The sequence below is a fragment of the Chelonia mydas genome, chromosome 2 (genome assembly GCF_015237465.2).
Source record: "Chelonia mydas isolate rCheMyd1 chromosome 2, rCheMyd1.pri.v2, whole genome shotgun sequence".
Taxonomy (NCBI): domain Eukaryota; kingdom Metazoa; phylum Chordata; order Testudines; family Cheloniidae; genus Chelonia; species Chelonia mydas.
This window is the reverse complement of record NC_057850.1, coordinates 97,258,486-97,527,974: the sequence shown is the minus strand read 5'-3', so window position 1 is coordinate 97,527,974 and position 269,489 is coordinate 97,258,486. Positions and strand designations below refer to the sequence as shown.

The following is a 269,489-nucleotide window of genomic DNA, read 5'->3' as shown; positions in this document are numbered from 1 at the left end:
TGCTTAGTGCCCTGCACCCCACAGTGTTGACACTTCAGCCTTACAGATGTGGTGCATTGTGGGAAAACTGCCCACCCTGTTTTCTAACTGATGGTACTGTTGATGGGACTCAGGTGCTAATAAGGAGCACATAAACTGCATAATTAGCTCTTTTTGGTGGCTGTCTCAGTAGAATGAATGCAGTTTGAGAAGACTTTATGCTGACCTGCTATCTAATCTGAGAATTGGATTCTTCACTAGGCTGAGTCACATTGACAGGATGTGCACCTCTTCTGAGGATAATTAGGACATCACTATCCAGGGCTGTCCAACTATTACAATGAAACTTTGCAATTCTTCACTTTTAAAATGGGATGTGCACTGAAGGTTTTTGTTTGGTTTTTAATTTATTTTTGTCTGTTTTTAAGTTTGACATAAATTGTAAGTTTCCCAGGAAAAAAAAACACACTCCAGCCTGGCTGTTACTGGCTACCATGAATCCCTAGGCCTCGGAGTGTAGTGTGCTGTAGGGCTCCCTTATCCCTCTAAGACAGCGGAAGAGGGACCAAGCAGCTGTCCTAAAGGAAGTGTGAACAGCAGACCTACTGGCTCAGAACAGTTGCTGGAGAGATGACCATGGACACCCTGGCAGTCGGGAGCCACCTGTCAACTTTTCTTCCTATTTTGACCAAGCTGCACAGCAGCAAGGAGGAACTAGAGCTGCCCCTGGGAGGCTGTGGGGAAGTTTTGGGGTTGGCCCCCACTCGCTACCCTCATAGTGCACACTGCCTGGTCACCCCTGCCCATGCAGCCCCAGGGAAGGCAGTGGGGGTCAGAGAGTGGAGCAGGACCAACTTGCTGCCCTGCAGAGAGGGGAAGCAGCCTGGCTTCTTTGGATCATCCCTTCCCTCGCTGTGCTGAGCTGGGGACTCTGCCATTACCCCACGCTGCAGGGTAGCCGCTTGGACCCACTCCGCTCTCACCCCTAGGTCCCCCCTGCTCTTCCTGGGGCTGTTTATGCAGGGGTTCCTGGGTAGCGAAGAGGGACCAGCCCCAAAATCTGCATACTTATATGATGGTGATGGCTCTCGTTACTCAATGTGGTGAGGTTTTGGGGTTAGCTCCTACTCCATGCCCTGATAGTTCATGCTGCCGAGCTGTGCTTGCCTGGGAGCAATGGCCAGAGAGTAGATCAGGACCAAGTGCCTGCCCTGCAGGGAGTAGGAGCAGCAGAGCTCATGACTCAGCACAGCCAGGGCAGATATGACCTCCATGCCCCCCAGTGACCTGGCAGGTGGGAGCTGCTTTCTTCCTGTCAGCATTGCTCCCTTCTCTGGGCAAGCTCTGTGCCACAGTGAGGAAGAGGATTTTGGGAACCCAAGTCAAGCTGGGACTGCACACAGGAAAGCAATCGGGCTTGGACCCTCCAGCCGTAAGTTAGCACAATTGGTGTGTGAACGCAGGAGAGGTTAGGCTTACATTGCTGTGTAGGCATATTGGAAGTCTTTAAAAGATAATATAGTGTGTGAGCTCCCCCCGGCAGGGACAGCGAGTTCTTCTAGCCCTGGGGTTGTGGTGGGGGCATAGAACTTCTCTGGCCCTAGTGCCAGAGGCGGTGTCTCTCTCACTGCCACGGCCCTGGCTCTGTGACCCTGCCAAATGTATCCAAGAACTTGTGGATACATTTATTCAGATAGCTCGACCGTGCAGAGATTTTCATTGAAATAATATGTGTGTTTGTTTAATGTGCCTCTCCAAAAGCTGTCAAACTTAAATTCCTGCACCACGCCCCTGCTCATCCAGAAAAACCTGTATGAAAGGGCTTTGGGAAAAAAAACATTTGGAGATCTGCTACTGGAAGTTACCCCATTTCATTGGTGCCTGGGGAAGGGCTACAGTGCTTGCCCTCTAATGTGGCATATATGCAGGAGCCCAGGTCTATAGTCTGTGTCCCTGGTAGTTCAGCTGGATTGGAGTAATGCTGTAAACAGTTGCCCCCAGGTTAGTTCTACAGAAGAGATAATATAGTCCTAGGCTGTATTTTCAAATAAGCAACAGAGGGCTAATGCATGTTTCCCAAGTTCCTAGCCCCTTACGATACAGGCCAATTGAGGGCAGGGTGCTGCACAAGTGGAGAGATTCTTCAACAGATCTAAAGGGGACAGTCAGGGCCGAGTGTCAATTACTCTTAAAGCTGAGGTGTTGTGCATATGGTTTACAGTATGTGGTAAGTTTCAGAGTAACAGCCGTGTTAGTCTGTATTCGCAAAAAGAAAAGGAGTACTTGTGGCACCTTAGAGACTAACCAATTTATTTGAACATAAGCTTTCGTGAGCTACAGCTGTAACCAAATAAATTGGTTAGTCTCTAAGGTGCCACAAGTACTCCTTTTCAGTATGTGGTAATATCCCTTTTATTTGAAAGCTTATTGTCTTTGTGGTATCAATCTAAACTGCAATTGAAAATAGATCCTTGTGAAAATGCCCCCTCTCAAAAAATAAAATCTAGAAATTCAAAGTCATTAAATATTTTTGGGTTGCAGGTTTTTTTTTAAATGAACATATTGTGTATTCTATAGAGGGTGGTTTTTAAGCTTAATCTCCTGTATGGAGTCTAAATTAAGCAATCAACATTAAGTGCCAAATATTACTGCTAACTCAAATATTTACTGTGTCTGAGCTAAGTTCTATGTGCAAATTTAGGGGGAACAGGTCACACTTTACACACACTAAATTTAAAAACATTTTAGAAAGCTTAAAACAAATAGAAACGGTGACATTAAGTTTTGATGCATTTTAACCCTTCTTTGCACTGTTCTGTGAAAATTCCACATATCTGTGGTATGGAGTATAAATTGTCCCCCTATAGAAGCAGAGTTGAAAATTTTTGTTCTACAAGGTGAGATGCAAAAAGTAAACAGAATGATAGAAGTGTTTTTTGGGTAGACCTGTATAGATGATGTGTCAGAATTTTTACCTGTCTTTCTTTTTGAATCTATATCTAAAGGGTTTATGGAAGAAAAACAATGGTAATCTTAATTAAATTCTGACTTTTAGAAACTACCCGGTAAGGAATGACTACTCGGCTATTCATAGAATTAGCCAAGGAAGTAAAATTGCAGGTGAATAAAGTAGGGCATGTTCAGTCTGGAATCAAGAGCAAATGTGATAGTCTTTAGACCATCTGCACTGATCAGGCCTCAACTGGAGTATTGTGTTCAGTTCTGGGCGCCACATTTCAGAAAGGATTTGGACAAATTGGAGAGAGTCCAGAGAAGAGGGACAGAAATGATTAAAAGTCTAGAAAACATAACCTATGAGGGAAGACTGAAAAAATTGGGTTTGTTTATTCTGGAAAAGAGAAGACTGAGGGAGGACATTACCGTTTTAAGAAAGTACATAAAAGGTTGTTACAAGGAAGGAGGAGAGAGAAACATTATTTTTCTTAACCTCTGAGGATAGGACAAAAAGCAACGGGCTTAAATTGCAGCAAGGGAGGTTTAGGTTGGACATTAGGAAAAACTTCCTAACTGTCAGGATAAATTGCCTAGGGAGGTTGTGGAATATCCATCATTGGGGATTTTTAAGAGCAGGTTAGACAAATACCAGGGGACTGGACTAGATGACCTCTCAAGGTCCCTTCCAGTCCTATGATTCTATCTGTAAAAAAGTGCAGGAGAATGAAAGGAAGCTGATCTTTAATGGAAATCAGAGTTGAGCACCTGAACCTTTTAACCCCTTCTGAAAATCCCTGCCCTAGTCTTCTGACAGTTTCATTTTAACCGTTGATACCAATTTTTGCTTGCAGGGACTTTTCAGTGGTGCACAGCTAAAAATCAAAGGTAATTTTTTTGCATTTGTTTACAGGGCCGGCCTGCTGCCCTGACAGCTCCAAATTTTTTTCACTGAATGCATTATTCCTCATGATTTGCTCTGTTTGCAATTTGAATCTGAAGTGGTGAATTTGGAGATTTTGTACCACATCCTTACTTTCTTGTCTGGCCCCTTTGCATCGCTCAGGTAGTGCAGAGTGGCCAGGAGCTGTCCTAAAAGAACTGAGGTTTCCTAGGGAATCCTAGGGTGGCATAAAGCCAAAACAACTTGTTCTACCCTCCTCCCATTTTGCATGAATCCCAGCAGTACACACAAGAATTTGTATAGTGTTGGGGAGGGATCAATGCCACCAGAGTTCCCCTTTTGTGAGGAGGAGAGATGTGTGTGGAGGATATCACCATGCACAGATCCAAAGAGGCATGATCTAGTCCACTTTACTAATAATCTCCATTTTACTCTTGTCCTTTCTGGAAAGGCACTCAGTCTAGAGCTTTGTAGGCAGGGCCCTAGAGTGTAAACAACTGTTCTTTGGGACATAGTCATGAGGAATAGTAAGCAGAAATTGATCTTGTGAGGTGCTGAGCTCCCTCCACTCCCACTGAAGCCAAAAGGATAGCCTTTTGCAGGATGAAACCTCCTTTCTTACCTTACATATTTGCTTTGGAAAGAAGAATTCTGAAGGTCACCTAATCAAGATTTTTCAGTAACTTAATATATATTTCTCCCTGTACACTTTTTAAAACTACTGATTATGTAGCAAACCATTGATCATCCCAGCATACCAATGCTTTCTTACTAGAACTTCCATCTATTTAGAGTTATTTTTTTAAAGTGTCAAATAGAAGACAATTCAGTTACTAATTTATAATCTTCCATTAGAGGTTCTAACAATTAAGTAGTCTTGTTAAAATCTAGGCACATCTGTGCTAACGTGAATTTTGTGACTCCTAGTTATACTTTAATATTCTGGTAATTGGAACAAAACCAGCATAGCTAAACCCTCTTAAGTTGAAAGTCAGTCAGTTTTGTTCATTGTACTGCCCCTTTTTCCTCTCATCTTCAGATTTTTTTTTCCTTGCCATCTGGCATGTTGAGATTCTCATTAAATTCCCTTTTGACTCCTATGCATGTTATTTCTCCCTTGTTGTCAGTGTCTTTAGTTAGGATCCTATTTCATTAATATAAATAGAGCCTTCTGAGATTTTACTGTAGTTTTTCTCCAACAGGGTCAAAGGCTAAGAAAATACAGTAGAACCTCGGAGTTACAGACATCTTGGGAATGGAGGTTGTCCATAACTCTGAAATGTTCGTAACTCTGAACAAAATGCACCTCCAGCTCCAGAAGTTCACATTTCAGGCCAGGTTCCAGAGGCAGCTAGGCAGTTTCCTTGCAGGCAGCTTCTTTCCTGGGTTGGGCAAGCTTGTCCCCCTCCCTGCACGGGTGGGGAGTGTGAGAGGGGATGGTGGTGAAAACAGCTCCCCCTCTTCCTGGCCAGAGCAGCGGGAGTGAAAAAGCACCCACGACTTACAGGAAAGCAGTGCAGACTCCAGTGCTGCTGCTCCAGCTGCCTTGGGCTGGCAGTGGGGGGCTCACAGCTTTGCCTGCGAATCTCAGTGTCTTCAACGCCTAGCTATAAGTGGGTACCCTGTGCACGGGAGTAGGGGTGGGAATAGGCAGCCCAGCTGTGCCTACCTTTAAGATGCAATACTGGCACAGTACAGAATTTGCGGGTTTTGGGGGGAGAAGGGGCGGGTCTCTGCTGCTGCCTATTTGGTTACTTCCAGTTTCACATGGTGTCCAGTTGACCAGTCAGTCTGTAACTCTGGTGCTCACATATTTGAGGTTCTGCTGTAGAAGAGTGGGGTGGGACTAAGGGTCAAAGTTTTGCAAAATGTGATACAGTAGTGCAGGAAAAAATGAAGGCGATAAAAAATACGATCAGATTATTTTCTGAATGTTATAAAATGCCCTCTTGAAGATGAGACATAAATAAATGGCAGTCATTTCTTGGGCTTGACAAACAAGGCCATTGCCTTCCAGTTCACAATACTTTCTACTAGTCTTTTGTTCCAAGGATTAGGGTTGAAGATTATTAAATCCGTAGTCCATTGTAAATGAATTCCTGGTGTATTATGGAGAGCAGTATCTTGAATTCAAAGGTGTTTCAGAAGCAAAAGTGAAGGGGTAGTGCTCATGTTTCTAGCACGGACAAGACCTGAAGCAAGACCTGAGCACTGCAGAAATAGGCCTGTCTTTCATATTATATTACATTAGTTTTCATTCCTATTATATTACACATTCAGTCTCTGAATGACCCTCTCCTTGTGTTGGTGAAAGAGCCAACTTCTCTTTATTCGGAAGTATTTGGTACTCAGTTCACAATAGGAATTTAATGTAGAATTTTCTGTTCACTCTGAGCACTGGCCAGACCTGTTCTTAATCCTCCATTTAACAATTTCACTGTAATAAGACTTGAGAGTTTCTTCATCTTTCCATCTTTTTTTCTATAGCTGGAAAACATAAGTAGATTAGAACCATTAGTCTTCAGGGGCATCCAAATAATAAAATACAGAGTTCACCATTTGAGGCTGTGCCCGGAATAACAACAGTCCCTGCCTCGAGAATTAATATTATTATCCCTTGTTGTGTCATTTCTTTGCCTGAGCCATGTGGTTTTACTGTACTCATGCACACAATGTAGCCAAAAAAGCTCATCTTTGTTTTGTCTGCTGTGAGAAAATTGGAAAATGCAAACCACTGCAAGGTAAAAAGGCTAACTAACAATTTGTACAGGGCAAAACAAGGACAGAGCATTGGTGTAAGTAGGCACAGCACCACAGAAATCTCTGGAGTAGTCCAACAAAGTCAATGGGAATTGCTCAGTCCCTAAAATAACCAGCCACCTCTTCCAATGGTGCTAATCAATACCTCTGGCTGAGTGGCTGATTGGTTTTAACACGAGCAGGTACAGCTCCAATGACCTCAGTAGATTTGTACCTGCTTTTGTAAGAGCTGAATTTGGCTTTATGTTATTTTTGAACTGACTAGGTTACATTTCTATAGCTTTGGGAAGATAACTCTTAAACTTAAACTCTTAAATGAACCCCTTAGAAAAATAGGAAGAAGTAGTGAGTGCACAGAAGTAAGCAGTGAAGAGAGAAGAAGTTTTTCTTGACTGTCATTCCTTCAAACTCAGCCAGCACTCCACAATTTAAGATGGAGTCTTCTCTTTTCACATGTAATCAGCATTAATAAAGACTGTCCAGGCCAAATTATGCCCTCAGATACACCTGCACAACTCTAGTAGACAGGATGGGCTCTAGGCACCAGCAAAGCAAGCACGTGCATTTTGGCCACAATTTTTTTTATTTTATTTTTTTTGCTTGGGCAGTTGTGCTCTCGGAGCTTGGGGCGGCAAAAAACCTAGAGCCGGCCCTGCTAGTAGATGAGAATCAGGCTTCTGCAGGTGAAACTGAGAGCATAATCAGGCCTGTGGAATCCTTATTACTGGGGATGGTGGGCAGGAAGGAAAGAATTACCCTAGCTTGACTCTTGGAGCTCAGAAGCAGTTTGTAGGGCTCATAATGAGTAAAAATATCTTTATTTGTAAATGTAGTAAATCTAGAATGCCAACATACCATTTTTCTAGAGTCTCTTTTCAAAGTTGAACTGTACTTCAAAGTAAAATATCCTGTATTAATGTTAAGAGAAAAAAGAACAACATGAATAAATGAACTCCTGGTAATAAAGGGTAGTTGGTACTCAGGCAGCCATGGCCCACAGAGTTTGGTGAGTGGAAGGATCTTATGTGTTTTTAGCTAATTCAAACTACAGAACTAACTTCAGATCAAAAGCATATGTGGCCCACAATGGTAAATAGGTTGAGAACAACCGCTCTAGAGCACCTCTACGACGTGAGTCTGTGTGCATCACTTCCTGCTTGAAGCCTCTCGTTTCTTTTCAGAACAGAATTAAAGTGGTTTTTATCCACTTGCATCAATTGTGATAACAAATAGAAAAGAACTTCTGGGACTCTTGACAGAACATTCTGCAACTCTTGACAGAACAGTCTAGTGGCTTCACAAATAGAGAACTAATGGCCTCATCCCAAGCAATGCACAGTGCAGCTTAAAAGGGGTGTGTCTGAAGCTGCCTTTAAGTCCCCTTTATGCTCTTCCCACCATAAGTTAGAAGCTGCTTTGAATAACGCTGGAAGCCAGTGGCCAGATGGGGAGTAACAGGAGTCAGACATTGATGGGATGCAGCGGAGTATGGATGACACCCCCTGCACATCCCATATGATGTGTGGTTTGAGAGTAGCTATGCTGGTTTTATGCCATCTGAGAATCTCTTTATGCTGGGATCATCCTCCTGTGACAAGCTCTGACATTTTTAGGGTCCCAGTGTGCCACTAGGACAGTGCAAAGTGGCTGTAATTAAGGGGTGAATATAGTCCTGAGAAGAGGCCTCTCCAGATGTCCGGATGCCATCCACGCCTGAAGCCCTTCAGGTGGCCAGGGATGTTATGTCCATGCTGGTGCCCGGAGCGCTGTTGATGTCGGCCCCACGCTCCAGAGACAAGCCGCCGCTCGGATCTCCGCAGTCGCCTCCGGCCCAGTACCAGTCTCGGTCAATGGAACGTTCCTGACACTGTTCACCACCCAGCGACCGTTCGGGACAGAGTCCATGTGGATCGCCCTCGACACCAACTAGACTGTCTGGCTAGGTTCTGGCCGTCCGGGACTCTCGGCACAGCAGGTGCAGTGGCACCGTGTGTCGTGGCTGGCCCAACGGTACCAGTGGGCAACATGGCCTCAGGCACAGCCCCCAGTGGGAGCTCGCTCAGTGGCTGGAGCTTCAGAAGCACCGTCGGCCTCCCCCTCCAGACCCCCGAGAAAGGAGTTGGTGGGATGTACGTCCTTGGCACCGTGCCTGGAGTCCGACCAGGTGGTGGACCCTCTGTGCCAGCCAATAACTACAGCACTGCACCGGCCTCCTCACCCCACCCGGAGGAGGCGATTGCGGCCCCTCCCCCTTCCGCCCCACAGGAGGACTTCAGGGCCCATCAAGAATTCTTAAAGATGGTGGCAAGCCTCCACCTCCAGGCAGAGGAGATGGAGGAGCCCTCAGAATCCTGGTTTAACCTGCTGTCCCATCGGCACCGGGTAGGGTGGCCTTGCCTCTCCATGAAAGGGTGGCTAAGATTTCAGATGCCCTGTGGCAAACACTGGCCTCATTGGCCCCCATCTCTCAGAAGGCAGAATGCAAGTATTTTGTACCCACTAAGGGGCATGAGTACTTGTATACCCACCCAGCACCCAACTCCCTGGTGATTGAGTCAGTCAACCACAGGGAACGGCAGGTTCAGCCAGCCGCGACCCCAAAGAACAAACACTCTTGGAGACTGGACTCTTTCGGAAGGAAAATTTATTCGTCTTCGAGCTTCCAGTTATGAGTGGCAAACCATCAGGCTCTCTTGGGCCAGTACGAATTCAATCTTGGGCGCTCTCTGCCCAAGTTTGAGGACTCTCTCCAGGAGCGCGATAGGAAGGAGTTCAAGGCGCTTGTGGAGGAAGGGGCAGCCGCCACTAGGGCATCCTTGCAGGCAGCCTCGGATGCTGCGGACACGGCCACATGATCCATGGCCTCCGCAGTGTCTATGAGATGGGCGTCAAGGCTTCTGCTCTCTGGGCTGTCCAGCAAGGCGCAGTCTTCCATGCAGGATCTCCCGTTTGACGGGAAAGCTCTGTTTGCGGCGGAAACAGATACAAGGCTGAATGGCATGATAGACTCCCGCACGACCCTCCAGACTCTGGGCCTCTATGTCCCGGTTCCAGCAAAACCTAAGTTCAAGCCGCAGCAGACTCCCACCCAGGCTACCCTCCCGAAGTATGAGGCCGCCAATAGGAAGCAGCAGGACTATAAGGGATGCCCTCAGAGGCAGTCTCGGCCTGCCCCCGAGCCTGGGTCCTCCAAGGGCAAGCAGGCGGGGAAAAGGTGCTTTTGATGGGACGCTTGGGGGCACCCCACCAGTCTTCATCAGGGATCCACCCCCAATAAAACTCCCCTTCTCCAAGCAGTTGTGTGCTTTCCTCTCGGAATGGTCGCGACTAACCTCAGACAGATGGGTCCTCAACACCATCTCCAGTTTACTTCCTCCACACCCAACCACCCCCCACCCCGTCCCTCTTGGGGGACCCCTCGCACGAAGCTCTGCTCAAGCAGGAGGTGGGGCGGCTCCTAGGACTGGGAGTGATAGAGGCAGTGCCTGAGGAGTTCTTGGGCAAGGGGTATTACTCCCGTTATTTCCTTATCCCGAAGGCCAAAGGCGGGCTCAGGCCCATCCTGGACCTGTGAGGTCTGAACCAGTACATGGTGAGTCTCAAGTTCTGCATGGTTTCCCTGGCCTCCATCATCCCCTCCGTGGATCCCGGGGACTGGTATGCTGCCTTCTGTCTACAAGATGCATACTTTCACATCCACATATTCGAGGGGCACAGGCACTTCTTCCATTTCGTGGTGGCACAGAATCACTACCAATTCACGGTCCTCCTGTTTGGTCTGTCCCCTGCCCCCAGGGTGTTTACAAAATGCATGTTGGTGGTAGCGGCCTACCTCAGATAGCGAGGGGTCCAGATTTTTCCTTATTTGGCTTGTCGAGGGCACCTCCCGTTTGCAGGTGAGGGATCACGTGGCGCTCCTCCTGTCCATGTGCACCGCCTTGGGCCTGTTGGTAAACAACACCAAGTCCACATTAGTCCTGGTCCAACGCATAGAGTTTATTGGGGTGCTCCTGGATGCAGCGTTGGCCAGGGCCTCTCTCCCACCAGACAGATTAGAGACCCTGAAAGGTCTCATCAACTCAGTCACAAGGTTCCCGGTGACAACAGCCAGGGTTTGCCTGCAGCTCTTGGGTCACATGTTGGCGTGCACATACGTGGTCCATCACGCCAGACTCAGGATGAGAACCCTCCAGCTCTGGTTGGCCTCGAAGTTCTCCCAGGCCATGGACAGGATGGACAAGGTCCTCACAGTGCCGGATTCTGTGATCACCTCCCTACGGTGGTGGTCTGCCCCAAACAACATGCTCCAAGTTGGAGTTGTCTGGCAAGAAGGAACTCAGGGTGTGGGGAGCGCGCAGCTCCCTTTATACCGCACCAGGCAGGCGCCACTCCAGGGGTCGCGGGGGGGCACTCCCCCCTATGGGTATTGCTAGAGGAAAAACTTCTGGCACCGGTGCACGTGGCGAGCACGCATACCTGTTGTGGAATAGACATGAGCAACACATCTCGAAGAACACCAGTTACAGAAAAGGTAACAGTCTTGTCTTGCCTAACCACAAGTTTCTCCTCACTTAAAAACTGCTTGCCTACAAAATCAGACATAAAAATACAAAAGTGTCACAGCACACTATGACTGAAAATTTGCTTGCTTTCTCATTTTACCATATAATTATACAATAAATCAATTGGAATATAAATATTACACTGTACTTATATTTCAGTATATAGAACAGTATCAACGAGTCATTGTATGAAATTTTTGTTTGTACTGATTTCACTGATTTCCTGTTGTAAAACTAGGCAGATATCTAGACGAGTTGATGTACCCCCTGGAAGACCTCTGAGTATCCCCAGGGGTACATGTACCCCTGGTTGAGAACCACTGCTCTAAGACACATTGGCAGGGCAGTCTATGTGGGCAGCTTGCAAGTTGCTGGCCAGACTGTTTCTGTTCTGTGGCCTTCAATCGTGGAGATGAATCTGACACCTCTTAAACAATGAATTTGCTTAAAAGTATAGCAATGTATTTGTATTGTGCCTTTCCTCCTAAAGAATCACAAGGCACTTTATAAATACCATATTCTATAGGGATTTCTTAGTCATATGGTGTGGAGACAAAGCTATTCAGCATTAGCAAAATAATAATGTCCTTAAAAAAATAATTTATCATTTCAAGACCAGCAGTCAAGAACGCTATAACCAACTGACATGCCAAGAGAATTTTAGCTAGGAAGCATGTTGTGTTTGAATATGGCCAAGACTCTTCACATCTCTACAAGTGCCATAGAATATTTTTCATGACTGAGTGATCAGGACCTGATTTTATGTCTGCTCTGAAAGACAAATGGAGGGCACGAGATCTTTCAAACCACAGCATTAGGAATACTGAACTTTGAAGGCAAAAATGTTACTTTGATTTCTATGGACGTAATTTTTTTCTGTCATCAAAAGTTCAGTGATCAGAATTGTCACAATAAAGCAATGAAGTGTTAACCATAAATCAGAGCTAGTGTGCTGGTTTAGAGAGAGATTCATCCAGAGTTCTGTAAATTGTTGACAAGCCAAAGGAAAAATGAAGGCAGGTGAACTTCAGCTTAATAAGGGAGTTAAACTTGGAAAATAAAAACTAACATATTTGCTTTTGACAGATAGCTGATATCTAAAAGTGGTCATGTGTAGAGCTGCCAAGACTGTGAGAAAATCTGAAAAACAATGTTCCATCTTTGATGCTCAACTTTTGGATGTTGGGCAAAACCTAGTTCTTGGTCCTTTTCAGAATAGGAGGGTTGTTAGCATTGAAGGGATGGTCCTGTTTGGATAGCTACATTCTGCCTACCAAAGTTCTCCCTTTCTTTTCAACTGGACACAATGGCCCTTTCATTATGGCCACATACATTATTACATCATCATACAGGAGCTGTAAGAGCCCCTTAAGTGGCCAGGGAGACTAATCCCAATGCATTCACTTCATAGGTGGCCTATTGTAAGTCCTGGTGTAGAGGGCATGACAGGAGAAGGGTTGAGGTGTGTTGAGCCATTCTGGGCAGCTCCAGGCTGCAGGGCTGTGATAACTTAAGACTGATCTACACTTGAAAGTTACACTGGTATAATTATACTGGTTAGGGGGTGTAATTATATCGATATAAGCCCCAATGTGGAGACAGTTATACTGGTACAGTTTATTTTGATATAACTGTATCCACACTAGGAGTATTGACCTAGTCTACACTTAAAAGTTTTCCAGCATAGCAATATATCAGTTAGGAAAGTGCAAAATCACACACCTAACTTACATAGCTATGCTGGCAAAAAGCCCCAGTATAGCACTGCTATATTGGCAAAAAAGCCCTTTTGCCAGTATAGCTTATTTTGTTTGCAGAACTGGTATAGGCTATACCAGCAAAAGACATCTTTTTCCAGTGCAAGCTGTGTCTTCACTAGGAGAGTCTGCTGGTGTGTAGCTCTACTAGAAAAGCCTTTCTAGTGTAGACAAGGCTAACTACACTGATTTAGCTAATGCTGTTCAACTTTCTAGTGTAGACAAGACCATAGAGAAGCATCCTAGGTTGTCTAAGACAAGATCTACACTTATAAACTTTTGCTGGCATAGTTTTGTTGGTCAGGTGACTGAAGAGGTGTGGTTTGCAACTGACATAGCTGAACCCGCAGAAGTCCCTAGTGTAGATGCAGTTACCCAGTCTCAGTGCGATTTTGCACTTCAGCCAGTTTAGTTTATTTCACTTTTGGAGGGGCAGAAGGGGAGGGTGGAATAAGCTATACTGGCAAAAGTACAGTTTTGCCTATATAAGCTGTACCCACACAAAGAGCACTTTGCTAGTACAGTCTGACAGTCCAGGGTGCTTAAAGCCACTTTTGGCACCTGCAACCCTGGATTGCTCCTGGATTGTATGTGCCACTGCACTCTCAGAAGGCACAGCACATAATCTCAGCCAGTATTTGTCTTCACTTCTTGCTTCACAATATGCTAATGTGCTGCAGCAGAGCTGTGCGCTGTTAAAGAGCCGCTGTGTTTCACCTGGCTGAACTTCAGTTGTGGGCAAAGTTGAAGTCACTGGGAATACACGTGTACTTAACATTAAGCACAAATTTAAGGGTTTTTCTGGATTGGGACCAAACTGTTCTTGCCGGTTTGAGCCCTATGTGCAGAATTAACGTCGATGCAATGTTAAGAGTGTGAAACTCTTAGTTAAGGCTGAGGAGTTAAGGTTCTGCAGGACTGTCAGCTCAGGTGTATGGATACCAGATTATGGGATGAAGAATGCATTAAAATGCATGTTCTAAAACGATTACAGGAACAGAAAATGTTACATGTGGGCAAAGAGGCTGAATTAAGGATGTGGCTAGAAACCTTAACTCTGGAACTTCATGTGTTTTGTTTTCTCAGCCTTAACACTGCATTAGTACTTTTTGCATTTAATTTCCTTGTTTGTTTATTAAACTCATTTGAGAGAGTACAGCCAAATTATCTCAGGCATTTTAGTGTGTCTAAATAACTTCAGAGGCACTTTGGTGCAGCCAGTCTGCTGGTGTGGCACAGACATAAATGAAATGCCATTTTAATCAGTTAGACTCTGATTCAACAAAACAATGCTTAGTGTTAATCACATGTTTTTTAATTATGCATGTGTGGATGCAGTGTTTACAAATTCATAACTTTAAAATTCCTTAATTTTTGTTCTCTAAATTGTGATTAAATTCCTTCTTCAGTGACATGCAGCATTTTGTCAAACTTGGAATTTTAATTTTTTTTTAGTTATGTGAATGCAAAATTTAATTTGTAAATCTGGGGAGAAATGTTCTGTCTCTCACTTGCTTAACTCAAAATTGGTTGAAGCAATTTTGCTTATACACCTCCCCCCAAAGTATCTTTTTTCAGAGATCAGGCATCTCAAAAGGAATTGGAGGACATGGGAAGTGATTTAAAAAAGGGAGACAAGGGAGTTTTGGAAGGAAACCACTTCTAAGGCTTGACTATGAAATACTTATTGATTTTAATGGTCTAGTCATTCATGTTTTATGCAAAATTCCTATTGACTTCAGTGGGGATACAATCCATAGTTTTAAACTCAATTTTAAATCAATCCTTCAAGATGGAAGACATTATATGAGTGCATGTGTGAGGTATGTAAATATATGTAATATTTTTTTAAATGCAGCTAAATTTGGTGAACACTAGAGCTAAGCAACTAAGGGAGAGCTTTCTCTCTGGTGGCGTTGGGCACCTAAATCTTTTTTGTGCCTTTGAAAATTCCAGCTCAAAATATTAGATAAGAAAGAGTAGGTTTCTTTTCTTTTCTTTTTCCGAAGTCTCTAATATCTTGCGCTGAGTGGTGAACTTGGGTTTGGATTTTGTAATTTTGCCAAAACTCAGGACTGAGAAGGGTGGAACCACAGATTATAAAATGGAAAACAGAATACTTCTCTTGCCCAAATAGTTATTGACAAAGGAACAAAATGTCTTCTGTGGGATAGAGGTTGAACCAGTTCTTGCCTTCTTTGTTAAAATAGAATTACAGCAGTGTATTTGTTATGTTGGTGAACCCGAGTTTCAGAAGCTCTATTTCAGTGTTCTCTCACTTTAGGCCTAATTTACAGTGCTGCTGATCACTTGTGATTCTTATGGAGAGTGGATGCAGGGAAATTAATTGAACCATAAAGATCAGTCTTATCCGTGTTTCTATTTTTTATTTTAATTCCAAAGTTTTGAACAGAGAGTAGCAAAATATTTCATTGCACTTTTAAATCTTTTGGATCAAATCCAACACAGCCTCACTACTTTGGTGGAGGTGCACAGGCTATAAAAGTCAGGGAGGGGGGTTGGTCCCTGCATGTTAGACCTGACACATTGGGGAGTAGAAGGGTATTGTGATTAGGACTCTATAATTAGCACATTATCTGTTTAATACACTATTCCTTGGAGGATTATTTTAATGTATTCAAGATTAAGAATAGGGAGAAATTCTGCAAACCCACAATAAAAAAGCACATCTAAAATGTATGCATATTTTGTCATTGCTTTTCAGGGCTGGTCTGCTCATTCAAAACAGCTGCTGTCTCACAGTGTGGCCAGTGGTGTAACTAGCTATAGGTTAGAATCCTCCATATGAATGGTTCGTGCAGTCTGAAGGTGGGGTGGGTTTCAATCATGCAAATTTCAGGAGTATGAATCAATCCCCAACCCCCTCCCTCTTGCAACTGTGCTTGTGTGGGATGGCTCACAGGCAGATCCGAATACCACTACAGTACTAGTAAGATCTCAGTATCTCTCTGAAGCGATGTGCCAGAGTGCAACTCTCTTGAAGGACCATCATTGTGTAACCATGTCAAACATGTATATGCAAAGGAAAGCAAACTCAAACATCTTGAAAGCAGGGGCATCGGAAGACAGAGGGGCAGCATTTGTCTGGATCTGCAGGAACCTTTACATTTGATAGTTGGCAAAGAGGGGCTCTACAATTAAAATGCATGTACTTATATCAAGATGTGGGATAGAGAGGCAAGGTGAGCCCATTGACTCTCCATTGTTAATTGAGGTCTTGGGGGAAGAGAGTGCTTTATATTCTCTAGAAGATTTATTTTATTAGGGGATTGGAAGTGGAAGGAGAGGAACAAAGAAACACAGACTTTTTTAGAGTAATAAAGCAGCAGTAATTTATTCAGTACATGAAACTGGGAGCAGAAGAAAAGGAGTTAGATTTTTAGGCTTAGCCAACACCATCTACAACTCTAACAAAGAAAGGAACCACAAGAGTGCCATGCACCGCTATTCCTGGGGAGTCTCTCTACCACAGACTTCATACGGACAGTAAAGTTCACATAAATCTGAATGAGAGGCCAAGGCTGAGCTCCTGATTTTGCTGCTGCTGTCTGGTGTCACTGCAGAACCTTAATAAAAGCCCCATGTTCCTTCCCCACAACTGAAGAGCACCCTGTCACAACTGAGTGAAAACCCTACTGAGATTCCAAGCCAACTTCTCGTATCTCCACCCTCTCCCCCACGCCACTCTTGTACAGTTTTGTTTATTTATACTTTGATTGTTGTCTCCTGAAGCTTGTCGAGAGAATACGAGGGGTGCAGAGTCCATTCCGATGGGAGTTGGCTGACCCTGCCACAAAGGTGGAGGTTGCAAGCATGAACTCTCCCTTCAGGCATCCCAATTATTTGAATTACCGTAGCACCTAGAAGCCCCGGTCATGGACCAGAACCCCATTGTGCTCAGTGTTGTATAAACACAGAACAAAAATATGGTCCCTGCCCCAGTGATCTTACAATCTAAATATAAAATTAAAGATAACAGGACGACACAGGCTGAGAGGTGGAGCACAAGGAAACAATGAGACAAAGAATTGTTGAGCATACGTCTTTGAACATAAATTGACTCCATTTAATTCATGCTTTGCTTTGTTTGGGGGCTTTGAGTCAACACAGACAGTCTGGAGTAATGCTACATAGCGTGATTCCAACCCCATTAAGTTAGTAGGAACCTTTCCACTGACATCAGTGAGCTTTGGATCAAGATTGTAATTGCCTCTTTGTTTCTGGAGGCATCCACTAATTCTGGAATGCCAGTACTGTAGGATGGTAAGAAATATGACCATAGGACTTCTATCTACAGCTGCATGTTTTGAGGCAGCTCTGTATAATCAGTTTGTTTGTTGTAGTTTATAATCACCTATAAAACTAACTTCTGTTTTAGGCCCAAATCTTGAAAGCTTTTCCACACATGCTTAATTTTACACATGTGAGTATTCCCTTTGGCTTCAAGTTAAGCTTTTGCTTAAGTATTCGCAGGATGGGAGCCTTAGGCCTGGATCCACAAAGGGATTGAGACATTGCAATGTTGAGTGTCCCAGGGCCTAATTTTTAGGTGCCTAGAAAATCACTGGAGTTCCACTGAAGATCCATAAAGCCTGAGTTAGGTGTCCAGGCACACTCTACAATAAATGGGAAGAGATAGGTGCCATAGAATGGGACGCACATTAGGTGCAGAGCCACATAAACTAGCCAGTTGGAGATGCCAGTGACATAAGTCCTAAGCCTCTTTCCCTGTCTTGGAGATAGGTGCCTGCCTGCAGCCCAGATCTAGGCACCTATTTCTGCTTAGTTACCCATAAGGGATCCGTTGCCAGGAGCCAAGTGGCTTAGGGCTCTCTTGCAGGAATGAGTTAGATGCCTGCCTCACTCCACACAAAATGAATGGAGGTGGAGCTGTTGGTGCCACTCATTCATATAATGACAGTTCCACTGTGGAAAAATACTTAATAGTCATTGAGTGACAGAAGGAGAGAGAGAGAATGACTCTGTAGTTCAGTAGCTGGGCACCTACTTGGGAGGTGGGAGACTCAGGGTCCAGTCTCCTTGCTCCAATGACCCTTTAATTATTTACCCACCGTGGAACAGCTTCAACAGGAGAGAATGAGGGAGCCCCAAACCAGAATATCCCATAGCTCAGTGATTAAAGTGTTCTTCTAAGAGGTGGGAGTCTCTAGTGCAACTCCTTTCCCCTCCAGCAGACAGAGGGGAATTGAACTTGGCTCTCCCACATCCTGGGTGAGTGCTCTATCTACTGGTCTAAAAGTTATAAAGTGGGTGGCACCACCAACTCCTCTGGTGATAGTGGCCAGATGTTGAATGGGACTTGATCGGCTACATGGCCTCTGAGACACCTCCCGGATTGGGCCCTACACGCTACTTAGGCGGGTGCATGCCTGTCTTCCCCTAGTTTGTGAATTGCTCTGGGGCTTAGGTGAAAGGTAGGTGTCCAGATGACTAGATGGAGGCAGCAGTACATGTGCCCTGAGGCAGAAACTTAGGCACCAAGGAAACTTCTACCCTGAAAACCTAGGTGCCTACAGGGGTACGGTAGGAGTTTTCTGGATTGCGGTGGAGCCAAAACTGGGACTTAGGTGCAGGGCCAGCCCTAGACTAAATGGCGCCCCAGGCAAGGAGCATCTTCCATTTGAATAAACTTTTGAGCACCCCAAGCCTGGGTACCTGCCTCCAAATCCGTCCCTGCATAGGTACCAAAGAAGAGCTAGTCACTCTATGAGCTTTTTCCACCCAGTTCTGCCAATGCCTCCTTCTTGTCTTGCAACATGGCTGCCATTCCTGTCCTGGGTTCCTCAGAAGTAGACACTGCCAAATATATGACATGGTTAATGTTCTTATGATGTGGATGAATGTCAATTGGAAACTAGACTGAGGGCTTCTCTACACGGGGTGTTTAAACCAGACTAAACTGAATTAATACAGTTTGAAATGGTTGTATGTACACGGAAAAAAATCATTGTAGTGCACTGACTCTGAAATCCTGTTTCAAAGTGAACTAACTTTGTCATGAAGTAAGATAATCCAGTCTATTGTTCATGTGCATGCAATGCTGCTTAAAACTACTTTGGTACTCTTCCAATGGCTATCCCACAATGCTTTGCAGGCAACTGTTACTGACCTGTCTGTTGACCTGTGTGTCCTCCCGTGCTCTGGGATCCAGTTGATGTCTCCTCCCCCATTTTAAAGTAGGTGCATAGTCAGATTTTGTCCATATGCTCTTGAACTGCAGTTTATCACAGTAGCTGTAGTAATACTCCAAAGTCTTTTGACATGCCTTGAGCAGCTGCTTGGAGCTGCGCTGAGACCCTGGAGCTGATCACCATCTGGAATGAAGCATTGGTGCAGTAATTTTATGTGGCCAGCCAGAGGAATAAAGACCTTTTTGTGGACATTTGTAGGCAGATGTCTACAAGGGGCCATGATTGGGACACCAAATGGTGCTGGAGAAAGAGCAAACAGCTCAGGAGCACCTATATTAAAATGAGGGATAACAGGAAATAATCTGGCAGGGGACATGTAAACTGCCATTTTTTGAGGAGTTGGATAGGATTTTACCTAACTACATGATCGCTCAACCCAAGAAGCATGTGGAGCCTGCTGGCTGCTCTCTCTGTCCTCTTCCCCCAGCCTCTGCCAAAGGATGACCAGCAAGACTCATTGGAGAAGGAACACAAGGAGGACACTGTAGAGATCTTCCATTCCACTGTCCACTCCCAGGATCTCTTTGGGACTCAGGACCCCGATGCCAGCCAGGTAGAAGGCAAGCCCGATTCCTGCTCTGCAGCAACCAATGCTGATTCCCAGTCAGCAACCCAGGCCAGTATGGAGGGAACCTCAGCATGTAAGTCTTTTTACACATTTAAAAGAATCGAATATTTACTTTTTAATGAATTGTTATTGTGCTTTACTGCCATGCTTCATGGCTGCAGCCACGGTAGGTAGAGGAAAGCTAGAAGTCTTTCCAAGTCACAGGTCCCCGCCTCCCTCCCTCGAGTAGCCCATGCTGTCTGTTTGGCCCTCTAGTATGCCTTTCCAAAATGGCGGCTACTCTGGCTAGGCAATCAGCCTCCATCTCATGCTAAAGCCCTGACTACTGACTGTTTTCAGGCCCGTGGCATGGAAGGCACATGCCCAAGTACCCGTTTCCCTTTCCCCTTCCTTCAGCTATCCTGCCCAGGGAACACTGTCCACTCCCCCTTCCCTCCCCAGTCCCCATTCACCACCTCAAAATGGCAGTCACAACTAGGGTTGCCAGATGTCTGGTTTTCGACTGGAACACCCAGTCGAAAAGGGACCCTGGCAGCTCCGGTCAGCACTGCTGGCCAGCTGGACAGCACTGCTGTCTGGTTGGCAGCACAGTGGGCTAAAGCAGGCTCCCTGCTGTGGAAGGGGGATGGAGTAAAGGCTATAACTAGGTCCGTGCAGCTCCCAGAAGCAGCAGCATGTCCCCCTCTGGCTCCTATGCGTAGGGGCAGCCAGGGGACTCTGCGCGCTGCCCCCGCCCCAAGTGCTGGCTCTGCAGCTCCCATTGGCCGGGAACCATGGCTCGCCTCTGCACAGGAGCTGGAGGAGGACATGCCACTGCTTCTGGGAACTGCTTGAGGTAAGTGCCACCTGGAGCCTGCACCCCGACCCCCACCCATGCCCCAATCCTCTGCCCCAGCCCTGATCCCCCTCCTGCCCTCCGAACTCCTCGGTCCCAACCTGGAGCACCCTCCTGAATCCAAAACCCCTCATCCCCAGCCCCACCTCAGAGTTTCTACCCCCAGCTGGAGCCCTCACACCCCCACACACCCCAACCCCCTGTCCCAGCCCAGAGTCCTCCCCTGAACTCTGAACCCATCAGCCTCATCCCAGAGGCCCTTCCTGTACCCCAAATCCCTCATGCCTGGCCCCACAGCACAGGCTGCACCCCATCCCCCTAAGCCAACCTGGTGAAAATGAGTGAGTGAGTGAGGGTGGGGAGAGCGAGTGACAGAGGGAAGGGTGATTGAATGAGCCGGGGGGTGGGACCTCGGAGAAGGGGCAGGGCAGGGGCGGGGCCTCAGAGGAGGGGAGGAAAAGGGTGCAGGGCAAGGGTGTTAGGTTTTCTGTGAGTAGAAAGTTGGCAACCCTAGTTACAGCCTTTACTCCATCCCCCTTCCACAGCAGATTTGAATGAGGAAACCATTGTTTTGTGTGAAATGCAATAGTTTATTGAGACAGCCATTACAAGAAAAGAAGTTTGGTTCATGTTCTCACTTCACGTGAGGTAAACACATGGGTATTGCATGTCCGTAAAGCTACAAAGAGTAAAGCTCCCCTGTCAGTGCCCTGTAACACGCATCCTTGCAGGCTGGTAACCATGAATGCTTCACGTCATCATTTCAGAGCCATGGTTTTTTTTCTGCACTTTCAATGTGCCTGCAGGTGAGATAAACCAAAAATCTAAGGCTGAGAAATTGATCAGTTTTTGTTTGGAGATTATGAGGAATAGCTGCACAGTCTTCCCTGCTGGTATAGCTTGCAATGCCCTTCCACTCCTCAACACTTCTGGGGGACTATTTTGGTGAATAACTTCACAGCGTATCTTGCTGGTCTGACCTTTGTCATTTTAAAAAAGGTTATTCTCTGCCTCCTAATCACCCACCTCATCTTAAGGTCATCCCGAATCAGGACAGCCTACAGGGAATTACTCTAGAGCTTGTCCCCACATTCACCCCACTAAACCCTCCGACAACTTGTAAGCACCTCCCAGGTACAGCAACACTGCAAAGCCAGACAACCCGGGCCTGAACATCTATGCTTTTATTTTTAGTCCTGAAACATGAGCCCCACAAAGCAGAGGCAGTTGATCTGGTCTCTAAGACTTGCTGTCACAGGGATTTTTTTGGCTGAGTAGACATACTCTAAGCAACTTCCCCAACATAAGAGAGGAAGTTTGGGTCAGAACAGGGAATTGAACCCTCTTCTGAGTCTTAACCTGGTCTCCTAACCACTGAACCATCCTGCCTTTTTAAGGCATCCAACCATTAACCAACAAGAGTGAATCTGACCTTAGGGAACGCTTACTTCACTGACTACTTGTGTGATCTATAGCACCTTAGCTGGCATGAAAAATGTCAGCGTATGCTAAAATAATAAAAAAACATGCAGTAAAACAAAAGGGAACAAAAGGCAGTGCACCCTCAAGGTTTTAGAAACACATCAGAGATGCTTTGTAAACCCAGCTGGATTGGGAATTCATGACTAAGTTGTGTTTTAGCTTTTAAAAAATATAATAAACCCAGACCAGAAAATAAATGGGGACACTGTTAACAGGTTTTGATCCTTTCCCTGCCTTCAATCAGGTCTTTGCCAATAATTTATGCTATTGTTGATGCCATTGATATTATTAATACCATCCTCCTGAATAACATGACTAATTCAGTTCCAGAACTTTTGATGTCTTTAGCAATACACTGCACTATACATCCTGATTTCCAGGGCACCTATTATTTTGGTATCTAAGTATCAGAATCCATAACAAAATTGTTACTTTTTGGTTTCCCAAAGCGTGTGTGAGTTGTGGTTGATTTCTTTGTGTTTGGTTGAGGTCAATTGCTTATAGGCACTGGTTCTCAAAAAGGCTTGTCTTCCACTATGACCTAAACACAGCCAGGCATGGGCTCATGTGGAGCTGTCCTGGAAAAGAGTCTCATTGCTAAAGCATTGCCACATACCACATCATCCTGCACCTCAGCATCTAAACCTGGGCCTTTCCAGATGCTTTGTCTCAGTATAGTCATAGAATCATAGAAATGTAGGCTGGAAGGGTACTCAATAGGTCATCAAGTCCAGTCCCTTGCACTGAGGCAGGACTAAGTATTATCTAGACGAGTGCTTCTCAAAGCCTGTCCGCCACTTGTTCAGGGAAAGCCCCTGGTGCGCCAGACTGGTTTGTTTACCTGCCGTGTCCGCAGGTTCGGCTGATCACGGCTCCCACTGGCCACGGTTCGCCGCTGGCCACCCTTCCCGCAGCCCCCATTGGCCTGGAGCAGCGAACCGCGGCCAGTGGGAGCCGCGATCGGCCAAACCTGAGGACGCTGCAGGTAAACAAACCGGTCTGGCGCGCCAGGGGCTTTCCCTGAACAAGCGGCAGACCAGCTTTGAGAACCACTGATCTAGACCGTCCCTGACAGGTGTTTGTCTAGCTTGCTCTGAAAAACCTCCAATGACAAAGATTCCACAACCTCCCTAGGTAATTTGTTCCAGTGCTTAACTATCCGACAGTTAGGATTTTTTTCCTAATGTCTTACCTAAATCTCTCTTGCTGCAATTTAAGCCCATTACTTCTTGTCCTGTCCTCAGTGGATAAGGAGAACAATTTATCACCCGTCTCTTTATAACAATCTTTAATGTACTTGAAGACTGTTATCACGTCCCCCCTGAGACTTCTCCAGACTAAACAAACTCATTTTTTTCAATCTTTCTTCATAGGTCATATTTTCTATACCTTTAATCATTTTTGTTGCTCTCCTCTGGGCTTTCTCCAATTTATCCACATCTTTCCCAAAGTGTGTTTCCTAGAACTGGACACAGTACTCGAGTTGAAGCCTTATCAGTACTGAGAAGAGTGGAAGAATTACTTCTCGTGTCTTCCTTACAACACTCCTGCTAATATATCCCAGAATGATGTTTTCTTTTTTTGCAATAGTATTACATTGTTGACTCATATTTAGTTTGTGATCCACTATAACCCACAGATCCTTTTCTGCAGTACTCCTTCCTAGGCAGTCATTTCCTGTTTTGTATTTGTGCAACTGATTATTCCTTCCTAAGTGTAGTACTTTGCATTTCTCCTTTTATCCTATCGGTTTCAGACCATTTCTCCAGTTTGATAAGATCATTGTGAATTCTAATCCTATTCTCCAAAGCGCTTGCAACCCCTCTCAGGTTGGTATCATTGCAAACTGTATAAATGCTATGCCATTATCCAAATCATTTATGAAGATATAGAATAGAACTGGACTCAGGACAGATCTTTGCAGGACCCCACTTAATATACTTTTCCAGCTTGACTGTGAACCATTGATAGCTATTCTTTGAGTACGGTTTTTCAATCAGTTGTACACCCACCTTTTAGTTGGTTCATCTACGCTATATTTCCCTAGTTTGCTCATGAGATGGTCATGTGAGACAGTAGCAAAAGCCTTACTAAAGATATATCACATCTATTGCTTCTCCCCTATCCACAAGGCTTGTTACCCTGTCAAAGAAGAATACTGGGTTGATTTGATATGATTTTGTTTTTGACAAATCCATGTTGACTGGTACTTATCACCTTATTATCTTGTAGGTGCTTACAAATTGATTGATTATTTGCTTCATTACCTTTCCAGGTACTGAAGTTAAGCTGACTGGTCTATAATTCCCTGACCTATCTTTATTCCCCTTTTTATAGGTAGGTACTATATTTGCCCTTTTCCAGTCCTCTGGGATTTCTCCTGTCCTCCACAAGTTCTGAAGGATAACTGCTAATGTCTCAGGTCTTTTCAACCAGTTCCTTAAGTATCTACAGTGTATTTCCATCAGGCCCTATTGACTTGAAAACGGTTAACTTGTCCTCTATGTCTACACTAGAGAGCTTACAGTGGCACAGCTGTACTGATGCAACTGAGCTGCTGTAAGATCACTTATGTAGCTGCTCTATGCCAACAGAAGAGAGCTCTCTCACTGACATAATTAAACCACCTCCAATTAGTGCTGGTAGCTATGTCAGCAGGAGAAGCTCTCCCACCAACATAGCGCTGTCCACATCAGTCCTTATGTCAGTGTAACTTATGTCACTTGGGGTGTGTGTTTTTCCGACATAAATTATACCAACATAAGTTATACCAACATACATGGTAGTGTAGACATAACCTAAGTCATTCTTAACTTGCTCTTTCCCTATTTTAGACTCAGATCCTACTCCATTTATGCTGATGGTCACTACGTTAGTCATCTGATCACTGCTAACCTTTTTAGTGAAAACTGAAAGAAAAAAGGCATATAACACTTTGACCATTGCTGTGTTTTCTGTTGTTGTCTTTCCCTCTTCATTGAGTAATGGGCCTACTCTGTCTTTGGTCTTCCTCTTGCTTCTAATGTATTTGTAAAATGTTCTCTAGTTACCAATATCCCAGCTATTTTAATTTTGTTTTGTGCCTTGGCCTTTCTAGTTTTGTTCCTATATATTTGTCTTGTTTTTTTATATTCATCCTTCATAATTTGACTTAGTTTCCACTTTTTGTAGGCCTCTTTTTTGAGTTTCAGGTTGTTGAAGATCTCCTGGTTAAGCCAACATGGTCTCCTGCCATACTTCCTATCTTTCCTACACATTGGGATAGTTTGCACTTGTGCCCTTATTAATGTCTCTTTAAAAAACTGCCAACTCTTCTGAACTCTCTTTTCTCCTTACACTTGCTTCCCGTGGGATCTTACCGACCAGTTCTCTGAGTTTGCTTCAGTCAGCATTCTTGAAAAGCTTTGTCTTTATTCTGCTGTTTTCCCTCCTCCCGTTTTTTTAGAATCATGAACTCTATCATTTCATGATCACTTTCACCCAAGCGGCCTTCCCCTTTCAAATTCTCAACCAGTTCCTCCCTATTTGTCGGAATCAAATCTAGAACAACCTCTCTCCTAGTTGCTTTCTCCACCTTCTGTGATAAAAATTTGTTTCCAATGTATTCCAAGACCTTGTTGGATAATCTGTGCCCTGCTGTATTACTTTCCCAACAGATGTCTGGGTAGCTGAAGTCCTTTCGCCTCACTCCCCGCCCCCAGTCCTGTGCTTTGGATAATTTTGTTAGCTGTTTAAAAAAAGCTTCATCCACCTCTTCTTCCTGGGTAAGTGGTCTATATTAGTCTCCTACCATGACATCACCCTTGTTTTTACCCCTTTCTATCCATACCAGAGACTTCCAACAGATCTGCCTCTTGAAGCTTTCTTGGTAGTTAAGGCTGTCTCCACAGCAGCTGCAACCTAAAACTGCTAAGGATTTAAGGATGGGGCTTTAAATTCTGTTCTGAAGTTGATGTGATCCACTTTTATGCATGCTATACCATCCGCAGCCTCTGTCGTGGTTTCACTCTGCCTGATCTACTCAGATTTGCAGTAACGTAACATAACCTTGAAGTGATGAAAGAATAGATCCCATGCCTACGTCCATGCCTGAGAAGAGGGGGCACCATTTCCTGTAAAAGATATAACAAAGCAATTTATGGCTAATGTGTCAATCTGCATGGCCATGAACTAGAGCATGGATGATTCCAGGATAGTCTCTATGCTTTGAACCACCTGCTTGAACAAACTGCTGTTCATTCAGCTGCTGAATTGTACCAAGCAGCAAACATTTTAGTGATGGCAGAGACTGTTGCTAGAGGAAATCAGTCACATACTGGCATCATTCACATATTGATGACAGACAACCGAGTCCATGGCATCTCAGGGCCTCTATCTTCCTGAGTGTTCTCATGGAAGGGTCAGATAGCTCTCTCACTGATTCTGGTGAATTCCTTTCTTCCTTATTTTTTCTCTCTGTCAGTCTGCCTTTTTTCCTATGTGTTCTCTCTTCACCTTTCCTCTGGTTCTTTCCTTGACTTAGTTACCATATTAATATTAATTAGCCTTTATTATTACTATTATTTGTATTACAGTGTTGAGTGCCAATGCCCCTATTGTGGTAGGCACTATCCAAACACATAGTAAGAGGTAGTTCCAGCCCACAAAGAGTTTTCAGTGTAAAGAGACAAGACAGACCAATGGTGGGAAGTGCAACAGAGGCCCAGAGAAGTGAAGTGACTACCTAAGGTCACGCAGCAGGTTAGTGGAAGAGCTAGGAACATGTCACATTTCTGTTACCTTTGGGATCTGGAGCCTATAAAAAAGGATTATCTGTATTAATTTTTTTTAAAATGATTTGAAGTAAACCACTCGTTTTTAAAATCTGTCCAATAACCTTGAATTCCTTATCCCAGTCAGTCACATCTGTTTTTCTTTTCCTAGAAGAGCTAATTATGGATACTGTTAACCAACAGTGACAATGACCTTAAACCCCACAGCAATCATGGTTGCATGATGACTACAAATTAAGTAGCAAATCAAGGACCATTATCTAGAACAGTACTTTACAAGTTGCCCTTCCACATTCCATGAATCACAAATGTAAGCAGAGTCAGGATGAGCTCCACCCTGACATCTGGTGGTGAGTTGTGGCAAGTTGTGGAAAAGAACTGGAGGGGCTGATCTCATTTGCATAGGCACACCCACCCCGCCTAGCATGAGCCCATAGCTGTCCAAATGGTCACTTTGGCTGCTGTGGGATCCCCAGTTTCTCTGTTATTGGGGCAGGAAGAATAAATTGTTATTGTCCTGATTATGTGAATCAAGGACAGTGGAACTGTACTTGGCCTTTTGTTATGATGGAGGGACTCGCCATCAACTAAGTAGCACTCGCTAAGCATGGGACGTGGGTTCCAAAACTCAGTGAATTGAGAGAGGTTGGGAACAGGTAGTAATACCTGGTGGCATGGGCCCCCTGGGGAGGGCTCTACATGCTAATTGCACTGCCTTCTCTCTCCACTGTGAAATATCAGAGCTAATTTTGATTCTATTAGGAGTTTAGTTACAGGCTGTTGAGCTGAGTTCACTTTGGGCCAATTGTGCACCAGCACTGAGGCTCCCCTACTACAAGCTGAAATCACAAAAGAGCTAGACTTATTAAGAGCTGAAATCACTGAGTGTTGTGTTAAGTAGTGGCGGGGGGGCCTGAAGATATATTGCGGAGCAGTTTGCGGGGATGGCTGGCAGAGCAGAAAGAAAAGGAGTACTTGTGGCACCTTAGAGACTAACCAATTTATTTGAGCATAAGCTTTCGTGAGCTACAGCTCACTTCATCGGATGCATTCAGTACAAAATACAGTAAGGAGATTTATATACACACAGAACATGAAAAAATGGGTGTTATCATACACACTGTAAGGAGAGTGATCACTTAAGATGAGCTATTACCAGCAGGAGAGCAGGGGGGAGGAGGGGGAAGAAAACCTTTTGTACTGATAATCAAGATGGGCCATTTCCAGCAGTTAACAGGAACATCTGAGAGCGGGGGGCAGGGGGAAATAGACATGGGGAAATAGTTTTACTTTGTGTAATGACACATCCATTCCCAGTCTCTATTCAAGCCTAAGTTAATTGTATCCAGTTTGCAAATTAATTACAATTCAGCTGTCTCTCGTTGGAGTCTGTTTTTGAAGTCTTTTTTGTTGTAATATTGCAACCTTTAGGTCTGTAATCGAGTGACCAGAGAGATTGAAGTGTTCTCCGACTGGTTTATGAATGTTATAATTCTTGACATCTGATTTGTGTCCATTTATTCTTTTACGTAGAGACTGTCCAGTTTGACCAATGTACATGGCAGAGGGGCATTGCTGGCACATGATGGCATATATCACATTGGTAGATGTGCAGGTGGACGAGCCTCTGATAGTGTGGCTGCTGTGATTAGGCCCTATGATGGTGTCCCCTGAATAGATATGTGGGCACAGTTGGCAACGGGCTTTGTTGCAAGGATAGGTTCCTGGGTTAGTGGTTCTGTTGTGTGGTGTGTGGTTGCTGGTGAGTATTTGCTTCAGGTTGGGGGGCTGTCTGTAGGCAAGGACTGGTCTGTCTCCCAAGATTTGTGAGAGTGATGGGTCGTCCTTCAGGATAGGTTGTAGATCCTTGATGATGAGTTGGAGAGGGGGCTGAAGGTGACGGCGAGTGGCGTTCTGTTATTTTCTTTGTTGGGCCTGTCCTGTAGTAGGCGACTTCTGGGTACTCTTCTGGCTCTGTCAATTTGTTTCTTCACTTCAGCAGGTGGGTACTGCAGCTGTAAGAATGCTTGATAGAGATTTTGTAGGTGTTTGTCTCTGTCTGAGGGGTTGGAGCAAATGCGGTTGTAACATAGAGCTTGGCTGTAGATGATGGATCGTGTGGTGTGATCTGGGTGAAAGCTGGAGGCATGTCGGTAGGAATAGCAGTCAGTATGTTTCCGGTATAGGGTGGTGTTTATGTGACCATCGTTTATTAGCACTGTAGTGTCCAGGAAGTGGATCTCTTGTGTGGACTGGTCCAGGCTGAGGTTGATGGTGGGATGGAAATTGTTGAAATCATGGTGGAATTCCTCAAGGGCTTCTTTTCCATGGGTCCAGATGATGAAGATGTCATCAATATAGCGCAAGTAGAGTAGGGGCATTAGGGGACGAGAGCTGAGGAAGCGTTGTTCTAAGTCAGCCATAAAAATGTTGGCATACTGTGAGGCCATGCGGGCACCCATAGCAGTGCTGCTGATTTGAAGGTATACATTGTCCCCAAATGTGAAATAGTTATGGGTGAGGACAAAGTCATAAAGTTCAGCCAGCAGGTTTGCAGTGACATTATCGGGGATACTGTTCCTGATGGCTTGTAGTCCGTCTTTGTGTGGAATGTTGGTGTAGAGGGCTTCTACATCCATAGTGGCAGAGCAGAGCGGCTGGTGCAGTGGAGCAGTTTGCGGGATGGCTGGAGCGGCTCATGGGATGGCTGGCAGAGCAGAGTGGCTGGTGGAGCGGAGTGGAGCCCCATGGAGAGGTTGGGGCAAATCGGCTTTGGACCACGTAAGGTGCCCCTTAACCCCCCCCCGCCACCATCTTCACCCAGGTTGGGAGGTAAAACTGCAGATAAACTTTCGAACTCTGGCACTGCACTGACCAGGGACAGAGACTTTTGGGTTGTTGGACTTTTGGGACTTTGGGTGACTTTGGGTTGCTGGACTCAAGAACCAAAGGGAAAGGACATGCCCCAATTTGCTTGGGGTGGGTTTATTTTGCTCATGGGTTGTGTTATGAATCCTGTTGGCGGTGTTTCCCCAACATAATGCCACATTGTTTCTCTCTGTTATTAAAAAGCTTTTGCTACACTCAGACTATGTGCTTGCGAGAGGGGAAGTATTGCCTCTTAGAGGCACCCAGCGGGGGTGATATATATTTGTCCCAGGTCACTGGGTGGGGGCTCGAGACAGTTTTGCATTGTGTTACTGGAATGGAACCCCTAGATACTGAACCCGTCCCTTATTGCTGCCAGCTCTGACGGGCAGAAGGGTTACACAAATATTCTCTGTTAAAGTATTTTTTTTCCTGAAACTTTCTTCATAACCTTGAATGTTTTTATGAGTAATTTATTCTTTCAAAGTACAGCACTTTGGCATGGCCTCTAAAACAATTCCTGAACACACTCCAATTCATGACTTGTTGAAATTCCTCTCTCAATTAGCATAGGTTTCCCCCAGCTTATTTTTTAGCCTACTGCATGCTATAATAGCACAAGAAAATGCTCTTTTTACACCCTATTTACTAAGAAAATTAGAATTTTAATATAAATCACCTTTTTTCAAAATCCTTTTTTTCAAATTCATCAAAATAGAGCAAAAGAGCTCAGTATTGTCACAAACTTTTAGATAGCTTATGAATACTGTACATCTGATAGCTAAATAGTTGTTAGTACTGGAATATCTTCAAATTCAAAGATTCAGTACTTAAAAGAGAACATTAATATTTCTCTGAAATGTTGCTGGATTAAAGACCATTAAGCCACATTAGGATGAGAAAATACCACACCAGAAACCTCTGAGGATTTTTGTTTTGTTTAGGTGGGATGTGGGAGGTTCTAGGGCTTTAACTCTTTAATCAATGAGTGTTGTATTGCCTGCTTCTCCATGGGCCCAGTCCAAACTAATGAAGTCAACTGAAAGGCTTTTCGTGAAGTCAGTTGAATTTGGATCAGACTCCAATACACAGAAAGCTTACTCAGCTAATTAGTTGCAGAGTAGTGGGATGATGAATGTTGCAGAATACATCACATATATGGGGAGTAAGCGTATCCCTGTGATTTATAAACCCACCTGTACTATTCCCACAGCCAGATGAATGTGTCTTGGCATCCAGGAGCTGCAGAGTTAGGACTAGGAATTAGTGCCACTGGATAGGGTTTTTCTTGCTTGTGATAGTGTGACAGATCCTAGCAAGCCACACTACCCCCAAAGCTTGTTAAGAATCCAAGCCTTCATGCTCTGGGCACCCAGCTTCTTTCCGAAGCCTAAGCAGCCTTCAGTGCTGGTTCCTCCCTTGGCCTCTCTGGTATATTTCCTGGGCACTGACTCTCAATTTGCTACCCTTTTTTGGAAATGGGGCTTTTCGGTCCACCTGAGGACCACCACTGACTCTTCAAGATACCCTAGTTAAACACACCCCTGTCCCAGAACTCCACCCCTGGTTACACTATAACTGTTTCAGGGGCACACAGTAGTTGTGAAGCAATCACAGTATAACACCTTTATGCTCTTTTATATTTAATCAGACACAGGAGAGTACAGATCATGTCCCTGCCTCAGTTTCTTCATCATTCCAAGGCATTCTTTGGGCTGGTGTTTGAGTCCCTTGCATTGTCCAGAGTCATTGGGACTGTCTGGGCTTAGGAAAGTGGACAGACAACCCCCTTCTCATTAAGATGTCACATGCTTGGTGACTTCTTCCTGGAACCCCTTATCCAGTTTCTGTGACCCTTCTCTTCCCTTCTTCATGCTTCCTCTTGCTGTCTGGTCCTGTTCCTCTGTGTTTCTTTAAACTCCACCTAGTCTCTATTGTTCTCATACCAGTAAGTTTCCACTGCTCCTACCTTCCCCCTCCTTCCTCAAGAGGAATCATCTAAACCGTTTTTTCTAACGGTACAGCTGCTTTTTAAAAATAATCTCTGTGAGGTCTAAGTACCGTTATTAATCTTAAGTATTTCCCTTTGTATTAGCTGGTCTCTGTGTACATGTTACAGGCCCTGTCAGCAATGGTGGATCCACATATGTATAGGCACTCATAATAGAGCAGTATTTCATAATACAACTTCACAATATCAATCAGAATTCATGAGTTGTACAGATAAAGCCCCATTCATCACAAGTAGTAAACCTGAGCTAAATTGCAAGATCTCTCTCTCCTCTCAATCTCTTCCCCCTTCTCTCTCTCTCTATTTTTGTTTGAAAAAATGGAGTACCATATAGAGAGAATGCCGCAATTATTAATGATTTGGAGTGTGACTGATACCTGATTCAGAACTGATTTGAACACAATTCCAGCCTCCTTAATACTTTAAGTTTCTCAAATATTGGCCCTCAAAAAAAAGAATTCATAATGATTCAAGTAGATTTAAGTAACTTAATACAATTTGGTCTAAAAAACAAATGAAACCTTTTAAAATGCAACACAATTAAATATAAACAAAATAAACATTTACAACTATTAAAATAAACTGAAAGCCCTCTCCTAAATTCCTTGTGTACCCAAACTTGTAGTGAAATCAGTGAGAGTATTTGGTGCACAGAGAATGCAGGATCTGGATTTTTGGAATACAGGTGCTGGCTTGATACAAAAAAAGGAAAACTATGAGAAATGTAATGAACAGAAGTCACCATCATTGGTGATCCCTTGATTCAAGGATAATCTCTCCCATGGATTTACATATGGGCTCTGAAATGACTCAGGAGCCCAATCCTGGAACCACAGATCCGCCCTCAGTAGTAATATTTCAAATCCTCTAAAATAGTGAGAGTATTTGGTGCACAGAGAATGCAGGATCTGGATTTTTGGAATACGGGTGCTGGCTTGATACAAAAAAAGGAAAACTATGAGAAATGTAATGAACAGAAGTCACCATCATTGGTGATCCCTTGATTCAAGGATAATCTCTCCCATGGATTTACATATGGGCTCTGAAATGACTCAGGAGCCCAATCCTGGAACCACAGATCCGCCCTCAGTAGTAATATTTCAAATCCTCTAAAATAGTTTGCCATTTATCTTTTCTGGTGCGGGGGAGGCAGGGCTGGTTTGTTGCCAAACATGCAGATGTTTCCTGGCGGCATAGGTGCTGGAACAATTTTAAAATTGTAAAGGGAGTGCTGAAAGTCATTGAACAAAACTGTAAACCCTGTATATGATAGAAACCATGCTGCTGCACCCCCAAGACCCCTAGTTCTATGCCTGGTGGGTCAGCTGCCCACTGAAAGAAATTTTTTATTCTTCCTTCCTTCTCACTCTCTTTTCAGCTTCGAGGGCAAGGCGCTTTTCCTCAAAGCAGCCACTGCCTGATGGAGGATGTGGGGCCATTGAGGTTGGTTGGTGGCTTGCTCCTCCCAGCTTGTCATGTCAAGAAGTAACCTACAGTATGTGTCAAATGACCTATGTGTGCAACAACAAAATAGGCATGTGAGTAGAAATCGCATGCCTCATGCATTCATATTTACTTTCATATAATACAACTTCTGAAAAGTTATTCTAGGAAAGAATTTCTGTCCCATCTGGGAGTATATTCAGCTGGCTTCTAGTCAAGTATTCCCTGCCCTCTAAAACACTTTGCAATATATCTTTTCTGATGGGCGGCAGGGCTGGTTCCACTGTTGCCAAACTTGCAGCCGAACCACACCAGGGACTACTTGAAATACTAGTGTGGTGGTTGCTGTCCATGCTGTCGTGCCACATGGTGCAGAGAATGAACTGTTTTGTGCTGAGGGCTCTGGACTGATAACTTAAGCCCAACTGGAGAATCAGGATATCTCTGCATCTCTTGTGACTCTCACACAAATGGTAAGTCCTACCCTCTTCCTGTGTAACAGAAAAGCTCTATTCACTGTTTCTCTTTCACCATAGTCACTACTTGTACTGCTCCTGGTTATTGTCATCCTCCAATTCATTTCCCTATCCCTGAGTGACATTCGGAGGGGTTTGCCCAAACAGTCATTCCCAACATATGCAAAGGAGGGTTATACAAGTTGTGGACCAAGGGCATGTCTGCATGGAGACACTCAGGAAAGTTAAGCTGCATTAACTAAAGGTGTGATGTTAATTTGGTATTAAGCTCCTGGGTGGGTGCTTTCATTCAGAAGTAAAGTGGCCTTAGTTTGCTGTAGCTGAAACTAAAGCAAACTTAGGCCACTTGAATGAGTATGTCTGAATGAGTGTGTCTACACAGGGATTTAATGCACTTTAAATTCACACTTTAATTTGGCTTTACTTCCTATGTACACAGACCCCTGCAGCTCCGCATGGGTCTAAGACAGCTCTTGGGGTGGTGAGGTCTTTGACATTTATCCTTAACCTGAGGCTTGTTTTGGGGATTATATATAAATGCATGCTTTACCCTTCTACCTTCAACAGGGCAAGTTAAGGCAATCCAAAGCACTATGTACTCCACGATGTTCTGTCCCTGCAGGCCTGCTTGCATGCTGGAATAAGTTTTGGCCCCATAGCAGGAGCCCCGCAAGCCTGCGTCACTTGATACAGGCTCTGAGACTCTGCTGCAGGTTTTTTACTGAATTGTAGACATCCTTTAACAAAACCAAACATCTTGTCAACATATTAAACTTACCATGGCACAGGGAACCTGGGTAGAGTAGAGTAGAGGGGACATTACCGTGTATGGACGTGAGGGTGACAGTCCTACCTAAGTCTTGTAAAATAACTGTTGGCCAGTGGGTCAGATTCTGGGATATGTCTGTCTCAGGTCAACCTGTCATACAGGGTTGAGATGCAGTGGATTTCAAGCCTTAAGCTAACTTTATATTCCACAACTGAATAGGAGAAAAGGAATACACTGAGTTTTCAGCAGAGGGAGCCATTGGCACAATGTGTAACTCTGAAATGGGAAATCCAAACAGACTATTTATTTTTTCAGTAGTATGCCATAATCATGTGCTATACCCCATCTGGTCTCTTAGGCCTTGTCTACACTACGAAATTAGGTTGAATTTATAGAAGTCGGTATTGTAGAAAGCGTTTTTATACAGTCGGTTTTGTGTGTCCCCACACAAATGCTCTAAATGCATGTAGTCGGCGGAGTGTGTCTACAGTACTGAGGCAACCGTCGACTTCCGGAGCGTTGCACTGTGGGTAGCTATCCCACAGTTCCCGCAGTCTCTGCCGCCCATTTGAATTCTGGGTAGAAATTCCAGTGCCTGATGGGGCTAAAACATTGTCGCGGGTGGTTCTGGGTACATATTGTCAGGCCCCCCTTCCCTCCCTCCCTCCGTGAAAGCAAGGGCAGACAATCGTTTTGTGCCTTTTTTCTTGAGTTACCTGTGCAGACACCACACCACGGCAAGCATGGAGCCCGCTCAGCTAACCGTCACCGTATGTCTCCTGGGTGCTGGCAGACGTGGTACTGCATTGCTACACAGCAGCAGTTTATTGCCTTTTGGCAGCAGACAGTGCAGTATGACTGGTAGCCGTCGTCAATGTAGTCCAGGGTGCTCTTTTAACCAACCTCGATGAGGTCAGGGGCGCCTGGGCAAACATGGGAGTGACTCAGCCAGGTCATTTCCCTTTTAAGTTTCGTCTCATGGCGCTTCAGTCCTAGCGGCAGAGCACTGTCTTTTTTAATCTGCAGCCAGCAGAAGACGGTGGCCAGCAGTCACACTGCACCGTCTTCTGCCGAGCACCCAGGAGATGACGATGGCTAGTGGTCGTACTGCACAGTCTGCTGCCAGCAAGATGTATAAAGATAGATGAAGTGGATCAAAACAAGAAATAGACCAGATTTGTTTTGTATTCATTTTCTCCTCCCTCCTTCCGTGAAATCAATGGCCTGCTAAACCCAGTTTTGAGTTCTATCCTTGAGGTTTTGCATTCTATCCTTGAGGGGGCCATTCTGTTTCTCGCAAAGCCACCCCCTTTGCTGATTTTAATTCCCTGTAAGCCAACACTGTAAGCCATGTCGTCAGTCGCCCCTCGCTCCGTCAGAGCAACGGCAGACAATCGTTTCGCACCCTTTTCCCTGGATTGCCCGAGCAGGAGCAGACGCCATAGCACAGCAAGCATGGAGCCCGTTCAGCTCACCACAGCAGTTCTGACCATTGTAATCGCCTCGTGCATTATTGTGCAGTGTATGCAGAACCAGCACCTGAAAAACCAGAGGAGGAGGCGACGGCAGCGTGGTGATGAGGACATGAACACACTTTTCTCTAAAACCGCATTCCCCTGCAATTTGGAGATCATGGTGTTAATGGGGCAGGCTCATGCTGGGGAAAGCCGATTCTGGGCCCGGGAAACAAGCACAGAGTGGTGGGACGGCATAGTGTTGCAGGTCTGGGATGATTCCCAGTGGCTCCGAAACTTTCACATGCGTAAGGGCACTTTCATGGAATTTTGTGACTTGCTTTCCCCTGCCCTGAAGTGCAAAAATACCAAGATGAGAGCAGCCCTCACAGTTCACAAGCGAGTGTCAATAGCCCTGTGATAGCTTGCAATGCCAGACAGCTACCGATGAGTCGGTAATCAATTTGGAGTGGGTAAATCTACTGTGGGGGCTGCTGTGATCCAAGTAGCCAACGCAATCACTGAGCTGCTGCTATCAAGGGTAGTGACTCTGGGAAATGTGCAGGTCATAGTGGGGCTTTGCTGCGATGGGATTCCCTAACTGTGGTGGGGCCATAGACGGAACGCATATCCCTATCTTGGGACCGGACCACCAGGGCAGCCAGTACATAAACCACAAGGGGTACTTTTCAATGGTGCTGCAAGCACTGGTGGATCACAAGGGACGTTTCACCAACATCAATGTGGGATGGCCGGGAAAGATACATGACGCATCTTCAGGAACTTTGGTCTGTCTGAAAAGCTGCAGCAAGGGACTTACTTTCCAGAGCAGAAAATAACTGTTGGGGATGTTGAAATGCCTATAGTTATCCTTGGGGACCCAGCCTACCTCTTAATGCCAGGGCTCATGAAGCCGTACACAGGCATCTTGGACAGTAGTCAGGAGCTGTTCAACTATAGGCTGAGCAAGTGCAGAATGGTGGTAGACTGTGCATCTGGACGTTTAAAGGGTCACTGGCTCAGTTTACTGACTTGCTCAGACCTCAGCAAAACCGATATTCCCATTGTTATTGCTGCTTGCTGTGTGCTTCACAATATCTGTGAGAGTAAGGGGGAAACATTTATGGCGGGGTGGGAGGTTGAGGCAAATCGCCTGGCCACTGAATAAGCACAGCCAGACACCAGGGCGGTTAGAAGAGCACAGCAGGAAGTGCTGCGCAGCAGAGAAGCTTTAAAAACCAGTTTCATGACTGGCCAGGGTACTGTGCGGCACTTCTGTTTGTTTCTCCTTGATGAAAACCCGCCCCCTTGGTCGACTCTCATTCCCTGTAAGCCACCCGCCCTCCCCCCTTCTATCACAGCTTGCTTGCAAAGGAAATAAAGTTACTATCATTTAAAAAACATGTGTTCTTTATTAATTGATTATAAAAATAGGGAGATAAGTCACAAGGTAGCCCGGGTGGGGTGTGGGAGGAGGGTAGGAGGGAAGGAAAAGGCCACTTTAAAACTTGTTGAATGCCAGCCTTCTGTTGCTTGGGCTGTTCACTGGGGTGGAGTTGTTGGGTGCCCGGAGCTTCCCACCACGCATTCTTGGGCTTCTGGGTGAGGACGCTATGGAACTTGGGAAGGAGGGAGGGCGGTTAAGCAGGGGCTGCAGCGGCAATCTGTGAACCTGCTGCTGTTCATGAACCTCCACCAGATGCCGGAGCATGTCCGTTTGATCCTGCAGTAGCCCCAGCGTTTCCTCATGCCTCCTCTGATCTTCCTGCCGCCACCTCTCCGCACGTTCATCGGCCACTTTCCTGTACTCTGCTATTGTGTCCCTCCACACAGTTCTGTCAGTGCCGGACGACTGCATGAGCTCAGAGAACATGTCATCGCGCGTGCGTTTTTTTCGCCGCCTTATCTGAGATAGCCTTTGGGATGGAGGAGGGAGGCTTGAAACATTTGCAGCTGCTGGAGGAAAAAAAGGGAGTGAAGTATTTAAAAAGATACATTTTACAGAACAATGGCTATACTCTTTCATGGTGAACAACACTATTCACATTACATCGTGCATGTGATTTTGGTACAAGGTTGCATTTTGCATCTTATATTGAGTGCCTGCGGCTTTGGTGTTAGAGATCACACATGCAGGATCGGGCAACAGAATTCGGCTTGCAGGCGGCCGTGGTAAGCCATAGTCTTTCAGCTTCTGCAACCTTCATAACAGCAGCCCCCTCCTTTCCCATACCAAGCAAAGCCCGTTGAGTTGGCCATTTACTGCTGCAGTTTTCCTGTTAACATGCAGCAGCAGAAACCAAACTAACCCCCTCCCCCTGATCCAATTCTCTGGGATGATCGCTTTTCCCCTCCCCCCACCGCCTGGCTGGTATCAGGGAAGATCCCTGCTAGCCAAACGCGAAGAGCTCAGCGCCAATGGCCCCCCCTCCCACCGCGTGGCTAACTGTGGGGAAGATTTATTTTCAGCCACAGGCAAACAGCCCAGTAGGAATGGCCACCTCTGAATGTCCCCTTAATCAAATTCCCCTATTTCAACCAGGTGACCATGAATGATATCACTCTCCTGAGGATAACACAGAGAGATAAAGAATGGATGTTGCTTGAATGTCAGCAAACACCGGGACCATACGCTGCCAGGCTTTGTCATGCAATGATACCAGATTACTTGCTACTAGCATGGCGTGGTAAAGTGTCCTACCATGGAGGACAGAATAAGGCTGCTCTCCCCAGAAACCTTCTGCAAAGGCTTTTAGAGTACCTCCAGGAGAGCTTCATGGAGATGTCCCTGGAGGATTTCCGCTCCATCCCCAGACACGTTAACAGACTTTTCCAGTAGCAGTACTGGCCACAAATGCATCCCAAGTCCTCAGGGCTACTTAATCATTAAAAAAACACTTGCTTTTATAACATGTATTATATTTAAAAAGGTACACTCACCAAAGGTCCCTTCTCTGGCTTCACTGGGTTGGAGGGTATTTCAGTCAGGTTGATAAAAAGATCCTGGCTGTCGGGGAGAACGGTGTGCTGTGTGCTCTCCCCAAGCTTGTCGTCATCCTCCTCATCTTCCCCATCTGCAAAATCCTCAGCCCTGGCGGACAGTATCCCATCCTTGGAGTCCACGGACAGGGGTGGGGTAGTGGTGGTGGCCCCCCCAGAATTGCATGCAGCTCAGCCTAGAGGCAGCATGTTTGGGGCTCTGTCCCGGAGCATCCGTTTGATTCTTTGGTTTTCTGGTACGCTTGTCTGAGCTCCTTAAGTTTCACGTGGCACTGTGTTGCGTCCCTGCTGTAGCCTCTGTCCCTCATGGCCTCTGAGATTTTTTGAAATGTTTTGGCATTTCATCTTTTGGAATGTAGTTCTGATAGCACGGATTCCTCTTCCCATACAGCGATCAGATCCAGTACCTCCCGTTCAGTCCATGCCGGAGCTCTTTTTCGATTCTGGGACTGCATAGTCACCTGTGCTGATGAGCTCTGCATGGTCACCTGTGCTGATGAGCTTGCCTGGCCAAACAGGAAATGAGATTCAAAAGTTCCCGGGGCTTTTCCTGTACACCTGGCCAGTGCATCCGAGTTGAGAGTACTGTTCAGAGCGGTCACAATGGTGCACTATGGGATAGCTCCCAGAGGCCAATACCTTCGAATTGTGTCCACACTAACCCTAATTCGAAACGGCGATGTCGATTTCAGTGCTAATCCCCTCGTTTGGGGGGAGTACAGAAATCAGTTTTAAGACCCCTTTATGTCAAAAAAATGGCTTCGTTGTGTGGACAGGTGCAGAGTTAATTCGGATTTAACACTGCTAAATCTGACATAAACTCGTAGTGTAGACCAGGCCTTAGTCACCCACCACTTTTTCCACCCTCTCTCTCTCTGGGCGTGTGTCATAAATATAAAGGGAGGGTAAACCCTTTTAAAATCCCTCCTGGCCAGAGGAAAAATCCTCTCACCTGTAAAGGATTAAGAAGCTAGGATAACCTCGCTGGCACCTGACCAAAATGACCAATGAGGAGACAAGATACTTTCAAAAGCCCCAATGGGGGGAGGGAAAAACAAAAGAGTCTGTCTGTCTGTGTGATGCTTTTGCCGGGGACAGAACAGGAACGGAGTCTTAGAATTTAGTAAGTAATCTAGCTAGATATGTGTTAGATTATGATTTCTTTAAATAGCTGAGAAATTAAGCTGTGCTGAATAGAACGGATATTCCTGTCTGCGTGTCTTTTTGTAACTTAAGGTTTTGCCTAGAGGGATTCTCTATGTTTTGAATCTAATTACCCTGTAAGGTATTTACCATCCTGATTTTACAGAGGTGATTCCTTTTATTGTTACTTCTTTTTTACTATTAAAATTCTTTTTGTAAGACCTGAATGCTTTTTTCATTGTTCTTAAGATCCAAGGGTTTGGGTCTGTGGTCACCTATGCAAATTGGTAAGGATTTTTACCAAACCTTCCCCAGGAAGTGGGGTGCAAGGGTTGGGAGGATTTTGGGGGGAAAGACGTTTCCAAACAACACTTTCCTAATAAAATAAACCCAGATAGACGTTTGGTGGTGGCAGTGGAAGTCCAAGGGCAAAGGGTAAAATAGTTTGTACCTTGGGGAAGTTTTAACCTAATCTGGTAAAAGTAAGCTTAGGAGATTTTCATGCAGGTCCCCACATCTGTACCCTAGAGTTCAGAGTGGGGAAGGAACCTTGACAGTGTGTCTGTGTTTCTTTGAGCTACATTATTCTTGCACATAAATATATAAAAATGAGAAACAGACAAATATTTAAAAAGCAAGCAATGCATCATTATTTTTTTTTTTAAAGAAAAACTCTAGGACATTTCCAGGGTGCTTGTTAGTGTGATTATTAAACAGTGTTTGTACTGAACAACATCAAAACAATGACAATAATATCTTGATAGTACCCCTTGTAACCACCTACACTAATTTCTATATGTTGTACTGCAGTCATTGCAAGGAAAGAAGAAAAAGGTGATTGTTTTCATGTTCATTAAATGTTTGTGAAAGTATATAACACAATAAATACATCTATTTAATTTAAAAAATACTGAACATCTAATTCCACCATTAAATATTTAAACAACTCTGGTAAATTTTAATTGTATGAAAGTGAATGTAAAACTGGTCCCTTCTTAGGATATGTCTACACTACGAAATTAGGTTGATTTTATAGAAGTTGATCTTTAGAAATCAATTTTATACAGTCGATTGTGTATGTCCCCACTAAGTGCATTAAGTTGGCGGAGTGCGTCCTCAATACCGTGGATAGTATTGACTCACGGAGCGGTGCGCTGTGGGTAGCTATCCCACAGTTCTCGCAGTCTCCACTGCCCATTGGAATTCTGGGTTAAGCTCCCAATGCCTGATGGGGCAAAAACATTGTCGTGGGTGATTTTGGGTATGTGCTGTCTCCCTTCCCTCCCTCCATGAAAGCAATGACAGAATCGTTTCACGCCTTTTTTCCTGGGTGACCCGTGCAGACGCCTTAGCATAGCAAGCATGGAGCCCACTCAGCTCGCCACTGCTGTTGTGAGCATTGTAAACACCTCGCACGTTATCCTGGAGTATGTGCAGAATCTGGCTAAGAAACACCAGCACGAGGATAATTGTGAGGAGGACATGGACACAGACATTCCTGAAAGCACGGGCTGTGGCAATTGGGACATCATGGCGGCAGTGGGGCTGGTTGATACAGTGGAACGCCGATTCTGGTCCCAGCAAACAAGCACAGATTGGTGGGACCTCAGTGTTGCAGGTATGGGATGATTCACAGTGGCTGCAAAACTTTCGCATGCGTAAAGCCACTTTCCTTGATCTTTGTGAGTTGCTTTCCCCCACCCTGAAGCATAGGAATACCAAGATGAAGCTGCCCTGACAACTGAGAAGTGAGTGGCGATAGCCCTGTGGAAGCTTGCAACGCCAGACTGCTACCGGTCAGTCGGGAATCAATTTGGAGTGGGGAAGTCTACTGTTGGGACTGCTGTGATCCAAGTAGCCAATGCAATCACTGACGTTCTGCTATCAAGGGTAGTGACTCTGGGAAATGTGCAGGTCATTCTGGATGGCTTTGCTGCAATGGGGTTCCCTAACTGTGGTAGGGTGATAGACGGAATGCATATCCCTATCTTGGCACCGGACCACCTTGCCAACCAGTACGTAAACCGCAAGGGGTACTTCTCACTGGTGCTGTAAGCACTGGTGGATCACAAGGGAGGTTTCCACGACATTAGCGTGGGATGGCCGGGAAAGGTGCATGACGCTCGCATCTTTAGGAACTCTGAGCTGTTCAAGCAGCTGCAAGAAGGGACTTACTTCCCAGACCAGAAAATTACCACTGGGGATGTTGAAATTCCAATAGTTATCCTTGGGGACTCAGCAATTCACAGCAGGAAGCAATTCACAGCAGACAGCACATGTGCTTTAGGTACCAGGTTGCATTTTGACTTTTATATTGAACGCCTGCCAGTACGGTGACACATCACACACGGCTGGGGAACAGAATTTCCAGGCAGCCATGGTAAGCCAAAGGGTACGCAGGGTTGGCTTCTTCCGCCTTCATAACATGTGGGAATGATTTCAAACTGCAGCATCCTCCTTTCCCATAGCAAGGAATGCCGGTTGGGTTTCACATTTAAAAGGAGGGGCTGCGGTTTTCAGGTGGATGTGCAGCACACACCTCTCCCCACCCTGCCGTGTGGCTATTCTCCGGGGTGATCCCTTTTAACCAAGCGCAAACAGCCCAGCATGAATGGGGTCCTTTTACTATTCCCTTACAAAAATTCCCCTATTTCAACCAGGTGACCATGAATGATATCACTCTCCTGAGGCTAACACAGAAAGATCTAGACCGAATGTTGCATGAATGTGACCAAAATCCAGGACCATTCGTTTGCATGCTTTGTGCTGCAGTGATTCCAGACTACTTGCTACTGGCTTGGCGTGGTAAACAGTCCTACCGTGGAGGATGAGATAAGGCAGCCCTCCCCAGAAACCTTCTGCAAAGGCTTTCAGAGTACCTCCAGGAGAGCTTCATGGAGATGTCCCTAGAGGATTCCCGCTCCATCCCCAGACACGTTAACAGACCTTTCCAGTAGCTGTACTGGCTGCAAATGCATCCCAATTCTTCAGGGCAAAGCAAACATTAAATAGTATTGCTTTTAAACCCTGTACTGTAGTTACAAATGTGCACTCACCAGAGGTGCCTTCTCCAGCTTCAGGGTTGGGGATCCCGCCTTGGGAGGGTATTGGCTCCAGGATGAGGAAAAGGTCCTGGCTGCCAGGGAGAACAGATTCACCTCTTGCCTGCTGCGCATTCTCCTTCTCCTCCTCTTCTTCCTCATCCACAAAATCCTCCTCCCTGTTGCGTGAGACTCCCCCCTTGCAGGTGTCCATGGACAGTGGTGGGGTAATGGTAGGGTCCGCCCCTAGAATGCCATGCAGCTGATCATAGAAGCAGCATGTATGGGGCTCTGACCCGGAGCGACTGTTTGCCTCCTTTGTCTTTTGGTAGGCTTGCCTGAGCGCCTTAACTTTCATGCAGCACTGCTGTGTGTCCCTGTTGTAGCCTCTCTCCACCATGTCCTGTGCGATTTTTGGCATATATATTAGCATTTCTTCTTTTTGATCGGAGTTTGGCCTGAACAGATTCTTCCCCCCATACAGCAATCAGATCCATTGTCTCCCTTTCAGTCCATGCTGGAGCTTGTTTGCGATTCTGGGGGGACTGCATGGTCACCTGTGGTGCTGAGCTCGCCACTCTGACCAAACAAGAAATTGAATTCAAAATTTCCCAGGGCTTTTCCTGTGTACCTGGCTAGTGCATCAAAATTCAAAGTGCTGTCCAGAGTGGTCAAACTGGAGGTCTCTGGGATGGTTCCCAGAGGCCAATACCGTCGAATTGCGTCTGCACTACCCCAAATTTGACCCAGCAAGGTCGATTTTAGCACTACTCCCCTTACTGGGGAGGAGTACAGAAGTCGGTTTGAATAGCTTTTTAGGTCAACAGAACGGGTTTGGTTGTGTAGATGCATTCATTTAAAAATCAACCTAATGCGGCTAAATTCGACCTAACCCCATAGAGTAGACCAGGGCTTAGTCAACAGATCTGCTCCTAGGACGTATACAGAGTCAATTCTGCTTAGTTTAGCAATTGAAATAGATTCTCACTGCTTTTTATTCCTGTCATAATCACAACAACAACATAACAAAGGTCCCATTTCAGTTAGGGAATCTTAGCAAAATATTCCCTCTAATGAGATCATTGGTTCAGATGCTAACTCCTTCAGCCTTAATGTAGAGAGCTTCAGGGCTCCAGCAGCTCATTCCAACACCATGTCAAATAAACCTACTCTGAGCTGCAATAGTTAGAGTAACAATGGGTTTGGCTAAAATTCCTTGTGCAGTTGCTGTCTAAAAGAAAGAGAGGACCGGAATTCTTGCTTATGTGTTAACAGAACTGAGTGCTAAGGGCTTGACCCTGAACCACTGAAGTCAAGGGGAATTTTTTCCATTGAATTTGATGGGAACAGAATCAAGGGTTTAATTGCAATTATGATACCAGGGAAATACATCCAAGCAGAGCTATGGTCTTTACTGGCATCAGGGGGCAGAATTTGGACATAATAGGTTTACACAGATAAAAATGAGGTAATTTGTCTTGCAGAAATTAAATACTGATGATGCAAGAGAAGGAAAGAACCCATTATGATTTTCAGCTTCCTGGTTGAATTGCAGGGCTGACAATTGAGATAAAATCTATTTGACCTTTTAAACTCAACAAATGTGCTAAGGCAATTGAGAGACAATCACAGATCTCCAGTATATTTATCAAAGTCCCTTTTTAAAGAAGGTTGGCATTTTAACATACTTTCATATTTACATTATATTACAAATATATTGTGCGAGAGAGACACACAAACACATTTGCAATGCTGTTATGATTTAAAAAAATACAAGAATTGTTGTATCAAAATAATTTTGCTTTAGGGCACACTCACGCATTCCTTGCACAGGCAAACTCTCACTGACTTCAAAATCTTTTCTCAGTTCAACTTTAAACTTTAGATGCAAGATGCCAAAGTATCTTTGCTTCTTTTGTCTGACTATTGCTAGAAAAAAATTGGACTAAAAATGGACCACAAAAGCTTTAGGAAAAGGAAGAGGAAGTCTTTTGTTAAATGGTCTGCCGACGGATAGTTGGTTGTGTAAGTATTGTAGGGCATGTAAAACTGACTTAAGTAAAAAGAAAAGGAGGATTTGTGGCACCTTAGAGACTAACAAATTTATTTGAGCATAAGCTTTCGTGAGCTACAGCTCACTTCATCGGATTCTGTAGCTCACGAAAGCTTATGCTCAAATAAATTTGTTAGTCTCTAAGGTGCCACAAGTACTCCTTTTCTTTTTGCGGATATAGACTAACACGGCTGCTACTCTGAAACCTGACTTAAGTAAACAACTCCAGAGATGAATGGGTCCTCCTCAGAGCCCATTACAGCATGTTTCTCTGAAAAGGAAGCAAAATGAAGCAGGGTAGAAGGTAACCTGAAAGGATTAATCATGACCAGTCCAACTGAGGTAGAGAATCCAGAAGGAGCCCTGTCTGAACTCATTTTAGATGACAGTCTTGAGAAATATGATAGGCTATCTACTGCCAGATAGCCTGACAATCGATCACTCTTGGCCTTGGAGCAAATCAAAGTGGCTAGAAACATAAAAGAAGAATATGTTTCTCTGCCCAGATCTATCGTGTCAATCAAATGTAAAAAGATACAGCACACAATTTTTTTTGTTCGAGATTTATTCTCCTTCCTCTCTCAGTCAGCTGGCTGCCTTCCTGAGTCTTGATGGAAGTTAGAAGTACTGGACCAAGGCAACTGCTTAACTCCAAGGGGCATAGTGGAGTGAAGATTAAATGTTGCGGATTTTTCTTTGTCGTTTGGCAGCACATACAACTGCAGTTCAGCTGCAGAGGGGGCACATTTTTACAGCAGCTGGCCAATAGAAGTTCATGGTGAATTTGAAATAAACTGTTCACTGCGCAGGAAAGAATCTCTCTTCCTGCAGTTGCAGACAGTTATTTGGGGTATCAGAGCTATGAACTCAGTGCAGGGGGTTTGCAGCCAGAAGGCCTAATTTCAACTTCCCAGGAAGCAGTTGATGTCCATCATTAGTTGGCATGAACATTTAAGGATGCAAAGTGAGTTTGTTCACAGCTGAATAGCACAAATCATACGTCTGCTGCAGAGTGTGTATTGGAGTGAGCCCCCTCTAAAATGCACCAAGGGACCAATGCTGCTAGATGCTGAACTCTTCCTTGCAAGGTGCTGAGCATGACTTCAGTGGGATTTGAAGGATCTCCTTATATTACCTAATTTAGGCTGCAGCTTCGGGTGTGCATAGATACAAAGCTGTGACTAGCCTATGCTAGCTGCCTCAGGCTCGCAGGGTTTGGGCTATGGGGCTTATGATGGGGTGAATTAGGCCAATTAATCCATAGGCTGCACCTGGAGGAAAGCCAGAGCGTGCTAAGGCCTAATCTGTGGCTGAAGTCCAGCTGTGGGAGAAGCTGGGCTGGATTTATAAAGCCAGGAAGCTGGTAACAAAGGGTGGCTATAGTCACTTTCTAGGAGTATGTTTGAGGCTATGGGCTTCAGTAGTTTGCAGTTACCCCCGAGGAGGGAGTTTGAATGAGTACATCTAGAGGAGGAGGGGTAACTAGCTGTAGGAATGAGTCCAGGGAAGGTGCAGTGAACGGTTGCCACGTACAGGGTCCCTGGACTTGAACCTGGAATAGTGAATGGGCCTGGGTCCCCTACTAGCTACTGGGGAAGTGCCCGAGAAGACTGCCTGAGACCAGTTGTGTGGAAGAACTTTTGTATGCCAGAAGGAGAACATATGCTGAGTCACCTGTCTGGAGTCCTGAAGAGGAGGCACTGGTTTCTGGAGCAAGAAAGGGGCCATAGACTGTGAAAGAGACAGAGTGTGGTGGAGTGCAACTGCCAGAAGGGGTGTCAGCTGCCCAGAACTCATTCCCCAAACCCCCAGGAGCTGGAGGGGGTGCCATCTGTGGTGAGTAGAGTGCCCTGTCACAGGGCTGTTTAACTGCAGTGTGGATGTTTGGTTTCAGGCTAAGGCCCAGGCTCGGAGACCCTGTGAAGTGGGAGGGTCCCAGAGCTTGGGCTGCAGCCCAAACCTCTACCCTGCAATTAAACCGCACCTGAGTTAGCTGGCATGGGCAAGCCATGTGTGTCTAATGGCAATGCCCTCAGTTAGTATCTGCAATACAGCAGTAAGACATGCTAGCAGTGACTCATGGTCAACTGATAACTTCTGAAATAGCAGAAGTTTAATAATAAACCTTCTGCTTTTCCCAAGAATACAGCGATTTATCTTTCAAAACTGAAAGCAAATCAGCTGTTGAGTTTTATAGCTACTCTGTGCCATGATTGTGTTTACTGCCAGAACCTTTTCAAAGGAGTACAAATTATTTTAAATTAGCAGGCCTGGGAGCAGGGCACGTTAAGATTGCTCTCCTTGTGCCACTTCCTAGCACCCCTGGATTGTCTAAAGCTCACTCTCCCTGGTGAGGAGATGTGCAGAGGGTCAGCTTACCGCTCGGCATGTCCCTGCGGCTGTGTGTAGCTTGGTAGCTTCCTCTGTCTCTCAGAGCAGCACCTGTAGTTTAGCATTTAGCTAGGTCACTTCCCAGTCTCTCCCCTCATTGGGAAGTCCACAAACAAAACATGTTTCAGAGTAACAGCATGGGGAAACTAACACAAACAGCCCATAGGAGGGGCGGGGGACACTCTCTCAGGGTGTATCTGCAGCACGTCCTCCCTTCCTTAGAGATGAAGACCTTTGGTCCTTCTTTCCTGCTCTATCCCCAAGTGAGCTGTTCTGCTCCCTTTTAACTCCTCCTCCTCCAGCCTGTTCATCTTTTGCAGGTGTGGCAGGTCAGGGCTGGCTGAGCCCAGAGCAGCCTATTAACCCCTCATTGCCTACTGTGGGGGTTTGTATACCCCATCACAGCAAATCATTCACTCCTCCGTGAAGAGGTGGTACAGCATTCCCAAAAGAGGAGGTCCTGCCCCATCTACTGCCTCAGGCCCCGTCTCCTCCTGCACTTGAGGCCCCACCCCCGGCTTAGCCAGAGCAGGCTGGAAGCCTCAGACTCTCTATCTTCCCGGGGTGGGGGAGCCAAGAGAAGCCCTGTGGACCCCCTCGCCCATGGCAGTTGGGTCTGTGGCTCCCCACAGCTGCCCGTGTGTCTTATTCCAACCTGAATCTGGCTGGGGAGGGGGGCGCAGCCCAGCCATGGTAAGAGCCGCACAGGCAGCTGTGGGGAGCCACATACCCTCCACCTGCCAGGTGTGGGGGCCTGCAGTTGGGATATGGGCTGGGGGTTGCTCTTGCCCACTCACCCCAGGCAGGTGGAGAGTCTGCGGTGCGGCACCCCACAGCTGCCTGGACTCCCCAGCTGGGCTCCAGCCTCTGGCCTGAGTGAGACCTCAGTGGGGAGAGGAGGAGTGGGGCCTCTTGGCAAAAAGTGGATGGGCCAAGCTCATCCACTTTCAAAAAGTGGGAGGACCCTGGCCCCCCCATTCCAGCCACTGCTTCAGTGCCTGTGTGCCCACCTACTGTGCTCATCACCATGGTATCCGAGTGCCTTGCAAGAAAAGAAAGGAAGAAGTTCATCCTTTGCCATGTGTTTTTTCTCATAGCTGCCCTGTGCCAGTGAGAGGTACTTTGTTAGCTCTTGTGGTGGTGGTTTTGTTGTAAATCACTGAAGGAAAGCTACGATATAAAGATGGGTCTTGTTCGGAACAGCAAAGCATACGATCACCCTCCTCAGGAAGGGAGTTCAACAGCCATAGGCAAAAAGAAAAGGAGTACTTGTGGCACCTTAGAGACTAATTTGTTTGCCACAAGTACTCGTTTTCTTTTTGCGAATACAGACTAACACTGCTGCTACTCTGAAACCAGCCATGCACAGTTGCTGCAAAGCTCTGTCCTCGGCCATCATTAGTCATACTTTGTGTGGATAGCTCCATTGCTGAGGAGCAGAGTTGTCGTGGTTGGTCCTGACCTGCTATAACATAAGGATAATGCTTTCTCTCTCTATATAGGATTTTTATAAGGTTTCCCAGCACTGTGATGAGTGCCTGCCTTATGGGTGTTATAAAACTCTGTAAACATTTGCAAGTACTGATTGTGCAGTACCTTTCCTATGAAGCTCATAAATATCATGGAATTTTCAAAAGCCAATCTTGTCTTCAGAGTCAGTGTTAACTTCAATGGGAAAAGTTAGGTTGACGGTGAATGCTTTTTAAACCCCCACTTACAATATATTGTATTCCTGCAAACCTCAATAAGCATCAATTATATGTTGCAGGTATTTTAACAAGGGCACCCACAAAAATGTTACCTGTCATCTTCTGATAAGCACTGTGACTAGCAGGACATGTGCTGTAATCAGGTGTATGAGGGACTGGGAAATCAACAGTTTAAATGTAAACATTTTCTCAAAAAAGTGCTTTTTATCTTGGTGGTTTATGAGAGGAAGGAAGATCTGTGGGCTAGCAAATGTATGTTAGCTATCTTTTGCTGGAAATATTCTTCGTTTCTGGAAAGTACATTGACTGTATATATTCAGCCTGAAATGTAGGGGGCTGTAATGGGGCATGCTCTGTCCCCACCCTCTGATGCACAGAAACGTCTTAGCCGCTCCAGTGAGTGGTACCTCCATGTTATTAATTTACATTCCCATCACCAGCACCAATAGTCTTGTGCAGCTAAGTATTTACACTGGTTTCTTGCCCTTTCCGATAGGGCTACAGAGATCTCCCACCCTTAAGATCTTGGAGCATACTGAGCTCAGCTAACCCAATCCTCTCTTCTTCACTGCCTTTCTATGTCTTTGTATAGCCCTCAGCGGATGGCTAATTGGTTCATCAGCCCCCAGACTGATCAGCTAATTAGCTGCATATTTCCCTATCAGCCTTCTCTAGGGGAACTACTAGGTGCCCAAGTGATCAGAGGGTTGGCTTACTAATTAGCCTCCAGCACTCTGTCACAGGGGCTAAAGAACTATATGGGATCCAAGGATATTCCCCTGTTATGTAATTTCAAAGGCAAAATATTTGCTCTTCAGCAGTACCGTTGAATCCAGGGTTAAGTCCTTTCCAGCAGAGATGATTTAATATTATCCAGTGATGGAGTCAGCTCCTTGGAGGCAGGGAAAACATCCCCACCTTCCTGTCACAGAGTGGACTAGGCCTTCTAAGAGAGAACTGCTCTAGCTCATCTGTACTTCATTAGCAGCTTTGAGGGGTCCTCACAGGGAATAGGTGTTCCTATCAAGAGCCAGAAGGGAAAAAGAAACAGTAAGACACTGTCACTGAGAGAAGATGGGCAGGAATTCCAATCACCTGAAAATACTTTTGTGACTCAACCACCTTTCAGCTCATCTATTCCTTGGATAACACACAAGGAGAGATGCCAACCATCTTGGTCTTTTATCATTAAAATAATTGACCCTCAATAGTGCTGAAAAACATCAGATAACCAGTCTCTGTCAGTTTAACCAAAGATAGCCTTATATGTTACGAATCTGGAGAACAGGCTTACGGTGATTACATCGTTACTCTGCTCCAAATTATGAGCTCCCAATTTTTCTTATTTATATTTGTCTTGTTCAGGACAGATCAACAGTTCTACAGACCTTACACACTTTTATCTAGGTTTTGTATGTAACATTTTAGATGTTAGTAGACCATAGCGTACAAGTAGCATTAGACCACAGTGACATTTCCACTAACTGTACATAACACACAGTTCATATATGGAAAACCTTAACAGAGCACACCTTGCGTCTAACAGATTTCATATGTACAAAAGTTACAACAATTTGACTGCTAGTAAATTTTCACAATAAACTACAAGGTGTTCTGGGAATACAGTTTGTTATACAACTTTGCCTATATAAAAAGCATTCTGGAAAGAGAAACTCTGCCCATGTCCTTTTGGCTGAAAATGGAAAAAGTAGCTTATATTCCATAAAGCCTTTAGAACCTCTCCTTTGAGGTTGCAGGATTCTTTTCTCTTTGGGTACCGATTGTTTGAATAGAAGGTGCAGAGTTGGTTCTGAGTGGGCAAAACAATGTTAGTTCTCCTGAGTTTTACTACTTTTATGGAAAGTGTGACACGATTGATGCAACTGTTTGCAACTCGAGGCAAGTGAAGTCAAAAGTAAAATGTATGCTTACATTTCATGCTCTGGCTTTTTGAGCTGGCTTTTGTTTTACAAATACAATGAAAAGGAAAGGTACAGTTTTGAAAGGCCTTTAATGATCTCAGCGTGTGTTTAAAACTTCCTGAAATAGTCCCCAGTCCTTGCCTCCGGGGTTATCCTTTGCAACAGAATGTCTCAGCTCACTGACCCATTTACTTATCTTAGTTAGCAGAGATAAAATCTGAACTAGATAAAGTAATAGGAGGGAACACCCAGGGAACCATTAGGAATTCAATTAAACTAGCTAGAGACATAAAAGGTAACAAGAAAACATTCTACAAATACATGAGAAACAGACCAAGGACAGGGTAGGCTTATTATTAAATGGGTGCATGGGTGAGGGAAAGAGATGTGATAAATGACTTCTTTGTTTCCGTTTTCATCAAAAAGGTTAGTAGCGATTGGACATCTAACATAGTGAACACCAGTTAAAATGAGGTACAATCTGAGGCTAAAATAGGGAGAGAACAAGTTAAAAATTACTGAGACAGGTTACATATCTTCAGGTCACTAGGGTCTGATGAAATACACCTTAGAATACTCAAGGAGCAGTGGGGGCAGGTTTGTATAATTTTTGGTGGTGCCCAGAACAGGTCCAAGTCTTGCCCCTCACACGTGCCTTGTAAGCTGACATATATTTAAAATGTAAAATTTGAGGGTTCTGGGGTGGGGCTGGTGATGAGCGGTTTGGGGTGTGGGAGGGGCTCAGGCAGAAGGTTGGGGTGAGGGTTGTGGAGTGGGATGAGGGGTTCATGATGTAGGAGGGGTCTCAGGACTGGAGCAGAGGGTTGGGGTGAGGGCTCTAGCTGGGGGCGCAGGCTCTGTGGTGGGATGAAGAGTTTGGGGTGCAGGCAGGCTGCCCCAGGGCTGGGGCCAGAGAGGAGGACTCCCCACAGCCAACTCCCCGCTGGCAACAGCGAGCTCCAAGGGCGGGTCCCCTCCTCTTTCTTCCGGCCCCCGCAGCACATTCGCCTTGCACTGCTGTCACTGCACATGCTCCTAGGGCCCCTCTCAGGTCCAGGAATCCCCCTCGCCTCCCCTGTAGTGGGTGCTGGGGTGGGGAGCTGCCATCACATGTGCGCCTCCTCCCCTGCTGCTGCCCCTCACTGTGGGGTTGGAGATGGGGCTGCCCCTTGGCCCATGTGGGGCAGAAGTGGTGTGGGGTGGCCCTGTGCTGGTGTACGGTCCCACAGGAAAAGAGAAGGGTACAAGGCGGAAGGGCACAGGCAGGGTCAGCCTGCCCTGGCACTAGTAGATGGAGGCACTAGGACCCTGTGGCGGCAGTTGATGCCAGGAGCCAGTTGATGCCAGGCACACAGGGGGCCGGGGGACACTCAGGGGAGGTGCGTGGGGGTGGCAGGCGGTGGAGCTGGTCCCCCCGGGCCCTGAATATTGCTGGAGCCTGGGCACCACGGGCCCATATAACTAACTGTCCCTGTCAAGGAGCTGACTGAGGAGATCTGTGAGCCATTGGTGATCTCTTCAAAAACTCATGGAAGACGGGAGAGATTCCAAAGAAAGGAAAAGGGCAAATCTAGTGCCAATCAATAAAAAGGGGAATAAGGGCAACCTGGGGAATTACAGACCAGGTCAACTTCAATACCCAGAAAGATAATGGAGCAAAAAATTAAGCAATTTGCAAACAAGAATATAATAAAGTGTAAGTAACAGTCAGCATGGATTTGTCAAGAACAAATAGTGTCAAACAAACCTAATAGCTTTCTTTCCCCAGGATAGGGGGGAAGCAGTAGATGTGGTATATCTTGACTTTAGTAAGGCTTTTGATATCTCGCATGACCGTCTCATGAACAAACTAGGGAAATGCAGCCTACATGGAGCTACTGTAAGGTGAGTGCATAACTGGTTGGAAAACCATTCCCAGAGTGTACTTCTCAAGTGGGATCCTGCAGGTATCAGTTCTGGGTCCAAGTTCTGTTCTATATCTTCAATGATTTAGATAATGACAGAGAGAGCACAGTTATAAAGTTTGCAGACAATATGAAACTGGGAGGGGTTGCAAGTGATTTGGAGGATCAGATTAAAATTTTAAATGGTCTGAAGTTAATAGGATGAAATTCAATAAGGACATATGCAAAGTACTGTACTTAGGAAGGAACAATCAGCTGCACACATACAAAATGGGAAATGACAGCCTAGGAAGGAGTACTGCAGAAAGGGATTTGGGAGGTCATAGTGGATCACAAACTAAACATGAGTCAACAGTGTAATGCTGTCACAAAAAAAGTGAACATCATTCTGGGTTGTATTAGCAGGAGTGTTGTAAACAAGACATGAGAAGTACCGGTAATTCTTTCACTCTACTCAGCGAAGAATAGGCCTCAAGTGGAATATTGTCTAGTTGGGGGTGCCACATTTCAGGAAAGATGTGGACAAATTGGAGAAAGTCCAGAGAAGAGCAACAAAAATGATTAAAGGTCTAGAAAACATGACCTATTACGAAAAATGGGGGGGAAAAATTGGGTTTGTTTCTTCTGGAGAAGACAAGACTCAAGGGGACATGGGGACATAACCGTTTTCAAGTACATAAAAGGAGGAGGGAGGGAAAAATTGTTCTCATTTAACCCCTGAGGCTAGGACAAGAAGCAATGGGCTTAAAGTGCAGCAAGGGAAGTTTTAGACTGGACATTAGGAAAAACTTCCTAACTGTAAGGGTAATTAAACACTGACAAATTGCCTAGGGAAGGTGTGGAATCTCTCATTGGAGGTTTTTAAGAACAGGTTAGACAAACACTTGTCAAGAATGGTCCTCCCTTGAGTGCAGGGGGACTGGACTAGATTTCTCAAGGTCCTTTCCAGTCCTACACTTTGACTCTATTCTATGATTTACAAAAAGAGGCCAGGAACATAAAGATGTACCTGGACACATGTGAACAGAGCACACTGTACAGAGATTTGTTCCTACAAAGTAACCAAGTCAATCCCCAAATGTGTAAAGTAGGGCTGTCAGGCGATTAAAAAAATTAATCAAACTGTTAAAAGAAAACCATTATCTTAATATTTTTGGATGTTTTCTACATTTTCAAATATATTGATTTCAATTAAACACAGTGTACACTGCTCACTTTATATTTTTTGATTACAAGTATTTACACTGTAAAAAACCTGAAAGAGTATTTTTCAATTCACCTCATACAAGTACTATAGTGCAATCTTTATTGTGAAAGTGCAACTTTTTTGTTACATAACTGCACTCAAAAACAAAACAAGGCAAAATTTTAGTGCCTGCAAGTCCACTCAGTCCTATTTCAGGCCTGTACTCACTTTCCGGTGACACTGTAAATAAAAGGGAAGCATTATCTCCTGTAAATGTAAACTAACTTGTTTGTCTTAGCGATTGGCTGGGCAAGAAGTAAGACTGAGTGAACTTGTAGGCTTAAAAGTTTTACATTGTTTTGTTTTTGAATGCAGTTATGTAACCAAAAAAATCTACATTTGTAAGTTGCACTTTCACAACAGAGATTGCACTACTGTACTTGTATGAGGTGAATTGAAAAATACTATTTTATCATTTTTTACAGTGCAAATACTTGAAATAAAAAATAATACACACTTTGTATTCTGTGTTGTAATTGAAATCTATATATGAAAATGTAGAAAAAATCTCATACCCAATACATTTAAATTGGTGTTCTAGTTAACATTGTGATTAAAACTGCAATTAATCACTATTTTTTTTAAAAGTAATCACATGAGTTAACTGCGATTAATTGACAGCACTAGTGTAAAGCAATGTAGAGTAGATGCAATGTGATGTGTAAACGTATATAAAAGAAGAGGGTTTCTGTGTAACTTTGGATCTGTGATTTACTTTGTATCCACTCCTTGTGTTTGAATCTGATCAACTCAGCATAGCGTTGGTGTATGCCAAATAAAATACATAAGTGACAAAATCTGGAGTCAAACTAAGCATTTTTGGGAAGGAATCCCAACACACCTTAGCACCTCTCCTTTTGAGGTTGATGGATTCTTTTCTCATTGGACAGAGTGATTGTACTTCCACCCAATAGTAGAATTCCTTAAAACATGCTTTTATGAAAAGTAGAGGGGAAAAAGGAACTAAACCCAAAGAAATGGCTACTGTATCTCCTGTATACTCCTCTTAAGCTAAACTAGAGAAGGTACTGTCAGCTTAGTTACAGGAAAGCCTTGGGTCTTTTAAAGAGCGAGTTCCAGCTTTTCTCTCTTCTGAGGAGAGTTACAGCGTCATGCTATGTATGTAAAGAGATGTACTATCTAATTCCTGCTGCTCGGTCAGCTTCCGGCTTGCACATGCCCTTTCCCTTTTTATGTTTGCTTGCAGTGAGACATGGAATTTTAAACCTGCCTATTTCTATGACTGAAGGAAAGTTTAGCTGGGTGGAAGGCCCTTAAGGGATAATATTGATTACTGGTTAAATGGATTCAGCCAGGCTTCACTAGCATCAGGCTAGTCACAGATCAATTGCTGGTACAGGAAAGAGAATCTCTGCCCAGCTGATGATTATCAGGCCCCACTTCTCTTGAAAATTAGCTCCAAACAAGGTCATCTTATCATAGGCAGCTTGTGCAGAAATGAGCCAACTCTTAAACTGGTATAATGAGTAATATCCCCAACCCTTATCACCTTGAGCACGCAACCATGAACCTACATATAAGGGAGGGGGCCATTCAAATGTGTGTATGTCCCACAAGGAGATGTGGTGGCTGGGCCCTGAGAAATTCAAATGGAAACACTAGTATATGCTCTCATACTTCAGGCCTGGTTTTCAGCGCCTAGCAGAGAGGGGAATTAGAAATGGTATCATTCTTTCAACCACTTTCCTCAGTACATTTACTAGTTTTTACTTTTGTACTTATACCAGTCTCAGTAATTAGAAAATCTTTGGCCAGCTGAGTTATTGATCAAGCGGGCTAGGTAGCCATTTTATACATACATTCCTATTATATGTCTGTCTGTTTAACATTCACAGTTGTATGACTTTGCTTTGCACATTGCTTGTGAATACTATAACTTGAGTACTCTGATATTTTAGTCTCAGATGCTTTTCTGGAGATGTTACCCTTAAGTGAAACAATTGCTCACGGGGAAGATCTTTCTAATCCCCTTGACCTGGATAGAATAGAAACTGTTTGACCATGCTGGTTTACATGAGTTTCAATGGAGCTATGCTGATTTATGCCAGCTGAGGATCTTCTCTTCCCTCCCCCCTTTTCCCCCCCAGTCTCTAGTGTATTGTGATGTGAATACTTGTCTAATTCCAGAACAAGCTGAGGAGACTGCTTGAAGAGTGCAACTCATAGGGTTGCACCTCTAAGGATATGTCTACGCTACAGAACTAGGTCAAATTTATAGACGTTGATTTTTTTAGGAAGTGATTTTATACTGTCAGTTGTGTGTGTCCCCACTAAGCGCATTAAATCGGCGGAGTGTGTCCACAGTACTGTGGCTAGCGTTGACTTTAAGTGCATTGCAGTCTCCGCCACCCATTGGAATTCTGGGGTAAGCTCCCAATGCCTGATGGGGCAAAAACATTGTCGCGGGTGGTTTTGGGTACACGTTGTCAGTCGCCCCTCGCTCCGTGAAAGCAACAGCAGACAATCGTTTCGCGCCTTTTTTCCATGTGGACGCCTTACTGCTTTCAGCAGACGGTGCAGTAGGACCGCTAACCGTCGTCATCGAATCACCACTTCTGCTGCAGCTCGGTTCTCCTGGTGCCATGAATCCACCTCGCAGGTCCTCTATATGACCGTCGTCATCCACCGCTTCTGCAGCAACTCTGCTCTTCTGCTCTTGTTTTGCCATACCACAGCAAGTGTGCAGCCCGCTCAGCTCAGCTCACCGACACTGTCTGTTGTATCCTGGTGCTGCTGGCAGCAGACGGTGGAGTAGGTCTGCAAAACTGGTCATCCAACCACTGCTTCTGCTGCAACTCTGCTCTCCTGCTCTTGTCTCGATAGCAAATTTCTCCATGTTGGCTGTCATGGGCTCCTGCTGCAACTCTGCTCTCCTGCTTTCATGAATCCACCTTGCAGGTCCTCTCATTGTTCTCTATAAATATCTATTCTCATGGCATCCATCATCAGCCACCACTTCCACTGCAACTCTGCTCTCCTGTAGACACCATACCACAGCAAGCATGGAGCCCGCTCAGATCACTGTGGCAGTTATGAGCATTGTAAAAACCTCGTGCGTTATCCTGCAGTATGTGCAGAACCAGAACCTGCAAAACCAGGCGAGGAGGCAACGGCAGCATGGTGACGAGAGTGATGAGGACATGGACACAGACTTCTCTCAAAGCACGGGCCCTGGCAATTTGGCCATCCTGGTGGCAATGGGGCAGGCTCATGCCATGGAACTCCGATTCTGGGCCTGGGAAACAAGCACAGACTGGTGGGACCGCATAGTGTTGCAGGTCTGGGACGATTCCCAGTGGCTGCAAAACTTTCACATGTGTTAAGGGCACTTTCATGGAACTTTGTGACTTGCTTTCCCCTGCCCTGAAGCGCATGAATACCAAGATGAGAGCAGCCCTCACAGTTGAGAAGCGAGTGGCAATAGCCCTGTGGAAGCTTGCAACGCCAGACAACTACCGGTCAGTTGGGAATCAGTTTGGAGTGGGCAAATCTACTGTGGGGGCTGCTGTGATCCAAGTAGCCAACGCAATCAAAGATCTCCTGATATCAAGGGTAGTGACCCTGGGAAATGTGCAGGTCATAGTGGATGGCTTTGCTGCAATGGGATTCCCTAACTGTGGTGGGGCCATAGACGGAACGCATATCCCTATCTTGGGACCGTACCACCAAGGCAGCCAGTACATAAACCACAAGGGGTACTTTTCAGTGGTGCTGCAAGCACTGGTGGATCACAAGGGACATTTCACCAACATCAATGTGGGATGGCCGGGAAAGATACATGACGCATCTTCAGGAACTCTGGTCTGTCTGAAAAGCTGCAGCAAGGGACTTACTTTCCAGAGCAGAAAATAACTGTTGGGGATGTTGAAATACCTATAGTTACCCTTGGGGACCCAGCCTACCCCTTAATGCCATGGCTCATGAAGCCATACACAGGCATCCTGGACAGTAGTCAGGAGCTGTTCAACTACAGGCTGAGCAAGTGCAGAAAGGTGGTAGAATGTGCATTTGGATATTTAAAAGCGTGCTGGCGCAGTTTACTGACTTAATTAGACCTCAGCTAAACCAATATTCCCATTGTTATTACTGCTTGCTGTGTGCTCCACAATATCTGTCAAAGTAAGGGGAAAACATTTATGGCGGGGTGGGAGGTTGAGGCAAATCGCCTGGCCCCTGATTACACATAGCCAGACGCTACGACAATTAGAAGAGCATAGCAGGGCGCGCTGTACGTCAGAGAAGCTTTTGAAGACCAGTTTCGTGACTGGCCAGGCTACAGTGTGACAGTTCTGTTTGTTTCTCCTTGATGACCCCCCCCCCCCCCCCCCCGGCTTCACTCTACTTCTCTGTAAGCAAACTGACCCCCCCCCCCCCCGATCACCACTTGCAGAGGGAATAAAGTCGTTGTTTCAAATTCATGCATTCTTTATTAATTCATCACACAAATAGGGGGATAACTGCCAAGGTAGTCCGGAAGGGGTGGGGGAGGAGGGAAGCACCGGGTGGGGTGGTGGAGGGAGGAAGGAAGCACAAGGCCACACTGAACTTCAAGACTTATTGAATGCCAGCCTTCTGTTGCTTGGGCAGTCCTTTGGGGTGGAGTGGTTGGGTGTCTGGAGCCCCACCCCCCACGTTCTGGGGTGTCTGGGTGAGGAGGGTATGGAACAGGGGCTGTAGGGGCTGTGCTCCTGCTGCCTTTCCTACAGCTCAACCATATGCCAGAGTAGCCTCAGCATTGCATCCTCTCCTCTTGCTCCTGCTACCTCTCCTCTCACACATCCCTCCTGCCCTTGTGTTCATTTTGTGCTTTCCTAGACTGATATTGCTTGCCTTCACGCATTTTGCTGAGCTCTTTCAGTGAGGGAGGACTGCTTGAGCTCAGAACATTTCATCGTGAGTGTGGTTTTTTCACCACCTTATCTGCAGTAGCCTCTGGGATGGAGATGATAGGGGGAGCGCTGAAACATTTGCAGCTGCAGGAGGGGAAAAAAGGGAGAGTAGTATTTTAAAAAGACGCATTTTAGAGAACAATGGGTAGACTCTTTCACGGTGAACCAAGCTGTTAACATTACATAATACATGTGCTTTCAGTACAAGGTCGCATTTTGCCATTTATATCGAGGGCCTGCTGGTATGGTGTGAGAGATCACACACGCAGGGCTGGGCAGCAGACTTCGGCTTGCAGCCATAGTCTTTTTGCGTCTTTAACCTTCGTAACATGTGGGAATGGTTTCAAACAGCAGCGCCCTCATTTCCCATACGAAGCACCCATTGGGTTGGGCATTTAAAAGGAAGGGCTGATGTTTTCGGGGTCACGTGCAGCAGAAACCCAACTAAACCACCCCCACACACCCAATTCTCTGGGATGATCGTTTCACCCTTTCCCCCCCACCCCCCCACCGCGTGGCTAAGAGCGGGGATGATTTCTTTTCAGCCACAGGCAAACAGCCCAGCAGGAACACTCTTCACATTGTGAAGAGAGTGGTCACTTTGGATGGGCTATTACCAGCAGGAGAGTGAGTTTGTGTGTGTGTGGGGTGTGGGGTGGGGTGGGGTGGGGGGGGGGGACAGAGGGTGAGAAAACCTGGATTTGTGCTGGAAATGGCCCAACTTGGTGATCACTTTAGATAAGCTATTACCAGCAGGAGAGTGGGGTGGGAGGAGGTATTGTTTCATGGTCTCTGTGTATATAATGTCTTCTGCAGCTTCCACAGTATGCATCCGATGAAGTGAGCTGTAGCTCACGAAAGCTCATGCTGAAATAAATTGGTTAGTCTCTAAGGCGCCACAAGTACTCCTTTTCCTTTTACTCATCTCTGAATGTCCCCTTAATAAAATTCCCCTATTTCAACCAGGTAACCATGAATGATATCACTCTCCTGACGATAAGACAGAGAGATAAAGAACGGTTGTTGCTTGAATGCTAGCAAACACCAGGACCATACGCTGCCATGCTTTGTTATGCAATGACAACTGGCCTGCCGTGGTAAAGTATCCTACCATGGAGGAAGCAATAAAGCTGCCCTCCCCAGAAACCTTTTGCAAAGGCTTTGGGAATACCTCCAGGACAGCTTCATTGAGATGTCCCTGGAGGATTTCTGCTCCATCCCCAGACACGTTAACAGTAGCTGTACTGGCCATGAATGCATCCCAAGTCTATAGGGCAAATTAATCATTAAACACACTTGCTTTTAAACCATGTATTATATTTACAAAGGTACGCTCACCAGAGGTGCCTTCTCTGCCTTCAAGGTCCGGGTTGGGAGGGTATTGGCTCCAGGGTGATAAACAGTTCCTGGCTGTCAGGGAGAACAGTTTCATCTTCCTCCTCTTCTTCCTTGTCCCCTAAATCCTCATCCCTGTTGTGTTAGACTCCCCCCTTTTTAGGAGTCCATGTACAGGGGTGGGGCAGTGGTAGGGGCACCCCCTAGAATTGCATGCAGCTCATCATAGAAGCATCTGGGGCTCTGACACAGAGAGGCCATTTGCCTCTTGGGTTTTTTGATAGGCTTGCCTGAGCTCCTTAATTTTCACACGGCACTGCTGCCGGTCCCTGTTATAGCCTCTGTCTTTCATGCCCTTGGAGATTCCTCCCCCCCAATATTTTGGCATTTCGTCTTTTGGAACAGAGTTCTGATAGCACGGATTCATCTCCCTATACAGTGATCAGATCCAGTACCTCCTGTTTGGTCCATGCTGGAGCTCTTTTGCAATTCTGGAACTCCATGGTCACCTCTGCTGATGAGATCTGCATGGTCATGCCATGCTGGCCAAACAGGAAATGAAATTTAAAAGTCCCTGGGGCTTTTCCTGTCTACCTGGCTAGTGCATCTGAGTTGAGAGTGCTGTCCAGAGCGGTCACAATAGAGCACTCTGGGATAGCTTCCGGAGGCCAATACTGTCGAAGTGCATCCACACTACTCCAAATTCGACCTGGTGAGGTCTATTTCAGTGCTAATGCCCTCGTCGGGGAGGAGTACAGAAATCAATTTTAAGAGCCCTTTAAGTAAACAAATGGCTTTGTCGTGTGGACGGATGCAGGGTTAAATCGATCTAATGCTGCTAAATTCAACCTAAACTCGTAGTGTAGATGGGTGGTGAGTTATATACGCTCGTGGTGCCCTGGCTCCAGCAATATTCAGGGCCTGGGAGCCCAGCTCCACCAGCATTTGGGGCTGGGTCTCTCCTCAGGCCCTGCCTGCTGCCTCCCCGCACCTCTCCTGAGTGTTCCCCTGGCCCCCACTTGCTGCCCCCGCTCACCTCCCCAGGCCTCGGAACCTGCAGCTCATGCTGACTCTGCTCCCCCAGCTCCCCTCATCAACTGCTGCCACAGGGTCCTAGTACCCCCCCATTCAGTAATGGCAGGGCAGGCTGCCCTTCCTCCCTAGCCCTGAGCCTCTCCAACACCCCAGACAGAGCCCTCATCAACCCCGCACCCTAATCCTCTGCCCCAGCCCTGAGCCCCTTCCCACACCCCAAACCTCTCATCCACAGCCCTCACCCCGCACCCCTCCTGCCCTCAAACTCCCTCCCAGATCCTGCCCCCTCCCTCTGCACCCCCTCCCTCCCCCAAACTCCCTCCTAGAGCCTGCACCCTTCACCCCCTCCTGCCCCATCCCAGAGCCTGCACCCTTCCTGCACCCTAATCCACAGCCCAAGGCCTGTACCCCAGACCTCCTCGCCCCACCCAAACTCCCTCCCAGAGCCTTAGGCAGGTGGGGGCGGAGTCTGGGGTGGGGAGGGCTGGGTTCTGGGTACCACCAAAATTTCTACAAACTTGCCACCCGTGAGTGTAGACCAGGGCTAAAAGTCAGTGTAAACAATAATTCCTGTAAGCATTTAACAATGGGAAGTATGTTTCTTCCTACTCCTCTGAGCTGAATACGTGTAAAAAAAAAACAAAAAACCTGGCACTGTGACACCACACTGTATTGAATTAAAGGAATAGGACTCTTTTCTGGTAAATGGGTGGTGGCTGCAAGTCTTTAGATAACAGTGTTTATATTTGGATAGGGAAAGTGAAAGAGGAGATATGTTAAACTTTAGTCATTTGGACCCCAATTAAATCTTTATAGGTGCCCATTTAATGTCTTAAAAAAACAAGAGCAGTCACAAATCTAGGGTAGAGCATGAAGTTTTACTTTCACTTTCTAAATTTCTGACACTCACATGACTACCTTCAAGTGTCCATATAAAGCTAACTGAAAGAACAGATCAAGCATTCCATGCTGTAACTTATGCTGTAACTTCATCTGCTCTCAGCTTTGCAAAGATGACAGATCCAGGAAAGATTTCAGCTGTCTCTTCAGGGTAAGTCATTGTTGCCAAACAGGGCCATCATTATGAGAAGTGTTGTGAAAAAATTGAAATTCAATTTTTTTTAAATGATTTTTTTTTTAGTGAAAATATTCCAGTTCTAATTTACGTATTGTTTGCAAACTAATCGTCAGTTCATTAACATATAAAGCACTCTAATAAATGCTATGTGCAATTATGATTACACTTAATGTTTTGTCGTTGCCTTCTCTCAATTTAATATTTTGTCTTGCGATATATTGCATGAGGAGTTCCAGTAGAATCCGTTATGGGATTGCGAGCTGAAAAAGAGAAAATCTTTCTCTTTAATTTTGCCAGTAGAAAATGTAGTAAATACTGTTGTTTTTTCCCCCCACACCTTGATATTTTCAACTACTCTGGAAAGAAAATACATGTTTTGAGACGAATGGGCCATTTCTTGCTTTAGTGTGGGGGATAGGTATCATTCGGCTTCTACTTACTGTATTTCTATGATTCGTGGTCACCTCTTTTTGTGATGCAACACATTAATTGCTATGGCTATCCGTATTTCTATTTTAAACTTCTTTCTCTTGAGGTAAGAATAGAATCTGTCTACTGACTTTCAGGGATGAATTACAGGCAATTCTGCAATTTTACATAATGTCATGGAATGAGTCACCCAACTGCCGACTGGAGTGAAAGTCAGTCGCTGGAAGATTTTCCCATTATAGGGCCAGGACTCTGTAATAATCAAAGTAGTGATGACTCCAAAGAAGCCATCCCAAGTTTTACACAGGGCCAGTCCATGAAGGAATAGACCAATGTGGGAAATAGTTTCAAGGTGGTACAGTAACTCCTCACTTAATACTATAGTTATGTTCCTGAAAAATGTGACTTTAAGCGAATCCAATTTCCCCATAAGAATTAATGTAAATAGGAGGGGTTAGGTTCCAGGGAAATTTTTTTCACCAGACAAACTATATTTTTTTACACACACACACACACACACACACACACACACACACACAGTATAAGTTTTAAACAAACAATTTAATGCTGGCACACAGCGACGAAGATGGTGAAGCTTGGTTGAGGTGGTGAAGTCAGAGGATGGGATATTTCCCAACGGATGCCTTACTGCTAAATGATGAACTAGCATTCGGCTGAGCCCTCAAGGGTTAACCCATTGTTGTTAATGTAGCCCCATACTCTGCAAGGCAGCATGAATGGAGGGAGGGGAGACAGCATGGCAGTGGGGGAGAGATGCGCATTGCCCCTTTAAGTGTGCTGACCCAACTCTAAGTACATTGCCTTTAAAAAGATCAGGACGTTGAGACAGCAGCTGTGGTCTCTCTGTCCTGTCCCCACCCTGCCCTATATGGAGAAGGGATAAGTGCGGGGCAGGAGTAGGGGAGAGGGGGACACCCTGACGTTAGCCCCCCACTTCCCCCCTCCCCTGCACAGCAAGCAGGAGGCTCTGGAGAGCAGCTCCAAAGCAGGAGGCAGGAGCAGCACATGGCAGTGGGGGGAGGGACAGCTGAACTGCTGGCAATTGGTAGCCTGCTGGGTGGCTGCCGCACAGGAAACTTAGGGGAGCGGGGAGCTGATGTGGGGGGGGGGGGGCGGGGGCTGTCGGTCCACCCTGGTTCCAAGCCCCCACCAGCTAGCTGCAACGGGCTGCTCTTCCTGCAAGCAGTGGACAAAGCTGGCAGCTGCCAAAGACTTATAAGGGAGCATTGCACAACTTTAAACAAGCATGTTCCCTCATTGATCAGCAATGTAACGAGGTTAATCGGGATGACTTTAAGTGAGGAGTTTCAGAGTAACAGCCATGTTAGTCTGTATTCGCAAAAAGAACAGGAGGACTTGTGGCACCTTAGAGACTAACAAATTTATTTGTGCATAAGCTTTCGTGAGATACAGCTCACTTCATCGGATGCAAGTGAGGAGTTACTGTACCTAACAATGTCAGGTGTATCCAGTGAAGCAGCTTCTTCTTTCCCCTAATAGTACATCTTAGTGTATTAAAAGGTCCTTTCAGATACACCAGTAAAAATATCAACGGTTTGCCCAAATCAGCTGGTTTGATTGATTACTAGCATAAGTATAGAAGTATAACAATTTTAGATGGAACCCATTATTCCAGTTTTATGTCACTAGAGTAAAAAAAATAAAACTTGTATATGATGAAGGAAGAACTATAATTTTGTTATAATACTCCTTTTTGTAAAGGTTAGCTGGGCTACAAGTAGTTAACTTTTGGATGGAAGATGTTTCTGGTTTAGGAAGACTGAGAAAACAAATCCACAGAGATCTTTCATCTGTTTTTCCTTTGCCATAATTTTGGGATAAAGCACCTGTGTGTGCAATACTGTAACGTAGTGTGAAGACACTAGACAGTTAGAAAACAATTTCAGAGGCCAAAGGTGCAATTCACAGGGATGATACTACATCATCTGTAGTAATGCATTTTTGAAGAGAGTAGAGCAACATCTGATTTCAGATATTCGGTTTTATGGTTGTGAATCCTAAGGGTGGCAATGGACACAAATACTTCAAGCAGTTTTGGATTTTTTTTTTTTTTACAATATTTGATTTCTAGAGGAATCATCAAAGACAAGGAAACTTTCCATTTCTGGTGAAGGAATGAATTTAGAACAGTGTCCAAGATTATCTCTTGGCAGATAAGAATGTGTCCATTCCTTACATGTAACCTGTTGGTTCTGGGCAGCAGTGCATGGGTGCAGGATGTTGTGTACATTCATTGGATTGTGAAGAAATCAGAGTTTTATATGCTTGCTTTAGAAATTTCTTCCCCATTTATCTGATTTCTAGTTATGGGTCTCTTTTGTGGTAGCTATTAAGAATTCTCAGGGCCAGATCCTCAGCTGATGTCAATCAACATAACTCCATCAAAACTGATGGAGATTCAACTGGTATAAATTAGTATATATCTAACCAACATAGCTCCATTGATTAGGTGATCTACAGAAGCTGAGAATCTGGCCCCTATATACCAGTGGCTAATAATAGGTCATTGCTCCAAAACCACAGCAAAGACTTGATGTTGTCACTTATCACAAATAGTTCCTCAAGGGTATAGGATGTTGATGGGGGACAGTGATCAAATGTTTCTCTAGCCTCTCTGCATTCCTGTTCTGAGGCGTTCCTCATCTTCCACTTGATCATGTTGTCATAGGTCTTTGCCACCCCAGCTCTCTCTCGATTTTAGAGTACATCAGCGTTTTTCCTTTGAGGTCAGTGCCTGAAGAGAATTGTCCTGAATGAAGCAGGTTCTCCAGGATCACTGGCATTTTTTGTAACTCTGTAGCCTGCCACGGTGGTATTTTGGGGTAAGGGATTTTCAGAGGCAAAGCTCTTTCTGGATTTCTGCCTCTTGGGTGGTGGAATGTGACCATGCAGTGGATGTCTTAGGTCGTCACCTATTTTTTTTGTGTGTGGTTTTTATTGATGGTATGCTGTCTCACTGATGATACAGTCCCAGTGAGGCAGTCCACTGACAGTGTGGGAGTCCATTTCATAGTCCCTGTGATGGTCCTACAGGATTGAGTTTAATATCAATTTTCTCTGCATGGCTTCTTTAAGCAGAAAACTTAAAGTAAATCCACTTTAGTTTCAGATGCAAAGAATACTCTAACATAATAGCTCTGAAAATCCACTACTCTGAAATCAAACATAATAGCACCATCTAGCTGTTATGTAGTGCTATTATGTTGGAGTATTCTTTGCATCTGAAACTAAAGTGGATTTACCCTTCAGTTTTCTATTCACGGTCAAACTGATTCAAGGATCCAATAAGGCTGCTGATGTGAAGAGGCTGTCTGTGGTTGAGACACTGCAGAGTTTTGAGCCGATGTTAGTGCCATAGGTAGCTGATTTATTTTCAGTGCAGGCAGAAATTTGCAGTTGATATTTATGGAAATTCTGCTTTGAGTCCTGCAGGACAAGACAGCCCTGGCAATAGTGGCTGGCAATCAGTTGGGGATGAATCCTCCAGAAAACTCAACACTTAAAACTTTTTAGATGATCAACCCACTAGTTGATCATTAGTGAACGGTACTGGATGTTGCAAGCTGAAGTCACCCGCAAATCCACTAGCCCTGACCAGGGCCAGATCCATCCCTGCACAGGCACCAGTGCAATGGACCATGCTACTGTAACTTGCACCCCCTTTGCAAAGGCCCTTGTGGGGCTTTGCAGGGACATAGACTTGCCAGTGGAACAGATCTTCCCCAGCAACACCTTCCCACCCCGAGTCTGCCTCCTCCACCTGTACCCTGCACCTGCTGTGCCCAGCCTATACTCAGGTTTGGAATAGAGCTGACAGTGCTAGTAGAGCTTTCTGTGCCAGGGGTATTGCCCAAAGGTGGGGGCCTTACACCTGCCCTAGGTTCCCTTTGTGCTAGCCTCGCTGGAGTAAAAGGGCCACAGGGCAAGGATAAATCAGGGCCCATTTTGTATTAATAATTTTTAAACATTAACAAGCCCGAATCCTGAGGTTTGATAAGAGCAGCCCAGCTCCCACTGGCTCCTGGCTCTCAGGATCAGGCCCATTGTTACTGAACATCATGACTGATCTTTCCCTACAACCTTTCATCAGTGGGCCCCAAAGAAGTGAACAAACCACATCTGCAGGAACTGCATTTCAGATCCCAATGGCATGCTGCCAGGTGTGGGAAGGCAGCCATTATACAGTGAACAGCAACATTTAAAACACCCCCCATTTCCTCCTACTCTCAAGAAAAAAAACAACCAACAGTTAGGACATAAATTCTTTTCCACTTGAAACTTCAGGAGAAATTTAAGTGAATGGAATGTAACTATCTGATCTGAATTTGGCCAGAACCCTGCCAGGTCCATTCCATTAACACCCTAATTTCTATAGCAGTTGCCATTGGATCTTTAATGACCACAAAGGGCAGGACCTCAGATTTGTCTGAAATATATCACCCCTAGTTGCATACTAGGGCATTGGTTCACTTGCTATGTAGTCTTTGTGTAGCCACTCAGATATCTAGCATGATCTGTAACACATTTGATTAAATCCCCTCAATATGACTAAAAACAAAAGCTTGATTTTAAGTCACACTATTACATTAAGATTTCATATATAAAAAGCCTCACTTGTTACAAATGACTAGATATTTAAAATATTTTCATCTTACTTAATATAATGAATGTAGTAGTCCATACTTCAACTTTTTGGTTCACTTCTTGCATTTCATTAGGCTTGGGCAATGGTAATTTGCTTTTGTTTATAGTCCTATTCTTTTCAGTTTCACTTTGATCCTCATGAACAATGCTGCTGTGTTTGACCCTAAATAAAATACACTTATTTTTCTCACTGTTGCCAGCTCTCATGATAAAAATCATGAGGCTTTATTCTTCATAAAGCCTCAGCTTCTGGAGTCAGGTGATTGTCTAAGAATCTCAGCTTCAATTTAAACAAAAGCACATTTCTAACCCTCACTGTTGTAGAGGAAAGCTTGCAAGCATGAAACATAAGTGCTCAAAACCAAGAAGGCAAATAAAACCCCCAAATTTATTATTTTTTAAATCTTATGAGTTTTCGGAGCCTGAATCATGATTTCTGAAAGCTTGGGGTTGGCACTGCTGTTTCATTAATATAAAGAAATCGGGGGTGGAATTCATTCATATTAAGGTTTGTAACCAAGCTCCTTTAAAAACATATTTAGCTTTTTTGGGGAAGGTGCAGCATATTGGGCCTACAAGAACTGGCAGTGTCCTCTGAAAGTTCAGTGTGAATTCACTGTGGAGATTCTTCTTTTGCAGGGATTTTCAAACAACTAAGCCCAAGACTGTGTCTGACCAGGGAAAAGGAGAACCTGAAGAGGAATATGGACCCCAGGTGAGTATTCCCTGCTGAGCTATAACTGACTATAAGCAGGACTGGACTTAAACTGTTTTGAATCTTTTGAGATGTGCTGCTAATGGCCATTCAAAGAAGATTTTGTCTATTGCTCCTGGGGGAATTGTGCCACTGCATAATGCAGAATTAATGTTCTGCACAGACTTTAATTTTTCCCGCAGAATTGGCGCTGCTGGCTGCTGCTAGGGGCTGCTGGACCTAGCAGAACCCAGCCCTGCTTGGTCACATGTGCAACCAGGCCCTCTCTCTGCATGGTAGTTGCCAGAACCAGTGAGCTGTGTCCCACGGGGAGAGGCAGCAACACCTGGGAGCAGCAGGGAGGGGGCTGCTGCTTTCTGGTTGGGGAGACTGAGGGGGGGGAGGACAGCTGGGAGCGGGTGTGATTCAAGCTATTCTGCGGGTGACCAAAACTTTAAATTGTGGTCCTCTCCTTTCCTCTCCCTCCCCTCCCCCTCCCCCCCCGCTTTCAGGAGGTATAGGTCATCTGCCCAGCGGGACAATAATGAAGCTGTGCAGAGCCTGCAACTGGGCTCTGAGTGGGAGGGGATGTGGGTATCTGGCCCTGTGGCTGGGCTCTGGGTGTGTGTGCGTGCAGGTGTCTGGTGTGGCGGGGACCCATGCAGCCCTCTCCAGCACACCCAAATACCCTCTTGCTGCGTGTGCACACACGTGCGCACATACACACACCCATCCAGCACTCCTGGCAGAATCCTTTATTTGGAAACTCGAAATATGGTAAACCCTACGGGGGTATGGCAAAAAAAGGAGAATCAACTAAAAGACCAGGGGGGCAGAGTTTCCCCCCCAAGATGTGCCCAGCTGGCACACGTGACACAGCCAGACTGAGCCGCCCAACAAAAGCATAACTGAGAAACAGGAACGGGATAGTCATAGGCATTTCTTTAACACTCTACTCCTGGGACACTCTCTTTCACTGTCTGTATTGTTACAGACATACTTGCTGACAGGTATTTTTAAATTACCAAAATAATTGAAACTGGTGTGATTATATTGTGGTGTTTTGACACACAAAATATGCAAAATTTTTAATTTTGGGGGATTCTACCCCAGAGAGTCTATACACAATTGGACTGCTATAATTACAATTTAAAATCAGTTTAGTTAAAATGGTACAAACCCCTGTATGGACATCCTTGAATCCATGTAATCATGGTTTACTTACCCCCCCACTCCCCGGTCTGTGAAGTGACAGGTAAATTATGGTACCATATAAAAACTCATTTCACTATTAAAACAAACAATATGACGCAGAGGCAACTTTTGATATTCATTGTGTTTTAATTGAATCTCACAAGATGTTTATCTCTATCTCTATTATATTAACATGAGAATTGGTCAAAATCACCACAGCACCAACTCTGACTCCTGTTCCTACTTGTTCCGCTGTCTTGGTACAAAGCAGGAAGAAAGCTGGCTACCCTGAGACCACTACTAATTTATTTCAAATAGATTCTATAGTCCACTACCAATTCACCTTAACTTTAGGTACCCATATTTGAAAATGTTGGCCAACATTTTATATAGTAAAGTTGATTATATATAACCCACACGCTTTCTGGGTGTGGTTCTCGGTTTCATCTAGTGGCACCAAGACCACTTAGAGTTAAATGAGTCTGCTCTATAGCCTTAGCAAACAGCCAGTTGGCTTTTAGCTCATGCGGTAGAAGCTCATGCACTAAGCTCCAGAGGTCCCCAGTTCGATCCCACCTGCTGATGACCAGGGTCTGTCGGCATTTCATATACACATTATTATAAGCCGCTATACAAATTGTAGCATAGCAAGGCAATGGAGGTAGTAGCACTGAGACATACAGCTTCACTTCTCTAATGATGAGACTCCACATCCATGAAGAGAACAAGTCCTGAATACTCTGTTCCTTAATTAGCATCCAATAGTATTAAACGTAATCTTGAATACATCACTTTCAGTTTAGCTGTGAAGTGTTCTCAAAGGTTGGGGTGCAGGAGGAAGCTAAGAAGGGAGGGGAAGCCAGTTTTTCCACCCCAGCATATGGGTACCTGTGGAAGAAGTGATAGTACAAGCGATTACTCAGTAGTTACATTAGAGAGAAACACCCTTGGTTCATTCAATAAAGCCAGCTGCCTTGCAGAGGTGAAGGAATTAGTAACGTCACAAGGTAGAATATTGCTGCTCATGAGCAATATGTGGAGATAATGAGCAGATCTGTATGTCTCAAAATATATTCTTTGGTCGCCTTTTCCTCCCCCCTTGATTGTATATTGGCTTCAAAAGGACACAGTAGTTGGTGGAATATTAGCTCAGAGTTCTTATTCATATGTTACAGCAGGTATTTGTGTCCCGTTGTGATTGACTCTGCTATGGTGGCCATCCTATTCTGATGTTTGCCTTTTAGCTCTTCAACACTTCAGCTGTTTGGAACAGATGATGGAACAAATATATATGTATTTTTTTGTTCAAATGAAAATTTTTTTTCCATTGATGCAGAATAGACATCCATCTCCAACTATTTCAGATTTCCCCATGTATCCTTGTGAATTATTTGGAATTCATGTCAATTAGTGCTCAGGCTAGTTAGAACTCTACCAGAAGGTGAATACAGCCCAATGTACAATAACCATGAGGGATATAATAAGATTTACACCTGAATTACATCAACAAAATGTACTTTTGCATGGTGAATGTTTTTTTGGTTGAAGAACAAGGGATATAGCTGTGTTAGAACAATCTGTAAGAATCTACTCAGCAGTTGAGGCCCATTGCTCAAGCTTGATATTATAGCTCCACTTTATTCCAAAATGACATCTGTGTGGCCTCATAGATGTATGCAGCCTCCTCCTATGGAAGTGAGTCCTCACTCCCCAAGAGCAACATATGGCTCTTCATTTTTATAGAGGCTAGCCTAGAACAAAGCAGTGTTTTTGTTTGTTGGTTTGTTTTTTAAATCATCAATGTCTTTGAGACCAAGGCTGGATTTTATAGTAACATAACTGAAGTTAATGGCCAAAGCTGATTTACCGTGGTCAGTTGCTCAGCTGACTTTGCAGTTTGAAATAGTGGGTGTGTTGATTTTTTGGATTGTAGAAGAGTTTAGAATCATGAACGGGAGTTAAATTAAAATCTTAACCACTACATAAAAGCACTGTGAAGAGCAGCTACTCCCCATTATCTTTTATTGGACTAACTTCTGTCGGTGAGAGAGACAAGCTTTTCAGGTGATACTGGGTTCCTCTCTCTGTAAGCTCAAACTTTTGTCTCAAACAGAAGTTAGTCCAATAAAATATTAACTCACCTACCTTGTGTCTCTAATAGCCTGGGACCAACATGGCTACAACAACACTGCATACTCCCTGTTATGTTGTGTTTTTTTTAACTAGTTTTTAGGAAAGGCGTGGAGTTTCAAAAGTAAAACCTTCAAAAGGGCTCTATCCTTTCCTTTGAATCCCACTGCCATTTAATAGATTGTCCAGTGTTCCTTACTGCCAAACAGATGGTTGATGTCACAGGAGACATTTAAGCAGCAACTCTCAGGTAAATTCAAACAGTAGGCCAGCTGAGTGATTGCAATTATCCTAGTATTTTGAGTTTAACATGTGAAGTCCCTCTTTGTGGAGGCCTTAATAATAAAGGGTTTCACTTCCATTTCCACTGCTGTAGATTCTTAGCAAATTAGCAACCGATTGTATAAACTGCAATCTTGTGATTCCACATATGATTTATAGCCGGGCATCAAGTCAATAGCCATCAAAGGGGAAAGTTTAATCCAGCCTATAAATCAATTCCAAAGTCCTCTGTTGAAGCAAAACAGTCTGTTCTTTATTCTGATGAACTGCAGACGTATGCTAGCTCAGGCATATTACAGGAGTGGGATCCTGGTAATTGTTGAAAATATGGAAAAACAGCATGCTAAAAGGGTAATCCTGTGTATTTCTAAACTCAAAATAGTATGCTCATCTATGTGTATATAAAACACAGAGACCAACTTCAGACATCTGATCTCTCTCTCTCTCTCTCTCTCTCAAACCAGATCCTTGACAGATTTAAATCAGTGTTGCTCCATTGATTTACACCAGCTGAGAATTTGGCCTTTTATTACTAAAATAAGTAAGAAGCAGGAATAGGCTGTAACATACATGTTTAATAATGATGATCAAAGGATAGATACCTACCAGAGGAAAGCAATTCCATGGTGCAGCTTGCTTAAGAGACCAGTAGATGGCAATATCCCTTATCTTTATCAGAATTAGAAATACCTTGAATCAATATATGCCAAGGAGTTTCTCAGTGGTATGGAGACCGTATTATCTAGCAATTTGTGTCTCCAAATATTGTCTCACTTCAAATTCCAGTTAGCATGAGGATAGAGAAGCAGGGTGGATAGATCTAGACAGAATGTCAAGATAAATTATTCAGTTGCTCCCAAACTGAAACTACCATTTAAGAAACTATGAGCCAGATTCTCAGCTGGTGTAAATTGACATAACTCAGTTGAGGTCAATGTCTGTGCCTGTATTAGAACAAATGGCTAGCCGTACCCCCTAGTGTTAAGTTTGCCAAGATTAGCTCCTTACAGGTTCTGAAATGTTTGTAGTTTGTCATATGAGAAGCGGTCATTTTTAGGACCCAGAATTATTTCTGATTGTGCTGCTTTGGAAACCACTATGTAAACTGGGACTGGCCACGGAATCATCTAGTGTAAGCCCCTGAATCAGAAAGAAGTGGAGTTAACACATTGCTATCATCCTTCTTGTTTGGTATTTGATCAAGGAGGGTGAGGCTGATGGCTAAAAGTTCCTGTTTTTGGTAACATATGCAGGAGGATGGCATGTGGTGACCAGTTCTCCTTGTTGCCATATAATTCTCAATTTCATGTAACAGGTTTTATTATTTGTTTGTGTTACAGTAGCACTGACAGGCCTCAGTCAGGGATTGGAGCCCCATTGTTTTGGGCCCTCTGTGTGCGTGAGCACACACAATAAAAGACCATCCCTGCCCCAAAGAGCTTACCCTTCTTTTCGCATGTCAAGCTTTAGTTGATGAAAAAAAATTGCTCCTTGTTTACCTGCTTTTGAATATTGCTGATTGTTGAGTAGGTTCTCTTAAGAATTTCTGATTTGGCTTAAGTGATTCACCCAGAATCACACAGGAACTTTGTGGCAGAGGCAGGGATAGAATCCAACCCTCCAGGGCAGCATTCAACTGCCTTAACCATGAGACTGTCCTTTCTCTTTCACTAAACACCTTCCAACGTCCGCAACAAATGAGACATGGATCCTACAGTCAGCCTTCTTCACTATCCATTCTTGATTTCATTTCCTGATTCAACCAGGCCCCATCTACTCTGGCTCCTCATCAGTTCTGTCATGTCTCACATCTTTCCAACTGGTTCTGAGTTTCTGGCCTAGTCTATACTAGGTGAGTAGGTTGGCGTAACTACCTCGCTCAGGGGTGTGAAAAATCCATAGCCCTGAGTGGCAAAATTAAGCTAACCTATGTCCCTGTGTAGACAGTGCTAGGTTGATGGAAGAATCCTCCCATTACCATAGGTAGTGTTTAAACTGAAATGCTGTGCGGCGCTGCTGTAGCATTTTAAGTTTAGACAAGCCAGTCTCTCCTCCCCCCCAGTTCCCCATCCCCATCTGCACTTTCCTCCCTGCAGGTTCAGCTTTTCTCCCCTGTGTAATCAACTCTGATGGCTTCCTCCTCTATGCTGCCTGAGCCATGTAGGGGGGTCACTGAGAGCACAGGAGAGACAGGTTCCTTGTTCTCCGTTCCGGTGTCTGGGACTGGAGATGCAGCACAGCCCAGAGCTGCAAGTTCAGAGGAAGTCCTGCTCCATGCCAGGCTGCAGCATGCCCAGTGTAGACCGCATCAGCAGGGAATCGTAGCTGCTAAAATCTAAGCAGCATGCACAAACGGCAATATTTTTCAAGGGCTTATAACTTGGCCACACTCTGGCAGATTTTTGTGGGGATGGCAAATAGCACATACCTGACACACAGGCCTCCCGCAGCCAGATTTCTAGTTCCCTGCTCCCAGCATGGGGGTACTATAGCTTTTCAAAGAGAAGCTCATCTGAATTTTTTAACATGTTTTAGCCAAACATCTAGCCTTGTTCTCAGAAACAGCCAAACCATTTTGGCTGAAAATCTTTAAAAAAACAATTCAGCCTGAGGCAGACACTTGGCACGGGAAAACTGCAGCCCGAACAGTTAACGTGTGGCAAAGTTATAAGCAACTGAAAACCAGGTCTTATAATGAGAAGTATCATGGAACTTTAATAATAGGAGGTGCTACCAGCCCCCCTCATAATAATAGTTCATATTGCAGCACATAATATAAAGTTATACTATTGACACTGGACTATAGATCATTTGTAAGTCCTTCACTCTGCTCCAAATCTTCATTGCAGCAATACCATCTGATTCGAAGTGGTTTTGTCCAGCAGCTGAAAGAAAAAGGGGAACAGCCTTACCCACACAAATTCCATGCAGATACTACACTTGCTGAATTCCTTGCCCAATTCAGCTACCTCGGAAATGGAGAGCAACTTCCTGACAAACCGTTATCTCTGGCAGGTTAGTACATGACAGGGTAGTAATTTCTAATTGCTCCCAAAGCCCCCATTTTATTTATTAGTTGTTCATATGGAAGGGTGAGTTGCAGTAGAGCATACATTTGAATGAGGTCCAATTACTTGGTCATATTGTGTGTCTTTTCAGATTATGTACTACTATACAACAAAAGTAAAACAAAATGTCATCTGCTCTGATTTCGGAGAGGACCACATGCTTTTTACTCTATTTCTCTAATGCTAATGTCCATTAAGCTATCTGGTTCTGGGCATCAAGCAGTCTCTGAGATAGCTTGGACTTAGCCTGTAAAAACCAGCATCTGAAAATCTCTGCAAATGGGTAGAGAGCCAGGGAACAACATAAACTTGGACATAGTATTTTTTTCCTTTTAAATAGAAGTTAAGTTTACTAAGTCTTTCGTCCTTAGAGACCTGCTGTTACTGTTGCAGGTGACAACATCACATATATACATCCGATGAAGTAAGCTGTAGCTCACGGAAGCTTATGCTCAAATAAATTTGTTAGTCTCTAAGGTGCCACAAGTCCTCCTTATATTCATGAGGACTCTTTTTCTGAAATTTAATGTTCTTCTGCGCTATTTAGGTGATACTGCAAATTGCAGATAACCAAAATCCTATCTGAATTTGACAGGAGGTCTCTGGCTTATGCTACAACAGGTTTTTGTCAAAATACATTTAAGTGAGCCTTGGATAAGGCTGAGTAGAAAGTGTTCTTTGACAATGTCTGCAGAAATCTTAAACTAGGGTTGCCAACTTCCTTCTTGCCAAGCACCCCTACCCTGCCCCTCCTCCGAGGCCCTGCCTCGTTTCCCCCCCCCCCCCCCCCCCCGCATTGCTAACTCTCCCCACCCTCACTCACTCATTTTCACCAGGCTGGGGCAGAGGGTTGGGGTGCGGGAAGGGGTGAGGGTTCTGTCTGGGGGTGTGGGCTCTGGTGTGGGGTCAGGGATGAGGGGCTTTGGGTGCAGGAGGGGGCTCCAGGCTGGGGGGTGGAGCCGAGGGGTTCAGAATACGGGAGGGGGCTCCAGGCTGAGCAAGGGCATTGGGTGAGGGAGGGGGTACAGGCTCTGTGTGTGGGGGGTGCAGGTTCTGGGGTGGGGCCAGAAATGAGGGCTTCAGGGTGTGGGAGGGGGTTCTGGGCTGGGGCAGGGGGTTGGGGTGCAGGCTTACCTCAGGCCGCTCCCAGTCAGTGGCGCAGCGGGGCCAAGGCAGGCTCCCTGCCTGTCCTGGTACTGCACCGCACCCTGGAAGTGGCCAGCAGCAGGTCCAGCTCCTAGGCAGGGGGCCGGGAGGCTCCATGTGCTGCTCTCGCCTGCAGGCACTACCCCCCCAGCTCCCACTGGCTGTGGTTCCCGGCCAATGGGAGTGTGGTGCCGGTGCTTGGGGTAGGGGCAGCGTGTGGAGCTCTGTGGCTCCCCCGCCTAGGAGCCGGACCTGCTGGCCGCTTCTAGGGTGCAGCACGGTGCTAGGATAGGTAGGGACTAGCCTGCCTTAGCCCCCCCAGCATCGCCAACTGGACTTTTAGCGGCCCATGGCGGTGCTGACCGGAGCCACCAGGGTCCCTTTTCGACTTGGTGTTCCAGTCAAAAACTGGATGCCTGGCAACGCTATCTTAAACCATTACATTAATTAGAGTAATATGTAGCTCTATAATATTTGAGACTCTCAGAACACTTCACAAACTAATGCATTTAGCTTTATAAAACTGCTTTGAGGTAGGTAAGTATTACTCTACTGATTTTACAGGTGAGGAAACTGAAGCAAAGAAAGACTAAGGGACTTGCCCAAGGTTACACAGCATATCTTAACTAGAGAGTGACTATAAACTGATACTGGAATTTTGAGATGGTCCCATAGGGATCAGCCCCATGGTGTTCTTTGCCATCTTGATTGTGCTTGTGTACTGAAGGGAAGCATGGCTGTCAGCACAGATGGTTAAAGTATAATGTCACAGGAGGTGTCATACTGGATGAGATCAGTAGTCCATCTAGTCAGTATCCTGTTTCTGGCAGTAACAGCTGCTTCAGAGGAAGGTGAAAAAATGGTAATGAAAATGGTTACAGAATAATTTGCCCCAGGGAAAGTTCCTTCATGGCCAACTTTAGTTAGGGGTTGCCTTATGTCCTGAGGCAGGAGGATTTATGAGTTGAAGCTGAGGTGTGAGTCATACCTAGTAACCTGACCTCCCTCCCTGGATTTATGGGTCCAAATCCTGAACTGTGACTGAGGAGTGCTCAGCTTAGCAGTGGCAAGGGCATGCAAAAGTAAGTTTAAGCCACCTTTGTCCTCCACTCAATCCCTGGTCATGTCATGCGGACTGGTCCCTCCCTGGAACTAAGAGCAGCTGCAGGAAGTGCAGGGGTACAAAAAAGAGAGAATTCCTTTTAAAAAAATAAGACCCGCTCCAAAACAAAACAAAAACTTGTCTTCAGTTTTGATTGAAGGTTTGGGTTAGTCGTATCTGAAGCAGATCAGTTATTCCTGCATTCATCACCTGCACCGATTCTAGTATCGCCTCCTTTGTATCGTGTGGAAGAGTGTATTTGTTCTAAATCATGAGCCTGCCAGTCTGTCACTGATATCAATCTTCTTCATTTTTCGAGGAATCTCTGAAACTCTCTATCAGCATGCAGGTGTCCTCTCACAGGAGGCTGCTAACCACTGTAATCGTCTCTTGCTTTGAAGTTATCCAAGAAATAGATCAAGCCCTATATTAGAACAGAGAATTTCAAAATCCTGCACCTTGATTGGAAAGTGCACTTAGTCTGCTCTGTGATTATGAATAATCCTAATGTCTAATCGAATGTGGCACTAGACATCACTTCTCCTATAATTATTTTCGGGCTTTGCAACTCTACATCATAAGTTCTCAAACTATATTCTGATTATAGCCAGTGCTCAACAGAGCCTTTTCTGGTAGTCCAAACTGGGGTTCTAGGTGGGGAGACGGGTCAATGAGATGGTCTCTCTCTTATCAAACAGTCCAAAGAAAGAAAAGGCTGGATAACCCCAGTTCATCCATACAGACACCTGTGGTCTGAAGCAGTCAGGTTAGTCGCTAGACATGGAATTCTCCCAGCATGTTGTTTATAGATAAATGACCAAAAAAACCCCTATTTTATTTATTTATTTATTTACAGGACGAATTCATGCCAAGAGATCTGCTGGTGCAAAGCTCTTCTTCTATGATCTCCGGGGAAATGGATTTAAATTACAAGTTATGGCCAATGCTAAGTGAGTAAATGTTACTTATGAATAATGTGGAGCGTATATATACACACGTACACACTGCTTCTTTAAATCTGTTGCAGGGAGCCTGGGAAGGCTGCTGGCAGAAGCCTTGCAGTGAAGCAGAAAGAGAGAGAGAGTAGCTTTAGGAATAAAGCTGTTTACCTTATTCTAATGGAGTTCCTTGTTCAGTGTTAGAAGTAAGCAAACCTTTCTGTGGTCCAAACCTAAAATTCAGATCCAGATCCAAACTACCCTGAACTTTGTGGTTTTAACCCCTTATTGATGGTGCTCTTCCAAGCAGCTGCTCAGTAGCTCCTAGGAAGCTTAATTAGTTAATATTTGCACAATGCTTCAAAAGGAATAAAGCTCTATAGGTGTGACCCAAAGTACACTGATGTGATGAGTCTCTCCACTCACTTCAATGGGCTTCTAACCATAGCCTAATTAAAGGCTAAGCATTTTTACTCTTTGGCTGGGCAAACTATTTGTTGTGAATAATTGTTAGTCATATTTGGCTCTTTTCTGCTCATGAATTCTACAGCAACAGATTAGGGTCTATACCTTTGTTCACACTTAGCATGCAAACATTCAGCAAATGATTTCTAAGAGATTTCAACTTGTTTGTTGTTCTTGAACTGTTTGCTGTGATGTTCTATTTTGATTGGACACATACAGGGGAGGTAGCGCCTTAGCTGGGGTAAATCAGACATTGGATGTCAAAGGAGCTATGCTGCTTTATCCCAGCTGAGGATGTGTTTCCTGAATGCAAGTGTGACTCTTATAAAATCCAGTTTTCTGGTGTGTGCTTGGGAATAGGAATTTGAAATTTGCTTTCTGCAATATTCCCTTAAAATGTTCTAGTTGGGCAGATATTCCTGCTAGAAAACATGTTAGACTGTTGGCAGAAAGCACATACAAAAGGGATGTGAACATAGTCAAAGTGAATGCATGTGAAAATCTGAAAGAATCTTTGTGGCTATTTGCTGTACTTGTCTATTTATTTATTTTTTTGATTGCTTACATTCTGAAAATGATGATTTTAATTTCTATTAACCAACCCAGTGGTTTAGTGGAGAAATCCTTTTTTTGAATAGTTATAGTATCAAGGGGCAAAAAAATGCAATATAATTCAAATTTGGGTAGTGTAGTTAAAGTTGACTGATCTTTTCAATCACATTTAAGCAGTTAGTTACTAGAGTAAATTCATAGTGTACTTCACTTAGGTGACTTTTTATTTAAATTATTATTGTAATCTATTATATTCTACCCTCAATAACCATAAATAACTATATTTCAATCAAGAAAGAAATATCTTAAACTAAAACCATCCTTGTAAAAAATTATCCTAACTGTGCTAAAAGTTATTTTCTACCTTAGACAGAAAGCTAATGATTTGGAAAGGATTCTACATTTCTAAGTCAGCTGCTTCTTTGTCAGATTTTTTAAGTCTGAAGACCTTTTCACTAAGACCATAGATAAGCTGCGGCGAGGAGACATCATAGGAGTTTTGGGATATCCTGGGCGAACCAAGCATGGAGAACTTAGCATCATAGCTACAGAAATAACGCTGCTGTCACCATGCTTGCATATGCTGCCTCATCTTCATTATGGATTCAAAGATCAGGTAACTTCAATCAGGGACAATGGCTGGGGAGCCCATCAGTAGCTGCCTGGAAGCAATTGTTCCATGGGATTTACTTTAGGTTCTTTTGTACAAGTAAATTCATGTTGGCCTGTTTTTGTCTGTACAGTTTAAACACAAAGCTATGGATCTCATATCATACCTTGAATTAATATAACACTTTTCAGCCCAAACTGCTACAAAGTGCTTTATGAAGAATATGCATTCAAACACCATTACTGAATTTCAGCCGCTGCCGGAGTGCGGGAGGGCAGAAGCCAGTTTGTACAGAGAGGGAAGGGGCAATTTTATACAAGGATATTTGGGCAGTTATTTCCAAACAAAGCTGATAGTGTGGGGGGCCAGGGGCAGCCTGAAGGAAGGCAGACAGACTGTATCCACTGAGGCAGAGCAATCAACAGGGAAAGGACCAAACTGTGAGTAAGACTTGGCTGGAAGCCTGACACCCCCTTCCCACCTTTCCCCCCCTTTTCCTTGACTAGGAGCAACAACTGGACTCTGAGTGAGTTGGGAAGCCCCCATCTCCCACCATCTGGGGCTCTGAATTATTGAGACTTTTTGTTTTCCCTTCAGTTTGGGGCATGGCCCCAGCCTTCTGCTTGCAGTGAAGGTAGAAAGCAGCCCAGGGGAGGCTAATCTGGATTGGCAGCCAGAAGGGACAGAGCCACCCCGTCCTCTCTCCCCTTGAGCCCCCAGATGGGACCTGGTGGAGAACGAGGGCCTAGGTCCCCCTACACTTCCCTTCTCCCTCAGCCACCTGAGAGATCCCAGAGGACTTCAGGGGACAATGAACTGTGACTTGGCTGCTGGGCCCTCTGGACTGCCCAGAACAGTAGTCCCAAGACTCAGAGAGAGACAGAGAGTTTGGCCATGGCCTGACCACTAGGCCTGATGGCCCCCAAATGAAGCCTGCTACAGTACCCAAAAAAGATCCCATCTCAGAGTTCTTTGTGGCACTCAATATACTTACTGTGAAGGCTGAGTCGGACTTGCCTAATTTGAATCTACAGTTCAAGGGAGTCTAGGTATGCCAAGGCTGATGCTTAGACCACAAATACATCCCTGTGTTGTTTTTTTTTTTTTACACTTGATTAATGTTATGTTTCAAAAGGAAGGAATTTGGGACAGTTAAACTGAAACATAAACTTCATTTTAAAAAAGTGGGATTTTATTTTTTAATTTGGATTTCTGTTTGGCAGGTCATAACATCTGCTTTCTTCTCGCTCCTTTCTGGAATAGGAATGCAGGTTATTTTTCCTACTGAGGGAAATATCTGAATCAAAAGAAATGCATACTATGTAGTAATTTGATTTAATTTTGAATGTTGGTTTAATAGCTAGATATTGTGCTTCATCAGTATCTATATTATCATTTTTTGTGGTTCTTTGTAGGAAACCAGATACCGTCAACGTTACCTAGATTTGATCATGAATGACTCTGTGAGGCAGAAGTTTATTACCAGGAGTAAAATTATCACTTACTTACGAAACTTCCTGGATGATAATGGATTTCTTGAGGTACGGCCTGAGAAGATGATTGATGTGATGGTTGCATTATGTTATGACATGTTTCATAATTATTCAGATACTTTAATATTTTAATGGCCAAGGCTTTCAAAAGTGATGCATGATTCTGGGTGCTCACTCAACCTGAGACATGTTTAATGGGTCTCGTTTTCAGCTGAAGGATGCTCAGCGCTTTCTGAAAATCAATCTCTCTCAAGGTGTGTCAAGTTGAGCGCCCAAAATCATTAGCTGCTTTTGAAGACTTTGGCATATGTGTTCAAAGCACTGTACAGACATTAATTCTCACAACAGTCCTCAGAGGTAGGTGGGTAACTATTCTCCATGCTTTAGGGGGTGAAACTAAGAGAGAATGGTTAAATGACTCGCCCAAGGCCAGTATCACCTGACTCCATTTCTGTCCTCCTTCCTCTAGATCACACCATCTTACGTGGTATAAAAAGTATCTTGTTCATTACTGGAAAAGGCTTGATTTGCACTGATCTGAATAACTAAGTGAAAGACATTCACGTGCTAAATTAATCGAAGTAGGTTTGATTGGTGATTCGTAGGCAGTTATATCTTCCATAAAGATACATGTTCCTGGTGTTTAGGCTTGCTATATATGGCATTATTACCTGCCTTCGAATTTTAAAGTGTGGCCTGAAGGCTATGCGTGGCCTACAGAGTTCTAAAATGAAGCCTGCAGCTTCCCTCCAACTCACTGTGTCTTATACATAGAAGAGAGGTCCATGGAGAGGAGTGATTCCCCAGCCAGATGCAAATTCATTTCAAATGGTTCTGTTTTCTTTGGTGGTGAAGCAAAAAAAGACCAATCTTCCTTGACATATGGTTAGATATTGCTTATTAAAGTGCAAGTTACTGTTATGATTGTGTAGGTATGTTTGATTTCTAAAATACTGATCTGTAATTCATGTCCTTTACCAGGCAAAGCTCACATTGAAATCAGTAAAGACTATAGGGGCAGGCCTGGATGTAGTCTCCAGGCTGCCAGCAAATTGCCAGTGTAGCCCTCGGGGTCACCAAGTTTTTAGGGCCCCTCAACTGACACTGTGTATGTGTGCATATGTTTAAAAACTCAACACATAATTAAGGAGTCCCAACAAGTGCCTCCATTGTGTATATGGACACATACTCAAACAACATGGACATAAAATCTTGTCAGTGTTGTCTTGCAGCATGTTAATTCAAATGAACATACCACAATGGAATATACAGAGATATTAGTTGCTGGAAGGTTATTGTACATGTTGTTAGTTTATGCTGAATTCGCATCTAGTTACTGTGCCAATTCGGAGGTCTTTTGTGATCCGTGCCAGTGGAAGTCAGAAGAACTGGGCTGGGCTTCCTCCCATTCTAGACCCAGAATATGGCCCCAGTTCTGACAAAACCATACCTGGGTACCATTGCTACTTCATCAAAATCAAACTTTCTCTGTGAAACATTTTTGATGAATCTGCATTCTCCGATTGCAACAACGTTCTGTTAGACTTTCCAACCAGCTCTAATCCTAAATCAGTTAGCATAGGTCTGGGAGGTGGGATTCCTAGTGAGTAAAAGTAACACTAGCTCGGTTCCAGCTAGCACACTAAAAATAGGAGTGTGGAAGTTGCGGCGTGTGCTTGAGCTAGACACCTGAGTCCAAGCCTTCCCAGCCCTGGCTCCGAGCGTGGCTAGCTAGCCCAAGTCACTGCCTGCGCTGCAACATCCACATGGCCATTTTTAGGGCTCTAGTGCAAGTCTGTCTACTCATGCTAGGAATCACACTTCCCAGATGCAATGTCGACACATCTTTAGGCACTTCTGAAAATGTTACCCCAAGACAAGTCTGTATCTTTTTCTAGTTCTAATCACCAGGGGTGGGCAAACTACAGCCCGGGGGCCACATCTGGCCCGCCAGACATTTTAATCCGGCCCTCGCGCTCCCGCTGGGGAGCAGGATCTGCTCCGCACAGCTCCTGGAAGCAGCAGCATGTCCCCCCTCCGGCTCCTACATGTAGGGACAGCCACGGGGCTTCATACACTGCCCCCACCCCAAGCGCCTGCAGACAGGGCAGTGTGCAGAGCCGTCTGGCTGTGCCTCCACGTAGGAGCTGGAGGGGGGACATGCCGCTGCTTCTGGGAGCTGCTTGAGGTAAGTGGCACCCAGAGCCTGCACCCCTGATTCATAGATATTAAGGTCAGAAAGGACCATTATGATCATCTAGTCTGACCTCCTGCACAATGCAGGCCACAGAATCTCACCCACCCATTCCTGCGATAAATCTCTCACTTATGTCTGAGCTATTGAAGTCCTCAAATCATGGTTTAAAGACTGATCTCCCCCACCCCCGAACCCCTCATCCCCAGCCTCGCCTGGAGTCCCCTCCCACCCTGTGAACTCCTCATTTCTGGCCCCACCCCAGAGCCTTCACTCCCAGCAAGAGCCCACACCCCAACCCCCAATTTCATGAGCATTCGTGGCCTGCCATACAAATTCCATATGTGGCCCTTGGGCCAAAAAGTTTGCCCACCCCTGACCAAGATAATAGTTCTGAGTGTGCCACTGAATTTTCTTCCATTCTGATTCTTTTTTGGGATGTTCTAACAAAAAAGATGCATCTTATAGTGTTACCTGAATATAGGGCCTCATCCAGCGAAGACTTAAAAACACGTGTAAATTCAAACTTGTGAGTAGTCCCTCTGAAGCCAATACTTACTTCTACTTGAATGCTTAGTTACACATGTACTTAAGAATGTACTGGATCAGAATAAGAGTGAAGCTGGGTCTTGTCCTGTCCTCGTTTGTGACAGTGTTCTAGAATATTGTGCTTGCAACTGAAAAGTCTCTACTTCCTGCCCCCTTACATCTTGGCCTTCAACGCCATTTTTTTTAGTGCAAAATTCAAAAATGTGGATTTGTGCTGTCAGGAATTTGGCACATTTACAGAAAAAACACGAACAGTTTCTTTCTGCGGGTGAGAAATTCACCTTTTACTTTTGTGAATAAAAGAGTCATGATTAGGACAAATCATTTTGGGGGAGGGTTGCTTTTTAGTATAAACTAGTGGCAATATTGGTGAGAATCATTTTGTACCGCTGATGTTACTGTACTTTTCTCTCTTTTTACAGATTATGGTTTAGAAGAGTTAATCTATTTCTTGACTATAATAGGCTGAACTCAAACTCCATGTGGAAAAATGTAATGTGTTTCCAATCTAAATGGCTGTCTGTCTGTCTCTAGTTCATCCTTGTGCTTCTTATCTGCTCGGCATGTTGTAGGGGAATTGTTCTTTCATAAGGGGGGAGGGATAGCTCAGTGGTTTGAGCATTGGCCTGCTAAACCCAAGGTTGTGAGTTCAATCCTTGAGGGGGCCATTTAGGGATCTGGGGAAAAAATTGGGGATTGGTCCTACTTTGAGCAGGGGGTTGGACTAGATCTCCTGAGGTCCCTTCCAACCCTGATAGTCTCTGAGTCTAAGTCTTTAAGGCAAGAAGGGACCATTATGGTCATTTAGTGCAACTCCCTGTATATAACACCGGCCATAGAACATCACCCAATATTTCCTGCATCAAGCCAGTAACTTCTATTTTGAGCTTCAGAATATCTTTTAGAAAGACATCCAAGCTCTTTCTTCTTTTAAAGGTGGAGACTCCCATGATGAACATGGTAGCAGGTGGTGCAGCAGCCAAACCTTTTATCACACATCACAATGACCTCAACATGGACTTGTATATGAGGATAGCTCCTGAACTATACCACAAGGTGCAGCAACTGTATGATGTCTGCTTACGTGCCTAACAATGATATGCAATGCTCTCACTTTCCCACAGGACAAGATTGTCCATATATTTTTGCATTCTAGTGTTGTCTGTATAATTCTATACACAGGTTAAGCCCAAAAACTTGGATTCTGTTATATGAATTACATAGCCTTCATTTTCTAGCTATCAAGAGGTTCTCACAGGTAAGTAGATTACTAATGTTTTTAATATATATGTAAATGAATAAAGATTGTACTGCTGGCAATGACAGATTGTTCTGGAAATGTTCTCTGATGACTAAGTATATCCATTTGGCTTAGGAGTCAGTGTCATTCCTCTGTGGATAGGTGGGAGTTATTGAATCATATCTCTCACACTGGTGCTGCAGCATGATTTAAAGCTACCTAAGTCTTCATGGATCTGCCTGTAACATTTGCAGTTCATTTATACTTAAGAAAATCAAATACCTGCCAATTGCAAAACATCTCTTAAAAAAAAGTGGGTTTAGACTGTGTTTTATATATTGGTTCTCAGTCCCAAATACTAAGGACTCCCCTTCTGTAAGTCCTCTTCCACAGCAAACCAGCCATTGGAAAGCAACAGGCAGTCACTGGGAGTTGCATATACAGACGGCTTGCAAGACTGGCTGGCTCTTATTATTTCAGTGAAGGACTGCAATACAGAATTGGCAGGAAAAACTGGCAAAGATCACATCCCCATATATACTGTTTCACCTAACATATGGTGAATAGTATGGCTAATCATCCATTGTTAGACACTTGTAATGTAGAATTATTTTTCCCCCCTCCCCCCCGTCCTCTTCCCCCTATCACCTCGGAGAAGAAAGTCACTAGGGAATATCTGGATCTTTTTCCCAGATGCTAGTAGTTGGAGGTCTGGAGAGGGTATATGAAGTTGGACGTCAGTTCAGAAATGAAGGAATTGATCAAACCCACAATCCAGAATTCACTACCTGTGAATTCTACATGGCTTATGCAGATTATAATGATCTCATGGACATCACTGAACAGCTGCTGTCAGGTATGTCCTTGGGTGATGATTGTATACATTCGTTAATGAGTAACTTCAATGGTTTGGGTTGGGTGACGCTCAAAGACAATAAAGCTGTGGGAAAAGGTACATAACTTTTATTTCCCAAATAAAAATGCAAGCAATTGACAAGTATAAAGGGGAGGAGAATACATTCTTGATTGGATAATATTGAATAATTAGACCCAGGGAACAAGATCTGAGGGGACAGGAGAAAAATTTCCCTGGTTTCCTTCTTGCAAATAAATTGCTGTATATAATTATCAGGTAATCTCTGTTCTGATCAAGAGATACCAGACAATATGTTGCAAGTTATACTGCAGCTGCTTGTGTAAAAGTCCAGGAATTCAATCAGGTTAAGATGACTTCTCTGACACCTCACATTTTACTTACCCTAAGGCATGGTGAAGCATGTGACAGGTGACTACAAGATCACTTACCATCCGGATGGCCCTGATGGAAAGGCAGTAGAAATTGACTTCAGTCCTCCTTTTAAACGAGTGAAAATGATGGAAGAATTGGAGAAAGTCATCGGAGAAAAAATGCCAGCACCAGAAAGTCTGGATACTAAGGGTACATTAAATCTGTCAGGGCTTGTCTCTGGATTTTGAATGGTGTAATGAATTAAGTAGTAAAACATTTTCATTTTAAAGTTATTTGACATTTCAATGATCAGTAAAGAAATTTTTGTCTCACAGGATTTGGAATTGCATGATATTCTCTCGCTTCTTGTTACAGTATATTTCACACCCTGGTTAAGTTTCACCTCTATGGTGAGGAAAGAAGTCTCTGTGTGTGTCTCTACCTTAATACCAATATTTATCATAAAGTGTATGGTTTTCCGTTTAGAGTCCCTTTCCCCCCACTTATTTACACCTTTCTCTTGAATATTCCTTTGATACAGGAATGTTCTATTCTCTGCTTTCAGCCCAAAGATGATTTTTTTTTTTTTTTAAAGTTTGGGCAAAATTGGTGTATTTAAATGATGGAAATGTGAGAACCCTTTCGTATTGCAGTGAAAAATTACTGACTACAAAAATGCCAGGCCTGGCATATGAATAGGCCTCAGTAAGGGATGAGTTGCTATTCTGGTGTTAAAGAAAAGTGATTTAGTAATGTAAAAAGGTTTTTATATGGTTGCCCAAACATACACGTTTAATTTGCATGATTATATTAGCATGAATTACTTCCTGTCCAGCTCCAGGGTGTAGCATCAGGAATACATACCAGTGTATGTTATGTGAAGTAACCTATATGAGGACTCGGGTTAGGGGGCTCTTTATTCCAGCCCTGTGGAAGAGGAGCCACAAGGCAGGAATGAAGAAGTAGCTGGCTTCCTGCCAGGGGAGTCCAACTCCTGGGTAGGAATGAGGTGATATTCTTGGGCAGGGATCCCATACCCCAATAAAGGGAAAAGAAAGAGGAGCTGCCTCAGTTCATCTTATTTGACACATGCTTCTGGCTCTAAAGGGAATAGCAATTCTTCTTGGAACTTGTCCTGTGAAACAAATTTTGAGATGCTGGTGAATACTGCTAAGAGTTCCCAGACCCCAGCCAGTGGAGGAGGTGTTAATAGTTTCTGCTATTTGCTCACACTGCTTTCCTCGTTCTATTAGAAGCATTTGGTGGATGGGTTTCTCCGTTCAGAGCTAACTCTTTCTTTAAGCCAAAAAAAAAAAAAAAAGTGGTGTTTGGTGTGAAATAACATGAATAGAAACACACATGCAACGAGATTTAATGGGGTGGGGGGAGGGGAATAAAAGCTTATGCAGATAAGAGGAGTGAGCCAAGGATGAAGGAAAAGACCAAGAATGGGTGGAACACTGGATGAGGGGGGAGAGAAGAAGTACAGGTGTGGCTGTTAGAGAATGGTGGGGGAATGATGAGAGGCGGCAGAAATCCTGGAGTAGTGGGGAAGAGGTGAACTTCAGGCAAAAGAAGGGGTGGTTGGGAAGAGTATAAGGAACAAGAGAAAAGTGTCTTTGTAGGATACCTTACATAGTGTACACTGGGGGAGAGGAACAGTCATGGCTTATACAGATGGTTCTTGTAAGTGGGGTATACAGGAAGGTTGCTGACAGAAGAGCACCTTTCTAGTTGGGGTCCTGGGATTCTCAGTCATTGCTTCCTGTCCCTTTTAGCTTTTGTTCTCCCACATTCTGACCTAGCAGTGGTGTAAAAGGAAACATAAGAATTGTACACAGCCCTTGATCTAAATGTCCATCATTATGCAAGGAAAGCAACTGGGCATGTCTAGGGGATAGATATATTTCTCCGTTTGCAACTGGCTTGTGTTAGGAAATGCAGGCTAATGGACAGATTGAATACAAAGCTACAGTTCTCTCAAGCTCCTCTCCTCACATAACGGTAATGAAGCACAGCAGAACTCTGAGGATGAATTCAGCCATGTGTTTAGCGTCTATGCATGGGAGCTATTAGAACACATCAGTATGACTGAAGTTAGAGTTTTCAATGGAACACAGAGGTATCACTGTACTATTAAGATTGCAAATGCAGGACAACCTGGTTTATATCCAAAAAAGTGCAAGGACAACATATTTGGATAAATGGAGGTCAAGTAAATTAGGGGCAGCAACTTAAGAAAGCAATTCATGCTGAGGAACATAATTGTGATTCAGATAAAAGGGAGTTGTGCTCTAAATGGAGGTTGGACAAACATGATTATTCTGTAAAGGTTTTCAAGAATGTAGCAGGCGAGGTGATTTAAGATGAGGGAGCAGAAACATGAGCCATATGCTGGAACTAGAGGAGAATTGGAATTAACTCATTGTGCAAGGACAGCTCCACTTATCTACACTTGTGTTAACGCCTCTCCAGTTAGCCTAGCTCTAGTGAGAGTGGCCTCACTGTGAAATAACACATGAACTGCACAGTTGGTATTAGCAGCACAGAGTGGCTGTTCTCTGCCTACCTGCCTCCCAGCATTACTTGCCCCAGTATCAGCAGCACTCAGACTTCAACCCACCCCCCCGATGGGCCAGCTAGAACAGGAGCTTAAGATTTCTGTTGATAGGCGGGAGTCAGATAGGGGCAACACTCACGTTATAGCTCAAGCTAACACTGCAGGGAAGACCAGCCCTGAATTCAGTTGTCTCGGGGAACTAGTGATGTGGTATAGGGTCATTCAGCTCAGTCACAGATTCAAATGGAGCCTGGAATCCACGTGACAGAAGAGAGTTGTCTCTGTATCAGATGACAGTGGTGGAGTGGCCTATCTGAATAAATTGGAGCTTTTTTGGATAGGATATGGTATTGCAGAAACTGCTATCTTAATTGGCACCTTTGTCCTTTCAGCTGAGATTCTCAACAAAGAGTGAATAGGAGTGGAGATTGCCCTACACAGTCTCCCCTGACCTCCACGCTGGGGTAGAGTTCTACAGGGGCGGGGAATTGGAGGAAGCTGTTGCCCATGACTTACTTGGTCTGTGGATGGATGGTTAGATTTTTTTTTTTTTTTCTGTACATGACAGATCTGGCCTGAAAATCTGACACTTTTTTCACTAACTTTAAATTTCCTCAAAAAGAAAAGGAGGACTTGTGGCACCTTAGAGACTAACCAATTTATTTGAGCATAAGCTTTCGTGAGCTACAGCTCACTTCATCGGATGCATTCAGTGGAAAATACAGTGAGGAGATTTATATACACACAGAACATGAAACAATGGGTGTTACCATACACACTGTAAGGAGAGTGATGGTAACACCCATTGTTTCATGTTCTGTGTGTATATAAATCTCCTCACTGTATTTTCCACTGAATGCATCCGATGAAGTGAGCTGTAGCTCACGAAAGCTTATGCTCAAATAAATTGGTTAGTCTCTAAGGTGCCACAAGTCCTCCTTTTCTTTTTTGCGAATAAAGACTAACACGGCTGCTACTCTGAAACCTTTAAATTTCCTGACACTATGCTTTTCAAGCTCCTGTTCCTATCTTCTTTATGGAGACAATTACAAGCTTATTTATTGGGCAGTTTCCAGAGTTTGTATTTTTCTGTTTGTCAAAATTTAAATTGAAAGCAGCAGTTGATACTGAATGTTGAGAGGAAATGTACCTTTCTTTTGTTCCACTGCAAACAAAATTCATTTTTAACTGAGCTCCTTTATTGACACACAGTTATAATTATTTTCATTTACAGAAGCCCAACAGTTCCTTGACAAGCTATGTTTGAAGAAGGGAATCCAATGTTCTCCTCCTCGGACTACAGCAAGACTTCTAGATAAGGTTTTCTTGTATTTTTTTTTCCCCCGCTTATGTATAATTTTTGCTACATTTTCCAATGTTTGCTTACGTAATACTTAAAATCTTAATATGCTAGGCTGTGTGTATTGGGGTGACATCAATTCATATTTCTGTATGGTTCTTTATATATAATACTGTATATATAAATCACAGATGTATATCTTGTATTAAAAACTTGGCTGAGATTTTACTGAAACTTGATCAAAGATATTTTCATCATATGATTCTTCTAGAAGATCTTCTAGTGGTGTTTTAGTTAGCTTTGAATAGATGTCAGTAATTTCAGAATTATTCTGGTGTATTCAACTGTATGTTTAACAACATTCCAAGTAGCCTAGACCGTGTGTACATTGTGGTTTACCATAGTGCATATAATATGCTATAATATAGTAACTAACTAACTAGAGTGATTAGAGCTGGGGTTTTTAAAGATGAGGTTTTTCAAATGTGAGTTGTGTGCTTAACTGCCTGAGATCGCTTTGAAAACTTCAAAATATTAGAATGGATTATAGATTTCTTTTTTCCTTTTTGTTCCCACTATTGAGGAGAAATAGTGATATCTCTTCTTCTGAAGCTTAACTTCTCCTTAACTGTACTCACAGTGATCAAATTGTGCGGTCTTTACTCCATTCTCATCCTCTGAAGACTTACTGCCATCTTTGATACAGTGAAGTGACTCTTATCTTTGAGTCTTTCTACCCAGTAGTCTTTGAACTCTGTTCTCCTGGTTCTACTACTGCTTTAATGTATTTTCAGTGTTAACTCTCATAGCTCCTCATCCTCTCTCATATGTTCTGTCAGCTTCCCTCTCCCAATGAGACCCAAAAGTGGGCTTGGACTCAATGTCCACCCAATATGCCTTCAAAGTGGTTTTAGGACCTGCCAATATCCCTGAAACTAGTTGGTCCTGACAAAATTGGAATAATCTCTCAAATATTGGGATGAATGGAAGTCCTACTGGTGCCATCTGGGATAATAAGATGACACTGAGAAAAAAATGAAATGCAAGTAAAAGGGAAAAACAGAAGTCTCTGTCTCTTTGCAGTTGGTAGGTGAGTTTATTGAAGTTTCCTGCATCAACCCCACATTCATTTGCAACCATCCCCAGATCATGAGTCCTCTGGCTAAATGGTATGTAACTTCAGTGCAAGTGTTGGATTTTTAAACTTGAGCTAACCATGTATTCAGTTCATTTCAGGGTTCAGTAAAGCTATCTATTCGTCACAGTGTTTTTTCTATTGAAAGCTAAATTATGACTTCTGTTCACATTATTGTTTTGTGATACTATGGTATAAAAGTTAGTCAGCTGCTGCCGCTGTAGTTGAGGTTTTTGAGTTCCAGCAAAATGAATCCCATCAAGATACATTAGTTTCATGGACCCACACTCGGTCACAATTACAGTACATAAGGACATAGCACTCAGATTTTCAAACAATTGTTTATGTGCATGTAATTTAGGGCATTAATATGTCAAAGTAAGGTGATTGTTCCCAGAAACCAGCTACATAGATGTCTGTTACCTGTACTATGCTCACACTTATTTGCACCTACAAAACTGAGGGCACAAAAGTGGAAGTCTGGTTAAGGCCAGGATGCAAATATGTCTCAAAGTCCATTTTAAATAATCCATGATACATTTTTCTGGAGGAAACAGCCATTTTCACAAGCACTTTTTCATCCCTGCAACAACCACTTTTCTCTCTTTCAGGGGAAGAAAAAAAATGTTTAATTTCCATGACAATTTCACTGTTTTGGCTCTAATTTGCTGGTAGTGAGTTTTTTTTTTCTTGTCACAGCTCTAATAACAAGTATGAAATAGTTTTATTTCAGAAAATAAGTTGCATATGGTATAATTAAGTGGCTTTCTACAGAACTAGAGGAAAGATGTTTGAAAATGAAGTCAAAACCCTAAATTGTTTGTATGGGTTGAACTCTTCATTGCAATTTTTGATCCCGATCTGCAGCAGGACACCAAAATGTTAAATTGTGTCTCATGATTTGTCTTTCTAACCAGGCATCGTTCAGAGAAAGGCCTGAGTGAACGTTTTGAACTCTTTGTGATGGAGAAGGAGATCTGCAATGCTTACACTGAGCTCAATGATCCAGTGAGGCAGAGAGAGCTTTTTAAGGACCAATCGAAGGTAACATCTTTCAAAATTACAACACTATGAACTAAAACAGCAATGAACGCAAGCTCTTGCCTTGAAAATTAACAGCCACAAGGCAATATGTTGTTGAGCCAAATGCTGAACTGATCTATGTTCTCTGCGCTGCAGCTGAATTATTGTTTGGGCTAAATTTGCTGCGCTTAACTCAGAGGAGGCTTTCATCTAAACATTCATCTGCTTTCAATTGGGTTTGGGTAAGATATAATTTAAAAAATCCTTTGAATCTTTTATTTGTCATCTGTCTGACTTTTAAAACCCTGTGGTATTACAGAAGCATGGTTAAAGATGGGTTTTCTTTTCACATCCACAGACATTTTTGTCTACATTTATTTAGCATGTTATGTGCTTTTTTCAGAAGGCAGGAAAGTGGTTTTCTCTAACAACCCAAATTATAAAGAGAAATGTTCAATTTCTATTTTTTTTTCCTTTCTCTTGCTAGTACCAATGCTTCTAGTTCGTGATTGGCTGCAAAGGGAAGGTTTAAATGTAGTGCTTAGTCAGTTCTTCAAAATGTTTTGGGCCCATGACACTCATTACCAGTTACTTTTTTTTTTAAGGGGTCCACAGCAGAAATCATATTGAGCTTTTTGACTTCCTAGCTATACTGTATTTGTGTGACCTTCCCACATGATGCTGCATTTGGCTCACATTTCCATTCTGAGACTTGGAGGTGGAGTGTGCTGACTGAGCATACCACCATCTGGATGCCTTGTCTATTTCCTCAGTTAAGTCTGCTCTATGGAAGTGCCTGAACTATCTCCTAACTTTACATCCATGGATTAAGAATCCTCCCTGCTCAAACAGCCTCACCAAGGACACTTTAGCGAGCTGGAAAGTAACTAGTATAACATGGTGAATTGTCTAGCAGAAGGCCTTCCTCGGCGCTTAAATTCTCAGAGTATTTCCTGGAGGCTTGGGGCTTCTGCCCCACAGGTTTGAAAATGTTTATCAGAGCTCCGCTTCAGCTGAATTTAAGCCAGGTTTTCCTATAGTGAATGACCATCTTGTATCCTGCCATCGTCAGCCTAAGGAATAATTCACTCATAAGTCACAACCAAATCTCTGCCCATCTGAGCTGCTGCTAAGGTGATATATTTTTTTAAGGATCTTCTTTATCATGGGGAGAAGCTAATTGTAGGTCTATTTGAAGAACACGTTTCTATCGCTCCAGAAGGACTGCAGCTCTGCTACACAACTGTGACTCGGTCAAGGAGAGAGACAGACAACAGCCACCCAGACTGAATGACTAAACACCAGCCTCTTCCCGGCTGACCGAAAATGCTGTAGCTTCAGCAGCACTTGTCAGTAGAATATCAGGGTGTTACTTGGGACATTCAGCAGCACTAAATACAGCTGGAACTGCACATCTTTTACCACTGAGTTACAAGCACCTGGAGGCTTGCTGAACGAGTATTTGAAATACTGTATGTTCATTCTGTTTTGGGGCCTTAGGCTAAAGCAGCAGGTGATGAAGAAGCCATGAGTATTGATGAAAACTTCTGCACAGCATTGGAATATGGACTTCCTCCTACTGCTGGCTGGGGGCTAGGAATTGACCGTCTTGCCATGTTCCTCACAGACTCCAACAACATTAAGGTGGGTTAGGCTGTAATTAGAAAACAGCAAAAGGTAGACCAGTAGTTTTTATGCCTATAGTTACTGTTCTGCTATTTTTTTTCCATAAAAGGCAAAATATTATTTTGCTTCCCTGCAGCTCTTTGCTGTTTGTAAAGCAGGCAGAAATGAGGATGCAGAATAGGTATAAAATATCCTGTACTGCAACTTTCCCCAACCTGTGAGATGTCTCCTATGCCCAGGAAATGTGAGGGGGTTGGGGGTGGGTGTGTGTGCGCGCGCGTGTGCAGGGTTGCATGTGCATCCTTACTGCAAGTGCTGCTGCTTAGGGCATGTTTGCATACGCCTCCGCTTTCCCCTTCATAACGAGCGATGGGGTGGAAAGAGCAGCCAGGCTGCTGTGAAGCCCAGTGTCACTCTGGCAGCCACCCACCTACTTCTGAGTATCTCTGACCAGGAAAAAGGTGAGATGTGGCAGTTGCAACAGAGTACAGCTTGATCATGTTGGGGGTGGATTGAATAAAAAAAAAGTTTGGAACCCCTGCCCCATCTCTTTCTTTGTGTATTCTAGAGCTCCCTGAAAAGCAGTACAGTACGTAAAGCTCCATACTTCAGTATTAGACACCTACAGCTTCTTGCAGTAAATTACAATAGGTGACTACCATTAAGGTCAAATTCAAAAAGCACTTATCCATATATTTTAGACGTGTGTCTCCCTCCCCCAGTATCTAAGAAACCAGGTGTGGTCCTGTCTCTGTACCCTCATCTGGGCCAAATTTGTATGACCCTTCACTGGGCAGCCACAACAACTCTATTACCTTTTTAAGTACCTCTTTTGACAACTGTATTTATAGCACTCATCCTTAACAAGGGGGCAGGTGACTGGGCGTGGAGGCAAATACCAATGCCAGTCCAGACCATGAATTAGGAGAGCAGGAGTTGTCAGTGTAACTACAACTTAATATACGTGCCTTAACTCTACCTCTCCGGCCAATGGTGCTGAGATACTTAGAGAATTTAAAGGGCCTTCAGAAGACCCAAGGCCTGATTCTCACTTACACAAAGGCTCTCTTACATTGATCTGTAAGTAAATAATATTTACTCCCTCTTTAGGACTCCTTTACTACTAGAACAGGATAAAAGAGCCTTGACTGTGAATAAGAATAAGATTGAGAGTTTGCTTTTATCAAATTAACTGAAGTGAATCTAAAGCCAATAATTAGTGTTGACAAGTCTTGCAATCTTATTGCAAGTCTTGTGGTAGTTGATGTTTAACTTACCTCAGCTCTTGCAGACAAGTGTTTTTAGGTGAGAATCTCTGCTTTCTTCCTTTCCTCTCTCTCTTTCTCCCCCCCCCCCCCCACCGCCCCCCCAAGTTTCTAGCCCTTATAGTTGCAGAGAGAAGCTTGAAAAAGTAATGTAAGTGCACTGAAGAGGCTCAAAAATTGAAGGACTAATAAGAACAAACTTTTTTTTGTTTTAATCCAGTTTCATGACTCTTTGGGAACCTAATGATTTTTTCAAAGTTTTGGGTTTGGCAACACTGACTTGTGGTGTGTGTGTTTCTCCCTACTCTGCTTTAGGAAGTGCTGCTATTTCCAGCAATGAAGCCCGTTGAAAACAAACCTCAGTCAGAGAAACAAGAGAACTGAAGTGCAGTTTAGAGCTAAAGGGCGAAGAACTAACCTAATATCAGAATTTCACATGGAAATTTCCAAGAGTGTTGAGACAATGTGTTAAAGAAAAATACATTAATACAGCGACTCTACTGCAAAAATATGGCATTTTACTAACTAGACTCCCTTTACAAAATGTGTCATTATGTTGTCAAAGTGCTGTATAGGGACAAACCTTTTTCAAGGTAGAATGCAGACTCAAGGTTAGCAGACTTAATATTAGATATGCCAGCTGCATGTGCCTAATGGTATTCCTTTGCTGTGGATATCTGCTCTGTACTTGTACTGACAATAAAACCCTTGGAGAGCAGGTCTCTTGTAAATGTCAATATTGTGCCTGCTCACAAGAATGGAACAGATAGGCACAAGCAGGGAAACATTATATGCAACTCTGAAGCTTGCACATGAACATTATGTCTTAATAGTTTACTTTTTATTGCTGTCGTGATAATGTAAGAGTGATTTGAAGATTCTGCAATAAAGCAGAATGTTAAAAGTTGGGAAGATGGTGTGAAAGATGCTGACTGCATTGCTTTCAGTGAAGTGACATGAGAGATGAATTTGGACCATTGCCTTTATTCTTGAAAGTGACCCTTTTAAGATTGACAAGCATATATTTTTACCTACCATTAAAGTTACCACATAGTGGAATCTCAGCTGCCACAATTATCCCCTATACTTTGAATAGGAGAGCTGTAGAAACAGCTGGCAAAAGTTCAGTTGAATGGCTTCTGCTGTAGGTAAAATTGAATCGTGGGGTTCTTAGCCTTGACGAGCTTCCTTTAAGGAACAAAGGAAATGAGTCCAATTTCTAAGGATAAGTCCAATAAAGGAGATTACTTCAACTACCTTCTCTCGCTAATATTGTGGGATCAACATGGCTACAACAATCCTGCAAACAACTTATTCTCTGTCATTCCACTGAAGTTCACGGATGTGATTTTGGTTTGCTCAGTCTTGGTAGATACTACTAATCTTGTAATCTGCCTCTTTTCTTCAACATAACCAAACTCTATTTCATATAACTAAGTAAAGACTAAAATGCTTTAGTGTTAATCAGATTTGTAACAATAGCTGTACACCTATGATTTGTGTCCATTATTTTCTATTAGCAATGTACAATATATATAATTGTTGTGAGGATGTGGGGTTGCTATGTATTAATTCATGAATACCGTATTTCCTATATGGCTGTGCAATTGCTGTAAGGGATGTTTTCTGTCCTGACAAGTGTTAAGTCAAAAGGGGCTATCAGTTTCATTTCCTGCTTGTTTTTGCTATGACTAGACAGAAGATACCTCCCAGTAAACCACTTCAGGATTGTTAAGAGAACAGGGACCGGGCTATTAACTGGGAAGACCTACCTGCCTTGGCTCTATGTTAAGAGACTTCTCATGCCTAAGTTTAAGGACTAGAAGGACCCTAAAAAATTGGGATTTGCAAAGGCATTTAGCTACTTGACTTCCATTTGTTATTACCTAAATACCTTTTTGAATCCCACCCTTTGTCACTCTCTAGAAAGAGAAGTGGGGCGGGGAGTCAGTTTCAGGGAAATGGCTACCAAAGACACTTTACAGAGGGACTCTGAAGAAGTTGGTCTTATTTAGCTACCAATACAGGAATAGTAAGCTTGAGGTAGGTAATCAATTTAAAAACCCATGTTCAGATTGTACGGTCACTGTGTATGTACCACTGGTCACAGCTCCCATACCGCAGAACTGCAGGAACTGAGTTTAAACTGGGTTTGCTGAGCTAATCCTGGTTAGTAAACAGGGATCTGTAACACAGGTCCTGGTCTAGAAGTGGAGAATCACACAACTATAGCGAGAGAGAGGAGAAATTTTGAGGCTTGTCACCTGTTGGGGTGCACTGAGACCCAGAGAGAGATGGGGGTACATCTAACCCTGAAACTGTGACAAGTGTATATATTTCAATAAATAGATACAAACATGGAGATATTTTTTTGAAGTCCTGCCTGAGGTTTTGTTTTGCTGTGGAGTTTATATATCATGACTATTAAACCCACCCTTTGTTAGCTGTGGACTTCATAAAAATAGCCACATCTGTCAATAGATTTGTTCAGTATCACTTTCTCTCTATTTTATTTACTTGAGACTTTCAATCTGTAGTCATGCCAAAAAGAATATATACAGCTTCTGTAGGGAAAAAAAACTAAACATTAAATCAATGGTTATACCTCAACCCCTAATTTGTTAAAATAAATCTTAAGAAAATAGCACACCACTTAATAAATTCTGATTTTTTTTTTCTCATTAAACTACTTTGGACTTTAAAAAACCATGAAGTAACAGCTTTAAAGATATGCAGGGGATGCATCTCCGGGGATGCATTCTTGGCTTCCTTTGCACAAGTGTGGAATCCCTCAGAGCCTAGCTTTATGTTCTAGTTTTTAAATGCTGCTTTGGTAACACATTTTTATGCTGGACAAAATGGACACATTTTCCTGCACTTGAGTTCAATAAACTGGCATTTATGGAGTATGTTTGGGGCAGTAAGTTGTTTCATTGGAATTATTTCCCTATGTTTTCCCAAGGGACCATCAACCTAGTCAGCTCATGGTACTGTTTACACTCACAGACTGCCCTATTCCCTTTTGTGCACTTGGTCTGAACTCTGTAGTACGATGTGGATATAACATTTATACTTTCTTAGTAATCTTCAGTGTGTTTTTAATTCTGGGATGATATATGCTCCTTCAACTAGTAAAATCAACCATGAAAAAATTCAATACGAATTTTATACAAACCACTAATATAAACAATGTTGGGGGCATTGTTTCAGGCCAGCAGTACTGCCCAGTGGCAATACTCCAGACTGCTGGCGAGAGTCTGTGGCCACTTTGCCTGGCTGCTAGAGCCAGTGATAATGTCATCCAATGGCAAGAGTTTTGGCTGTCTGGCTTAGCAGCTAGAGCCAATGGTGGTGTTGTCCAAGGGCGAAAGCCGATGGTTGGGGGTAGGGGAATGCGAGCACATCCTGCTGCACCAGGTTCCAACCCAGGACCCTTCAAAACAATGGTCCAGTTATATGGCCTAAGGGTGGATGCCCTTATGCCTGTTCCCTGGATCACTTCCTACCCATTTCTGTTCCTCCATCTGTGCCACAGGTCTGGGGGTTCCCCTCACTGTCTTTTCAGGTCATGCTCCAAAGCATCTTCCCTTATCTGCAGCAACTCCATCACCCTTGGCCTCTACTGGTGAAAGGCTTGCTGTAACTTGACTGTGAGGCCTGGGCCTGGCTGCTTGGAGCCCCAGTGGCTTCTCTGCTGGAGGCTGCAGCACCCAACTGCTCTTCTGTTCAGTCAGCCTAGACTCAGCTGCTCCCTTTTCAACTCTTCCCTCCTTTGGGATCAGGCCCAGCGGGGGCAAAGGGGTGTGACTTCCTCTGGCCAGAGCAGCTCCTTAACCCTCATCTCACCAGTATGAGGTTTGTGCTTCCTCATTATACACAGGCTCCCATTTAAAAAAACCACCCTCTTCCTTAGCCTGTAACATATCCTGTGGCACAGAGCATGGTACAGAAGTGAAGCAAAGAGCGGAGGAATCAATTTGGCTTTTTTTGGTCATTTAAACAAAAAAAGTGTCCCTTAAGCCTCTGCTGAAGAACAGAGATATTTGCCTCATCAAATAGGGGAAAGAGATTCACATCTAACGGCACCACAACTGAAGCATGAACACCTGCAGCTCTGAAGGTTTGTTACTAGTCATTTTGGCCTGGTCTCTAAAGCACCTGACAATCAAGGAGATACCCGGTACCAAACTGGCATTGTTTTCCATTTAATAGACAGTGGCTGCAATATGAAGTTCTGCCATACAACTACTCCCCATAGCTATGTAGGGACTGCTTTGCAGCCCAAAATCCCCACAGTACTGAGTACTACAATCAATTCCCCTCTGCTTGGTTAGCGCCAGGACCAGGTCCTATATGTCTGACTAGCTCAGAAGTTTGTACCTCCCTCATTCTATTTGGAAACTACCAAATTTTATTGCCTTTCATCTGAATTCATCTTATCAGGCCATGCAATACTGTGATGCGTATTCATAGCTGCATCTGCAATAAAGTCTCTGTGCATTGTTATCTTATTTTATCTCACTATCAAACACACAGGCTGCACATAAATGAACATGTAGTTTTCTAGATTTTGTATGTCATTCTTTATTGAAGTGCTGTTGTGAAATATAAACAAAAAAAAAATAATTTTGCAATGTTGGAAGACTATAGTAGGGGTTCTGAGTAGAAATACTATCCAGCATTAAATTAGTTGTATAACTATTCTTTCCTATCTCATGCCTTTTTGCCATAAAGGATGACAGTACTTTAAAATTTGGTTCACTTCAAATCCTATTATACTTCCATTATAAATACACTGATAGTGACCAACTCTCTACTGGCCCCAGTTACACCTGTGCAACCCCACTGCCTTCAATGAGATTCCATGGATGTAAGTAAGGGAGTAAGATTGTGCATCACTCGGCATTCATTTGTACACTGACTGTGCATCATTCAGCATTATTCAAGAACTGGCACAGTGAAAGAACCAAATTACTATCTATTATCTTCAATTACAATAGTTCTTCTAGGGTAGGCCTCAATGTCCACAAATATATAACGGTACTCATATCTTCTGCTTTCAGGATTCTGTAATAAGGAAAAACATGCAAGGGTTATTTTTTCCCCCTTTAGTAGTTTAAGCATCAGGTGATGCTGGTTGTCTGTAACTAATTGAGACAATTTTACCTCTTTCACTTCCACATGGACTGTTCCTTGCTTTCCACGTTCTGAGCCCTCAATGTAGAACTTCAAGCGCATGTATTTCAATCCATCTTTTACATACTCAATGTGACTAAGAAAAAGTAACAAGAAAACATGTTACACATTCTGTGTATTGCAGTTTGAGAAACCATGTACATTGCAGGCATGATTATGTGAAGTGAAACAGCTGTACTCACAGCAATTTTGTATCAATGTGTGATCTTACCTACATGTCAATGCCAAATTGTAATTGTATGGACAGAAGGTCTTAACTCTCACTTGTTAGATATAAGATAAAGGTGCCAGACTGCACTTTTTTAAAAACTATGTGGCTGCCTTGATATTTTAATGAATTGTATTTGAGTTAACACACTCACCTAGAAAAGTTGCTTAGCTATGTTGGGAGGGAATGTAGTATGTAATCCAGTGCTTTCAAGAGACACTGGCATGATCATTTAGGCAGAAAAGCTGTTTAACATAGGACCATTTTAGGTATCTGAGCAACTACTGTGTTGGTCCTATTTTCAGATCAATTCTGTGGATTCTAGTCATACAGATGTGCACTCAATATCAGTAGTCCGTTGGGAGTTAAAATCAAGAGCAAGAATGCAGAGGTAAATATGTTACTCTACTATTAAATATTGGAAAACAAAACAAATTAATGCTTATGCATAATGGTGGTTGACTCCAGTTTTATTCAGCTTCAGGAAGTCGGTACATAGGGAAGAAGAAAAACAACAACACCACAAAAGCCAGTGGTTTTATTGGCTCTGAAGTTTAACTTTGATAGACTTGGTGGCCGATTAAAGATTACTTGCTTGTAGATGTCAAATCTTAAAAGTTTCATTTTGCTGAACTCTTACTACTCAACAGCCAATCAGGAGTGTGGAATAAGCCAGGACTTTTTGTCAGGCATGGTGGCACTACATAGCTAGTTCCTCCTGCTTGGAGCTACTTCTCTTGAGGTCACTAATTAGATCCCATTGGGAGATGCTAATTTCCTTTATGCTAATGAAGGACTTCCCCATTCTGGTAACTTTGGGTTCAGAAAGGCCAGAGATTCAAAACTATACCCAGTGACCATGCCCATAGGGATTCTGAGACACATGAGATCATGGGTCAGGCCACAGACTTTATTGCAACCTTCCTCAAAAGTCCTGATTCAAAAATAACTTTTAAAAAAAATGCACAGCTAGCAAAAAGTTGGAACTGAAATCATAGGAACCAATTACCTCTTCAGTCAGCTATGGCCTGAGAAGGACAGTTCCTGTTTTTATGGACAGATGCTTAAAACTTCCCTTTTACATTTTACTATTCAGCAGCTCAACTGTGAACAGCACTTCTGACACACAATCTGGTAAAAAAAAATTAATCTTTAAGTGGGAGAAGAATTCTTTTCCTTTTAAAAAAACAAAAAAACCCTTCAATTTTGGGGTTCAGTTTTTCTACGCAGGCCCATCAATCTGCCTCACACTAAATCCGTTCTGGTAAACTGAAGCCCAAAGGCCCGCATGAGGATTGAGATCTAAGCGCATTGGGCACCGTACTAAGCCATAAGAAGTCCATGCCCCCAAAGTGCTTATAATTTAATTTAAGAAGAGCTAGTGCAAGTGAATATGACAAATAAGAGAGAAGTGGGAATGTAATACATTCTCACGCTTTCAGAGGACTACATCCATTTCAAAGGTGTTGTCGGAGATCAAAATGATTACTGTATAGTATGTGCGTAGTGTCAAATGTGAAGAACTATTTGACTGAAAAGTGGTCAGTGTTGGACATAAACAGACATTCTGCTGTATCATATTAAAGCTTTTACACAGCATGTTCATTTTAGTATTCTACCACTACGGTGTTTCTTTAGTTTTCTGCCAGTCTTACAAGAGAAGGAATTAGACCAATTGGAACAGAGGACCTTCGTGCATCTTTACAGTTAGGAGAAGGAAAATAAACCTGTCATTGACTGACTTTAAAAAAAAAAAAAAAAAAAAGACTCTTTTCCAGCCTTCTCTTTTCCTTTAAAAATAAAATGCTCTTCTAGGTGGCAGTTCAGGACAGGGTCTAGCTACTCTTTAAACAAAACAGACCGCACCATAATACTTTACAATTTATACAAATAATTCTGTGAGTTAAATGATCAGCACAACTATAAACAGAAGATGAAAAACATTGCGACTGTGTTTGTAACCCTAATAACTCAAATTCTGAGCCCTCAGAAAGATGAACTTAGAAAAAATCTTCCACCTAAAATTGTTCTCAAATGTTCTTTAACCCTAGAAAACACTTGCTATGTGCCATGTAAGTAGCCCTACAAGAAAGGTTGCTCAGTTCTTTTTATAAATGACAGAGCTCAGATATATCCTATGCAGCTAATTTAGTCTAGATGTAAATCTTGGCCCAAAGCGTCTTTGCAGAAATAGGTGTTTGTACAGAACAAAAGCAAACAGTACCTGACAAGCTGTCGTCTTCCTCGTCGCGTTGGCTCACCATAACCTTTAATGGGTTCACCAAAAACACCTATTACCTAAGAAACAGAAAAGAGATAAGATATAGCATGTCTAAAGGGTCACATTCAAACACATACTCCAGCGTCATCCCACCTCCTCATCTGAAATCATTTTCGTTTCACCAAATGCTTCTCGTATACTATTGATTGTGACAACCCAAGAATTTAGGAAACAAACTAGAACACAGCAGCAGATTCATATGAAATAGTATTTCTATATGTCAATGGATTTCTTTATCAACTAGTTTCAGAGTAGCAGCCGTGTTAGTCTGTATTCGCAAAAGGAAAAGGAGTACTTGTGGCACCTTAGAGACTAACCAATTTATTTGAGCATAAGCTTTCGTGAGCTACAGCTCACTTCATCGGATGCATTCAGTGGAAAATACAGTGGGGAGATTTATATACATAAAGAACATGAAACAATAATTCAATTATCCTTAAAATCCTATAAAAGATCTGCATTATGGGCATCTATCTTAGCTGACAGAATTCTAACTTTTACTTGTACTGTATGTATATTATTTACTTTAGTCTTCCCAGGTTTACACTATACAAAGAAAGAAAAAGCAAAAATGCACTCCCATCTCATCAGAGACATTGTCTCGGAGTATTTCAAAGTTTCAGTTTTAAAAGTAACCTAATAATCTAAATAGCAATGATTCCTTTTATTAAAAACTACAAACAAAAGGTTTTGTCATTTCTATAAATCCAGTTCCAAAGCACAGCAAGAAATCAGCCAAGTGTTCAAACTTAGTTTAGTCAGATCAGAGAGGAAGCATGATTTTGTGGTATGCCACCAGAATGAGGTTATCATTTTTATAAGTCTAGTTCCAAAGTATATATCTCTATTTTTATCTTTCTAATATTTTTGCTATTTCTAGATGAATCCCACTGACACCCTAGTAATCTTGTCTGGAAGGCTATTACACACATTTATGGCTTTGTCTGAAAATGTGATTTTTAAGGTCTAGCTTTGAGTTGATTTTTATTTATATCTAGCTATCCTACACAACTTCATGGTCTTATTACTGTTAACTTCATCCTTCCCTCCCTTCTATTTATTAAAATCCCTTTGTTTCAAATTACACTAAGTTTTTTGGGTGAGGGGGGCATGTCTTCCTGAATATCTGTACAGCACCTAACTCAATAGTGTTCTGATCTTAATGAGACTCTTGTGCAGTACCACAGTATAAATAATAAGAGTATATCATTTGGTGAAGAAAGCAGTCAGAAACTACATGATGTACTTTCGTGGGCACCAATTCCCCACTATACTGAGTGGAATTATGTGTGTGACTGAGTCAACTGGAATTTTCTTTGGAGCTTAATGGTTCAAATCTTCCATTCAAAGAGCATGGAAAACAGCAATTAATAAGAAATCCTTTTGTTCAACTGTGAAACTGTAATTTAGGTTTGAACAACCACCTCTGGGTGAGATCTGCATTTCTCCAAGGCATCGCCATAGATCTTACTGGGACTGGAGGAAGAGAATAGTTCTTTAAAAATCACATAGAACAAACCACCTGAAATAGAGGGAAACAAAAGCAAATAAAATGAGAACTAAACTAATCTGATGAACAATAATGAATACAAAATATTTATAGGGCATATGGGCTTTTTATATAACCTGTAACACCAATCCCAACGAGCACCACTATTAAGTAGGTGAAATCCCTTCCAGCTTCTTTCACTGTAATAGAGACAAAAAATATAGTAGTTACAATGTCAGTTAATAAGATTAGCATAATTGTATCATATAAACAATTTTCTTCTCTTCTCTGTGCCAGTCTAAGATTCAATTAGCATTTTGGTAAGTAAGTCTCATATTGATAAGGGGGAAAAAGTCCAGTAAAACAGAGACCATGAAAAGTTTGTCAGTTCCAGCAGAATTTTTTTTAAACCTTTCAATGAGTTTAAACCCAGAACAACCTGTGCTATTGCTCTCACGTTGACATACAAAGCCATTTTCTTTGAAGTTTTAGTAATACATTTTCAGCTGCAAAGTATTCAAGTTGCACTCTAACATTCATTTATAGCAATTTTTTTTAACAAAAGTATGGGGGAAAGAGTCAACACAACTGACAAAGAGACTGTGAATGAGGACTTATCAAGTATGTGAACTATAAATGGCAAAGATGCCACAAAAGCATATCCTTTATTTAGTCAATTGTAATTTATTTATAATATTTCATTGTGTACAAGAGTAAGAAGTCTTATTATGAGACCTCATTACAACCTCTGCTATAAAAGCTTGCTTGAGAAGTGGGAAGAGATCACCAATTTGTGTGGATTATAAGGTGTGCTTTTTAGCAAAGTTCAAATTAGTGAGGAAACTTTAATATCCTCTTTTCCTCCCACTTTCCACAGCTGCCTTATCACCTGAGAAGGTTTTGTCCAAAGAAAAAAGTCCTTTTACTTTCTGAAGCTGTGTAACAATCACTTCTTGCTCGAAGGAATGAATGGGAGGAACTAGGGATCATATGATGGAACTGTCATCATTCATTACATAATTACAACCATAATAAATAATAATAATGTTAGAAATAGATAACTGAATTACTATAATCCAAGAAAAGCCCTCTCATCCTACTCTACCTCTAAGCAAAGTATTTCATTTTTATTTCACTAGTAGTGGAACTAAACAGAAAAAACTGCTAGAGCCTTTAGGGAACTAAGTTGGCTTACTGTAATAAAAGCTACATGTTGTAACTGCTTGACGGATGCTCAAATCATTCAAGATCTTAAGACATTACATTCTGATACTCACTTATGTCTATCAATGAAAAGGGAATCTCTTTGGCCTCAGAGAAATAAGATTACATGGTTTAGCATTGTATTTATTCTATTGACGATTTAAGCAAAGAATTATGAATGCCCAAGGCAGTTCCTGGGGATTAATAGCTAGTTGAGACACCTCAAACTTGGGATCTCCAAACATGGACCACATCAAAGCCTCTTATGGCCATCTTCCTTCCCATTTGGAACAACATGGACTGCCTCCCCTTCCATTGGTGATCAAATGACAAGATTGATGGCAACTACAGTATACAGAGTAACAGCTGTGTTAGTCTGTATTCGCAAAAAGAAAAGGAGTACTTATGGCACCTTAGAGACTAACCAATTTATTTGAGCATGAGCTTTCGTGAGCTACAGCTCACTTCATCGGATGCATACTCCCTACTTTATACTTTATACTCCCAGCCAGAAGGGAGTATGCATCCGATGAAGTGAGCTGTAGCTCACGAAAGCTCATGCTCAAATAAATTGGTTAGTCTCTAAGGTGCCACAAGTACTCCTTTTCTTTTTGCAACTACAGTATATTAATTATGTACATGGAAATGCACGATTAGGAAAGCATTCACTATTTTTAAGATGTACCAGTTGTAAAGTAGGAGGTAATATCATGTGATCAGCCAACTCTGCTGGCAACCAGCAAATGGACCACTGTTTGGAAACTGTCTCTTAGGTCATTAAACCCAGCCAGTCTTAATCTTCAGGAAATGACATGGACATAGAATTTATACGGGCACTTATAGACAACAAATTCCAATTCAGTGAGAAGAGTTTGAGCCACCTCTACATTCCATTCAGTTTTTTTCCATTTGAACTGATAGATGATGATGTTCAACCTAAGACCATCATTGTGGCCATGTGGAAGAAATCCACAAAAGTGAGTTACAGTTTCCATATTAAATAGGGATTGATGAAACTGATAAAAAATATCAATCTAATATATAGATGTGGAAATTATTAGATACAAAGCCCTTTTTCTTCCCACCCAAACTAAAAGACAAAATATTTTGTTATGTCAATAAGAAAATTTCATGTGTGCATTGGAAGAAGAAAATGATTTTAGAAGACTTAATTAACAGTCTATTTGAATTTGTATCAGCCTTCAACCTGTGTTACTGCAATTTTTTTCCAGGGTCTCTGAACCAGGTATCTTCCCTGTTTTCCCATCTATGATCCCATCTGACTTGGGTGGCACTTTGCAGAAGCAGAATGTGGACACTCTGCTTGGAAAATGTACTTTTACTTCACCTCCTGGCTTCCTGTTCCATGGGGATGTGGGGACAGCAGGGCTGGGGCGGAACCAAAAGCTGACTGCAGGCAGGCAGGCAGGCAAAAGGCAAGGGAATGGGAATGGGAATGTAGTGGTAAACTTATGCAAGCTGGGGGGGGAGGGGGGGGGTCCAGCCATAACTGGGGAGATAGATGGGAGAGGCACTGTGTGTTACTTAAGAGGATCCTACAAAATATATTAGGCTTACTCCAATTAGTCTAAATATAAGAGGCCCGCCACTTAGCTGTTTAGTATGCATTAGAAAGTGTGTGATGGCATGCAAAATACAAGCCGAAATTTGCACAACTGGAGCAGTACTGTCCAGTTTGTCAAACATACACAACAGGAAAGTTTTCCAAAAAACCCAAAATCCCTATTGCTAACAACATCATTAAAGTTGAACTTGAATTAGCAACTCATGGACTTTATTTTTTCTCTAATGTAGACATGTATTCAGAGTCCTCCCCACACCCTCAAACACTTGATGCATCAGATTCTTCCCTCATATGCACAGATACCACTCCCAATAAAGTCAAGAAGAGCTGTAAGGGGGAATCCAAGGGAAATTTTACCCTGTGTGTGGGTAATATACACATACAAGTAAAAAGTTAACACCGTATGAAGTAGTCATGCAAAACAATGCAGTGTGTACACCAGAGAATGAGTTGCAGCTGTGGGAACCACAGTTTTTAATTCCTCAATTCTGGTTGCCTAAAATCTCAATTGTAAGGGTGCAGCTAGTTCCTGCAGGAACAATCTCTAAAAACAATGCAAGTTGCGACTAACTAATACTGGACATAGGCCCACTTACCTTTCTGAGCAGCCGACACGGGTGCTCCTCCTTTTTGACTTCTTTGCACCGATACTTGTTTGCTTTTATTCCCAGCTCTCAGGGACCCCTCCTGGGTCCAGATATTTTGTTTAGCACCTTGGAAGAACATACGAGGGCGCAACACAGATTCTCTGTGAGCAAATTCCTGCCCCCACCTAAAACACCGCGAAGTCCTTAGAAACACCTTCCCATGGGGTGCAAACAACCACTTTCCTGGAGAGCCTTGTAACTTCTCGCTGCATTGAATAACTCGCATAAACGAAGCAGAAAACATGATGAGGCAAAACAAGTCTTAATATGTTACCAACAACTAAGATCTATGCAGATTAGTTGAACTAAAGCGTCCCTTGATTGCTGCATAGATCTAGCCTACTGTAGTCTGCACCTAAGCCACGCATGCATAGTGTATGCACGGAAGGTGCAGCCCTTATGATGAAACAGAATTAGAGCAATCTCTCACTTTGAGTTTTACTTTTACCTTGTTGATTTACTTAAATTGAGAAACCTACATTACCCTTTGCTCGCTGACATTTGCAACTTCCTCGCCATTGCGTTTGCAAAGTTCTCTGGAAAAAAAAAATACCACGAGGCCCTGGGAATTGTAGTTCACAGAAATTCTCTTCACGTCCACAGTTAATAGTGGCTTCGAAGAAAAATGACTACAACTACCACAATGCAAAGCGCCACCCCCTGCTGTTGAAGTCAAATTACACGCGACACAAAACTACAGTACTTTCAATCCGCTGGTTCGGGTACAGATAGCACATAACGAAGTGGTAGGGGAGGCTGGACTTTTTTTTTTTTACCTCTTTTAACTATAAGGGCTTGTGAATGAAAAATAGCGTGTTTTGGTAGTGTTTCTTCTCTTTTGATTTTTTTTAATATTTCCAATGATCTTCTCCTTAGAAAAACATTATGATCTTGCAATAATGCAAACTGTTTGGGTTTTTTTCAAATAAAGTGGTAAAAATACAAATTTGGAAGTATTTCTTCCTTTTCCAGGGTGCATAAAATTAATCACATTAAGGCCTCAATCCCACAAAGATTTAAGTACACCTTTAGTCTCATTGTCTTTGCAGGATCTAAGGTTGTCATTTTTTTATGGAAACTGGTGGATGCAAAATCTATTTTAAAAGGCCTCGATCCAGCAACTGGGTCAGCATAGATGTAACTCTGCCCCTATGGTTCAAATTCTATTAATTATTTTTCCTCAGTTGAATAATTCCTTTGTGGTCAGCATGTACATAAAACTCATACACAATCATGTACACATTTATTAATCAAACTCAGTCAGTAAATAACTGTAGAAAGCCACCACTCAAAAACAGCTGTAAAGATTTTACTCAAACTTTCTAGGAAAGTTCACACCCAACAGGAATTTGTTTAAGGAAGTTCTGAGCAATTAAAAAGCAGGAGTCATAATGACAGCTGGAATTCAATCACAACTTTAGTCTCTGCTGCCTCTAGCATGGACGCTATAATAATGATAATAAAAACAATAACAGAATTTTACTTTAAAACATCTTTAAGAATCTATGCTACCCCGTTCGATAAACAGAGTTGCGATCCTTTATGTCCAAACCTACATCAATGAACTATTGAGATGGTGGCTCATTGTTTATAAATTCTTTGTAATATTAGATGTATTTTAATATTTTCTTTAGGTCCTATCTACATAAAACTTTCATTGGAGTTTATATCCAGTGCTTAATAACCAATAATACCTACCATCTTTGTAGTGCTTTACATTTTCAAAGCACTTTACAGCCATGCTGTTAAACTCAGTTGGAAGTCCCATGTAGATGGGACTTTTGGTGCAAAATTTGAATCCAAACTTCTCCAAAATTTGGGGGTTGTGACAAAGTCAGTCTTGACAGACATAAAAGAGCAGTCCTGTTGGATTCTGGGAAGTGGGCTAAAGGACCTCCTGCCCCCTCCCAGGATGAGGTGAAGCAGGTAACCTGCCACAGGGTGTTCAGATGCCGAGTTTTGGTTTACTCCAATATCGTGATGAGGGGACATCTCTAAATCTGGATTCTGGGCTTTCAGTGAATCTATCTCTAGTTAGGTTTAGTGATAAGAACTACATTTCACCTTACATAATAATCTATTGGCTTTATACCTACGTCTCCTTCTACTGGGTGAGTGCAATGACTATACTAACCTATTATCCCTCACACTTCTACTTCTGCCAAATAACCTCACACTGAATTTACTCCCTGCTGGTGGCTGTAGTAGGTAGTGCCTGTCTGAATATTACCATGGTTACCCTCAGATCCCTATGTATTTATGTATACAGCTCCATAAGTTCCGTTCTCTGTTACAAATGTAATGGTTTTCTTTGGTCCAGTCTATATCATGTACCTAGCACACTTTAGGTTGCTGTACAAATAAGTTAAGAAGATCACCAAAACCAATAATAATATACTAATAAAAATACTTTGGTGAAGTGGTCACAAAACCACAACCCCCAGCATGGTTATTATGGAGGTACCAATTGCAGCTCGGTAGCTTAGGAGTTTTGCACTTAAAGCTGACATTCAACCCTTTTGTAATGTATAAAAATTATACATTACTCTTTTACTCAATTACTCTTTGAAAATAGGTTGAATTTTCTGACAATTTACAAGTAAACACATTAATTAGTTTAGGAATTCAAATTAATAAAAAGTTGGGTCTTTTAAAAATTTACTATATGTCAAACTGATTTTTTTTGGTCCCAGATTAGCTCAATAACAATACACAGACGCTTCAAACTCCCCACATAGTTTAAATTCACAGAAATCTTATGCGTAGGCCTCTTTTGGTGGGTTTTAAAGGACTGATCATAATTTTTTCCCAATTAGTCTTCACAACGGCAAGTTTCTCCGTCAGCAGAGGCTGAACAATAAAGTTCTGCTACAGAGAATTCCACCCAGAGCTGCCCTCTTTCAAAACGACTGCCATCTCCCATTGTTCTCAATGAGCCTGAAGTCACCGGTTGTCCTCAGGTGGCCATTCTTAATAGCACTGGGCTCTATGCCTCCTAAAGGGTGTGGGGAAAACAATCTTTCCTGGTTTTACTCTCATCAGAACAAATGGCCAGTTTGAAAGAGGGCACTTCTTTGGGGGTTTCTCTGAAGGAGAAGTTTGATGCAGCAGCCTTTGCAGACAAGCTTTCAGTGATGAAAATGGCAAAAATGAGTCGACCCTTATTAATCCCATATTCTTCTTTCCAAAAATCTATCCATTGCACCGAATCTGCTCCAAAGGGATGACAGGAAAGAGGGGGAAACTGGTGTGTGTGTAGGACAATGTGGGGTGTCGTAGGGAGAGGGAGCTGGCTGTGCGTGTGTACCCAGCCGAATATGGGGTGCAGATGGGAAACTGGTGGTTGTGCATGCTGTGGAAAGTAGAGGATAGGAGGGAGGAGGAGTTGAGGAAGTATGAGCAGGGGAGCATAGAGATGCCCGAGGCAGTGGGCATTTGGGGGAAGCAATGGTGGGAGCACTGAACTGGGTTCTGGAGAAGAGTTCAGTAAGCTAGGGGAATGCACTTATCCTTTTGTTGCCCACTATGCGGGTGACCGAATCCAGGGATGTTTTAGGGTGCAGTTGTGGGTGGAGGCGCTCTGCACTGGACTGCAACCCTTACAGAGTGTGGCGCTCATTACCAGATACAACCCTAGACTGGGGCCTTCTCTGGGCTGAAATTTGGGTGTGTGTGTGTGTGTGTGTTTGTGTGTATGGGGGGGCATCTGAACGCCTGTAACCAGGATGTGCGTGGGTGGAAGAGCCAGGCCCTTCAATGGGCTGCACCCAGCAACCTCAGGCCAGGGAGAGGCCGCAGCGGCCCCGTCGGCTGCAGCCACCTCGTGCCCAGCTGCGACTCCGCCCGCGCGTCGCGGCGGCACAGGGAAGGCCAGGCACAGGCCACAGCACACGGGCGGGCTTGTTGCCGGGCCGCTTGGAACGCTGGGCCGCGACGTTCGGGTTCCGGTGTCACCATGGCGACCGGACGCGGCTGGATCCTGCAGCAGCACAGCCTGGGGCTGGCGTGGGCAGCGGCTGCTCCCCAGCGCCTGGCGCCGCCCGCCCTCCCCAGCCGGAGCCCCCTGTCCTCCGCGGCTCCTCCTCCGGGCCCGGGCCGCGGCAGCTTCGCCCTCAGGTAACCCCCGGCTGAGCGGCACTCGGGTTCCCTCAGCACCGGTGCCAGGTGAACTGGGCGCAGAGCCGAGTCACGCGAGTCCCTCTACCTCCAGACGCCGCGTTTAATTGTGGTGCGGTGCCCATGCAGTCAGGCCTGCTCTCCATCTTCCCCCTGGCCGAGGTTGCTCATGGGAGCGTTGACTCGGAACCCTAATGATGGCGTCCCCACTATTGCCCGAAGTGCAAGGGGAAGGAGAGCTGCAAAGTCTGCTGTGAGTGGCAGCTTGTAGATCTACTTCACCTATGGGCAGAGCTTGGGAAAGTGTGGCCACTTTTTATTTCTCCCCAGACGGGTCAGTGCCACCCACCGTGGAGTGTGACCTGATCCGAGCCCCTGTTCCCAGGGTTTGTCTGCTGCACTCACTTGCTGCCTAGTTTGGACCCATTACTGCAACTGCATAGAAAAGTTTCAGGGAAGTAAGTGCATGGGAGGGACTCCAATAGGATGGTCAAAAGGAGAACAATGCCCTTCTTATTTCTCCTCTCAGTCATTGTGACACTGACTGTACTGCTTCAGAATCCTAGTAGGTCACGCCTTGGTCTTGCTGCCCATGTTGTACCTTGGGCCATTTTGAAACCAAAGCTTCATCAGGGGCTAGGACACCACAGGTCAATGAGGGATAGGCAGCAGTGGTTAATCAATCTTTAGTGAAAAAGCTTTTTAGAAAGGAATAAAGGAGGAAGTCAGAGCTGGTATTTTTGGGTCTGGTAGTCTAAGGTTTGTAAAACTAGTGAAGCAGAATTGCTGGATCTTGTGGTTTCATCATGAATCTCTCAATATATGCTGTTTTCTTAAAGTCATAGCTCCTGGAGTTATGCAATTATGTGAAAATTTCTAGTTTCCAGACATAATTGGTCTGTAGAAAAGCTTGAAAACATGAAATTTAAAGACTCAAAAACAGAAGCAAATAAATCTCTTGCATAGTCCCCATCCAAAAGTAATTTTAAAAAATTTGATGGTTTGGAAAGGCCTGACTTGTGATTTTTTGATCCCTGGGGGCTAGCAATACAAGTGAAGAAAGTGTACTGGCTGCGGCTGTTTACTGTTGGGAATCATTGTCTTTTTTCATGTTAGTCAAAACTATCTTGGTTGGTACCGGTATCTGCAATAATTGAGGACCCAATCCTACAAACACTCACATGCATAAATGGTTGCGGGACTGGGCCTTAATATTGCAAGTCTCATTGACTCATAGACTTTAAGGTCAGAAGAAACCATCGTGATCATCTAGTGAATACCTCCTGTACAAGTCAAGCCTCTTTTCTCATGTGTTCAAATCTTTCTGGAATATTCTCTCTCAAGGCATTTTTCATGTTTGTTCATTGCACAAAGATATTTTGTTTGTTTTTGGTTTGAAAGCTTGAGCAAAATTCCGTGAACTGTTTTTTGGGTTATGAAAAATGAAACTCTCTTTTCTATTAAAGAAAATTGCTAAAACCACTCTTATAAATGCCTGTAGCAAAAATGGCAGAAGTTTGAAACTAGGCATGGATTTTGTACTCGAAGAAGATGTGCTTTTGTCTGGTTTGATTTAACAAAATATGGCTATTTGAAAATTTCATGCTGAGATTATGACATATTTATTTAAAGTCTTTCCTGTGGCACTAATTACTGTAGCATCTGAGTGCTTCACAAACTTATTATTATTTTTTCCTTTCTCAAGGGAATATTGCAAAGATGATATCATTATCCCTATTTTGCAGATGGGGAAACTGAATCATAGAGGACCATAAGGGTATGTGACACTTCAGTTGTGAAAGTGATCTTGAATAAAATGTAGGGGGAATAAAGTGTCTTGAACCTTGTGTAGTTATTTACATCTCTGTAAAGTAGTTGTAAAAAGCTAACAAATCAAAATTATCCACTCCTACTGTCAGAGGTGTTTAATTTAGAAGGGATGTAGAGGACTAAACAAGGTGAAAGGCCAAGCAGATTGCAAAAAAGATGTATTCACTTCACACAGAGAATATATTGTTATTCCTGATTTAAATATGTATTTGATGTAATTCTCTCCTTCCTACTTCCCATAAGTGCAGCTTTCCATTACAGGCAAATGTAGGTCCAAGAAAGTTGTCCACATGGAAAGCCAAGGCAGTGTAATCAAACCATTTCTGAAGCAGGTTCAGGATGACTGCTGCTGGTCACATAAGTGTTGCTAAGGAACACCTCAGCTTCTCTATGGTTGGGGCGCTATCTTAGATGGGACATTGTAGTCAAGGGGGCCGCCAGAAGAGGCATGTATAGTTTCATATTAAATTGGTGAGTAAGAAAGGGAGTAAAGTACATTCTAAGGTTATATATAAATAATATGAAGTGGGGAAGAGGCTGTGAGGTTATGTCCAATTAGTTTAATTAATTTATATTGGAAAAACAGAAGAGGATCTGGGTCAGGTAAGGACATGGGGTAGGACTTCAAATTCCTCTGGCCCTGAAAGACCTTATTCCAGGCCTGGGTGGTGAGAACTTTGGATGGAACACCTCGAAGGGAAAACCCAGGGTGTTGTAGGAAGTGATAGTGGTGATTTAGTAGGTGATACTTGAGAGAGAGTTGCCTTTGAACAAAAGGCTTCAGAATGGGTTACTTCAGGGATCGGCAATCTTTGGCATGTGGCCTGCCAGGGTAAGCCCCCTGGCGGGCTGGGCTGGTTTGTTTACCTGCTGCATCCGCAGATTCGGCCAATCGCGGCTCCCACTGGCCGCGGTTTGCCGCTCCAGGCCAATGGGGCTGCAGGAAGTGGCACGGGAGGCAGGATGTACTGGCCGCTGCTTCCTGCAGCCCCCATTGGCCTGGAGTGGCGAACCATGGCCAGTGGGAGCTGCGATCGGCCGAACTGCGGACGCGGCAGGTAAACAAACCTGGCGGGCCATGTGCCAAAGGTTGCTGATTCCTGGGTTACATGATTGCTAGAGGTGCCATTCTTGGATGTGATATAAAACTGCAGTGTCTCCAGGATGCCAAGCCAGTTTAAATGCATAAACCCAGGTTCTGTGCTGCAGATATAAAGATAGTATGATGTAACTGTTGTACTGATGTAACTGTTGTACGGCATGAGACAGGAGCCTCAGGCAAGGCCAGTTCAAACAAATTTGGGGGCCTCCTGCAAAACAAATAAGCACCAAAAAACAAATTGACCACCACACCCTGAGCAACTTTCAAAAAAGTAACTTGATAAAGGCCTTTGTCTGCCAGGCTTGAGATCTGATGAGTGACTTTCTCCCTCCACCTGTCCAGATTCGCGTGCCACACAAATTGCATTGGTTTGAGTCCCAGGGGTTGAAAAAGAAGAGAATACGTACTGTGTTCAGAACTTGCGCATGTGTTTGTGAGAGCTGGGGTTATAGCAGATGGAGGTGTCCTGTTAAACAGAAGGTGTGGAAAACACTGCAAGTTTGGTAGAATTATTTGAACCAGCCATGGTCTCTGGTATCCTGCTGTGGACTTTGCAATCTATTTTTGCTAGTGTAGCACTATTTTGTTTATTTCTTCCCTCCTCCTAAGATAAAAAGGGTCACTGTTATGGTTTGATGGCTAGCCTAACATTTGACTTTTGTTGTTGTTGTTGTAGAAGAGTTCACAACATTGTCTTGGCCATACTTGTAAATAATATTTTATTTGTACTAAGAAAATAAGAACAACCATAGTGGGTCAGACCAAAGGTCCATCTAGCCCAGTATCTTACCTTCCAACAGTGGCCAATGCCAGGTACCCCAGAGGGAATGAACAGAACAGGTAATCATTAAGTGATCCATCCTGTCGCCCATTCCCAGCTTCTGGTAAACGGAGGTTAGGGGCTAATAGCCTTTGATGGACCTATCCTCCATGAATTTACCCAGTTCTTTTTTTAATCCTGTTAGAGTCTTGGCCTTCACAACATCCTCTGACAAAGAGTTCCACAGGTTGACTGTGCGTTGTGTGGAAAAAACACTTCCTTTTGTTTGTTTTAAACCTGCTGTCTATTAATTTCATTTGGTGACCCCTAGTTCTTGTGTTCTGAGGAGTAAATAACACGTCCTTATTTACTTTCTCCACACCAGTCATTATTTTGTAGACCTCGTATCCCCCCTTAGTCGTCTCTTTTCCAAGCTGAAAAGTCCCAGTCTTATTCATTTCTCCTCATACGGCAGCCGTTCCATACCCCTAATAATTTTTGTTGCCCTTTTTTGAACCTTTTCCAATTCCAATGTATCTTTTTTTGAGATGGGGTGACCACATCTCCACACAGTATTCAAGATGTGGGCATACCATGGATTTATATAGAGGCAACATGATATTTTCTGTCTTATTATCTATCCCTTTCTTAATGATTCCCAACATTCTGTTCCCTTTTTTGACTGCCACTGCACATTGGGTGGATGTTTTCAGAGAACTATCCACAGTGACTCCAAGATCTCTTTCTTGAGTGGTAGGGAACAGCCAATTTAGACCCCATTGTTTTATATGTATAGTTGGGATTATGTTTTCCAATGTGCATTACTTTGCATTTATCAACATTGAATTTCATCTGCCATTTTGTTGCCCAGTCACCCAGTTTTGAGAGATCCTTTTGTAGCTCTTCGCAGTCTGCCTGGGACTTAACTACCTTGAGCAATTTTGTATCATCTGCAAATTTTGCCACCTCACTGTTTACCCCTTTTTCCAGATCATTTATGAATATATTGAATAAGACTGGGACCAGTACAGACCTCTGGGGGAACACCATTATTTACCTCTCTCCATTCTGAAAATTGACCATTTATTCCTACCCTTTGTTTTCTATCTTTTAACCAGTTACCAATCCATCAGAGGACGTTCCCTCTTATCCCATGACAGCTTACTTTGCTTAAGAGTCTTTGGTGAGGGACCTTGTCAAAGGCTTTCTGAAAATCTAATTACACTATATTCACTGGATCCCCCTTGTCCACAGGCTTGTTGACCCCCTCAAAGAATTCTAGTAGATTGGTGAGGCATGATTTCCCTTTACAAAAACCGTGTTGACTCTTCCTCAACAAATTATGTTCATCTATGTGTCTGACAATTTTGTTCTTTACTATAGTTTCAACCAGTTTGGCCGATACTGAAGTCAGGCTTACCGGCCTGTAATTGCTGGGATCATCTCTGGAGCCCTTTTAAAAAATTGGTGTCACATTTGCTATCCTCCAGTCATTTGGTACAGAAGCTGGTTTAAATGATATGTTACAGTCTACAGTTAATAGTTCTGCAATTTCACATTTTAGTTCCTTCAGAACTCTTGGGTCAATACCATCTGGTCCTAGTGACTTATTGTTGTTTAATTTATCAATTTGTTCCAAAACCTCCTCTAATGATACCTCAATCTGGGACATCACCTAAAAAGAATGGCTCAGGTTTGGGAATCTCCCTCGCATCCTCAGCCGTGAAGACCGATGCAAAGAATTCATTTAGTTTCTCTGCAATGGCCTTATCGTCCTTGAGTGCTCCTTTAGCATCTCGATCGTCCAGTGGCCCCACTGGTTGTTGAGCAGGCTTCCTGCTTCTGATATACTTACAATTTTTTTTTGCTATTACTTTTTGAGCCTTTGGCTAGCTGTTCTTGAAAATTTTTTTTGGCCTTTCTAAGGAGTTGAGTACTTAATGTTGTTAAATTCCTAAATAGCTAAGAGGCATAGTGGAGGCAAGAAATCCAAAAGAGGGAATAGGGGAGACTACATATGCCAAAGCCCTGGAAGTAAATTCTAGTAGTCAGAAAAAGTGAGCTTCTCACTTCCTGCATCACTGCTTATGACATTTCAGCTGGTAAGAGTGAAAGAATGACAGCAGGGGCAAATATGTGAGTGACAATTGTCAAGTATGCTTAATGTTAAACAAGACTTAAAGTCAATGGCACTTCTAAAAAAAAACAAACTGCCAAAACTGCACTGAACTTGTTATGCAGCAGTAAAGTTGCGAAGTTAAAATTACAAAGTCTGGACGTGTAAATCGTAACTGGATAAAATGCTATTAAATTGTTATTTATTTCTTCGGTATTGTTTTTCTCAAAGTGCTATTTGCTGTGATATTTGGGACAAGCTTTCTCCTTTCTGTTTGGCCTGATTCATTCAGCAATGACAGAGTCCAGTGTGTTTGACATCAGAGGCCATCTCCATGAAATTTTTCACAAAAGATAGATTGTGGCATTACTGAATGAACTGTACAGGAAAAGAATGGGAAAGAGAAATCTGAGTGAACAGAAGCTTATCTGGTATTTACCAATGGAAGTATGGGAAACAAAGGAAAAGATACGTGAGTTAAACAAGATTTCCCATAATAATTGCTAACAGACACGCTGCGACCCATTCCTTCCCCATTTCTAATGAAGGTAAACTCCAAACATCGAATACTGGAATCTCCAAAATTAATATCTAGTCCCGTATCCAACATTCACATTCTGTGACATTTATAAAATTGAGGTTTGCCAAGTTCAACCAGGTGCATGATTGCTAAGATGAGGAAGGAGGGAATAGCATAGGCGGGGACAGGAGAAAGGCGAAGCATGGGCCCCCTGTGTTCTGTTTCTTACGCTCAGTCCAATGTTCAGGCATGTCCGGGGTGGGCATTGCTGAGTCCCTAGGCAAGGTTGAGCAATTCCCCTGGTGTGGCCTTATGCAGGTGAGTCATTGAATTGTAGCTCCCTTGCAGGACAATGGCTGTTAATGGTTGTTTGACACCCACCCGGGTGTTGGTTACTTTCCTTGGCATTATCTCTGGAGAGCTCTGGGCACTTCCCAAATCCACAGCATATTTGTGGGCACGTCTACACGGGCAGAGTTACAGTGCTGGCAGTTACAGCGCCGCTCAGAGAGCGCTGAAGGGAAACCGCTGTTGTGTGTTCACACTGTCAGCTGCCTGTGCAATAGCGTGTTCACACTTGTGGCACTTGCAGCAGTATTCAGAGCGCAGCTATCCCACAGAGCTCCTTTTTCTCTTCTGCCACTAAGACTTGTGGGAAGGCAGAGGGGGTTGCGGGGCATTCTGGGTCCTGTTCCAATGCCCCGTGATCATTGCTTCGCTTCCCAGCAATCCCTGTGCTTCCATCCGCATTTGGTGCCATCTTTCAACGGTTTGTGTACTGTGCGCCCTGCCTCTTCATGGATCCTGAACTGAATGGATCCTGAACTGCTAACCGGTATGCTCCTCGCTCTGACCAACACATCATGAGTGGCAGTGGAGTTATTCCTTAAACTGCAAAGTCAAGAAGAGTGCAACATTGATCTCGCCACGCATAGTAGCTATGACACGAGATTGCTTGTGGCATTCACGGAGGTGCTGACCAGAGTAGAAACCCGCTTTTGGGCTTAAGAAACAAGCACTGAGTGGTGGGATCACATCGTGATGCACGTCTGGGGTAACAAGCAGAGGCTGCAGAACTTTTGGATGAGGAAAGCCACATTCATGGGACTGTGTGATGAGCTCGCCCCAGCCCTCCAGCGCAAGGACACGAGAATGAGAGCTTCCCTGTCGTTGGAGAAGTGCGTGGCGATTGCACTGTGGAAGCTGGCTACTCCAGACTGCTACCGATTGGTCGCTAACCAGTTCGGAATGGAAAAGTTGACCATTGGGCTTATGTTGACGGAAGTGTGCAGGGCCATTAATCGCATTCTGCTCCGAAAGACTGTGACTCTGGGCAACGTGTGTGGCGGTTCAATGACAAGACGGAACACAGCTTTTAGCAAGCAAGCGAACTGGTCTGCTAACGGGCTTCTCCCTGTCAGCTTTCCACCTTCCCTTTTTATTTTCTCCCCCCTGCGCATTACATACTTCAACCGCAAAAAGACACAACAAAGGAAATAATATGACTTTGATTAATATTCTTATTTACTAGCCTCTATCTACTACTGTCCTTGCTCTCAGGCCTTGAGTCCAGTCCAAGGAAGCTTCCCACGGTTCATGTCCTCTGGATGACTTCCCATGGTCCATGTCCTTGGATGGAGCAGTGTGTGCACTGCTCCTACAAAACACTCAGGATGTGCCCTGAATGTTTCCAGGTGGATGAACTAAACATGAACCCTTCATCAGTTTCCAGGTGCATGAACTAAACATGAACCCTTCATCCCCTCCTTTTTGTTTATTTGTGCTCGGCCATCTCATGGTAGCCATCAATTCGCTTTTGCAAGCGATTTAACTCCCGGACAGACAAGGACATGACTGCCAGGGCGGGTCTCTACAAAGCCTTACCAAAGAGGGAATACATTGTACACAGCAGCAGCAAAAAATAAGCCCAACGATCACAAATACAGCATAACCGAAAAGTTGTCGCAGCCATCCTAGAGAGGGCAGCCAGCCTGTAAGCCAATTCCAAAAGCCCTCAAACCCCAAATCTTGGCGTATGTGTGCCGTAAGATTGGCCAATTCGGCCAGTCTAGTTTCTATGGTACGACTATTATCAGTTAAATTAAAACAACACATATGCTGAAACGTGGAACAGCCTAGATGATGTTTCAAGAGCAGAAAATCAATGGCTGCTCTGTTATCCAAAATTGCATCCCTTAATTCGTGCTGTTCCGTGTTAAGTAGGGCAATTGCCTGGGATGTTGTATTAATCGCATTTGCCGCAAAACACGCCAGGGCATTTAAAGTTCTGGCTGTATAAGTGGCAAGCCCGGGGACCCCAACAATAGAGGCCGCTAAGGCGGTATACTCAGAGCGGCTGAGAAGATTGACATCTGCGACACAATCTTCTGAAAGGGGTGTATTTCTTTTACTGCGCTTTTGGCCGACAAAAGGCAAAATGAGTGTCATTCTACTGAGGCAACAAAGGGTGCCATCGCTTAAATTTGCGGGGATATAACTAAAAGAACGTGAGCCACAGGTAAAAAACCACCCTGATGGTAGGATGATATGGCCATAATTGAACGAAACATTCACGGTGTGGGAACAATTTAAAAAAGGTTGAGAAATTTGACGACAGCCTAAGGGCACCTTTGTACTAGTGCAATTGACCACACGCACACAGGTGACATTGTTGGCCCCGGCCGGATACGGCGTATGAAGGGATACGGCCGTTTGAGGCAAAGTATAGTTGGCCGGGCCCCAATTAGCCATGCCAGAGTACTGGGAAGAGAGATTCGCGTAAGCAGCGAGCATCGTCTCATTCCCTATTTCCTCAGGGTGATGACATACTGGAATGAGGCATGTACCTAACAGTTCTCCGGCTGCTACAGAATCAGGTAAACAAAAGTGGGTAACATTTGCTATTGAAGCCAATCTTTCCCATAGGTTATATGTCATTCGGGCCCGTAACGGAGGAAGTGCTCCCGAGCCAACCCCTACAGGAAATAGCAGGCACAAAAGGCATACAATCAGTACAGAATTAGCAGTAATTTGGGCGAGAATTGCCACAAACAAAGTCTCAGGAGTCTCTGGCTGTTGGTTTGCTGCCAGTCTTCGTTGAGCCGCGGCGACCAATGCTTTTACTGCTCCCCATGTCATGGGCTGGCTTGGGATGCTACGCCTCTTCCGTTTCCGTCCCGTCGTTGTCGACCCGGGAGGCACCGCATTCTCCTCCAAGGTCAGCTGAAACTCCGGTATGGCGTTCGATAGCCCCTGGTGCCAAGCCATGCTGTTTCAGTGCCAGTCGCACACACCAGGCCGGAACCCACAACGGTCCTGCAGGGAGAGACACAGCAGCATATCCCCAACCCCAAGTAATTAAAGGTACTAGGCCCAACCATTGCGGATCGGGCAGCTGACGGTAATAGACACGCGGTCTTTCCAGTACCTCGGACTTATGAAAATGCCGATCCGCGGGGGTTTGCTGATCTGCTTTCAGTATTAAATTATTTAAAGTAAACAAAAGGATATGCAATTGTTGCTGAATGTCTCCTAAGGTTCGGAGACGCAGCTCCCCTTGTTTTAATTGTTTGTCAAGCAAGGTTTTTAGCGTGCGGTTTGCATGTTCAACAATGGCTTGGCCTGTGGAATTATAAGGGATCCCGTGTTTGAGACGGACGTCCCATTGGGCACAAAAGGTGGAGAGGACTGTGGAGCAATAGGCTGGGGCATTATCCGTTTTTATCTGGCTCTGGCGACCCATAACAGCAAAACAGGCTAGCAAATGGTGAATAACTTTGGGAGTGGCTTCCCCACGCTGTGGGGTCGCCCAGAGGAATCCCGAATAGGTATCAACGGAGACATGTAAAAACGAATAGGGGCGGAATTGTGGCACATGAGTGACATCCATTTGCCACAGCTGATTCGCTGCGGTACCTCTGGGGTTAACGGCATAAGAAAAGGTAGGGGCAGCACCTGCACAGTGGGGGCAGGAACGAACAATAGAACGTGCATGATCAGCAGGAATATGAAACTGTCGGGCCAAGACAGAGGCAGACTGATGAAAAAAGGAATGGCTTTCAATGGGGTCAGAAAAAAGGGAATTTACCTGACCACGTAACGCGCGATCGGCGCGTGCATTGCCCTCAGTGAGTAGCCCAGGCAGAGGGGTATGGCTGGGAATATGAGCAACAAAATAAGGGAAATTACGAGTGGTGATGAGATACTGTAAGGACAAAAACAGGCGAAGGAGGTCCGCATCGACCTGAGGGGTAATGAGGGCAAGGGGTAAATGATCAATTACCTGATAAACATAATGCGTGTCCACAATCAAATTAAAGGGACAATCAGCAAAAAGTTGAAAGGCCAAAATAACAGCAGCCAGTTCTGAGCGCTGCGCGGAACGCTGAGGCAGCGTAAAACGAGAATGCCAACGAGGGGGGTTACCTAATTGATAGGCGACAACACCTCGACATGGAGAGCCATCAGTAAAAAGAATGACAGCTGAAACAATGGGTTGAGAGTGGCTAAGACGATGTACGACTAGTGGCACCTTTTGTATAATCACCAAGCGAGGATCTTTTGGGGGATTATAAGAAATTTCTCCCACATAATCACAAAGAGCAACCTGCCAGGCCAAGGAGGCGTGGTACAAGGAATCAAATTCACTACGTGACAAGGGGAACACAATGGCAACCAAATCAGTGCCCGTGAGTTGCACTGCACGGTGGCGGGCTTTACGAACAAGGTCGGACAGGGCATCTAAATAAGGATAAGTGCTCCGAGGAGGAGTGGACGACAAATATATCCACTCTATGATAGAGACGGCTGTGTCTGTACGAGGTACAAACAGAGCCGCAGTAGGCGTATGAGGGGTGGCAAGGAGAGCCAACCGCAGGGGACGAACCTCAGTGAGTCTATCCACAAACTGCTGACTCAACACTGCATTGATCTGTCGAATGCAGGCAATGTGCTCCTCAGTGATGGCAATAACTGTGCCCGGTGCCCGAGCTCCATGGAGGAGCTCGAACAACGGCTGCAGCATCGAAGTGGGGAGACGGAAATAGGGTCAAATCCAATTTAAGTGACCCAAAATCTGTTGTAATTTAACAAGGGTTAGGGGTTGGGGTAGGACCACTTCCGGGCAAACAGGGGCAGCATAGGTTTGTAAAACCTTATGCCCGAGGTATTGGTAGGGATAAGAGCGTTGGATTTTTTCTGGTGCCACTAATAGGCCATTTTGGCCGAGAACCTGGGACAAATATTCAAGCTGTTGTGCCGTGACCTGGGGACCACTAAGCAAAATGTCATCCATATAATGGTAGACCTTTAATGTGGGGTATCGGGCACGAAAAGGGGCAAGGGCCCGATCCACAAAAAGTTGACACAAGGTTGGACTATTTTGCATTCCCTGGGGCAAGACCTTCCACTGATACCTTTGAGAGGGTTGCTGATTATTATATTCTGGCACCGTAAACGTGAATTTTTCGCGATCTTGTGGGCAAAGGGGGATGGTGAAAAAACAATCTTTTAAATCTAACACACAAAGCTGATCGGTTTGAGGAATTAAATTCGGGTTTGGCAACCCAGACTGCAAGGGGTCCATGGGTTGGATACGTTTATTTATTTCCCTTAAATCATGTAACAGCCTCCATGCACCAGATTTTTTCTTAATAACGAACACTGGGGTGTTCCAGGGACTAGTGGAGCTCTCCAAGTGCTGTGCCTGCAAATGTTGCTGCACAAGCAAATGAAGCGCTTTCAGCTTTTCTAGAGGGAGGGGCCACTGGTCAATCCATACGGGCTCTAAGGATTGCCATACCAATGGCAATGCGGAGGGCAAGGTGGGTGAGGGAGGGTTTTGGGCCATTATATATTAATATCGAGGGTGGTGTCCAGCTTTGTAAGTAAGTCACGGCCCCAAATATTGAGGTGGACAGGGAGCACAAAAGGGCGGATCGTAGCAAGGGCACGGCCTCCCGGTTTAGAGACCGTGACCCAAGACAAACTTTGGCGCCCGGGTTTACTACCCCCGATCCCCCACAACTCTTTAGAAGGAACTATTGGCCAACTGACCGGCCACTCCGGATCACGAATCACCATAACATCAGCTCCAGTGTCCACCAACCCTGTAAAAGGAACATTATTTAAAAGAAGTGTTAACTGAGGTTTCGAGGGGCGGACCGACATTGTTAGAGCAACAAGTGGAGAGGACATGTTGTGAGACGGCAACTGAGACAGCGTTGATCCAAAGCCGCCTCCGCCCCGGGCTCGATCCTCTGTGGCTGGCACCTGATAGGGGACTAAAATCAATTGCGCAATTGACCGTCCACGCGGGAGCAACTGCGGAAGATGGGTCCATACCTGAACCTTAATAACGCCATTGTAGTCGGCATCAATGACCCCTGGGATGACAAAAAAACCCTGTTTCCCAGCATGTGAGCGAGGGAGAACCAGACCCACAAATCCGTCAGGGAGAGGTCCCGTCACCTGCGTAGGTATGGCGCAAACCTCCCCAGGCAACCGAAAATCAGCGTCCTCCTGCATAATCAAATCAAGGCCTGCACTTCCGGCAGTTGCCGCCCTCATGGAGTCATGGATTTTAAGGCAGAGGAACAGTTGTCTGAGTGGGAAACACCCCCGTTTGGCCCTGGGTTCGGGGGAGACCCGTCGTGCGGTTTCCCGACCCGCTACGACACTGATTAGCCCAGTGATAGCCCTTCCAACACTTGGGGCACTTCTTTGAGGGGCGAGCGGGCGCCGTCGAGGAGCGGCACTCCCGCTGAAAGTGACCCTCCTTACCACAGCGGTAACAACGCTTCCCCTCCTTTCTGCTTTTTCGCAGGGCGGCAGCCAGAACTCCAGCTTTATGTGCTTGGGTTCTGATGTTTTGGCATGCCCGCAGCATGTCCGACAGCTCTAGAATTCCAGAGGCTTGTGCCGCCTGGAGAGCACGGCGGCAATCCTCGTTCGCATTTTCAACTGCCATTTTTAACAGGATCTCCTGAGCTGCTGCAGGGCTATCCACCTGTCGGAGGATAGCCTCCTGCAATCTGTTGGTAAAATCCATAAAGGACTCTGATGCACCGTGACGGATACTGGCAAAGCTTTTAGTAGGCCTGCCCGAATCCGGGACCTTCCGGAAGGCATGCTGGGCGCAGGTGGAAATAATGGGGAAGACGGCCTGAGGGAGTTGAGACTGCAGCTGAACAGTAGCAAACTGGCCCTCCCCTGCCAAGTGCTCATAAATGATACCTTGCTCTCTATATACCTGGGCTTGGCGTTCCGCCATCTGCCGATACTCACTAAGCCAAATAACATACTGACTGGGTGTCAGCATCATGCGCAACAGCGCCTTCCAATCTTCAGGGACCAGGGAGTACCCAGTACCTAGCCCTTCAATGAGACCACGTACATACGTGCTAGTCAGGCCGAACTCACGAATCGCTTTCTTTACCTCTCGGATCACCGAGTAAGGCAAACTGACCAGTTTGCAACCTGGTTGCCCTGGCCATCATCCTGCCAGGTCACTGGGCAAACTGAGACCAGATCAGCTAATTCCTGTGCTGTAAGATCTGGGCGAGTCTTCACTGCGTGAACCATTTGTTGCACCAGCGAAAGCCCCTGAGCAGACGCGGACGACCCCCCGGGGGGCCCCGGAGCATGGGGCCCCACGGGGGGATGGTGATCACACACCGGCTCCGGTGGGGAAGACAAGGGAGGCAGTGGTAATAGAGGCACTGGGGGCGAAGCAGGGGGAGGGATGGTTGCAGGAGCGGACGGGGGTGGCGAGATCGGCAGCCCCTCTATTGGCGTGGGAGAGGGTCTTTCCGAGGCGACACACTGTGTCGCATCGTCAGGAGGGGGGATGGCTGCAGGAGCGGAAGGGAGTGGCGAGAGCACCAGCCCCGCGAGGGAGGGCCTGTCTGAAGCGACACGCTGTATCGTGTTGCGGCAGAGGTGCCAGGCATGTAAAGCCTGCACGGGCGCCCGTGGCTCTTTGTGCAATTGTCTGGCCCAACCGCTCCCAGTCCGCTAGCTTAAGGATTCCGGCTTCAGGGTACCACGGGCATTGGGCACTCACCTCCTGTAGCAGGAGAGTGAGTTCTCGAGTGGGGCAATCATGCTGAGCCTTACGCAGCAAATACTGTAGCTCATTACGGTGTTGCACTTGCAAAGCAGAAAGGGAGCTTCCCATACTTACCACAATGAAAAATACTCACCGGGATCCGCGAAGCGGATGGGTGACGCGTCTGAAACCCTTGCTGGGCGAGGTGAGTGCTGAGGGCCCCACGTTGGGCGCCAGTTGTGGCGGTTCAATGACAAGATGGAACACAGCTTTTAGCAAGCAAGCGAGCTGGTCTGCTAACGGGCTTCTCCCTGTCAGCTTTCCACCTTCTCTTTTTATTTTCTCCCCCCTGCGCGTTACATACTTCAACCGCAAAAGGACACAACAAAGGAAATAATATGACTTTGATTAATATTCTTATTTACTAGCCTCTATCTACTACTGTCCTTGCTCTCAGGCCTTGAGCCCAGTCCAAGGAAGCTTCCCACGGTTCATGTCCTCTGGGTGACTTCCCATGGTCCATGTCCTTGGATGGAGCAGTGTGTGCACTGCTCCTGCAAAACACTCAGGGTGTGCCCTGAATGTTTCCAGGTGGATGAACTAAACATGAACCCTTCATCAGTTTCCAGGTGCATGAACTAAACATGAACCCTTCACAACGTGTGTGGCACTGTAGATGGCTTTGCACAAATGGGCTTCCCTAACTGCGGAGGGGCGATAGATGGCACGCGTATTCCAATTCTGGCATCAGACCACCTAGCCACCGCGTACATTAATCGCAAGGGGTATTTCTCAATGCTTCTCCAGGCACTTGTGGATCACCGTGGTCATTTCACAGACATTAACGTTGGCTGGTCCGAAAAGGTGCATGATGCATTTTTCGGAACACTTGCCTGTTCAGGAAGCTGCAAGCAGGGACTTTCTTTCCGGACCAGAAGATCACCATAGGGAAAGTCTAAATGCCCATTGTGATCCTGGGAGACCCCGCCTACCCCTTAATGCCGTGGCTTATGAAGCCATACACGGAGCAACTTGACAGCAACAAGGAGCGGTTCAACAACAGGCTGAGCAAGTGGAGAATGACTGCTAAGGGTGCTTTTGGCCGTTTAAAAGCCCGCTGGTGCTGCCTCTATGGGAAGCTGGACCTGGCTGATGACAATATTCCTATGCTTACAGCTGCGTGATGTACGCTCCATAATATTTGTGAAGGGAAGGGTGAAAGCTTCACTCAGGGCTGGATCGCAGAGGCTCAGCGCCTGGAGGCTGAATATGAACAGCCAGAGACCAGGGCTATTAGAGGAGCGCAGAGCGGGGCCATAAGGATCAGGGATGCTTTGAGGCAGCAATTTGAAGCTGAAAGCTAGTAATATTTGGGTTTGCAGTGCTTGTAATGCTAGTAGGTGATTGGTGCACATGATGCAATAAATGGGTTTAACATAATTGTATGTTGCTTTGCAGTGCTCTTTTTGCTTTCAATTAATAGAATAAAGATTGCTTTCAAACAACCACAATTCTTTTATTAAAAGACAACAACCAGGGTAGAGTCACACAAAAAAACCCATCAGCAGTGAGGGGGATGAGGGAAGGGAAGGTCCCAGGCAGCTAAAGATTTGTATGTGTCCAGGGATTATATCCAGCCTTCTCCTTTGGAGTACAATATAGCGGGTGCTGTACTTCAGCAGGGCCAAACTGCAGAGGGACGGGTGTTGAGTGCAGTGGGTACTGCAAGTCCATGGGGCTGGACTGTGATGGGGCAGGAGTGGAATGCAGCGGGTACAGACTGGAGCCAGGAAGTTGATAAGAGTGTGTTGGCAGTGTCTGAGGGGCGCATGGGAAAGAGTTTTGTAACAGTGGCTGCAGGGGAGGGTGGGCGCAGAGCTGCTCGGTTTGAAAAGCTACTTGTGATGTTCCCCTCTGGTGTTGTCTGGACTAGTGATCTGCTAGGCCACTCCAATCCTTGTCTCTTGGAGCCAGCCTTACCCTGCTCTGCTGTGAGAACCCCCACTCCTGGGCTGTTCATGCACAGCCTCTGGTACGTAAGCTGCTCCCAGCTGCTTGCAAGTGAATGACGCTAGCCAATATCTCCGGTCCCAGAAACAACCCTAGGAACCTCCATCTTACAGTGTCCCATTATGCCCACTGGACGCTGCAAGCTTATATAAGTTCATAAATTTAACAAAGAAATTGATATGTACCAGGCTTGTTATCCCCAGGGGAGTCTCTGACACGCTTCAAACCAAACGCACTGCTTCAGGTAGAATAAACAAACAGATTTATTAGCTATAAAGATAGATTTTAAGTGATTATAAGTCAAAGCATAACAAGTCAGATTTGGTCAAATGAAGTAAAAGCAAAACACATTCTAAGCTGATCTTAACACTTTCAGTGTCCTTACAAACTTAGATGCTTCTCACCACAGGCTGGCTGGTTACTTTTCAGTCAGGCCTCTCTTTTGATCAGTGCTTCAATCACTTGGTGGTGTCTGTAGATGTAGGTGGAAGAGAGAGCGCATGGCAAAATGTCTCTCTCTTTTATCATGTCCTTTATTTCCTATTGGCTTTTCCCCCCAACCCCCTTCAGAGTCAGGTGAGCATTACCTCATCGCAGTCCCAAACTGCCCAAAGGAAGGGGGTGACTCCCTTGAGGGTCTAACACAGGGGTTCTCAAACTGGGGGTTGGGACCCCTCAGGGGGTCGTGAGATTATTACATGGGGAGGGTCACAAGCTGTAAACCTCCACCCCAAACCCTGCTTTACCTCCAGCATTTATAATGGTGTTAAATATATTAAAAAGTGTTTTTAATTTATAAGGGGGGGGGGTCACACTCAGAGGCTTGCTATGTGAAAGGGGTCATCAGTACAAAAGTTTGAGAGCCACTGGTCTAACAGATTCATTTGTTGCTGCCTAAGCCAGTGTCCATTGTTCCTGTGAGGCTGGGCTGGATTTGTCCCATCCATGCCTGACGAGGAGTGAACTGCCTCTCTGTTCTTGGAGAGTTTTTGCATGGGCTTTCTTTAAGCCCTGAGGATACATTTTCAGCCTCATAACTATATATGTGAAATTGTAATCTTACTATAACATTAAGAAAAGGAGTACTTGTGGTACTTTAGAGACTAACCAATTTATTTGAGCATAAGCTTTCGTGAGCTACAGCTCACTTCATCGGATGCATGTAGCTCACGAAAGCTTATGCTCAAATAAATTGGTTAGTCTCTAAGGTGCCACAAGTACTGCTTTTCTTTTTGTGAATACAGACTAACACGGCTGTTACTCTGAAAACTATAACATTACTGTAACAATTACTATAACGTCACTATAACAACAATGCTCAGTGCATTATGAGCCTTCCGAAGATACCCAACATGACAAACTTTGCATTGGATACTACACAATCATTTAATAAAGATAATATAGGGGTGTAAGGTGTTACCCCGAGGTACAGAGCGTCACACTAGTATTGCCTGGAGCGTGTCTGCTTGGCGCTCCATAACCTTTAGCTGCTCTGTGGCTTAATTCTGGCGTGCCACTTTCTCCTTTCGGTCCCTCTTCTCGCTGTCCCAGCCCTCCTTCAGTTCCTGTTTCTTGGTGGCAGAGTGCATCATAACATCACGCAGAAAATCCTCCTTAGTTCTTCTGGCCGCTTTCTAATTCTATGCAGCCGTTCAGCTGCCGATAACAAAGAGGGAGGCTGAGCTCCCAAGGTCATTTTTGTGAAGTTTAAATGCAACATTTTACAGAAGCAGCATTGTTTGCAACATAGACAACACTGATTCAGTGATTTAAAACACAGCCAGTACTTACATACCTGACACTAACTGGCTGACCCCAGGCAAGCACACATGAGCCACAAGATCCCCAAAATGGTGAGTAGCCGCAGGGGCAGGGTAAATCTCTCTTCCCGGATCCTGCTGTACACTGGGCACTGTGGCTCTTCGGGAGAACGAGCATGGTAGGGGGGGCCTGATAATCATTCCTGTCCTCACACTTTCCACAGGATGTGATCATTATGGCAGCACTGTGGCGTGGGAAAGTTACCATTAATGGGGCAAGAAACAAAGCAGCTCTGAATCTCAAAGAATCTGTGGCAGCGGATTGTCCAGTACCTCCACGAGAGTTTCCTTGAGATCTCTGAGGGAGATTTCCTTGAAGTGAGGGAGTCAATCAACAGCCTGTTCCAATGCTCAGACTAGACATGCAGTGGGAGACAAGCCTGCTTTCTGCAACCCTCCTGCCCCCAACAACTCGCTTCAGCAATTCCCAAAATCAGATCCACTTACCAGGGGCCTCCTCTCCTGTTTGCGCTTCACCAAACTCCGACAGCTGTGACTGGCTAACCTCTTCTGGCTGCATGCATCTCTGGCCTCCGAGTCATCTTCTGTCTCAGGGTCTCTCTCCCCCTCCTCATCCAAGATTTCCTCCTCCTGGCTCAGTCCACTCTCAACTGGCATGCAAGCCACCGAAGTATCCACAGTGGTCTTTGCAGTGGAGGTGGGGTCGCCGCCGAATATCGCATCCAGCTCTTTGTAGAACCGGCAGCTCGTGGGTGCAGCGCCGGAGTGGCTGTTTGCCTCCTGCACCTTGTGGTAGGCATTCCACAGCTCCTTCACTTTGACCGTGCACTGCAGTGTGTCCTGGTCATGGCCCCTTTCTGTCATGCATCATGAAATCTGTCTGTAGGTATCCTCTCCCCAAATGCTGATGAGGAGCAGCTCGGCATTGCTCCAAGCGGGGGATCACCTGGTTCGTGGAGCAGGCATGGCCACCTGGAAAGATGCACTGAGACGACTGCATGCATCACCGAGCAAACAGGAAGGGGGGCCAGGGCTGGGCGTACATGTGAGACTCTGTCCCTCTTACTTGCTATCTTTGTGTACCTGGCGTGGAGGGGCAGAACCCCGGGATGTTTCTGGGGCAGGCCCAGCTCTTGCACTGTGTCAGGGTCGGGTGCAGCCTCACCACTGAGTCCGTGTCTGGGGAGGCGAAAGGGCAGGGAGGGACTACAAGGCAGTCTCCCACCTCCGTGCAGGCAGTGGCCTGTGTTCCCTACTGCCATGCTGGAGCCTCCACATTTATTGATTGATTGATTTATATATTTATTCCCTTCTGTGCCAGGTGTGGACAGGCAGGCTCAGCAAGGCAGGATCCAAGTGTGGGGGGATCCAGGTGTGGGTTGAGAGGATTCTGTGTGGGGCAATCTGGGGGTGGGCAGCTCAGTGGGGGATCCGGGTGCAGGGGGGATCTGGATGCACAGGGGCTTGCTGGGGGGTTCTGGGTGCAACGGTAATGGGACTCTGCAGAGGGGTCCAGGTGAAGATGGTTGGGGCTCAGCGTTGGGGGTCTGGGTATGGGGGATAGAGCTTGGCAGGGGTGTATGGGTGTGAGGGACTCAGTGGGGGGGTCCAGGTGCAGCTGGTTGGAGCTTGGTGGGGTGTAGATCTGGCTGTGGGTGGCTTGTTGGGGTGGTCCAGGTGCAGGGGGAGTGGCGCTCATTGGAGGGAGGGGTTATGAGTGCGGGAGGGTGAGGCTTGGCGGGAGGATGTGGGTATAAGGGGGTCTGGATGCACAGGGGTTGGGTGGATGGGGGAGAAGCTCGCTGTACAGGGTCCCTCCCCCTGCAGCTGAGGAGCGATGGGTACAGTAAGTGGGGAGGGAGGGGGAGGACAGAGGGGGAGTTTGCAGAACTTCCTTCAGCCAGGGGAGAAATCTGGGGGTGGGTCTGACCCGGCCCTGGATGCAGTGCAAGGGAAGAGGAAGTCCCATCCTCCCGAGCCCATCTGGGACAAGCAGCTGAGCCCGGTACAGGGTAGGAGCCACCAGCTGGGTCTTCCCCAGTCCCTCCTCCTGGCCCACAGTTTTACCTCTCTGCTGGCTCCCCTGGGCCCCCGAAACATACTGGGGAGGGTCGCATCACCGCTCTTGTGACTTCCTTTTGCTTCTCCGTGAGAGAGTCATTTTTCTGTGGGGAAGCAAAGAAATCTACAGGGAACATAAATTCTGTGCATGTGCAGTGGTGCATAATTCCCCCATGTATAATTTATACACCTTTGTAATTGCAGTGTGGGGGTTTGTCAGGTTTCATTTTTCTGGAGTGGGGTTCAGCTTCCAAAGGTTTGAGAAACGCTGACCTAGTAGTAATGTCAGAAGACTTTTGTGTTGTGTTCTCAACCCTTCTGTTGTGTGACCTTTGGCAAGTTTCTTATCCATTCTTCACCTCAGTTTCTCCACCTGTAAAAGAGGGTTAGTAATACTCCCTCCCCTTGTAAAGCACTTGGACCTCATCAGATGAAATGAGAAATAGCCATTTAAATTATTATTGTCATTGTTTATGACTAGATATATTTTAAAATTTTGGAAACAGAATCAATATTGTCACAACTTTAATTACAACTTGCTATTTTCTTTGAAACAGACTAGATTACTTCTTCTCTAAGAAAAGGTTGTCTCCACTTTGCATATACTACAGGTTATTGAGGTGAAAATACAGCTATAAAATTGAGTGCCACAAACTGAATAGCTAATGAATCAACCATTGAGGCTGTTATGCGCCTTTGAGCTTGAGCCTCTTAATATAATGATAAATGATGCTTCTGAAAAAAGTGTGTGTGGGATCAACATCTGGCATTTAGATTTTAAGTGGCAGGCCAGCCTTATCTATTTTGTCATGAAAGTTTTTCTTGTATTTGGACTGATTTCTTATCGTCGTGCATACAGTGCATGTGAAAATGATTGAATTAGTTGATGAATTAGGGAACTGTGGACTTTTTGTTTTGAAAGATGAACAATAATAAATGGAATACAAGGTTTTAAAAACAAAGGCTTTAGCAAGGTGTAGAAATAGAGTGGAAGATTTTCAAAAGCACGTTTGGGGTTTAGGAACACATCCCATTGGTTTTAAAATGGACATATGTTCCTAAATCCCTTGAGTGCTTTTGAAAACCTCCCTCAGAACACAGAAATCTTAATGACATTGCTTCATCCAAGATGATGTAATTTCATCCCTTTTTCTAGACAGTGATATTGGTAACCTGTACACAACTAAAGATTGGTGTTTTCTTTAACTTGGTAAGGGTGAAGTTCTGTGTTCCAGTTGCTGAGCAGTTTTACTGAAAAATGCAAAGTGACATTTTTCCCTTTCACAATTAAAAATGTCAACTTTGATCCAAAATTACCTATTAACAGTATTTAACAGACATAGTCACACATACATCTGACCTTCAGGATCATATGTGACATACACTTCGATATGTTATTACTGATCGTGCTGGTCCATTAGAGCAGTGGTTCTCAACCAGGGGTACACACAGTGGTGAGCTGGAGCCGGTTCGCACCGGTTCACGTGAACCGGTTGTTAAATTTAGAAGCCGGTTTAGAACCGGTTGTTAAAGGGGTGGGCAAACTCCCGTCTGTCCTGCCTGAGCTCTCGGCTGGGGAGGCTCCCCTGTGAATTTTTACTCACCCGGTGGCACTCCGAGCCTTTGGCGGCGGGTCCTTCAGTGCCGCCGAAGACCTGAAGCTGCTGAAGGAACCGGTTCTTCAGCTTCTGGCAGCTCATCACTGGGTACACGTAACCCTGGGGATACACAGAGGTCTTCCAGAGAGTACGTCAACTCATCTAGATACAGTATTTGTCTAGTTTTACAGTAGTTTACAGGAATAGACTCAATATGGAGAAAAACTTAATTGTTGCTGTTGCTTCACTGCCTCCCAGAATGACAAGGCTCACAAGTGAAAAGCAGGCTCAAGGATCACACAGAAATGCAAGGGCAATATTTATATTCCAATCAATTCATTTTATAATTATATGGTAAAAAGGAGAAAGTAAGCAATATTTCAGTAATAGTGTGCTGTGACATGTTTGTATTTTTATGTCTGATTTTGTAAGCAAGTAGTTTTGAAGTGAGATGAGCCTTAGGGTACGCAAGACAAATCAGACCACTGAAATGTGTACAGTAGTCTGGAAAGGTTGAGAATTGCTGCGTTAGAGGATTGGCTTTTGAAGTGTGCAGTTTATTACTTTTAGATCAGAAGGAAATATGCCCAATGGGATCTTAGGGATTTCTACTATGAAGGGATAGTAATTTGTGAAGGTAGCATAGTACGTAATGAGGTCAAAGTTAATTTTGTTCCTTATCTAAGTTTTATTTCTGCTCCATGACCATAAAATGTTCTTTATTTATTACCTATGTGTATTAAATGTTGTGCTGATCCATGTCCATCCAAATTAGATTTCTTTTTAAGCATCCCCAGCATCAGCTGGTTGCCTAGGTATAGAGGTTGGATTGACGAGATATTTGAATGCCAGCTGGCAATCCAAACTCTGGAGGATTAACAAAGAGAGAATATAGGAAGCTCTACTCAATGGCATTACAGAAACAGTGGGTGCTTGGTTGTCAGAGTCTGTTTAGGTTTCTGAGGCTCCATCTACATATTCTATTATTTCTTCCAGAGTTTTTGTGGGGTTTGATGATAATTAAGAATATTATGAATATATAGATACTGTTTTGGAAACTTAGGTATAAAATGTGTGGCAGGTTAAGGTATGTGGCTTTTTTTGCCCTTGGCACAAGCATGTTACTTTTTTGTTTTGTGGGAAGAAATGGCAATTTGTCTCACATTTCCAGCACATGTTAAAAACTAAATGCATAAAAACAGCGGCAAAACCCACCTGTCTAGTGATTTAGTACTCCTATGACTGCAAAATATATACTGTTACACAAAAGCAGATCTGAGGTGGTAATATACTTGCACATTTTAGATATGATCCAGATTTATAGCTTTGTGAAATTTTTCTTGGGCTCTGACAAATTCAAAGCCTAAGTTACACTGATTTTTATTTTTATTAACATACCAGAGTTAGGTGGGTCAACAAAAATGTCCTATGTCTTGGTGTTAAATCTCTGTTTACAGTCTGAGCAGCTTGAGTCCTTAGCAGAGTCTCTTCTGTAGCATGAGTATGCTGGCCATGTTGCTCTTTGTAACAAGGTGACTGGATTGTCTTCACTGGTAAAACTGGCTATTGTCATGGTACCATTCATCTGAGTACCAGTAGAGATTGACCTGAGTGGTCATAGCAGAGCCCTATGTTTCAGCCCCATTTCCTCCCATCAGCTCAATAATTTCACATTACTGAAGTGCTGATTATGAAGTGAAACATTGGCCATATAACATGTCCTTCTGAATCTTGTTTCTGTTGTGAGGCATAGTGCATATTGCTACATATTTTTTTTTCCCAGTTAATGATCATGTGACTATTAACAGCCTTATCTTTGTCTGTAGTAAGAGGTCAGGAATCTTCACTGCTATGTCTGCGAAACTATCTGAAACCCAAAATATTTGCATTCAAAGGCATTATCAGAAGACTTCTATGAAATCAAAATCTTGCCCAGGCTTTGAGAGGTGAGTATGTCTGTGGCTTCAATGTGATAATCAAATTTTAAAGAGGCTGTTCTACTCTGAAATATAATCATGTTTAAAAATAGCCTAGGGGAGTTCCATGTTTGTATCTCAGTGACTTCCATATCAAATATTCTTAGTATAAAAGTGAATCGAGTGGTTTATACCAGCCTACCTTGAAGCTTCAAATTGGGCCCTGAGTAATAAACTGGGTCTTTTCTTGTGCATTTTCACCCCTTAATGAAGGTTCTGCAGGCCATGTTAATCCCTCAGTTACCTGTGTGCAACCCTATGGTCTTGATGAATGAACTACAGGTATATCACTTCTTAAAATCAAAGTTGTTACATGTTAGTTTAATAAATGGCAGTTTGTAATTAAACTTTTAAATACTTTTCATGGTGAGAAGTATATTTAGCACAGGGAATTTTAGAATGATGGGGTATGTAAAATGGGTGGCCTTTTCCTTCAGAACAGGTCTTGAAGATGGAACTGTACTGCTGTGCCTGGTAATGTTACAGGGACACCCTCGACAGAAAAATCACATTTTTCTCTGAAAAATCTTGTACCTACTGTTGTACAAGTAACGTCTGAGATTATTATAACTGGAAGATTAGAGAAACTTTTCTGAGTTTGCTTACTTTGTGCATTTGATAGCACTTTGTGTGCAGCCATTTTCCGCATTTGCCTATGTAGCTAATTATTTAATCACTTTTCCCTGTTGTCTTTCACACAGCAACAGGGAAAAGGGAAAAGCATTTTCTAAAAAAAAAAAAAAAAAAAAAGAAAAAAAAAAAAAGGAAAATGTTGTTATAAAATCCAAAACTGGTGAATGGGACTCTAGAGCAAGGGAACTACTTGATACTATTTGTAACTCTTTTTGCATCTTACTAGGTATGAAGCTGTATTGGAACCCCAGGTAATTAGTGGGGTGGCTAGCCCACGTTGAAGCCCATGCTGCCACGGCTTCACTGCTTCAGTATCTGAGCTAGCAGGATTAAAGTGAGCATGAGTTTCAATCAGATTCCGTGGTTGCAAGTGACCACAGCCTTAGATGTTGAGATTTTAACATATTTCCCGTAGTCTTTAGTGGTATTGATCAACCTGTGTTTGGAAAATCACAAACTGCTGGAGTAAACAGTAGTCTTAAACATGCAGCTTCTTCACAAGAACCACAGCTGACCTGCTCTGACCCATAATTGATTTGCTTGGTCACTTGCAAATGGACATAGACATCAGGAAAGACCTTAAGGTTGCTGATTCCCACAGTAGGTCCTTTGTTCAGTGGTAACTCTGACACCAGGGTACTGCAACGCTCGGAAAAATGAAGACAATAGAAAAAGTTTATTTCAAACTTTTGTACCATACGCAAATGTTAATCTAATGGCCTGTGGCTTCCAACCCCTAGAGTCTAGACAAAGGATTCATGCCCCAGGCTGTGGTTTGCACATTCCAGCAGGTGATTGCAAAGCAACAGCAGCAATGGGATTTCAGGGAAGGCACCTGCACTTCACTGAACAGCCTGACAGCCACAGTGGAAGACAAATTTTGCATTTGGAAGTGCTCTGAGGATGCCTGCAAGTCCTACTGAAGTTAGCAGTAGTCTTTCCATTGACTTTAATGGCAGTTAGATTAGACCTTTTATGAGTACACGTGGAGCTGAGGAGAGGTATAGCATCCCACCAAAGTTTGGTTTGGAGTCGGCACTGTTGATAAAGTATCTTGGGATCTGACACCACATTTGAAAAGTGATAGTGAACACACAAGATTCTGGGATACATTTGAGAGGTATTAGTGATGAGTGACTGAACGTGGAGCCATGATATGAAAAAAGACTGTGAACCTCAGGGGAGGGGTGAACAGAATAATTTCACATAATTTGAATGAATTCTCTGTTACTTTTCAAAACTAAATTGGCTTAAAGCTCAAAAAAAAGTAACATGAATGCATGAAGAAGTAAGCATGCAGTTAACATCTTGTGCCACTTCAATAGGCTGTTGTGAAGTGCAGTAAGCAAAGGCTTTAGATCAAAGCAACAAATCAAAACTGATAGGGCTGCAGGTTAACATTTTACAAAGACAGGTTTGACATGTGGATTTATGAAGTGGTGGCTTCTCTCTCTCGTGATCACTTTCTTGTGCTGAGGGGTTAAAGGTTTTAGCCACCTGTCAACTCTGTTTTGCACATAAGTCCAGTAATATTTTCCCTTTCTTTTTGTTTTCAGTATGCCATCAGAGATACTCCTGAAGATAGTTTCTTATTTGGATGCTGTATCCCTGTTGTGTATCGGTTGTGTGAATAAACGCTTCTATCATCTGGCCAGTGACAAGTAAGAAGGGGGGAAACATAGTAATCTCAATCTCACAGCAGTCAAGTTAACCTGGGTTATATGAGACTTTTTAATTTAGTTTCATTGATGCCAGGGAATTGATGTAAGTACCCAGCAGCTATTTTTCTGTTGTATTGCAATCTGTATGGTAAATTTTCCATATATTGCATGCAGTTTTAGCTGTGTGAGTTCCATTAAAGTTAATGGGACTTACGTGGCTAAAACCAAGCACGCTGCTTTGAAAACTTACCCGTTTGCATTTATTGCTTCATAAGATCCATTTATACTTTTTTTTCTGATTTAGATAAACCAGCACAGGATGCCGGGCTCCCTCCTCGCAGGCAGGGATTTTAACACCTTCCTTTCAGGTTCTTTCTTTTTCATTCCAGTTTTTTCCTGCTTTGTTGCAGGGGGTTTAAGTAGCCAGGCAGTTCTGGTGGTGGTTTCAGCTGCTTCCATTTGCCACAGTGCAATGAATTTATTTTTGATCAAAACAGGAGGAAAAAGCAAATAGAAGAAGGTTTATCGCAGGGGTATCAGTTGAAAGGGCTAAATTCCATGTTTAATTATGGTCCATGGGTCAGAGTATAAATTTAAGACTCAATTCATAGTGATCTCCCACTGATGTCACTGGGAGCTTTGAAGATGGATCAAATGGAGAGGCCAACCTGTATGTAGTAATTAAAATGTTTAGGTATCATTTTTTCAGTACCTTGTTGTTGTATTTAGCGTCACGTAGGGAGAAAATATGCTTCCCTGTAGACCCACTACTATTTCTCCAATTTCTCCCACTCCATTTCCTACCCCATCTGCTAAAATGATATGCACTGAAATTGTTACTGTTGTCATTGAAGTGTCATCACTGGGCTTTGGAGCAGACACTCCAGTAAGATTAAGGAGTCAGGGAACTCCACACCTCTGAGTTACGGTCCAAAATGACTGCTTTCATCTGCTGACATTCACTGCATTGATTGCATTTGGTTCACATATGGTAGATTTACTTTGCAACCATGAGGGCTAGAAATAAATAACCTCAGATTTCATTTCATTTTAAAATGTGATTATATCACACAGGCCACATAAATGCAAGGGGGCACCCGTGGTTTAGGGAGCTTGTGGCTTGTAATAATTCCTTTGCCTTTTCCCAGCTACTTTCTTCTGCTCACACCATGAATGACTGCAACTACTGCCAGTGGGAGAGATTGCAATAGCTTAGTCTGGTGCATGCCTTCCTCCTAGTTGGTAAATGCTATACTAGACGCCTCAGGGATGGTTTGGACCTTTCTGAGAACAAGGTCTCCTTTCCTATCTCAGCCTCCAGTGCTAAACATTTTCAGCTCTCTGTCCTGCTTCTGGGATTTTGTCTGAAATCTAACTTCTCCATCCTGAATTCCTTTTTCAAATCAGAATCTAGGAGTGGGAGGGAAGAGGAGGAGATCTTGAAAGCTTGGGCTGTTGATGGTATGATCTTTGCAACCTCTTACAGGGGGCCTCTCTGCAGCTCCCCAGTTGTGCCTCCCAGGCTGTGTGCTTTACACAGCCTCAGCTCAAAGAGTTGAAGAGAGGAAGCTTCACATAAATCTTACATGAGTTAGATCATCAGACTAATGTTAATTTCCCTGAGAATCCCGTACAAAAGGAATGATGTACTCATAAGAAGAGAGAGCTTGGTGGTAGTGATGTGTAGTGACTTACATTAACCACTGAGGGCACGGGAAACAGGCTGATATGAGAGAGACTGACTGTTCTCTTGGGCAGAGGTCAGCCTGGGAGCCATCTAAGCCCTGAATATTTTATGGCAAAAGACCCAGAGAAACATACTAGAGCAGGTTAACATAGTTTTCATCTGGGAAAAAGCAGGGACTGGTAAGGAAGACTTGGCTGGCCAGTGGATGTGAAAATCCTGTGGTGAGGCTAATTTCTAAGTGTGAAATAAAACACCATAATGTGTCTCTGGTATAATTACTATGGACTGTGTGGTTGATATTTTGGTAGCACATCCTGTTCATCATTTGTAAAATTGTATTCAGAGGATAAATGGTAACATATTTATTGCATACTGTCCCCCTTTCCCTTCCCCTCGTCTCTAATTTGTATGATTTTAACATATTTTAATGAGGAAAGGACAGCCCCAGAGGGAAAGAATTAGAACATGAGGAAAGAAGGATGCTTTTTAAATGCATACAAAAATGCATGAGAAAGAGAGAGAGATGTTGTCTAGTGCTGCATTACAAGACTAGGGATTGGGAAGTCCTGAGTTCTTATTCTGGCCCTGAAACAGACTCTTTTAGGCATTGGGCAATCCTTTAACCTTGCTGTCTCATTTTTCCCATACATAAGTGATACTTATCTACCTCCCTGGGGTATAGTGGGGATTAACTAGATAACATTTATAAAACACTCTTGATGTGGAAAAGTGGCAACTCTTGGGTGGCAAGGAGCCACTGTAGCAGCTTTGCTGGTACCCTCTTCTGGCCATGGTGCAAGGGATGTGCTTGGGACAAAAAGGGCATGTTCAGTACATCCCTGGTATGACCTAGCTGCTGGATTAGGCCTCGGGGACATTAACAGCCAGCACAATTTAAAGCAGCCTTCTAATTTGTACCAGGTGGCTGCCCTGACATTGAGTTGGCTGAGGACAGGTGGGGGAATGCAGCACAAATGGCACTTTTGCATCTTCCTGTTGGTTATTATTATGATGTCCTTCCTCAGTTTTTGTTCAGACAGTCCCACAGATCTTAGTGATAATTGATTGAGAAGGTAATGAGTAACAAGTAGGATGTATCTGATGTAGTATGATGTCAGGTAAAACTTTTTATATCCAACAAAAATATCAAGATGTGTATAAATGCCCTTTGGTTCTCATTTTGTGACTTGTCGTTCCCCCAGCAATCTAAATTCTAGCATATCTGCACTAATACAGAATATGGGGTTTAACAACAAACTAAAAGAAGGGGAAATTATGAATACAGAAGGACAACAGCCATTGAGGCAAAACCTAGATGTTGGGACTTTCTAGAAATGATTTGTATTCCCTTTATCCACCTAAATCAAACAAACCCAACTTGTTCTTAAAGTTGGTTAATATATTTTTTTCTTAATAAGATTCTCAATAATGCCTGAGATGCACATGCAACTGTATATTTTAATTCTGATGCTGGTGGGTCTGTTCTTTACTGGTCTGTGCCCTCACTGGTAATAACTCTTTATGGGATTCACTTTGTCTCTTGAATGTTTTTTCCAGTGTGATCTGGTTCAAAATTTACTCCAGTTTTTTTCCACCTAAAAGAACAAATTGGAAAACTAACTCTGTTGAAAAAACAGCTGTCTTACTAAGCCATGCTATGATTCAGGACAGAGAATTGGGATATTGGAAGAACGAATATATCATGAAACAAATAGCAGCTGGCAAAACTAGAATAATTCAGCTTCTGAAACCTATAAACCCTTACACTGGCCTTCCACTTAAAACCAAAGAGGCTATCAAGTAAGTAATGTCTTGTCATAAAGTGTGTTTACTCCCAGGCTACATTCAGAATGTTGGCGTAGTGGTTTTATATGGTATCTGTATATGGGGAGATAGAGATGAGAATTCAGATCATGATGGGGAGATGCTATCACGAGCTGATTAATGTGATTTAGTCACAAGATAAAACTTAACGAAAATAAAAGTGAAATAAGACATTTCTTTAAGTTTTGCTTGCAGGGAAGAAGACACTTCAAGAGAAATTACTTTGGTTATTTCCATTGAAAGTAATAGGAAGGATACATGCTCTTCTTCAAGGAATCCCCAGGGACATTGCTGACTGAATTTCTAAAGTTGCATACGTTGTTCTTATCACTTCTGGGAGTTTGTTTTAAAAACTTTTTTTATTGTTTTTACTTCCTCGATAACAGAACATGTAGTTTGAATTGGGTGATTGTACTGAAGGACAGAAATGGAAAGGAACATGTAATGGAGCAGGTGGACATCTCTTTTAATGACACATCTGTTACTGTATTTTGGTATGGTACAAACTGGCCATGTTTAGACACCTTGTCAACTCTGGAATTATGTGGAGTGACACCATTGCTTCTTGACCAATGTAAAGTTCCCCCCAAGAATGGGTGAGTTTAAATTAAAGTATTTTCATACAATTAAATATTGTTGGAATTGTCTGTGTGGAAATTGCCTGACCTAAAACTGACCCAACCAGTGAATTATTTTGAATCCTTCTACAGCCTATCCTAGGAAATCTATTTCTTGTTCTTCATGTCTCCAGAGAGAATAGAGAATTTAACAAAATTATATATTATTTATTTATTATTACATTATTTTATGAACTGAGTAGGTGTGATATAGTGACTGGCCATGTACAATACAGAAAAATAAAGACACTTCCTGTCTTGGAAAACTGACAGTCTAAGCATAGGTATAAATAAGATAGAATGGTAAATCCAGACTCATGGAAAACTTGTAATTAAAAATCCAGTGAGAACAATTCTTTGCCTGTATTTAATCATATATATTAATCTAAGACATTTGTTACACAAATAAGAAAATGTTTTTAAAATATATTTTAACCTGAATTTTTTTTGTTTAAAACAAATGTGTGTATGTTTAGAAAACCTAAATGAATAAAAGGGAGATTTTAATAAATTCTTTAAAACATCCATGATAGGATTTCTTTGGTATAAGTGGAAGGGTTTCAGAGTGTTAGTCAGTAATTTAAATGTTTGTGTGAGATGTGAAATTGCACACAACAGTATGGTAGTGCATAAGACCTGGAACACAAACGTGTTGATCTAGTGTCGTTGTCTAGGAAGAGTTAGTGATGTATGTGGAGAAGAGAAAATTATATATATCTATATATATATATTTAAATTCTTTGATGTTGTTGGTAACATGCCCATTGACTTTCTTTACCCTCAACAACCTCATGTATTTTTTAAAATTGCTGATCTAACTCTTTGTGATCTGTTAACTGAAATAGTTTAGAAAGTAAATGTTCTTATGTCTGGAAAGAAGACTTTTTGAGCCTGTCCTACACAATCTGGTTTATTAGGGAAGGCGGTATGTTTGTAGCCCTGGGAACTTCCACTTTTAGTTTATTAGCCATAGCCATTGAGAGGTGTTTGGCTATGATTAAAAGAAGACTTTATGCATATAAAAAGTAAAGTGTTTTTCTTCTTATTGGAAAATGTTGGCTTATTTTGGTTTCCCTGGGTAACTTACCAATCCTTGGCTGGAACTATATTAACAAGTATTCCAGTTAACAAATCACAACGAATTAGACTTCTGATTTTTAAGAAAAAGTACATGTGATTGTGAAATTTGTTGTTTTTTCACAGGACAGTCCGTACCATCAAGTTCCCTAGGATTTTTTTAAAAATGGCTCCAGAGGCAATCCTGGCAATTACAGGCCAATAACCCTAACTTTAGTACTAAGCAAATTGTTTGAAACTGTAGTAAAGAACAGAATTACCGTACACACAGATGAATATGATATGCTGGGGAAGAATCAGTGTGACCTTAGAAAAGGGAAATCATGCCTCATAAATCTATTAGAATTCTTTGAGGGGGTCAACAAGCATATGGACAAGGGTGATTCCGTGGATATAATGTACTTGGATTTTCAGAAAGCCTTTGACAAGTTCCCTTACCAAAGGCTCTTGAGCCGTCAAGGGATAATAGGGAAGGTCTCCTCTTGGATCAGCAACTGATTAAAAGTTAGGAAACAAAAGGTAGGAATAAATGGTAAGTTTTTATAGTGGAGAGAGGTAAATAGTGGTATATCCCAAAGATCTGTGCTAGGACCTGTGCTGTTCAACATATTTATAAATGATCTGAAAAAAGGGGAAAACAGTGAGGTGGCCAACTTTGCAGACAATACAAAATTACTCAAGATAGTTAAATCCCAGCAGACTGTGAAGAGTTATAAAAGGATCTCACAAAACTGGGCAACAAAATGGAGGATGAAATTCAGTGTTGATAAATCGAAAGTAATGTACAGTAGAAAACATAATCTCAACTATACATACAAAATGATGGGGTCTAAATTAGCTGTTAACACTCAAGAAAGACACCTTGCAGTCATGGATAGTTCTCTGAAAAAATCTGCTCAATGCTCAGCTGCAGTCAAAAAATCTAACAGAATATTAGGAATCATTAGGAAAGGGAGAAAAAATAAGGCAGAATATACCATATTGCCACTTTATAAATCCATGGTACACCCACACTTCAAATACTGCATTGCAGTTCTGGTCGACCCATGTCAAGAAAGATATATTAGAATTGGAAAAAAGTAAAGGGAAAGGCAACAAAAATGATTAGTTACTACATGAGGAGAGACTAAAAAGACTCTGACTGTTCATCTTAGAAAAGAGACAGCTAAGAGGGGATATGATAGAGGTCTATAAAATCATGAATGTTGTGGAGAAAGTGAGTAAGGAAGTGTTATTTACCTCTTTCTGCTGTTTTGAACCTTTCTCTTTTTCTTTTTTTTCCTTTCTTGCCATTTTAAAACGTTCTGTACTTTTCCTTTCCTGCAGTTTTAAAACTTTTTTTCCCCTTTTTCTCACTATGCAATAATCCACTTTCTTTTGTAAATTACTGGAAAAGGGACTAATCTGTATTTACTAAACTTTATTTAACATGCGTAAAAACCTGTTTTCTTCTGAAAATCGTCTAATGTTAACATGTGTGAAAAAACACATAGAAGCAGTCCTCATGCACCCCATAAAAGATAAACTAAAACATTATTTCAAAATGGCTGCCTGGGAAGTATTTTTTCTTCCCTAGCTTCCTGGACATCATAGGAAGCTGTAAATGGACCATGGCAGTAGGCAAGCTGGAAGTTGCAAAGGTGTGAGTAACTGTTGTAAGGTTCACCTTTCTTCACCTACTGCTGTATTGGTAGATGAAGAAAGGTAATACTGCTACTATCAGGAAATCCAGGAACCATTTTGGATCTAATCAGGATTCTGAAGCTGTGAACTATTTTAGCAGAAGCTAGTTCTCCTCAATCGATAATACAGACTCTTTGTTCCTACTACGTGTTCCTCCTAAATGTCTCATTTGCCAACAAGCATCTCTTCTTCGTTATTTGGATGAGTTGCTGCTTGTTCATTTTCATCCAGATCCTTGTTCTTGGTCACACACTGGGAGAGTTATTGCGCCTAAAGAATCTGAATTTCAGTAAAAGGACATGTAGTCTTATACCTAAAAATTACACTTTTGAAGTTCTAGGAATGAAGAACTGAGTATTACAAGTATTACTGCACCTGAGTATTACATATTGATGTGATTGGGATGTGTTTGCAGCTGCAATTGCCTGCTGATAGCATCCTCCTTTTTTTAAAACAAACACACACATACACACACACACACACACACACAAAAACATAGACGCATGGGAAGAGTGACACTATGGATCTTTACAAGGGTCTTTGTGGAGAGTGAGCAATTGCCAAACAATATCTTGTGAAACTTCTCTGATGGGAAGGATTGAACACACTATAGAGCCACTACTGACATTCCTGCAAACAGCCAACAAGGCAACAGTCAATGGTATTAAATATACATTCTACACCAATTTTTAATCCCAGATTGGTAGGGTACAAAAACCCTGAAAAATACAACTGTATAGTAAATGACCTTTTGGTTCAAATTTCACTTGTTCTGAGAAAGCTTTACCTTCCTAAGTTGCCTGCTTAATGTTGATGAATATTTCATGATTCCCTTTGCTATGGAAACATTTTCTTTATAATGACACATTTGTTAATAAAAGAACCCTATGGGCATTTAAGAAATTTAGTGAGCATATCAGTTCCTCTTGTTGAACTGTACAGTGGATATGTAATACCAGCCTGTGATAGATTTTGGTAGACATCCTTATTGGAGATTCTCTTCCCACTAGGCTTTGCAGTCCTGCTGGTAAGCTGCTAGTTAGACTTTTTACTGCTTGTCATACTGCACGGTTTCAGAACAATTTGTTTTAGTGCCCAGGGAGAAAATGAAAAGTGGCTGAACTTTCCTATTAATACTGGCACACTCGTGTCTTTCTTTACTCTGCTATGTCTCTTCAAAGACCACGGCGACGTTCCTTAATTGCTGAGTTCAACCTTACTAACCTCACTAAAGTGACAACAATGATTGGCTCTGACATGCTTGTGCAACTTTTCCATCTGAACCCAGGACTCCTGGTGGGTCTCTGGAAGGTAAGACTACATTCAGCTACAGTATGTTATTCATTATGGTAGCCTGGAAGGCACAGTTTCCTCCATCTTTCGTTTTTTTTCTTTTGTAAAGTTCAGACATATATATGCAGATAAAGAAGATGCATGCAAATGACTTCCATAGCCTAATAGGAATCCACAGTCAAGGCCCCCTGTACTATTTTGCAACACCTTCATTTATGCTTTAAAAATATAGATTTCTAATTATTTCAGTGTAACATTCATATGTGCATTGTACGGTTTATTTTCCTCTTCCAGTTTTTGATGTGCCAGGGATTTTTTAAATTGACATAGTATCACAGTTCAAGGGCAAGCTGCACCTGTGATCTCTCCTCCAGACTTTCTGTGGGCACTCTTTCCAAGAGACAGGCCCTGATCTGCATTCTCCCAGAGTGCTACTCTGTGGTTCCCCCGACTTTAGACTGGATCACCAGGCTACATACAACACCATCTATTCTCACTGTACTGTCACAGTTACAGGGCATGAGCTGCCTTAGACCCCTTTACAGTCCTTTATGAGTGCTCTCCTCAGGTGACAGTGCTAATTATAAGGTAGAAAAATAAGATTAATGAATTGTTGCTGATACTGCAGAGAATCTTCCTGTATGGGTAGCTATCCAGTGGTGCTTCATGTGTTCTTGTGCTGGGACAATGTTTATGGTAGCATTCTATGTGACTAGCGGCCCACATATAACTATTATTAAAATTGTACTAATGCGTTGTGGTAATCTTGCAGCAGCAAAAGAAGAAGCATTTATCTGTGGGCTTTAATGCACAATACTTTCAGGTGAGAAAGGTATTCACTGTAATTAACTTTTCAGAAAGGAAATGGAATTGCTTTTGTTACGGCAAGTCTTCATCATCATCAACTTATTGAGAGAAGCACTTTGGGCTCTGCCACTATGTAAGTACTGGTTTCTCTTTGCCTGTGGATGCTAGGGATGATCTTTTAAATAAAGCATTGAGTTTGAAAATTAAAATTGATTGATGATCAAGAAAGTTCAGTAACAATTGTAGTTCCCCCTAACCAAGAATAAGAACTCTGTTGTGCACTGGAGTTGCAATAACTGGTTTACAAAATGGCGTGGAATAGGCCTGTGTTTTCCATGCTAAAATGTACTGTGGTGAAGTAATATATTAAAGAGACCCTGTAAACTTAATTACACATGTGTCTGAAACCTTTCACTGTAGCTGAAAGAAATTAGAAATTTTTCTGTATTTTTTTTCTTTTGTTTATTTTCGTCACTTTCTCCTGATGTGTGACAGACCCACAGGGAAGAGGGACATTTTAAAAAATAGGAAAATGTCATTGTAAATCCACAAAAAGTGGCAGGGTGATTTAATTTAGAACCTGAATCTACTTTTAAATCTTATTGAAAAAGTTATTAGATTTCTAGTAGACAGTGTCCTTTAAATAGGTGTATATATAACACTGTATATTAATGCAATATATTCATGTGTGAGTTTTTCTTCACACATGTCAAAATAATGGTTACAGTGATTACTATGTCAACTAGCCTCCCTGAGCAGCTCTTTTTTCTTCTTCTTCATACCCTTTCCTCCCAGGCTGAAGGAGCATTTTATCTGGCGTAGATATGATGTCTTTCTCTCCCCCCCTCCCAGCCCCCTTCATTGGGATTCATTTCACACACGCAATATCTAATAATTTTCACTCCACTGGGACAGTCATTTATATGGGAAAAAATTTCCAATATGTTTAAGTGACTTAGTTTGTTAAGTGTAAGTGACTTAAGAGCCTGTCTCATTGACCTTCATTGGGACTTATGTCACTTAGGTGCTTCTGAAAATGTTACTCCACACCAGTGATTCAATACTCTGCTCCTTCCACTAGGGTTCAGGCACAGGAAGACTATTTCCCTGCCTGCTGTTAGAACGGCGGTTCTCAACCCACGGCATGTGGGCCAATTAGAACACAGCTGCGGCCCAGGTCAGCTGTGTGCTTGTCAAGGTTCCTTCCCCACTCTGAACTCTAGGGTACAGATGGGGGACCTGCATGAAAATCCCCTAAGCTTATTTTTACCAGCTTACGTTAAAACTTCCCCAAGGTACAAACTATTTTACCTTTTGCCGTTGTACTTTATCCCTGCCACCACCAAGCGTCTAACAGAGATATAACTGAGAAAGAGCCCGCTTGGCAACATCTTTCCCCCCAAAATCCTCCCCAAACCCTACACCCCCTTTCCTGGGGAAGGCTTGATAAAAATCCTCACCAATTTGCATAGGTGAACACAGACCCAAACCCTTGGATCTCAAGAACAAGGAAAAAAGCAATCAGGTTCTTAAAAGAAGAATTTTAATAGAAGAAACAGTAAAAAGAATCACCTCTGTAAAATCAGGATGGTAAATACCTTACAGGGTAATCAGATTCAAAACATAGAGAATCCCTCTAGGCAAAACCTTAAGTTACAAAAAGACACAAAAACAGGAATCTACATTCCATTCAGCACAGCTTATTTTCTCAGCCATTTAAAGAAAACAGAATCTAACGCGTATCTAGCTAGATTACTTACTAAGTTCTAAGACTCCATTCCTGTTCTGACCCCGGCAAAAGCATCACACACACAGACAGAGAGAACCTTTTGTTTCTCCCCTCTCCAGCTTTTGAAAGTATCTTGTCTCCTCATTGGTCATTTTGGTCAGGTGCCAGCGAGGTTTTCCTAGCTTCTTAACCCTTTACAGGTGAAAGGGTTTTTCCTCTGGCCAGGAGGGATTTTAAAGGTGTTTACCCTTCCCTTTATATTTATGACAGTGCTAAAGACCGCAGATGTGCCCCAGGTTCCAGGTTCCCTGCTGCCTGGGGAGAGGGGTCCAGGCTGCCCCACCACCTAGTGTGAGGGGGTTGGTCTCCCAAACGGGGTCCAGGGCTCCCTGCTGGCCCCAGAGGGTCATGAACTCTGGGGTCCGGGGCAGCCGACTGGCCCCACCAGTTCCAGGGTCCAGGGTAGCTGGCTTGCCCCGCAGGGTCCAGGATCTGGGGCAGCTGCCCGGTCCTGCAAGCTCTGGGGGCTGGGGCAGCCTCGTGGCAGGGGACTGGGGGAGTGGGCAGCTGGGGCAGCCGCGTGGCTGAGGGTGGGGGGATGGGGCAGCCAGCTGGCCCCCGAGGTCCGGTGGTGGCGGCCCACTCATATGCGCCCACAATGTGTAATATGTTGAGAACCACTGTGTTAGAGAAAAGCAGGTGGCCAGATGGATGTTAGATTCAGAGTTAATTTGCCCATATATATAATGCAGACAAGTCCATCTATTGAAATTTTACATGTACACACTTTAGGTGTATTTAGTGGTAAATTTAGTTAGCTGCCTTTGACTAGTCTTTACAGCACATTAATAAACCTTGTAATGAATATGGTAAACTGTAGTGAAACTTAGAGATTCAGAAATTTTAGTAGGAAAGTAGAACACCTTGACTGCTAATTGTGTTTGCCCTTTTTCGAATCTTTTTAAAATGCCTCCTCTGCTGAAACCACTCAGCATTTCTTGCCATGCTAAATTGTTTTTTCCCCACCCGATTTCTCTTGATTTTATTTAAGACAATATATCCTCCCCCCTCATAAACCTATACTGGATGATGTTGACCCAGAATATGGACTGCATGGCTACCAACTACATATTGATATGCACAGCGGAGGACATACTTACATGTGTGGTACATTTCGCAATCTATTCTGCAGAAAAGGTAGAGTTAATGGAATTCAGATGTTCCTTTAAAAATGGTTTCTGGGTTCATTTCCCCCCATTTGTATTCAACTTCTTTCTGTTCAAGGGAGAAAATAGAATAGGCTTTTAGGATAAACTAGTTTTTTTTTTCTTGCATTTTTGTTGTGGAATTATTTTGATGGCTACTGCTGGCAAATTGACAGTCTAGATATTATAATGTCTGTTGCTTTTTTTTAAAATACAGGCTTCTGGATTAAAAATAAAACTGTTCTTTACGTTTCAAGGCTGAAATTAGGATAAAGCATCTTGGTAACAAACAAAGCATTTCCAAAAACAGAATTAATTTTATAACATATTAAACAAATGTAATAACCAAGACTTGATTTCAATGTGTTGTTTTTTTTTTAATTTATTGCTCTTCTTCAGTTACTTAAGTTTGCTTTGACTAGATGTGATTTTTAACAAAGCTTTATTGTTCAGATACAATGCAACTTAATAAGCATACTGTGATTCAGACAAAGTATAATTGTTTGGTTTGCTTCTCTAGATTGAGATACATATTGTTATGGCAATCAATACAAAGTTGTGAGAAACTGCATAAGTGTTTGTAAATAATTTACAATAACATTTATTTACTTTATTTATTTAGGCTTAGGCTTAACAATAAAGCATGCCCTTGCAGAAGCTCTGAGTGTCCTAATAATAATTAAACTTACAGTAATAATCACCCAGCAGCATTAAATAATAACATACAGGTAAATGCTGCCAGCTGGCAGCATTAAATAATTAAATTCAGATAACAATTTCCCCAGTCAACAAATAAAACCAGAAAATCCTTTTTTCTCCCCCATCCTTCCTTCCACCCTCCCCCGCAAGCCCCTCTCAAATTACATGATGAAAAGTATGCATTCCTTTTTATGTTGGATGTAGGAGGTAAGGAAACTTTTTTTAAATTTTAAAAATCATATATATATATATATATATAGAACAAAATCTATACCCTATGAACAGTTGTTTTTTAAAAACTGAGGTAAGCAATTATTACTGTTTCATATTATTTTTCCAATAAATGGCTAATGCTGATGCTTTGTTACCAAATTTGCCCGTTACTTTGGGGTACACTCATTTATTAGGGTTATTCTTCTGGTGGCTGGGGTTCTGTAATTCTGTCAATGTACTGCTTGTGTCACTTGTGTTCTCATACGGAGCTCTACTTTCCGCAAGTTCCCTCCCAATGGAGCTATTCTGCATGAACCCACACACACACACACACACACACACAGCGCGTTTGAGAGGAAGGGGTTAATCAGCACGCCCAAGCTGACCCCGTATAGGTCACTGGACTCAGCAGGCTGGGTCGAGCAGCACTTCCAAGCTGCCACCCTCATAGGCCCCTGGACTCTGCACGTCCCTATCCCCACTTTCACATTACAATTGTTCTGGTAGTAACCCAATTGATGAGCAAACCCCACAGGATTTTTGGGTGCTGCAGGGATCTTTAGCTTAGGTACAAGGAGCGTTGCTGCAGAGCAAATGGGGAAGCCAAAAAACACCACGAGGGATAGGGGAGAGAGAGAAGAGAGAAAGAAGCAACCAGCTTAACAATGCAAGTTATTTATTGCCAGGTAATAATCATACAAGGGGAGCCAAACAAACAAAACAGTTATAATATTAAATCTAACTTAAATTTGATTATAAAAGTCAGGTTTAGAAAACTGATCACACAAGTCAGGGTCAGAAGGCTAGAGAGAGAGAGAGAGAGAGAGAGAGAGAGATGGGTTCTCACCATTCCGTGAAGCCTGAATCTCAACTGCCTGGCCCAGATGTTGTGCAGATATCCGTCAGTCAGCTGCTATGGTTGTTGTGTCTCCTGCTTTCCTTATCTGGAAGGCAAAAAACCTTACACTTGTCTACATAGTACCTCTGCTTGTCCTGAGCTTCTGGGCAGTAAGAATTTTTCTAGTCTACCTATATACTGAGGCTTGAAAAACCCACTCATCACCTAGAGCAGATGGAAATATTGCTTGCGCAAGTGTGGGTGGGGTTGGGTAGCCTTTATTTCCTTCTGTTGGGAGGAGGAGGGAGGTACAGGACAAAGCAGCAAAAGTACCACTGATTCTTTTGAGGAGTGGAGGTGGTATGGGCAACAAAGTGAGGGGGAACCACTGTATTCCTCCTTGGAGGGGAATGAGGAGCAGATCATGAATTCTGTGAACTACAGGAGGGATGAGGAAGCAGTAAGTGGGGTGGCCCAAGGGTTTTCTGCACACCCAGAAGGAGATGGGGAAGTAGCCCTGAAAAGGGTGGGGAGGAGATTGCATAATTGTTTAGATTTGGACACATGGAATCTATTTTGAGGGGAGAGACAGAATTTTGATGTATTGGAAATGGGAATATGTCTGGATTTGGAGATGTGCCTTTTGTGGTCAATGACCGCAGCATCAGCACAGGGATTTCTAGCCAGGCTGTACACATCTAAAATGCTAACAGTTCTATAAATCTGTGCGTGTGTCTTGGGGTCTCCATAATGAAGGAAGAAGTGCAAAAGGTAGATCTGAATGATTAATGAATTGATTTATTCATGAATGATGAGTTCATTTTTTAAAAGCATAAATTCTCAGTGGCTGTTATTTGCATCGGATGATTCAACTGGTGTTAGTGAAAAGGTCAGAGAAATGGTCAGAGCTCTACAGAGTCCTGTAAATTAAAAGAGAGCTGTTGAGTCCTTGGAATTTAAGTGCATTGTCTATAGCCAGAACTTCCCTCCCTCAGGAGGCGAGGGTAAAAGTTTCAAATGTAAAAAGACATGCAGTAACCGAATACCATGGTAAGGTATTTTAATTTTTTCTTCAATTGTTGGCTGGACCTCACTGTTCCAGGTGATGGGTGAAGTATTCCTTATGCAATATTCTAGTTCAAAGATGCATTTATAGCCTCCAGGATAGTGTAAAGCTTAATTTTTCTCACATGTGCATGCACACTTAAGGAATGTTTAAAGTATGAGATCTCCTTTTATCAGTTCTAGCTTAGGAGTAGAGAAGTAGTTCTAAGAGGAAATGTATTACATTCAGAATAGCTTCCCCATGTGGTCCATCAAGGATGTGGGGATTCCTTTTATTAATATCCTGTAATAACTGTAGTGTCCTGGATGTTCTTTCTTTATTGGTGGCATGGTTCCTTCAGTTGCTTTATTTTATTTCCATTAAAATGTGATGATCCTGAGTGGATTATGAGAGCAGAAATAGTCATTCCATTATAGAGTCTGACTTGTGGATAAGTGAATATCATTCCTTTGGGGAAAATGCTTATTAACCAGTTTTGTTTTTTAAAGTCCCATTTGCAAAAGCTTAGCTTCAAATGGAAACTCTTAATGTTCTCTCTGTGCTAACAGTAGGTATTTATCCTAATCTAAACTCTGTTGTATTGGATTTATATTACCTAGGTTTGGAATTTGACCTTTCAGATCTAGAGAAACGAAGTAAAATCCTTAGATAAGTTACCTTCATCCTGGCTTAATGTATGATGTTTTTAAAAAGCAGCAAAATTTTTAACCCTAAATGAAAACTTTTTCATAGTATAACACATCATAGCAAGGATTCCCAAAATATATATGTGACCCAGGGTGCCTGGGGCAGCCGTCACTGGAAATGCCAAGGTTAGGGCAGGCTGCAAAAGGGAGGGCAGATACTCCCAGGACTGGTGAGTAACACTGAAGTTAAGCTCCCCAACCAGTCACAAACTGCGCTTCTGATCCCCCCCACACTGGTTATCAAGAAGCAAACAAAAAGAAATCACACAGCCGCCTTTATTTCATTCCAGTTCTCTGGACCCCAGTCAGCACCTAGGTCCAGTACAGTGAGAAGATATTTAAAAAACTCTGCTCACATATACAAAATGTTCTTCTGACCCCAAAGGGTCAGCCACATTACGAAGTCAGCATGGGTTTGGATCTTACCCAAAATACCGTGCTGCCAGCCAATCCTTTAGTATCTAAAACTAAAGGTTTATTATAAAGAAAAAAGAAAGAACAAGAAGAGAGATGTTAAATGGTAAAGCAGTCACATACATACAAAGACTTCAAAGTCCATATATCAGGTTCCTAGGAGTATTCGTGAGTTTGCTGGCTTGAAAGTCCCTCTGGAATACATCCACAGCTTGGATGGGTCATTCAGTGCTTTGTTCAGAGCTTTGGTTTGTAGCAAAGTTCCTCCAGATGTAAGAAGCAAGACTGAAGACAAAATGGAGAAGATGCAACTGCCTTTATAGTCTTTTGCCATGAGGCCTGTGTGTCCTTTGTTTCAAACACAAGGGTCCCAGCACATGGCTTGAAATCATTAGAGTTCTGTCCACAGGCATGCCCCTGCATGCCTTGCTGAGTCATAAGGTTTATCTGCCTTTATCTATCTCTCAATGGGTCATTTATATAGCTGATGGTCCTTAATGGGCCATCAAGCAGGCTAGGCAGTGCTGATGCCAAACTGTCTGGGGGTTTCAGAGTAACAGCCGTGTTAGTCTGTATTCGTAAAAAGAAAAGGAGTACTTGTGGCACCTTAGAGACTAACCAGTTTATTTGAGCATGAGCTTTCGTGAGCTACAGCTCACTTCATCGGATGCATAGCATATCGTGGAAACTTGGTTTAGCTGTCTGGCTTTCCCATGGCTGTCTGTACAGTGTGGGGCACAGGTGCTGTTAGAGAGCTTATTCCTTCACTCTCCCACTTCCCTGGTCCTTCTCGCATGAACAGAGAGCAACAATACCCGAAGTCCGAAGGTGCAAACAATTCGATGTTTATTGGGGTGAACTTCCAGCAAGCTTAAATACAAGTTCCTTTTTAGCACAAGTTTGAAATATAGACATACATACGTATTTCTAACTGATTATACAAAGGGAATACAAACAGAAAAATTAGATTATCATGTCTGGCAAATTATAACGTTTTTTGCAGATACCTCACATGGCATATCTGGCATAACTCATTACAGTTTTACAATATTAATATTCATAATATTCTCAAGTGTCCCCCAGATTCCGTGCAGCGTCACAATATAGATCAAAAATTTCAGATGGTTTCTAAAGGTAAGCAGCTAATTTTGTATTATTGCACCTAGCTTTAGGCACCAAAGTTTAAAATTTTTGGCCATTGTACATAAGAAATTGGTATTTTATTTTGTTCTATAGTAGAACTAGAGTATAGTTTGTTAAAATAGTATGTAATAATACTTTGTCACTTTAATTTAAATTGTTTTCAATGAAGGCTCTCAAAGCACTTTACAAACATTTGTAAATGGAGGGAGAGAACTTCCCCTCTCTGTCTCTCACTGCTCTATTTCTGCATACCATATGCGTCTCACTGAGGATTTTGTTGGCATAAAGTTTTAGATGTGAGCTAATACAAATATGCATTTTGGTAGCTTGCCAGACAGTCATGCAGTACATCAAATCAGTTTGTTTTCAACTTTGTTGCAATGTGGGGGGAAAGAGAGAGCAGCATTGTTTAAAAAAAAACAAATTTTAAAATTTTATTAAAGCTAACATTAAAAAATTATATAATACATAGGCTGAGAAACATGTCTGTACCTCTGGATATAGTGCTTAGATTATCCACAGATACAAAGTTTGGTTTTAAAAGTTGTATGATACACATAGTACATAGGTTTCAGAGTAGCAGCTGTGTTAGTCTGTATCCGCAAAAAGAACCACCTTTTGTGTCAGCATGGGTGACTCCAACCCTGTATTCGTAAGCGATTGAGATCATCTATGGAAGGCTAGACCTGGTGTTTCCTTTTCCTTCATCAGTATGGTAAAAAACTCTAATGACACTCCCTCCTCCCTTCTTGCTCATGGTGATTTATCAGCCTTAGTATCTCTGCTTCAAGGAGACCTAGTTCACTTATCTTATGAAGTGATAGTTTGTCCTTGTCAGATATCTATGGATTATTAAGATGAACACCAAAATATAATCAGGCCTTAGAATATTCCATGTCCATTAGAAAGAAACTCTTCATATTTGGGGAGAAAAAACCCACAGGAATTCTTTCCCTCTTGGTTAGCAAAAAGATGTACCAGATCCAATATAAAGGCTATATTTAATTGTACATAATTAAAACAATATATTTTAATGGTTGTACTAACCAATGAAAATGAATCTTTCTTTGGAAAAATAACAGGACAAGCAAGAAACATAAATCATTTATTTAAATCAAAGTTTTCCACTTGCTGATATAAATAAATGCACCCTAGAATCGATATTGGTTCAGCATGATAGCTTACATCAAACAAAGTGGACAAAAGAGTGATAATGAAGCACCGCTTCTCTTCTCCTTCTCTGATGTTAAGCCTGATGTTTTTGTAGGGATTGTAACATTTAATTTGGGACTCTTTTTTTGCATTCTTTTTAACTCTACTGGGTTGGCCTCATATTTCAGTATTTGAATAAAATGAAAATCTTAACCCCTCCCCATCTTTTGTCACCTCAGAAAATAAACTAATCCTTTGCATCTTTGAGACATGCTGGCTTGAATTTTTCAGCTGGTTGGGTATGAAGAATTATTGGCTCTTGAGGAAAGTATCCCATTAATGTGCAGGTTGTGAATAGAGGGTTTAAAGAAAGGAAATGTAGAGGTAAGAACATTCCCTGAGTGGCTGACCTAGTTTGATTTGTTGTGCTCTAACTATGCATGTATTGTTAATCTTTTCAGATTACATTCAAAATGGATACTTGAGGCTCACAGTTATAAGTTTAAAAAATAATTCACAACATTTACCTCTTGCTGGGAAAGTTGGCTTCTTCTGGAGAACTGATGTGTTTAAAGGCAGCGTACAGGTAAATCATTAACGTTTTGTTTCTGGAAATAGTTATTTAAAAAAAGGAGTGATATATGCATGCTAAATATGTTACAAAGTTATTTTGGGTAGTTTAACTTGTAAAAAAAATCTCATAAAATCTAGATGTTATGGAGGTTGTGGAGCTAATGCTGTTCTTGAGAAATGCCTGCCTAGTACTCTGTTGTACTAAATTCCTAAAAGAGGACTGTCCATAAACTACAAACATGCATATTTTTAATAAGGAGATTGAAGTAATTTACTGCAGTACTGCAACAGTGTTTAAAAATACATTTTTAACATATTTAACTTTTGTAGATTGGAAACCTTTAAATGAGCACATATCTGAAGTAATCTCTACACAAATCTTTCAAACAGTCCTAAAAATGAATATATAGTAAAGAGTTTATGCTTGAATTTGACATTTTGATAATATTATTTTGACATAAACAAATACAATTAATAGGAGTTGCCATTTTGCAGTTAGGCAGGCTGAGCAGAAAGAAGTACTGTGTGATGAGTGAGTTAAAATTTGGTTCATACATGTTAAACTACCTGCATTATGCTTTACAGTGTTAATAGGTTGTCCTGTGCAACAGTGAGTGTAAAATTCAGCTTAATTTTTAATGATTTACTACTGCTGCTGTTGGCAGTACCCACTGCAGTTAAGATTGAATTCAAACTTCAGTGGAGTCCTCACTCTTCAATTGTTTATAACATTCTCAAATTCCTTTTTGACTGAAATTTCTTATGCTTGGTCTTTGCCCAGAGGTAGGGTTGCCAACTTTCTAATTGCACAAAACCAAACACCCTTGTCTCGCCCCCTTCCCTGTCCCATCCCTGAGGCTGCACTGCTTCTCTGAGGCCCCCCTCCCACCACCACCACTCACTCCAGCCCCCCTCCCTCTGTTGCTCGCTCTCACTCACTTTCACTTGTCTGGGGCAAAGGGTTGGGGTGCAGGGTCCAGGGTGGGGCCAAAAATGAGGGGTTCGGGGTGTGGGAGGGGCTCTAGGCTGCAGGCTCTGGGGTAGGGCTGGGTATGAGGGGTTTGGAGTGTGGGAATGGGCTCAGGGCTGGGGCAGGGGGCTAGGGTGCAGGAGGGGGTTTGGGCTCTGGGAGGGAGTTTGGATGTGGGAGTGGGCTCAGGGCTGGGGCAGGGGGCTAGGGTGCAGGAGGGGGTTTGGGCTGTGGCAGGGAGTTTGGGTGTGGGAGGGGGTTCTGACCTGGGGCAGGGGGCTAGGGTGCAGGAGGGGGTTTGGGCTCTGGGAGGGAGTTTGGGTGTGGGAGGGGGTTCTGACCTGGGGCAGAGGGCTAGGGTGCAGGAGGGGGTTTGGGCTGTGGGAGGGAGTTTGGGTGTGGGAGGGGGTTCTGACCTGGGCAGAGGGCTAGGGTGCAGGAGGGAGTTTGGGTGTGGGAGGGGGTTCTGACCTGGGGCAGAGGGCTAGGGTGCAGGCTCCAGATGGGTGGTACTTGCATCAGGTGGCTTCCAGTTGGCAGCGCAGTAGGGCTATGGTAGGCTCCCTGCATGCCCTGGTTCCATGCTGCTCCTGGAAGCAGGTGGCATGTCTGGCTCCTAGGTAGAGAGGCCAGAGGGCTCTGAATGGTGTGCACTGCCCGTGCCCACAGGTGCCGCCCCCGCAGCTCCCGTTGGCCGTGGTTCCCAGCCAATGCGAGCTTCAGAACCGGTGCTCGAGGTGAGGGCAGCACATGGAGCTTCTTTGGCTGCAGGGACATGCCACCTGCTTTTGGGATCTGCTCGGAGCCAGGGCAGGCAGAGAGCCTGCCTTAGGCCCGCTGCTCCGCCGACTGAACTTTTAACAGCTCAGTCAGCAGCGCTGACCAGAGCCATCAGGGTCCCTTTTTGACCGGATGTTCCAGTTAAAAACTGGATTCCTGGCAACCCGACCGAGAGATGAGATTTCTTCGAGTATCTGCAAGATCAGCTGAGCTTTTCTTTTTCTTTTTTTTTTTTTTTTAAGTTTTGCATATATGAAAAATACACTTTTCCCATTTGTATCAACCAATCAGAAATGTTGTGGTTAGAAAACTGAAAATAGTTGAATCTAGAAATAGCCACATTTAAAAGTTCTAGAGCTATGATCATTTTAAGTCAGAAATGTTATGCACAGTAGATTACTTTTAAACTTCTTTGAGGCTTTTTAAAAGTTTGTGTTGGCTCTTGAGTTTTTCAGCCTGGAGTTTTTACCCTGTTTATGTAGAATTCCTAAGCATGTGTATAAGTCTCATTAACTTCATGGAATTATTCATGGGCTTAAGGTCAATCGGACATAAGCACATGCTTATGTGATTTACTGAATCAGGGCAAAAAGGTCTTGATGGAAGATGGTGAGGAGGAAATGGAACTTGGCGAGGAGGGCAGGCGGTTATACAATGGATGCAGCGGGGGTCTGTGCTCTAGTTGCCTTTCCTGCAGCTCCAACAGACACCTCATCATGTCCCTTTGCTCCCCCATTAGCCTCAGCATCTCCTCCTGCCTCTGCCCTTCGCGCGCACTTAATGCTTTCCTGGCCTCTGCCACCGAATGCCTCCATCCATTCAGCTGTGCCCTGTCAGTCTGGGAGGACTGCATGAGCTCTGAAAACACATCATCACGAGTGCTTTTTTTCCTCCACTTTCTAATCTGTGATAACCTCATGGACAGAATTGATACGGGGAGCATAGAAACATTTGCACCTGCAGGGGGGATAAAAAGGGAGAGTACAATTTAAGAAGATACATTTCTGAAAAAGGGAAACTCTTTCACAGTGAATCAAGCAATTCACAGCAGACAGCACATGTGTTTTAGGTACAAGGTCGCATTTTGCCTTTTATATTGAGCACCTGCTGGTATGGTGACACATCACACACGGCTGGGCAACAGAATTTGGTTTCCAGGCAGCCATGGTAAGCCAAAGGGTACGCGGGGTTGGCTTCTTCCGCCTTCATAACATGTGGGAATGGTTTCAAACTGCTGCGCCCTCCTTTCCCATAGCAAGCAATGCCGATTGGGTTTGCCATTTAAAAGGAGGGGCTGTGGTTTTGGGGTGGATGTGCAGCACATCCCTCACGCCCCCCCCGCGTGGCTATTCTCCGGGATGATCCCTTTTAGCCAAGCGCAAACAGCCCAGCATGAACGGGGTCCTTTTAGTGTTCCCTTACAAAAATTCCCCTATTTCAACCAGGTGACCATGAATGATATCACTCTCCTGAGGCTGACACAGAAAGATAAAGACTAGATTTTGCATGAATGTAACCAAAACTCGGGACCATTCGCTGCCATGCTTTGTGCTGCAATGATTCCAGACTACTGGCTTGGCATGGTAAAGTGTCCTACTGTGGAGGACAAAATAAGGCAGCCCTCCCCAGAAACCTTCTGCAAAGTCTTTCAGAATACCTCCAGGAGAGCTTCATGGAGTTGTCCCTGGAGGATTCCTGCTCCATCCCCAGACACGTGAACAGACTTTTCCAGTAGCTGTAGTAGCCACAAATGCACCCCAATTCTTCAGGACAAATCAAACATTAAACACAATTGCTCTTAAGCCCTGTACTGTAGTTACAAATGTGCACTCACCAGAAGTGACTTCTCCGCCTTCACGGTCCGGGAACAATATGCCTTGGGAGGGTATTAGCTCCAGGGTGAGGAAAAGCTCCTGGCTACTGGGGAGAACGGATTCTCCCCTTGCCTGCTGCACATTCTCCTCCTCCTCTTCCTCATTCACAAAATCCTCCTCCATGTTGCATGAGACACCCCCCTTGCAGATGTCCATGGACAGTGCTGGCGTCCCCCCTTAGAATGCAGCTGATCATAGAAGCGGCATGTATGGGGTTCTGACCCGGAGCGACCGTTTCCCTCTTTTGTCTTTTAGTAGGCTTGCTTGAGCTCTTTAACTTTCATGTGGCACTGCTGTGTGTGGAGGACAAAATAAGGCAGCCCTCGCCAGGAAGGATGATTTTAGCGCTACTCCCCTCCTCGGGGAGGAGTACAGCAGTCAATTTTAAGAGCCTTTTAGGTCGGCAGAACGGGGTTGGTTGTGTAGCCGCATTGCTTATAAAATCGATCTAACGCAGCTAAATTTGACCTAACCTCGTAGTGTAGACCAGACCTAAGAAGGGTTAGAAATCAAGGGCATGAGAAAGGAAAATTTGCTGAGACTTCCCTCATGACATCTTGTATGTGAAATGTTGCACTGACTTGATTATCCTATGAAAAAACAAGTGTGAATCAGATATTTCTCTTATGTTTTGAAAAATTGCTTTGTTTTTTACTTTGTACATTTGGCTGAGAAACATCAGATAGTTTGTCTACACAACATAATTAATACGGTGTGACCCATAAAAATGAAAATGCATGTCCTCGTTCAGTGTACAGGAGTAGTTTTAACAATTCTGAACTCATTGCCAATGGGCAGTGACATATCACCTGGTGTATATGTCTGTCCAGTATTTGTATACCTGAAGAATGCTAATGTACAAGCCTGTAAATACTTCTTGCATCAAAACAAGCAATAATTCTATATGTTGACTCATGTACACCTTGATATTTTATAGTCTTGGGTAATATTTTTATACATTTTTTAAAGAATAATTTTTAAGTAGTTTATTTAATTTTAGTATATAATTTAAAAGGAAGATTAAAATATTGTATTAGCCACTCTGGGAATCAAAGACCTCTCTCTATAGCCTCTGCCCATTCCTAGAAGGTTAAGCAGGGGGATGTCTTGCAGTATTTTTAGTTTAAAGGCTGATCTCTGTTTTGTGCACATCTGTATTTTTCTACAGTCATGGAACTCTTTGCACCTGTTTTGGGATGTTGCCTGGTCCATGGAAGTTTAAACTCCATATGTTTGCTCATAATGGAGGGCATCTTGCTATTTTAACTAATAGCACACTAACTGTGATTATTTATAGATATAGTTTTAAATATTTTTAAAAAAAGTGTTTAAAACGTTGCTTATGGTATTGCTGGTATCACCATGTGATTGCGGGAGGCTACCAATGGCATGCTTAGGCTACAATCCTGTTGGTTGGAAACCTTTTCAGTTAAATAGATTGTAGTCCTTTTACAGTGGCCGTTGAAATGCAGTGAATTTTACTTTGACTGTCTACCTATGTGCCAAATCTTGCAGTCTGTACATCCCTAAGTCAGGGAGAATTTCCCCTAACATCAGTTGTAGTTCTGCCTAACAGTGCAAGGACCATGAGATGTAGCCCTGTGGTAATTATGATATATGCTGCACATAGAAAAATAATGTTTTTTGCTTATGTTTTTAGAACTGTTACATGATGGATGTGACCCTCTTGGATGAAACAGAAAAACCCTTCTGGTGTTTCAGTGCCCCAGTCTACATGAAACTTTCTTCGAAGGCATCCTGCTTTTATGACTATATTGGCCAAAACTATGACTTAAACTATGTGGATTCAGAGGGGAAAGTCCACATTGAGCTGGTTTGGGTAGAAGAAACCAAGGAATACTATATAGTCAATCTGGTTCTTTATCTAAGCACTGAAAAAGTTAACCGCTGGTTTGGAACAAAATACTGATTCTAATAATTTGAGCGGTTACTTTCCCTGCTGGTAATTAGTTGATTTTTTGTGGGGAGGGGGTGGGGATTAAGGTTGAAATGAACCCCACAATCCAGGTGCTACAAGTTGTTTTGTGCTTTATTTACTGAAAACTAGGAAGTGTAGTCACTTCTTTATTTTTATTATTGTTTTCACTTTTGTTATTGGGGAGGGAAGTTTAAACATAAAAAGTAATGGCTTTCCTGTGGAGTACCATGATGTGTGCTACTCTCTGTTGCAAGTACTGGGTATGATCAGGGTAAAAAGATCAGTGTCACTCGATACAGTATTATCTGGCACAGTCAGATATGTAATGCTGCTTCTGAAACAGATACTGTAAATATGACTGTGTTCTCTCTCCATATTTGTATGTTCTACACTGTTTCTAAGATCTTAAAAACCGCCTTGAAAAACTCAACTCCATGAAGTCTGAAGTAACAAAACAATGCCAGAGTGTTGTTGAGTGAGCCTCTGTGCTACTCTCCTTTAGATAATTATGAGAAACTATTGCTAAATGACCAAATTTATGCAGAGGAGGTATTTTTTAATCATAATTTATCATTTAAAATTCACTGTGGTAGGGGCTTTAAGGATTTAGATTGAGAGACACAGGGATGGCCAATGTGGGGAAGAAGGCTTTTGCCAAGGGAAAGACTTCTATAGACCCTTTTCTTAAAAGTTGACTGCTAAACTGCTGTTGGGTCAGAGGAAAAAGTGCAGTTGTTTTAATTTGGTTGCATGTATTGTGTTCCATGTCTGAAAGCACTGAAGCCCTTAGGTAGGAACTGAAAGTGATTTATGTTGGCCCCTAAATAAGGGGTCTGATTTTTTTTTCCCCAGAGGAGCTGAGCGTCATCAGCTCCTAGTGACATAGTTAAGATTCAGTTACTTAAATAGTTGATGGGTACCTAAAATATTGCTTTTAGTATCTATCTGTAGGCACTTGTTTGAAAATTTTGTTTTGTATGTTTAATGTTTCAAGCTACTTGGTTGTACCTTGTGGAGTCCAATCCTGTACGCCTTACTTGAAATCCATTGGGAGTTTTGCGTGAGGGAGATATGTGGCGTTGGCACAATTGTGTCTTTTTAGTAATGTGGATAACGTTCCTGTACAGTTTGTTACAAATAGATACATTTTGTTTTGTTTCCAAGTACTTCCTATTACAGATGAGGTTGTCCGACCATAATTACTTATTTGTTGTCTTCTGTGACTTGTTTTTAACTGTGGCAAAAGTGATTTGCTTTAATATGTGTTTATTTGCCTCCTGTCTCTATAGTCACTTGCATATGTGAGCCAGATATTTAAACAATTGCTGAGTTTAAGTATTTGTCCTTTGCACTACAGATGTAGTGATTCTTTTTGTTACTTTGATTTTTAAATTTGTTTACTGTTTTCTTTGAATTCAAAGATATTAAGTAAAGAAAATAGAAAAGGTGGGTTGGTTCAGCAATATGTTTACAGTTTAACGTCTGCGTAACCTCGCCTAATCAAGAAACAAAATGTCTGTGCATTTTTAATGGCCAATCAACATTACTTCTGCTTCTCTGCTTCAGACCAGCCATATTCTTATTCTCCTTCCCCCTCCCCATCCCACTCCCCTGCCGTTGCCTTTCCTGGCTATTTTATAATGATGGGCAGGGGCATGCGCAACGGTGTGCAAGCAGGAACATGGGACTCCCCAATAATCATCTCTGCCACTGTCTGCAGCTTCTGCCGTAACCCCCGCCCTGGGATTCCCTCCCCCAAGCTCCTCCTCCCCCATTTCTGCCGGGGGTGGGAGTCGGGCCGAGCTCGGCTGAAGAGATGTGCCTGGGAAAGGCACTCCAGCTAGCGCTCCTGCTGAGCCCTACTCAATGGCACCCAGAGCAGGGAAGCTGGGCTGGCAGCAGAGTTCTGTGAGAGGGGGCCTTGGAAGCCTGCTGAGCCCCGTTCCTTCCTCGCCTGCAGCCTCCAGTAAGTATTTGAAGCCTGGGACAATGGCGTGAGGGAGGCAGCGGGGCACAGGGGGTTAGGTGGGGAACCTGGGGAAGCATCAGGGCCTGGAGGCATTGGGTGGGGGGCTAATGTTTAAAGTGCCCCCCCCCCCAAGTAGTCACATTTAAATTCCTGCGCATGCCCTTGAAGACAGGGAACTCCTAGGGTTGCCAACTTTCTAATCACACACAACCGAACATGCTTGCCACGCCCCTTCTCCAAGGCCCGACCTGCTCGCTCCCTCCCCCCTCCCTCCATCACTCCCTCCCCCTCACTCATTTGCACTGGGCTGGGGAGGGTCCTGTAACCCTATTAACTTAGCATTTTCAAGAAGATCACTGGTAACTGGAGCTGACTGGAGGACAACAATTCCATTCTGTGGCAACTCTTGAGATTTTGACTTTTGTTTTTGTTCTGCATTGGAATAACAAAAGCTTTCAAATGTTTTCTCAAAAACAGAATTATGTCCAAGTGTCTGTCTGTGTTTTTTTTTTTATCAAAACCTGAGCTTTTTGATTGGGGAAGGTAGAGAGGAGGTGTGTGTATGTAGGTATGTATGTATTACAGGTGTAGCCATAACCTGGTGGTTAGGGGGCTGGGTCTAGGAGGCTGAGGCACAAGTCCCTGCTCTTCCTGATTCACAGCAGAATTTTTAATCCCAGATCACTTTATAATCAGGCAGATCAGAGACTTGGACCTGGGTCTCCCATATCCCAGGCCAGCGCCGTGATCACCAAGCTATAGAGCAAGACAGAGAGCATTGGACTCTCTTTCCCCCCCGCCACCCGATAAATATTGTATGTTGAAATGGGTACATCTTCATAAAACATTTCAGCTTTGATGAAACTTCATTTCCTTGAAAAATATTCCAATCTAACACCAACGGGTTGTCTGTCTGAGGCTAAAAGTCATTTACTTCTTCAACACAAAGAGAAGTTTCTTTAAGGTACTGTATTAAATTGCACTGAGATATAAAAATGAATTAGATTGAAAGAAATGTTTAATTCTCTGTTTTAGTTTAAAAATAAAGCATTTGGTTTTATAGCATGAGGCATCTTGGAGGAGTGGGACTTTTCAGACTATCATGTACCACAAAACGGATCTTATCACACAGTGGGCACCTGACCATAAGAAATCACAAATCTGAGGGTCCAGCCAGGAATCTTGGTCGTATTCTGAATGCATTTTCTGCAACACAGACTGCATGATTTGGATTAGGAAAGGAAGTTATCCTGATTAATCCAATTCTTTGCTGCTGAAAAACATGCTTTGCAGAAACTATCTGAAGCCTGCATCCCAAGTAAGGGGAAAAATTCATAGGGAAGAGTTGCAGACCAAGCTGGATGAGCAAGCATCTTAAACTGGTGATTAAGAGAAAGCAGAAAGCATTCCAGGAATGGAAGATGGGATGGATCAGCAAAGAAAGCTACTACTTGGAGGTCAGAAAGTGTAGGGATAAAGCGAGAGCTGCCAAAAGCCAAGCAGAGTTGGATCTTGCAAAGGAAATTAAAACAAGTAGCAAAAGATTTTATAGCCATATAAATAAAAAGAAAACAAGGAAAGAAGTGGGACCATTAAGCACTGAGGATGCGGTGGAGATTAAAGATAATCTAGGCATAGCCCAATGCCTAAACAAATATTTTGCCTCAGTTTTTAATAAGAGTGGCTGGGTGGCTAATGGGAACAACGATATGAAAGTAGAAATTACCACATCTGAGGCGGAAGTCAAAATCAAACATCTTAATGGGATTATATTGGAGGGTCTGGATAATCTCCATCCAAGAATATTAAAGGGACTGGCACATGAAATTGCAAAACCAATAGCAAGGATTTTTAATGAATCTGTAATTAAACTCGGGGATCATACCTATGATTGGAAAATTGATAATATAATTCCTGTTTTTAAGAAAGGGGGAAAAAGTGATCCGGGAAATTATAGCCCTGTTAGTTTGATCTCAATTATATGGAAGGTCTTGGAACAAATTTGGAAAGAGAAGTAGTTAAAGAGATAGAGGTGAATGGTAGCTGGGATAAAATACAACATGGTTTTGCAAAAGGCAGATCATGCCAGACCAACCTGATCTTCTTTGAGAAGATAACTGATTTTTTAGACAAAGAAATCTACCTGGATTTCAGTAAGGCATTTGATACAGTTCCATATGGGAAATTATTAGTTAAATTGGAGAAGATGGGGATTAATATGAGAATTGAAAGGTGGATAAGGAACTGGTTAAAGGGGAGACTACAACAGGTCATGCTGAAAGTTGAACTGTCAGGCTGGAGGGAGGTTACTAGTGCAGTTCCTCAGGGACAGGTCTTGGGACCAATCTTATTTAACATTTTTATTACTGACATTGGCACAAAAAGTGAGAGTGTGCTAATAACATTTGCGGTTAACACAAAGTTGGGAGGTATTGCGAATACGGAGGAGGACCAGAATATCATACAAGAAGAACTGGATGATCTTGAAAACTGGAGTAATAGAAATAGGATGAAATTTAATAGTGCAAAGTGTAATGTTATGCACCCAAGGACTAACAGCAAGAATTTTTGCTATAAGCTGGGGACTTATCAGTTGGAAGTGACAGAAGAGGATAAATACCTGGGTGTATTGGTTGATCACAGGATGACTATGAACCACCAATGTGATGCAGCCATGAAAGAGGCTAATGCAGTCCTAGGATGCATCAGGCTAGGTACTTCCAGTAGAGACAGGGGAGTGTTAGTACCATTATACAAGGCACTGGTGAGACCTTGTCTGGAATACTGTGCGAAGTTCTGGTCTCCCATGTTTAAGAAAGATGAATTCAAACTGGAAAATGTGCAGAGAAGGGCTATTAGGATGATCTGAGGAATGGAAAACCTACCTTATGGGAGGAGAGTCAAAGAGCTTGGCTGATTTAGCCTAACCAAATGAAGGGTGAATATGATTGCTCTTTATAAATATGTCAGAGGGATAAATACCAGGAAGGGAGAGGAGTTATTTAAGTGCCAATGTGGACACAAGAACAAATAGATATAAACCGGCCATCAATAAGTTTAGGCTTGAAATTAGATGAAGGTTTCTAACCATCAGAAGAGTGAAGTTCTGGAACAGCCTTCCAAGGTGAGCAGTGAGGCAAAAACCTAACTAGCTTCAAGTTGAGCTTGATAAATGTATGGAGGTCATGAGAGTGCTTACATGGCATGTAGCTGATCTGTGACTGCTAGCAGCAAATATCACCAGCAAGAATCCCAGTGATAGGACACTAGATGGGGAGAGCTCTGAGTTACTACAGAGAATTCTTTCCCAGGTGTCTGGCTGGTGGGTCTTGCCATATCCTAGAATTTCAGGGTTGGAAGGGACCTCAGGAGGTCATCTAGTCCAACCCCCTGCTCAAAGCAGGACCAATCCCCAACTAAATTATCCCAGCCAGGGCTTTGTCAAGCCTGACCTTAAAAACCTCTAAGGAAGGAGATTCCACCACCTCCCTAGGTAACCCATTCCAGTGCTTCATCACCCTCCTAGTGAAAAAGGTTTTCCTAATATCCAGCCTAAACCTCATCCACTGCAACTTGAGACCATTACTCCTTGTTCTGTCATCTGCTACCACTGAGAACAGGCTAGCTCCATCCTCTTTGGAACCCTTTTTCAGGTAGTTGAAAGCAGCTATGAAATCCCCCCTCATTCTTCTCTTCTGCAGACTAAACAATCCCAGTTCCCTCAGCCTCTCCTCATAAGTCATGTGTTCCAGTTCCCTAATCAATTTTGTTGCCCTCCGCTGGACGCTTTCCAATTTTTCCACATCCTTCTTGTAGTGTGGGGCCCAAAACTGGACACAGTACTCCAGATGAGGCCTCACCAATGTCGAATAGAGGGGAACGATCATGTCCCTCGATCTGCTGGCAATGCCCCTACTTATACAGCCCCAACTGCCATTAGCCTTCTTGGCAACAAGGGCACACTGTTGACTCATACCCAGCTTCTTGTCCATTGTAACCCCTAGGTCCTTTTCTGCAGAACCGTTGCCTAGCCATTTGGTCTCTAGTCTGTAGCAATGCATGGGATTCTTCCGTCCTAAGTGCAGGACTCTGCACTTGTCTTTGTTGAACCTCATCAGATTTCTTTTGGCCCAATCCTCCAATTTGTCTAGGGCCCTCTGTATCCTATCCCTACCCTCCAGCTTATCTACTGCTCCTTATGCTTAGGATCTAACTGATTGCCATATTTGGGGTTGGGAAGGAATTTTCCCCCAGGACAGATTGGTAGAGACCCTGGGCTTTTTTTCTCCGTTTTCTACAGCATGGGGGTCACTTGCAGGTTTAAACTAGTGTAAAAGGTGGATTCTCTGTAACTTGAAGTCTTTAAATCATGATTTAAGGACTTCAGTTATTCAGCCAGAGGTTGTGGGTCTATTACAGGAGTGGGTGGGTGAGGTTCTGAGGTCTGCAATGTGCAGAAGGTCAGACTAGATGATCATGATGGTCCCTTCTGGCCTTAAAGTCTGTGAGTCTACATAACTCCTGGAGGGAAAAAAGCAAGTTTGCCAATAATAGGTTAAATGACCATTTCAAAGCATGAGTTTAATATCCTCATTGGTAGTGTTTTTGACTTAAAAACAAAATAGAAGCCTTCATTTTTAGCAAACTGTGTGGTGTGAAAGGTGCTGGAATGACAGACCCTAAAGTGCTCTATGCACAGACAAGTGCTGCATGGGCAGCAGCAGCTCAAACTGCTTTACCAGTGTGTCTCATGTCTGTATTTGAAGGACCACCTTTAGTGGAGAAAGGATAGTTCAGCTTCCATATCCTTTCAGCCTTGGGCCTCATTTCACTAGGGTGCAGATTAGGTCAGGTTGCATTGACAACTTTGTGATGTGAACACACTTGTCCTCTGAGACCTGGCGTGAAATCACTAAACTCATTTTACACTGACCACCAAACAGGCAGTGGATGATTACAACTTTCTACCAGTACTGACTTGAAATGAATTTGTTGTATTAATAGTTTATATTTCCAGTGTAAAACACATGAGAACTTTTATTCATTTAAATGTTTTTTCAACTAAAAATGCTAAATTTTGCAAAGGAAACAGTGTAACAAACACAATGTAACAGCATAATAAATACTGGTCAAGAAAATATGCTTGCTGTAGTCTCTAAAAACTGATAATAAAACAAACGGCAGATCATTAGATTTCTAAGGGAGCCCATGGGGAAAGGGATAACAAGTCTTTAATAGCCTTATCATTTATCAACTTGCACACAGTGAAAGTGGATAACAGTTAAACTGGGAACACTTCTATTACAGGTTAACTCTCATTAGCTACTTGGTCTCTACAAACGTTGAATCCCAAAAGAAACTACTTTCCATTCCAATTTTGTTCAAAACTCTTCCAAGGCATGACAAGTTCACTTACTCACAGCAAAGTTGGGAACAGAATTAACCCTAAACTAACTGACTTTTAATTTTAAAAATTATGTTCCTAGCTGTTAGGGTTGTGAAGATGTTTGGAATAATGTAAATCAATGCAGTCCTGCTGTCTTTTTGGGTCTTCAGACCAACAACTCCTTTGCATTTCTTACTACTTATGAGGGCTTGTCTACATCACCTGCTGGATTCAAGGGCAGTGATCGATCCAGCGGGGGTCGATTTATCGCTTCTAGTCTAGACGCGATAAATCGAGCGCTCTCCCATCGACTCTGGTACTCCACCGGAGCAAGAGGCACAGGCGGAGTTGATGCGGGAGCATCAGCTGTCGACTTACCACGGTGAGGGCACCACTGTAAGTAGATCTAAGTACGTCGACTTCAGCTACGTTATTCACGTAGCTGAAGTTGTGTAACTTAGATCGATTTCCCCCCCTCCCCCCCCAGTGTAGACCAGGCTTGAGTTAGCAACAGAATTAAATTAACACATTCTGATCATTTCCATTTATGTCTCTGCTATTCAGAACCCCGTAGATAGCAACAAAACTGACAAGGATCTTGATTTCACTCTGATGGTGGATAGAAAAGCTATAAACAGCACCAAGGGAGAGGAGGGCGTGAAGAAAAAAGGAGACTGGTATGACAGACCTCTCTGGTTTGCCTCTTCACCTCAATCATAGAATATCAGGGTTGGAAGGGACCCTGGAGGTCATCTAGTCCGACCCCCTGCTCAAAGCAGGACCAATCCCCAGTTTTTGCCCCAGATCCCTAAATGGCCCCCTCAAGGATGACTTGGGTTTAGCGGGCCAATGCGCAAACCACTGAGTTATCTCTCCCCCATCAAAGAAAAGGGCAGTTTGGGGATCTTGATTCTTAGCAGTATGAGACAAACCCAACTTAAAGTTTACCAAGAGGTGGCTGCATAACAGTCGTAATAAATATCTGTCACTCCTAGATGTGGCAGCAATATGTTGCTCGATTTTGTCTGTCCAAAAATACAGAACAGTTATTCCTAAATATTTACTTTAAGCATAGATTTATTGATAAATTGGATATGCATCCAAGAATGTGATATCATGAATAATAAAATTCACCTCAAGATATTTCTACTTTATTGTTTTTAATATTTAAAAACTGCATATTATACAAACAATAGTTTTGACACCTTCTAAAGAAACATGGATATACATGATCATGAAACTATTTTTTGTACATTTTCAGAGTGTCAGTTTCTAGTGAATGGCTGATGGCCTTACTCTGTCTGGAAACAAAGATTGAGTTTCCATATGCACTCCTATTAATAGGCCTGTGGTTGGCCTGATTCTCTTTACATCTGTTTTACACTGCTGTAACTATTGACTTCAGTGGAGTTACTCTTGATTTATTTGGCAGCAGAATCAAACCCAGCTTGCATGAACTGGATCCCGTAATGATGTATGTATTGCGTGATAGGCGCTTCCTGTTTTTCAGTTCCTCATATGGTTGCATATTACTGTTTTGTAAAAGTAAAAAAACACTATCTTGAAGCTCTATTAAGAGCAATGGGATATGAGGGAAATAGCATCAGCAGTTAAAAGGGGGACAAAAATCAAAGGCCAAAATTATTTTGAAATAATACTTCCTTATTCAGTAACCATTCTTATACCCTTCCAGCTTACGCAGATTTATAGGGGATGGTAGGGAGAAATCAGGCTTAGAGTCCTCTATATGTCTTGTCATCTTTTAAACAACCAAAGGGAACTGACAGGCAAAAGAAACCACGTGAGCGGAAACGACAGCATCCATAAAAATACTTACTGGACACAGAGACCATAAATCAGAGTATTCCATAATTATTTATTATGGAGTTTCTTGCACCTTCCTCTAAGGCATCTGGTATTGGAGTTGTGCTTTTGGCTTAGATTAGATGGACAACTAGCCTGATCTGCTGTGGCAATCTCTATGACATATTATTGCTACTAGTAAGTTAAAGCAAATCCAAAAATGAAGAAAACTTTTTGTTTTTATACATTTTCAAAGACAAACTCATCTAAGTGAAAAAGAGAAACTGCCAGCAATTTTAAGTGTGTATATTTAACTACTATGTTTTAAAAGGGTAATTTACCTGGTAGGCAAGCATAAAAACAGTAGTTATGTTTATTTTATTACATGTATAATAGTGTTCAGTTAATGTAATGAGCTTAAATTGCCTTGAAAAGGGATCAATGGGTATGAAAGAGTGATTTAACCAAAATGATTGTAGCAATTCAGAAATTTGTCTTTTTTTAAAGAAAGCTACATCAAAATGTTAACCCTGCTGTTGTCATTGGTGGCCTACTGCATAAATAAATTACTTTATTTGTGTCCTATGGTCTTGGTTTTTTGTACATTTTGCTGCGGAATGTACTCCTAGATTTGTAGTTCTTTTCATGAATAATGTATAAATTCTCTTGTGCCATATCCTCAGCTGGTGTAAAATAGTGTAACTCCATTGACTCAAATAGAGCTAGAGACACAAGGTGGGTGCGGTAATACCTTTTATTGGACCAACTTCTGTTGGTGAGAGAGACAAGCTAGACTTGAGGGAGAGCTCTGTGTAGCTTGAAAGCTTGTCTCTCTCAGCAACAGAAGTTGGTCCAATTAAAGATATCACCTCACCCACCTTGTCTCTCTACTGACACAGCTACAACAACAGTGCATACACAAATGGAGCTACACAGATTTACACCAGCTAAGGATTTGTCCCTCTTAATTTTAACAGTAAATATCAAGGTGGCGCTGGAACATTTCAGTACTTTATTCAGTCATTTTTCATTCAGAGCGCTTATCACAGGGGCTGCAGGTCACTGGAACTTTGGAGTGTGGCCTGGGGACCGAGGTGTTCTCCCTTCATCTTACCCCCCGAGATGTTCTCCCACTACATCTTCTGCAGTAGCTACTGAGAGCGCCAGATCTGCTTCCACAATGCATACAATGTTCTCAATACCATAAGCTTGCTGGAAATAAACTCATTACAAATGCTACGTACAGTACTATCTTGTTACACTTTTCCTCCTATGCTGTGCAAATCAAAATCTTTCTGCTTCTGATTCTTTAGACACTCACGCATGTGCTTAACTTTACTGGAACTACTGAAAAACTGTATACATGTACATTCAGGATCAGGCTAAATTTTGTGTGTTATTTTAACAAATATGCATAATTATATTTCTAATTGTGGTAAGCGCATGCACTTAAACGCTTTAGAATGACTGTCACAGAGATGTTTATTTTTGATAATAAAACGTGTTAATTTCACTGTTTAGAGTACTCAGTGAATATATTTTGCTTTTTAGTCATCTGAATGCAAAAACTAGAAAGTTGAAAAGTCTTGTTTACCTGTTAGAAAATCATAAACATATTCAATAAAATGTTAATATCTATAGATGTAATTTGTTTTTGTTGAATTATGGTTTGAGTTCTGGCTACAGATTATTCCCGTGTCTTGTTTATTGATTGAAATTAGTTATTTGTAGGGTTATGAGCAGAAAGAAGAAATGTTTAAAAGAATGGGAATAAGGTGACTTGAAATGGCTTAGTATATCTTTACACTAATACTACATAAGGCTGAACTAAAAATTGCACAGATGAAATAGTTTTTTCCACAAATCACTAAGAATTGGGATGACAACACAAGAGAAGAGTTTCTAAACTACAGTCCAGCATCACCCTTTACCCAATACTGTACAGAGGAGATGAGTTCCTTCATGCTGGAGCACTACGCCCCAGATGCTATCTCCCCATAATGTGGGCTGCAGAGAAGAACCAGCCAGAGATCCCAGCTGGTAGGGGCAGAAGCAGCCAAAGCAGGGACCTCTGGACATTCAGAGAACTCTCTACAGTTTTGACTGGACTTTCTCTGCCCCGTGCTGATGGGCTGTTTGCGCCAACCCTCCTCCTCCTCTTCTCCTTCACAGTCTGTGTCCCCTCAGCTTCACGCCACACCCTCCTACCGTCTTGTCCCCTGCCCTGTCCCTCTTCCCTTTTCTTTCCATCTAGCTTATCCCCTCCTAACTAAACCCATAAATAACATTTTATTTATTTATTCTGTAGCACTATCATGCTGCTTGCTGCTAATGCATTGTTTGCTCTGCTGGTGTGTTCTATCCCTTCCCCCACCCTGCGTCTCTCTTGCCTGTCAGATTGTAAGCTCTTTGGGGCAGGAACTGTCTTCTACTCTGTTTGTACAGCGCCTAGCCCTTGGGCACTACCAAAATGAACATGTTAAATATACAATAATAATATCTTAATGTGACATCATATTGGAAGTGGATTTGGTGATGAGACAATGGGATTTTACAATTTCTGAGTCAATTTTCATGTTGACCTTCTGTATGTGGTTTTGCACATTGAAGGGGATAGAGTTGAGGCTGAATTGGAAAGCCACAGTTTTCCACATGCAGCCTCAGATCAGTACTAGCACGCAGCTGTTTTGATGCCAGCATCATCATCATCACAGCTTGCCACCTTGTTTGCCTCTTCAAAGAGTGGTAAGTGGCATGAATCCCGGTGGACTGCATATAAAATGTATGCATTGTTAGACACTTCCCTATTCCTATGAGGACCACTTTTCAAACGGTTAACTGCAGTCTCAATAACATGAATATGAAGGTTGATAGTGTGCCAACACCTGCCCCTCTGCAAACCCCTCAAAACCCCCATCACTGAGGAGACCTTGTATAGGAGATTGCTCTTAATGAAAAGCCTTTTACCTAAATTTCCCCAACATTACTCCATGCAAATACGTAGTCTGTCCTCAGATGTGCAGGTGCCTTCCAATCAAATTACATCATGGTGCACTCTCACAGGTGGAATTTTATCTCTGTTTAGCGCAAGCTCCTTATCTATGGATGTCTGTAAATTTAGAGTATAGGTGGAGGCCCACCTACAGTTCAGACCTTCCATCGGGAAGTGTGTTTTTCAGTGCATTGGAACAATTGGGGATTTTCATTCTGGAGTACTTCATTATAATTGGATCTTCAATCTATCACAGTTGGTACTAAGCAGGCTCAGTGCTCTACACCCACCCGTACTAATTCACTGGTAACATTTTGCAAGCTAGGAGTCATTTTTAAATAAAATGCATGAACTATACTTATGCTGCCTTGATTTCTCAAGCAGTGAAATTTACAATTCAATGGGAGGAGGATTTAAACTTTGTGTTTCATACTGTAGCCTTGACTATTAAAATACAAATTAACCTCAGGCTACAATGAATGCTTTGGAATTAGGATACAAGCAGTTGTTCCATCCCTCTTTCACCATAAATTTGTACTGAAACCAATTCTCTGGCCTTATAAGCCTGCCCCAAATGCATGGCTGCTAAAGCTAATTGGAAACTGCATGTAATCTGGCTGTGCCAAGTTCCCTATATATTATATCTGAGTTTTGGTAATTTCCACTATCTCAGATATAACAGTAATGCAAATAGATTTAGACCCTCTTTCCTTAATACTTTAGGAGATAGTAGTGTGTTATAAGGCTGTAAGGCAGACATACTATCTAGGCTTAAAATAATTTTTTTTCCTACAGCCACAAAATGTGTGATGACTGACTGGAGCTGTGACTCCCTGCCTCCTTCTGAAATTTGCAGTTTGACTATCTTCCAAGGATTACGCTGTTTGAAACAATGGAATTGGAAACAAACTGACCCAAAGAGGATTTTAATGCAGTGACTTTTCCTGACACCTTTGCCACAAGCACTGCAGCAAATTTCAGACATGACACTTTCTCATTTTATCCTTTATTCTTATTTCCAGCTCCCAGGTAGTGCACATAATCTTCTGCAAACCTTGTTGTGTATTTGGCATTCCAGACAGGTAGCATGTGAAGTGATCCCCTCATCCTTTTTATTTTCCCTTCTCATTTCAGTATGATGTATAAAATGACACATGCTGAGTTGGACAAACAGAAGCTTGTACAGACTGAATAAACTGTGATTGTTCACCCTATTTCCCCCCATACAAGAAACTGTTAGTGACTGGAATTTGCATAAGATTACCTTCAGTGAAGTATTATTTCCTGCTATTTGGTTGCTTTCTCCTAAGGCATCAAAATGACTGGCAGTCCAGCTGTCCTTGCAAATCACAGTTTCTGCTGTGTGTATTCTAGTCTGTGCCCATAACCCCCTTTCCCCATCATATACACTTTTGATAAAGGTTTTTGTATTAGTGTAAAACAAAACCTTGTTAGTAATAACGTGGGATAGTCTTGATAGATAAGGTACTGCTCAGGTCCTCACTGTCCTGGGTTTCCCCCATTTGGTAAACTGGATCTTGCACCCTGAGCCTAAGCAGAAGGTAAAGAATTGCAGGGTTGGGCACGTCTCAGCCTTTGAAAATGATAGCAGCATCCAGGTGTTGGCTGTTCTATATTTAACAAGTCAGTCTTTTCTTGGCCCTCTTGTCCTATATTACACACACTTACAGAAACAAGTGGATCCAATCCTTAGGGGCACTGCTTTGTGTATGAACATATCAGAGCTCAAGAGAGATGTCTGAAAGCTGTGGTAGACTAAACATGGGAAATAGGTGAAACTGGTGCCCAAATTGATGTGTGTGGTAGGTGAAAGCCTTTCGTCTCCTTAGGGCTACTTTTGCCTCACAAAAAAAAAACAAAACAAAACAGGTGGAAGCTGAGGTGAACTTTCCAGAGAATGCTCTTGATTAGTGTAGCCTCTCTTTTCCCCCACTCATGAATTATTTTTGAATTGTCTATTTTTATGACAATTACGTTCATAATTGTTGCCAAACACATTATGCAAAAATATTTCTGCTTATGAGTTATTCACAAATTATTCTACTCAGCTATGTGATTTATTGTTTGCTATTCATTATTTGTGGTCTGTGACTAGTTATCTAACTCATGACATTGTTTCTGCTCTCTTATTACATGAATAAAACTTTCATAAACAGGCGTGAAAAGCATGTGTGTTGATGATGGCTATATGAACACTTCAGGTGCACGTCTGTTGCACGAAGCACATCCGTTTAAGTATTCATGAGACTTGCACTTGCCATTAACATTCCTGTAACAAATGCCTCCCCTCCATTTGTATAAATGTTTATAGAAAATTAATAAAGAGGTTTGCAAATACTCTTGAAGTGAATTTGTGGTTGTTATTCCAGTGACTAATTCTGAATACTGTTTGTGTAGTATTTTCTCAGTTTTAGTATTTTTTTTAAGCTGTTGGCTTCTGTAATTAGGCTTTTCCAATGTGATAGAATACACTGAGGTTGATCTCTTGTGGGTCTGATTTTCAGAGGTGCTGAGCATGCAGCTCCCAGTGACTTCAGCTGGAATTGTGGGTATTCATCAGCTCAGATATTTGTTAGGCTTTCAGGTCCAGATTTTCCTGGTGCCAGTTGGTTAAAACTTTTTTTTTTTCAGTTGTGAGGCCTGTAATATGGCAATTGCTGTAGCCACTGCTTTATTAGTTTTCTGCATTCACCTGTTTGAGTGCTAGATACTATAGTGGTGAGCCTATAAGCCATCAGACATACAAAATGCTCACCACTACTCCTTTTATATTTTGAAATTGACTTGTCTTCCAGAGTATTTTGGTCAGAGTGCAGACATGGAAAGAATGTTAGAAGACCAATTCATTAAATACAATCTTTCCCCTTAAAGCCCCCAAATCCAAGAAACAAGATCTGAGCAGGGAGGGCAAATATAACTCCTGATTCCTCCTGATTGAATAAAAGGTGTGAAAGCTGTGGAAATGTCCTCCTTTTATGGGAACTCAAAAACTGTATGATGAATAGAGCCTGTTGTTGACAGTAGAGTCAGCCTTGGGCTTTTCCCCCTTCCCTGGACGGCACTTCCCTCAACAGGCTTGAAAACAGATTGGCCAAACTACTGACTGAAATGAAAACAGAAGGGAACTAGACACTGGGTGAAATCCTGGTTGCATTGAAGTCAATGGCAAAATTCCCTTTGACTTCAGTAGGGCCAGGATTTCATCCCTGGTGCACAAGAGCGTCTAGCAGGGGTTCAGTATTTACCTCTTTATAAGGGAGTTGGCCAAGCCTATGTTAATGGCCACATTTTTTCCACCTTAGTTGGGTGTGGGATAAGGGTTAGATCCATGGCTGACATCCATTGTCAACAACAGGTTATTTTCTTACTGGAGACATGGTCTTAGTTGGTTCACTCCATTTCTTCTAATCCTTTGTTGCAGTACTGAACTGTTGAATTCCTTCCACTTCCTCCTAGACCTATCATGAACACTAGTAACAGAATTTTGGAATAACCTTGCTGTGGGAAGGAGGGGAGATGAAGATGGAAACAGAATCCTTAGCGTATGGTATCCCTAGCCCATATTTCATTATCTTTGCCTGTTTTCCCCTCATTTTTCTATCATTCTTCATTCCATACTTAGCTCTTGCTATCCCTTTTCTCATGAGGAGCACCCTCTGCTCTTTCTCCTCCCATCACCGTCCACATTCAAGGAATAGATCAGAGGAGGGGCCCCTCGTTCTTTCATGTACTGAACATTTGGCAGGTTTGCTGCTGGGAAATGCCAGAACCTTTTTTTGTGTCTTACTGCATTTCTTTCCTAGTTTCAGTATCCTGAGGCTAATGGTCTGACCACACACAATGCTTCCAATAAATCCAGTCTGATCTCCTCCCCTAAGTACAGAACTGAATATTTAATGGCATCATAGAGTGATTCCTAATGTTGGAAGTGAACATAACAGTAGCTTCCCATTAGTCCGAGGGTTAAAGAGGAGAAAAAAATATCCCAGCCACAGTATAAATTGAAAAACCGCAGAGGTCTTCCCATCTTAGCACAATACCTTTAGAGGTAGGCAGACTAAAAGAATGATATTACAGAAGAGATTTCAGCCATTGGCAATGACAGACATAATTGATACCCATAAAGCACAAATTTTATCACATACAATGTGTATGTCACCTGTAATCTGGAAACAGGGACTAAATTAATATTCTATAAGAAGTTTAAATCATAAATCAATCACACCACAAGTGTTTCCCTTCACATACAGAATAATGTACTCTTATTACTCTGAAGATGTGATATACAGTGAGACAAATCACATAGAAGTGTAAATATGAACCTCCATTACAGCTACTGAATAGCATCCTTGGAGACTAAGGCTATGTCTACACTAGACACAACTGGCACTGGGGTGTAGGGTATGGGTAGTTACACACTGCAGTGAAAAGTAAAAGGGGAAGAGTAGAGTGATAAGCGTACTTTGTTAAAACTTTATTACAGCTTACTAATTCAACAGTATGAATCATAAATAGTAGAATCTCAGAATTACAAACAGCAGAGTTACGAACTGACCAGTCAACTACACACCTCATTTGGAACTGGAAATACACAATCAGGCAGAGACAAAAAAAAAAGCAAATACAGTACAGTACTGTGTTAAACGTAAACTACTAAAAAATAAAGGGAAAGGAGCATTTTTCTTCTGCATAGTAAAGTTTCAAAGCTGTATTAAGTCAGTGTTCAGTTTTAAACTTTTGAAAGACCAACCATAATGTTTTGTTCAGAGTTTCGAACATTTCAGAGTTACAAACAACCTCCATTCCCAAGGTTTTCGTAACTCTGAGGTTCTGCTGTGCTAATTATTTTGCCAGTTGAAAGTTATCTTGTAAAGTAGCTTAATGAGTTAATTTCAATAGATAAGGATTTTCTAAATTATGTTGATGTTGGTTAATTTTGTCCACTAGATTTTGAGAACTTGGATCTGTAGTCTGTGTAGGTGACACATTTTCTGGTTTACATTTTAAGGGAATTTAAGGTTCTTGGCACGCTCCAAATTGACAGCCCTTGAGGCAGAAGATTTCTGCCCTTCCAAAGAATTTGTACAACACGGGTGACAGCAGAGTTCACCAACTTCTAATCTAGCGGTGTTAACCTTGAGGGGCGAAAAAATAGCTCAATCCCCATGCCAGTTCAATGCCTCTCCCTAGAAGGGTGCTAATTTTGCATTTTAAACAGTGACTGCAGAGGTGAAAAGCCGGCATTCCAACTCTCTTTCTCTGGCTTTTTAAAATAAAATTACATCAAGTATATGCCTATATACTGTGTTGGCAGTATAAGCCCATCTGCATTAGAGAGCCTGAGAAGTGCTGAGCACCTGAAAATCCAGCTGATTTCCATATCCTTGAGGCAGGATTTTATAAATGATTTGTACTGTGCACAAAAAGTTGTGCTAAACACCCCACAAAACAAATAGAGAAGTCCCTGCCTCAAAATGAAAATCTAAACTTCAGACATAGCAGCATAAGGGTCAGAGAGAACAAACCTGGGTGTAGGGAGGAAGGGGAAGAACAGTGTCACATAAATAACATCATGTGGATTGGTTAGACCAGCAGTTCTCAAACTGTGGGTCGGGACCCCAAAGCGGGTCACGACCTCATTTTAAATGGGGTTGCCAGGGCTGGCTTAGACTTGCTGGGGCCGAAGCCAAAGCCCAAGGACTTCAGCCCTGAGCAGTGAGGCTCAGGTTGGGCTTTGGCTTTGGTCCCCCTGCCTTTGGTCCCCCTGCTGGGGCAGCAAGACTTGAGCGGGTTCAGGCTTCGGTCCCCCCTCCTAGGGTTGTGTAGTAATTTTCAGAAGCGGGTCACGGTTTGAGAAGTTTGAGAACCCCTGGGTTAGAGAATGCCGGGAGTGGAGGGCAGTGTGCAAGATTGGTGTGTGAGAGAACTAAAGGAGTATCAAGGCTGGTTTCTTTGCAGGAGCAGGGGGAAAAAAGAATGCAGAAAGGTCAGACACATAGCAAGAGCTGGCCTTTGAAAACAAGGATAAGTTTTGAATTTGTTATGCAGAATGATGGAGCGTCAGTGAAGTGATTCAAAGATTGGAGGTGAAATGGCCATAGTAGATGAGAAGAAAGAGGCTTTTGGCAGTGGTCATATAATGGACAGTCTAGAGGGTATCAAGAAGACCAGAGAAAAGGAGGTATGCAGTAGTCATTCCAGGAGATGTTTAGGACATAGAGACTTAGTTTAGCCATAGAGCCAGAGATGAAAGGATATATTTTAGAGATGTTTTGGAAGCAGAAGCAACAGGATTAAATCCCTTTTGGTAGACTGTGTGTGTGGAGTCACAGATGATCCCCTAGGTTTTGGGCCAAGGGAGAATGACAGGTGTTCTCAATTGTGATGAAGAATGGGTCTGGGTGGGGTAGGGGAGGAGGATTTAGAAGGAAAGATCAGGAGCTCTGTTTTAGCCATCTTGAGTCTGACAAGACAGCAAGCTATCCAAGATGAAGTGTTGGAGAGACAATGGGATAGAGACCAGGTGTGGAGAAATAGACCTGAGAGCTGTCTGCACAGAGGTGATAATTCAACCCAAGCAAGTGGATGAGATCTCTGGAAAAAGTGATGAGGGAGAAAATGTGGGAACAAGAAGAGATCAGTGCAGGACAGTTACAGAGATGAGGAATGGAGAGGAGAAAATGATCAAAACCAGACCAAAAAGAGCAGGTGGAGTGCACCAGAAGAGGAAAGTATCATGAACGTAATATACAAAAATAAAGAGGGAAATATAATGCAGCTGAAAGGTCAAGGCAGATGAGAGTGTAGATTGGGAAAAAAAAACCCACTTGAGATCTGGTCAGGCACATATCATTAGAAACTTGGGTGAGAGTAGTTTGACTAGATTGGCATGGATCCAGCAGTGGCAATGAATAAGTTAATGCATTGGCTGTAAATTAGTTTAAAGAGAAAGGAAGATGAGAGATAGGAAGGTAGGCAGAGAACCCAGTGATGCCTAGAGTTGTGTTTTTGAGACTGGGGGAAATGTTTGTCTATACATGGAGAGGAAGGAACTAGGAGAAAATGAAAGGTTGAAGTTGAGAGAGGTTGGTAAGAAGCTGGGAGCACTGGATTTCTATAACTATTAGAAATTTGAACTCTACAGCTGAAAATTCCTCAAAAGTAATATTTTAGCACCTAATTTATGACAATGTGCAAATTTGAGAACTATCCTTCTTTAAAAAGTCTGCACTTTGGGATATTACTTTAAAAATTGTGGTTCTTAGCTTGATTTAAAGTAGAGTGGCTTCAGTGCATCCTTTCAATAACTTTGTTGAAACGGGCTCACAAAGGGAATAAGATACGACACACAACTAAGATATTAAAAAAAACATATAGGATTTCGACAAGAGCAATAAAGCAGAAAAAAATAAAGCAGATTACTGTACCTGCCTATGAAATGCTTAAAGTCCTGTTGCCACATCATTTGCTTTTTGTATTCTTGTTTGTCTGTCTCCTTCATTGTCTGTGTGAGAGGGTTTAGTCAGTTACCTAAGCTTGTTCCTGAACAATGCACACAGATGAAATATCTTTCTCTCTGCCTCTACTGCATAACTTACCCTGTTCTTGTGTGGTTGAAAGTATTACAGGTAACCACGTTTAAACTGGAAGAGTAAAATGCATTCTCCATTTAATGGCTCATGATCAAGCTACTGTGAAATGAATAATTTTGTGTGTTTCAAAAAGCAAAAAATTACATTTTCTAAGCATTGGACTTGAGAAACATAATTTGAAAGGGAGTTGAATGGATTTTTTGGGCTGGCTTGGGAGCCCAGCCATTTCTATGGCTGTCTGAACAGCTAGATGAAGGTTCATATGATATCCCATCCCTCACCATTGACCCCCATTTGGAAACTGTCCAAGGAAGTATTATGAGGCTGTTCATACATGCCCTCCATTTTCAGTGGTTGGTTTTTTCCATTTCTGGTTTTTTACAACCATCTTACGTTTGAGGATCTCAAATCACTTTATAATACCATGTGTGGAAAACATGAGAAATTTCTGCATTACTTTTGTGACAAAATATGCATGACTCTGTTTCCCCACTCACTTTTGTATTATATGTTAGGACTGAAGGGGTTAATTTGTTCTCTGGGACAGAAGAATAAGAGATGGGAACTGGTCAGGTAGGCATGTCTGGGGGCTTGTCTACACTGTGTGTGTATGTGTGGGGCGGTTACAGTGACATATCTGAAGTGCTGTAGCTATGACACTGTAATCCCACAGCATAGATGCACCCTACAGTGTTGAAAAGGGTTTTTCAGTCACTGTAGAAACACTGCCTCCCCCAGCTGCAGTAGCTAGGTTGATGGAAGCATTCTGTCTACACCAGGGGTTAGGTTGGCATAACTGCAGCACTCACGGGTGTGAATTTTTCATACTCCTGAGTGACGTAGCTCTGTCAATCTAAATTTTTAGTGTCGGCCAGGCCTGGCTTGGTATGAATGAACTATCAACATCTGAATGGAGTAACCTGAGAGATATAATGGAAGTCTAACGAATGGACATTAACTTTTAATGACGGCTGGACATGTGAAATCAGTATGTCTAGAGCTTGAAACAAAGAATGGAGGAGTCAGGAGAAGAGCTGGTTGGAGATTTTCAGATGAAACAGGAACTGGAGATGCAGAGCCCTTGGTGGGATGGGCCTTTCTGGGAGATGGAGCTGGAGATTGTGGTAAGAACTCTGCTTCCCGGTGTAGTGGGAGAGATGGAATCCTGGATTTCTTAGGCCCAGAGAGGCAAGCTGTGCTGCTAGCATGGACATGCGTGTAAGCTTTGCTTAGCAATTCTAACCTAAAGACCTTAAAACACTGTATTCCAGTTGCCTAAAAAAACGCTGTCTTGTATTGAAAAGGCTGCAAACATCTGCTGGTTGCATTGCTTCCAAAAGGTAAAGACTCCATCAGGAGTTCGAGTTTGAAGAAGAAGCCCTGGTGAAAAATAGTGGTGCTGAAGCCAGGGCCTGGTCTTGGAGTAACGCAGCTGCAGAGCTTCCTCTTGCAAAAAGTGGAGGCCTAGGGCATAGCATTAGAAGATAGACACTCCTAGAGAGACTGTAGCTGGCAGAGGCAGCTCACCCCGTGGGATCTGAGACACCATTACTGGTTATCATAGCGCTAGACACTGTAAATATATGATTACGCGCGCGCGCACACACACACACACACACAAATCAGTTTAAAGAACATTAAGTTTGCGAAGTCAAGCACTCAGAAATTAGGAGATGCCAGAATTCAGGCTGACTGTGTGTGACGCTTGGTACCTCGGGGGAACACCCTGCACCCCCATGTTCATCCTTAAAATATGATTGTGTGGTATCCAATGCAAAGTTTGTCATCTCGGGTGTCTTCAGAAGGCTCATGATGCACTGAGCATTGTTGTTATAGTAATGTTATAGGTTGTAATCTCATGTATATAGTTATGAGGCTGAAAATGTGTCCTCATGGCTTAAAACAAGCCCAGACAAAACTCTCCAGGAGCAGAGGGGCAGTTCACACCTCATCAGGGCATGTATGGGACAAACCCAGCCCAGCCTCACAGGAACAAAGGACACTGGCCAAGGCCGCAACAAAGGATCTGTTGGATTCTCAAGTGAGTCACCCCCGTTCCTTTGGTCAGTTTGGGACTATAATGAGGTAATGCTCACCTGACTCTGAAGGTGTGTGTGGGGGGGCAAAGCCAAGAAAGAACATGATAAAAAGGGAGAGACGTTTGCCATGCTCTCACTCCTCCACCTCCATTTACAGACACCACCACGTGACTGAAGCGCTGATCAAAGGGGAGCGCCTGGCTGAAGGGCAACCATCCAGCCTGAGGTGAGAAGCATCTAAGTTTGTAAGGGCATTGAAAGTGTTAAGATCAGCTTAGAATGCATTTTGCTTTTATTTCATTTGACCAAATCTGACTTGTTATGCTTTGACTTATAATCACTTAAAATCTATCTCTGTAGTTAATAAATCTGTTTGTTTATTCTACCTGAAGCAGTGAGTTTGGTTTGAAGCGTGTCAGAGACTACCCTTGGGATAACAAGCCTGGTACAGATCAATTTCTTTGTTAAATTGACAAACTTATATAAGCTTGTAGCGTCCAGTGGGCATAATTGGACACTGCAAGATGGAGGTTCCTAGGGTTGTGTCTGGGACCTGAGATATTGGCTAGTGTCATTCGGTTGCACTATCCAAGCAGCAGCTGGCCAAAAGTGCTCACTGACATAGCTGGAAGCAGCTTACATGCTAGAGGCTGTGCATGAACAGCCCGGGAGTGGGGGTTTTCAAAGCAGAGAAGGGTAAGGCTGGCTCCCAGAGTCGAGGACTGAGTGACCTAGCAGATCACCAGTCCAGATAACACCAGGGGAAGTCACACTGCAATCTTAATTCAGCCCCCTTGTGCATATGCATTATGGTACAGTCTTTAATTACATAATCATCTACTATTTTTAACACAGGACCCCCGCCTCCTTATCCCAGTCCCAGTCTCCTCCTTGACTTCTTTTTTCTGAGATCCAGCCTTCCACCCACTCTGTCGCCTTCTGTAGATTGCCAAACTGAGCTCTGCAGTGCACAGAGGTCCAAACTCATGCAGTGGAAACATATGGCTTCCATTGCCTCTAGAGTGAATAGAGGTGTGGGCTGCACTTTGACCCTAATGTATACATTAAAAATGAAGATGAAATATGAGAAAGACATCGTAATTCTTGTTATGTGTCATGTCTAGTGTTGAAATTTTTTTCCAAATAAGTTGAAATAAAGCGAATACTCTGAAATACTTTTCTTATGCCAGCAGGTCTTTGATCAAGGAGCAGAGACTAAAGCGTGTATGTATTTTAAAACTATTCACCCACCTACAGTATGAAACTTGCCATGTATTCAAGTTTAAGTGACATCGTAACAATCTACAATTATTTTACCCTCACTGTATTAGAGCTGTTAACTTTCACACACAGTGCAGGAAATCATAAGGATTTAGCCAGAGGATGTTCCATTTTACCAAAAAAGGAAACCATCGAACGCAAAGTACTTAGGGAGACGTGATTCCTCACAGGCACTGATCCTGCATTGTTTTTATAGAAAGATAAGCTCACTTTTGTCCCAACACTGGCAATGTTGCAATTTTGGATGTTGTTCTTGAAAACCTGGGATTAGGTAAAAATCTGTCTTGTTTTGTTTAAAGTAAGTTTCTAGCTATCGTGTTTGTGGGAAAAGCTTGAAAATGTGACCCAAGTGAACTGTGAAAATTCAGGAACCAAAAGGCAAACAAAAACCACCCGATGTATTTTCTTGATTTTGATTATCATGATTTTGGGGAGGCCAGACTCATATTTTTGGAATCCTTTGGGTTGGCAATACTGCACACGTGTCTTTGACCTATGCTGTTAACAGGCGTTAGAACCCTGAGTGGAAATGCTGACTGATTCCTTCTCACTCACCAAAGCTCTTTAACTCCAGCCAGGAGATAATGGAGGTGGGAGTGGCTTTCTAGCCAGAAAGAAACAGTCTGGGATAGACAGGTTGTGAGACAGAGATAATGGGTGGTGGTGGTTGAATTGCCTTTATGGAACCTTAGCACCACATTACAACGGGTGAAAGGGCCAGCCCAGAGCCACGGGGAGCTGACACGCTATCTCACTTCTATTTCCTGCTGGTAGGCTAAGAGTCTGAGGTTGGGGACAGGCCCAGAGAGCAGCTTCCCTACATGTGGCCACTATGGATTGTGTGTGGCTCAGCTTGAGGTAGCACATTAAAAGTAGCAGTATGGACGTTGCGGCAGAGGCTTGGGCTAGTCACTCAAGGTTGGACCTGCCCAAGCCTCCACCAATGCCACAATGTCCACACTGCTATTTTTAGTGCAGTAGCTCAAGTGCGATTAGCATAAGTCTGACTACGTGGGCTGGGAGGCATTCTCCCAGCTACAGTGTAGACATAACCTATGAGCTTGCACCACCTGTGAGAATAGGAGTACCTGAGCTGGTTGTCTGCTGATAAAGGCATTAGAATGATTCCTTATCTCCTTAAGGCTATAGGTGGGGGAAGAGAGTTTGGAGCTCACTGCTAGCACGTAAAGCCCCAGCAATAGAAGGTCCCCAAACAGGCAGGTGAGTTTAAGTATTAAGCCAGAATGAGGGTGCTCTATACTAGAGCAGGGTAAAGGCTGAGCTAGTTTCCAGGTTTGTACTGTGCTTTACACTGTACAGAATGTAACCTGGGACTTCCTAAGTGTTCTGAAATTTTTCCAAGATGTGTGTGTTATAATATGGCCAGCAACTACTAAACCATGAAACTTTGGTACGACTATCAATGTTGTGATAATAGATTTATGACTTTCCACAAGTGGTTATCCGAGGTGTTCTTGCTATGGGTCATTTTGAAAACCCAATTATATCCTCGTGAGAAACTGTGCTGTAAAAAGACTGTCACTCTAGAAAAATTATTTTTTAGGTGCCTAGCTGCGTGGGTGATGGATTATTTTCTATGCACCCATGCACAAATGCTGAAGTGGAATTCCTGCTAGTCAGTAACACAAAGCTGCCATTTTTGTACATTAATATGAATGACTCTGCTTTAAAATATTTCCCATGTACTCGGAAAGATTTTTTTTTTAAATGTAATGAAACTATGAATGCACCAAACAACAATCAAGGGATTCTTGGTTTGGTTGCATTTCTCTAAACTAATCCTCAGCTAAAACATCTTCAAACCCACATTTTACCGAATTGTAACCGTAACACAGTAAATGGTACAGCTGCTCAAATAGTGAGACAAATGTGATTTGCGGATTGTGGATTTGTATTGCTGCTCAGTAAGCCCTAAGGCTATCTGAAAATGTCTATGAATGCCAGCCTTTCAGTGTGAATGGTTGTCTGCCCAAAAACTCTCTCCTGAGGTATGTTCTTTAGTCTCATGTTCTAATTATCCAGTGTGGGGGTGCGAGAACACTTCAAAACTCAATGATCAAAAATTGTGAAGAGGTAAAAGTTCTTTTATTAGCAGATTGTATAATCTGGGTTGGCCTGGCCCTAGAGTTTCCCTCCAGAACCAATTTGCTGAAGACCAGAGTTCCTCACAGCTGAAAGCCACTCAGTTACTTGCAGGGTGGGGTTTGAAGAGCCAAACGGGCCACAGTGAGTCAACAGGAATGTCACCATTACCATGCAAAGTTCCAACACCTGATATTTAAGTGCTGGTCAGGAGCCCAGGGCAAGGGAAACAAATATTATTTGCAATAAATAATTTAAACAGCTGTAGTAAGCAATGGTGCAATCAAAACAATAAAAGCAGAAAAGGTAGACAAAGGGGTATATATACTTGTTTCTTGCTTCCAAAATAGATGCAGTTTAATACAGGAAATGTCTAATACATTAGACGGAAGGGCAATTCTTTGTTTTACTGTGAATACGCTTGTTATTGAATGGCTGTGAACTCTTTAACTTTATTAAAGTTAAAGAGTTTAAAGTTTAACTTTAGACAGGAACAAGAGAAGGCAAATTGCAATAATTATGGTCATTCAGTGACCAGAACGTTTTCCATCAAATTATACATTTGATGCTATATCATTAGGGACTCGTATACTGTACATTGAATGCTGAAGAATGGAGAGGGTATTAATCAAGCATTAGCAGAAGATAATTTCCTTTAAATGTGCCTTGGTACACACACAAGAATGATTTATTACTACAATGGGAGACTATACTCAAATCCAGTGTGTCTATATAAGAATGTAATTTTGCATTTTCTTTTATGCTGATGGCATTTGAAGGCTTTGAAAGTGTTCCCAGCTGTAGTGTTTTTTCCTGGGGAATGTAGAACAACAGTCATCACATTGCTGATGCTAAGATCTGTAAGCGCAGTTGGGTGAGTGAAACCCCCTGCACCACAGTGCTCAAGGACATTTGCACCCACTATCCTTCCATTTTAGGAAGACTGAAAAGTGAAGAGGTGACTACAGATTGCCCCACAACAGGTGGCCTGTAGTAATTTATTTTCTTGTAATCATGGATGGCTGTGGGAAGTTACTGCTTCAGGGATATTACACTAAATAATACTTGGGCTTGTTCCTTAGACCAAGTGGACTGATCTTTCTCTCAGGTGAACACTGCCAAAATTCTATTGCCCCTATTCTCATGCCATCAAAGAGTTCTGGTGATCTCATGTAAAAATGATGAGATCCCCTAAGTGAACTTCACACACACTAAATTTAGTGGTAGTTCTCCTATGATCATTGTGCTTAAATTTCAAAGCATACGCATTTGTAGTTATAAAAAGTTTTTATGGATAGCATTCTTTGCAGGCTGCTTTCCAATAAAAGCATGATCAAAATAATGTTTCAAAAAGGCAGCTGCAAATGAATATTTCTTCCATGTTAAAAGCTATCCATCATAAAAAGTGGTTTGAGGATAAAAGAATTAAGAGATACGGGACAATTTGGTGCCTGTCTTAGATTCCTCAAAAAGTTTAGTTGTTAAAGATGGGCCAAATGAGATGAACAGGTTTTTTTTTTTTAAAGTAACCTTATCAAAACAGTGTCTTATCTCCTACTGTGACTTATCACATACCTTCAACTCTGCTTCATCCTCCTTTTCTTTTGTGTTTGCCACCTCTGAATATTTAAATACTGTGATGGGGCAAGGCCAGATGGCTATAGTAAAGTAATGGGAGACAGATATATTAGCCACAAGCTAAACAAATCCCTGTTACCAGAATAAGCAAATGGCAACTGCTTCAGGTCAATTAAGACACCTGGGGCCAATTAAAATCTTTCCAGAAGGCAGGGAGGACAGCTCGGTTGATTGGGACACCTGAAGCCAATCAGAGGTTGGCTGAAACTAGTTAAAAGCTTCCCAGTTAGTCAGGTGGGTGTGTTGTCAGGAGCTGTAGGAGGAAGTTGTGCTGTTGGAGAGACTGAGCAGTACAAACCATATCAGGCACAAGGAAGGAGGCCCTGAGGTAAGGGTGAAGTGGACCTTGAGCAAATGGGGGCTGCTGTGGGGAAGTGGCACAGGGAATTGTATGCATCCTGTTTCTAAAAAAGTCAGCTACCATAGCTGATACTATTAGGGTCCCTAGTCTGGAGTAGAGGGAAGGCCTGGGCTCTCCCCTTTGCCCCCTCCCCCCGATTAATCACGGAGACTACAGAGACTGTGTAAGGGAGGGTAACTTCTCCTCACCTCCCTTGCTGGCTTATGATGAAAATGGCTCAGTAGGCTGTGACCCTTGCCTCTAGAGAGAGAAGGGCTACATGGAGGGTCACAGTGAGCCTCTGAGGCTAGCAAAATCTGCCAGGAAACATGGGATCCATGGAGACAAGGACAGAGCTTTGTCACAGTACACCTATAATTTGTATGGTAAAAGTTATGTATTTTCAATTTAAAAATTCGTATCTGAATAGAAATGAAGTGTGTTCCTCCTAGAGATTAAATTGTACCTAGGACAAAGCAAATAGGCTGCTGATTATGACCCCTAATGGACAGGATAAAGTGGGTAGTAATAAGAGTTTAGATATAGAGGGCCACAACTATTAGTGAGTAAGAGCACTTAAAAATTAATGCATACTTCAGTGGGAAGCCAATGTAGGGATCTTAAAGTACAGGTGATATGTTCAATCATCCACAAAGAGTGGGAACATTGGATCTCTCTAGAGTACCACTTGGAATATCTAAAATTAGTGCCACTTTGTACAGAAGGGGCTCTGAAGCTTTGTTTCTGGGATGGCTTAAACCACTGTTCACTAATGGATGAGGGAGACCATTTTCCTCCTGCTGCACCTGTTCCTTTTTCATTGAGATCCAGAACACCTCCAACTCCCATTGACGCCTGTAGGAGTGAGGGGTACCCAATCCCTCAAGTATTAGACCCTAATAGCTGGCAGTAATAGGAGATTCACCCTGCACAAAGAGGGTCTGCCTTTAATGTGGTTTTTCCTTATTTTATCTTCTGAGTTTTGGAGAAGACTGAATTTTCATAACTGGTAATAGACTTCAATGAAGGATTTTTTGTGAAGGTTCTAATACAAATAGCTTCATTAGAAGTAGTTTTAATTATTCAAGGTCTTAGTGTAATTCCCCTTCATATTATGAGTTGTACACATGTTTTGAGGTGAAAGTAGTACCCATTTATAGGAATGAAAGTCATTCTGAAACAGTCTTTTAACCGAGAGAGGTCATTTGAACTACAATTCCCAGAACACCTATACTGATATAGCTGAAAGTTCCCAAAATAAATCATAATCCATCATTTTGAAGCCAGATTGATGTTAATGTTAGAAGGATTGATTGTGACTTTACAGAATGCTTTAGTGTACATTTTTTTGTTACCATCCATATATTATATGGTTATTTCCATCTTAGAGGTCTGATTATTGCATGAACTGTCTGACCTTCTCTGTCAGACACTATTGCCTCAGCAAAACCTTTTAGTTTGCACTCTGCATTGAAACTTGTCCCTACATTATCCTGATTATAATGTAACAGATTCAGAATCAGTATAGTTAGTAGGGATTGAGTTTTGTGCTGTGTTTTCAAGTTCTAAAAATCCTTCACTCCATCCCCCTTACTTATACCACTGACTCCAAGGAAAGCTTTGTTTTTTGACAAATACTTCTCACTGAATGGCAGCCCATTCAATCAATAAAGATTTTTGGTTGAAGGTAATTCTTGCCCTGATTAACCAGGCAACAAAATAAAAGTGTAGTAGCTCAGGACTCCAGTTTTGTGAGAAGTAAGAAGAACTTTAATTGCAAAAGTCCTGTTCTAATTCTATAAGTCATGATTTCTGAGGCGTGCTGTGTTATGCAATGTGACTCATCCCAGCACCTATTGTTAGGCTGTTCTTTATTAGCAGAATAGAAATCTGATAATTTGCTCTATAATATTTAAGGTAACAGGGATGTATCATTATTTATTACTGTAATAAGAATGGCAATAGATTAGCATTCTCTTTGTGCACCCCATGAGTATGAGGTTCAGATCAGGGAAACTGATCATCCAATCAGCAGACAGTATTCAAAGTCCTTTTAGGGCTGAATTTCAGTCACTTGCCAGCCAACATTCCTAATGGAATTCCACGCCCCAATGTTTGCGTCTTTGGGCTAGCCCTGAGAATACTACAGCTGAATACTGAGGGACTGTCGGCAGCCCAGTGCAGCATTATACATTACTCTACTTAGACAGACAATAGAAGCTACAACATGAAATACAGGCAAATAACTTGTGTCAGATTTATCAGGAAAACAGTTTATTAGAGCACAAAATTCCTGAGTCTGCTATTCAGCAGTGAAATGCTGATATTGTATGAACTGTGCTATCCTTGAGCTTCAACTCCAGACCTGTGCTAATGACTCCCCACTTCTCAAGGCCTTCAAAACAGCTAGTTGGTTGTATTAGCTTTCTTCTCGTTCAGAGACAGCCCTAGAATTCTGTTGGGAGGCCAGAAAAGCAAGGTTTGCGGGCCACCAAAATCCAAGCCATGAACATTTGCATACTCCCATCATGACCCTTCATGATGATGGAAATCCAAGGATACAATGTCATTACCGTACCTAGAACTGCCTACTCCTCCTCCTAGGCCCATCTCCCTAACATCATGTTCTCTGCTCATCATACATTTTCAATTAGGATCCCCACCTTCTGTAAATTCACATTGGACCTTGCCACTAAGAACTTGGATCCAGCTCTCTCTCCCTTTCCTCATTATTCCACATCAGAAAGCTCATAATACCATTTGTAAAATGGGACAACCAGAAGGGTGTGCTTTCTTTGGTTTCCTTTTCTTACTTCTTTCAGTCTTCCTTTTTTTGGGGTGGGTGGGGTGGGGTGGGGTGGGGAAGGTTCTTTTTTTCCCCTCTTAGTATCCTCTGTCCCCTTTTTCTCTGGGTGTCACAGCCCTTTTTCAATAAGTCTTCTCTGTTCCTCTGTGCTGTCTTAGTTATTCCCTCTCACAACACCAAATAAGCACTCTTTCCCTATCCTCTCTCTCCCAGCTCTTTCCCTACTTCACATTTCTCACCCAGATATTTCCTCCTTTGAGCCTACCAAGTGCCTTCCCTCCTTCTGTACACACCCCATCCCCACAAAGTCCCTACATGTAACGTTGCCCCCCCAAGATTTTTCTTTAACTGCCTCCTTGCTCAGAACCCACTGTGATTCCTGTATGGGTGAGACAAGATGCTTGAGAAAACTGGGATATATTCCAACTTTGAAGGGTGACCTTAGGCTCCAGGCTCTTAAGAAAAAGTTTGTTTAGTTTTCACCTGCACCTGCTTAACAACTGTGTTCTTATTTCTGCATAGGTAGCCTTTGAGTCCACCAGGACTGGCTATTGAGATCACAGTACCCACAATGTAAGCTCCACATTGATGGTTAGACCCCTTACGAAACAGGGCACAGAGTGCTTAAGGGCCTGGCGTACCTGTGGTTTACCAAGCAGGTGCTGTAACAGCTGTCAGATGACTAGCTATGATTTACAAGGAAACACACTAGAGGGAGCTTGTAAGCACTGTAGATTGAAGAGCTGCCACTTTACATTCTCTGCTGACGAAGCCAGGGCAGATTCTCAATTTCATGAGAAATAATGAGAACCAGTTTAAAAACCAGTTGCTTCTTTTCCCCTGACCTAAATAATATAGGAGGAGTCTAATGGTTGCTGGAGTGAAATGTAACCTCAGTTAACCACATGCATTCAAGGTACTGACTCAGTATGCAAGAAAGGCTATGACTTGCTCATCAACTGATCAAGTGATGATCAGTAACTTCCCAGTTATATGAAGATATCCTCTGAGGCTTTCAGATAATCAGCTGAGATATTTCAGTTCTGAATTCTTACATAGCTTGAGGGTGTTAAGAATCTGAATTTAGATTAGACAGACAGGCCTGGACCTATTTCTCTTCCAAAAATCCCTGAAAGTTTCCTAAATTAAATCACAGAAATTTCATTTTGATCCACTGAAATATTGCAATTAAAAGGTGACTAAAGTTATGTTGCTCTCCCTGCTGTTTATCCTTTTGGTCTCCCTTACTTTTAACATAAGGTTGTGGCTTGTTTTAAAATGCTGTTTCTGCTCAAACAGATGCTGTCTGTATTTAGCTTTTTATTCCTTATCTACTGGCTGCTGCTGAAACTCATTTTGTCTAGCTAGAGGGATGGAACTGTGTCTTCCACCACAGCCAGCATGGAATGTTATACAAAATGCTTACACGGGGTTTTAAAAAAAGCTGTACTGAAACCAGGTTGCTGCAATGTCATGGCAAAGTCACAACTTGTCCAGCAAATTAGATGCTGCAAGCAACATGGTCCAGTTACAACTGGTACTTGTGTAAGTTACAGTTAGTCCCCTAGGGCTTCTCATAAGGTTGTTGAACAGCAAAATGCAAAGCTTTCACATGTAGAGAAATGGAGAGAGCTCTGATGTTACAAGAGAGAATTATCACTCATCCCTTCTTCTGGATGTTAGCTATGTTTACAGTGAGCAGCCTACCAGAAATCTGAGTTGATGGTACAGTGGTTGCTATTGGAATAGTCATTTGCCAACCGCTACCACAGTAATCTCATACTTGTGTGGTAATGGTTGGCAAATTCTGACATTTTAATGGTGACTCCTGTACTTAACTTTTCAAGGTTTTCTAAACGGCGCTAACGTCTCAGCTTGATTTTAAAAATACTACCTTTTCTAATTCTCCAAAGTGCATGACCAAACTCAACGCTGTACTAGTGAACCTCAGGGGCTACATCAGAGAGCTGTCACACTCATTTACTAAACCTAGGGAGGTTCTGTGTATTCTGTGGCAACGCAGCGCTGTACACTGATGATCACTTGCTTTTTTTGTGAGTTGAGAGCAATGGAGATAAGCATTAGCAAATGTTACTGTGAGTAATACAGCAGTACTTTGCAATCTTTTTTCCTATCTGGAGCCTTTCTACTCCAGGACTGCCATGGGATCCCTCATGCCCCCACTCCCCCAAATTTGGCAATATGAGAAGGGCAGGATAGATGTGACCATTGATACTTGTTTGTGCCCCCCTCCCCGCCCCCAATCATATCCCCCCAGGTTGAAAAGCAATGTTCTATTCCACCCTAGAGAGAAGCATAGAACAAGGCAGTGTTAGTCTGATGTATTCAACAAAGGGCAGAGCCACCTGTGGCAAAGAAAATCCTGGTCTCCCCTGAGCTCAAGCAAGTGATTCAAAGCATTGCCATATGAAAGCCCAGGGACTTCAGGGTGGAGAAGGAGCTGCTGATATTAAAGGCACATTCTTCATCTAAATGAGTGAAGAGACATGCACTGGTGGACTTAACTTTAATAGTCATAACATTTTAGCGGTATTAAGGTTGTCTGTGCTACAGCAGACAGGTTCTTCCATCAACCTAGCTGCATCAGCATGGGGGGTTAAGAACATAAGAACAGCCATACTGGGTCAGACCAAAACTAGCCTAGTATCCTGTCTGCCAACGGTGCCCAATGCCAGGTGCGTCAGAGGGAATGACCAGAACAGGTAATCATCAAGTGATCCATCCCTTAGTGAACCATCAAGTCACCCATTCCCAGCTTCTGGCAAACAGAGGCTAGGGACACCATTGTTGTGTTGCTCTATGGTGCTCAAGGCATGACATTTTTCACAGCCACCAGCAATGTAACTAGATCAATATAATTTAAGTGTAGCCCAGACCTAAGTAACTTTGTTTCACTGTTATTCTCCAAAGCATCTTGGTAACTTGACCATTGTTAATGGCACTGCATTCAAGTCATAAGGTGACTCTGTTTTTTTCCCCCCCCGACATGGCTGGGCCACCTACAGTGGAAATACTAATAGTGATGCCAGTCCAACCCACTGTGAAGAACTGATTGCTGGAAAGCCTCAAAGAACTTCATCCTCCAGTAGCATATCATGAGTGTACAGCAAGTCTTCATGTATGGACCCTTCCCACTCACAATATTAAGTTAGACAGAAGACAGCTGTAGTTTCATCCAGTTGTACTGAGAAATACTGTACTGTCTTTCCAGAACTCTTCTAACCAGCTGTTCCCAAACATCTACAGTCATCCCACGAAGTTGACAGCTGACCAGGTCATTGGAGAGGGGAACTGCTTTGACTGGCAGCAGCAAATACCAAGGTAACATTGACAACATCCTAGGCAGGGCACAACTACATTTTCCCAGTATTTGCAAGGCTTTGCAATCTGCAGTTACACCAAGTACGATGCTTGAAGGGCTTTCCAATATTGCCACTCAATAACACTTTAGTTTTGTAAACCTGTGACCTTTGTTTGAAGAATTTGCTGGGTTTCCTTTGTAACTATGGACACTTGGTATCCAAATGGCACAGACTTCCCTCCTCCTCATTGGCCATATGCTTCTCTGAAAAAATCGTTGCGCACTACTGCAACAAGTCCTTTAAAGTACTGCAACAGTGGGCAAGCTTTCCGGTGAATGCTTTGGTCTGAGTTTGCCAGAGGGTGGCATGTGATCCATTGAAAAGGGAAGCAAGGTAATGCTTGTTAGTGCTCTGTTTGCTTGACTCCCTGGAAAAGTGCAGGGAATATGTATTGTAATGCAATTAATTTCTTCTTGTGGAACACCTGAAGAGCAATCGTCGCTGTAGGCATGCCCTGGGAGGAAACGGAGACAAAACAGAATGCTGGGCATCTGGTTGCCATAGAATGGTGAATTGTTTAGCGAAAAATGTTGATTTCTGTAGCATATTGGAAAAGTGTCCTATTCCGTGGTGGTGGAACCACCGAGTTCACAGGGCTTTGAATGAGACAGTTGACACCTCTTAGAGCTATTGTGTCAGACTGCCTGAAGGTTTGGGCAAGTACTGCTGCATCAATTTATGCCTGGTTTGTGTTTTCAAAGTTACCCCTGCAATGAAAGACTAGAGACTTTTTGTTTAAATAGAAGGCAGGACCCCCTCTCACGAGGGGCTTAGAACCCACAAGTTTGAAACCCATGTGCTGGAGAGTACATCCCCAGCACTTGCATGTGAAAATACTTCAGATTAGTAGTTGCCTGATTCTTCACATAATAAGTAGTCTTTAAAATATATACAATGTTGATTCAGGAGACTGGCATTTTTTTCTGAGATTGCCAATTAAGTTGTCGCGTATGGGTCTTTGCCCACTAGATTGGTATCCATTTTAGACTCTCAGCAGATTGCAAAGTTGTCCAATGCTACAAACCTTTGTTCACTATTGGTCTGGATTTGAACTAAAGATCTAGACATAAACCAGACTCCTGGCTATATTAGTTTTAGAGATGGTTCTAATAGGGTTGAAACACCGACTGAGATACAGGGAAGCTACTCTACTCTTCCCTGTTCTGTGGTGAAACAGAGGACTTGAGTCTCAAGGGCCCTTAATCGGCATCTTTCACCAATATAAATGTGCTTTGAATCTCCTGGTAGAACTGCAGCTTTTAGAACAAAAGCTTTTCATTGCATCTCTCAGTGCAGTTAAGGTCAATTCCAAAGCCACCTAAAGTCCATGGGATTTCTTCTGTGGACTTTGGATCCAGCCCTAAAACAACAATCCACTAGGTTTCTTTGTGGAGTTAAACTCCAAAAGGTCAATAGTAGGGCACTTTCAGCAGAAGGCCCATCCCTTGGGAATCCCTGCCTAGTATATCAAGTGCCTGTTGAACTGTGAATAGAGGGTGAAATCTGAGTGTCCAAGTTTGGTGAACTTTTTACAGTACAGTGTAAGACTAATCAGTTTGGTCAAGCTTTTTTAGTGACTTTAATATTAGGGAACAGGAGTAGAGGGGTGGTTAGTGGGGGAGGTGGATTGGAAGACATGATGTGCCTTGTCAATGGATGCTAATCTAAATGTCAAAAGTCCTGTAAAGGAAAAGTATACGTAGAATGCCCATCAGTTACTGTACAGTGTATATACAGTGAAATTACCCTTCTTGTCAAATCCTCACAGCTGGGAATAAAGTTTTCCTGAAGAAAATGCTCTTTCAGCTCTAAATGCTTTCTGCCTTAATAAAAAGTATGCTTGTGGAAAGATGTTCTCCCCCGTCCCCCCAAAATACAAAAAGCATTCACTTAGACAATTATTGGCCTGTCTTAGCATGTAGCTGGGATTGCTTATTGGGACTAACTAATCCCCCACCGCCCCCAACAAACGGCAATTTAGAAGATATTCTAAACTATTATCTCCTACAGCCTTTATTAAGCATGCTTTCTGATGGGGATGTCATTTCTATTTGTAAAGTTCTTGAGCAGTGCATATACTATAGTGATGGAGGGTGTAAGGTGTCTGAATAGATAGCCGGAACCTGTGTATAGCAGGTCAGTAGGTCTTCCTTCAATGGTGGAAGATAATTGCAGAAATGCCATTTGTGATGGTATAGTTAAGGTTTTGTTAACAACCTTTACTAAAAAAAAAAATCTGTTGTTCAAACGTTTGCTGCAAAAGTTTGCTTTGGGCTGAATCTTGGCCTGGATTCTCACCCTGAGAGCAATTTCCCACCCCTCAGCCTCTTTGAGTTGGGAAAACTTTTCTTTTTTCTGTCCCCTGCCACCCCCTGAGAGTCTGTTAGCTTCATTTACTATTTATAGATTACTTCCTTCTCCCTCCAACTAAAAAAAGCCATGTTAAAATAAAGTGTACAGGCTGGTGTTTTTAACCCCCATCCGGCAGTGTTTACTCAAAATTCTCAGCCTTAAGTTCCACCTTCAAAATTAGCCTCCTGGTGCATATACATTACAATATTATCCATTGTGTACATCTTTTTTCATGCTGTTTCAGAATGCTGGTCAGCGTGAAGTCATAATTCATCTTATATGGAAATGCTCATTAAGCTGTAAGCACTCTGAGCAAGCTTTTTTATTCAGTTAGATTTGTGCCACTCCATCTAAGACACTGGACTTAAGGTGCTAACTTTGGGCAGAATTTCTCTTCTTAAACAGCATTTTAGTCCCTGGCCAACAGTGGCATTTGCTTGTTACTAGGAATAATCCTCAAACTAATTTTGATTTCTTTAAAATGTATGAATACAGTCCAGGCTAATTTTCAGGCAACATTTTGAGGGGCAGGTCTTCAGCTGGCACAAACTGTCAGAGTGATGTTGAAGTCAGAGCTATGACAGTTTACACCTGCGAAAATCTGCCCCTTACCTTATAGTGAGCTATATCAAATTTGAGAAAACAGAAATTACAATTAAAGGGCAATCAGTCATCTCTTAAATTTTACTCTTTTGGATTATTTTGATCTTCCCTGCAATGTAATGGGGACTAGTTGCTTGAACAGCAACGAAATAGTTTTAGGGCTCTCTTGAAAAATGTTATTTGAGGGCTATCCTGTAAATCCTGTACTGACAGTGAGAGACAAGTGCAGTAAATGAGAGAGGGAAGGAAATAAAATGGAAGGATGCTTTTAGAGAATATTTACCAATCAACTATAAAGCAATGAATCTTGGTGCGTATGTGATATAGTGCTTTAGAATGCCCTACTAATCCTTTCATTTCTGGTGTGGTAGCTAAATATATGCATATGTATAAGCACTGTAAGGATGAAGTATGTGGAGCACGTGCACTAAATTATCAGAAAGAAGATGGATCCGATGCTGAATTATTCAACAGATATACCATGAAATATCAGATCTAGAGCTTTTCCCTTCTTTATCCCGTATTTGAGAATTTCTATGCTTCTACTAAATAGACTTATTAAGATAATTGTAGGGGGTTGGGAATACGATAAGTGCATTTCTTTGAAAAAAAACCAAAGTGAAATTTAACATTATTGCTATGCAATAAGTATCTTAGCATTTTCAGTAAGGCATATTGATTTTTCTGGGTTCCTACTGCGAACATGAACTTTAAAATGACTGCAGGAGCAAACTTATATGTATGTGCTTAATTTTTAAGTGTAACCTCTGCCTGCTTAGTGTGGCACTCTGTTCCCCTCTAGTGGTGGCTAGTCCAACTAGAGATTGGTGAGCCTGTTACAGCCTTGACTAACTGAGCTGTTTCTTCTAGCTCAGACAGTAGAGGCTCATGTGTTGAGGTCCCAGGTTTGATCCCCACTGCTGACAACCCACTCTGGGGTATTGGCTTTACATAAGTAGTCCTATTGAAGTCAAGTGGGGTAGAGGCATCCCTGGAACCAGAGGTGAAGCTCATGAAGAGTGGCTGACATTTAAAAAGCCTGAAAGGGAGAGTATCAAGCAGCCTTAGGTCATCCCGCCCAACCAGTTCCACATTAGCTTAACTGCTCCCACATACATTGAGACCCACGGCCATGGGGTTTCCAGGCCTAAAAAGCAAGCTATGAAGGGGTGGAGGAGAAATTTTTTTTCTAAATTTTTTTAGAAGAATCATGACAATCCCTGAGCCCTAGCAATCAGTTTACGTTTTCATAACCAAGGCTAGACTTACCTTTTGTAAAATGAACAGAGTAACCTGAACATGTATAGAATCTTCCAGATCAGGAAGAACTCTGCACTGGAAGGCTTAATGGACCTTGAACTCTAGTTAATCCTAAACAATTAGATCTACAAGAATAAGGCAGTTCCATGCTAGCTGAATGTGGTTTTTTTGGTTTGGAAAGTACTCTGTACATAATCAAGACAAACACACACCTGTCAAACAAACAATACCCACTATCTAGATATCTTGGGTAATTGTATGCCCCACCCCATCACCGTAGTTTCTGAGCACCTCACTTTTTTTTTTAAACATATAGTCCTGTGAGGTAAGGAAGCAATATTCTCCCCATTTTACAGATGGGGAACTGAGGCACAGAGATCATTGTTCACAAAGGGATTCAATGTTGGGATTCCCCCCCAAGACCTCTTTCCACTCGACTTCCAAGAACTCAGTTGGACTTCAGACTTTATCACATAGGTATCTTTATTTGGCAAAAAGCAATGCTTCTTTGACTTGATCAGACTTAAACACTGAGGGTGGATGCAGGGTACACCAGAGATCTACACTGACACTGAAACCCTCTCCCTTTATACACATTTACTACATATTGTACTACAAATTTTTGGCTTGGCTACTTTGGGGGAACCAATCCCTGTACAGCATGCTCTGTTCATGTACTGTCCATGCTCAGCCAGCCTACTCTTTACCTCCCTGACTTATCTTGTCCATTGGTATCTTGACGGTAGTAAATGGTTACTTGGATATTCTCCCTTCTGTCTCTTATGCCACGTCTACGCTACCACTTATGTTGGCAAAGTTTGTCACTAGGGGTGTGAAAGAGACCCCCCCCCCCCGGAGTGACAGAAGTTTAGCAGGCATAAGTGGTAGTGTGCACCGCACTACGACATAGCTACCACTGCTTGTTGAAGTTGTTTTATTATGTCAACAGGAGAGGGCTCTCCTGTTGGCACAGAGTGCCTACGTGAGCAATCTTACAGTTATAGCAGTACCAATTGCTGTAAGCTTGCTAATGTAGACATATCCTTAGTTAGCACAAACATCCCATATTCAGCCCAATGACCTATTTACCCCCAGTCTTGTCTTCCAAGAAGTGAGGCCTCTCCCATGTTTAGTTAATTACTTCTGTCAAGCCAGGCCTACCTACACTTTAGGCTATATTTACATTTCACTTTCGTCAATAAAACTCTTGTCCCTCAGGGGTGTGAAAAAAGCCACACCCTGACTGATAAGTTTTACTGAAGAAAAGTGCCAGTGTGGACAGCGCTTGGTCGGCAGCAGATGCTCTCCCGCTGACAAAGCTGCCGCCCCTCGTTGGGGGTGGTTTTATTTTGTCGGCAGGAGAGCTCTCTCCTGTGGACAAAGAGCAGATACACTGTGTGCCTAACACACTGTGTGCCACTGCAGGCTATGGCTATGCTGTGCAGCTTAAGACCCAGATTTTTAAAAGATATTTAAGTATGGCTCCTCTCAGCGCTGCAACTCCTGACTTATGATGAGCTTAAGTCTCATTTTCAAAAGTGACTGAGGCACTTCAGTCTCACTGAAAGTCATTGAAAATGAGATGTACAGTATGTCTACACCACAGAGACTCTCAGCATTGCTAAGCCGGTATCGTCCCCTAGCATAGATGCAACCTACAGCGACCGGAGGGCTATGCTATGCCGATATAACTGAAGTCCAGATTGAGCCTTAGACTCCTAAGTCATCTACACTGGCCCACCAATGTCATCAGTCCTGACACCCTTTTGGGTTAACAAGATAATTCAATCTGTTTCCATTCTTGGTTTATGTGGTGAAACCACCAACAAAGGTACCAATTATTGTCAAATATGGTGACTTTTTTGTGATAGGGTCACTTGCTCACTGGGAACTGCTTTGGGACCATCAAGCTCATTTCACAAAGGTGATCATAGCCCCATCAAATGGTAATAACTTCAGATGAGTAGTAGTCTATGTCTACACTAGCACTTTTATCGGTCAGGGGAGTGGAAAAAGACACCCCTTGACTGATGTAAGTTACATTGACAGGATCGCCGATGTGGCCTAGTGCTTTGTTGGTAGGAGACGCTCTCCAGCTGACATAGCTCTCATTGCTCATTGGGGGTGGTTTAATTACGCCAACAGGAGAGCTCTCTACTGTCTGTACAGAGCAGCCCCACAGGAGATCTTACTGCAGTGGTACAGCTGTGTCATTGTAAGGTCTCCTGTTAGGCATAGCCTTAGTCTGGGCTGGATTCAAAATAGCAGCATAAAGGATATTTCAAAGAAACCCCCACAAAATCCAAGACCCAGAAACATGCAGCATGTACACAGCATGTGAATTTAACAGCTCGTTTAGAAGTAAGGCTCAGCAGAACAGCCTTTTCCAATGAGCACCCACTTGACTGGAACACAGGTTAGAGAACTGCCTAGACAATTCAGTCACTGGATTCTGGGCTCCAGTGAGCATTGTAATTATGGATCAATTGTGCCAGATCATTTCAGGAAGCCAAAATAGCTCCCAGTACCTTAACTAGTTATACAGAGTTTAATACAACGGATAACGTGTTAACTGCTACTCATGTTCTATCAATTGGATACCATGGTTTCCTGCTTCATCTCTGTCCTGGTGCAGGAACTGAGGGACAGCAGTTTGTACCCTCCCCTATCCCCATCCTGGGATGGGCTATTTAATACTGGATGGTCTCCTTCCTTCCATTTTTATTTTCATTGTTAAACTTCTGGAAACATTTAAAACAGCCTGGGGCCCTCACTCACCACTGGCAGCGGAGCTGAGTGGCTTCCTCCCTGCTCGCTCCACATGGCTGCCGGCCCCTCCCTGGAGCCCCTGGGTGGGGTGGGTCTGCGTCCTGCCCCAAGTGCCCCTGCAGCCAATGGGAAGCTGTGGGGGCTGTGCCTGGGGGTAGCAGCACATGGAGACTCCTAGCCTGCCCTGTCTAGGAGCCCCAGGTACCCCCCAACCCCCTCCCAGAGCCGGCACCCCCACCCTGCACCTCTCATCCCCTCCTGCACCCCCAGCCCCTGTCCCAGCCCAGAGCCTGCACACAGCACCAAAACTCCCTCCCAGAGTCTACATTCAACCTCCTTCCCAGAGCCTGCACCCCCTCCCTCCACATGCCCTCCTGTCCCCAAACTCCCTCCCAGAGCTTGCACCCCCAGCCCAGAGCCAGCACCCAAACTCTATCCCAGAGCCTGCACCCCTCACCCCCTCCTGCACACCAACCTCCTGCCCTAGCCTGAAGCCTGTACCCAGCATCCAAACTCCTCTGCCAGAGCCTGCACCCAAACTCCCTCCCAGAGCCTGCAGCCCAGACCCCCTCCCCAACCCAAACTCCCTCCAAGAGCCCAACCTCTCACCCGTCCTGCACCCCAATCTCCTGCTGCAGCCCAGGGCCTGCACACCAGACCTCCTTCCCCCACCCAAACTCCCTCCCAGAGCCTTAGGCAGGTGGGGGGTGGAGTTGGGGGTGCAGGTTCTTGGCACCAAAATTTCTACAAACCTGCCACCTTTGCATGCACTAACTTGTTATAGAAAAGTCATGAAATATTTTGACTCTTGATATCTTTAATCAAGGCTTTGTCTCATTTATTGATAAAAATGTTGCCTTTTGTTTTATTTAACATGGAATGGGCTTGCTTCTAGAACATCATTCTAATTTGCGTCTTTGATTCAAAAGCAATGCAAAGCTGCTCAGCTTCAGGTTTGTGGCCTTACTAATGGTGGGCAATGAAGTTTGGTGCTAGAGAGTAATTTAGCCCTCCTGTGATATGAGTTACCTGTAATATGCAGCCTGACTGCAGTATAATCTCCCAACCCCTACACACAGCTCAGCCAGTTTTGTCCACTACTAAAAACCTCATCTGACTTACCTTTACCATTTTACTGTAGAAATCCGTGGGTGAGACTAGATCTAAAATGATGGAACAATTGTAGAAAGCCATTATTCATAGAATCACTGGACTGTAGGGCTGGAAAGAACCTCAAGAAGTCTTGAAGTCCAGCCCCCTGGGCTGAGGTAGGATCCAAGTAAACCTTGACCATCCCGGACGTGTGTTTGTCCAATTTGTTCTTAACCTCCAGTGATGGGGATTTCACAATCTCTGTTGGAAGCCTATTCCAGAGATCAACTATCCTTACAGTTGGGAAGTCCCCCTCCCGCCCCCCCAATATCTATCCTAAGTCTCCCTTGTTGCAGATTTAAGCCCATTACTATTTGTCCTACCTCCAGTGAAAATGGAAAACAATTGATCACCTTCATAGAATATCAGGGTTGGAAGGGACCTCAGGAGGTCACCTAGTCCAACCCCCTGCTCAAAGCAGGGCCAATCCCCAATTAAATCATCCCAGCCAGGGCTTTGTCAAGCCTGACCTTAAAAACTTCTAAGGAAGGAGATTCCACCACCTCCCTAGGTAACATATTCCAGTGTTTCACCACCTTCCTAGTGAAAAAGGGTTTCCTAATATCCAACCTAAACCTCCCCCTTTTATAACAGCAAATATAAACATATTTGAACACTTATCAGATCCCCCTGGAGTCTTTTCTTAAGAAACATGCCCAGTTTTTTTAGCCTTTCTTCATTGGTCAGGTTTTCTAAAACTTGAAATATTTTTGTTGCTTTCCTCTGGGCTCTTCATTTTATCCACATCTTTTCTTAAGTGTGGTGCCCAAAATTGGACTGTACTCTAGCTGAGGTCTCAACAGTGCTGAGTAGAGCAGGACAACTACCTCCCATGTCTTCATAAAACACTCCTGTTAATAAATACACTGCAGAACATTAGCCTTTTTCACGCAACTGCATCAGATTGTTGACTTATATTCAATTTGTGATCCACTATAACCCCCCCGGATCCCTTTTTGGCAGAACACTACCTAGCTAGTTATTCCCTGCTTTATATTTGTGCATTTGATTTTTTTTCTTCCGAATTGTAACATTTTGTACTAATCTTTATAGAATTTCATCTTGTTGATTTCAGACCAATTCTCTAATTTGTCAAGGTTGTTTTGAATTCTCATCCTGTCCTTCAAAGGCCTTGCAACTCCTCCCAGCTTGGTGTCCCTTGAATTTTATTAGTATAGAAGCTATTATCCAAATCAATAATGAAAATATTGAATAGTACCAGATGGTTAGTGAGCAACACATGGTGGTCAGGCCTAGTGAACAGAGCAGGAGTCAGGCCTCATGGTCAGAGAACAGATGCCAGAGTCAAAAGTCAAGCCAGAGTCAGAAATGAGAGCTGAAGATCAGAACCAGGTTATCTGGAGTCAGAAGACAGGAGCAGGGCTGGGTCAAGACAGGAACTAGCGCAGCCATGGGCAAATACTTTGAGCAGACAGCATGCTGCTGCTAGTCTTAAGAGCAGGTCTACTGATGCCCTCAGCCAGGGCTCACCTGCACTTATTAGAGCACCTGGGGTTGAGCTAGCACGTAACCAAGCTAGCTGTAGGCCCTTTCTCCCGGCACAGACTCAGGACTCAGCCCTGTGGAACTCCACTGGACATGTCCTCCCTGTTTGACAGGGAACCATGGATAACTACTCAATGTTGCTCTTGGAGTGAAACCTTTATTGCAACAACCTGAGCAAAATGTCTGTCTCTCAAATTCTGCCCTCTTTGTTGTCCTCCTTGAGGAAGGAGCTTCTGGGCCAAGGGGTTCTCAGACTTGTTCCTAATGTGGACCATCTCCTAATAATTGACGAAGCACCTTCCTCTTTGTGAGATTGTGGCTCACTCCCCTTCCTATTTGCAACACCACAACAGCCTTGTGACAATTACAACAATTGCTCGCATGGCCAAATAAAGGAATGATTTAATGCATTTTTTAGCTGACTTTCAATGACCTTTAGCAGCTGGAAATAAGGAAAAGGAGCCAGCACCAGATGACTTCTCAGCTCCCTTCAGACACTAGTGATCCATAGACCATAGTATGGGAAGTTTTGGCTCACCTCACAAGTACAGATAACATTGAGGCTGCACAATATAATTTTTTGGTCAGGAAATGCAAACAAATTAAGATGATCATAGTAACAAACGTATAGCAAAATCTGCTACTTTGCTATATGCTTGATAACCCAAACAGTAATATATTAAGCTACACACACAACCAGGAAAACAGAAATAGAATTTTCTATGGATGTGCAACATGGCAAAGTTCACATTACTGTAACAATTCACTTCTGCATTTTCTGTTTTAACTATTTTGTTGCACAGTTGAAAATGTATTTTCATTTAGTTTGTTTAATTCCATATATAACTATGCATCTACCCCTAGGGTTTAGGCACATACAGAAATATTATAGACATGGAGCAGTGGTGGGGGAATCCTTAGTTTTATTGTGTAGCTATTGTCTACTTTAATCATACGCATTCTTAAGTAGGCCTGGTCTTTACTCAGACAAACCTTCCCTGGAAGTCATTGCACTGAATTCTGCAGCAAACAAGTAATGGTAAGATACAGGGTTTGAGTCTTTCACATTCTGTCATCACTTTACATGCATAAAAAAAATTCATGTAAAATGGTACCAAATCTGTATGGTGCCAGTGAAAAATGCACAGAGGTAGTGACTATAGCAGATGAAAAAGAATGAAAAAAACTGGCCCATAATGTTCAAGACAAGCCAGGGTCTATTTCTGCCAACCTTACACTCACTGAATAATACCTCACTCTTTGAGTGGTCCATTATTTTCTAGGGAAGCAGACACAATGGACCAGATTTCTGGATTATATAAATTACCATACATCCATTGAAGTCAGGGGTGTTATGCCACTTAAAAGCAGATGATCTTGTCTACAGTTTCTTTATAAACTGCAATCATCTACTAGGAGCATTTCCTGAACTAAGCATAATAAGGATAATAAATGAGCTCCAGCTTACTGCATAACAACAACTATATGAGCCAGACTCTCAACTGCTATAAATAAGATCAGAATTGTCCCCAGCCATGACTTCATTGATAATCCTCCTAGTTACAATTTCAGGCCTTTAGAGGCGAGGCTTGGTTATATGTCTATGACATGCCAGTATTAAACGCATTTCCTTGTTACATGGTTCTAAAGTTAATAACTGAAACAAACCCATACATCTTGCCTTGGTCTTCTGCTCTCAGTTCCTGGCCAATGGGGGCTGCGGAGTCGGTACTTGGGCAGCGCGGAGACCCCTGCCACCCCAGGGACTGCAGGGACATACCGGCCGCTTCCAGGAGTGGCGTGGGGCCAGGGTAGGCAGCAAGCCTGCCTTAGCCCCCTGCGCTGCTGACCAAGAGCCACCTGAGATAAGCACCATCTGGCTGGAGCCTGCACCCCACGCCCCATCCCTGAGCCCCCTCCTGCACCCAAACTCCTGGCCAGAGTCCATACCCCATCCTGCACCCCAACTGCCTGCCCCAGCCCTGACCCCCCTCCCAGAGTATGCACCCTACATCCCCTCCCACACCTCCGCCTTGAGCCCCCTCCAGCATCCAAACTTCTTCCCAGAGCTTGCACCCCAACATGAGACCCCCTCAGCCCCAGCCCAGGGCCCACATTCCAACCCCTGCCCTAGCCCAATGAAAGTGAGTGAGGCTGGGGGAGTGTGAGCGACGGAGAGAGGGGGGATGGAGTGGGCAGGGCCTTAGAGAAAAGGGGCAGGGCAAGGGTGTTTAGGTTAGTGTGACTAGACAGGACCAGAGAAAGCACTGAAAGCTGGTTCAAGTGGGAACTGGAAACATGAGCAGAGTAAGCACAGCTGCGGACATGACCGATGTGAAGCAGCCCCTGCTGACTCCCCTGCCCAGTGAGGAAGCCCCACCATTTGGAGGAGCCTTATTGGGCCCCCCTGAGCTTGCCAGGTTGCCTAGAGACCAGGCTGAGACCCAGCTGTTCTCCTGACACAACACTTGTAAAATGTAACAACCACTTCACACCCTTTTACAATTCCTTCAAACTTGCACCCAGGATACCACCCAAACCTACCCATCATTACAGCTATAGACCACTCTGTCATCCAGGCTCACTACTGACAAATAGCGATGGGAAGAAGATACCAGTGCCCTGCTACTGACACAACCTACACAACTATCTAAATGATACAGGCTGGAACCTCAAGGTACATATGTCTCTTCTTCCTTTGATCACTCACATGGGGGGATTCAGATCCAGATCTCCTTATATCATAAACATGCCTCTACCAACCTGTCATTCTAGTCCCTCCGTTCAGTATAGCTATACATAAAACACTGAAAGCAGGTGGAGTAAGTGCAGATAATTCCCAGTGGTTCTTGCCAGCTCCATGGTGCTAGAGGTAAGGTTGTGTGAGTGTTTACCTTAACTCCATATTTCCTGTTTTCAGAAGCTTAAGTTTTGTTGAGCTCAATATTTTGTAAAGGCACAATTTCCCCCAGTGATCACTTAACTGTGAGTTAATGAAGTTTTTTGGCCATTTAATAGTGAAACGGTTTCAGAAGAATGTCTGGCATGAGTGGCCATTCTTGAATGACGCTAAAGAATTCTGTCAAGGCTAATAAAGGAGCACTTTGTTATATTTCTTTCGATAAAATAAAATGACTTTTTGTGCAGGCTTTACAGTGCATGTAATGACTTGATATTTTCCTTTAGTCAGAGTGAAGATGGTCCCACCTTTATAGCATTTACATTTGCTTTTATATCTAAGGCAAAATTAAATGTATTTTATGCCCAGTAAAGTGGGTGGATATTATATTATTATGTAATTGATTATCAGATTGCATGGGGCATAAATATGAGTTGTTGCTCTATGACTGGGGAGAAATCCAATCTAATATTTTTTAATGCTGATCATTCAATTTCCAGGAAGATTGAATTATTCTTTTACTTATGAGGCTATAAATGAGTTTGCTCAGCCTGTTACTGACACAAACTCACTCATCACTATTCAGATTAGTTTCTACTTCTTTAAACTGCTAACTTGCCTACTACTTTTGGAGAGCAGCCAGAGTTAAGGATTGAAGAACAGGATTAAATAATACTTTTATCAAGGCTTCCTGTACCCTAAGATCTTTTTTACCTTTTCAACACGTCACTCTATCCTCACATGCAGAGGCTTTCTGCCTGAGATGGTTAAAGGTTTCCTGTATGGTGGCCATTAGTAGCCAATACATAGTGGTCCCTGAGACACTGATTATGTCCTTATACTTTGAAGAGGTAAATGTTGGATTTATTTATTTAATTGTGAAGACTGCACTTGTGGAGGGAAAGCATTGTCTAGAAGAGGCTGATAGTCATGGTGGGGATGAAAAGCATTTCACAGACAAAGGGATAGTGGTGGTTCTGCAGTTACAGATCTGCCTTGCTTAAAACAAGAAAATAAAACAGAATAGGGAAAAAGGTAAATGTATCTGTCATCAATTAGCACTCCAAGATAAGGACAATTGTGAACAGTCTGAGGGTAAAATTTTCCTAAGTGCCTAGGTCACTTTTGAAAATAGGACTCTGGCTCCTAAATCAGTTAGGCCCAGATCCTCACAGAGAATAAGGTGCTTAAATACCTTTTTGAGAATCTGGGCCTTAGGCACTTCTGCAAAATTTTCAAAGTTCTGTTCCCATCCTTAGCAGAGCACGCAGGCCAAGTTAGTGTTCAAATGTCTTTTCTACCTAGGTTTCACTTGCTAGGTAACTCAAATGGCTGAGACTCACAAAGCTTTTGGTAAGCCTGGGCCTGGTTTTGCATTACCCTGAGCTGAGTTATGATTTCACATAGAAACCATGCAAACTCCTTTTGCCTATTTTGGAATGAACACAGTGAATCTCAAGGAGAAACTTGGGTTTGCTTCCCTATGTTATCTGAAACTGGAGTGGGGTGGAGGAAAAGTGTTTCTACAAAACTGCCGAGTTTCACACAGCTCTGAATATAGCTCTGATAAGCTTTTTGCAGTTTGCCTTTAAAAATTCATGATAGCCAGAACAATGAGTGGGATATTAAAAGTTCTCATGCAATTATTTGAAAGTTTCTCTTTTGAAGGTGGGTGAATTTGTTTTATTTTTAATTGGCTTGTCTGTTTAATAAGAATCAATGACCAGTTTACAGAAGAATATTTGGCAGGTGATTTTTAGTCCATTATAGAATAGTTTTAGATATTTGGTGAAAATCAATAAAACACACCAAAATATTTAACTTGCCTGGTATTGAATCATACTTTTTACTACAAGTGCAAAGATGCCTACAGTTCTAGAACCTTGATACTGTTTTTATCCTAACTTCTAGGGATTTCCTGGTCTGCAGTGTGAATTTCACTGCCTGACATCAAATTTTTGGGTTTGGGGAGGAAAAACAAACAAACAAAAAATACTCCCTTTCTACAAGCCAGGGAGAAATGTTAAGGTATGAGCATGGAATAGTTTTAAAATGCTTTTCAAATGGCTTCTAGTCATCAGGAGTAAATGCAGATAACAATTTGTTTGTTGCACTGGGACATAAACACATGCTTGAAGTTAAGAATGTGCTTTAGTTCTATGCTCAGTAGGTGTCATATACTAGGGTGCTATTCAGACCAGTGAGACGTTGTGTCATTGGTTGTATTATAACCCTGAGAGCCCCAAAATGCTTCTGCTACTTGTGGCTTCCTGCCTTGGATACACACAGCCAGCAAGCAGCATGTACTTCATGCTGTACAGCTTTGCTTCAACCACTTTGAACCCAACAGCCTGCCAGCACTTATCACACACACACTCTTGTCTTTATCAGACTTGGTTAATGCTAGCCGGTGACTCCAACACGCCTTTGTTCTGAACTTCTCCAAACCCATGTGTTCTACGTCCAGCCCTCTCCTGCAACACTCAGAGGAATAATAAGATCTGTCTGCTCCTTTAAAGGGACAAAGCCCAGCAACTTGCCACGCTAACTGGAGTTAATGTTCACTTTAATTTCAACACAGCACTGTTGGTTTAGAGTAATAGTAAAACAAGTAGATTTAACAAAAGACGACCGGATTTTAAGTGAGTTGAACTCTAAGAAATAAAGTGAGACGTGCACTTAAAAGTATAAAACTTAATCTAGCAATGTACGGGCTTTGTTCAAGATATCTTTTCTCACTCATGGTCTTCCAGAAAAATGGTGACTGAGCTGCGGTCAGGATCTCCTCCAGAAGTCTCACAGTACTGGTTCTTTTGTCATCTTAGGTGAAAGAGTTTGGGGTTTTCTGTTCCTTTCTTTGTTAGTCCAGTGAAATTTGAAATGGTTCTTCTGAAGGTTACCCCTCAAAGTAAATTTTATGCAAACTGCAAAGAAGATGAGATGGAGTCCAGTGGTAAAGAAAGCTCCATGCTGCTTTTTTTCCCCCCCTTGCTGGTGTTTGCTAAAATGCAAGTTGTTCTCTTTCCTGAAATCTGCTCCCCCTGCTGTCTTGATAGTCCTGTTCACTGCTTATACGTAAATTGAGGTAAGCCCACATTCCTTTGTTTAGGACAGACCCGTTTATCAATTCCTGGCTTAAATTCATTTTAGTCATAATTTCAGCATATATCCATAACTCTTAATACACACCCAGTACATATATTACACAAGATTATTAATGATCAATGAGTTATTAGTTTTCAAATGATACCTCACAAAGCATGTTTTTTACAAAGATTACTGTAGTAGGGTAATGAATGTGAATAGCAGGGTGCTTTGGGTCATAGTAGGGATGGATTTAGGCATGTGCTTTCCTGAGTAGGGTCTTAAGTCACTGATCCTGCAAACCCTCAAGTCACCTAAGAAAGAACTATTCATGCCAAAGGTCCCACTGAATTCAAATGATGCAAGTAGTGACTTTAATGGGTCTATGGGGTTAGTGCAGGTTTGAGGCCTACCAGTTTATAAGAAGCTGCTGGGGTCTACTGCCTGAATTGTTCCCATGTTCAAAATTTTTACTTAACTCTTTTTATTGTCATGAAAACTTTTATCTTCATATATCAATGTCATGTACTTCCAAAAGGGATTTTCTTTATCTGAATAAAGACTATAGGATTTTCCCTATAAAACAACACAGACCACAGACCTCCAACCACAGACATTGAAAATTGAGTCTGGTGCTCCATTTTTAGTTCTTGCTGTGCTAAAAAGTGGTATTACATTCATTTGTGACTTTTCTGCACTTCACACTTGCTGTACTGTAAGGTTTCTTTGATTCACTATTACAGAGGGTACTGATCCCAACACCTCTGAACTTGGCAAGAAATCTCCTATCACTATTTCTGTAATGGGATGGTTAATTTTTTAAGATGACCTAACCCTAAATTCAACATTCTGCCTGTCTAAACAAATTGTGTCTGAATGTACCTGGCCCTTTGTGGCCCCCTCCTGGAGGTCCCATATCCCACTACACTCTGCTCCAGGAAAAGAGCAGTGAAGGTGGGTCCTCCAGGCCAGCCTAGAGAGGCCGCATGGAAGCGGCCAATCTGACCCTGGTGGGCTCACAGAAAAAGAGTGGCAGGGCAGTAGCAGCTCAGTTCCTGGCTAGAACTAGAGAGGTAAGGGAAGGAGCCCTGGAAACCCCTCCATTTTGTCTTCAATCCTGCTCCTTACCTCTGGAGGAACTTTGCTACACTGAAGCTCTGAACAAAGGACTGAATGACCCATCCAAGCTGTGGATGTACTCCAGAGACTTGATTTGAACCTGCAGTTTATTCCAATCACCGCTACAAGCCTGAACCAAGAACTTTGCCATTAGTGTATGTAATTGATTCAATTTAACCAATTCTAGCTCTCATCTATATTTCTTTCTTTTTATGAATAAACCTTTAGATTCTAAAGGATTGGCAACCATGTGATTTGTGGTTAAGATCTAACTGGTATATTGACCTGGATCTGGGGCTTGGTCCTTTGGGGATTGGGAGAACCTTTTTTCTTTTACTGGGGTATTGGTTTTCATAACCATTCATCCCCATAAGAAGTGACCCTGATGGTGATACTGGGAAACTGGAGCGTCTGAGGAATTGCTCGTACGGTTAGCCAGTAGGGTAAAACTGAAGGCCCTTCTGTTTAGCTGGTTTGGTGTGCCTTAGTAAAAAAGTACACCTAGCTTTGGGCTGTAACTGCCCTGCTCTAAGCAATTTGTCCTGAATGGATACTCTCCATTGTGTCCTGCCAGAGACCGCTTTGTTACACTGTTATAACCCATTATTAAACAAGAGCCCAATGTAGTAATCCACTAATCAGACTACTTTAAGAGAATACTTACTTTAGCTAAGTCTGATCAGATTTACATGTTAAGCTTTAAGCAGTAATTAGTTTTACTCTGAATCTCCCATCCTAAGGGAGGCTCCATTTTGCCTTCGCTCTTACTCTACCCAGTAATCCCTTTATAGAATGTCTCATAAAATGAATGTCTTGCCATGCACACTTACCTGCAGTTTAGCTGGGAATCTTCAGTATTTGTGTCAATTTCTTCACTGATAAATGCTCTCAGTTCTTGCCTGGTCTCCTTTGTGACTGTCTGCAAGTGAGCTTAGCAGTAGAGGGGGATGGGTGTCAGAAGCAGTCTGTTTCTTTTACTTCCTTTTCCTGACTATGATCTGTTGCAGATACCAAGATTGGTTCAAGAGAATTTGGGGCTACAATTCCAAGATTTCAAGTATGCCTTTCCCACCACACTTCAAATGGCTCTATCGGGGTGAAAGGAACTTAAAGGAGGACTTTGGAGTCCTGAGCAGTGCCTTGACCGGAAGAGTCAAGGCCTTTAAATACCCAGGCCCTTTAAATCAAGATTTAAAGGCCCAAGGGCTGCAGCTGGGAGCCCTGGGGCCTTTAAATCACCCCCAGGGCTCCCAGCTGCACAGGCAGCTGGGCACCCAGGGGCTCAGGGGTGATTTAAAGGGCCCCGGGCTCTGGCCGCTGCTACCACAGTGGAGCTCCAGGCCCTTTAAATCAGCGCCAGAGCCCTGCCACCGCTACCCTGGGGGCTTCGGCTGTGGGTCTCGGGTGGTGCTTTAAAAGGCCTGGGGGCTCTGGCCGCTGCAGGGAGCCCCAGAGGTTTGGGTGGGTGCTTTAAAGGGCATGGGGCTCCCCGCAGTGGCCGGAGCCCCTGGCCCTTTAAATCAGCGCCGGAGCCCTGCCGCCGCTACGCCAGGGGCTCCAGCAGTGGGGCTCAGGGGGTGCTTTAAAGGGCCTGGGGCTCCAGCTGCTGTGGGGAGCCTGGGGCCCTTTAAAGTGCCAGCCTAGGGAAGCCAGTCCAGTACAGTACGATGTACCAGCTTATTTTCACCTCTGGGCTCTACCACGTCCGCTTTGGCGCGTATAAATAAGAAGGGGGATGTGTCCAGGGCTGGTGTGTGTTTGTAGGAGGAGGAAAGTCATGACTAGAAGTTGAAAAGAAGGAAGGGTAAATGTGCATTTGTCCCTGCATAGAGCTCATCTAGAGCCCAGTCAGCAGAAAACAGCTTATCCATAAGTGTGGCACTACGGTATGGGCAGCAGTACCCTGAAGTTGCAGGTTTGATAAGTGTTAGAACCATCCCTAGCAGTCAGAAGCATCTGAAAACATGCCAGGCCTTGTGTTCCCTTGTTTGGGAAGGTTACCTGGTTTTCAAATGCTATTTTGTAATAGCGTTCTGTGTACTTGATTTGGTGACAGGTTTATTATGGTAGAACTTGCAGGAGCCCAAACTGAGTTCAATGCTGCAAATAGCAGAGTTGCAAAAACCTTCTGACAGAGCAGTTTTCAGCCTGCATTTAGAAGAAGTTGATTCAATGAAATTGAAATATTTTGAGTGCTTATTGCCTTTGTCAAAACTCTTGCCGGAGACCACCAAAATATTTTTTTGTTTTGATTTATAAGGTTTTTTTGGTTATAAGTCAAAACAATTTCAACCTTATTGAGGTTTGAGACTTTGACTTCTTATTCCAAATCAGGATGACACCAAATTCTAAAATCGTGGAATTTCAATCTGAGAGGAAATTCCATCTTTTGAGCAGCTCTAGATGCCAAGTCTTGCTATTTTAGCATAAGTCCTGTGATACCTGGGTTTTTTCCCTTAAAACCCCAGTTCTTGGATTCATGTGGTTAATATGAGAATCTCAGCTTTATTTTAAAACATTGTTTCTAGCCCTCATGGCTCTAGAGAGAGGCTGAAAAATGTGAACCCTAAAAGCTCAAACCAGCAGTCTCATAAAGACTCACATTTGTTTTTAAAAAATCATGAGATTATAAATCAGTCTTGTGGGTTTCTTTGATGGTCTTGACTCCTTTCTCAAGCACTTGAGGGGGCAAAACTTCAAGTTCCCCAGGGGCAGCAGCATTGCCTGGAATTCCCACAGCACTACATGTTATAACAGGGCATTCAGGGACTGTAGGCATTCCGCAGTTCTCCAAAAAGGGGGACATTTTTTTTTAATTCAACGTACTCACCTTATGCACACCCACACCATATATAATTTGAAAGCTTACTTTATGTATTTTTAGATGAGGTCTGATATAGAGCTGTCAAGTGGTGCCGTCAGCCTGTAGGCGAGGTGAGACAATGGTACATAAAACAAGTGTCCCTTTTTTTACACACAGCCACATGACTATAAATACAGGTCTTAACGCCTAACTTAAACTTTAACACTTCAGTGTGGTGGCTTTTGATCAAAACTACCAAAAACCAATATATTAAGACTTTTTCTGTATGGACAAGTATTCTTTCCTCAGAAAAGACGAAGCAGTTTAGCATGTTGCAAAAATGGCAAATATCAACACTTTGCAGTATACTAACATGAAATATTTTCACATTGACAATTAAGAATTAGCAAAGGATCTCACAAGTGATTATAATAGCTTTCAGCTGAAAATATAGAAACTTGCTGATCAGATCAGTCTCTCACTAAAGGTTGTGTACCAGTAGCAGCAGATTGTATATCCATAGGTTGTACTGCATCATGGGTAGCTATAAATGTGAATTCCAAAACTAATGCTTCTCTAATTAGAAGCTTGGCTACATACAATATAGCGTTTAGTCTGCCTGGTAGAAGGTTTCAATTTGTAATTGTTTATGCATACAGTACTAGCCTTTGAAATAGTCTATAAACTAGCTTTTAAATTGAGATTTATGCACAGGCCAGTATCAGTGTTGGAGATGACAACAGAGAGGTTCATATTATGAATATGCAAAAGCTATGAGAGAAATGGCCTAACAAAAAATAGTGAAGACAAAGTCCATAAACAAGTCCTTGGTTCTGTGCTAAAGAAGAGGGAAGAGCATTTTGCAGCTTTTACTGAGCATGTCAACAACATGCCAAACATATTTGACCCTGAATCACATCCATATATCTACTGGACAGCAGGTAACATCAGATGTGCAAGAGTCTCTATTGAAAATAGCTCCATACAGGGATCAGAGCATGGTCCAGTATTGCACCCAAAGACTTAGCTTCCTCTGGAGCCTGAGGACGGAGAAGGTGGGAATAGGATGAAAAGAGTCATTATACCAAACGTCTTAATTGGATACATTTTTTTTTTTTTTTTTTTTTACACTGAGGGGAAGTATGCCCTGCTTATGTTTCTGGCATAACGGAGTAGAATAACAGATTCCCCCCACATCCCTAGTTTCCTTTTATCTTCTCCTGTCCCTCACTATGGAGGTGATGGGAGTGAACACTTGTGTAAGCGGGGGAATAGTCCCGCTATTGTGAGGAACTTTCCTGGCTTCTGCACTACCCCGGTGAAGTGGGCTAGCGAAAGGATCTGAGTCCTCGCTCCCACTTCCTTTACCCAGTGACCTCCCTGCCCTTGAGGATTCCCCTTCCACTCTCCTGTCTGGCAGACTCCTGGTAACCCCAACAAGGCTGGGCCCAGGATTTGTGGGGGGCTCGACCCCCAACCCTGCAGTGGTCACCTAGGACAGGGGCTAGGGTGTCCCCCCTCTGCGCTGGGCACTGCTCTGACCCACTGACCATTACATACAAGTTAAAGCAAATGCAAGTTATTTAATCAACAATTAATTTTAAAAAGAATAAGGAATAATGGGAAAGGTTAAAGGAAACACATCACCCCGCTCTTTGGCAGGGAACATCACAAACAGTGTCTCTGGAATGTCCGGGCAGTTCACAGTCATAGAATCATAGAATATCAGGGTTGGAAGGGACCTCAGGAGGTCATCTAGTCCAACCCCCTGCTCAAAGCAGGACCAATCCCCAATTAAATCATCCCAGCCAGGGCTTTGTCAAGCCTGACCTTAAAAACTTCTAAGGAAGGAGATTCCACCACCTCCCTAGGTAATCACCACCCTCCTAGTGAAAAAGTTTTTCCTAATATCCAACCTAAATCTCCCCCACTGCAACTTGAGACCATTACTCCTTGTTCTGTCATCTGCTACCACTGAGAACAGTCTAGAGCCATCCTCTTTGGAACCCCCTTTCAGGTAGTTGAAAGCAGCTATCAAATCCCCCCTCATTCTTCTCTTCCGTAGACTAAACATCCCCAGTTCCCTCAGCCTCTCCTCATAAGTCATGTGTTCCAGTCCCCTAATCATTTTTGTTGCCCTCCACTGGACTCTTTCCAATTTTTCCACATCCTTCTTGTAGTGTGGGGCCCAAAACTGGACACAGTACTCCAGATGAGGCCTCACCAGTGTCGAATAGAGGGGAACGATCACGTCCCTTGATCTGCTGGCAATGCCCCTACTTATACATCCCAAAATGCCATCGGCCTTCTTGGCAACAAGGGGACACTGTTGACTCATATCCAGCTTCTCGTCCACTGTAACCCCAGGTCCTTTTCTGCAGAACTGCTGCCGAGCCATTCGGTCCCCAGTCTGTAGCGGTGCATTGGATTCTTCCGTCCTAAGTGCAGGACTCTGCACTTGTCGTTGTTGAACCTCATCAGATTTCTTTTGGCCGAATTCTCCAATTTGTCTAGGTCCCTCTGTATCCTATCCCTACCTTCCAGCGTATCTATCACTCCTCCCAGTTTAGCGTCATCTGCAAATTTGCTGAGGGTGCAATCCACACCATCCTCCAGATCATTTATGAAGATATTGAACAAAACCAGCCCCAGGACTGACCCTTGGGGCACTCCACTTGATACCGGCTGCCAACTAGACATGGAGCCATTGATCACTACCCGTTGAGCCTGACAATCTAGCCAGCTTTCTATCCACCTTATAGTCCATTCACCAGCCCATACTTCTTTAACTTGCTGGCAAGAATACTGTGGGAGACAGTGTCAAAAGCTTTGCTAAAGTCAAGGAACAACACGTCCACTGCTTTCCCTTCATCCACAGAACCAGTTATCTCGTCATAGAAGGCAATTAGATTAGTCAGGCATGACTTGGCCTTGGTGAATCCATGCTTACTGTTCCTGATCACTTTCCTCTCCTCTAACTGCTTCAGAATTGATTCCTTGAGGACCTGCTTCATGATTTTTCAAGGGACTGAGGTGAGGCTGACTGGCCTGTAGTTCCCAGGATCCTCCTCCTTCCCTTTTTTAAACATTCCTTGTAAGTCCCAGGCCACCTTCTCAGGCCCTGGCTGTGCTGTAGGGATGCTGTGGGTTGGACACTTGCTCTGGTGGTGGCCACATGCTCTCAGGCTCTAAGTGGTAGGACCCTTCTTCCCAGTGTCGCCCCCGCCTTGTCGGGGTTACGATCAAAGCCTGGCCTGCAGAGCCTCTTGGCTGAGGTGTCTCCTTGTGCTGGGCCCGGTGCCCAGGGTCCCCCTCACTCTCCCCAGCTGCTCACCGCACCCAGCTCCGGACTGCTACAGCCCCAGCTCCACCACTCTGTCTCTGCACTGCAGCTGCTGCTGCTGCTCTGCCTCCAGCTCCCTGGGCTGCTTCCCTCTGGCTCTGGTTGCTCCAGCTCTGCTCCCAGGACAGGTCTGCTCTGCAGGCTGCTTCTGTGACTCTGCTCCCAGCACTGACCTGCTTCGTGGGCTGCTTTTCTGGCCCCTCTGGCTCTGGTTGCTGCAGCTCTGCTCCCAGGCCAAGTCTGCTCTCTCTGGGCTGTGCCTCTGGCTTTGGGGCTGCAGCTCTGCTCCCAGGACAGAGTCTGCTCTCTCTGGGCTGCTTTTCTGGTCCCTTTGGATCTGGCACAGCTCTGCTCCCAGCTTAGCTTGGGCCCCTGCTTTCTCCTTAGCTCGGCCCCACTCTATCTGACGCAGGCAAATCCAACTCACACGGAGGACGGGACCTCCCTGGCCTCCTGACTCGCTGATTAGCCTGCCCGCCCTGTCATTCAGGTTGACCTGGAGTATTGGTCTCTCCCCATTGTTCCTGTGGACTGGCAATCTCAGAATCCTGATTCCCGATCGACCCTTCTCCCTTTTCAGTACGGGGAGCTAGCAACTAAAACATCCCCACTAAATGTTAGTAAGAGGGCAACAGTCCCCTTACACTTGCTTAGCATTCCACATTTTTAAAGCACAAACATTAGCTAAAAATCCCCTCTCCCTCCTCTCATGAAGGACCATAAGTGGCGGTTCTCACCTTGTTACCCCCTGCCTTGAGTGCCTGAAAGGTGTTCGAGAGCTACCCCATGAAGGACTGCTCTTACTAAAGTACTCTGCTCTGGGCTTATCCCAGTCCTTTCTTTGCTTTGTGGGTTAACAGTTCCCCCAAATCCTATTGCATCGTTCCCCGGGTATGTCCAGCCCCTGATACTAGCTACTGTCACGTTGCAGATCTGCACCCGATGGTGCAGCGTACCCCAGTTTTACCTTAAACCACACAGCACTTGTGAGCATTTATGATCAAACAAAATAACCTTTTAATAAAGTAAGAATAAAGATTTAACTAAGAGTGGTGGAAACAGGTGGTTATGATACATAGCAATCCATAAAATGCAAACCTGAGTTTACACATATCACTAGTTTAACTTTCCTATATAACACAGTATTTTTCTCTCCTGAAAGTTCTCTCTTGCAGAGCTAGCTGGTTTCACAAGAATCAGGACCCAAACTTAATGAAAACCTCTTGCTTCACAAAGGTTTCCTCAGTAAATAGATCCAGAGTGCTTGTCCCTTCTCTGTTTTATACTGAAAACAGCCTCTTGTTTTTATTCATGGCCAGGGCGAAGTTCTACCTGTCACAATGTTCCTTTTTCAACTCCAAGAGGTCTTGATTATTTGGTGGTGCCTTTGATGGCTTCCACTGATGGCTTTGGGCAGGAGCAAGGCTAGTCAATTGAGCCTTGCGTTACCTTGGCATCAGACTAGGGAGGAGTGACACCTCCATCTTGCTTGACTGGCCCTTCACGAAGGCACAAACTCCAAATTTGCACTCAAGTCCAAAAGGCATACTTTCCATATAAATACACTATTCCTTAAAAATTACAGCAACATACACTTCACAGTGAGTCTTGACAAGTCACATGCTTTTTATAGATACTTGTCATGGTATCCTTCATAGGTTAATATTCTGCAAGACAGGTTTGGTGTAAGGAGTTTCAGGTTTGAGTTAAGAGCTGTTTGCAAAGAACAGGGGACCCTTTGCCAAGGGAGTCTGTGTGTCCCACCAGGGAAAAGTGTTTTCCCCATTCAGATAACGAAATTGAGCTGAAGTAGTTAAGTGACTCGCTCGAAGTCCCAGAATATGCCAGTTTTAGATCAGCAAATTTTGAGCTCTATTGCAGATATTAAAAAGCCCTTTTTATTTAAAAATATCCAGCGGGCTCATCACAGTCCCAATACTTTAAAATCAGAAGCTGATTTCCCACTCCTGCAGCCTTTTCTCATTAGTATGCTGATGTCCCACAAAAATGAAAGGCTAGTTTTACCTCTGGCTATTGGCCTAATCTGATTAGGATTCGCAAATGCTCCAGCTGACAATCCTTGTGCTTTGAACAGAACTAATTTCATTTATATTTGTGTTAAACAAAATACTTGGATCCCACTGGCTGAGATAGAGAGTAAATGGATATTTCACATAAATATTATGTGGTGATTCATGGCCATTTTTAGTAAGCGTCTGACCGGGCAGCCAGCTAATGAAAGTCAGTCCCCAGGTGTGTAATAAACAGCACAATTAAACTACCATGGGGGCGTTATCTTTCTATAAAAAAGCATTTGAATTTAAAGCACTCAGTATAAATCTAGCCAACTGGTTCTGCTCAAATTCTGCTTCTAACTAGGCAGCAAACCTGAATAGAGTCAACAATTGAATGTATTATACAAGTGTAAAGTCACTTTAAAACTGATATAAATCATAAAAATACATCAAAATGCAAAAGATTCATACAATTTTTGTATTTAAAACGAGTGCTAAACTGAAGTTTTATTTTTGAATTAAAATATATTGTATCGTTATTTCTTTAATCTCTTGTCTCTACCCAACCTGAAATCCCCTCTTCTCAAAAAAGAGGGAAATAGATTCTCTCAGCCAATTCAAGTTTAGTGTACCTGAGATCAGAATCAGTACAACGGGGTTCTCTCTTGGCTCTTCTGTACTGGGGTTGGTGTTTGTTTGTTTTCCCACTGCTGTACTGTTCCTAATTGCCTATAACATTTAACTACAGAATTTACTATACAGAATTATTATCCACTAGGAACCTAGTCACCAAAGAAACTAAAATATATCCTTGCCATCCTTTGCATCTTGAGCCAGTCCATGAATTCCATGGTGGTGGTCTTGATTGCTCTGTATTTGAAGAGTGAAACAGTTTTATGTAGCTCAAAGCAGAAATATTCTGCTAAATAACAAGTTTATCTGTCTCATTGGTGATAGTTTTAACTCTGTCTGCTCTCCCTGTTAGAGACCAGGTGGGTGAGGTAATATCTTCTATTGGGCCAACTTCTGTTGGTGAGAGAGACAAGCTTTCAAGCCACACAAAGCTCTTCAGGTCTCTCCCTGTTGTCCATTCTGGAGCTAAACTTAAATGTCGGGTCTAAATTTAGTTAATATCAGGTGCTGGATTTAAAGCTTGCCATGTAATGTCTTATTGTCTTTCTAGCATGAGGCTCTCTTTGTTTTGGGATGATTCTTGATCCTTGTACGGACACTATTTATAAATCCAACTTCTGCTAGAACATGTGAATCCAGAGTGGGAATAAAAAGGAAGCTACACAGCAGCTCACAATATTTCTCATGTTCCTTACATGGAGTTACTTCTGGTTTGTCTATGGAAAACCCCATATTGTAATTCTATCAAATTGATCTGTCTTGTCTAAAAATGTGTTCTCAGTCTCACCACAACTTTAGTTGATGTTTAGTAACCAGTCAATGGGGTGTGACTGTTGGAGGCTGCAGCTTCAGAAAAGGCCAAACCTTAAAATTGCACTTCTTTGGCTTGCTTTGCTTTTCTTGTCGGTATCATGGACCCAATAGAGATATCAACTAACCAAATAAATCAACTGCAGCAAATCTCTATTGACCTCTTTAAGTGTGACTAAAACCAAAATCAACAAGAGGGGAGAGTTCATCTTCCTATTGGTAAATCATTTTCTTATGACAAGCTGGCTCTGCACCCCACTTTTCTACTCAGTTAGATTGAGCCTACATCCTGAAAAATCAGGAGTGTAGTTGGGGAAAGCCCCTTCCCCAGATAGACTTGCAAAGCTGTGGAGAAAACAGCTGATCTAAACTGGCCTTAAATCTTCTTGCTTGTTTGCATTGCTTTGGCACCAGTACTGCTTTGAAATGCCTGTGAGCTGGAACAATGATTTGAGGCACTGGGAATACAAAACCAAATGGAGCAAGTCCCGCTTTGCTTCAGTACACAATGTGGTTTTAAATGTAAGGAAAATCAAGGTTAAACAAAATGGAAACATCTCAAGCTACAGTATTGCTAGGTTTCCTTTTGGTAGGCCTATAACTTGTTTGGACAAATGAAGGATGAGGCCAGGGAGAGGATAATATACAATGTACCTTTTTTTTTCTTCCCCAAAAGGAATCTGTGTGCTGAGAGAAGGAAAATTACCCTAGACTTTGCTTAAAAGCAAAGGGGAAAAATAGACAAATGGTGTATCTGAAACCTTTCAGCGGACATCATTTTAAAGACTGTAGTCATTTATTGTAATTACTTTCTTTCATTTTGTGTTTTTCATTACCTCCCTGCGCACAGATTGATTCCTGTCAGGTAAGATCATGCCTAGGGAGATGCCAAAAACAAGGACAGATTTTATTTTCTCCTTGTTATCTACTTCTGGTTTCCTATGAGAAAAGGACATCCCTTTTCGGAATACATTGGGGGAAAATTAGATGGCCAAAGCTTTTAACCTAGCATGGACTGGTAACTGAGTCTACCTGACATTTTTATGTACAATAAATCACAGCAAGAAAACCTGGAACAAATTACTTCTTTCCAGGAAAAGCTTCTTGTCTTTATTTTCTTTAAAGTAAGCCTTACTACTCCCCCCTCCGAAGTAACCATTTCAATTTTGAGACTAGTTAAACCTTTCTGATTTATCTGAATGCATCCCGTTCAGGTTTTGAGTCCCTTGTTGTTGCTCTTAGCTGTCTTGAGGTAGAATCTCATGATTCTTCTACTCTTAACTGGGAATGGGATCAGGCTACCCTATATATACCAACCGCTTATCACCCTGGGGGTCTAACTGGGTTCCAGGCACCTGCATTTTATCCCTTTTGGGAACCTGTAACCACTGATACACCCATTTTGTTTTAAAAAGGCTGTTAGTATGTGTGGTGGCTTTGTTGTTGTTGGACCAAAGCACTAGCGGATGTTGCTTTTAAATGTCTGACATCCTGCATATATATCTGTCTATCTTACTGACGGTACTACCATTCCACAATGGATACCTAGGCAGGTGTCACTTCTTCTAAATGTGCGCTCTCTGCCCACTCAAGATTCCTGTGTTTTTCAATCGGTTCCCCCATATCCCCACGAGTGTCCTTTTTTTAAACCGTGCAAACCTTTGTTTTTCAGGCGTTTTCAAGTACTGGAGGGCTTTGACCCTCTTCTGATCAAACCAGTTGTGTAGGCTGTCTGGGGATCCAAGCTAGAATCATCCAAGTTAATAATTCTGGCATGGCCCCTGAAGTAACAGTTGATAGGTGACCGTCTTGAGCTATCGCCTTCCTGCCTGACCTATTCCAAACAGTTCCTTATTCGGAAGCACTTGATCAAAGATGCGTGTACGGAGAGCACCATGCCAGAACCAGGCCAACATACAGTATTGACAATTTATTACAGGTCACTCCCATATTTGTCATAGCAAGTCTCTTTCATGAGCTTTTCTTTGAACCCCCTCAGTGTAGAGTTAAGCTGCTTGTTTTGCCTTTAAGAATTTGTACAGCTCCACTCTAGCTTACATCTCTTGATCTCATCTGTAGTTACACTGTCTTCTCCGCTCTGTCAAAATGCAAGTCTCAATGCCCCATTGTTTTTCTTCTGACTCCTTTCTCCATCTACTTTGCCTTCTACCTAGCCGTCTCCTGTGCATGGAATACTCTTCCCCAACCTAGTTCACCAAGCTGTCTGCCTCTCCCTGGTCAAACTTCTAGTTACATAGGAATTGGCATGCTGGATTGGACTCCAAGTCTGTCTGATTGGCTGTCCTGTCTCCAGTGGTGGCCAGTTTCAGAGAAAAGTGTAAGAACCCCACATTGGACAGATGTGGGATAATCTGCCTCCCACATTCTCTATTAGAGGTTAGCTTGAGACCTAAAGATTGGCTTAACACTGGAGCAGGAAGCTTAATATCCCTACCAATTTTTTTTTGTATCAATTGCTGTTGTTCGCTGGTGGTGATATACATCTGAATTCATTCTAGAGAGTACTTGTATTAGCTTTCCCACAGTAAAAAGTATTAAATGCAAACAGTGGAAAAATGAAACTTTATTATACAGGAATAAAAAGAAGTGGCAAGTGGAGGATAGGAAAATAATAGGTAATTGGTACATCAGATGTTTCCATCATATCATCCGGGATCTGATCCAAAGCCCATTGAAGGCAATGGGAAGTCTATAGATTTCAGTGGGCTTTGGATCTGTCCCCCAAGGCTGCTGTTAATTGGTCATTTCAATATACTTCTAGGAAAATATATATATTTTATATATATATAACCTAAAGCAGAAAAGTTATGACACACTACTTTGCCTACTGCATGTGCTGTTGTTATGCCTTTTATTGTAGCATGGGAAGCGCATGCAGAAACTAAGCATTGGTCATATCAGAAGAAATACCACCAAGTGGGTCTTGAGCCTCCATATATATATACACACTGGAGGCTCAAGACCCATTTGATGGTATTTCTTCTGATATGACCAATGCTTAGTTTCTGCATGCGCTTCCCATGCTACAATATCTATATATATTCATTCTCTCTCTCTGCTCAGTGTGTGGTGGGTTTTTTTTCCTTCTCTTTTTTAAGCATGTTCAGTGTCTGGGGGTAGCTATAACGTTTACTTTACACTTAAACACCACTCACCTAGCAGTCAGTTCAGTGGAACTTCATGAGCGTTCCAAGCTTTACATATGTTGCCAAAATAACGAAAAGACAAACCTGGTGGGTATCACCAACCCAGAATATATTTATACACTGATTGGGTTTGATCCCTGGTGTCCATTTGTGATCACTGCTCATTTCTGATCTGGGGGCAGATTGCTATGTAGCACGTCACCTCTGCTGTCTCACTTTTTCCTCATCGCTTTTGATCGGAAAACTTTTTTGGTTCCTGATAACTTGAAGAAACACCTTTCTCACAACCAGGGTAGAATGTTTGCCTGGGGTCATCTATGTCTAATGCCCTAAAAAGAGGTAGGAATTGAGAAATCAAATTATTCTGACATTCCTGGATGCTTTACAAAGTGACCTTGGGCATCAAGTCATTTTGTAGTACTTTCCAGAAGCTGAATTATAGATGTTCTGATCTGAAATTTCAAGAAAATATGGGATCCAATTTGTGGCATAGAGCTGATGTTCTTGTATTCTGTCTGTGTGATGAGGGGCATCTGAGGTGTGAGTTCTTCCAGGTTAATGACAGATATATGGCTTTACATATTTCTCCTTGAGGCTCTCTCTGACTTTCAAATGCAAAAAAGGGGTCTTGCTGTACATCTTAGCAAAAATTGAATTAGAAACTGTCAATTTATCAAACCATTATCTACTCTTACAATTGAATAAGAGCAAGGCTTGTCTGAAGTGTACCTAATTTATATTACTTTAATGTGAAAGTTACACTTCCTTAGTCTCATCACATGGGCTTTGAGTTGCAATATGTCCGAATTCTTTATTGCTTCTGGTTTTTTTTTTTTTATGGAATTGTCAAAGAATGCAAAGCTGGTCATATTGAGTTTATACTCACATACACAACTCAATGGGTCCTGTACCCTAAACCCATTGACTTAAGCTAGAAATTTAGGACTCAGTAAAGACTACTGAATTTGATCCAAATCCCAATTACAATCAATTGGAGCTAGAGTGGAATAAGGACTGCATGAGTTGGCCTAATATAAGCCTTGTATGCAGTATGGCTAGGAGCTATTGATGAGAATTTCTGAATTTCCAGAGTGCAGCTGGAATCTTCAAGAGGTTGTTTTACTAAAACTGGCCTCTCTGGATACATTAACCACCTCAGTGTAGCACATAGGGATAATTCTGGCTCAGAAAATGTTTGGGTTTATTTTTGTCTCGTGCTGCAGATCCACCAATGTAACTCTTGAAACATAATACTTTGGTTTTTCTCTTGCTGATGCACATAATCTTTGCAATATTTATTGGACCATGTTTCTGGTCCATTGCCATGATAAATTTCAGCAAATTAAAACGTGTAGTAAACTTTTAAACCATTTATTGTTAATACAGACAAGTGTATTTGAGCTGTGACTGGCTGAACTTTAAGACCTTCTTCTGCAAAATGTGACTATCCTAGTGCTATGGCTGTGATAAAAGGAGCAAAGGAACTCTTAAAATGTTTTACCTGAAATGTTTTATTTCAAATGCTCCTACAATTTTAGCATACCCTGTTCGCACACCAAATACACTGGTCAAATCAGACCTTTTGTATAGCTTGGACTATGTCTTGCTGAGAACTGCCTTTCTCCTCCCAAATTTCAAATGCCTTCACTGGCTTCTCTTAAACATCAAATTCAAACTCCTCCTGTCCTCCCGTTTTGCTAAGACTGAGTAGAGATGCGGTGTGGAGCAAAGAGCAGTCCCTAGAGCTGTGTGGCTCTGACACATCTCTCAAGTGCAACAATTCCTGGGTTCCTCCTTGCTTTTTGAGGGGATAAGTAACTTGCTACTGGCCAACACAGCTACATGCATCAACAAGTAAGAGGGATGGAGCCAAGGCTCCATCCATGCCCTGTCCCTCCATGCCCACCACCTGTCAGGCTAGGAACCCTACTTAGACCTGTCCATGTAGACCCAAGGTCTAGGTAGCCCATGCAGGGGCTCTAGGGGAGTTCTTAATTTCACTTGGATGGGCGTGTAATCTAAGGCTCAATCCAGCACTAGTCAGCTCCTCCCCACCACTCTGCACTTGTCTCCTTTTTGCTGTCTACTTTCAATTCCTATGCAACTGGGCATATAACTTCCACGCACTCATCTTCAGGAAGCCTATTAACCCTTGTCTCGCCCTCTAAGTATGAACATCAAGATAATAGAAAAATGTTGGTTTCTAATATAACCCCCACCCAAACATCTTTGAAACTAATAGGTGCAGAACTTCCCATGACAATCACTGTTTTCTATTACATGCTCATTGTATGAAACTGAGGCAGTGTCAGGTCCACGGATTCCAGAGGAGACAACCTTCCTGTCGTCTGGATCTGACCAAGACTTAGAGTTGGAGGAGAGATGCTAATTTTTCCTCCTCTGTTTTAAAGGGACAAAACACACTTTTTGTGCAAATGCTTACATACTGAGAGACAGATGCATCTGCCTCCCAGGCAGGTCAATACTGTTCTGCAGCTGGCTGGGAGTGAAACAGTGTTGTGGCATTCTTCAGAAATAAATAAGGTGCTTTCCCCAGTGGAAGTGGAGCATGCTTTCTCTTCATCTGTCACAAATGTAAATGAATAATCTCTGCTCTTAGAGCTCATTACTAATTTAATGCAGTAACTGGGCAGTAAATAGAAGCTTGAATAGTACTCTTCCAATGCCAAAGCTGCCTGTTAAGCATATCATCCACTGCTGTGACTTATGGGCAGAGGAAGAATGACCACAGCATCCTGTACTCATCAGGCAGTGATCACTGCAAAGAGCAAAACTATTCATACTGAATTCCTCTGTCCCCTATTGACTGCAGACATGGCACTGTACTGTTGAGTCCCTGGTGTATGCTGGGAACTGGAGACAAAATCAATTGTACATGTATCGTTGTTATAGAAAGACCTTTTTTTTAGATACAAAGGTCAAACTGCATTGAGACTAATGAAAGAGCCGCCAGGGACATCAGGCTTTTTGCAGCATTGATTTCTAGGCACATCCTAGCTTGGTCAGATGTTACCACCTATGGTGTACTCGGAGGGCTTTGAATCATGTAAGGGTTGAAAGATCTTGAGGGTGACCTCTGAAGTATGCAACTTCAGTCCTATCCCACATGGTCAGATGTTGAAGCACAAGCAGAATGATGCAAAACTGCTTCAGATACACAAGGTGGATGGAGCTGACTTGTCCAAACCAAGTCAGCACCTACCTGGTAAAGTTCTTTAGATAACATGGTGGGCTGTGGTGCTAAAAGCTGGGACAAGAGCTGACATTCCTGCAGCTGGAGGTCTTGCAGGAGGATTAGGAGTGTCTTGATGATGGAGTCTGTGAGCAGTTAAAGTTTTCAATAAAGCAGTGGCCAAAAGCCTTTAGGCCAAAGCTTGGTGTTCAGAGTTTTATTGATGTTGCTTGCAGGTGCCAAAAGCAAATACTATAATGGAATGCAGCAAGTACTGCAGTAATGGGTACTGTAACATAGTGGATTTCACAAATCTATTCCAAATGGCTTGGGTGGGGGAACAGTTTCCTAGAAAACTAGGTGCAGCTTTTCTTTCTTAAAGAATGATGGATTTGTCTGTAATATAATCTCTGTTCAGTTAGAATTCATAACTATATTTCAAAATGAAGTTACAGTAGAACCAAAATACTGAAAATTCTATTAATGTGATGGGCCAAAGGTTTGAATAGTTTCATGGCTTCTTTTCCTTTCTCTCCCCAAATGGACAACTTCCCTGCTTATAGGGGAGTGGAAAAATTTGTATGAACTTCAACTCTGGATCTAAAGTTTCAGGCTTTATCCAGGAAATGTATTAGAATCTCTAGAGAAGAGAGGAGATGATTTAATTAAAACATTGGAAGAGTCAATGAAAAACTAAGCCTAAACTGGTGTGTTGCTAGAGTGCGCTTTTTTTCTTTTAATATAAACCTCATGAGTTTATTTTGACTTCAGGTATTTAAATATCTACACTGTACTGATTTGGAGGTTCAAACAGTTTAGCATTTCATGTATAATGAAGGGAGATCTGAAGAATTTTATTTGGCCAGTTAATGTTTGATTCATTTTCATCAAGTATTTGATCTACAATATTTGGCAGAAGCTGGGAATTTCATTTATGGTTTGTTTACCAGTCTTTTGATGATTTAATTAGGGGGCCATAATATATTTGAGACCAAGGTTATACTTGAACTGATTTCAGCAAGGTACATAAGCCTGTGAGGAGTCCCATTTACTTGAGTGGGACTACTCACAGGCTCAGATTCAGCATGTGCTTCATTGCTGAAACAGGGTCACAAGATGTGTGCACCAAATTCTGGTCCTTACTGAATAAAAACTTGAATCTATTCAGGCAGATTATCATTGTCTTTAATGAGAGTCTCCTGGGGAAAAGTCTGAAGGAAAACTGAATGAATAAGGGTCAGTGGGTGGCCAGTTTGTTATTTTTATATATATATATATATGAGACAAACAAACAAACAACTTGGATTACGGAAGCCAGGAGATGAAGAATTCTCCCTATGCTTGTGTGCATAAGGATCTTCATACCACTGCTCCCCTTCCTTAAGGTCTAGGGTTCCAAGAACGGGGAGGTGCAGGAGAGAATGGTAAAGGATGGATAGTGTAGTATGGAGTCAGGCATCATTCCACACTCTGTTTGTAGCAGGAAATGTGCTGAAAAGGCAGTATGTTCCGTGAGAGAGTGTATGGCTTTTTTTCTTTTCTGGAACCACAAAACGAGGAAACAGAAATCTGGAAGAGCAAGTATGATGTACACATTTAATGGCAATTAATTCTAAACTCTGTCTTGAACGACTAAATCTGTTACAGGTTTCAGAGTAACAGCCGTGTTAGTCTGTATTCGTAAAAAGAAAAGGAGTACTTGTGGCACCTTAGAGACTAACCAGTTTATTTGAGCATGAGCTTTCGTGAGCTACAGCTCACTTCATCGGATGCATAGCATATCGTGGAAACTGCAGACTTCTGCAGTTTCCACGATATGCTATGCATCCGATGAAGTGAGCTGTAGCTCACGAAAGCTCATGCTCAAATAAACTGGTTAGTCTCTAAGGTGCCACAAGTACTCCTTTTCTTTTTAAATCTGTTACGTTTTAAATCAGTAGGAAAATCTGGATATTGGAAGATTCGTGTAGGCTATCACAATTGATAGATTTAGCTGCCAATCATTGCATAATATATCATTCACATAGCAAATTACATGGTGTCAAAGAATTAAATATGGGACATTTGGCTTAGTCAATATTGACAGACTTCAGTTCTTTATTAGAAACTAATAGTCAAGCTAAGGTTATATAATGAAAATTATACACACTTATTTTCAATTTATTCTGCTATTAAAAAAACAAAAACAAACCCCTGAGCATTGGGTTAATGCTCAACATACCCAGTATCAGTGCAGGAGGAAATTTTAGATGTGCATTTACTTACTTACTGTTACAAATTATCAAAATAAAAATGTTTTGGTTCTTGGAAGCTATAAGAGAACAAACAACTGAAAATAGTGGTATGCTCCACAACTCTACACCTGGGGGAATTCTGCACCTAAAAATTCTGCACACAATATTTTAAAATTCTGCATATTTTATTTGCCAAAATAACACTATATAATCACACAAGCTTCAATTAATTTAATTTGGTAATTTTATTTCAAAATGCCTGTCAGCAACTGTGTCTGTAGCAATGCAGGCACAAAAATAATTCCTCCCCAGGAGTAGAGAGTTAAAGAAACCCCTCAATAACCCAGTTCCTGTTTCTCTACCCCAACCTCCGCCCCGAGCCCAGCTTCAGGGTGTCCCCCCGCTCAGACACTTGCATGCATGCACCCAGTGCTCCCCCAGAGCCCAGGGATCCAGAGGGAGAAACATCGTGATGCTGGGTCCCAGGCATGTGTGGCATTTCCTGCATGCTGCCTCCTTTCTTCAGGGTGTGCCAGGAACTGAAGCTGCCTGGAACCCTCCAGCTCCGTTTCCCTCCCCATGGCAGTGTCTTCTATTTGCGGGCTGGGCTCTGCTCGGTCCAGCAGCCACTACTGGTGACCAGCAGATCTGCAGCCCACTTCTGTGGGGAAGCAGGAAGAAAATTCTGTGCAGAACATTAATTTCTGCACAAATTCTGCATTGTGCAGTGGTGCAGAATTTCCCCAGGAGTAACAACTTGGACCCTGTCCTCAAATACATTTCTTGAGCATTAGAATGACTAAACTGAGGATTATTTCTTTATTTCATTTTAGCCTCAATATGTCCACCTGACGCTAAAAGCACATGCTGCTGCTGCTCTACTGTTTATTTCTGGCAGTGCTAACAATGTGCTAAATGCTTTCCAACCAAAGAAGAAAGCACAATCACTGCAATAAGGAGCTTGTAGTCTAAAGACAAATACAGACTAAGTGGGGGGGCGGTAATGGAGTAATAGGTTCAACTAAAAGAAAACAAGTGAATTCTACCTAAATTACTACTTAAACTTGTTATGACCATCAGTAAGTTTCCTTTAGTAGCCTTCATGACAGAGGCTAATCTTCAGGAGGGACTTGAATATGGAGAGAGGGGTTTTGTGGATGTGCTCGGGGGCAGCATGGCAGATGACACAGATGCATGCAGGGCTATTAAAATAAAATAGTTTAGAACCACTGTCCCACAAATTGAGCCTTCCCTCACTTCTCTAGGATCCCCGTGCTAGTCTAAAATTCTTGGATAATCAGTACTGGAGAATTGCTACAATTCTAAGTAAACTAGTCAAAGGCATAGTAGAAACGTATTGTATGTGGAGAGTGAGAAAATGCCCCATCTCTGCTGCAGACCACCATAGGTTTACAATATTCCTGGAACCTGGACTATAACCAGATATAGATAATGACTGAATAATAAAACAACTTCACCTGATTGTGTGATACCATTTGTGGAAACATTGTTTTTGAAAATTACTTGATGTTATCAAGCCCTCCTCTACACTTATTTGGAGAAAAAATGGTCATTTTAGGCAAAATATTTGACCTGTGCATAATCCTCTAAAATTTCTTTAAGATGAGTGGATATCTGGTTATTTTTTTCATGTTATGTTCTATTATAGCTGGTAAATGTTTTTTGACAGTAGTTTTGTCAAAATCAAAACACTGCACAGGAACATGGCAATTTCAATGAAACTTTCTGGGGGGAAGTTGAAATGGCCTGTTTTGACTTCATGTTGATTTATTTTGTTTAAACTCTTATTTTTATATTCTATTAACTATAATAAATATACATTTAATATATTAAAGTCAAAATAAAAAGATTAGATATGATCAAAACAAAAATGGAACTGTGGAAAATTTTGGCTGTTTGTTTCAATTGGAATGAACTCGAAAAAAAAATCTGAATTTCTGGCAGAAATTCAGGAAATTCTGTGTTCTCTATGGCTGTATTGAGTAGAGTAAGGCCCTGATCTAGCAAAGCACTTAAACATGTGCAATTTAAAATGTGAGTAATTCCAGTAGTTTTGAGTCTACTCATGGTTAACATTATGCGTATAAGCTTGGCTGGATCACAGCCTAAATGCTTAACAGCCTAGTACTGGAAACACTTTGGCTCAAGTGGGTAGCACACTCACTTCAGTGAGACTACTCACTTTTTTACATGGATTCACTCAATCAAATTGTAAAGAATTAATATTGTGGGTTTTTTCGTTTGTTTGTTGTTTTTGTGTGTGTGTGTTTTTTTAATTAAAGAAATTAAAAACCCATTTTAAAGGCAAGGAAGATCAGTTTAAATTTCCATGTGTTTTCTGTTAGGTTATACTAAAATGCATGGTGTCTAAGTCTTTCACTGTATTGCTATACACTGAGAAAGCAGTAAAGTCTCTTGCCACATGGTTTTTGTCCCCTTTTGAATTCTGAATTTTGTCCCCCTTTGAATTTTGCTATATGTACTAAAGAGTAGAGGTAGAATTCTGAGGCACAATTCTGAACTCTTTCAGAACCCAATCCTGCTCCCATTGAAATCCATTGTAAAACTCCTGTTGATTTGAAGGGGGTCAGAATCAGGGCCTTGAAACAGTGACTCCAGTCAAGCCACACTGAAGTTGTTCTAATTTATATTGATGTGAGAGCAGAACAGTTTTCAGGGTTATCCTTTTCTGTGGCTGACCAGCTGGTGAGAACATCTGGAGGAAAATGCTTCTTAACAAAATAGGAGTGAGGTCTTTGAAGGAGCTGCTGCTAGAAGTCAAATTGCATTTTGAAAACTCAGTTTCACAGGTCATGCTGAACCTTGGCTAAGCCACACTAATTTAATTTACATGAACATTTTTGGCTTAGTTCAAAATTGTTTGACTTCACTAATGTCTTTAGCATAAGGAACATGAGCAGTGCCTAAAGAATCATTCAAGAATTATTGTATCCCTCCTCCTAATCCACAAACCAAACTGGTGAATATGGACAGACAAAAATCAGGCAAGTCAAACACCTTTCAAAGTTACTTGCTGTTTAGACTCTAGATATTGTGCAAGTAGCACCAAGACTGATTATTATCCTTGCCTAATGCAGAAAAAGGTTAATTTAGCATCTGTTGGAATTAAGGGTGCCACAATACTTTTTTTTCAAATAAAATGGTTACTGATTCCTTTAGGCAATGAGTTTTTGAAAAATGTATAGCGTATTACTCTCTTTTTCTGTCTTTAACAAGGTTAGATGAGTGTCACTTGAAGTCAACATCTTTCAGTCACTTTCATTTCATTGTGATGCAGGTTTATTTTAAATAGCTCTTTTCCTGACTGCAAATTGTATTAGGTAATTAGCTAGGTAATTTATACTTTCTATAGCAGAGGTGTTTTGTTTTTTTTTAAATAAAAAAAAGCAATGTTTGCAATTGTGTGTTGTCCCTCCCCCCCATATGGAGAGTTTATACTCTTAATGACCCAGTACTATCTCAGTAGAAAACCCAGGGACTTCACAGTTCAGCAGTCTACCAGGGGATGCTTGATTTATTCAGTTTATTAACCAGTACACTGCAGCCTAATACCAGAGAGGCTTCTTACACATGGCAAATGATCCATTGGATTTACAAAGCATGTGTCGTATCAAATTGTTGTATGGCATTTATGAGAAATTTAAAGTGGGCAGGGGATTAAAATATACAATCATTGGGTAACATAAGGACAAACCAAACGCGCAGCTTACAACCTTAAGTCATTTATTACTGTGGCATGTTTCACTGTACAAATACAACCTGCTAATGAGTAATTAGACCAATAGTAAATGTGAACCAAAGGACCATTTCTGCTTCAAACTTTCTTGGCAGGAGTTGATACTCCATGCACTTTTTTAAAGTCACCTGCTCTTGTAGGTGGAAATAGAAATGATATCACAATTGATTTTTGTGGTAAGTGTGTGGTCTGTGGAAATGGCATTAGTACATCTTGTCACTTCTTTTTTTAAAGATAAATTGGCTTAACCTGGGTTCATCTAAAAAAGACAGCCACTCTAACCTCATTGTTTGTTGTGAATATATAAAGAAAGAAAAAAACAGTATCTGGTAACAAGTGTGTGGTTACCAGACTAAATCTAAATTAAATACATGTCCTCTGACTTAAGTGTAGACATGGCCTTTGTAATGACCCATTTCCCCATGCTGATTTCCCCCCTACTGTTACTCACACCTTCTTGTCAACTGTTTGAAATGGGCCATCCTGATTATCACTACAAAAGTTTTTTTTCTCCTGCTCATAATAGCCCACCTTAATTAATTGGTCTCATTAGAGCTGGTATGGCAACATCCATTTTTTCATGTTCTCTTTGTGTGTGTGTGTGTGTGTGTGTATTTATATCTTCCTACTGTATTTTCCACTGCATGCATCTGATAAAGTGGGCTTTAGCCCGCGAAAGCTTATGCCCAAATAAATTTGTTAGTCTCTAAGGTGCCATAAGTACTCCTCAATTTTTTTTTAAATTATGATGGCACAAGTGGTAGTGTGCACAGCACTGTCGTCAGAAGAGGTTCTCCCACCAACGTAGCTATCACCGCTCATTTGGGGGCTGGTTTATGTCAATGGGAGAGCTTACTCCCATGGCATAGAGCGGCTACACGAGCGATCTTACAGTGAGGCTGCTGTAAACTCTCTAGTGTAGACATAGCCTAAGTGAAATTACCTATGGAAAGGGGTGATCTTCTGTACCTGCCACTCCTCTTAGACTTTAGTCTTTTTTTTCAAGGTTGAACTGATTTGAATGTAGCATCGAGCAGTGGCTTTCTCTCTGAGAATAGCTTGTATGCCGAGAGCATAACAGAATACACTCAAAAGTTTTTATATAAAAACCTGAAAAACTCATTAAGGAAGATTGCAATGTAACACTGTTTTACTTAGACTATGGAACCTTTGTACAAGAATCAAACAGACACTAAGCAGTTTACTCCTTAAGGCCGAGATGCAAAACTCAACCAACCTTGATCAGCTCTAGGCTGACTTTTTGCAGACTGACTGCATGAGACCTAGATTGCATGCTTTCCTACAGAGCCCACCAGGCTGCAAGCAGGACTAGAAAACCCCTTAAAATAGAAGCCCTCGCTTTAAAAGTAACACCATTTTCAATATATCACGTTCAATATCATGTTAAAGAAACCTATACTTAAGGTTTTTTCAACTAAATGAAAACAAAAGTAAATCAGAAATAAGGGTTATAACTTGTACTTACTCTAGAGGTAACAGCCTCACAAGCTAGTGAATAGGCACAGATGAAGTAAATGTTTGTGTATTAATAGGTTTTTGCCCCATGCATAGCTTGGTTTTCAATAATACATTCTCTATAAAATCCATGTTCATAAGGAAATGCTATAGCTAGAAAATCTCTATGCAAGTGCATGAAATAAGTTAAGTATGAAATGAGGCCTCTTAAAATAGTGTTTTTTCATCAAGTTTTCAAGAACAACCTATTTGAAGAACTGGGTGAATAAATTGCAAGGGAAACTTTTCCCAATTCAATTTACTTCTTAGAAAGTTTATATTAAATGATATTTAGCATGGAAGTCAAAAAGCAACACAATTGCAATTCCAAGGAAAGCTGGAGCACAATGTATCTCCTTACAGGAAGAAGCACTGACAATGTGAGAGATAAGCAAGATGTCTTTGTACATGGGGAAAATAGCAGAGTGGAAATGTTGCTCATAAACCAATGTAGAAAGTGACAGTCTGTCTAGTCTTAGAGAGAGCTTAGCCACAGGGGTAAGTGGATAGTGACAGGGATATAACTTTTTTTCTACATGTGACTCGAGCCAGGAACTAAGATCAGTCTTAACCAGTACTCATGTGTTTCTCACCTTTTATCACAATTTACCTTCTGTAGAACGTAGGCTTGGTCCTCCTGGGTCCATGAGTCCAGTCCTCTATAATCACAAACAACCACGCCATAGAATCCCTCTCATAAATTTATGAAGCTCCATCTTAAAACTTGCTAGGTTGTTTGCCCCCACTACTCATGTTGGAAGGCTGTTGTAGAACCTCCCTCCTCTGATGGCTAGAAAACTGCTACTACTTCTTTCTAGCCAGTTTATACTCATTCATTCTTGTGTCAATATTGTTTTAAACAGCTTTTCTTACACCCTGGTGCTTAGCCCGCTCCAATGTATTTATAGAGAACAGTCATATTGGCCTTAAGTGTCCTCTTGTAAAATAGGTCCTCCGTTCCCCTGATTATCTTAGTAGCCCTTCTATGCCCTTGCACCAGTCTGAATTCATCTTTCTTAAACATGGGTAATGAGCTTTGTACACAGTATTCCAGAAAATGTCTTTCCAGTGCCTTGTACAATGGCATTAATACTTTACTTTTCTCTACTGGAAAGATCTGGCCTGATAAATCGTAGGATGATAATTGCCTCTTTCATGGCTGCTATTCTGCACCAGTTAGGAAATTCAAATAGTCTTTTCAAAGGCAAGTGTTAAAGGAGAGAGCTTTGAGATCAACTTTTCTGTCAGCCCTCCTGTAAACTACAACCAGAGAGACTTGCCCCCAATCTATATGCTTGGCTTTCCCAGGAGCAATTGCCTTGCCAATACAGCATTGCTGGACAAAAGAACAAATTACAATTGTTTGGACATTTTAGAGATGACAGCTCCTCTCAGGAAAAGCATTTAACATCTTGGAAAAAAAATGCTTGATTATAGCCTTAGCTGAATCTGACAAGCTCTCATATTCTTTGTAAAGGGTATTACCTTAGCTGTTTCAAATTACCAAAGGACTGAGACTTGATGGAGAAGTTGTCAGCCCAGTTACTTTTTTAAAAAGCAGTTAGTCTGTCTTGGAATGCTGTAAATGAGTCTTAGCTATTTTAGTAGATATTTAAATTAAACTAAGGTAAGGTATTCATTTAAAAACCCAAAGTACAGTATCCTAAAGTATCTGTGCACAGGGCCGGCTGCAGCTTTTTTGCCACCCCAAGCGTTGGGAAAAAAGAAAAAAAAAAAAAGCAGGGCCTGCCGCCGAATTGCTGCCCCAATCATGGGAAGAGTGCCACCCCTTTCTATTGGCTGCCCCAGGCACCTACTGCCTTGGCTGGTGCCTGGAGCCAGCCCTGTCTATACATATTCTTTTGGTCAGCCTTAGGTTTAGACCCAGTAGGGTTATTTGTCTGCAGTCATGCTTTTAGTAAAGAGAAAAAACTTGAAGCAGGTGAGATTTTTTAGAGCTCCTTGAAAAATACTCACTCACTCAAATGAAAATTTGAATTTCTGATTAAAAATTTATTCAGAGAATTAAATTTTGGAAAACCTCAGCCAACTCAAGAATATTAGCAATGGATGCCCTGAGATTTAAAGTGTCTGTAGTCAGAGAAGTGACCATCTGTGCTCTGTGAAAATCTAAATCTGTGCTCTGTGAAAATCTTAACTATATTTTCATTACTGTTAAGTCAACATTCAGATGGGAAGGAAATTATCCAATTTTTAAAACGGAGGGAATTAATTTAACTCCCTCTTTCCTTGCGGGGGAAAAAACTATCTTCATCCCTTGAAGTTGATGCAAAAGTGAAAAAATTGAGTAAATTGAAAACAGACATAGTATCACATGGTTCTATCCTCTTTTATAACAGCACTTAATATATTTGAATGTTTTCCCTAATATCTCACCTAAATCTCCCTTACTGCAGATTAAGGCCATTATGTCTTGTCCTATCTTTGGTGAACATGGTGACCAATTGTTGTTGTTTTGTCATCTTCATAACAATCTTCAAATATGTTAGGTCTCCTCCGTCTTCTTTTTCTCACGAATAAACATGCCCAGTTTTTAACTTGGCCTCATAGGTCAGGTTTTCTAAACCTTTAATCATTTTTGTTTCTCTCCTTTGGGTTCCATTTTATCCATCCATCCATCTCTCTCTCTCTTCTAAAGTGATGTCCAGAATTGGATACATTACTCCATCTGAGTCTACTGAGAAGAGCAGGACAACTATCTCTTGTGTTACATAGGACACTCTCTCATTAATGACAGGTTTCAGAGTAGCAGCCATTATTAGTCTGTATCCACAAAGTGAAAAGGAGTACTTGTGGCACCTTCAAGACTAACAAATTTATTTGAGCATAAGCTTTCGTGAGCTACAGCTCACTTCATTGGACCATGTCAGGGTTCCCTCCCCACTCTGAACTCTAGGGTACAGATGTGGGGACCCACAGGAAAGACCCCCTAACTTATTTCTACCAGCTTAGGGTAAAACTTCCCCAAGGCACAAACTTTTTGCCCTTGGGGGGTACACTGCCATCACCAAGTGATTTAACAAAGAATCAGGGAAAGGACCACTTGGAGTTCCTATTCCCCCAAGCCTTACACCCCCTTTCCTGGGGAGGCTTGAAAATAATATCCTAACCAAGTGGTTACAAAGTGAACACAGACCCAAACCCCTGGGTCTTAGGATCATAGAGAAATCAGTCCATTTTCAGATCCTTAACTGCTACCAATTCCAAGGCTGGACTCTGTCTTAAAGAGATACCATTCATTTTCACTAACAAGCTAGCCTCAAAGTTCTGTTGTCCTTCCCTTACCAACCTCTGCTTCCACATGGAATTAGACGTTAAATTCACTGAGAGACTACAAGTCATATCCAAAGTGTCTGGAGACGAGAGTATACCTACCATCCCCTGCATTCTCAAGAGATTAACTGCCCAGCTGTTCTGCTCTGCAGACTCAGCTACCCAGTCTTCCCTCTGAACCTGAGACACAGACTGTTCACTCACAGAATCAGCATGGAGACATTCCTCTCTCAACAACCTTGTCTACATCCCAGAATATTGTGTAGTTGTGTGTGTGGTTTGTGGGTTTTTTTTTTTTTTTTGCAACCGCATCACATTGGCTAGTATTCAACTTGTGAGCCACTATAACCCTTATATATATATATATATATATATATATATATATATATATATATATATATATATATATTTTAGCAGTACTACCAGCTAGCCAATTGTTACAGGAACAATTTACCAGGGGGCTGTGGTGGTTTCTCCATCACTGACCATTTTAAAATCAAAATAGGATGCTTTTTCCAGAAAATGATCTAGGAGATTGTTTGGTGTTTTTGTTGTTGTTGTTGTTTGGTTTTTTTTGGAGGGGGGGGCGAGGAGCTCTGTGTCCTGTTACACTAGGTAATCCAAAATCAGAAGAGGCCACTTTGAATCTATTACCTTATTCCCCATTTTGTAGTTGTGCATTTGATTCCCCCCCGCCCCGTTTCCTAAGTGTGATATTTTGTGTTTGTCTCTTTTGAATTTCATCTTGTTGACTTCAGACCAATTCTCCCAAGTGCTAGAGACCCCTCCCAGCTCGTTGTCATACATACGTTTTTTATAAGCATACATGCCACGCCATTATTCAAGTAATTAATGAAAATTGAATAGTACTAGACTCAGATAGCAGGTCATGGTGAAATTGAACTTATTTTCAATGGGAGTCTCTTTTGAAAAGTACCCACTTCTTTCCACAGGAATAAACTCTTCTAATCATAGAAGAGCCTGCATAGGTCCAATGCAGGCAAGAGCGGTTCAGGCTTCCTCATTCTGTGCCCTCCCAACGTACCTGTAGACAGCAAGAGACCTTGTTTCATAAGTAGTTCAGTCTCTAGGCCTTTGCCTCTCTGCTGATATTGCCTGCTTAGGAAGCATTGAAAACAGTAATGGTACTGTCTCTTCCACCCAAGCTGTTGTGTCCCATACTGTGCTGAACTTGCACATCTGGAAGAAGTACTTATTTTAACACAGCTGAAAGCATTCTGGCAGCTTTGGTGTAAAGTCTCTTCCTCAGATTTTTTTTTTTTTATAATTTAAAAGAGAGGGAAGGCAGAAAACAGGTAAAACAGTGAGAGGAGAGGGTGAGGTAATAAAAACCTGGGACAGAAGAAAAGCATTAGTGAAAGGAGAAAGGAAGGAAGAGATTGAAACATTTAAGTAAAGTTGGAATGTGAATCATACTCATAGTCAAAAGCCCTTTTTTCTTCCATTTACAGCCCTATAAAATAGCCCATGCAGTGCCACTTCTAAGAAGACTGTTTTCATCTTCCATTGTTTTTGATGGCATCCTTCTTGCAAGATCCGTTGTCTATAATAACACAAAATTGCCCAGCTTTGATAGCTGGGTGATCTAATGAGGGATAAAGAAACAGATATGTGCGCGCACACACTTTTTCATATGGCAAATAGAGAGAGAATCAGTCAGGTTTATTAGTCCTGCCCTGCCAAAGCTCGTCTCCAGTAGTGGAAGGGAGAGCATTTGAGAGGGTGTATGCAAAGGAAGCAAATTGATAGTCTAGTTGCATGGCTATTCTATGCACTTCATTTATAACCCTTAAATAACCTCATGAGCAGGTGTCTAGAAGAGCAAATCATGACTTGCAATACTATATTTTCTTGTAAGCAGTGGATCGTGTTTGGAGTTTTCACAATTACTGAATAAATGCTTCTAAATTTTCTGAAGTGTATGAGAAGTGTATGAGAAACATGAACACTCTCTTTTTAAGGTAATCAAACAAGGTTAAATGCTGCAACTGAAGAGTTCCTGCCAAAGTTTGTAGATCCAATATTCATATTTTTGTGTTTATAATGGTTTTAAACAGAGGTGATGTGTGTGGGGGGGTCACGTGCATCTGAAACAACATTTGCTGCAGCTGCTGCCATCACTCTGTCCCCCTCCCCAGCAGGTATGGGTCATCTCTGGTTTGAAAACTACATATGTTTCTTATATCTTTGATTTTTTGTGTATGGTGATTTTTAAAAATATTTCAATGCTCTCTTCCTGAGAATTCCAGCTGCCCCATATTCCTAATATTTTACCTAGGCCAGGGGAGAAAATAAATTGGCTTTAAGCCAATTCCAGCAGTTTAATAAAACATCAATTTAAAACAATTTTTGGAATTATGAAAGCTATGTTGGCAGCAGTCACAAGGGCCATATTTTAGTGCTGAGGGTCTTTCACAATGAATAACTTATCTGATGTATTTAAGACTCTTGCTCATGGAATATCTGTGAGCAGATTAAATCCTAATGAAAATTCAATGGAATTGTAAAAATTTTTTTTTCATGTGGTTTAAATCTATAGACTGATCACAAACATTTCTCTAAGTATTTCTTATTCATTGTACAAGCTGTGCTGGGTAGTTACCATTGGTCAAAAAAGTCAGATAGTATTGGTTCTGTGGCCTGACTTGCCGAGTATACATACATGTGAATGATGTTTGGTTTTAGTACACATTCACACAATTTGAAGTTCATTTTCAACGCACATTCATTTCTGGGACATGAACACAGTTTTAAATAGCTTTAAAACCATCACACCAGAATGTATAACACCTGCAAAAATCTCTTCTTACATGTTGTCAAGGTTCCTTCCCCACTCTGAACTCTAGGGTACAGATGTGGGGACCTGCATGAAAACCTCCTAAGCTTACTTTTACCAGCTTACATTAAAACTTCCCCAAGGTACAAACTATTTTACCCTTTGCCCTTGGACTTTCGCTGCCACCACCAAACGTCTAACACCGGTATTATTATTATTAGGAAAGAGTTCGTCTGGAAACGTCTTTCCCCCCAAAGTCCTCCCAAATCTTACCCCTTTTTTTCTGGGGAAGGTTTGGTAAAAATCCTCACCAATTTGCATAGGTGACCACAGACCCAAACCCTTGGATCTTAAGAACAATGAAAAAAGCATTCAGTTTCTTAAAAGAAGAATTTTAATAGAAGAAAAAGTAAAAAAGAATCACCTCTGTAAAATCAGGATGGTAAATACCTTACAGGGTAATTAGATTCAAAACATAGAGAATCCCTCTAGGCAAAACCTTAAGTTACAAAAAGACACAAAAACAGGAATCTACATTCCATTCAGCACAACTTATTTTCTCAGTCATTTAAAGAAAACAGAATCTAACGCGTATCTAGCTAGATTACTTACTAAGTTCTAAGACTCCATTCCTGTTCTGTCCCCGGCAAAAGCATCACACAGACAGACCCAGACCCTTTGTTTCTCCCCACCTCCAGCTTTGAAAGTATCTTGTCTCCTCATTGGTCATTGTGGTCAGGTGCCAGTGCAGTTATCCTAGCTTCTTAACCCTTTACAGGTGAAACTGTTTTTCCTCTGGCTAGGAGGGATTTTAAAGGAGTTTACCCTTCCCTTTATATTTTTGACTCACGTGGATTGTTCTTTTCCTCACAATGTTTAAATATATACATAAACACAATGTTTAGTCTTTCCTTGACACTTGGTATCAAGAATCGTTGACGTTCTCTATGAGCCCAAAACTACTCCTGCTGAAGTAAAGTACCACAGTCTCATTTTATTTACATAGGATCAGGTCCTGTATTAGTACCATTTTATTTAAAGGAAGAAAACCTCCAAATGACAAAAGAATTAAGCATTTCCTGGGGATTTTTGGCTTGCCAGAAGTTGAGGCAGAGCTTTCAGGATTTGTTCCATTCAGTCTATAAATCCCAACACACTTTTTTCTAAGTATTAAAGGGGGGTCCTCGTCCATGCTACTGTACAATGAAATGGTCACGCTTTACTTTTTGTAGGATGGTATTAAGTTTTTTGTGAGTTGATCCATTGGCAGAATTGTTTGCTTTGCTATAGCAGCTGCTAAATGATTTGCTATCAATTCCAAGCACCAGTTTCTGCCTCTCTTCACCTTAAATAGCACTTTAAGCAACTCAATTGATTTCAATGGGATTAATGTCATTGACTAATGGAGGAAGAATTTAAGCCATTGAGAGGATCAATAATATCTCACTGATTAGAAGTGGTGCTACTCAAGGTGACTAAAAGTTGTAAATCTGAACCTAGTATGAATGATTTCATGCAGCTGATAAATCTGAAAACTGGCTAATGGATAGGTATTCATCCTCTAGAAATGTCCTGTTTCACTACAGTGAAATGGCACAAGCATATAATTAATTTTGCCTTTATATTTATAAAATATCTTTCATCCAGAAGGTTGTATGAGGACAGTATACAAAGCTCATTCGGCCACCACTGAAATGCAGCCATTTCTTGGGTAGAAAATGGCAGGCATTCTGCACCAGCCATGATACAATATATTTTTAAGTAGTAAACATATTCTCCAATTGCAATGACTGACAGAATTTTACATAGAAAGATGGGCGAGGTAATATCTCTTATTGGATCAACTTCTGTTGGTGAGAGAGACAAGCTTTTGAGCTATGCAGAGCTCTTAGGTCTGGGAAAGGTACTCAGTACCACAGCTAAATAAAAGATGGAACACACTGTTTAGCATAAGCAGTTAATGCATTGTAAGAGACCATTAAAGGTGAAGTGGACAGTTAATCTCTGAAGTCAAGGACAAAAATGGGGGGAGGAGGTTGGGGTGTGTGTAGGGTTATGAACTGTAAAGACAGTGGATTTATGGCTTTAGGTCTATGACTTTTAGTGCCAAGTAAAGTTATACATTTAAGCTCCTGGGCTTGACTTTCAAAGGTGTTGTGTAGATTTCCTTTCTGAGGATGGGGACAGAGGTCATATATGGAGAATTTTAGGTGTACAAAATGAGAAGTGCTAAGTGTCACAGCTAAACGCACGATTAAACAGTTTAGAATAAGTAGTTAGTGTTGTGTAATGATCATAAGGTTAGAGATTGGTGAGACCTCTGGGGATGTCTTATTTCTTACATTTGCTCAGGAAGTAGATGCCACTATTAACTTTTACTTCTCTTTTCTTCGTGTTGTGGAGCTTCCATTTCAGATGGTGAAATTCACTGCATTCAACCCTGGAAGATACTGTTGGAGCTGTGTCAGTTCCAGCATATTGAAGGAAAAAAGAGGCAAAATTTAACAGCAACGTCTATTTTTTGAGCAAATGCAAGAAACAAAACATCCATACCACCCCCGAGATCTCAACATCGGTAACCCCTAACTACTCCGTGCTAAACATGCGTTCAAACTTGTAGTTAGCTCTGACAGTTGGTTCCTTTCCCAGACCTGAAGTAGAGCTTGAAAGCTCGTCCCTTGCCAATAGAAGTTGGTCCAATAAAAGTTATTACCTCACCCACCTTGTCTCTCTAACTTTAAGCTCTCACAGAGTCAATGGAAATACTTTCATGGTTAATGCTACATATCTGATATTAAATGCATGGCTGGGGTTGGGATTTTTGAGGGAAAATGCCGATTATTGAATCGACACCACTAGTTCTCAAAGTTCACTTTATTTTAACTGTTACTGATGAGGCCCTACCCTGCCTATGTTATGAATGAGCTCTGACAAGATCAGAGGTAGTGAGAAAAAACTTCTCCTAATTATTTCAACAGCAGCACCAAATCCAGCAAAACTGCTGTCTGAATAGGAAGTGCTGGATTTTCCTTTTGAAATATCCTACTGCGCTGGATGGACTGTTTCTGCAATGGCTTCATTCCTTGAGACTTCCAAATGTCAGGGGCTGCACTGTGTGACACTCATTGGCATTCTAATTTTTCTTGAAAATTTTTGAGTTAGACTGAAGTTTTTGAATAACCCTAGTTTTATTTAAAAGAAAATGAAATAAAACAGAATGCTTACAGCCATACTACTGATGATAGTGACACAGGGAGGATCCATGAATGCTTGAATACTGCATTCAGATGTAGTTGCCCCATCTCAAAAAAGATATATTGGAATTGGAAAAGGTACAAAAAATGGCAACAAAAATGATTAGGAGTATAGAATGGCTGCCATATGAGCAGAGATTCATAAGACTGGGACTTTTCAGCTTGGAAAAGAGATGACTAGGGAGATATGATAGAAATCTATAAAATCATGACAGGTGTGGAGACAGTAAATAAGGAAGTGTTATTCACTCCTTATAACACAAGAACTAGGGGTCACTAAATGAAATTAATATGCAGCAGGTTTAAAACAAACAAAAGGAAGTATTTCTTTAAACAATGCACCGTCAACCTGTGGAACTCTTTACCAGAGGATGTTGTGAAGGCCAAGACTATAACAGGGTTCCAAAAAACTATATAAATTCATGGAGGTTAGGTCCCTCAGTGGCTATTAGCCAGGATGGGCAGGGATGGTGTCCCTAGCCTCTGTTTGCCAGAAGCTGGGAATGAGCGACCGGGGATGGTTCACTTGATGATTACCTGTTCTGTTCATTCCCTCTGGGGCACCTGGCATTGGCTACTGTCAGAAGACAGGATACTGGGCTAGATGGACCTTTGGTCTGACTCAGTATGACTGTTCTTATGATCAAATCTAAAGGAAAAGCCCCCCCAAGAACAACAAACTGCATGGTCCAATGGCTAGAGCAGTAGCCTAGGAGTTGGAGTCCCAGGTTCAATTCCCTCTGTCACAAACTTCACATGTGAAGTTGGGATCTCTGTGCTTCCTATTTAGATCCACAAAATAGGGATAATAGTATTTCCCTGACTCACAAATGTGACATGAAGATAAGTACATCAGACCATGAATTCAATGTGATTCCACCAGCACTTTTTTCCACCTCACTTCCTCTCCTAGATGTTATGTAGTACTGATGCACATTTTAAAAACTGCTCCCATATTGGACACTAGAGATGGCTGCAATTTACTGAGTGCAAGGTGTGTTTGTAAAGTCTTTAGGAAATATTTTCAGGATGAAAGGCACTGTAATGATATATAATTAAGAAAATGTTATTTCATTGTCAAATAACTTGCAGTGGATTTTTTTTGCCCAAGTGCTTGAATCTGACAATGGTCTGGATTTGTTGTGATATATGGCTCTAATAGCAGGTATTAAATTCAATTGATTGGTATATCCAACGTATAATCCAGGAAAATAGCTTCAGTCAAGCTGGTTTCCTTACAGATGCACAAAGGAGGAGCCTGTGGCAAAATGTGACAGAGGAAAACTAAGGTGCTGTTATATGCCAAAGGGTATCCTTGAAAGCAGCCATGCTATAGCTGCGTGTGAGAACAAATCACCTGCGTTACTGGTAGGGTAAGCGAGATTGGGAGTAAACTCATCATTTTCCAGATATAAAAAAATCACTTATGACTGCTGCCCTGTGAGCTAAAAAGAAATAAATGCTTACTAGGGAAGCTAGGTAGGTAAGTGTTTTTTTGTTTTTGTTTGTTTGGTTTTTTTAAGGATTTGCTGTCTGGTTGTAGAATGCTTCCACCAATTAAGCAATCTTAGCAAGTTGCAGGGAAGCCTGAAGGTTCAGCACAGTAGGGATTGAATGTCATTCTGCCAACACCCTTCTGTGTTCTTGCTACCCTATTATTGAGATGTGAGCTGTCTGCTGAACAGCAGTGTTGACAGTGCCCGGTGGCCCTATGGGCACCTGATTCTCCACAAAAAAAAAAAATGTTGGTATTGCAGAAATAGGTATTGATTTTACTTTTCCCCTCTGCCCCAGAGGATCATACAGTGCTTACTGCTTTATTTCTATAAACCTGCAGCCCGGGCAATGGTGGCAGCAACAAAGCATAAATTCCACAGTCACTCAAGAATCTGTGACAAAACCTACTGTTGGATGGGCCTTCCCAGCATAAAAGGCCAATGGGCCTAGGAGTCAGCATCAAGTCGACTGCTTTGGCCGGAGTTCTGTTTTTCTTCTGTCAGTGGGGTGATATTGCAAAATAAATTAATGATGCCCTTCCCTTTATTGCTATATTATAAAACTGAGTCCAGTTTCAAGGTGCTGGCTTTGGAGTGTACATTGTTGTTTGTTAGTGGGTAATCAGATTAGCTGTGGTATTACTGGTCTGAATGATGCTAGGTTTCCTGCCTTAAACCTATGTCCTTGTCTGATCAAATTATCTATCTTACTTTCACCCCTGGTAGTTGCTAAGTCTAGGGACTTACTGGTACAGGGCTGGGCTGGGGCTGGCTCTGGCCCCTAGAAGGGGCGGGGCCTCGGGCAGAAGGGGCGGGGCTAGGGGAGGTCAGAGCCAGCCCCGGCCCACCCTGTACCGACAAGTGCCTCCTTCCCCCTCCCTGGGGTAACAGCGGCAGCCGGGGACTCTGGCAGCAGTTTAAAGGGCCCAGGGCCGTTTAAATCATCCCCGGAGCCCTGCTGCCACTTCCCCAGGGCTCCGGCCACCACTACCGCCCCGGGCCCTTTAAATCGTCCCTGGAGCCTACCGGAGCCCTGGGGAAACGGTGGCAGGGCTCCGGGGATGATTTAAAGGGCCCAGGGCTCGGCTGCCACTACCGCCCTGGGCCCTTTAAATCACTGCCCCAGCCCCGCCGCCGCTATCCCAGGGCTCTGGCAGCGGGGCTCTGGCAGCAATTTAAAGGACTGGGGGCTCCAGCCGCTGCTGGGAGCAGCAGGCCCTTTAAATTGTGCCTGGGGAAGCCAATCCACCCCAGTACGGTGCACCGGCTCTTGCCGGTATGCCGTACCGGGGCTTACCCGCTTACTTTCACCTCTGGCAACTACAAACCCATTACTGACAAAGATACATGTGTGCAGGGTGACCATATTTCCCTATGCTGAATATGGGACATCTGGTAAAATTACTCACATTCAAGTGAGTTCAATGGCAATCAATCGGTTGGATTCTTTTTATTTACCTTCTTATTTTTAAGGCTTTAGGGTTCACGCTGGGAGGGGTGACACCCCTCACAACCACCCCTCACACACAGGAAGAGGTGACACACATACACACACACACACACACTCCCGTATGCCTCTCTCACACAGAGGAGACCGACCGACCTGACCTACCCAGTGCTCTCTGCCCTCCATGCCTGGCTGAGCATCCTGGCATGGACCTGCCTCTCCTGGTACCTGACACTGAATCTTCCTGAGGCAACATGGGCTGGGGAGGGGAGGGGGGAGACACAGAGTCATATGCCCTCCCCACCCCCCAGATTTCTTCCAGGGTTCACACCAGAATGTAGCCACCAGCAGTCTTTTGGCACTGTGTGGGAGGGACAGGAGCTACTTTCAGTCCCGGGGGAGGGGGGGGGGGGAGATGATCTGGCCCATGTCTTTGCAGAGCTCATCTTTTGTCCTTCCACACTCCTGTCCTCCTCCATCCTGCTGGAAGCAGCTTGTCCTTTCCAGTCTGCACAGTGTCGAAAGGCAGCTAACACCTCCAGGCTGCTGCTTGCCACCAGTATAACCCAGTCACCTCCTGTCCCCTGGCTAAAGCGTGGTCAGGAAGGGGTTAAGTTGTAAGGATGGTTTGTGCATCAGGGCCCAGGGAACCTGACTGCTGGGGCTTCAGCAAACCTGGCCAAAGAAGTGGCTCAGCAGTGGAGGGCGCCTAGGGGATGGAGCAGTCCTGCACTCCCTGGGGGCAGGACACAGAGGTGAGGAGGGGGCTCAGCTCCTGCCCCGTGGCTGAGGTGGACCCTGCAGGTTCAGGGTATGAACAGGCTGGAAATCGCTTCCCTCCCCTCCCCCTGCCACTCCAGAGCTTAGCTGAGGGGCGGAGAGGCTTCCCTGTGCCAACGCTGTGCAGGGCTTTGGCACATCCAGGGTTCAGCTCCTCCTGGCCAGCACCAAGGGCCGGAGGGTCTTGGGCTTTCCCGGGGTGCCAGCCCAGCCAGAGGCAGTGGGGGAAGGGAAGAGCCTGCTGGCCAGGCTGTTGGTGAGCTCAGCGCTCCGACCAGGGCTGGTTGCACAGTACTGGGAGAAGGACATGCCACACTGGTGGGGATATGGAGGAGCAGCAGGGCGGGGGGTGGGGGTATGAAGGGGCAAAATAGGGAGAGGACAGTGAGCGGGGGAGCACATAAAGGGCTGATGGGTGGGCAGCAGAGGCGACACGTAACTGGTCGCTGCCTGGTGCCTGCCCTCACTCACCAGCCACCACAGCTCGCAGCGTGCAGCCAGTGCCGGCCAGAAATGGGATGGGGGCAGGGCCCTGCTGGCCAGGAGCTGGCAGTCAGTGGGGGCTGCGCTGATGGACCACCAGGGGGAGCGGCTGGCCCTGTATGCTGCATCTTCGCCCTGCCACCAGCCTTGCACACCCACCCGCATCTTTGGCCACTGGATCCCCCCACTTCCCCAGGGCTGCTGGCAAGCAGGGATCTGGCCAGCAGCAGGACCCACTAGTACTGAGGGTGAGGGGAGACAAAAAATACAGGACAATTTGCCACTTTTAAAGAAAAAGTCAGGACACCTGCAGAAGGGCTTAAATATGGGACTGTCCCTTTAAAAATGGGACATCTGGTCACTCTGCATGTGTGTGAGGGGGAAAGAGGTTCTCCGCTGATTATGTAAATCAGCACTGCTCCATTGGAGAGAGGAGAGACTAAGTTTCCTTTCTTCCACCCTCTTCCCTTGCCAAATTAAAGAGTGGCTCCTCCCCCTATATACCTTTGTGAGATTAAATAGACCAAAGGTTTGGATGAATACAATGTCAAGCAACTGCATGTTGTCTAGCACCTTACTGAAACAATGGAGTCATCTGTGCTTTTGTTCAGTCCATTAGCATATATTTCTAGCTTTTCTTCTCTAAAATGGACATTAGTTTTTCAGCCTGCTTTACTATCTGTTCAGGACACTTGTTTCCCTGGCACAAGTGTTACTTTCATCAGAATATGATATACTTACATGTTACAAATAAATGGTAAGGGGATATACTAAGTAACACTTGCTGAGGATTGGGGTCCAGGTGGGATATCTTACTGGAGAGTTTCTTTAACCTTTATGGTCTTGCAGATCACTTCCTTCAAAAAATTGACCTCATGAATTCTGCGTGTCTGTCTCCTGGTTCCCTGCTTTTGGTTGGTTCTCAGAATTCTTCATCCTTTACACCAGCATACTCCACAGTTTAATAAATGCTGTCTCATAGCATATGAAGGTACAACAGGTATCTAGAGACTCATATGAAACTGAGTCTCTGCTCTGGACTCCTTCCGTGAATTCTCATTTGCTAATTGCAGTTATCACCACTCAGTATATGAACGGAGGTTATGATGACAATCATCTGGCTAATACTAGAAAAGGCAGTTTTCCATCTCTCATTTGGTAACCCATTAGGATCAGGTATCCCTATTCTTTTAAAGTGTGCCAGATATTCTCAGTTTAGTCAACATCAAAGGAAACTAGATTGCAATTGGTTAAAAACCTCTTATTTCAAATTTTGTAGCTCTGATGTGAAGTCATGCCTTGACTGAGGTCATGGAGATGGAAAGTTCATAGCCCATCCCAATTTGTATCCTTTCTTTTTCTCAGCTCCGTTGTGCCTTTTGAAGTCAGAAAGATATTGGGTAGGATGAGGTCTCTTGTAGACTCTTTGATCAGTTACTTAATTGTTTTTCATTACAGTGTGCTACTGATGGCTAGAGAAATAAAGAATGGCAAAGCATTGTCATGAGCCTCTGTACCTTCAGGCAAATCAATATTTTCTGTCAAATCTCTTGGTGTGTGTGTGTGTGGGGCGGGGGGGGGGGGGGGGAGAATCTTCACTGGTCTTCAGCTGTGTTTGTAAAAGTGCCTGAAACACTTTATTTCTAATGCTTTTTTAAAATGCTAGTGTCATTTATACTTACTTAGTTTGATCAAAAGTATAATCCCCCCTCTTCTCTTCAACCGTATTGATGCTCAGAATAAGGAAGATACAGATGAGAAAACAAGCACTTTATATTGATATTGTACTGTCTACCTAGAAAGATAAATAACTTAGTGTGGAGCTTTCTGTCTTGCTGCGTTCTGGTGACCTTCCAGAAGGACTAAGTATTTCCAAAAAGCGAGCAATCATCTGCTTCTGCAAGTCTTGTTTCAGGCAGTATTTTTTTTACATGAAAGCAAAACTGATGTCAGGCAACTTTCTTTGCATTTATTTCAATCACTCCTCTTCCTGCCCCTCCACCACCCACCCCCCGATTTGAAACTGTCATTGCACCCCCTCCCTCCAGCATGTGGGACAGGATCTCACTTTTTTTTTTATTATGGTCTCACTAACTCTAAAATTGAATGCCTTTTTTTCTTCTCTGCACAACATACCAACAACAATGGTGGTTTGGGGGAATTGCAGTGAATTTATTTTGTTAATCCAAAGTGCTGGGCTATATTTGCTCTTCTTAGGTTAAATAAGGACTCAACTTTCTCCTACAGGATGTAGAAATTTGCCTGAAATCCTGGCCCCAGTGAAGTCAATGAGAGGGAAATGGGACCCTAATTTCAGCTATGAATTTTGGCTCAGATTCTCTGTGGCTCTCTACTGATGAAGGACCTGGGTTGCTTGCTCTGGGTGGAAGAAGCTAAAGATCCTACTCTCCAAGCCATAGTTCTTGGTACTTCCATAGGAATCCATGGCATCCGAGGTGTTTTTTTCTTGCTGTCCAGTCTTCCCAGATTTCAATAGGTTCTGGACAGTAAGAATCTTGCTGGAGTTGTGCTTTGAGGTCCTTCCTTTACTATCTCCTGGTTCTTTAATCTCGTAAAAGGGAATGATGATTATGAAGGAGGAAATGCTGTAATCCTTCCCTGAAGGTCTTCAGAAGTAGTTTTGGCTGAACCTGTTTCCAGCCTCAGACCCTATGGAAACCTCACAGAGGGGCTGGCTCTGGGTAAGGGGAGAACACCCCTTTCTTTCCCCCCACCCAATGATCCCACTTTCCCAGGGACTGTGGGAGATCTGTACACCTTTGTGCACTGGTATCCAAGGTGGGAACCAGCTCTTTAATTCAAACATCTGAGCAGCAACTGAAGGACAACTCTTACCTTTTTTTTTTTTTAGAAGCGAATACAACTAATCTGACAAGCTGCCTCCTGCGTTCCCTAGTTGGGGGTCAATCATGTATCAAGTCTTTCTCACAAAGTATTATGCATCACATGGATTTAGCTGCAAAGGGTCTGTCAAAGTCAGCATTTTCTGTGATGGTAGCAGTGACATAGCCAGCATGGGATATTTGAGTGGGCCCCGACTTTGGGTGGGTGGGCAATTACGGGGGGCTGGGAGGGCAGAAGGGTTGGGGTGGCACCTCTCCCTTCCCCTTGCAGCCAGCCTTGTGGGGGATGATGGATGGACCCTTTTTTTACCTTTCTTAAAAATAGGAACTATGTTAGCAATTCTCCAGTTGTACAGTACAACCCCTGAGTTTACAGATTCACTAATTCTTCTAATCGGCTTGCAATTTCATGTGCCGGTTCCTTTAATAATCTTGGATGAAGATTATCCGGGCCCCCCGATTTAGTCCCATTAAGTTGTTCGAGTTTGGCTTCTACCTCGGATGTGGTAATGTCTATCTGCATATCCTCATTCCCATTTGTCATCCTATCATTATCCCTAAGCTCCTCATTAAAGACTGAGGCAAAGTATTTATTTAGATATTGGACCATGCCTAGATTATCCTTAACCTCCACTCCATCCTCAGTGTTAAGCGGTCCCACTTCTTTCTTTGTTTTCTTCTTACTTATATGGCTGTAGAATCTCTTCTTATTGCTTTTTAATTCTCTTTGCAAGGTTCAACTCTACATGGCTTTTGGCCTTTCTCACTTTATCCCTACATGTTCTGATCTCAGTAAGGTAGCTTTGCTTGCTAATCCCTCCCATCTTCCACTCCTTGTAGGCTTTCTGCTTTTTTTTAATCACCCCTCTGAGATGCTTGCTCATCCAGCTTGGTCTAAAACTCCTGTCTATGAATTTTTTCCCCTTTCTTGGGATGCAGGCTTCTGATAGTTACTGCAACTTTGACTTGAAGTAATTCCAGGCCTCCTCTGCCTTTAGATCCATAAATTCTTCAGTCCAATCCACTTCCCTAACTAATTTCCTTAATTTTTTAAAGTTAGTCCTTTTGAAATAAAAAACCCTAGTCACAGATCTATTTTTGTTTATCCTTCCATTTAGTTTGAACTGAATTAGCTCATGATCACTCAAACCAAGGTTGTCCTCTTAGAAGAAATGGTTTAGAGGTCCTCGCTGCTCACCAAAACCAAGTCTAAAATGGCATCCCCTCTAGTCAGTTCAGCAACTTCTTGGTGAAGGAATGCATCAGCTATTGTATCCAGGAAAATCTGAGCCCTATTATTATTACTAGCACTTGTCCTCCAGTCTATATCTGGGAAGGTAAAGTCTCCTATATCATACAATTCCCACTGGTATTTACTTCTTTAAAAACATTAAAGAGGTCTCTTTCCATATCCAAGTCGGATCCCGACGGTCTATAGCACACCCCAAGCACTATCCCAGGGGAGGCTCTAGTAGCTTTCTTCCCCAATGTGATTTTCGCCCAGACAGACTCTCTTATTCAGTCCATCACTTATTTCTTTACAGTCTACCTCATCACTGATATACAATGCTACTCCACCATCTTTGCCTTTATTTCTGTCTTTCCTAAACTGCACATACCCTTCAATACCTGTACTCCAGTCATGACTACTATTCCACCATGTTTCTGTTATTCCTATAATATCTGGTTTCGCTTCCTGCACCAGTAGCTCTAGTTCCTCCATTTTGTTACCTAGGCTCCTTGCATTCATAGAATCATAGAATCATAGAATATCAGGGTTGGAAGGGACCTCAGAAGGTCATCTAGTCCAACCCCCTGCTCGAAGCAGGACCAAGTCCCAGTTAAATCATCCCAGCCAGGGCTTTGTCAAGCCTGACCTTAAAAACCTCTAAGGAAGGAGATTCTACCACCTCTCTAGGTAACGCATTCCAGTGTTTCACCACCCTCTTAGTGAAAAAGTTTTTCCTAATATCCAATCTAAACCTCCCCCACTGCAACTTGAGACCATTACTCCTCGTTCTGTCATCTGCTACCATTGAGAACAGTCTAGAGCCATCCTCATTGGAACCCCCTTTCAGGTAGTTGAAAGCAGCTATCAAATCCCCCCTCATTCTTCTCTTCTGTAAACTAAACAATCCCAGCTCCCTCAGCCTCTCCTCATAAGTCATGTGTTCTAGACCCCTAATCATTTTTGTTGCCCTTCGCTGGACTCTCTCCAATTTATCCACATCCTTCTTGTAGTGTGGGGCCCAAAACTGGACACAGTACTCCAGATGAGGCCTCACCAATGTCGAATAGAAGGGAACGATCACGTCCCTCGATCTGCTCGCTATGCCCCTACTTATACATCCCAAAATGCCATTGGCCTTTTTGGCAACAAGGGCACACTGCTGACTCATATCCAGCTTGTCGTCCACTGTCACCCCTAGGTCCTTTTCCGCAGAACTGCTGCCTAGCCATTCGGTCCCTAGTCTGTAGCGGTGCATTGGGTTCTTCCGTCCTAAGTGCAGGACCCTGCACTTATCCTTATTGAACCTCATCAGATTTCTTTTGGCCCAATCCTCCAATTTGTCTAGGTCCTTCTGTATCCTATCCCTCCCCTCCAGCATATCTACCACTCCTCCCAGTTTAGTATCATCCGCAAATTTGCTGAGAGTGCAATCCACACCATCCTCCAGATCATTTATGAAGATATTGAACAAAACCGGCCCCAGGACCGACCCCTGGGGCACTCCACTTGACACCGGCTGCCACCTAGACATGGAGCCATTGATCACTACCCGTTGAGCCCGACAATCTAGCCAACTTTCTACCCACCTTATAGTGCATTCATCCAGCCCATACTTCCTTAACTTGCTGACAAGAATACTGTGGGAGACCGTGTCAAAAGCTTTGCTAAAGTCAAGAAACAATACATCCACTGCTTTCCCTTCATCCACAGAACCAGTAATCTCATCATAAAAGGCGATTAGATTAGTCAGGCATGACCTTCCCTTGGTGAATCCATGCTGGCTGTTCCTGATCACTTTCCTCTCATGCAAGTGCTTCAGGATTGATTCTTTGAGGACCTGCTCCATGATTTTTCCAGGGACTGAGGTGAGGCTGACTGGCCTGTAGTTCCCAGGATCCTCCTCCTTCCCTTTTTTAAAGATTGGCACTACATTAGCCTTTTTCCAGTCATCTGGGACTTCCCCCGTTCGCCACGAGTTTTCAAAGATAATGGCCAATGGCTCTGCAATCACAGCCGCCAATTCCTTCAGCACTCTCGGATGCAACTCATCCGGCCCCATGGACTTGTGCACGTCCAGCTTTTCTAAATAGTCCCTAACCACCTCTTTCTCCACAGAGGGCTGGCCATCTCTTCCCCATTTTGTGATGCCCAGTGCAGCAGTCTGGGAGCTGACCTTGTTAGTGAAGACAGAGGCAAAAAAAGCATTGAGTACATTAGCTTTTTCCACATCCTCTGTCACTAGGTTGCCTCCCTCATTCATTAAGGGGCCCACACTTTCCTTGGCTTTCTTCTTGTTGCCAACATACCTGAAGAAACCCTTCTTGTTACTCTTGACATCTCTTGCTAGCTGCAGCTCCAGGTGCGATTTGGCCCTCCTGATATCATTCCTACATGCCCGAGCAATATTTTTATACTCTTCCCTAGTCATATGTCCAACCTTCCACTTCTTGTAAGCTTCTTTTTTATGTTTAAGATCCGCTAGGATTTCATCGTTAAGCCAAGCTGGTCGCCTGCCATATTTACTATTCTTTCGACTCATCGGGATGGTTTGTCCCTGTAACCTCAACAGGGATTCCTTGAAATACAGCCAGCTCTCCTGGACTCCTTTCCCCTTCATGTTAGTCCCCCAGGGGATCCTACCCATCCGTTCCCTGAGGGAGTCGAAGTCTGCTTTCCTGAAGTCCAGGGTCCGTATCCTGCTGCTTACCTTTCTTCCCTGCGTCAGGATCCTGAACTCAACCAACTCATGGTCACTGCCTCCCAGATTCCCATCCACTTTTGCTTCCCCCACTAATTCTACCCGGTTTGTGAGCAGCAGGTCAAGAAAAGCGCCCCCCCTAGTTGGCTCCTCTAGCACTTGCGCCAGGAAATTGTCCCCTACGCTTTCCAAAAACTTCCTGGATTGTCTATGCACCGCTGTATTGCTCTCCCAGCAGATATCAGGAAAATTAAAGTCACCCATGAGAATCAGGGCATTCATGTACAAACATCTTAATTTTTGCTGTTTCACTTCACTCTCATTCTTTTCCCAGTTGGGCAGAGACATTCTACCACCAATATTACCTATTAGATGGGTATGTGCACTGCCCTTTCACCTTATGTCCATTCTCTTACCCACGGCTGTATCCTTTCTTACTTCGTTCTCTTCCCTCTCAAAGAGAAAATCTGGTGTGGCGATTACCTGGACATCTCCCAACCGTCTTCCCTGAATTCCTAGTTTAAAGCTCTCTTGATCAGTTGTGCCATCCTAGAAGTCTATTTCCCTCCTTACTCAGGTGAAGTCCATTCCGAGAGAACAGTCCTCTGTCCATGAATGCTTCCCAGTGGCCATACATCCCAAAGCCCTCCTTATAGCACCACTGCCTGAGCCATCTGTTGAGCATCATAATCTTGTCATACCTTTTTGTTGCCGTTCTCTAGGAACAGGCAGAATCCCACTGAAGATCACCTGAGCCTCGATTTCCTTAAGCGTCTTCCCCAGCCTGGCATAGTCTCCCTTGATATGTTGCAGTGAGAATCTAGTCATATCATTTGTTCCCATGTGAAGGATAATCAATGGATTCTTTCCTGCTCCTGTTAGGATCCTCTTCAGCCTCAGGTCCACATCCCATATCTTAGTACCCGGCAGACAGCACACCCTTCTGTTCTCTGAATCAGCTCTTATTACTGAGAAGAATAGACAGGCCTGTAACGAGTCCCCAATCACATAGACCTGCCTTTTCCTGTCCAGAAGAAAACTGGGCAGTACAAGACTTACATTTCTGGTGAAAGTCTGGGACTGGTGTTGCTCTGCTGCGTAATTCAAGAGTGGCTGGCTATGTTACTCATACAATATTACCAGCAGTAGCTGACATGCTGGAGGTCTGTATTAGCAGACCAGGAGTGGTGGCTCTCACAACAAAGCAGTGTAAAAGCACCTCACGTTATAGAACTGAGGGATACAACTGTTCATTGGTCCAGAGTGTATCCTAGGTATCTCACTGCATTGTAGAAGGAAGACACACATTGTTAAAATTGTGTCGCAGATGAACACTGAGGATAATTAACCATTAGAATAATTTACCAAGGGTTGTGGTAGATTCTCCATCACTGACCATTTTAAAATCAAGATTGGATGTCTTTCTAAAAGATATGCTCCAATGTAAACAGGAATTAATTCCTAGAGTCTGACCTCCATAAGAGGCCAGAGAACTTTCCTGATCGCGGTGGTTGCTTCTGGCTTTAGAATCTGCACATCTATTACTGGAAGCGTGATGAATGAAAAGGGGTGTTTCTAGCAAACGTAATACTATAGCGTGGTCATTTAAAAGATGTTCTGTGTCTTTTATGTAATTCTATCTCAGTTAAAAATACCTTATTTTTAGCATAACCTTCAACTGGTGAAGACTTCTTTTTGTTTGTAGCGGGATGGTTACCCTGTTCCAGTCCTGAAGGGTTTAAAACAGCCCTGGGAGAGGGCTGTGGCAGGGGAAAAGCTGGGCTGATTGGGAAAGCAGCCACAGCTGTAGTGAGTGCAATCAGGGCCTAGCTGGCTCTTACAAGAGGGCGGTGGGCCAGAAGGAAAGGCAGTCTCTCTAGCTTCTTGGCTAGAAGCTGGCTGCTACGTAGCTGAGAAGGGTACCTAGAGTGGAATAGTGTTGGGAGCAGAGGGAGCTGGGGAGCTCCAGCCTAGCAAAACCCCAGGCTGCAGGCCTAGTTAAAGGCCTATTAAAAAGGTACTAGGCTGCAGAGGAACAGCCCAGAGATAGGGAGAGGCAGCTGGTTCAAACCCCCCCCCCCCCGCTGATGAGTGATTCATAGATTGCGGCCTGCCCCAGGGAGCAGGGGCTAGACGATGACTGGCAGTAGCCACTGAGGCAAGGGAGGGATGGGGGTTGGGAGCTCTCCTGGGAAGGGAGACCCAGACTGAGGGGGTACTGCTGGGGGCAGAACCATAATATAGAAGGACACCAGGGTCCGGGAGGGGGATGGGGCGGGGGCAGCAGCAGGCAAGACACCGGCCTGCAGAAGGAGTTCCTGGCCAGAAGAGCTAATTCCCAGGATGACCGACAGCAGACTCCGCACCGGTGAGTCATTGCCCCGCGACAAGGTCCCTAAAGTTTTAGAAAACAAACAAAAGGCAAGAAACAAAAAAAGGGGCATTTGAAATGACAAAACATGCAAAAATACAGTTGTATGTGATACATGTGGACATACTGGTCTGAATCCCTAACTGATGTAGATTGGCATAACTTCACTGGAGTCAATTTTCATGGGTAGGAATACCAGCAAGACAGGCACATCCTGAAGCGATGCTGATTTTATATCAACTAAAGTTTTGGCCCAGTGTCTATTAACTTTAAGATAAGAAGGGTAAAATTGTGGCTTTTAAGCAGAATGAGGGGAACTCATGAAGGCATGGTGCTCCAACAATGCATACCCAGTAGAATGCGGGGAGAGCACTCTAGTAACTACATCCTTTTGGGGAAAGAGCAGTATGGAACTTATTTACAGGATTTGTAAAGCACTTACAAAATTAATGGGCTAAAATAAGTCCTCATGTATGTTGGTGCAATTCCATTTCCTTTAGTGGAGTTGCACCATCTCATGCCAATGTGTCCACACTAATTTTGTAATGAAGATACTCACTCCTCCTGTCACCATGCCTCTGTGAGTCACAGCTGAGAATACCAAATTCAGGCTGCTGAGAAATGGGGCAGACTCATCCCAAACTGGTGGTTGTTCTATCACCACACTGGTTAACAAGAAGCCAAAACTACAGTCTCCTTAGGCAATCCAGCCCTTGGTGCACCACTCAGACACTAGACTTTATGATGAGTGGTTACTTGAAAACCAATTTAAGCAAATAAATATATGGCCCTTCTAATCCCAAGGGTTTAGCCTCTTAGCCAGGTCAGTATATATCTCAGATTTTACCCATAATCACGCTGATGCCAATCCTGCATAAAGGTTTAGTAAGAAGAGTTACAAATGGTTAATAGTTTATATACATACGAGTGATTTTTTTTTTTTCAGTGTTCATAGATCAGGATCATAGCAGTGATGGAATAAACTGCTACCTTGCAAAAGTCTCTAGCTGGCATTCTCCAACAGGGTTGGGTGTGTGGGTGGGAAGGGAGAATCATCAGTCCTTGTTTTAGTGCTTCCTTGTTAGAAATCTAGTTCAGAGAAATGAAGACGAAATGGAGATGTCTCAGGTGCCTTTTTATATCCTGTCATATGCATGGAATTTAACTGTCTCACACAAAGCTCACAGCCCAGGTGCATGGAAAATTACTGGCCCAACATGGAGTCACATGAGCATATCAGATGTCCTTACATAGTTTACTGAACCACAGCATGATCACTGGCACCTTGGAGTATAAGGCATCCCCAGGAAGAGCTATCTGGGGGGAATGGGTTTCTTCTATGGCCCATTGTGGGAGCTAAGTCTCCTTGATGATTGGGCCAACAATACATAGCTGTCTGGCCTGGATGTAAATTTTATCTGGGGGGTGTTAGCCAGGTATACAGAATGTGTAAATTTGCCAGTACATAGCCAATATTCATAACTTCAGATACAAAGATGATACATGCCTATAAACAAAATAATTATACTTGGCAAACCATAACTTTTCTGTCAATACCTCACACATGACTTACTCTGGACAAGATTTGTCTCAATTGTATAATAGTGATAGCAACAATGATAAACATGCTCATATTCAATCATACAGCATCACAATTCCTGAACAGGAATCTGTTAATATTGATACTGACATGTTCTTTTGCTTATAAGAAGCACACATAATCTTTTTAAAAAGGGAATAAGGCAATATGCTGCATTTATTGAGAGTACAATTTTAAGCATTAAAATCAGCATATGCTTCCATTCTCTCTCTCTCTCTCTTTCTGTCCTACCTTTTCTCTCCCCCCGCCCCACAACCTCAAGGTTCTGCAGCTGGATTTTATAGCAACACTAAGAACTGGTAACTCGGTCAGTTCCAGTGGCCAGCTGAAACTGCACACGAGGGAGGGAAGCTGGGCCTCTGTCTAATGGGTTCAAAGCTCTGATGTTGATGCAGAATGAGTCCAAAGTCCCATGGCAATACACCCTTCCTTTATATTGATAGGTTCCCATATAAGTCTATGGACCTTGCTGTGTCACTGTCAATCATGATGTATTCAAGGTTGCTCTGAATTTAGCATTATTTTGAGTTGTTACCGGGAAGATTCCCAGCTGTTTATCTGTCCCTTTGGCTCAACTCCTTATCTCGTCCTTGGGGTGTATGCCTTTGCTTTAGGGTTGTCAATCTACCATCCCAGGTGATAGATAATAAAGTTGGTGCCTCTTGACTCCTCCACTCCCTTCTTGACCATCTGGCCCAGTTGTCCTTTCTCATTTAATTACCATACATTCTTCACTCACACCAAACAGTAAATAAGGCAATTACAGCTATAAAACTTCTGTCTTCTAAGAAAAAATGTTAGCACAATCAGCAAAAAATAAAACTCAAAACAATTTCTTCTTACTAATTCAAAGCTAGCGAAATGGAGTATAATTTTACTTGAGACAATTTCTTCTCACTAGGCTTTTGGCCTACAATGTAAGTGGGGAAAATCTTTTTCAGGGCTGGAGACTACAGTTTGCTTCATTACTAACCAGAGTCTGCCTTGAGTTGTAGGGACCACATGGGAATCCCAGTCAACCACAGACAACTTACAGAGCTGAAGAGAGATTTAACTGTTATATAATGTTGGATGTGGCACACAGTGCTTTATGGTAATCACTTAAATCCTTTAGGGAACTGAGGTTTTCATCTTTACCATGGTGTTGGGTGGGCCAAACTCATTACTATTTTAACTCCATTGACTTTTGTATAAACTAAGCCCCTTCTATTCAGATAGAGTCCAAATAAAGACCTCCAGGCATGATCCCGAATGTGAATCCTATACAAAATGGCAGTGCTCATTCAACCTTCTTGTGTGCCATAGCTTTCATTGTCTAGAGAATGAGCCAGTGATACCTTGGCATTGACATTGTACATACTGTTCCATATACCTTGCACAGCCAAGGACCTGGTGTGCGGCACAAAGTATAATGACCCATAAGAAGGGACACAATACTGTGGGGTTCCTTACTTTAGTGCAAGTAACTTTTTTTTTTTTTTTTTGGATGTAAAAAAATTTCCAATGATAAATTTGGTGTCACCTCATCTATAGCCACATAAAAGTAACACTGAACTGAAATGAGTGTCACTTTTTTGAGGAACACTTGGAAAGTCTCCACCAGGATGTTGTCTCTAGTTTTCCTATGTTAACTTTTGCCAACTTGCAATATATTACACACAGAATTGGCTAATGTGTACCATTGCTTTCTGCTGCATGGGAGTCTTAACTACTCAACTGAATGTCATAGACGCTATGCTACTAACAGATAATAGAAGCTCCATCTTTAGTTCAAGGGGTAAGGGATGTCACTTTCCGAGCAAGAGAATCTACAGCAAAGAAAGGTGATCCAGTGGTTAGGGTATTACTTTGAACTTGGGAGACTTAAGTTCAACTTTCTGCTATGTCACAGTCTTCTTTGTCTCCCTTCCCCATCTATAAAACTGGGATAATAGCACATCTCTATCTCACAGGCGTATCGAGGCTAAAAATGTACAAATTGTGAAGCACTTATGTAGCCCCTGTTACCATAGAATTAAGGGTATTTATACTATGTCCTATTCCCATTGCTCTTATGAAATGGAGTGGCTGTAGTGTGCAGTATAGTGACAAGTGGAAAATATTAGATGGACCAATATTTATGGTATAACATATGCCCTATATATGGAATTTCATTGCCCTAGCTTTTGCAGAGGGAGACACTAGCGCTTATTACTGCTTCTGAGGACAAACAAGTTGAAACTCCAAAAAAGGGAAGGTCATGCCTCGTCAGACAGATCTGGCAATTCCAAAACACACAGCCTTGAACAATATGCTGAATCATCTTCTTGAATCTATGCTGGACCAGAACAATGAAATGTCCCTCCTGAGCAGAATTAAATTGTGACAGTTGTAAATGTCACATTTTGTTCATCCCTGAATCAGTCCAAGATTTACTGCACAGCCTTACCTCAAACGCCACTTCAAGCCGCAGAAGCAAAAATGAGGTTGGTTGTGGAGAGTAAGCCTGCTATTTAGAAGATATAAAGGTTGAAAAGTTTTTTAATGTTAATTTGTGTGTGCACAAAATTGCTTTCCCATCTCTTTTTCTGAGATTGATATAGCTATTTCATGCAACTGCATTTCTAATGAAGCTGGCATACCACCACCACCCATTTGTTGGCAAGAATTCTAATATTCCACCCCACACATTCATTAAATACTTGTGTTCTGTGTGTTGGCCAAGAAGTAATGTTATGCTAGCCTTGCTGAATTAGTAGTGAATACTCCATAAGTTGCAGAAAATCTAATGTCAAGGTGACTTCAGAGAAACAGGAAGGATCTGAGCTCTCATAGACTTTAAGGCCAGAAGGGACCATCATGATTATCTAGTCTGACCTCCTGCAAGTTGCAGGCTGCGGACTCATAAATGATCGGGGAAAAAGGGATAAACAATAAGGTGGCAAAATTTGCAGAGGAATCAAAACTACCCAAGATAGTTAAGTCCAAAGCAAACTGAGAAGAGTTACAAAGGGATCTCAGAAAACTGGGTGGCAGGCAACAAAATGACAGATGAAATTCAGTGTTGATAAATGTGAAGTAAAGCACATAATCCCAAGAATACATATAAAATTATGGGGTCTAAATTTAGCTGTTACTGCTCAAGAAAGAGATCTTGGAGTCATTGAGTATGTTTTCACTGAACTTTCCACAATGTGCAGCAGCAGTGAAAAAAGCGAACAGAATGTTGGGAATCATTAAGAAAGGGATAGATAGGAAGACAGAAAATATCATTGCCTCTATATAAGTCCATGGTATGCCCACATCTTGAATACTCCGTGCAGATGTGGTTGCTCCATTTCAAAAAAGATACATTGGAATTGGAAAACGTTCACAAAAGGGCAACAGAAATAATTAGGAGTATGGAACGGCTGCCATATGAGGAGAAATTAATACTGGGACTTTTCAGCTTGGAAAAGAAATGACTAAGGGGGGGATATGATAGAGGTCTATAAAGTCATGACTGGTGTGGAGACAGTAAATAAGGAAGTGTTATTTACTTCTCATAACACAAGAACTAGGGGTCACCAAATGAAACTAATAGGCAGCAGGTTTAAAACAAAAGGAAGTGGGTTTTTTTTTTCCCTCACACAATGCACAGTCAACCTGTGGAACTCTTTGCCAGAGGATTTTGTGAAGGCCAAGACTATATAACAGCGTTCAAAAAAGAACTAGATATTCACAGATGGACCTGTCATCCATGAATTTATTAGCCAAGATGGGCAGGGATAGTGTCTGTTTGCCAGAAGCTAGGAATGGGCACCAGGGGAGGGATCACTTGATGATTACCTGTTCTGTTCATTCCCTCTGAAGCACCTGGCATTGGTCACTGTTGGAAGTCAGGATACTGGGCTAGATGGACCTTTGGTCTGACCCATTGTGGCCGTTCTTATGTTAACCTTGCCTGCACTTTCCTGTAATAGACCCTTAATCTTTGGCTGAGTTACTGAAGTCCTCAAATCTTGATTTTTAAAGACCTTTAAGTTGCGGAGAATCCATCTTTTACTCTAGTGTAAACCTGGAAGTGACTGATGCCCCCATGCTGTAGAGGAAGGCAAAAAAACCAAAACAAAAACAGGCTCTCTGCCTATCTGACCTGTGGAAAAATTCCTTCCCTACTCCAAATATGGTGATCAGTTGGACCCTGAAAATGTGAGTGAGACCCACCAGCCAGACACCTGGAAAGAATTCTCTGTAGTCAGAGCCCTCCCCATCTAGTGTCCCATCACAGCAATAGGTGATATTTGATGCTAGCAGTCACAGATCAGCTACATGCCATTGTAGACAGTCTCATCATACCATCCCCTCCATAAACTTATCAAGCTCAGTCTTGAAGCCGCTTCTTCGCCCCCACCCCCCACTGCTCCCTTGGAAGGTTGTTCCAGAACTTCATTCCTCTGGTAGTTAGAAACTTTCATCTAATTTCAAGCCTAAACTTGGTTTCAGAGTAGCAGCCATGTTAGTCTGTATTCGCAAAAAGAAAAGGAGTACTTGTGGCACCTTAGAGACAACCACAAAAGCTTATGCTCAAATAAATTGAGATACAGCTCACTTGCATCTGATGAAGTGAGCTGTAGCTCATGAAAGCTTATGCTCAAATTTGTTAGTCTTCAAGCCTAAACTTGTTGATAGCCAGTTTATATCCATTTGTTCTTGTGTCCACATTGGTGCTTAACTTAAATAACTTCTCCCATCTCCCTGATATTTATCCCTCTGTCTTTTATAGAGAGCAATCATTTCTTCCCTCAGCCTTCTTTTGTTAAAGTTAAAAAAGCCAAGCTCTTTGAGTCTCCTCTCTTAAGGTAGGTTTTTCCATTACTCTGATCATCCTAGTAGCCTTTCTCTGCACCTGTTCCAAATTGAATTAATCTTTCTTAAACATGGGATACCAGAATTGCACACAGTATTCCAGATGAGGTCTCTCAAATGCCTAGTAAAATAGGCATTAATAGGCACTAAAACACTTCTCTATCTCTACTGGAAATACCTTGCCTGGTGCATACTCGTTCTCCGTTAGACTTTTCGTTGCTGCATCACATTGGCAGCTTATAGTGTGATCAACCAATACACCCAGGTCTTTCTCCTTCTCTGTCACTTCCAACTGATAGTCCCGAAGTGCATGCCCTTGCACTTTACACTATTAAATTTCATCCCTTTTCTTCTATTCCAGTTTTCAAGGTCATTCAGATCTTCTTGTATGATATTTAGGTCCTCTTCCTTATTGGCAATACTTCTGAACTTTGCAGATGACAAACTTTATTAGCACACTCCCGCTTTTTGTGCCAAGATCATTAATGAAAATGTGAAAGAAGATTGGTCCCAAGACTGATCCTTGAGGAACTCCACTAGTAAGCTCCCCCCAGCCTGACAGTTCACCTGTCAATGTAACCTGCTGTAGACTCCCTTTTATCCAGTTCCTTTTCCATCTTTCAATATTTATATTAATCCCCATCTTCTCCAATTTCCATAATTTCCCATATAGAACTGTATCAAATGCCTTGCAGTAGAATAATCTACCTGGATTTCAGTATTTCCTTTGTTTAAAATGACCATTATCTTCTCAAAGAAAGAGATCAGGTTGGTTTGGCATGATCTACCTTTTGTAAAACCATGTTGTATTTTACTCCTAATTACTGTTTACCTCCTGTGTCCTTAACTACTTTATTTCAAAATTTGTTCCAAGACCTTGCATGCAATTAAGGCCAAACTAACAGGCCTGTAGTCTTCCAGATCGCTTCACTTCCACCCCCCCATTTCTTAAAAATTGCTATTATATTAGCAATTCTCCAGTCATAGGGTATGATCTTGAGTTTACAGATTCATTAAAAATCCTTGCTATTGGGCTTGCAATTTTATGTGCTTGTTCCTGTAATATTCTTGGATGGAGATTATCTGGGGTCCCCAATTTAGTCCCACTAACCTGTTTAAGTTTGACTTCTATCATGGATGTGATAATTCCTACTTCTGTATCCTCATTTCTGTTAGCCACCCTGCCACTACCCCTAAGCTCCTCCTCCAGTCTGCCACTGACTCTGCGATCAAGGGAAAAGTTATTCGATGGGCCAGATTCTTCTTTCACAAACGTGACACAGACATCCCTTGGCAAAGGGTCATCTGTTCTTCACAAACAACTCTCACCTCAGACCTGACAAATTCATGACACCAAACAAATGTCTTGCAGGATACGTATTTATAGTAATGTGAGGTATCTACAGAAAGCTTATTACTTGTCAAGATTCCTGATCCTTACGAGGTGTGTGTGTGTGTGTGTGTGTAATGGATAATTAATGAATAATGTATTTATATTGAAAGTATGCTTTATGGACTTGGATTAAAAAGTAAAGATTAGTTGCCGGGATGTCTTGGTAATGACCCATTTGGGCAAGAGGGAGTTCCTGCCCTGCCCTGTCTGACCAGTGATGCAATGGAAGGCTCAATTGTTGAGCCTTGTCCGCTACTAAGATTTTGAATGGGAAGCCATCAGAGGCAACGCCAAACAGTTGAAACAATTTAAAGGTTTAAAAAAAAATATTTACAAGACAGCGGGTTCACCCTATCTATGAACAGAAATGAGACTGTTTTCAGTATTCGTGTAAGGAAGGACACCCTGCATCCATGCACTCAAGAAATCCCTTGGGGAGCAAGGTTGCTTTCATGAATGTTTTAGATCCTGGTTATTGAGAAATCAACTAGCTCTGTGATAGACTGAGCTGGCTGGGAGCGTGGGAACCTAAGTGTAGACTCAAGTTCATGTTTGATTTTTGTTTTGTATTTTAACCACTTGTTTCCACCTCTCCTAGTTAAATCTTTATTCTTAGGCTAAAAAAAGTAAGATTTTAAGAGTATCTCTTGAGAAGGAGCATAAATATTAAAGGAGAAAGGAGGCTGAGGGGGAACTGGATTCAATTCAGTTGAAGAGAACAATTCAATTATTTTATTTATTTATTTTTTTTTAGGCTTCTTGCTGAGTAGCAAGTCTGACTTTGACAACAGAGCCTTTGATCAACTTCATCAATGCTTCCCATCAGTCTGTCTGAGTTTTAGTAGAAAAAAATTGTCAGGCCCCTGTTAGCCAATACATATGGTATGCCCCACAACTAATGAGTATTATAGCCAGCACCTGGGCAGTTTTTAACAGAATAATGTATTTCCCACATTTCTGTTCACTCTGCTCACTTATGCAGAGAACTAGATAATATAGATATATCCCACAGTGCTCTGCAATGCTAAAGATAGCATTTGGCGTTAGTGAATAGAATACCTTGCAAAGGCAAGATATATTTGTTCTACTACAGGTTGGAAGGTACCTTCACAGGCACTGGTTTGGAACGTAGTATTCAAAACAGTGATAAATAAAGATAAACCATGGTACCAGGAAAAACAAGGTAAAAAAGCTGATTGGTGAATTTTAGTCTTGAGTGACATATACTGTGCTTTTTTTAACTTGAAAACAGGTCTGGCATAAATACAGGTAATTTTAGGGGTGTATTTTTGAAGCACATGCAGAAAGGTGAACATGCAGAAAGATACGAATTGCTTTCCAAAAGGAAAGGTATGTGTGCTCCTTTTTGTATTGTACTGTTTTTTGTCTTAGGTCATACATTAGCTAAGCTTGGTTATTTGGTCTTTAACATTTTACATATTGAACTGAAAGTGTAGTCAATCAGCTATACATTTTAATCAAAACTGGAAGGTACATTCACTACAAATCACATTGTGCCCTCTGCTATGCACCCATAGCTCCTGTTGCCTTAAGTGGGAGATGTGGGTTTGCCTTAGTAGGCAAAACTTAGCTTCATATGAACCCTCATGAGTAACATATACCTTCTCTCCATTAATTGGTTTAAACCAATGTTCACTTGTAATTGCCTGACTTAACTCCCCTCCTCCAGTAAATTTGCCAGTAAGTGTTAACTTGTATAAAAATCCTGAATTTGTTATCTTCTCTTTTATTCCCTTTCCCCACAATCTCCTTCTTGCCATCGCCACATATTCTGATTTGTTAGCAAACAGAGGCTCCAGCCCTACTGGAAAGGCTAGCTATAGAGTATAGAAATGGCTATTTGCTGCATAAATCTTTTGAAAATCTTGTGGTACTTTCTTGTTGACAACAGGGCTGTTGTCAAAAGTTTTGTCCTCATAATTAGTCAGATAACAACTAAATACACTTGAAAGTTCTTGTACTTACACATGACATCCCTTAGGGAAAAGGGTTATATCAGTGTCTCAGAGCTTGTTGACAAAATCCTGCTCACTGAAAGCCACATGGGACTTTTCAACTATATTGTAACTGTCTCTCACTGAAGCTGAACCACTGTATTCAGTACTCTTTATTTTTGTTGGAAGGAAAACCTATATTATTAACCTATTTCAAGCAACTCCCAGAGAATTCAGGCTACTTAATTTTAACTCTGTCCTCTTGTACATGTCTATTACAGGCCTTGTACAGCAGACAAGCAGCCAACCCACATGCTGTTGCCTGACAATAGAGTTCCATTGGGATCTCTGGCTGTAATGGTACAGAGGCTCTCTCATTCGGAGTGAATACTACCCTCCTAGTAATGGACAAGTAATACTGATACCAGTGTTAGGTAGCATCCTATGGCTAGCAGCTGGAATATACTGAGGATATCTCTTAACTTACTCCTAATTAAAAATGTTTCCTCGCTGATGAGATTTTAAAATCAAACATCCTGACTCTTCTCTCTAAATTTCCCATAATGCTTTCAGCAAGAGATGGAGTCTTCTGCTGAGGTCTGTACCAAACCATAGGTGGGGAATGTTGTCCTGCTTAATTCAAATCCACTTAAACATTGTGGGTTTATTTACCACTGAAATTCAGCCACCTATGGAGAGGAATAGGGCAGCTGTTTATAAATCATACTGAACAGTTTGGTGGCACCTTAAAGACTAACAGATTTACTTGGGCATAAGCTTTCATGGGTAAAAAAAATCCACTTCAGATGCATGGAGTGAAA

General features: G+C 43.0%; 3 protein-coding genes and 1 long non-coding RNA gene across 8 annotated transcripts; 2 read left to right on the top strand and 2 right to left on the bottom strand.

Annotated features, from left to right (window-relative positions):
• The first annotated feature begins 46,779 nt into the window (after positions 1–46,779).
• On the top strand, positions 46,780–98,410 carry LOC102933716 (lysine--tRNA ligase). 4 transcript variants are annotated; one of them, XM_043539942.1, is made up of 14 exons: positions 46,780–46,898; positions 68,347–68,422; positions 74,857–75,022; positions 78,180–78,273; positions 79,708–79,894; positions 81,304–81,429; positions 85,061–85,180; positions 86,058–86,220; positions 86,629–86,802; positions 90,387–90,472; positions 91,536–91,621; positions 92,505–92,631; positions 94,111–94,254; positions 95,817–98,410. In XM_043539942.1, the coding sequence occupies exons 4-14, from the start codon at positions 78,260–78,262 to the stop codon at positions 95,883–95,885; spliced, it is 1,296 nt and encodes a 431-aa protein (XP_043395877.1). In that variant the 5' UTR covers positions 46,780–46,898; positions 68,347–68,422; positions 74,857–75,022; positions 78,180–78,259; the 3' UTR covers positions 95,886–98,410. The 4 variants fall into 4 exon arrangements, with proteins under 4 accessions (XP_043395877.1, XP_007059992.2, XP_037748853.1 ...); XM_007059930.4 differs by lacking the exon at positions 46,780–46,898 and adding an exon at positions 62,309–62,565; XM_037892924.2 differs by lacking the exon at positions 46,780–46,898 and adding an exon at positions 73,774–73,859 and having other exon boundaries at positions 68,406–68,422.
• Positions 98,411–100,065: 1,655 nt separating this feature from the next.
• On the bottom strand, positions 100,066–108,699 carry TIMM21 (translocase of inner mitochondrial membrane 21). The gene is made up of 6 exons (XM_007059925.4): positions 108,060–108,699; positions 104,813–104,875; positions 104,611–104,708; positions 103,130–103,203; positions 100,668–100,773; positions 100,066–100,568 (listed from the first exon to the last, which is right to left on the bottom strand). Exons 1-6 carry the CDS (start codon positions 108,352–108,354, stop codon positions 100,476–100,478), a joined length of 729 nt encoding a protein of 242 aa, XP_007059987.2. The 5' UTR covers positions 108,355–108,699; the 3' UTR covers positions 100,066–100,475.
• Positions 108,700–111,832: 3,133 nt separating this feature from the next.
• FBXO15 (F-box protein 15) lies at positions 111,833–166,113 on the top strand. 2 transcript variants are annotated; one of them, XM_007059926.4, is made up of 10 exons: positions 111,833–112,226; positions 135,878–135,997; positions 138,217–138,321; positions 141,566–141,808; positions 142,219–142,428; positions 146,391–146,520; positions 147,360–147,442; positions 150,090–150,235; positions 156,916–157,040; positions 162,312–165,970. In XM_007059926.4, exons 1-10 carry the CDS (start codon positions 112,066–112,068, stop codon positions 162,579–162,581), a joined length of 1,593 nt encoding a protein of 530 aa, XP_007059988.2. In that variant the 5' UTR covers positions 111,833–112,065; the 3' UTR covers positions 162,582–165,970. The 2 variants fall into 2 exon arrangements, with proteins under 2 accessions (XP_007059988.2, XP_027678188.2); XM_027822387.3 differs by lacking the exon at positions 141,566–141,808 and having other exon boundaries at positions 111,865–112,226; positions 162,312–166,113.
• Positions 166,114–211,033: 44,920 nt separating this feature from the next.
• LOC122464265 lies at positions 211,034–213,796 on the bottom strand. The gene is made up of 2 exons (XR_006288211.1): positions 213,518–213,796; positions 211,034–211,408 (listed from the first exon to the last, which is right to left on the bottom strand). It is a non-coding gene; the product is annotated as an uncharacterized LOC122464265 (long non-coding RNA).
• Between the last annotated feature and the right edge of the window lie 55,693 nt (positions 213,797–269,489).

Excerpts from the sequence above, each read along its gene's own strand:
- LOC102933716 (XM_007059930.4), top strand. The coding sequence starts at position 62,528 with ATGACAGATCCAGGAAAGATTTCAGCTGTCTCTTCAGG. Across the intron at positions 68,423-74,856 it reads AAGAGGAATATGGACCCCAG|CAATACCATCTGATTCGAAG; the intron begins GTGAGTATTCCC and ends TCTTCATTGCAG. Across the intron at positions 94,255-95,816 it reads CAGACTCCAACAACATTAAG|GAAGTGCTGCTATTTCCAGC; the intron begins GTGGGTTAGGCT and ends ACTCTGCTTTAG.
- TIMM21 (XM_007059925.4), bottom strand. The coding sequence starts at position 108,354 with ATGTTTTCTGCTTCGTTTATGCGAGTTATTCAATGCAGCGAGAAGTTA. Across the intron at positions 103,204-104,610 it reads AATGCAGATCTCACCCAGAG|GTAATAGGTGTTTTTGGTGA; the intron begins GTGGTTGTTCAA and ends TCTGTTTCTTAG. Across the intron at positions 100,774-103,129 it reads GGAAGACGACAGCTTGTCAG|TCACATTGAGTATGTAAAAG; the intron begins GTACTGTTTGCT and ends ACTTTTTCTTAG.
- FBXO15 (XM_007059926.4), top strand. The coding sequence starts at position 112,066 with ATGGCGACCGGACGCGGCTGGATCCTGCAGCAGCACAGCCTGGGGCTG. Across the intron at positions 135,998-138,216 it reads TCTTGCCCAGGCTTTGAGAG|TATGCCATCAGAGATACTCC; the intron begins GTGAGTATGTCT and ends TTTTGTTTTCAG. Across the intron at positions 150,236-156,915 it reads CAATCTATTCTGCAGAAAAG|ATTACATTCAAAATGGATAC; the intron begins GTAGAGTTAATG and ends TAATCTTTTCAG.